The sequence below is a fragment of the Lynx rufus genome, unplaced genomic scaffold (genome assembly GCF_022079265.1).
Source record: "Lynx rufus isolate CCGP_SWC_20201006 ecotype Redwood Valley unplaced genomic scaffold, mLynRuf1.p SCAF_2, whole genome shotgun sequence".
NCBI lineage: Eukaryota > Metazoa > Chordata > Mammalia > Carnivora > Felidae > Lynx > Lynx rufus.
The window spans coordinates 112,303,014-112,591,371 of record NW_025814834.1 but is presented as its reverse complement, the minus strand read 5'-3'; the positions used below and the strand labels follow the sequence as shown (position 1 = coordinate 112,591,371).

At 37.8% G+C, this 288,358-nt stretch overlaps 1 pseudogene; it reads right to left on the bottom strand.

Moving 5' to 3' along the window:
• Positions 1 to 70,054: 70,054 nt before the first annotated feature.
• LOC124514239 (heat shock cognate 71 kDa protein-like) lies at positions 70,055 to 257,934 on the bottom strand (annotated as a pseudogene).
• Between the last annotated feature and the right edge of the window lie 30,424 nt (positions 257,935 to 288,358).

Here is a 288,358-nt window from a genome sequence, read left to right as displayed (position 1 = left end):
ATAGAACACATTCAGTGCTCAATGACTCAATGTTCATGAGGTTAATCAATGAATAAATATGCAAAATTCAAATTGTATACCCCTTACTCTTTTCCCAAGCATCAGATAATTCAAGTTAAAAATCATACAGTCATCTCCTATAAGAAGATCCTTGTGTGGGGTATGTATTTACAGAAATGCACAGGAAAGAATGCGCATGTTCTCAGGGTCTTACAATCTTGATTGCATCCTTATATGCTCTGCAGGAGAAGCAGAAGGTCTGGGAAGCACAGAGGAAGGGCATTTAGGCCTGGGCAGGGAATGCTGAGGTAGTGTGTGTGTGTGTGTGTGTGTGTGTGTGTGTATTTTGGGTTCCTAGACTCAATTCCAATGTGTTGGAGGGGGAATTTCCCCACACATTCCAGCAATTGTCAGGATACTAGCTTTGTTTCCTAAAATTCAACTCAGTTTTGACACTATTTACCCAGAGATAGCATCAGATTCCACAGATTGAGAGCTTAGTCCCACGAGACTGCCCTCCCCCCAATTCAGATGATAGACATAAACCCCCATTGTTACCTGTGTTTCTGACACACAGACTACAGAGCAAAAGTTCCCATCACACCTCTCCTTGGTTTAAGTATTGCTAGAAAGGCTCACAGAACTCAGAATGTTTTACTAGATCACCAGATGATCATACAAGGACATAACTCAGGAATAGCCATATGGTAGATGCATAGAGTGAGGTTTGGGGGAAGGGCACCAAGCTTCCATGGTGTTCAGGTGCTGCTTCCCTGAGCACCAACACATGTTCACCAATGCCGAAGCTCTCTGAACCCAGCCCATTTGGGGTTTTACAGAGTTTTCATTACACAGGTACCATTGATTAAATTATTGGTTCTGGGTCACTGAACTGAACCTCAGCCCCACTCTCCTCTCCTGAGGTCAGGGGTGGGACTGACAGTTTCAACCTTTTAATCACAGGGTTGGCTCCCTGGCAACCAGCCCTGTTTGGGTTCCAAGAGTCCCTATTAACATAACAAAGGACACCTTAGTTGCTCTCAAACCTTAGGAAATTTCAAGGGTATTAGGAAAACCAGAAAGAGGATGAAAACTAAATATATATTTCTTATTAAAAAACACAATATCACTGTGTGTGTGTGTGTGTGTGTGTAGAAAATGGCACAAATCAAAAGGCAGGAGACTGAAGCAGTGGTTTCTCCTGGTCAGGACAGGTTAACAGTCCTTAGAGCTCACAGGTAGGTGACAGTTCCTCTTCTGACCATGAGTCCAGCTCCTCCTGCTCTTCCTGTGTGCCAGGACTTGTATTTGCCTTGTACTTGCATTCTCCCTTTTAACATTGAACAAAGTGCTTCACCTCCCCGGTTTCTTCATCTGAAGAACAGAGATTAGGTAATAATGGCTCCATCTCAGAGGCTCTGGTGAGGTGTGAAAGTTCATCTACAAAGAGCTCTGAAAGCAAGTTCAGCCAGAGAGAGCACCTGGCAAATGTTAACGGGTAAGGTGATGGGGGTGAGCATGAACATCCTTGCGAAACTGACAAGGGAAAGTGTACATAACATACCTGAGAAACACTGACAATGGTACTGGGGAACCAGGCCTGAGAGTCTCCAAAGGACTAAGTGTGCAGCTGTGTGTGTGTCTTAAATCCACTGCTTTCCAGAAAGCCAGACTGTTGATGAGAGAGCTCTGACCTCTCCTGGGTATTATCAGTAATAATTACTGTTAACTGCCGTTCACATTTGTTTAGTACTCTACAGTTTATGAAGCACTTCCACATACACTCTTGTCATGCTCATCCACTGGGAGTTGTTGAGGATTTCTGAATGGATGCCAAGGGGGTATTCAATAAAATGCCCAAGGCTGCTGTCCTCACCTCCAGGCTCCAGGCTGTAAATCTGGTCACATTCACTGGCATTAAAATCACCTGATACATCCAGATAAATTAACAGGAATGGCTGGGTGGCCATTCTCTGAACTGCCCTCCACTGGCTGCAGGTGGTGGTATCCATTATGCTACCAGAAGTGCAGTGAGATACACTAGTGAGTGTGGGGGTCAGACTACCTCATGTCTGTTCTAGTCCCAATACCTCCCTAGCCTCTGGAATCAGAAAAGATAACTATTTTTATTCCCATTGCCTTTTTAAAGAATATGATAAAGATTCTTGAGGAAACTGGTAGACAAATACATTAATAAATAAAATAAACAATTCTAATTTTAAAATAGTGGGGAAATCTACTGAGTAAGGGCTTTATTGAATTATTCTCTGTTAAGAAACTATTCCTATTCCTGTGCCAAACTGTCAGCTTGCTTGGGAGGGTGGACGAATGCTCAGAGCCCAAGGCTTTAGGGAAAGGAATGGATAAGACATCTCATGCTTTTGCCTGAGATTCAAAGCAACCGACACCTGTTGGGGAGAGCCTGATGGCCTGGGATCACAAATTCCAGGTGGATGGAGATGAACAAGTCCCCTGAAATAAAATTCTCAAGGTTTAAACGAGATGAAAAGGCAAGCTGATTGCCAAGCTGGCCCAGAATCAAAAAGAACCAACAGTCAGTCTGACTCTGGGGTCTAGGGGCTCATGATCATCTGTGTCCCAGGGATAGGCTGCTCCTAGAAGCAGTGGCTCCAAGTGATTTAAAGAGTGGTGACACTATGAGCAATAGTACTTGAACATCAAAACTAGGTGTGATTGGATATTGTCCTTCCTGGGGCCCTTGGGACTGGGAGAGGCTACGTGATGGTGTGGCCACAAAAGGTGAAAGTCAGGTCCAGCTGTGTTGAAGGCCTCTTCACACTACCTGAGCTGGAGCTCCTACTCCAGCCTGCACAGTCTCCAGCATTGTGGTGATTGTGGGACACGAGGGTCAATGGAGTGCCCCACTCTCCCAGTGGCAGTGGTCTCCATTGACCAGCAGAGGTTTCCTGGTACTGTCTGTGCCTTGTAGCATGGTGAGTGCTGAGGGATTCTCCCCCATGTGTGCAGAGCACAGGTCACTGCTGGACAGTAAGTCTCCCTGAATGGAGTGGTATGACAGCCCTGGCCCTTGGAACATTTGGAAGCATGTAACAGCCCAGGGACTTACTGGGAGGGAGAGGTTGGAAGCAGAAGGAGGTTAAGACAGAAAGCTACTGAGGGCTCACAGATTTTAAGATGCTACAGGGAGTGCTTTAATTACATGCCAGAGCTGAAGATGCATGCCTTACTCATATGTGAGTTACATTATTCATATATTCATCTGTTACAAAAAAAAAAACTATATAAAGGACCTTTGACAGCATGTATACTGTGTTTTTTAAGTTTATTTATTTATTTTAATAATAAGAGAGAGACAGAGACAGTATGAGTGGGGGAGGGGTAGAGAAAGAGGGAGACAGAGAATCCCAAGCAGGTTCTGCACTGTCAGCGCAGAGCCCAATGCAGGGCTCAAACGCACAAAACTGTGAGATCATGACCCGAGCTGAAACCAAGAGTCAGATGCTCAACCGACTGAGCCACCCAGGCACCCCTATATTGTGGTTTTAAAGATCAATTAGACATGGTTGGATTCTAAAGGATCATACCATATATTAGGATTAAAAATACATATACATAATTCTATTTATGTAATGTGTATATACTCATTTTACTGTAAAATGTATTCATTTGTTAGTTTATAGAACAGCTGTCCATCCCCTCCCAATATCACTAGGACACACAGGATAGGAATAATCACCTTTCCCTTCTTAATACTGAAAGGAGTTCTGAAATGAAGCCAGTCAAATTCAGCCCCACACCGTCTCTATTCTCTTAGAAGAATGTTAAGTAAATTGCTTTTGTTAGCAACTGTTTAATCTCCAAGGCTGAAAAGTCTACTGTGAACCTTGTCACATTGTTTCAGAGTGAATCTGACCTAACATTTCATGTTTGTTTACTTGTTTTTAAAAATACTTTATTTTTAAGTAATCTTTCCATCCAACGTGGTGCTCGAACTCAAACCCCAAGATCAAGAGTCACATGCTCCACCGACTGAGCCAGCTGGACGCCCCCTAACATTTCATGTTTGTACACTCAATTCCTCATGTCTTGCTAATGTGACTTGCCCTAGCCTGGGGAGTTGGTGAAGACAGGATCTGGGTCTCACTTGGTTACTGCCGTGTCTCCAGGTTTAGAACATGCCTGGCATGGCATAGGCAGGTGGCACTGTTGAGTGAAGACAGAATAATGAACAGCAGGTGTCCTAGGAAAACATCTAGGAAAAGTTGTTTGGGCAGGAGAAGCTTCCTGGCTGCAAGAATCTCTATGCAAGAATCTGAGGACTTGATTTCCCACCCAGTAGGTATCAGGATAATAATTCCTCCAAAGAGCCATCTGCTTCATTGCTGGCAGTCAGGGCTCTTTGCTCTCAGCCTGAAGCTGTCTACTCATCCTGGGCACCCACATTGGGTCCTCCAGGACCCAGCAGAGCCCCCAGTGGACTCTCCCAGTTCCCAGCCATTCTTCCCTCAGGGCTACTTCTGTCCCACACAATCACTGCCCTTCCTGACTTGTGTGTTGGGCCAAGAGGCATCACCGCTGTCCCCTACAAGCCCCAGGACCACACTGCAGCTTCACTCCAGCCATGCTCCTCAAGGCATTTATTTGTCTACAAAGTCTGTCACATAAAAAACAACATGAGTGTCACAGATACATGATGGGCAAAACCTGATATATTCTTGTCTTTTTACAAACCCTGATATTTCAGAGTTCCTTTCTTAGTATAAACCATTTTACTTGCCAAGAACACTAAATGTTAGTCATGATCTAGTAAAGACAAATGGCTAGAATTCTCCAGATCTCCACAACTTTTTTTCCCATGGCTGCCACTACCCCTGCCTGATTCCTGAGGATGAGAGATCACAAATCTACACATAACAACCTAGATACAAGCACATTTTAGACAATACACACTTGGAATTTTCCCCCCAAAAAAGCCAGGCCCATGAGCCTGTTTCCTGCCTTCTCCTTCTATGCCTCCATCTTGATATTGACCCTATGAATTGTCTTTTCTGTTGTAAAGAAATGGAGAAACAAAGTAACAGAGAAACCACAGATTCTTCTTTCCCAGTCCCAACTCCCTATATCTTGTCTCATTTTGATTTCTTTCCAGGTTGACCTTGCTCCTTGCCACACTCTAGGGAGAGCACTTCACAAGAGAGGACCTCCCTTGACTCATTAGTGCCTGTGATGTGAAGGATCCTGCACTTCCAGGGCCAAGTTGAAGGGTCAACCTTTGTAGACACCCTGATGGCTAGGAAGAGTGGAAGCGTCTTAATACTAGATTGTGTTTCTATCAGTTTTAATTCCCAGCCTACAATATTTAAATAATGATCCCTACCCTGGAACATCCTAGGAAACATAACTTCACCTCTCTATAAAAGCATTTTTTGTATAGCAAGATTAGCAAGTATATCATTCTCCAAATAAAACAGCAATCCACCTACAAATCTAAATAGTGCATGATAAAACAGTTTTCCAGAAGCTCATATTAAATATGTAAACAAACACTATAAATGCTTCAGGGCCACTTTATGGGTTTCTTGGATGGCAAATGTAAAATCATTAAAGATCTCCAACACAAATCAAGCTACATAACTTAGATGATTTATTTCAGGGACTCATCAATGCTGTGAAATAATGCAGTGTGTGTGTGTGTGTGTGTGTGTGTGTGTGTGTGTGTCTCCAAATGCCACAAGCCTTACACAGACATTTGCATCACTGACTCATCAGTAGCAATCCCCATGACAGCACCACCTAGCAAGCAGAGGGGCCGAGTTTCAGAAGCAAGCTTATCAAGGCACACTGTCCCACATCAGTCTACATGCTGGTGGAGATAAAGCCATAACAAAATAGGACCAGACCAAGGTACAGAAGCAGAAAAGCTGCTGTGATGTATATCCCTCTCCCCTCAAAGGTGCCTCCAGCCCAGATACAACTTCCCCTGAGCCCAGGCCATGCTGTCCTTTCCTGGCATTTTTTTTTCTCAATCTTGCAGCTGGGATATCTTTGCCCACAGACTTATCTTCACTTGGGTCTCAAGGTTACTCTCTCTTCTCTTCCTCCTAGGACATTCTCTCCATTTTGCCCCACACATTCCCACAGGTAGTTCTCATGCATTCTCCCTCCAAAGCAGCTGGCACAGAAGTTACAGTCCTTCAAGTGGGCTTCAGAAGAAGGGCTGAGAGCTATCTGCCTGCCTTCTCATAAAACCAGAAATGTCACAGCAATACTCCTAGGTGAGTCCACTGCACAGAGGACATATGAAACACCCATAAATGATAGAAGTTCATTCTCATTGACTATGGGAGATGGCCACCCCATAAGTGTCTCCCAGAGCAGTGCTATAGCAGAGCACTCTGTAGGCACAGAGGGAATCACACAGGAATGCCCATGAGCTCCTGGATGAGAAGGAAGAATGTCACCACCACTACACTGCCATAGCAGGATTCTGGAGCTTGAGTTTTCCACAGTTTAACCTCCCCTCCCCTCAGGGAAGAGAGTGAAGGGTATAGGAGCTGAGTTAAAGCACACACAGACCAGGGAGAACTGTTTAGTTTATTGTCCTTTATAGTGTCTAGTTCAAACAGCTATTTCTGTTTCTGTATGTTCATACTTGGGACCCTCAAGTGTAGTAAGAAGATATTTATGTAGCCATATCCCAAGCTAAATCCTAAAAGGATGACATAGATAAGCCAATAAGAATCTATTTTCACAATGACTGAGGGATTGCTAGGAGAAGGAAGAAAAGGTCAAGGCACAGGGAGGCTGCTCTAGTGCCACAGGGAGAGACAGGTCATGGGACTGAAATACAGTAACGTAGACATCACCTGCCCATGTTCCCTGTGGAACTGTATTTGGGTCTTATGCAATTCAGGGTGTCTGGACTAAATTCAGAAGACATTAGTCCCCAGGCAGTGAGACTCAGACCCTGCTGACGGAGGGAGAAACCTTTACCCCAGCACACTGAGAGCAGCTCTGGGCAGGAGGCTGTGGTGCTTCGGGGGTGAATGACACATGAGCACACATGAAGACTCCTCCAGGAGACTCCTGGGGCTTCACGAAGCATGAGTGAAGGGAAAAGTGAGGAAGAGTGAGCCTGGCCAAGGCAGGGAAATAGTTCTTGTGGGCAGTCTTCTTTGTGATGGTTGACAAATGACTGATCCTGTCCATGAGAGGATTTTGGAGAATAGAACATAAGCTTTGGGTTACATGAACATGGGGCCTGGCACCCCATGCCATTTATTTAACTCTTCCCAGCTTCAGTTTCTTCATCTTTGAAAACAGAGATAACATCTGCCACTCAAACAATTATAAGGAATGCAGTGTTCATGCATGTGCAGCATTTAATCTCTCCCTTGGCACTCATCACATATTCAGTGAATGTTGATAAAAAAATATGAATGCATCATAACCACATACTGACAAAACCCATATTCTTTAAAGGACCTTATTTGTTTTACTAGGATTGATCTTGTTCATTTTGCACTGATATTACTATAATAAGACTCATGGGTCTGACTTGGTCTCTGGGTATCAGGAAACAAAATGACCTTACAGTCACTGTGAAGGGCCCCTTGATAATGGTTAGGTTGGAGTGGTAGGACTCTGGACTTTGCCTGAGAGCCTGTCTGAACATTGAAGCAGATCCAGAGAGGTTTTAGAGAATGACCTAGTCTCTCCCTGGAAGATCTTCCCAATGCACCTCCATGCACACATGGAGGGCAGATACTTCCCAGAGAGGTCAACAAAACTGGGTACCTCTTGTTAATTAAGATAATTTATGAAGGTTATCTCAACCATGATTTGTCTGCCTGTCAGACTATGTCAAAATTCCAGCTTAGATAGCAAGCTATTCTGGATTCATTCTTGCATCTGGTAGATCTCACTGGTGCTAACTCTGTACTGGGGATTGTAATGGTAACTGGAGATACTGTGTCAAGTAAGCACCATCTCTGTCCTTTCTTCAAATGGTGGGGACAGACAATTATGCCACAGTGAGATGGAGGCCCTGGTGGAGGGAATCACTGTGTGCCATGTCCAAACTAGAGTCACAGTAGACTTCAAGAAGTGGGGTGACACCTGAAGTCAGAATGACAAGTAGGAATTAGCCAGATGGAAAGGGGTAGAGTGGAAGTTCTTAATTTGGCAATTGCTTATTTGGTACCTCTTCTGCTGTCCTATGCTCTGATTATAGAATGATGAATTAAATAGTTTTGTCTAAGGAGGCAATAAACATGGAGTAGCAATTGCAGGGTGGTGGAAGTTGCCGAGAGGTGACCTTAATCTCTCCAACTTGGTGGACAGAAGCAGGGTGGCTGTGGAAAGGCTTAAGCTGGGACTTGAATGCTTGGCAAGAGTTAGGTGGTGGTGGATGGAAGAACATTTCAGACAGAGGGGAAAGGGTATATTAAGGATCAGGAATTAGAAAAATGTTGCCACTTCCAAGGAAGGTAAAGAATGCCAATCTGTAGCGGCACCTGTAACTGGCTCAGTCAGTTAAGTGTCTGACTTCAGTTCAAGTCATGATCTCACAGTCCGTGAGTTTGAGCCCTGCATCAGGCTCTGTGCTGACAGCTCAGAGCCTGGAGCCTGCTTCGGATTCTGTGTCTCCCTCTCTCTCTCTGCCCCTTCCCCACTCACGCTGTGTTTCTATCAAAAACTGAATAAACGTTAAAAAAATTAAAAAAAAAAGAATGCCAATCTATATACAGCATGGGGAGAGGAGGGAAGGGTGAAAGTGGAGAGGTGAGAAGGACCTGGTCATGCAAGCCATGGAACTCAGGTTATACTGCATGAGCAGCTGGAAGCGTTTTAAAGATGACCATGACATTTAGATTTTTTATTTAGGCAAACCATGCTTTTGGCTCCAGTATGGAGAACGAATTGAAGGTGAGGCTGGAAGTGACTCTACTGCCTAGGACAGGTCTAGTGGACCAGGGGAGCTGAAAATCCAATTAAGAGTCCACTTTAGTAATTCAGAGGATGGTGATTTGAACATCAGTGGAGGAGGCAGTCCTAAATTATGGGTGGGTTATGGAGAAAGTTTGGCAGATGCCAGCTGAAAGCAACATATCAAAACTTCTTTCTGACATAAATGGATAACCTTTCTTGGTTTAACAGATTGCTTAATCCCAAGCTCTTGCAGAAAGAAGAGTGGCTGGTTTATCAGACTTCTGGACAAAGCAGGTAACAGTGGCACCACCTGCCCACTGAACTTTCCTGTTAGTCCTGCTCCCATTGTAAGACTTTCGTGAGGCCTGAGATTTGCTCTTCAGCATGGTTGCAATCATTAGTGGACGATCTTAGACATGATTGTACTAAGCACCAGCTTTTAGTGGTGAGTACCACAGGAGAACCCAGAAGAGGTTAAATTATCTTCCGATACCATGTTAGCTGTCAAAACTCCCAGCCAATCAGACTTCTGTATGCTTCTCCTTCCAGCTCCTGATGATCAGAAGACTAGCACCCTCGGATACTATATTCCAGAGATTGCTGTAGCAGAAGTAAGGTTCATCAGTCTCTGTCTCATTTCTTTCTAAACCTTTGTCAAAGAAACAGGACTGCATTTTTATCTTACTAAAGATGATCAAATTTAATTAATGCTGAAAACTTTTTTTGCTTAAGATTTGTTCAACTTAGGCTTCTTTCTAATTAACATGGCATTTTAAACAAAACATATTCCTTACTGTGATCGACACTGTTGTGCAACCAAATGTTAATTTCCCAGCCTCTGTTGTAATTGATTGTGATCACAGGACTGTTGTGGGCAGTGGGTTGTAGCTTTACATGATGTAAACCACTTCCAAGTCTGGACCTTAACCATATCCCATATGATACTCTAGGCCTCTCTTCCTTTTCTGTGATTCCCAGGAACCCAGGAACCCTGGGTTCCCTGTTTCAGGTGGCAGAGGTACAAAATATAAGACTACCACCCAACTCCCTTGGATTTTGCTTGAGTGAGACACAAATCATCCATCATTGGATCTGTTAAACCAATTGAATTTTGGCTTTTATTTATTAATGTAGCATAGCATAGCATATATAGACTAATGCACCTTGTAACTCTAAACAGTATGACTCCTATTGGTTTTCCAGGTCAAAATATTCATCAGCACATTTGAAGAAGCCCATATTCAGGCTGCTCCCTTTGCCTCTTCTCAAAAGGACATGAGTATGAAGAAAACTGTTCAAAAGCCTATAGAACATTAAGAAGTATAATAATAATAGTTGCATTTATTTGGATGTGGGGATAGGCAGGGGCAGAGATGATGGGAAACTGCTAGATAGTAGGGTCTTTCAGAGAGAGAGAGAGAGAGAGAGAGATCTGGAGGAGGAGTGCATCGTATTCTGATGTGTTTTGTTCTGTGGGCAGTGAGAAGAGATGATCAATGCTATGTTGAGTCTGCTGATTATTTTTTAAAATCTGGATATAAGTACTTTATTTACAAATATTTAGATTAATAGCATTCTGTTACATCAAATGAAGAATACAGCAATCCGAATATATTCTGTAATAAAAACAAGACCCACTGTAACTAACTTTGGGAATTGGGTATTCGACCTAAAAAAGACAAAGTTTTTGGTTTGATATTTCTACCTTGTATCTAATGAATTGGTTGTCCGTATGTAAATATACATACACATCAGCAGGTCATGGTCCCTGGTCACATCCTTTGTGATGCAACAGTGCAAGCAAAATGGGTCACTGTAAGTTTTTAACAGAATATGTCAATCTATTCCAGAAAAGTTGTTTTTACAAATGTTAAACAGAGAAATAAAATGAGTCCACAAACTAACCAATGTTTTATTTAACATTGACTACACAATATTCCAGTACTATCCCATGTTTACAATCCATATTTAAAGTACCTGTGGATATCCAGGTTGAGAATCCAGTGAACAGTTGGTTATACATGACTGAACTGTACAAGAATAATCTGTACTGAAATTGTAGATTTTTGAGTTATCACTATATAAATTGAAGCCATCATTACTCTTCAAATGAGCTCTCCCAGAGAAAAGGTGATAATAAGAAAAACAAAATCCTAAGGCCCCACAGGAATACTCACATTAAGCAACAAGGTTCTATGCAGAGGCTGTGAAGCAGGTAGAATGTGTGTGTAGAGAAATGAGCTGGTGTAGTATCAAGAAGGGCATGGATAGTGGTGCCGGTTGATGCTGAAAACCTCCTAGCATAGAGCCCAGAGAAGTCCATCTGACCTGGAAGGGAAGAAGTCAGTGTGACCCTGATGATAAGCAGCCTGAGCTGGATGGTCTGTGTTCAGAGGTGATTGGAAGGAAGTTAAGGGCACACAGTGAGTGTGGACAATCCCAAGAGTTTGGGAAAGGACCAAAAGGATGTGTGACTGAGGTAGATTTTTTCTTTTAACATAAGGTGAGTTAGGTTAACATGCTGATGGGAAAAAGTCAGAAGGAGGGGAAAGGAAGGATAAAAAATCTGTCCCTAAAGGTAGACAGAAAGGATGGGGGTGCAGTGGAAGCCTCTTCTCCTAAGGTGGGGCAGGTTGAGACTCATCTACACACATCTGTGTTGGGTGTTGGAAGTTTGGAAAACTCCCTGTGAGTGGAGTCTGTCTCTATAGTGAAGGATATCTGCTAGGAGAGGAGGTGAGATGAAGAGGGGGCTATAGAAATTTGAAGTCTCTGTAGAACATTGGGGAAGAGGGCTTTTTTATGGAAATATAGGAGGTCTATTCTCATGATTTTAGGTTGGGCACCATGTATGGAGTTTTTTGTTTTTCTCAAATGATGCTTAGTAACATATTTGTAAAAGTGACAACAGCAGACACTGAAGTGACTAGGGTTGGAGTTTTGTGGGGTGGGTGTGATTGATGCAGAGAAAGATAAGAGAGTGAAGTTTCAGTAAAAAATGTTTATGATGTTTATGTATTTATTTTATTTATGTATTGTTTACAATGATGATCTCCGAATACAGGAAAGATAGAGAATGGAATAAATATATGATTTTGCAGATAGACAGAAGTGAGACAGGTAAGTGGTCTTAGTCTGTCACCAGAAATGGGGCTCATAGAAGGCAGTTCCTGGCACTTTGAGAGTGGGTGGGCATAGCAGACCAAGACGAAACTGGGATGGATATTCCAATTCTAAGGTAACACCGTCTTCTTCTCGTAAGGTCTCACTTTTACATTAGTTACTGGGTCCTTTTTTTCTTTTATGATAAGAATTAAACAGAATAATTTGTTTTTTTTCCCTTTCTTTACCATTTAAGAGACAAATTTGATGTTCTAAATTAAAAAAAAAAACAAAATCCTTCACAATCTCTGCTTTAATGGATATTAGACTCTAACCCATCGTCTGTCCATGCATTCATCTATCCATTCTTAAAACATCCTTAACATGCCTCATTATCCTCCCTGCTCTAGCCCCCTAAGAGACTAGACATAGAGACCATGGGTTATGTGCTCTGCTCTTGAAGTTGTTCCTGACCATGACACCTGGTCTCTGCTCTCAGGCCACACTAGTGTAGTGTCACACTTATTGTCAAATGTCTGGTCAGCCTCCAGCACCTCCCACAGTCACATGGCCTCACCTCATCTGTCTCTTTGCATATGCATGTTTGTTTTTCATCATTTTATTACAAAGTCTGACTTTATAATGCCAGATGACTCCAAACAATCATTAGCAGATATCCTATCTCAAATAATAGATAACATACTTTGTGATCAGTTGCTTTCTCTGTAATAAGAATAACATCTCAATTAAAACAATGGAACCTAGGGGTGCCTGGGTGGCTCAGTCAGTTGAGCCTCTGACTTCAGCTTAGGTAATGATCTCATGGTTCATGGGTTCAAGTACTGCATCATGCTCTGTGCTGACTGCTTGCTCAGAGCCTGGAGGTTGCTTCAGATTCTGTGTCTCCTTCTCTCTCTGCCCCTCCCCTGATCATGCTCTGTCTCACTCTATCTCTCAAAAATAAATAAATGTAAAAAAATAAAAAAAAACAATGGAGCCTAAAATTAGGTTTCTGCAAGAGTGCAAAAACATGCCTATTTTGTTGTATTTTGTATTCTAAACCTGCATTGTGTTGATTACATGGTAGGGAGCCCCTCAATAAATATTTATAGGATAAATAGCTCATGGTTTACAGCTATGGCTTATTCAAAGGAGTTTAACAGTGTCCAGAGTGCTACAAATAGAAACATAAAATAGCTAGTTCCATGGTTTGTAGTAATAAAACATAACTAAATGAATAAATGATTGATTGGATCACAAAGACTTTAATATTCCTTGCAATCCTGAGTAGGGTAAAATGGGAATCAGGTTGGGAATATTTTGATATTTCAGAGATTACTTGGGAAGCTCAAATAGGCAGCATTGTTGAACAACCTCTGTTAGGGGTTCTGTGGGATATATTCCTCATAGCAGGCATAGAGGTCTGTACTTCATACTCACTACTGTTGCCAGAAAGGCTGATGCGAAGTGAAAGGTCTGTGATCATAGTCTAATCTCCTGACCTAGACACACAGCCACAGACTTGACTGAGAGACTGTGGAAAACACATGTTCCAGAGCCACTGAGGTAGCATCTTTGGGAATCTACACCTACAATAAGTATTCCAGACAACCCAATACACACTAGTGTTTGAACACCAATGGTAGATGCAACACCACTGAGACCCTTCAGTGAGATTATGAAGACCTGAGATTTGGAGTCTGGTTGGATCCGGTTGGATCTGGTTGGAGTCCGGTTGGTGGTTTAGGATCCATCACCTAACTCCCCTGAGACTTCTTTTCTCCTGATGAACATCAGTAATGCTCTAACTTCTTCCTCAGGAGTCTTTGGAAGACCTAATGTGGTAGAGCACATGAAAGAATGTTGAAAATCGGCAATTGTTGCTGAAATAACAAGCCCCAGATTAGGAGTAAGCCTGTGCCTGAGGTTAGCAGGTGACTCTTTGTCCAGAATTTGAAGTACATATTCAGTTGCTATTGGAGATAGCTAATCGCCAACTAACCTTTGTGGCAAAAAGGCCAGTAGTAAGAAATTTCAAGTGAGCTCCATCATTGTAAGTTAGTGTCAGGGCTTTGGGGAAGCAGCACTGCTATGCAAGCAATAGAGTGGGCTGCCCCAGATTGGAACTAGTTTCCCAGAGGCTGAGACTCTGCCCTCACTGGTTTAGTTAATACAGAGAGTGAATAATCTTCCTCAGCAAAGCTTGGAGGATTCCCGCTTTGCTTTGAGTCAGGCCAATGACCTCCAAGTTCCCCTCCAATTTTATACTTTATCATTTTATGACCCTATAACTAAGCTAACCAGCCACAGAGTGAGGCTGTTACTTTATATTATAATTTGCCATAAATACTTCAATGATAACCTCAGTGCATTAAAGAACTCTTAAGCCATTCTTTAATCTAAATACAAATTCCACTGAGAGTAGTAGGTTATAAGGGACCTTGTGTTTTTATAGAGTCAAAAGGAAAAAAGATGTTAACCTGAAAAATGTGTAGTTTTCCTTTTAAATCTTTTTGAAGAAGCTGATGTGACACTTCAAATCAGATCCTTTTGTTTCCCCATGACATTTCCTGCCACTCTACCCTGGATGATGGGAAGCCAGGAGTTCCAGCCTTAGAGCACACACCTACTGAAGAAGCACAAAGTGGGGACAGGACTGGTGTAACAAATCTAAATGAAGATGCAGACATGTCCATCAAGTTCTAGAGCTTGATGATGTTGGAAGTTGTCTGGTCCTATTACAGAAGAAGCCACTGCGAACCAGAGATGAGCAGGGATCAGTTTCAGTGACGTGGTTGTTCAGTGTCTCTGCATGGCTGCTTCTCATGAAGACCATAGACTGGACCCAGTGTGTTTTAAACGTTATCATAAAGTGATTCTACCAAATTCAATATTCACTATTCACCTACATCACAGCTGAAAAGACCTTCACTTTGTCTCAGAAATAAATAAGCCAATAAATTCAGAAAAAAATGTTGGCTGTGCAGGATGTATTGATCTTTCATATGTGCCTGAAGCATCATATCTCGTAGAGAAAGAAAAAAAAATGTGTGCCTCATTTATTTCATGACCTGAACAGAGCCACTAGAAGCATTCCTCAAGGTATATTTTGTGGTTCACTAAATATGTGGATTATGAGTAAGTGAAAAGCGAAGTTTCACAATCAAGTATATTTGGTAGAATTATTCAGGATTCTTTCTTGTAAGGTTTCTCAGAACCTTTAGTATTAGTATACAGTAGGTATTTCCAAGAAGAATAGGGGTACTTATTCAGTACTCTTTGGTTACACATCTCAAAGTATTAGTGTTCTTTAGAACACACTTTCTAACTTAGAGACTTCAGATGAAGAAAAATACAAACAAAAAAAAAATAACTGGAATTCATTTAGATGTGGCAGTGAGTAAAAAAAAAAAAGAACACATCTACCATATTTAATAAAACAGCTTTTTTCAGTACTTTAATCTAGGACAATAAAAGAAAATGAAAACTAGAAAATAAACTGATAACTTAAATAATTCACTAGAATATTAATAAGCCATAAATTCTGTGTAATAATGGAATTTGGGAGGCATTTTGATATATACACAAAGAATCACAAAGAGTACAGTTCTTAGAATAGCTTTCTTGCTGGGGCGCCTGGGTGGCTCAGTTGGTTAAGTGCTGACTTCCACTCAGGTCATGATCTCATGGTTTGTGAGTTCAAGCCCCTCGTCCAGCTCTGTACTGACAGAGCCTAGAGCCTCTTTTGGATTCTGTGTCTCCCTTTCTCTCTGCCCCTCCCCTGCTTGTGCTCTGTCTCTCAAAAATAAAATAAACATTAAAAAAATTAAAAAAGAAAGTAGCTTCCTTGCTGACAAAGAAAACCAAGTTAATTTACTGGAAAACTAGGAATATAAGGGTGCCTGGATGGCTCAGTCAGTTAAGCGTCTGACTTCAGCTCAGGTCATGATTTTGCAGTTCATGGTTTCAAGCCCCACATCAGGCCTGTGCAGACAGTTGAGAGCCTGGAGGCTGCTTCAGATTCTGTGTCTCCCTCTCTGTCCGTCTTTCCCCCTATCACACTCTGTCTCTATCTCTCCAAAATAAATAAACTTAAAAAACAGAAAACTAGGAGTATAGGAAAACTTGTTTCACTTGATTTTATATATTATATATAATCATATATATATAATATAGAATAAAAATTATATATATGTATATATATATATATATATATATATATAGCTAGCATTATACTTAATGATGAGAAACTGGATGCTTTTCACTTAAAATTAGGAACAAAGCAAAGATGTTCCTTCTTACCACTCCTGTTCAGCATTGTACTGGAAGTCATAGCTAATACATTAACAAAAGGAAATAAAAGAGAACAAATATTTTTCTCTTCTCAATACAGATTGAAAGGAGAAAAATAAAACTGCTTGTTCCCAGATGACATTATTGTCTATGTAGAAAATCAAAAAACTCAACAAAAATTGTCTGGAATTAATAAATGTTTATACAGGATTATAGAATACCACATTAATATGCAAAAGTCAACTGCTTTCTTACATGTCAGCAGTAAATAATTGGAGTTTGAAATTAAAAATTAAAAAATGCAATTCCATATGTTAGCACCAAAAAAAGAGACATACTTAGGTATAACTATACAACATGTGTAGAAGTTTTATATGAGGAAAACTACAAAGCTCTGATGAAAGAAATAAAAACATGAGTAAATGCAGAGATCGTCCATGTCCATGGTTAGGAAGATTCCACATTGTCGAGATGTATATTCTTCCCATCTTGATCTATAGATTCAATGATATCTCAATCAAAATTTCAGCAAGTTTTTTGTGGGTATGGGCAAATTTATGGAGAGGCAAAACACCCCAAATAGCCAACCTAATACTGAAGGATAATAGCCAGAGGACTGACAATACCCAAAAACAATCAAGACTGTGTGGTATTGACCAAAGAGTAGACCATAGATAAATAGAACAGAAAAGAGAGTCCAGAAATAGACCCACAGAAAAATAGTCAACTGATCTTTGACAAAGGAATAAAGGCAATTCAATGGAGAAAAAAATGTTTTCAAGGAAAGGTGCATTCCTATGAAGGAAAAAAAAAAGAAAAAGAAAGAAAAAAGAATATAGACATAGAGTTTTTAATTTTCACAAAAAGAAATGCAGAATGGATCATGGATCATAGATCTAAATATCTAAATACCTAAACACACAAATATAAAACTCCTAACATAGGAGATAAAATCTAGGTGACCTTCAGGTTGGTGATGACTCTTTAGATATAAAACCAAATCCATGAAAGAAAAAAAATGATAAATTACTCTCAGTTAAAATTAAAAACTAGTTGGCTGTTTGCATTTTTTTTTCCTGAGATATAAGTGCATACAGGAATTGATCCTGGCTTAGGTTTCAATTTGCTTATGTAGGCTACCAAGACATTAAAGCTATTTTCCGAGTAAGTCAACCACTTAAGCTAGTGTGAACAAATAATTTCCTTGCTTTGTTGATTCTCTATGAAGTTCTTTCTCCTAGCTTTCTCCTAGAGATGTATTCTACCATTTTCAGTTTGGTGCTGCCATATTTGAATCAATGTTTCCTCAAATAAACTCTTGAAAATTAAAAATAAATAAATAAATAAATAAATAAATAAATAAATAAATAAAACTAAAAATCTCCTGATCTGTGAAAGAGATTGTTAAGAGGATGAAAAGACAAATCAGTAACTGGGAGAAAATATTTACGAAATATATATCTGGTAAAGGATTGGTACCCCAAATTTGCAAACAACTCCTAAAACTCAATAATAAAACAGACAGCCCAGTTACAAAATGGGTGAATTATCTGGACAGACACTTCACCAAAGAAGATGACCGCATGGCAAATAAGCACATAGAGAGATGCTCAACATCATATGTCATCAGAAAATTACATATTAAAATGATAATTTCATATTACTACACACTTGTTAGAATCGCTAAAATCCAAAATACCGTACGTCCAAATCGCAACAAGGCAGTGGGGCAACAGTAACTTTCATTCATTACTGATGGGAATGCAAAATGGCATAGACACTTTGGAAGACTCTTTGTCAGGTTCCTAGAAACCTAAAGATACTCTTACCATATGATCCAGACATTGAACTTCTTGGAATTTGCCCACTTACATGGAAAAACAAAAACAAAAAAACCTAACACGAAAAGAAAACACAAATGTTTATAGGGTCTCTATTCATTGCCAAAGCTTGGAATCAATCAAGATACCCTTCAATAGGTAAAGTGATAAACAAGCTGTAGGGATATTACTCAATGATACAAAGAAACAAGCTATCAGGCCAGAAAGGCATGGAGAACCTTAAACGCAAGGAGTGAAAGAAGCTAATTTAAAAGATAGCTTACTGATTCATGGTTCCAAATATATGAGATTTTTGAAAAGGCAAAACTAGGGTTTGGGAGAGGGAGGGAGGGATGAATAGGTGGAGATTAGGTGACAGTGCAGTGAAACTATTCTGTGTGATACTGTAATGGTGGATACATATAATAATTCATTTGTTAAATCCTATAGAATGAGCAAGACAAAGAGTGAACCCTAATGTAAACTATGGACTTTACTTAATGATGATGTATCTATAGTGGCTTGTTGATTGTACAAATGTACCACACTAATGAAACATGTTAATAATAATGGAAATTGTGTTTTGTGATGACAGGATATATGGAAACTCTGTAATTTCTACTTATTTTTTGTTCAACCTAAAACTGCTCTGAAAAAGTCTTTTAATTAAACACATACAACGAAAAATTATTGGTATTCACTGAGATGTGGCAGTGAGTAAATAACATTTTTTAACCACATTTAATAGGTTTTAATACTTCAATCAAAAGGGAAAAAGAGAAAATAACTGATAACTTAAGTACTTTGCTAGAATTTATCAAGCTCTAACTTTTGTGTAATGGATTTTGGGGGACATTTTAATATATACAGAATAATAGAAATAATGAAATTTCATAGAATGGTTTGCCTAGTGACAATGAAAACAAAAATTAATTCAAATGGTTAAATATGCTGGATGGTGCTTGGCACATAATATACTCAGCAGAGCTAACAAAGTGCCAGGCAATTTGTGGTCCATGCTAAATAAAAGGAATACAAAATGGATGTAATTAGAATACAGAGAATTAAGAATGCATTGCAGTCTGAAGTATTCAGGAAGGAATTGAAGTTTGAGCTAATACTAAAACAAACAACAAAGAAAATCTGATAAGCAAATAAAAGGATTACAAGGAGACACAATAATAGGTAAGAAGAAATATGACATGAAAAGAAATGTATACCTCTTGGTTCTAGATCAGAAATATATCATGGAGTGTTCTTGCCAAAAAAGGCAATAGTTCCAAGCAGTCCTCAGCATAGGACTCTTTGTTAAGCATCAGGCAAGACCCCCACATGGAGGAGAAGCAAGAGTGGCCAGGAGACAAGCAGAGGAGGATGGTTTAACAGCTCATGTCTCCAAGCTGTCAAAAGTGGGAGTGCACAGAGGTCACAGAACAGTGAGTCAAGAGACATCAGGGACTTTAAGAAGAATTTAAACTTTTCAATATAGCTGTTCCCTGAAGTTTTATCCACAGAAATAATAGCCAAAGGGTACTTTGTAAATTTTATGATATAGCCTGAAGGACTTTTCTGAGTCAAGAACAAAATGAGCAATAGTACATAAATGTTAGGACATTACAGCTATTTCTTTTATTTGGCAGTGTAAATGACTTGGATAGCACTGCTGTTTTCATGGAAAATAATGACGGTGACCAGGTGTTTTGTGTTTTTTTTAACAGCTTTGATAAAATATAATCCATATACCATAAAATTCACGTTAATGATTTTTTTACACTATATTCACAGAGTTGTGAAATCACCAAAATAAAATTTTGGAACATTTTTATCCCCTCCAAAAGAAACCCTGTGCGTCACCAGTCACTGCTCTCCATCCAATGTCCAGCCTAGGCAAACTCTAATCTACTTTCCAACTCCATAGATTTGCCTACTGGGCATTTCAGATAAATGGAGTCCTGTACTATGCTATATTTTGTGTCTTGATTCTTTCACTCAGTATAATGTTTTCAAAATTCATCCATGTTATAGCATGTCTGAACATTTTATTTTTTTCACTGTCAAATAATTTCTAACTGTGTGGATATACCACACTGTTTACCATTTCTTCATTTGATGTACATTTGAGTTATTTCCAATTTTTGTCTATTGTGAATACTGCTGTGATGAATATTCACATACAAGCTTTAGTGTGAACATATGTTTTAATTTCTTTAGTATATACCCAGGAGAGAAATTTCTGGGTAATGTAGTTAATCTATATTTAACTTTTGGAAGACTGCCGAACTGCTTTCCAAGGGGCTGCACCATTATACAATTTTCCCCAGAATGTATCAGACTTCTGATTTCTCTACATCCTTGACAACAATTGTGATCAGCTTTCTATTTTAATAAGTCATCTAGTAGATGTGAAATAATATTTCATTGCGATTTTGATGTGAATTTCACTAAGAATTAATAATGTTGAGCATATTTTCATGTGTTTAAGGACAATTTGCATATATTTTTTAGAAAAATGAGTGTTTAGATACTTTGCTCATATTTTAGTCAGGTTGTCTTTTTATTATTGACATTAAAGAATTACTTAAATATATATTCTGGATCTAAGATCCTTATCAAATATATAATTTACCAACAGATTTTTTTTGTATTCACTGGATTGTTTCATTTTCTTGATGGTGAAACATAAAGTCTAAATTTTGATGAAGTAAAATTTACTTAAAATTTCTTGTCATTTATATATTTTGGTGTCATCACCAGTGATGTCAAACTATTGTCTAATCCAGGGAAGGAAGATTTACTGTATATTTTCTCTTAAGATTTTTATAGTATTCCATCTCTCCATCATGTCTGGTTTTGAGTTAAATTTTGTGTATTATGTGAGATAGAGTTTTACTTTGAATGCATATAAATACCCAGTTGTCCCAGAATCATTTGTTGAAAAGACTGTTTTTTTTTTTTTCTCCCAGTGAATTTTCATGTCAAGGGAAAATAAGATAAAAACAGAGAGGGATGCAACCATAAGAGACTCTTTTTTTTTAAATTTTAAACTCTATTTATTTATTTTGAGACAGAGGGAGAGAGCAGGGGTGAGGGAGAGAGAGAGAGAGAGAGAGAGACAGAGAGAGAGAATGAATCCCAAGCAGGTTCCACACTGTCAGCGCAGAGCCCAAAGTGGAGCTTGAACTCATGTACCATGAGATCATGACCTGAACTGAAACCAAGAGTCGGACGCTTAACTGACTGAGCCACCCAGGCACCCTGAACCATATGAGGCTCTCAGATACAGAAAACAAACTGAAGTTAGTGGAGGGGTGTACAGTGGAGGGATGTGCTAAATGGGTGATGGGCATTTAGAAGGAAACTTGTTGGGATGAGTACTGTGTGTTACATGTAAGTGATGAATCACTGTAAGTAGATGAATTCTACTCCTGCAAGCAATATTACACTGTATGTTAACTAACTTGAATTTAAATAAATAAATTTAATAAATCATTTGAGCATAAATATGAAAGTTTACTTCTGAACTTTCAAATCTATTTCACTGATGTATGTCTATCCCTCTGCTAGTACTGCATTGTCTTGAGTTCTGTAGCTTTGCAGTAAGCTTTGAAATATGAATTTTAGTCCTGTAATTTTTTTCTTCCCATTCAAGATTATTTTGGCTATTCTGGGTCCTTTGCATTTACTTATGAATTTTAGGATCAGTTTGTTAACATGTGCAAAACAAAACAAAACAAAAGGCAGATGAGATTTCAGTAGGTGTGCGCTGAATCTGTAGATCAATTTTGAGATTACTACTATGGTAACAATATTAAACCTCAGATCCATGGGAATGGAACATCTTTCCATTTATTTAGATCTTTAATATCTTTCAACAGTGTTTTGTAGTTTAACCCTGTGAAAAAATCTGGCACTCTTTTGTGAAGTTTATTCTTACATGTTTTTATTCTTTTTTATGCTATCTCAAAGCGAAATATCTTAATTTTTAGTTTTCATTGTTTTTATGTATTGATTTTGTACTGTGATCCTCCTGAAATCATTTATTAGTTCTAACATGTTTTTCATTGAATTACTATATATGTTGTATCTATAATATCAAGCTATATTGTTACTTTCTCCTTTTCAATCTGAATGTTTTTATTTTTGTTTTTTCTCTTGGCTAAAGTCCACAGTACAAAGTTAAATAAAGGAGTCAAAAGCAAAACTCTTTATATTCTCCCTTATCCTAGATACAACTTATTCAGAATTTTACTATTAAATATAGTGCTGAGTGTCAGGTTTTTGCAGATGCCCCTTATCAATTTGAGAAAGTTTTCTTATTTTCTAGATTTTTATAATGAAAATGAAAATATTTGGATGTTGTCATAATTTTTCTGTGTCTACTGAGATGGTTCTTTTTAAAAATTTGTTTTTATCTACATTGTGTATAACATTAATTTGATTTTGGATGATAAATCAGCCATGCATTCCTAGAAAAAATTCCACTTGGTCATGTCACATAAAAGTGTTTACATGCTGCTGGGCACGTGGGTGGCTCAGTTGGTTAAGTATCCAACTTCAGCTCAGGCCATGATCTCACTTCTGTGACTTTGAGCCCCATGTCGGGCTCTATGCTGACAGCTTGGAGCTTGGCCTCCTTCAGATTCTGTGTCTCCCTTGCTCTCTGCCCCTCCTCTGCTCATGCTTTATGTCTCTCAAAAATAAATAAACATTAAAAGAAGTTTTTAAAAAAGTGTTTATATGCTGCTGGTTTTCTAAATTTTTTAAAGAAATATTGTGTCTGTATCTATAAAGAATACTGCTTTATCGGGGCTCTTTTGTTAAAATTTTGAAATTTGATTTGAACTGAATTGCCGTACAAAACTAGAAGGCAGAATACGTCAAACACTACCAGAACCACTGTGACAAAAAACAACTGATTAACGCGAAGGAAAACTATTACTATGCCTTTTTAAAATAGGATAATTGCATATTCACTTGCAGTTTTAAGAAACAATGCAGAGAGATTCCTTATAAATTATGCCTAGATTGCCCCAAAGGCAAAATTTTGCAGAAGTATAGTATGATATCACAACCAAGATATTTACCTTGATATAATTCACTGATATATTCAGATTTCCCAGTTTTGCTGTACATGTGTATGTGTGTACGTATTTTTGTGTATGTGTGTATTAAGTCCTTTAATTTTACCACCTATGTATGTTTGTGTATCCATTATCACAGTCAAGATAGAAGGTTTTCTACGCTGCAATGGTCCCTCCTCTTGCATTTTTATATACACACCTACCTTTGTCCCCATCCGTAAGCCATGGCAATCACTAATTTATCCTGTTTTCTAAGAGCTTGTCATTTCAAAAGTATATAATCTAAATCACACATTGTGTATCCTTTGGGGTATTTTTTTCACTCAGCACAGTTCATTGGATATTAATCCATGTTTTTCCATGCTGTTTACAGTATCTTTTAATTGATGAGTAGTATTCCATTTAATGTGTGTACCACAGTTTGTGTGAATATTGACATGTTTAAACACATCTATGCTACTTCCAGTGTTTGGCTACTAAAAATAAAGCCACTATGAACATTTATGCATCACTTTTTTATGGAAATATAACATTTCATTTCTCTGGGATATGTGCCCAACAATATAATTGCTTGGTTATATGGTAGTTTTGCGGTTTTTTTTTTTAAGAAGCCATCAAACTACATTTTTTAGTGGTTGCATGATCCCACCAATAATACACAAGTGATCCAATTTCTCTGTTCTCTCCAGTATTCGATGCTGTCATTTTTTAAATTAAATTAAATTAAATTAAATTAAATTAAATTAAATTAACTTTTATTTTGTTTTGTTTTATTTTATTTTACTTTGTTTTGTTTTTAGTTTTTATTTAAATCCATTTAGTTACAATATTATATTAGTTTCAGGTATACAATATAGTGATTTGAACTTCCAAACAACACCCAGTTCTTATCACAAGTGCTTCCCTTAATCCCCATACCTATTTAACCCATCCCCCTCCACCCACCTCCCCTCTGAAAACCAGTTAATGATCTGTTTCTTCGTTTCTCTCTCTTTTTTTCTTTCCCCACTCATTTGTTTTGTTTCTTAAATTCCATATGTGAATGAAATTATATGGTATATGTCTTTCCCTGACTGACTTGTTTTGCTTCGTAGTATGCTCTCTAGCTCCATCCATGTCATTGCAAATGACAATATTTCATTTTTTACGGATAAATAATATTCCACATATATTATATATATGGTGGTATATATTTATACCACTTCTTCCTTATCCATTCATCCATCTTTCGACACTTTGGCTGATTCCATAATTTGGCTATTGTAAATAATGCTGCTATAAACAGAGGAGTGCATATAATCCCTTAAATCCCTTGTATTTTTTTGGGTAGATATCCCAACAGTAGTGTAATTACTGGATCATAGGATTGTTCTATTTTTACTTTTTGAGGAACATCCATAGTGTTTTTCCGGAGTGGCTATACCAGTTTGGATTCCAACCAATGGTTTAAGAGGGTTCATGTTTCTCTGCATCCTTGCCAAAATATATTGTTTCCTGGAATTTTTTTTTTGGGGGGGGGAAGTTGAATTTTGTAAGTTATATTTTAGATGTTAACCCTTTATTGGATATGTCATTTACAAATATCCTTTCACATTCCATAGGTTGCCTTTTAGTTTTGTTGATTGTTTCATTCACTGTGAAGAAGCCTTTATTTTGATGAAATATTAATAGTTTAGTTTTGCTTTTGTAGCCCTTGCCTCAGGAGACATATCTAGAAGAAATGTCGTTACCTGATGATGCCAGAGATCTTACTCTCTGTGCTCTCTTCTAGGATTTTTATGGCTTCGGATCTCACATTTAGGTCTTTAATCCATTTTGAATTTATTTTTGTGTATGGTGTAAGAAAGTGGTCCAGTTTCATTCTTTTGCATGTAACGGACCTGTTGTCCCAACACCATTTGTTGAAGAGACAGACTCTCTGTTTCCCATTGGATATTCTTTCCTGCCTGCCAAATATTAATTGACCATAGAGTTGTGGGTTTATTTCTGGGTTTCCTACTCTGTTCCATTAATCTATGTGGCAATTTTTGTGCCAGTACCATACCGTTTTGATTACTACCATTTTGTAATATAACTTGACATCTGGAATTGTGATGCCTCCAACTTCGCTTTTCTTTTTCAAAATTGCTTTCACTATCGGGTTCTCTTGTGGGTTCATACAAATTTTACAATTGTTCTGGCTCTGTGAAAAAAGCCGTTGGATCTTGATAGGGACTGCATTAAATGTGTAGATTGCTTTGGGTAGCATAGATATTTTATTTATTTATTTATTATTTATTTCTTCTTTTTTAATGTTTATTTCTTTTTTTTCAATATATGAAGTTTATTGTCAAATTGGTTTCCATACAACACCCAGTGCTCATCCCAAAAGGTGCCCTCCTCAATACCCATCAACCACCCTCCCCTCCCTCCCACCTCCATCAATCCTCAGTTTGTTCTCAGTTTTTAAGAGTCTCTTATGCTTTGGCTCTCTCCCACTCTAACCTCTTTTTTTTTTCCTTCCTCTCCCCCATGAGTTTCTGTTAAGTTTCTCAGGATCCACATAAGAGTGAACACATATGGTATCTGTCTTTCTCTGTATGGCTTATTTCACTTAGTATCACACTCTCCAGTTCCATCCACGTTGCTACAAAGGGCCATATTTCATTCTTTCTCATTGCCCTGTAGTACTCCACTGTGTATATAAACCACAATTTCTTTATCCATTCATCAGTTGATGGACATTTAGGCTCTTTTCATAATTTGGCTATTGTTGAGAATGCTGCTATAAACATTGGGGTACAAGTGCCCCTATGCATCAGTACTCCTGTATCCCTTGGATAAATTCCTAGTAGTGCTATTGCTGGGTCATAGGGTAGGTCTATTTTTAATTTTTTGAGGAACCTCCACACTGTTTTCCAGAGCGGCTGCACCAATTTGCATTCCCACCAACAGTGCAAGAGGGTTCCCGTTTCTCCACATCCTCTCCAGCATCTATAGTCTCCTGATTTGTTCATTTTGGCCACTCTGACTGGCGTGAGGTGATATCTGAGTGTGGTTTTAATTTGTATTTCCCTGATAAGTAGCAATGTTGAGCATCTTTTCATGTGCCAGTTGGCCATCCGGATGTCTTCTTTAGAGAAGTGTCTATTCATGTTTTCTGCCCATTTCTTCACTGGGTTGTTTTTCGGGTGTGGAGTTTGGTGAGCTCTTTATAGATTTTGGATACTAGCCCTTTGTCCGATATGTCATTTGCAAATATCTTTTCCCATTCTGTTGTTTGCCTCTTAGTTTTGTTGGTTGTTTCCTTTGCTGTGCAGAAGCTTTTTATCTTCATAAGGTCCCAGTAATACATTTTTACTTTTAATTCCCTTGCCTTTGGGGATGTGTCGAATAAGAGATTGCTATGGCTGAGGTCAGAGAGGTCTCTTCCTGCTTTCTCCTCTAGGGTTTGGATGGTTTCCTGTCTCACATTCAGGTCCTTTATCCATTTTGAGTTTTTGTGAATGGTGTGAGAAAGTGGTCTAGTTTCAATCTTCTGTGTGTTGCTGTCCAGTTCTCCCAGCACCGTTTGTTAAAGAGACTGTCTTTTTCCCATTGGATGTTCTTTCCTGCTTTGTCAAAGATTAGTTGGCCATACGTTTGTGGGTCTAGTTCTGGGGTTTCTATTCTATTCCATTGGTCTATGTGTCTGTTTTTGTGCCAATACCATGCTGTCTTGATGATGACAGCTTTGTAGTAGAGTCTAAAGTCTGGGATTGTGATGCCTCCTGCTTTGGTCTTCTTCTTCAAAATTACTTTGGCTATTTGGGGCCTTTTGTGGTTCCATATGAATTTTAGGATTGCTTGTTCTAGCTTCGAGAAGAATGCTGGTGCAATTTTGATTGGGATTGCATTGAATGTGTAGATAGCTTTGGGTAGTATTGACATTTTGACAATATTTATTATTCCAATCCATGAGCAAGGAATGTTTTTCCATTTCTTTATATCTTCTTCAATTACCTTCATAAGCTTTCTATAGTTTTCAGCATTCAGATCTGTTACATCTTTGGTTAGATTTATTCCTAGGTATTTTATGCTCCTTGGTGCAATTGTGAATGGGATCAGTTTCTTTCTTTGTCTTTCTCTTGCTTCATTGTTAGTGTATAAGAATGCAACTGATTCTGTACATTGATTTTGTATCCTGCAACTTTGCTGAATTCATGTAGCAGTTCTAGCAGACTTTTGGTGGAGTCTATTGGATTTTCCATGTACAGTGTCATGTCATCTGCAAAAAGTGAAAGCTTGCCTTCATCTTGGCCAATTTTGATGCCTTTGATTTCCTTTTGTTGTCTGATTGCTGATGCTAGAACTTCCAACACTATGTTAAACAACAGTGGTGAGAGTGGGCATCCCTGTCGTGTTCCTGATCTCAGGGAAAAAGCTCTCAGTTTTTCCCCGTTGAGGATGATGTTAGCTGTGGGCTTTTCATAAATGGCTTTTATGATGTTTAAGTATGTTCCTTCTATCCCGACTTTCTCAAGGGTTTTTATTAAGAAAGGATGCTGAATTTTGTCAAAGGTCTTTTCTGCATCGATTGACAGGATCATATGGTTCTTATCTTTTCTTTTATTAATGTGATGTATCACGTTGATTGATTTGCGAATGTTGAACGAGCCCTGCAGCGCAGGAATGAGTCCCACTTGATCATGGTGAATAATTCTTTTTATATGCTGTTGAATTCGATTTGCTAGTATCTCATTGAGAATTTTTGCATCCATATTCATCAGGGATATTGGCCTGTAGTTCTCTTTTTTTAATGGGTCTCTGGTTTAGGAATCAAAGTAATACTGGCTTCATAGAAGGAGTCTGGAAGTTTTCCTTCCCTTTCTATTTCTTGGAATAGCTTGAGAAGGATAGGTATTATCTCTGCTTTAAACGTCTGGAAGAACTCCCCTGGGAAACCATCTGGTCCTGGTCTCTTATTTGCTGGGAGATTTTTGATGACTGATTCAATTTCTTTGCTGGTTATGGGTCTGTTCAAGCTTTCTATTTCCTCCTGATTGAGTTTTGGAAGGGTGTGGGTGTTTAGGAATTTGTCCATTTCTTCCAGGTTGTCCAGTTTGTTGGCATATAATTTTTCATAGTATTCCCTGATAATTGTTTGTATCTCCAAGGGATTAGTTGTAATAATTCCATTTTCATTCATGATTTTATCTATTTGGGTCATATCCCTTTTCTTTTTGAGAAGCCTGGCTAGAGGTTTATGACTTTTGTTTATTTTTTCAAAAAACCAACTCTTGGTTTTGTTGATCTGCTCTACCGTTTTTTTAGATTCTATATTGTTTATTTCTGCTCTGATCTTTATTATTTCCTTCTTCTGCTGGGTGTAGGCTGTCTTTGCTGTTCTGCTTCTATATCCTTGAGGTGTGCTGTTAGATTTTGTATTTGGGATTTTTCTTGTTTCTTGAGATAGGCCTGGATTGCAATGTATTTTCCTCTCAGGACTGCTTTCGCTGCATCCCAAAGCGTTTGGATTGTTGTATTTTCATTTTCGTTTGTTTCCATATATTTTAAAATTTCTTCTCTAATTGCATGGTTGACCCATTCATTCTTTAGTAGGGTGTTCTTTAACCTCCATGCTTTGGGAGGTTTTCCAGACTTTTTCCTGTGGTTGATTTCAAGCTTCATAGCATTGTGGTCTGAAAGTATGCATGGTATGATCTCAATTCTTGTGTACTTATGAAGGGCTGTTTTGTGACCCAGTATGTGATCTATCTTGGAGAATGTTCCATGTGTACATGAGAAGAAAGTATATTCTGTTGCTTTGGGATGCAGAGTTCTAAATATATCTGTCAAGTCCATCTGATCCAATGTGTCATTCAGGGCCCTTGTTTCTTTATTGACCGTGTGTCTAGATGATCTATCCATTTCTGTGTGTGGAGTGTTAAAGTCCCCAGCAATTACCACATTCTTATCAATAAGGTTGCTTATCTTTATGCGTAAATGTTTTATATATTTGGGGGCTCCAGTATTTGGCGCATAGACATTTATAATTGTTAGCTCTTCCTGATGGATAGACCCTGTAATTATTATATAATGCCCTTCTTCATCTCTTGTTACTGCCTTTAATTTAAAGTCTAATTTGTCTGATATAAGTATGGCTACTCCAGCTTTCTTTTGGCTTCCAGTAGCATGACAAATAGTTCTCCATCCCCTCACTCTGAATCTAAAGGTGTCCTCAGGTCTAAAATGAGTCTCTTGTAGACAGCAAATCGATGGGTCTTTTTTTTTAATCCGTTCTGATACCCTGTGTCTTTTGGTTGGCGCATTTAATCCATTTGCATTCAGTGTTATTATAGAAAGTTACGGGTTTAGAGTCATTATGATGTCTGTGTGTTTTATGCTTGTAGCGATGTCTCTGGTACTTTGTCTCACAGGATCCCCCTTAGGATGTCTCGTAGGGCTGGTTTAGTGGTGACAAATTCCTTCAGTTTTTGTTTGTTTGGGAAGACCTTTATCTCTCCTTCTATTCTAAATGACAGACTTGCTGGATAAAGGATTCTCGGCTGCATATTTTTGCTGTTCAACACATTGAAGATCTCGTGCCAATCCTTTCTGGCCTGCCAAGTTTCAAAAGAGGGATCAGTCACGAATCTTATAGGTCTCCCTTTATATGTTAGGGCACACTTATCCCTTGCTGCTTTCAGAATTTTCTCTTTATCCTTGTATTTTGCCAGTTTCACTACGATATGTCGTGCAGAAGATCAGTTCAAGTTATGTCTGAAGGGAGTTCTCTGTGCCTCTTGGATTTCAATGCCTTGTTCCTTCCCCAGTTCAGGGAAGTTCTCAGTTATTGTTTCTTCAAGTACACCTTCAGGACCTTTCCCTCTCTCTTCCTCCTCTGGGATACCAATTATGCGTATATTATTTCTTTTTAGTGTATCACTTAGTTCTCTAATTTTCCCCTCATACTCCTGGATTTTTTTATCTCTCTTTTTCTCAGCTTCCTCTTTTTCCATTTTATCTTCTAGTTCACCTATTCTCTCCTCTGCCTCTTCAATGTGAGCCGTCGTGGTTTCCATTTTGTTTTGCATCTCATTTAAAGCATTTTTCAGCCCTCCTGACTGTTCCTTAGTCCCTTGATCTCTGTAGCAATAGATTCTCTGCTGTCCTCTATACTGTTTTCAAGCCCAGCGATTAATTTTATGACTATTATTCTAAATTCACTTTCTGTTATATTATTTAAATCCTTTTTGATCAGTTCATTAGCTGTTGTTATTTCCTGGAGATTCTTCTGAGGGGAATTCTTCCGTTTGGTCATTTTGGATAGTCCCTGGAGTGGTGCCGACCTGCAGGGCACTTCCCCTGTGTTGTGGTGTATAACTGGAGTTGGGGGGTGGGGCCACAGTCAGACTGGTGTGTGCCTTCTCTTCCCCTCTCCTAGGGCGGGATTCACTGTGGGTGGCATGGCCCGTCTGGGCTACTTGCACACTGCCAGGCTTGTGGTGCTGGGGATCTGGCGTATTAGCTGGGGTGGGTAGGCAAGGTGCACGGGGGCAGGAGGGGCAGTCTTAGCTTGTTTCTCCTTAGGTGATCCACTTCAGGAGGGGCCCTGTGGCAGCGGGAGGGATTCAGACCCGCTGCCAGAGGGGTGGCTCCGCAGAAGCACAGCGTTGGGTGTTTGCGCAGAGCAAGCAAGTTCCCTGGCAGGAACTGGTTCCCTTTGGGATTTTGGCTGGGGCATGGGCAAGGGAGATGGCGCTGGCGAGCACCTTGTTCCCCGCCAAACTGAGCTCTGTCCTCCCGGGGCTCATCAACTCTCCCTCCCTTTGTCCTCCAGCCTTCCCGCTTTCTGAGCAGAGCTGTTAACTTATGATCTCCCAGATGCTAAGTCCCGCTTGCTGTGGGAACACACTCTGTCTGGCCCCTCTTCTTTTGCAAGCCAGACTGGGGCTCTGCTTGGCCGGCAGGCCACCCTTCCCCCCCCCCCCGCCAGTCTGTGGAGGGCGCACCGCCTCTCTGCCCTTTCTACCCTCTTCCGTGGGCCTCTCGTCTTCGCTTGGCTCCAGAGACTCCGTTCTGCTAGTCTTCTGGTGGTTTTCTGTGTTATTTAGGCAGGTGTAGGTGGAATCTAAGTGATCAGCAGGACGTGGGTGAGCCCAGAGTCCTCCTACCCTGCCATCTTCTGCTGGTCCCGTGAATGATTTTTTAAAATATATTTCTGGATTCATTTTGTCAGTATTTTGTTGAAGATTTTTGCATGTAAGTTCACCGGAGGTATTGGCCTGTGTTTCTCTTTTTCTGTGGTGTCCTTATCTGGTTTTGGTATCTGAGTAATTCAAGCCTCATAGAATGAATTTGGAAGTTTTCCTTCTTCAGTAGTTTGAAATAGTTTGAGCAGAATAGGTATTTTTTCTTCTTTTAATGTTTGGTAGAATTTTCCTGTGAAGACATGTGTTCCTAGACTTTTGTTTGTTGAGTTTTTTTGAATACTTACTCTACATTCTTGCTGATGTGAGGTGATATTTCCTAGCAGTTTGATTTGCATTTCTCTGATGATTAGTGATGTTGAGGATCTCTTTATGTGCCTATTGGCCACTTTTATGTCTTTTTTTTTTTTTTAAGTCTGTTCAGGTCCTCTGCCTAATTTTAAATTGTATCATTATTATTATTAATTGTTTGGTATTGAATTGTATATGAAGTCCTTATCAGATAGATGGTTTGCTCACATCTGTCATTTCATGAGTTGCCTTTTTTTTTATTGTGTCTTTTGATGTTAAGTAGCTTTTTAATTTGATTTAATTTATTTGTTAATTTTTATTTTTGGTGTCATAGCCAAAAGATTGTTTCTGAGACCAATGTCAAGGAGATTTTTCTCAATTTTTTCTTCTAGAATTTTTATAGTTTCAGGTCTCACATTCAAGTCTTTAACCCAGTTCTAGTTACCTTTTGTGAATGGTGTAAAATAGGGGGTCAGCATCACTCCTTTGCTTGTGAATACCCAGTTTTCCCAACACTACTGTTTAGAAACACTGTATTTTCCCTAAAGCATATTCTTGGCTCTCTTCTAAAATATTATTTGGCCATATACTTATGGGTTTAATTTGGATCTCTCAATTCTATTTCCATTGGTCTGTGTGTCTGTTTTTAATTCCATATTACTACAACTTTGAATTATAGTTTGAGATCAGGAAATATGATGCCTCTGACATTGATCTTTCTCAGGATTGCTTTGGCTATTTTGGGAATTTTGTGCTTTCATACAAATTTTAGAATTTTTTTTTCTATTTTTGAGAAAAATGTCATTGGGGTTTTGACAGAGATTGCATTGAATCTATAGATGGCTTTGAGTAGTATATACATTTTAACAATATTAATTCTTCTAATCCACACATATGGGGTATCTTTTTATTTATTTGTGTCTTCTTACATTTCTTTCATCAGTGTCTTATAGTTTTCACTGTACAGATCTTTTTCTTTTTTGCTTAAGTTTTTCCTTAGTATTTTATTGTTTTTGATACTATTGTAAATGAGATTGTTTTATTTATTTCTTCTTTAGATATTTTGTTGTGAATGTTTAGAAATGTAAATATTTTTGTTTGTTTATTTTGTATCTGGTAACTTTACTGAACTCATTCACTAGGTCATTTTTTTTGGTGGGGTCTGTAGGATTTTCTATAATCAAGATCATGTCATCATCAAACAGAGACATTTTTACTTCCTCCTTTCTGATTTGGATGCCTTTTAGTTCTTTTTATTGCCTAATTACTCTGTCTAGTCCTTCCAGTACTATGTTAAATAGGAATGTGAGAGTAGGCTCCCTTGTCTTATTCATAATTTTAGAGAAAAAACTTTGAGCTTTTTATTGTTGAATATAAAGTTAGCTATAGATTTATCATATGTGGTCTCTATTTTGTTGAGGTATATTTTTTTAAATTTTTTTTTCAACGTTTATTTATTTTTGGGACAGAGAGAGACAGAGCATGAACGGGGGAGGGGCAGAGAGAGAGGGAGACACAGAATCGGAAACAGGCTCCAGGCTCTGAGCCATCAGCCCAGAGCCCGACGCGGGGCTCGAACTCACGGACCGCGAGATCGTGACCTGGCTGAAGTCGGATGCTTAACCGACTGCGCCACCCAGGCGCCCCTAGGTATATTATTTTTATACCAAATTTGTTGAGAGTTTTTATCATGAAAGGGGATGGATTTTATCAAATGCTTTTTCTTCATCTATTGAGAGCATTATGTAATTTTTTTCTTCCATTCTGTTAGTGCTGTGTATCACATTTAATGTTTTGTACATGTTGAAACATTCTTGCATCCCAGGGATAAATCCCACTTGATCACAGTGTATGCTCATTTTAATGTGTTGCCTAATTTGGTTTACTAATGTTTTTTTGAGAATTTTAGCATTTTATATTTTTCAGGGATATTGGCCTGTAGTCCTATATCCCTTTATAGTGTTCTTATCTGGCTTTGATATCAAGATAAGAGTATTTCTTCCTCTTCAATTATTTGGACAGTTTAAGCAGTATTGGCATTAATTCTTTAGATGTTTGGTAGAATTCACCAGTGAAACAATCTGATCCTGGACTTTTCTTTGTCATGAGGCTTTTGATTACTACATAATCTCTTTAGTTGTTATGGTCTGTTCAGACTTTTTTGGTTCTTCATGATTTAGTCTTGGTAGGTTGTATTGCATTATTCTAAAAATTTGTCCAATTCTTCTAGGTTGTCTAATTTGTTGGTGTATAATTGTTCATAGTCTTTTATAATTATTTGTATTTTTTTGGTAAATTACAGGTACATTACAGTTATAATGTGTCCTCTTTCATTTATAATTTCATTTACTTGAATCTTCAGTCTTTTAGTACATCTAGCTAAAGTTTTGTCAATTTTGTTTATCTTTTAAAAACACCAATTTCATTTCATTGATTTTTTTTTCCTATTGTCGTTCTAGTCTTTAATACATTTATTGTTTTCTTTCTTCTGCTAACGTTGGACTTAGCTTGTTATTCTCCTTCTAATTCCTTGCAGTGTAACTTTAGATTGTTAACTGAGATGTTTTTCTTTTCTTTTCTTTTCTCTTTTCTTTTCTTTTCTTTTCTTTTCTTTTCTTTTCTTTTCTTCTTTTTAGAACGTTTCTGCTGTATCCTGTAAGTTTTGCTATGTTGTGGTCTCATTTTTTTTTCTCAAGAAAGTTTCTCATTTCCTTTTTATTTCTTCTTTGACCCAATGTTCAGGAATATGTTGTTTCATTTCCATATATTTGTGAATTTTTAAATTTTCTTCCTATTATTGATTTCTATTTTCATATTGTTGTGGTCAGAAAAAAAGATATATTATTTCAGTCTTCCTAAATATCTTAAACTTTGCCTTGTGGTCCAACATATGACCTATTCTGGAAAATGTTCCCTGTGCACCTGAAGAGAATGTATATTCTAGTCCTGTTGGATGGACTGTTCTGCTTATATCCTGTTAGGTCCATTTGGTATATAGTGTTATTCTGTTACAAGTATAGTCACTCCTTCTCTGCTTTGGTTACTATTTCATGGAATATCTCTTTATATGTCTTCACTTTCAATCTATGTATGTATTTAAAGTGAAAGTGGATCTCTTATGGATAGCATATTCCTGGATTTTATCCATTTAGCCACTCTGTGTCTTTTAATTAATTTAGCCCATTTACATGGCTAAATTGATGGACATAATTGATGGATAAGGACTTACTATTATCATTTTGTTCATTGTTTTCTGACTTAAATTTTTTTCCTTCTTCTTCTTTTGCTGTCTTCCTTTGGGTTTATTATTATTATTATTATTATTATTATTATTATTTTGTACTTATATGCTCTAATTCCTTTCCCTTTATCTTTTGTATACCTATAACAGGTATTTTTTTCCTGTGCGTTTGCCATGAGGCTTACATAAAACATCTTACAGATATAAATCTATGTTAAGCTTATTACAATTTATTTCTATTACATGCAAAAACTCTACAGTTTTATTTATCCTACAGTCTACATTTTCTGCCATCAATGTCACACCTTACATTTTTTTTGCATTGTGACCATCAACAAATTATTGTAACTATCATTATTTTAAACATATACTTCTAATTTTATACTAGAGATAAAAATGATTTACATGCTACCATTACAGTATTACGGTATTGGGAGTTTTATTTAAATGTACTTTTATCAGTGAGTTTTCTATTCAATGTTTTCATGTTATTACTCATTACCCTTTCGTTTGAACTTGAAGAATTCCTTTAAGTATTGTAAGGCAAGCCTAATGGTTATAAACTACCTTAACTCTTGTATGTCTGGGAACATCTTTATCTTTCCTTCAGTTCTGAAGTAAACTCTTGGTCAGCAATTTGAGTCCTTTCTCTTTTTTCTGGTCAATATAAATAAAGGTTTGTCAATGTTGTTGATTTTTATAATGAATTAACTTTTCATTTTATTGATATTCACTCTTGTTTTTCAATTTTCTATTCCAATTATTTCCATTTCACTTTATTATTACCTTTCATGTGTTTTGTTCAGGTTTAGTTTGCTCTTCTTTTCTAGTTTCTTAAAATGAAAAGTTACCTAAATGATTTAAAATCTTTCGTCCTTTTTAATGTAGGCATTTATAGTTAAAAGTTTTCCTTAAAGCACTGATTTATCTATATCTCATATGTTTTGGCAAGTTGAATTTTAATTATTTTCATCTGAAAGAATTTTCCAATTTCCCTGTAATTTCTTAATTTATCCATTGGTTATTTTATTTTATTATTATTTTTTAATGTGGATTTATTTTTTGAGAGAGAGAGAGAGGGTGAGAGAGAGAGAGAGAGAGAGATCACAAGCAGGAGAGGGACAGAAAAAGAGAGACAGAGGCTCCAAAATGGTCTCTGTGCTGACAGCAGAGAGTCCATTGCAAGGCTCAAACTCAATAAACCTTGAGATCATGACTTGAACCAAGGTCAGATTCTTGACTGACTCAGCCACCCAGGCATCCAATCCATTGGTTATTTTAAAATGTGTTGTTTAATTTCCACTAATTTGTGAATTTTTCAAATTCTCTTGTTATTTATTTCTAATTTAACTCCTTCATAGTTAGAAAACACATTTTGTATGATTTCAACTTTTACATTAGTTAAGGATTATTTTATGGCAAATGATATGGTTTATAGTGGAAGATGCTCCATGTGTGCTTAGAAGGATATTGCATTCCACTGTTATTGGATGGAGTGTTCCATAGATGTCTATTAAGTCTTGTTGGTTTATAGTATTGTACAACTCTTTTGAACCCTTGCTGATCTTCTGCCTAATTGTTCTATTCACTAATGAAAGTTTAATGATGAAGTCCCCAAGTATTAATGTTGTCTATTCTTCCCTTTAATCTGGTCAGTTTTGTGGGCTCTGTTGTTGAATGCGTGTATATTTTTCTCAGTTTTATTGAGAAAAAAACTGACATACATGACTGTATAAGTTTAGGGCTTACAGCATGATGGTTTGATTTATCTATATTGTGAAATGATTATTGCAATATCATCCACCATCTCATATAGGTACTATAAAAAGAAAAAAAATAATAAAATGAACAAAATTCTCCTTGTGATGAGAATCTTTGGATTTACTCTCTTAGTAACTTTCCTATGTATCATACAGCAATGTTAGCTCTGGTCATTATGTTCTACATTACATCTCTAGTACTCATTTATCTTACAACTGGAAATTTGTAACTTTTGACTGACTTCCTCCAATTTTTCTTCTCCCCACTGTCTACCTATCAAAACCACATGTCAGATCTCTTTTTCTCTGAGGTTCTCTCTCTCTCTTTTTTCATTCCATATATAAGTGAGATCATATTGTATTTGTCTTTCTCTGTCTGTCTGGCTTATTTAACTTTGCATAATACTTTCAAGGTCCATTGATGTTGTCATAAGTGGTAGGATTTTCTCTTTTATTATGCTGAATAATACTCCATTATATATCTATCATCTATCTCTTATATATAGATGGATAGATGATAGATAGATGATAGAAGATTGATAGATAGATGAAGATGTAGTATATGTGTATATATACACACATATATATAGTCACAACTTTATCCATTCATTCAGTGATAAACACTTAAGTTGTTTCTATGTCTTGGCTATCATAAATAATGCTGCTATAAATGTGAGGGCACAGACATTTTTGAGTTAGTGTTTTCATTTCCTTTAAATGTATTCCCAGAAGTGGTATTGCTGTATCATATGGTAGTGTTATTTTTAATTTTTTGAAGATCCTCCATATGATTTTCCATAGAGTTTGTACTTAGTTACAATCCCATCAACAATGTACAGGCTTCCTCTTTCTCCACATTCATAGCAGCACTTGTTATCTCTTGTCTTCTTGATAATAACCATTTTAACAGGTCTAAAGTGATATTTCATTGTGGTTTTACTTTGCATTTCCCTAATGATTAGTGATGTTCAGCTTTTTTTTTTTTTTGTATGTACCTGTTGGTATTTCATATATCTCCTTTGGAGAAATGTCTATCCAGATAATTTTCCCATTTGTTTCTTTTAAATTGGTTATATGGGGGTTTTGCTATTAAGTTGTATGTGTTATTTATATATTTGGATATTAAACCCTTTCAGTATAATGGCTTGCAAATGTTTTTTTCTTTTTTTCATGCCATAGGTTGCCTTTTCACTTTGTTGATGATTTCTTCTGCTGTACAGAAGCTTTTTGTTGTAGTCCCACTTGTTTATCTGCGATTTTTGTTTCTTGTGGTTTAGGTGTCATATCAAAAAAGTAATTACCAAGGTCCAGGCCTCTTCTTTCTTTTAGTAGTTTCATGGTTTCAGGTGTTACATTTAAGTCTTATCAATTTCAAGTTAATTTTTGTGAGGAATAAGGGGTTTTCATTCTTTTACATGTGACTATCCAATTATCTCCACACCATTTATTGAGGAGTCTGTCTTTTCTCCATTGAGTATGCTTGGCTTTCTTGTCAAATATTAGTTGAAAGTATGTGTGAGAGTTTATTTTGGGCTCTCAGTTCTGTTCCATTGTCCTATTTGTTTTTATGTTAGTACAACACTGTTTTGATGACTATAGCTTTATAGTATAGCTTGAAACCAAAGAATGTGATGTCTCCTGCTTTTTTCTTCTTTCTCAGGATTTCTTTGGGTATTCAGAGTCTTTTCAGTTTTTATATGAATTTTACAGGTATTTTTCTACCTCTGCAAAAATGCCATTAGAATCTTGATGGCAATGAATCTATAAATGGTTTTGGAAGTATTGACATTTTAATATTATCAATGCATGTATCTTTTTAATTTTTATCTTCCTGATACATTTGTTATCATTAGTTATCCTTCTTTATGTGTAGTAACATTTTTGTTGTTGTTGTTTTAAAGACTATTTTCCCCTGTATTTGTACAGCTACTCCATCTCTCTCATGGTCTTCTTTGGAAGTCATTTGTTTTTCCAACCTTTTACTTTTATCCTATTTGTATATATTAATCTAAAGTAAGTCTCCTGTGGACAGCATATGCTTCTATCTTGTTGTTAACTCAGCTTGAAACTCTCTGGCTTTTCATTGGATTTTTAAATACATTTAAGTTCAATGTTATCACCCATATGATTGAATTTTCATATGCGTTTTTGCTGTTTGTTTTCTATATGACTCATGTCTTTTTAGAAAAATTCCTCCGTTCCTTCTTTATTGCCTTCTTTTTCATTAAATGAATATTTTCTTTTGTAACACTTGAACTTTTTAATATATTCACTTAACAATTTTTAGTAATTTTTTAGTGGTTGTACTAAGACTTAAAAATATATCTTGTTATCAGAATCTATCTCCAATTTCCAATAATTTAATTTGTTATTTAAAAAACTCCCTTTATTCCTGTATAGCTGTATTTACTTTTTCTTTTTTTGCCATTTTGCTCAATTACCTTGTCTAATATATGTTATAAATTATTTAATATATAGTTATAATTATAAATGAATTTAATTTTATTTCTCTTAAAGGAAGGTAAGGAAATAAGGTGGATAGATAAATACATAGATACATACATAATAGGTAGAGAATAGAGAATTTATAATATTCTGTTCGTTTCTTAAACAGAATCTGTGCTACCTTCTCCTGTCTTTTCCTTCCTCCAATACATGTTTCATTCCATCCACCCCCTTTTGTATTGTTATTGTCTACTATATTGTATTTCTATATGATATATGCACACAACGCAATAATATATATATACTGATTTATAAAGTTGTTTCTTAAGATGTTAAGAAACAAAGGAGAAATGTTAAGTTATACTGACTTTTATAATTTTCTTCATAATAACCTTAAATGGCACTCTGTTTTTTGTTTGTTTTCTTTAATGGATTCAAACACTCCCTGTATTTCTATGCTTTCAACCTGAAGAATTTTCTTTGTGTTTCTTGTAGGGCAGGAATACTAGCAACAAATTCCCTTGCTTATTGTGTTTATTTGAGGTACTAGTCATTTTGGGATACCATAATGAAATACCACAGACTGGGTGGCTAAAAGAATAGAAATTTATTTTCTCACCTTTCTAGAATTGAGACCCCCAGATCAAAATTTTAGGGGTGCCTGGGTGGCTCAGTTGGTTGAACATCCAACTTTGGCTCAGGTCATGATCTCATGGTTTGTGAGTTTGAACCCTCCATGTTGGGCTCTGTGCTGACAGCTCAGAGACTGGAGCCTGCTTCAGATTCTGTGTTTCCCTCTGTCTCTGCTCCTCCCCCACTTGCACTCTGTCTCTGTCTCTCTCTCTTTCTAAATAAATAAATAAATAAACATGAAAAAAAAATTAAAAGTCCAGCAGTGTTGGTTTCTGGTGAGAACTTTCTGGCTTGCAGATGGTCACATTCTGGCTTGCCGTGCCATCATACGGCAGAGGGAGAGAGAAAGAGCTCTTTGGTATCTCTTCTCATAAGGACAATAATCCAATAGAATGAAGAACCAACACTTATGACCTCATTTAACCTGAATTATCTTCATAAATGCTCTATTTCCAAATGCAGTCACATTGTGGTTGGGGCTTCAACATATGAATTTTGAAAGTTTATTTTGACATCATTTTAAAATGTAGTTTGATGGATATAAGAGATTTGGTTGAGAGTTCTATTTTCTGTGCTTTGTTTTGTTTTACTTTTTTCACTTTGAATATGTCATCATACTTATTTCTGACCTTCATTGTATTTGATTTGAAGTTAGGTGTTAATCTTACTGGGATTTCCTTTTTCATGATTAGTAATTTTCTCTTGCTACTTTCAGGATGTCTTTGACTATCACGTGTCTTATGTAGATTACTTTGTGTTGAGCTTCTTGAATGCATTAATTGAATTTGTCATGTTCTCAGAAATTATTTCTTTGAACATTTTTAATTCTCTTTGCTTTTGTCTTCTGGTAGTCCATTATTTGCATGTTATTATGCTTAATAATGTCCAATATTTCTCTGAATATCTGTTCATTTTCCTTCATTCTTTTTTCTTTGTTCCATAATCATAATAGCTCAGTTTTCAAATGTTTTAATTCTTCCTTCAGCCATATCAAATCTAATGTTGATCCTCTCCAGTGAAATTCTTATTTCTTATTATATATTTCAACTGCAGAATTTCTATTTTTTCTTTTACGTTTTATATCTCTTTATTGATATCCTTTACTTGACAAGACACTGTCATCATAATTTCATTGAATTTATTATACATAATTTTCTTTAATTCTCTCAATATAATTATGATAACTACTTTTTAAGTTTTTTTCAACGTTTATTTTTCAGAAACAGAACATGAGCAGGGGAGGGGCAGAGAGAGAGGGAGACACAGAATATGAAGCAGGCTCCAGGCTCTGAGCTGTCAGCACAGAGCTCGACATGGGGCTTGAACTCATGAACTGCGAGATCATGACCGGAGCGGAAGTCGAAGTCAATGCTTAACTGACTGAGCCACCCAAGCTCCCCTATGGTAATTTCTTTTAACTCCTTGTCCATTCCTACAGGAGCAAAGGCAAATGCCTTCAGCCTGTCTTTTTTTTTTCCCTGTGTAGGGGCCATATTTTCTTTTTCTTTTGTGTATTTTATACATTTTTGTTGAAAACTGGGACTTTTAAGAAATATAGTACAGCAAGTCTAGATACTGATCTCTTCTTGCCAGCTTATTAATATGTTGTGCTTTCTTATATGGTAATGATTTGGCTGTAGTAGTTCAGTGAAGTCTGTTTTTTCTTAACCATGCTGACTCTGAGGTTCTGCTCAAAGTTTTGCTCCTTTAAAAAAAAAAATAAGCGTAGGGTCCTAGGGTTTGCCACTTAGTTAACACTGTTTAGTTGCCAGCCACTGATTTGTCAGAGGCTGTGCTTAACCCCTTTGAATTAGCAAGGTTTTTTTTTTTCCTTTTAATATTAGATCTGTACGTGGCTTCAAGCCTTATTTTATTGTTGGAAGAGTTTATGAATTTTCTGCACATTCACCTAGAGAGTTTTTTCTCAAAAGTTCCCTTTCAGTCACCTCACCTTTTAGAGGAAAGATCCTTAAATATGCATAGTCTTCCTGACCAGCAGGGATGAGTAATTTGGCAGTTCTCTTTGAGTCTTTTTCTGATCATCTCAGTAAGCTTCTGACTGGTTTGCTTCTATTGATAACACATGTAGCTGTTAGGCTCCACTAACTGCTAGTTGACTTTGGCAATACCTTGGGATACAGTATGCTCCATAATGGGAACCAATTAAGTCAGGGCCCCTGATAGAGGTAGGCTGCTAGCAGTCTTGAGTATTGTTTTGACAGTTTTCTGGGTAAAACCTGTAAAGGGCAAGTGCTGGTGGAGGGGGTTGCTCTCTACTGGCTGCCCTACCTGTATTCTCCTTATGAATCAGGAGTTATGGTGTACATGTGTCAGGGAAAGATGGAAACAGGTTTCAGCACTGAGCACCACCCATTATGGATCTTCTGCAATTCAAAACAACAGAGGATAGGATTTGGTAATTTTTTTTAGTTTTCTAATATATCCAGGATAGCTTTTGTGTCCCAGGAAGCTGGGGACAAGGATATTTGCCATTTTTCTGTCAACTCCACTAAAGAAGTTTTCCCACAATATACAGTTGTATGGAAAAGGAGACTGAACTCTTCACAAGTTACCCTGCCCAGATCCTCCCTACTTGGAGTTCAGGATGAAAAAATGGTTATTGACACCTGAATGCTATCACACACTCAATATAAGCCTTTTGCAGCATGGAGCTCATTGGCTTTCTAGAAGGCTAGGGGGTGGGGGCAGGAACTGCTACTTGAATGCCAAGTCAAAAAAAAAAAAGTCAAAAAAAAAAAAAGAGAATTGAATGCCAAGTCAATTGCCATAACTCATTGCCATGACAGAGCTGAGGAAGGAGGTGAGTATAGTCTCTAGCATGAATGCCATAGCCTCCCACTGTTATGACTGAGTTTCCATGGGTTTTGTTGAAAAAATTTGCTGTAAGCTCTTTGATCAACCTCCATAATCTTCAAATGATTGTCTTTCCTAATTTTAACAAGCTTAGTAGATGCCTTTCTGGGGGAGAATTTTCCCTAAGTTCTTTGTACCACCATTTTGGATACCTGCATGAGTTTTTGAGCACTGGTCCATCTTACAAAATTAGAGAAATAATATTTTCTCTAAATATGTTATTGTGACTATTGCATTAAATTATTTTTCGCAATCAGAAGTTCCCCTAACTGAATCATTATGTCAATATACTGGCATACAATTTTTAGCACCAAATTTGCATTAGCAAAAATCATTATCAGTAGGTAGAAACAGCAATTTCAGGTGACTTTGATCTTAGGCAATGCTGTAATTGGTCTACACGATACAATAAACTCATTGGATCATTATTTTATGACAAACTTTATTCATTTTTCCCTTCAATTTAATTATCATAAAGCTTTTATAGAAAGCACATTAATATTCTGGAAATAATAATATAAAAATGCCCTACTTACTGGAGAAGGTGTTAAAAAAGGGATACAGAATGGAAACATGGTAGTCATTGTCAGGATGACAGCTTGGTGAAATGACAAAGGTTAATTGAGAATCAAGAACTTGCCTTGGCCATCTTGCTCTGAAACCTGGAAGGATTATTAAATCCCTGTGCCTAACGGTACCCTTAGAGTATCCAACTAAAACCTTGTATAATGATGAGATTTAGTGAGACCACCAAAGATCTGTTTAAATATATTCTTCTGAATCAAGAAAGCTGGAATCAGAAGGAAAGGGTCATAAGGATAACAGAGAATATATTATCATAATAATGGGGTCTGAAAAATAGAAGAAATGATGGCCATCTAGCACATTAAATTTCTAAAATTTTAATCAGAAGTAACACTTTTTTAAAGAAGAATTTAAGAAGATTGAGCTTCAATATGCAAAAATTAGTGCTCTGGTAGAAGTGAGGTTGGAGCAAGTCCTGCAACTCTAACTTGCTCATACCTCCCTCGGCAGACTTGAGCCCAATATTGCCAATATCTGGCTATTTGGAACCCAATTTAAAACTTGATCTGATCCCATCTTTCCTCTGTGAGAATAAAATCACATATGGTGGAGAGCACTAAAAGTCACGGGGGTGGCCCTAATAACATGTGGTAGAAGAAACTCCATTCATTCTTAAGTCTTTATTGAGTCTTCTTGACTAAGGAGTCAGCTCCTGAACAAAACCCTATTTGTGATCTTTCATGTTCTACCAGAGGCAATCACAAGGACTTTACATAGGTCATTTTATGTTAATATGTGATAATTAGAAAGTGATCTTTTTGCTAGTATTCATATAGGTTGTAGTCAGCTGTGTACCTCCTCTCCTGATCTTGAAAATCTCATTAGTTCCTAGAAAGGATGAGGTGTGTTTGAATGTGAGAAGAGTCTCTTGAAGGCATCTGTAAGTTCTGAGACCCTTTTAGCTGCCTTTGCAAAGCTGGGGTACAGCCAGAGGAGGGAAGTGCACCGTGATCTTACCATGTGTCCCCTGCATTTGCTGTAGCCCTTTCTTTGAGAGCCCATGTCCTGCTGTGGGATACACTGAAGCAGAGGAATAGACCCTCCAGCAGAGAGTAGAGACTGTTTCACTGAGACAGCAAGCTGGATGGAAGAACTGGTGAGAAGTTGAAGTATATAGCTGGTGAACTCTAGATGGAGCCAAAACAGCGATGAAGACCCTTTTGGCATATCTTGGCATAGAAATGGTCCATAAGCTCACCCAACTATAGCTGGCATCATCAGAGTTTATCAGGTCATACCAGGAACAGAAGAACAAAGCAATTCACGTAGAGACCATTTATCCCCTCTACGTCCTCATATTACCATGAAAATGCAGAATTTCCCCTGGCTTGGAGTACCTGGGTGGCTCAGTCAGTTAAGCATCTGACTGTGTTCTGCTTGGGATTCTCTCCTTTTCTTTCTCTGGCCATCCCCTGCTCATGTGCTTTCTTGCCCTCTCTCAAAATAGATAAATAAACGTTTAAAAAGTTGCCCTGCCTCATAAACCTGGATACTTTCTTCAGGAAAGATTCAGGATGAGGGGAGAGGAACTGGGAGACTGAACATTTATATTGAGAATAATTAAACATTCAGAGGGATTGCATAAATTAGCATGTTGCACTCAACTTTAAGTTGTGAGAAAATAAAGTAATTGACATTTTATTAACTGGAAGGCAGAGGCTTGCACTTTGTTCAGCAGAGAAGATGTCCATCTTTAAAGCAGCCACACCTGGTGTGGCAGAACAATCAGGCCAGAGCCTGAAGCTCAGTGAGCATTGGGCAGGTACAGGCCAGGTAGAAAGAGTATTTACAAAGGAGTGCTGTGGCCATCTCCATAAAGAAGTCAACCAGGTGGAGGACACAATCACATCAATATCCTTCCTTGTTATTTTCACCCCCATCCCACATTGGTCCAGAACTTTTTCTTGGTGGAAAAGCTGTGGAACAAATTTGAAGGGGCTTAATGTATGACATTTAAATAAATAGTCAATATCGCTGCCCTCTTCCATCTTGTTCAGTTCGTCTCTAGTTTATAGAATGGTCTCAGGAGCTGAAAATGGGGCCAAAATTTTTAAGTTTGAGAATGATCCATTGAGAAGACAAAGCTGAAAGGGTCTAAAAAGACTGAGAAACCTCACACTTTCTTTAAGACATACAGATAAAGTCAGGTATCTGGGTATAGATTACATATTCAGTGACAGATGGATCTATGAATCCTTATTAGATTATCTTTACCAAATGTACTCTGAGACTGAGAACATTCACTGAATACCTAAAACATGTCACTATCCTATTCTTATAGATGAGAAAACTGAGGTTCAGAGAAAAGAGCTCAGTATCCCAGAATGACTAAAAAGCAAGTAGTAGAGTTAAAATAATAAGTTCTAGAAATGTTAACAGTGTATCTTTTATATGATACAGTGTTAAATAAAACAGATGTGATCTTGCAGTTCATAAAAATAAGTTTGGTGAAAATTAATATTATATTCAACTATGTCAATGAAGCTTAATATCATAAATTATTTTAAGTGGATTAAGGAAGATGAATAAAGGCAGGAAATTATTCCCCAAAAAATAAAAAAAGACAAAGAGAATTAGCCTAGGTAAGGGATATAACACAGCTTCTAAAACAGCAATCTAATAAGTAATGCTTGTTCTTTCCTGTCTGTTCTAACATTCACAGAGGTTCTTATTCAATTATTTGCTGTCTTATATCATATGTTTTAATCCCTTTTAGTTGTGCTTGTCTATCCAGTCTTCACCAATGGACAAGATAGTATACCTGTTTCTCATCTCCATAGAATGTGGCACTAAATATCCCTGTGCAAATACGTAGCCCAGTCAAGAATTTGGTTACACAGATTCATTAGCAGGAGGTACATAACAGTAGCAATTAATATATCTTATCAGCTGCATGTCATTATTTCTCATTACTATAAGGAACATCAACCAGGATTTCATAATGGACCCAAACAGTCTTTAAGTGTTGGCAATAAATAGATACAAATACACAGTCCTTACCATCAGGAAAACTCAGCTGAGAGGGAGATGCAGATTTGTTCAGAGATCCCTGTAGACAAAATGTGGAAGCTTGTATACATAGGCTATAATTGTGCCTCAGCTGAGATTGGTCCTCCTCCCTGAGGATAGAAGGTCATAGAAAGTGTTTGGTCAAGATTTCCCTTTTCAGGAAACTGGAGTCTAATATAAGTAGAAATGTTTACTAAAAAAATTTGGATGACTCTTAGAACTGTTGGATGGACCAGGGAAGTTGAGAGTTCAAGAAGAAGCTTTGGGAACACTACCTAAAACCAGACCATAACTAGTCTGAGAAATGAAACAGCACAGTTGCCACCAACCATTAGAAGCTCCATGTGCTCATTCATTCATGAATTCAATAAAACATAATTAGGCACTTACTTTGGGCAGGCATTGTTGCAAGATCTGAAGGTAAAGCAGAGGGTGCAACCAGTCTGACCACTAACACTGCTTTGTCAATGGCCCTACTTATCACAGCTGCCACTGCCAGCATTAGCTCCCTGTCCAATCCCTCTTGACTCAGTTTCTCTGGAGTCACAGTCCTATGAGAGCATGCATGCAGCTGGCAAAGCCTACAAGGGAGGCTGAGACCAAAGTATCTAGCCTTTTTCTTTCATAAAAGGAGCCATGTTCACCATACCCAGCAAGACTGCAGGATACCCCAAACACAGGACAGGATTTAACTACTATTTCTACAAAATGCCTACAAAATGAAAGACAAATGACCACCAGGAAATATATCATAGCATGATAGATAAGGAGGCTAAATTTTGCAAGATGAGTGGTGGTGTGTCAAGCCACAAAGGGGACCCTCTTGAAAGGTATTCTATGCTGAGGAAACTACCTGGGCCAGATAAGCAACAGGGAGAGACAACACTGGCTTATAGATGGCCCAGATTATCTGGAGCATTATAACTATCATTTTAAAACAATTTAGAGTTTTTTTTTAAATATTTTATCTTTGCTACTTTTCTGTCACTATATCTGCATGTATGTTCAAATTTCTGAATTTCATAATTATTTTTCTTCTTGAAGAACTTCTGTGGATATTTCCTGTGATGAATTTCCTTGGTATTTGGCTTTCTGATAAAGTGTTTCTACTTCACATTTAAAAGATAATTTTCGAGGATTCTGGGAAGATGGCGGCGTAGGAGGACGCTGGGCTCACCGCGCGTCCTGCTGATCACTTAGATTCCACCTACACCTGCCTAAATAACCCAGAAAACCGCCAGAGGATTAGCAGAACAGAGTCACCGGACCCAAGTGCAGACGAGAGGCCCACGGAAGAGGGTAGGAAGGGCGGCGAGGCGGTGCGCGCTCCACGGACTGGCGGGAGGGAGCCGGGGCGGAGGGGCGGCTCGCCGGCCAAGCAGAGCCCCCGAGTCCGGCTTGCAAAAGCGGAGGGGCCTGACGGACTGTGTTCCGACAGCAAGCGCGACTTAGCGTCTGGGAGGTCATAAGTTAACAGCTCTGCTCGGAAAGCGGGAAGGCTGGAAGACAAAGGGAGGGTGAGCTGCGGAGCCCCCGGACCACAGAGCTCAGTTTGGCGGGGAACAAAGGCGCTAGCCAGCGCCATCTCCCCCGCCCATCCCCCAGCCAAAATCCCAAAGGGAACCGGCTCCGGCCAGGGAAATTGCTCATTGCGCGCGAACACCCAACTCTGTGCTTCTGCGGAGCCAAACCTCCGGCAGCGATCTGACTCCCTCCGGCTGCACAGGGCCCCTCCTGAAGTGGATCACCTAAGGAGAAGCGAGCTAAGCCTGTCCCCCCTGCCGCCGTGCACCTTGCCTTCCCACCCCAATTAATACGCCAGATCCCCAGCATCACAAGCCTGGCAGTGTGCAAGTAGCCCAGACGGGCCACGCCACCCCACAGTGAATCCCGCCCCTAGGAGAGGGGAAGAGAAGGCACACACCAGTCTGACTGTGGCCCCAGCGGTGGGCTGGGGGCAGACATCAGGTCGGACTGCGGCCCCGCCCACCAACTCCAGTTATACACCACAGCACAGGGGAAGTGCCCTGCAGGCCCTCACCACACCAGGGACTATCCAAAATGACCAAGCGGAAGAATTCCCCTCAGAAGAATCTCCAGGAAATAACAACAGCTAATGAGCTGATCAAAAAGGATTTAAATAATATAACAGAAAGTGAATTTAGAATAATAGTCATAAAATTAATCGCTGGGCTGGAAAACAGCATACAGGACAGCAGAGAATCTCTTGCTACAGACATCAGGGGACTAAGGAACAGTCACGAGGAGCTGAAAAACGCTTTAAAGGAAATGCAAAACAAAATGCAAACCACCACGGCTCGGATGGAAGAGGCAGAGGAGAGAATAGGTGAACTAGAAGATAAAGTTATGGAAAAAGAGGAAGCTGAGAAAAAGAGAGATAAAAAAATCCAGGAGTATGAGGGGAAAATTAGAGAACTAAGTGATACACTAAAAAGAAATAATATACGCATAATTGGTATCCCAGAGGAGGAAGAGAGAGGGAAAGGTGCTGAAGGGGTACTTGAAGAAATTATAGCTGAGAACTTCCCTGAACTGGGAAGGAAAAAGGCATTGAAATCCAAGAGGCACAGAGAACTCCCTTCAGACGTAACTTGAATCGATCTTCTGCACGCCATATCATAGTGAAACTGGCAAAATACAAGGATAAAGAGAAAATTCTGAAAGCAGCAAGGGGTAAACGTGCCCTCACATATAAAGGGAGACCTATAAGACTCGTGACTGATCTCTCTTTTGAAACTTGGCAGGCCAGAAAGAATTGGCACGAGATTTTCAGGGTGCTAGACAGCAAAAATATGCAGCCGAGAATCCTTTATCCAGCAAGTCTGTCATTTAGAATAGAAGGAGAGATAAAGGTCTTCCCAAACAAAAACTGAAGGAATTTGTCACCACTAAACCAGCCCTACAAGAGATCCTAAGGGGGACCCTGTGAGACAAAGTACCAGAGACATCACTACAAGCATAAAACATACAGACATCACAATGACTCTAAACCCGTATCTTTCTATAATAACACTGAATGTAAATGGATTAAATGCGCCAACCAAAAGACATAGGGTATCAGAATGGATAAAAAAACAAGACCCATCTATTTGCTGTCTACAAGAGACTCATTTTAGACCTGAGGACACCTTTAGATTCAGAGTGAGGGGATGGAGAACTATTTATCATGCTACTGGAAGCCAGAAGAAAGCTGGAGTAGCCATACTTATATCAGACAAACTAGACTTTAAATTAAAGGCTGTAACAAGAGATGAAGAAGGACATTATATAATAGTTACAGGGTCTATCCATCAGGAAGAGCTAACAATTATAAATGTCTATGCGCCGAATACCGGAGCCCCCAAATATATAAAACAATTACTCATAAACAGAAGCAACCTTATTGATAAGAATGTGGTAATTGCTGGGGACTTTAACACCCCACTTACAGAAATGGATAGATCATCTAGACACACGGTCAATAAAGAAACAAGGGCCCTGAATGAGACACTGGATCAGATGGACTTGACAGATATATTTAGAACTCTGCATCCCAAAGCAACAGAATATACTTTCTTCTCGAGTGCACATGGAACATTCTCCAAGATAGATCATATACTGGGTCACAAAACAGCCCTTCATAAGTTTACAAGAATTGAAATTATACCATGCATACTTTCAGACCACAATGCTATGAAGCTTGAAATCAACCACAGGAAAAAGTCTGGAAAACCTCCAAAAGCATGGAGGTTAAAGAACACCCTACTAACGAATGAGTGGGTCAACCAGGCAATTAGAGAAGAAATCAAAAAATATATGGAAACAAACGAAAATGAAAAGACAACAATCCAAACGCTTTGGGACGCAGCGAAGGCAGTCCTGAGAGGAAAATACATTGCAATCCAGGCCTATCTCAAGAAACAAGAAAAATCCCAAATACAAAATCTAACAGCACACCTAAAGGAAATAGAAGCAGAACAGCAAAGGCAGCCTAAACCCAGCAGAAGAAGAGAAATCATAAAGATCAGAGCAGAAATAAACAATATAGAATCTAAAAAAACTGTAGAGCAGATCAACGAAACCAAGAGTTGGTTTTTTGAAAAAATAAACAAAATTGACAAACCTCTAGCCAGGCTTCTCAAAAAGAAAAGGGAGATGACCCAAATAGATAAAATCATGAATGAAAATGGAATTATTACAACTAATCCCTTGGAGATACAAACAATTATCAGGGAATACTATGAAAAATTATATGCCAACAAACTGGACAACCTGGAAGAAATGGACAAATTCCTAAACACCCACACTCTTCCAAAACTCAATCAGGAGGAAATAGAAAGCTTGAACAGACCCATAACCAGCGAAGAAATTGAATCGGTTATCAAAAATCTCCCAACAAATAAGAGTCCAGGACCAGATGGCTTCCCAGGGGAGTTCTACCAGACGTTTAAAGCAGAGATAATACCTATCCTTCTCAAGCTATTCCAAGAAATAGAAAGGGAAGGAAAACTTCCAGACTCATTCTATGAAGCCAGTATTACTTTGATTCCTAAACCAGACAGAGACCCAGTAAAAAAAGAGAACTACAGGCCAATATCCCTGATGAATATGGATGCCAAAATTCTCAATAAGATACTAGCAAATCGAATTCAACAGCATATAAAAAGAATTATTCACCATGATCAAGTGGGATTCATTCCTGGGATGCAGGGCTGGTTCAACATTCGCAAATCAATCAACGTGATACATCACATTAACAAAAAAAAAGAGAAGAACCATATGATCCTGTCAATCGATGCAGAAAAGGCCTTTGACAAAATCCAGCACCCTTTCTTAATAAAAACCCTTGAGAAAGTCGGGATAGAAGGAACATACTTAAAGATCATAAAAGCCATTTATGAAAAGCCCACAGCTAACATCATCCTCAACGGGGAAACACTGAGAGCTTTTTCCCTGAGATCAGGAACACGACAGGGATGCCCACTCTCACCGTTGTTGTTTAACATAGTGCTGGAAGTTCTAGCATCAGCAATCCGACAACAAAAGGAAATCAAAGGCATCAAAATTGGCAAAGATGAAGTCAAGCTTTCGCTTTTTGCAGATGACATGATACTATATATGGAAAATCCGATAGACTCCACCAAAAGTCTGCTAGAACTGATACATGAATTCAGCAAAGTTGCAGGATACAAAATCAATGTACAGAAATCAGTTGCATTCTTATACACTAACAACGAAGCAACAGAAAGACAAATAAAGAAACTGATCCCATTCACAATTGCACCAAGAAGCATAAAATACCTAGGAATAAATCTAACCAAAGATGTAAAGGATCTGTATGCTGAAAACTATAGAAAGCTTATGAAGGTAATTGAAGAAGATTTAAAGAAATGGAAAGACATTCCCTGCTCATGGATTGGAAAAATAAATATTGTCAAAATGTCAATACTACCCAAAGCTATCTACACATTCAATGCAATCCCAATCAAAATTGCACCAGCATTCTTCTCGAAACTAGAACAAGCAATCCTAAAATTCATATGGAACCACAAAAGGCCCCGAATAGCCAAAGGAATTTTGAAGAAGAAGACCAAAGCAGGAGGCATCACAATCCCAGACTTCAGCCTCTACTACAAAGCTGTCATCATCAAGACAGCATGGTATTGGCACAAAAACAGACACACAGACCAATGGAATAGAATAGAAACCCCAGAACTAGACCCACAAACATATGGCCAACTCATCTTTGACAAAGCAGGAAAGAACATCCAATGGAAAAAAGACAGCCTCTTTAACAAATGGTGCTGGGAGAACTGGACAGCAACATGCAGAAGGTTGAAACTAGACCACTTTCTCACACCATTTACAAAAATAAACTCAAAATGGATAAAGGACCTAAATGTGAGACAGGAAACCATCAGAACCTTAGAGGAGAAAGCAGGAAGAGACCTCTCTGACCTCAGCCGTAGCAATCTCTTACTCGACACATCCCCAAAGGCAAGGGAATTAAAAGCAAAAGTGAATTACTGGGACCTTATGAAGATACAAAGCTTCTGCACAGCAAAGGAAACAACCAACAAAACTAAAAGGCAACCAACGGAATGGGAAAAGATATTTGCAAATGACATATCGGACAAAGGGCTAGTATCTAAAATCTATAAAGAGCTCACCAAACTCCACACACGAAAAACAAATAACCCAGTGAAGAAATGGGCAGAAAACATGAATAGACACTTCTCTAAAGAAGACATCCAGATGGCCAACAGGCACATGAAAAGATGTTCAGCGTCGCTCCTTATCAGGGAAATACAAATCAAAACCACACTCAGGTATCACCTCACGCCAGTCAGAGTGGCCAAAATGAACAAATCAGGAGACTATAGATGCTGGAGAGGATGTGGAGAAACGGGAACCCTCTTGCACTGTTGGTGGGAATGCAAATTGGTGCAGCCGCTCTGGAAAGCAGTGTGGAGGTTCCTCAGAAAATTAAAAATAGACCTACCCTATGACCCAGCAATAGCACTGCTAGGAATCTACCCAAGGGATACAGGAGTACTGATGCATAGGGGCACTTGTACCCCAATGTTCATAGCAGCACTCTCAACAATAGCCAAATTATGGAAAGAGCCTAAATGTCCATCAACTGATGAATGGATAAAGAAATTGTGGTTTATATACACAATGGAATACTACGTGGCAATGAGAAAAAATGAAATATGGCCTTTTGTAGCAACGTGGATGGAACTGGAGAGTGTGATGCTAAGTGAAATAAGCCATACAGAGAAAGACAGATACCATATGGTTTCACTCTTATGTGGATCCTGAGAAACTTAACAGGAACCCATGGGGGAGGGGAAGGAAAAAAAAAAAAAAAAAAAAGGACGTTAGAGTGGGAGAGAGCCAAAGCATAAGAGACTGTTAAAAACTGAGAACAAACTGAGGGTTGATGGGGGGTGGGAGGGAGGGGCGGGTGGGTGATGGGTATTGAGGAGGGCACCTTTTGGGATGAGCACTGGGTGTTGTATGGAAACCAATTTGTCAATAAACTTCATAAAAAAAAATTAAAAAAAAAGATAATTTTCTTGGATATAGAATTAGAGGTTTTGTCCTTGTTTTTTCTTTCAAAGCTAAATATTTCACACCACACTGTTGGCCTGAATGTTTATTTGAATAAGAAGTCCCCTGTAATGTGTATCTTTATTTCTCTATAGGTAAAACTTTCCTCTGTTTTTTTTCAAGATTTTCTCTTTGTCTTTGTTTTTCAGCAGTTTGAATATGGTATATGCCCAGGTGTGCTCTTTATTATGTTTATAACTCATCCTTCTTGGTGTTCTCTGAGCTTAACCATCTGAAGTCTCAGTCTTTTGACATCTGTCATTAATTTTTGAAAGTTCTTGGACATTAACACTTCAAAAATATTATTTCTGCTCTACTCTTTCTTGTTCTTTTTCTTGTTCTTGTCCTTCTTCTCCTTCTTCTTCTTCCTCTTCTTTCTTCTTCTTTCTGTTATACATATGTTACAACTTTTTGAAATTGTCATACAATTCTTAGGTGTTCTGTTCTATTTTTCATGTTTTTTTTCTTTTTGTGTTTTAGTTTGGGAAATTTTTACTGAACTGTCTTCAAGTTCATTGTTTTTTTTACTGTTTAAGTCCATCCAAAAGATTTTTCATTTACATTAAAATTATATTTTATTTATAGCATTTCCTTTTGATTTCTTTTCCTAGAGGTTCTACCTCTCTGATAAAATTACCCAGCTATTGCTGCATTTGTCTACTTTTTCATTAGAGTCCTTAATACATTGATCATATTTATTTTAAATTCTCTGATAAGTCAACACCATATATGAGCCTGGCCACAATGACAACTTTAGGTCTTCAACTGTGTTGTATATTGCCCTTTAACATGCATTTTAAATTTTGGTTGAAAAAAAATGATGTATTTTTTTGATGTAGGAGCTTAGTTTGAGGATGTATGTTATTCAGTCTAAGAGATGGATTAGATTTAATGTTGGCTAGAGCTATAGGTACCAGAGGCTAAGGATTCCTCTAGTGTCTTTGTTGATGTCACTGTCCTTGGCTTAGGGGCTTCCTCTTGTTCTACTCTTCAGAGAGAGTCATTTTTTGTGGTCCTCTCTTTTGTTATGCAGATATGATTATGGACTTTTATTGTACTGGAAGCTTATTAGTGTAGCAGTAAAGTGTGAGGTGGGGGATCATTCTATCATCTTCAGATTATGTCTTTTACCAGGGCACTATCTCATGGGTGTGGTCTTCAAAAATGTTTTTGTTCCCCCATCTCTGATTTATAGCCTTGAATTTTTTGTCTCCTATTGTTTGTATTTCTTATTATTTTTCCTTAGGTGAGTCAGAAATGTTGGGTGGGGGTCTGAGTGAGGCAGATTTTCCCCTCCCATCTCCACTAGAATAAGGTTTCAGTACTACCTTCTGGTGAAGACCCTCACCTGGAGAGTGGGCTTTTGCTGGGGAAAAAGCTGGGAAGGTATATAATGCTACAATGGCCATTCATCCCTGACTCCTGCCAGGGCCATGAGGAGATCTTTCTGAAATCTTTCTGGGATTCTCACTGCAAGAACCAAGTGGAGTTCCTGGAGAGAAAGCCTGTGACAATGTCCCCCCCCCCCCCATGCCTGTAGGAGGAACACTTATTTTTCTCAGTATTATGCTAATCTGTGTTCAGCCTCCAGTAATTAGTGAAAATTACTAGTTAGTTAAGTGTTTTTGTCATTTTATGGTTCCAATGACTTTTCATCCAGATGAGAAAATCTTGGGTACTCTATCTCTGGGTGCAGCTGACCTTACAGATTTCAGGTCATTTGCTCCCTGACCTCAGATCTCTAATAGGCCCAGGGAAAGCTGATCTTCAGTTTGGCCAGATTTTTCCTGTTGTAAAACTGAGGTAATGAATTTCAAGCTCTTTACTTGTTGGAGCTGTTTTGAGGAATCTAATCACTGTCATTTTAACCAAAGGTATTTCATATGGTGGCTGAGTGAGATCTTTCCTAAACAGGTTAGCTAGAATGAAGCTAAACTATTTTTTTTTCTTTTCTCCTCAAAAATAGGGAAAATCCAACCAGGACCAACATAACTGACTTAACAGAAGAATCACTAATAGTACTAATTGCACCTCTCAATTATTTCAACATTAATTAGGAAGGAAGCAGAACAATAATAGGAACTTGCCCTTGCTAACTGATTATTCTCTCAAGGTTTCCAAGGTGGTGATGGAAAGTGGTAAATTCCAAGTTTTTAAATCAGTCAGGTTTGGATTATTAATAGTAGCTCTTCCTTTTAGTCTCTTGGCTTCTCCCATAGTCATAATGTCTTCATATTAAAACAGAGGGTAACAACATGTACCATATGGGTTACTGCAAGGATTTATGTAATGCCCCTGGAACAGTGCCTGCTTCCTGGTCAGGAGTTGGTGACCTAGAATCCTCAACATCTATCCGCATCTTCCCTCTGCTCCTGCAGCATCACCAGCACCAGTGTCTTACCTCCACAGAATAGGAGCACAGTATTTGACCCTCACTTGCCTAGTGACTTCTTCCATGTACCTGTGCCATCTGAGTCTGTGCCACAAAACTGGCATGCTGTGCCACAAAACTGAACCAGGTTCAGGTGGATGCTTTACTTCCTAATTAGCAAAGGCAGGGTTCTTACTAAATTACTGGCAGAATGTCTCATTGCCTTTTATTCATTACTCCCTTCTAATTATTCTAAATTGTTTCTTAATTAGATTCTGTCTACAGGAAAATGGATGTGAAATGAGCAGGACACAGGACAGACCTGCAGGGTGAAGCAGATAGTGCATGGTTCCTCAGAGATGGTATTTGCCACCAGCAGAAGATACTTCACCTGGAAGTTCCATTTCTTTTCCAGATGCCCTGAGATCACTTTTCCAGCCCTAGCAAAGGACACATTCTTTCCAGGGCTCTCAGTAAGTACAGACTATAGTCTGTCAGGATCAAATGTTCACAGCAAACTTTCAGTATTGAGAAGATACCTCCCTTGGGGAAAGGTGAATAAAAGCAGGAAGAATCCACCCTGGAAGTTTTGTATCCTTGGCTATTCTCCGTCCCTGTGGCTTTGCTCCAAAACCCTGTGCAACCCAGAGCCATCATTTTTCTCCCTCTCCTACTGGGATATGGCCCACACCAAGGCATTGCCTTGTCTCTTATCCTTCCTTTATGTTACTGATTTTATTCTTGTCAGAGGACTAAAGTTCCTTCTTATAAAGTTTCATCTCCAACTGTAAATGAAAATTGTTTCTCTTACAGAAGGCAAGCTGTCACTTTGATAGTATGCAGAACGATATCAAAATTTGTAATCATGATCTCTACTCTTAAGAAATCAATCTAAGAAAATAATCACAAATGAAGACAAAGCTTAAACTCAAGAATGGTGTTATGGATTGAACTGTATCCCTTCAAAGTTCACATGTTGAAGTCCTAGCTCCCAGTACCCAAAGTATAAGACCTTAATTGGAGATAAAGTCTTTATAGAGGTAATTAAGTTAAAGTGAGGCCATTAGAATGGGTCCTAATCCAAAATGACTGAAGTCATTATAAAAATGAAAAATTTGGACAGAAATGTGTATGGAGAGAAGATAACGTGAAGACACAGGGAGAAGATGGTCATCCACATGTCAAGAAGACAAGCCTGGGACAGTCTCCCTTACAGACCCAGAAAGAACTAATCCTGCTTGCCCCTTGATCTCAGACTTCTAACCTCCAGAAGTGTGACAAGCATTTCTGTTAAGTCACCCAGTTTATGGCACTTTTTAAAGCATTCCTATAAAACTAATGCAGATGGACAAAGAGATATTGATAACATGGGAAAAGATAATCTGAAAAAATAAGCTTAAAGTTTATAGGCAGGATGCTCACATATTATTTAGCCAGATAAAAAACTCACATAGAAAGGTCATTGAGGAAAATATTCAATCACACTAGTAACCAACTTCAATGAAACTTCAAACAACAAAGAAATATATCTTTTCCCAACCAAATTGGATTTTTTTAATCAAACTACTTAATTCTGAGAAGGTCCAGGGAGATGAGTTTTCTCATATGCTGCTAATGGGTATGTGTATTGGTATAACTTTCCTGGAAACCAAGTTGGCTAAAAATTAAAGAATTTTAACATGTTTTTGTACTTTATGCGCTAATATTTCAATTTCTAGGAATGTATACTCAGAAAATAATCATGGTTTTGAAGAAAGGTTAAGGTACAAGGAGTTTTTCTAAAGCATGATTCATAATAGGAAAACAAGTAGAAGCAACAAAAATGCTCAGAGTAAGAAACAATATATAAATTCTGATATACTTGTGAAATTATATATTATGAAACAAAAATGTTGTAAGAATATGTTTCATACTGTGAGAATGCATTGCACTTTTTATATAAAATTAAAACCACTTAATGTATTTTGAAGAAGTGACTAAGATTTTATACACATCATCTTTAGTTATAAAAGTGGTTATTGTTTCAAAATTATTATTTTATTATTCCATATCTAATTTAAAATTAAAATAAATATTTACACATATACTGTGAATAATTTAATACTCTTTTTGAACAAGAATTGAAAAGCACCATCAAGAAGACGTAATAATATATAGGGAATGGGTGTGGACATGAGGCTTTCTAGTATTCATAAAATCAATCACATAGTTGACTGCATTTTATTGACCTTTGTGGACCCCAGGCAGAAATAAATAAACAGTAAAACCACAGAGGCTTCACTGGGGAAAAAGATTCAGAGGCAGGAGAGGCAGGAATAGGTGATAGAGTGTAAATCAGAGAAGAGAAATGTCCTAGTTTACTATGCTAGTGAGGTAGTAGATGGGCTGTGTCAATCTAGGACATGCAGACAACAGGACAGGTGGGTAGGACACAACACTTGGACCAATTAGATGGTAACTTCTCCTCATTTGGGAACACTTTGCCAGCTCACTTTCAAGGAAGAATTAAAGCTATTCTCCAGAGAAGCAGTTCTAAAACCTTGGGTTGCATGTCCCTTAGCTTTTTCAAAATTACTGAGCACATCTAAAATCTTTTCTCTGCTTTTTCTGTATTCTGTATTAGAAATTAAATCTGACATGGATTAATATATGAATTATTTATTTAAAAATAATAAACCAATTTGGTAGTACAATAAATTCTAAGTTTTATAAGAGTTAACTAAAATGTTCTTCAAAAGAAAAAAAGTAGTGAGAAAATTGGCCTTGCTTCACCATTTTGCAAATATTTCTAAAATCTGGCTTACTAGAAGATAGCTGAATTTTACTTGTTCTGCATGCAATTTATGGTGATATCACATGTCATTTAGTCTCTAGAAGACTCTATTGTACAGTTGTAAGAGAATGACAGTAAAAAAATATTTTAAGAGCACCTCTTTGGCACTATCATAAAAATGGTTTTGAACTCATGGACCCATTGAAAGGATTTGGGGGACACTTAAGGTTTCCTGGACTAAACTTTGATAACCAATAGATATTGCCAGAGATAGGAAAATAAATAGATGTGAAATTGCCCAAAGACCAGACTTAACCTCCACAAATACTAGTCAGCCATCCTTAAGAAAGCCTTCCTTCCTTTTTCGCCAGCACTTGGAATCAGTGAATCAGTGATAGCTCTGGGGGAAAAAAAAAGCATCCCCCTGGTGAACAAGATGTGAAAACTAGGAAACAAATTGGATCCTGTATATGGCAAAACATTCATAGGAATCTACCTTCCAACATGTAAACAGTGAGCTACAGAAGTGACAGAAATTGTGGCTTAGAGCCAATGGCAGTGATAACTGATAAAGATGAGGGGTAGAACAGATAACCCTGACAGTAAATGTCATCTTCTGTAGAAAATCTGGGGGCCACCGCAGTTGCTTCATAGAGCACTAGGGTTTTTTTGTGTGGGTTTGGGGAGTCAGAATTGTGGCTCAGGTAGCTGGTATCACTCCTGAGGTCAGGGAAATCCCCACACCCAGCAGATAGTTTCTGGCTGCCCTCTGTACTTCCCTAGCAATGTCCAAAGGCAGCCTGCGGCAAGGAGAAATGGCAAGTGAACACCGTTGCGTTAATGCAAAGACGAGCAGATATTCAAGAATCATCCGTCATTTGCAGAAAACCACATTATGAAGCCAAATGTCCAAAGACAACCAGAAGTAATCATTTGTTCTACAAATACCTATAGATCACCAATCGTGCTAACATGGATACAGTGTGATTTTTTAACTCTTTTCGTATCAGTAACACATTTTATTTTTGTTGATTCCTATAATCCTCACTAAAATTAACATCGTTATAAAAATAAAAATAGTTATTTACCGGGTATATTTATATAATATCAGGCACTGTTTCAAATTTATATATATATTTTCTTTTATGTAAGTCTCATGGCTTTCTTTGGTGTTGGTTTTATTATCATTTGTGCATATTCATGTAAATATATCTGTAAGGATCCTTGGTGTAGGTAGAAATGCTGAGTGTATAAGACATGCAAATTTTAAGTTATGATTGATTTGGCAAACTGTCTTCAAGATATTTGTATATATTTACTTTTGTAGAGAGTACATTTTTAATTTAAACAGATCTACACTTCTGCTAAAAATAGGTAATAGCTGAAATTTTCCTGCTAGTACTACATTGATATCAATATTCTTTTTAGTTTTTGTCTTTTCTGTCAAGAAAAAATTCCCATTGTAGTTTAAATTTTTTTAGCATTTATTCATTTTTGAGAGACAGAGAGAGACAGAGCACAAGTGGGAGAGGAGCAGAAAGAGAGGGAGTCACAGAATCTGAAGCAGGCTCCAGGCTCTGAGCTGTCAGCACGGAGCCCAATGTGGGGCTCAAACTAATAAACTGTGAGATCATGACCTGAGCTGATGTTGGATGCTTAACCCACTAAACCACCCAGGCACCTCTGTAGTTTAAATTTTTATTTAAATATTTATTTTACTTAAATTTTATTTGGTTATTTATAAATTTATATCTTTAAATATTTATTGAACATTTATATTTTTAATATGTAAATTGCTTGTTAATAGCCACTACCAAGTCTATTGATTTTTCTTTTTTCATTGATATATAGGTACTCCCTACATATTATGAATATTAATTAATTGTTCCGTCACATAAATTATCACTGTGTTTTACCACATTGTCACTAAATGGTTGTATGATGCCTTTGGCAGTACCCAAATTTTTAAGATTTATGAAATCAAATCTCAAACCCTTTTTCCTTAATGGCTTCTGATTAGAGTCTGTTTCATGCTTAGACTTTTGAGATTAATTTTAATTTTAAATTTATCTTTTCCTTTTCTAAAAAAAATAAGTCAGTATATTTTATAGTTGGAAAAATCCAGGATTTAAGCATTCACATGCCCAAATGTGATGGACCAAACTCACAGATCTCCTACATCCGTGTGACAGACATCCATTGGACTAATGACTTTGTGAGTCCATTGACAACCCATAAGAACCATTTTGATGAAGATTTCCAGGCAGGAAATGTTGGCTATACACCAATCCTTCCTCCACAAGGCTCCTAAGAGAAAGCAGGGGTTCTGTAACTTCAGGTAAACTTTGTTATGTTCAAGGAGACCTAGTAAAGTGTGGAACAAAAATGTCTATGCTCTTCTCCTGCTCATAAGGGACTGTGTGCTGTGGAGTGAACACGTTATTCAAATTTCCTCTATCAAGAACTTGAGGAAAAGTATTGAATTTAAGTTTCCATAAGCTCCAGGTATGATCCAGCCCAGAGCATTAGAGAAGACCAGTCAAGGCACCCCTGTGGGCACAATTTTTTGGGAACTAAGTGGAGGGTTTGGAATCATGGCTAGTATTTTTTCTGTCAAAATGAATATAGCTTTATTATGGACTCGTTGCCTTTACTGAAACTATGGTGCACTTCCCCAGCCCTCACCTGGCCTTAATGATACTTCCTGTATTTTCCATTGTGGGAGAGACAGCTTTTCAGTTAGAAAAGCTTATTGCTTCTCATAATTCAGGAGATCTCATTGTGCAGCCTGTCCACAAATTGTATCACTGAGGAGAAAATTCAAAGCAACATAAGCCTTTCCACTAAATGAGACCCCATTGTCAGAAGGCCTGCAGCATTAGCTAGGCATTTGAAAAGACAGTGAAATTTGGGATAAATGGAAGTAATTTGCTTCCAAGAGATTGTATTTGAGTTAGAGGAAACTTTTCTAAAGCCATTTGTCTCTGCCCGAGGCTTGGAAATTTTATCATCTGTTTACCTAGTGAGTGAAGCTGTCATGGAACTGGAATAAAATATAGAACTCAGAAGTCACTAAAAGTATAAGCTAAACTATGAATTTGGATTGGCAAAGGGTACTGGAAATATAGGGCCAGGGAAATATATTGAGGTAAGGAGCATATTGAGAGAGAGAAAGATTGAACAGTGTTCTCTACCACTCATTTGCAATTAGTGCTCATTAGCTTACTTTTTTTAATTATTTAACTTTATTTTATAATAATTTTAGGTTTACAGAAGGATTATGAATGTAATATAGACAGTACCTGCATACCCTTCCTTTCCTTATATTAGCATCTTATCTAACTGTGGTACATTTATCAAAACTAATAAACCTACATCAGTATAATACTATTAGCTGAACTACAGACTTACTCAGATTTCACCAATTTTTGCACTAATATATATTATTCTGTTACATGACCCAATCCAGGACATCATGTTGTATTTAACCATTGTGTCTCTTTAGTTTTTGCAATCCGTAATTTTTCCTGGTTTTTCATGACTTTGTCATTTTTGAAGAGTACTTGTTAGATATATTTGCATAGTGTATCTCAATTTGGGTTTATCTGATACTTTCCGATATTAGACTGTTTACTTTTCTCATCTCATTATATCATGGAGTACATGATGTGAACACAATTTGTCCCTGGTGATACTGTTGATTGATGGGTTTGGGTGTTTTTTTCCAGGTTTTTCCCTTTCTATACTGTACCTCAGTAATTCTCAACTAGGAGTGGTTTTGTGTCCCAGGAAATACTCAGTAACGTCAGGAGACATATTTGGTTGTCATAGATGGGAGAGGGCTGTTCTATTGGCATCTAGTGGGTAGAAGCAGGAGATGGTTCTGAAAATTTCACATTGCACAGAGTAGCCCCTGCAACAGACAAGAGTGAGGGTTGAGAGACCCTGTTCTGTCCATTAGCAGCAACAAACTACCTTCAACCCACACTTCAACAAGAAGTGAAATGAGCTTTACCTTGTAGAAGTAGTAGTATCAAAGAATTTCTAAATGTACATGAAAGCCAGAAAGGTAGTTAAATATTTTGCAGGAGATACTTTGAGGCTATACAAACTCCTGTTTCTCTTAATGTACCTCTCACTAATTTTAGCATTCGTCAATTGCCTGAGCAATTATTACTGTGTTGTTCTAATGGTGATTTTCTATTTCCCTCATTGCTTTTGCATTTATGATTTCTGCCTTGCTTTTTTAAATTAGCTTTTCATGTAACTATAATTTGAGTATAAAGAAGTGGATTTATTTCCTGTGTCACAGGTAGAATTGGCCCAAACATATATGTTCCTCCTTTATTCACTTATATCCTCATTTAGTTATCCATTCTTCAATATTTGCCAAATATTTGAGTGTTTACTATATCCTATGCATTGTTGTCCCAGGCCTTGGACATAGAGTAGAAAATGAAATAAGCATAATCTTTGTCATGTGGAACCTACCCTTGAATGAAGGGAGACACTGACCAAGTGCAGAGGTCAGGAAAATGCTTCTATGGAGGCCAATAATAATAATAATGTAAGTCTCTGTATCAGCTTCCAGAGATACAGATCAGGCACGGAGGGGTGGAGAATGGGTCTGGGGTGAGGAGAGGCAAATAGAAAAATCAGAACAATCATGATAAAGGGACAGTAGCTTCAGGAGACTTAACTAAGACCTATGGGTAGGTGGTTTTAGTTCTGAGAGACAGAGAATAATCCAACATCACAACTACTGAACCTCAGTCTGAGTGACTAAGGGATGGCTTGGCTAATGGGTCTCCACAATCTCACATTTGAAATCCCATTTATGGGATTGAAATGCTTCTGTGTGTGGCACAGTAGTAATCTTTAAAAATATATATAGCCATACTCTAGTTTTCTCAAACAGGAAACACAGAGGACTGGAAATTCAAGCATCATCAATATTAAGGTCAATTACTTCACTGTTGTGTAAATACTGCAGATGGTTTTATTTTGGGGTGAAAGCCCCCAGATTTTTGCTTTCTTGAAAAACCAACTGATGTGACATGGTTTTCTGGGCTATCTTTTGTGTCTATTGTATCAATGTGTCTCCTGGGATATTTAGGAAAAAATAATTATATCTGTGTCTTTCTTTTTAATTTCCTCTTCCCTCCTCCCTCTCCCTTACTCTCTTCCACACCATGCTTCCTATCTTTGCTTATACTGCTCAGAAGCATGAAGTAAAAGTAGGCACTTAGGAGAGGATGCAGTTAGTTATACAATCACCAGATTCTGTTTGTTCAGAGGCTGCAGCATTAGCACAGAAGACAATGTGTCCCCAGGTTTATGCCAGCTAGACTTGGAGGCTTTGGATTAACCAGCCCCTGCTAGGTAGATCTTATTAAGCGTTCTCCAAATAAATTAAATTTTTTTTTTGTTTTAGTAAGCCTTTTAGCAAGATTGTATCAATACAGCAGACTCTGTGTTAAAGCATGCCAGTCCCTCTGTGTAGTTTTATTTATTTTTTCTTAAAGCCTTTCCTAGATATGATATACAGAGTAAAATACATATATTTCAATCACATCTTGATTAATTTTGCATGTTCTCTGGAGAGAGTGACTGGTCCCTAGATGAAAACAGAATGTTTCCTTTACCCACAAAATTCCCCCATGCATCTACCCTGTTAATTTTCACTGTCACACCACCTCCACAATATGGGTCCCCACTTCACAGCTTCCATCACCCTGTGATAATTGATATAAAAGTTTATATAGTTCAGGAGCACCTGGGTGGCTCAGTTGCGTGAGCATCTAACTTCAGCTCAGGTCATGATTTCATGGTTTGTGAGTTTGAGCCCCACATGGGGCTTGCTGGTGTCAGCACAGAGCCTGTTTGGAACATTTGTCCCCCTCTTGCTCTCTGCCCCTCCCCTGCTCAGGTGATCTCTCTCAAAAATAAATAAATCACTAAAAAATGTCTATAGTTTATACATACTTTATATAGAAGAATCAGGGTGTATGACCTCTTATGTCTAACTTGTTTGGATCTATACAATAGTCCTCCCTTAGCCATGGTTTTGCTTTCCATGGTTTCAGTTACCTGAGGTCAACCATGGTCCATAAGGAAAGGATCCTCCCTCTGAGTGTTGTCAGAAGGTCAATAGTGGCTTCACCACATGTCACAATGCCTACATCATTCACCCCATTTCATTCCATCACACAGACATTTTATTATCTTACATAATCATAAGAAGGAGGGTGAGTACAAGACAATAAGATATTTTGAGAGAGAACAAGAAAGAGAGAGAGACCACATTCATATAACTTTTACTACAGTGCATAATTTATAAATTAAACTTTATGATAGGTAGGTATGTATAGGAAAAAACATAGTATATGCAGAGTTTGGCACTATCTGCGGTTTCAGGAATCCACTGAGGGTCTTCATTTCAGAAGGAATCCCCCATAGACAAGGGAGGCTACGCATACTCTTCCTGAAAGTTACCCCTATTGTTAAGTGTAGTAATCATTTTGTTTTTTTGTCTTAATCATTTGATACTCCATTGTATAAATCTATGACATTTTGTTGGTCCATTCTTTGTTGGGCTTTGGTTTATTTTCAGTTTTGACTATTATGGATTAAACTGCTATGAGCAGTCTTATATATGACTTTTGGTGAACATACACATTTACTTCTGTTGGGTATTGTTATGGCTTGGACTGTGTTTTCCAAAATTCGTATCATTGGAGTCCTAACCCCCAGTATCTCAGAATGTGACCTTACTTGGAAATAGCATAGCTGCATTTATAATTCATTGAGATAAGGTCATAACTGGAGCAGAGTGGTGTCTAATCCCATATGTCTGGTGTCCTTATAAAAGGGGGGCTGAACATAAGTACACACACAGGGAGAATGCCATGAGAAGACTGGAGAATATCCACAAGCCAAGGAACCACCAAAAAACCAGGATAGAGACATGAAGAGCTCTTTCCATTGTGCCATTAGAAGGAACGTGGTTCTGTTGATATCTTGATCTGAGACTCTGGTATTCAGAACTCTGAAACAATGCATTTCTGTTTTATGCCACCCAATTTTTCATACTTTGTATGGCAGCCCTAGAAAACTAATATATGTATTCATCTAGAAGTGGAATTGTGAGGACATAGGGTAAGAATTGGTTAAACTCAATTCAAAATTTCTAGTTTCCCAGAGTTGTTTTACATTTTACAATCTGAAAAGCAGCGCATGAGAGGTTCATTTGCCCCATCCCCAACATTTGGATTACCTGTAGTCTCAATTTTGGCCATTCCAGTGCATGTGTAGTGATACACCACAGCACATTTTTTTGGGGGTTTTGTATTGTTTTGTTTTTGCATTTCTCTGATAAGTAATTAATGTATGTGAACATCTATCTAATCATATGTTTACTAGCCTTACAGATATTTTCTTCTGAAAAGTGTCTGTTCAAGTTCTTTAATTTTTGTATTCAGTCATAGGTTTTCATTTATTTTTGCACATTTTTACATATTCTGAATAAAAGTTTTGTTAGGTATATTTATTGCATACATTTTTTTCTCAGTCTATGCCTGTCTTTTTGCTTTTTAAATGGTGTACTTGACAAGTAAAATTTTAAATTTTGATGAAGTAAATTTTATTTTTTCTTCTTTGGTGAATGTGTTCCATACTTTTTCTAAGAAATTTTAGCTTGTTCCCAAGACCATGAAGACATTTCACTATGTCTTATTTTAGAACTTTATGGTTTTAGCTCCTCTCACATATAGCTTAATGGCTAAAATTAACAACTCAGGAAACAACAGATGTTGGCAAAGATGCAGAGAAAGGGTAACCCTTTTGCACTGTTGGTGGGAATGCAAACTGGTGCAGCCGCTCTGGAAATAGTATGGAGGTTCCTCAAAAAATTAAAAATAGAAGTACCCAACAATGCAACAATTCCACTACTAGGTATTTATCCAAAAGATACAAAAATGATGATTTGATGGGGCACATGCACCCCACTGTTTATAGCAGTGCTATCAACAATAGCCAAATTATGGAAAGAACCCAAACATCATCTACTGATGAGTGGATAAAGAAGATGTGGTATATATATGCAATGAAATATTACTTGACAATGAAAAAGAATGAAATTTGCAACAATGTGGATGGAACTAGAATGTATTAAGTGATATGTCAGTCAAAGAAGGACAGATATCATATAATTTCACTGATATGTGAAATTTAAGAAACACAACAGATCAACATAGGGGAAGAGAAGGAGAAAATAGATAAAATCAGAGAGGGAAGCAAACTATGAGACTCAAATACAGAGAACAAACTGTGCATTGCTGAAGGGTAGTCTGGTGGGGGGATAAACTAAATGGGGGATGGGCATTTGTTGGGATGAGCACTGGGTGTTTTGTGTAAGTGATGAATCACTGGGTTCTACTGCTGAAACCAATATTACAGTGTATGTTAACTAACTTGAATTTAAATTAATTAAAAAATTAACTTCTGAGGATTGTTGAAGTGTCAAAGTTAATGTGTTTTGACATGGATATCCAGAGACATAAACATCCACCTATTTGGCCAGGTTGGGTGACCTTGGACTTGGTGGGAATACAGAAAGGCTTAGAGGGAGGGTGGAAGTGAATTAGGGATGCTAGATCTTGGGTTCAATCAGATGATCCACTTAAATTTAACCAAATGGTGGATGTGGAAATCAAGTGTAGTTTTTAAATCAGGGGCAGAGCATCGGTGCCACATTAGGAGCCACTTGTAGCATGTGGCTGAGCATACCTATGTGTCCTCACTCTTGCTCACTCATAGTGCCTCCACCCCCAAATCAGGGTGCACATGCAGCAGTGCACACACTCTGTCCCTTCCATCCTTGCAGGATGGATTTGAGATCATGGAGCAGTGGGAATCTGGCATCTAAAGTAGGGACAGATGAAAATAGCCAGGTTAGCTATTTCAGTGCATCAACCTCTCATGCAATGCAGCTGCATGTGTGCATGGGAGCCAACATGTATGTGTGTGTGCGTGCATGCATGCATGCATCTGGGTATGAGGACACATGTGCATTGTGTATGCACACAAGAGCATGTGCATGTGTGTATGTGTGCATGTGTGTTCATGTGCACATGTACTCTCTGAACATGCATCTGGCCATATTATAGGGTACACTCTTCTACAATTCCAGAACTCCACTAGAAGGAATGAACTATGTGACCACGGTACATCCTCAAAATTGACCTGTTATGTATTTTATCTCCTTCTCATTTATTCAGTATTCTATTTGCCTTCATTTTATCTTTCAACTTTTGAGGGGGGGCAGTGTAGAGGAAACTAAATTTAAAAAAATCTTAGAGGGGTGCCTGGGTGGCTCAGTCGGTTAAGTATCACACTCTTGTTTTTGGCTCAGGTCATGATCTCACAGATTTCCAGCCCCACGCTGGGTCCACGCTGATAGTGTGGAGCCTTCGTGGGATTCTCTATCTCTCTCCCATTGTCTGCCCCCTTCCTCAAATTAAATAAATAAATAAACTTTTTTATAATAAATAAATAAACTTTAATTTTTTTAAACTTAAAAATATCTTAGAGTTTCTTCCTTTCTTCCCTCCCTTTCTCCTTCTGCCTTTCTTTCTGTCTGCCTTTCTCTCTCTCTTCCTTTCTCTCTAGCTCCCTCTCTTCCTCCCTCCCTTTCAGTTTATCCTTCCCCTTTCTTTCCTCCCTCCCTCCCCCTTCCTTCCTTCTTGTCTACCTTACTTCTATAACTGTTACTGTTTTATGGGAGGAATATCACCCCCAACTTCACCAAGGATACTAGATTTCTTGTTTTGTATGTTCATATATTTTCTATTTCCTGAATTACATTTTCTCCACTGTCAGTTTTTGTTAGTTTTCTTTTGGCCAGTCACTTTTTCAGCAAATATTCATTAAACATCTTCTATGTGCAACCGTAGTTGTTCCCCTTGGGGCACATCAGTGGTCTTTCCTTAAATGTTTTCCTTGGTTATCATGTTAAATTTCATATCAAAGAGTGAAGCAATAAGCTTGGTTGGGAGCACATGCACATGGGTAAGGATTGTCCACTGGAGGTCTTTACTTTGAAATGAATAGATTGGAGCCTAGCTAACATTATTGGGTGACAGAAGAGGCAGGACCTGAATATTTCATGCTTTTCTCAGGCCTTCTAATGGCCTCATCAGTCACTCTAGTTCTCCTCCAGATTGTTCAAATTCTTTATAACTTCCCACAATTCTGTCTGGAAAGAACAGGTCAAGCTACTGATACTCTTATGTGTCTGTATTATTTATGGGTAATGGTGTGTTGATGAGAGTCACTGCTCCACATACAGAACTTAATTCTCTATTTTCCTTCCACTGTACGTATAGCCATCAAATACAAGACCCAGAGTAGATCAGGACAGACTATTACCTTCTCACAGTTCCAGGTCTCTCCCAAGCTGTGAGCACGCGTCTATCTTCCCTCTGTCTTAAGCTTAGTTAAATTCTCTTTTCCAAGTGTCTTCTTACATCTTGCTTTGCTATCATTTAAATGAAATCTCGAGAGGGAGAAGATATAAATGCCTGTGCTCAGTCCACTATTTGCAACAAAAAGTCAGATTGGGACTTTCTAAAAGTGTAGGTGAAGTGGAGAAGAACCAATATTTTTATAATACAGAACTTTCTCAGTAAAAAATATAGTGTGGGTTCCTGTTTGTTCAGATTTTTTAATCTGTTAGTTTTTTTTTATTATCTTGATGTATTCATGAGGTTTGTTTTTCACATGGCTTATCTTTCTTTTTGCTAGTGTGAATGGGGAATACTGGTTTTTTTTTCGAGAAAATTTTATTATTGGTTCCTGCTGCTACAATAGGAAATTATATTATAGGTTTGTGTTAATTTTAATTTAATCTCTTCGATTGAATTCATGTTAGTCCATTAATTGTTCAACTGGATACCTTATATGTTTAAAATAAACTACCCGATCTATAAAAAATAATAAATAAATAAATAAATAAATAACAGTTTTGCTTTTTCCTTTCTAATATTAAATTTTGTTTGTTTGGTTGGTTTTATTTAATATATTAGCAACAGCTTTCAGCACAATAAAAATTCGTAGCAATGAATGAATGAGTAGAACAAATTTTTTTCTTAAAACTGTCTCATGGGAACGTGCTGGTATTTTACCACTAATTACGATGTTTCTTTAGATTTTTTTGGAGAAAATGTTTATCAGATTAAGGATAATTCCTCTTTTCCTGGTTTACCTGTAGTTTTGGGTTCGCTGTTGTTTTCAGGAATGTAAGTTAAATTTTGATAGTTCGTGTTTTCCTTTTTTATTTTTTTTTCAATTTTAAGTACAGTTTTATTTAAGGCATCGCATTTGCCACCTAGAATACAGTGCTTATAAAGTGCAATGTTTATTTCTTTCCCCTGTGCACTTATTCCATATTCAAGTATCAAGATGCCCAGTTTATTTACAATAGCAGCTCGACTTTAAAACTGCCATGGAATTTGCTACAAATTTGGGTCCTTCAAATGTTTTATGTGGAACAATGCTAGGTCTATTCTCAGGTTGGCTTACTCAACCTCTTTGATGGTGGATCCAGAGGAGGCACCACCAGATGCAGGAGCTCCACCACCAGAGAAGCTCCCAGGCATTTCTCCTGGCATGCCTCCTGCACTCTGGTAACAGTTGGGTAATGATGGAGTTGCAGACTTTCTTCGGCTCTTTCTTATGATGTCCAAATTCTTCCTTCTCTGCAGTCTGGTTCTTATCAAGCTGGTTGATGATTTTGTTACACTTGCCAAGAATCTACTGTTTGTCCTCATCATTGATTTTGTCATGAAGTTTTTCATCTTCAACAGTTGCTTTCATGTTGAATGCATAAGATTCAAGTGAACTCTCAGAAGATACATTGTCCTGCTGCTTCTCATTTTCGACTTTGTACTTCTCAGCTTCCTGACCATATGCTCAATATCTTCCTTGCTCAAATGACCCTTGTAATTACTAGTGGTAAACTTGTTCTCTTTTTCCATACTCTTATCCACAGCAGAGACACCGAGGATGCCATTATCATCAATATCAAAAGTGACTTCAATCTGAGGTACAGCACAGGGGGCAGAAGATATGCTATGATTTCAAACTTGCCAAGTAGGCTGTTATCCTCAGTCATGACATGCTCACCTTCATAAAGATGAATGAACACCTGAACTGAACAGGTGGTGAGTGAGCACACCTGGTTGTCAGAGTAGGTAGTGAAGGTTCGCATCTGTTTGGTAGTATTGCACTTGATGAGGACAGTCATGACTCCTCCAGAAGTTTCAAAGCTAAGAGAAGGAGTGACATCCAACAGCAGCAAATCTTTAACATTTTCAAATTTGTCTCCAGAAAGGACAGCTGCCTGGACAGCTACACCATAAGCAACAGCCTCATCAGGGTTGATGCTCTTATTCATTTCTTTCCCATTGAAGATGGTTTTTCAGAAGTTTCTGAACACTGGGGATATGGGTATAACCACCCACCAGGACAATAAATCATGGATATGAGACTTGCCTAGCTTGGCATCATGAAGGGCTTTCTCTATAGGGTTCAGAGTGCCAAAGAACAGGTCAGCATTTAATTCTTCACATTGGGCATGATTATTAGAGATATAGAAGTCAAGTCTTTCATACAGAGAATCAAACTCTATACTGGCATGGTTACTGGAGACAAGTACACGTAGCATGTTCACAAGCAGTATGTACTGGCTGATGTCCTTCTTACGTTTGTGGATTGAACACAGCAATAACATGGTTGACCATTCTCTTGTCAAAGTCTTCTCTACCTAACTTTGTGTCTCCAGCTATAGATTTTATTACAAAGATCCCATCTTCAATAGTGAAGATGGACACATCAAAAGTGTCACCTCCTAAGTCAAAGATAAGCACATTTCTTTCAGCTTTAACCTTTTTGTCTAAGATGTAAGCAATAGTAACGGCAGTTAGCTCATTGATGATTCTAAGTTCAGTGAGACCAGCAACAGTTCTTGCATCTCTGGTAGCCTGATTCTGAGTTATTAAAGTAAGCAGGTACTGTGACAACTGCATTGATAACAGCTTTCCCAAGGTATGGCTCTGCAATTTCCTTTATCTTTGTCAAAACCATTAGGGGACACCCCCTCTGGATAGAAACTTCTGTTTCTCCCTTGTATTCTACTTGGACCTTGGGCTTCCAGCATCATTCACCACCATGAAAGACCACTGTCTCACATCAGATTGGACAACAGCATCATCAAACCTACATCCAATCAGGCATTTGGTATCAAAAACTGTGTTGGTGGGGTTTATTGCAACTTGATTCTTTGTAGCACCACCGACATGACCAGTGTCAGTAAAGTAGATATAACTGGGTGGTTCAGTTTCCCTTATCATTGGCAATTATTTCCACTTTCTGGTGCTAGAAGACACCCACACAAGAGTAAGTGGTGTCAAGATCAGTGCCCACTGAGGGTCTGCTAGACAGTTGCTTCTGTGTGGGCCTAGCATGGCTTGTGAAGAAAACAGAAATCTGGAAAGCTAGCACCACATGTAGTGAATGTTTTTTCTTCTTAATTTGCTAAATTGTACAACTGGCTCTAGCTATCTTTACAATATCTTCAAAGTTTAATTAGTCTCTTCAAGTTTTCTTTTCTCTTTGAGCTATTTAAAATCATCTGTCACCCCAGGAAGAACATCCATTTTCTGTAGGTTGTCAAATATATATACAAAGTCATACATAATATTTTGTATTTTTCTATGTTTTATTGCCTCTATTCATAATCTTTGTCTCCTTTCTCAATCCCAATTTTCATTGAATTACAAGTGCCAATTTCATTTTCTTGGTATTCACAGAACCAGATTTTTCTATTATTGATTTTTACCTTATTAAATTATGCTTGTTTACTTTTTATTTTTTATTAGTTTCTGGTGTAGCTTAGTTGTTTGACTTTTGATCTTGTTTCCCCCTGGGTACTGTTTTTCTCATCTCTCAGGTTCTGACCTTCCCAGCAGGACCTAAGGAGGGAGCCCCAGGCTTTCTCACTAGTTCTTATCTGATGTGGGGCAGAAGGCAAAGGGGGGAAGCAACACCACGTGGAAGCTGTCATCAGAGAGTCAGGCTCGTTAGTATACATGTGCAGATATTTGTGTCTCTGGGATAAATGCCAAGTAGGGCAGTTATTTATTATGTTTAGTTTTTTAAGACACCAACTATAAACTCTTCCAGGGTAGTTATAACATTTCACATTCCAACCAGCAGTATTTGAGATATACAGTTTCTTCACAGACTCACCAGTATTTGTTATTGCTACTATGTTTTATTTTAACTGTTCTAATAGATGTTTATTGATACGTCATTGTGATCTTAATTTGCATTTCCCTAATGGCTAGTGATGTTGGACATCTTTTCATGTGCTTGGCTTATTTGTCAGCTGAATATTCCCTTTGGCGAAATGCCTCTATGTATCTTTTGCTCATTTTCTAATTGTATTGGTTGTTTCTTTAATGTCAGGTTTTTTTCATATTTTTTATCTGAGTCCTTTGCCAGGTATGTGCTTTGCAAATATTTTCACCTAGTTGGTAGCTGTTTTTTTCATCCTCTTAGTAGGGTTGTTTGCAGTGGAAAACTTTTCATTTTGATGAAGTTCAATTATTTGATATGAACAAAGACATCTCTATTTATTTTGATTTTGTTTTTTATCAGAATTTTATGCTTTTCAGTATATAAGTCCTGCATATATTTTGATGGATTTATACCTAAATATTTCTTTTTTTGATCAACTGTAAATTGTATTTTTAATTTTAGTTTCAATATGTCAATTGTGTTTATATAAAATATAATGAAATTTTTTAACTTATTATTTACATTCCAGTTAATTAGAATACAGTGTAATATTAGTTTCAGGTGTGAGATTTAGTGATTCAACACTTCCGTATACTACCCGGTGCTCATCACAATTGCACACCTTAGTCCCCATCACCTATTTCACCCAGCTCCCACCAAATCCCCTCCCAGTTTGTTCTCTAAGTTAATACTCTGTTTCTTTGTTTGTCTCTCTCTCTTTTCTTTCTCCCTTTCTTGCTTGTTTTCTTTCTTAAATTCCATATATGAGTGAAATCATGTTTGTATTTCTCTGACTTATTTCAGTCTGTATGGAATCTCAAAAGACCCTGAAAGCCAAAGCAACCTTGAAAAAGAAAATCAAAGCTGGAAGTATCACAATTCCAGACTTCAAGTAATATTAAAAAGCTATAGTGATCAAAACAGTATGGCAGTGGCACAAAAATAGACACGTAGTTCAGAATAGAACCAATAACAGAACAAAATAGAATCCAGGAAGGAAGCCACAACTATATAGTTAATTAATCTTTGACAAAGCAGAAAAGAATATCCAATGGGAAAAAGATAGTCTCTTCCACAAATGCTTTTGGGAAAACTGGACAGAAACATGCAAAAGGATGAAACTGGACTACTTTCCTACACCATACATAAAAAGAAATTCAAAATGGATCAAAGACCTAAATATGAGCCAGGAAATCATCAGAATCCTAGATTCTTATATTTATAGATATTTTCTTATTTATAGATATTTTCCTGAGGCAAGAGAAACAAAAGCAAAAAGAAACTATTGGAACTTCGTCAAGATGTAGTTAATTTTTATATGTTAACCTTGTTGTGTTCTACAAATTTGGTGAGCTCATTTATTAGTTTCAAAATTTCTTGTTTGTAGAATCATTGGGGTTTTCTTTTCTTTTTTTTTAATGTTTATTTATTTATGAGAGACAGAGACAGAGCACAAGCAGGGGAGGGGCAGAGAGAGTGAGAAGGAAACACAGTATAGGAAGCAGGCTCTAGGCCGTGAGCTGTCAGCACAGAGCCCAATATGGGGCTTGAACTCACTAACTGTAAGATCATGACCTGAGCTGAAGTCGAAGGCTTAACTGACTGAGTCACCCAGGCGTCCTGGGATTTTCTGTGTAGACCATCAGGTCAATTGAAAATGGAAACAGTTTAATTTTTTTTTTTTCCAAACTATATGTCTTTCCTTTCCTTTTACTGTCTTATTGTGCTGGTTGGAACTTCCAGTACTGTGTTGAATTACAGTGGTGAGAGAAGGGATCCTTGCCTTGTTCTCAATTTAAGGGGGAAGCACATTCAGTCCTTCACCATTAAATATGATATAAATTATAGTTTTTCACCATTAAATATTATATAAATTATAGTTTTTCTACATATAAATTTATATGATATAAATTAAAACTATTGTTTTAATGAAGATGATCTTCATTAAATTGAGGATTTCCCCTCTCTACTTATAGCTTACTGTGAATTTAAAAATCATAAGTTGTTAGATTTCATAAAATATGCTCTTAGGCACCAATTGATATTGTTAAATACTTTCTCTTCTGTAACCTGTTGACATGGCTGATTGAACTGTTTGATTTTTGAGTGCTTAAACCAGCTTGATACCCTTGGAATTTTTTTTTTTTGATATATTGAGTTAGATTTTGAGGAATTGGCCCATTTCACCTGAAATGTAAAATTTATGTGTATTTAATTCTTCATAGTATGCCATTATTATCATTTTGAAGTCTTTAGGATCTACAGAAATATCACTAGTTTCATTTCTGATATTGGAGATTTGTGTCTTTTTTAAATTGCTATGCTTACTAGTAGTTTGTCAATTTTATTGATTCTTTTAAAGAACTTAACTTTAATTCATTGATTATTGTTTGCCTGCTTTAATTTTAATTGATTTGCTCTTTATTATTTCTTTTTTCCTTTTTTTTTAGATTTGTCTTACTCTGGTATGTATCTATGTATGTATATATGTATGTATGTATGTATTTAGTTATTTTTCCCTCATATCTAAGGAGACCAGCTCCTTGTTACTAACCTATGTGCAATTTTCCAGGCCCAACCACAGGCAATTTAAGAGGCTTTACCTGCTCTCCTCACAGCAGACTTTGTGCACAGCCAGTGCAGTACAGTCCCTGAAAGGAGTTGTGTTCAGGACTCAAGGCCCCTGGCTGGCTGTGCCCTTACTCACAGCTGTATTCCTAGCCCACAGGCACCTCCACTCAGAGGTCTCTTAATCTGGGGCCTTCAGCCAATGACTTCCTCAAGTGCTTCTTCTGAGACCTCCTTATCATGGAAAGGAGAGAAAGAATTTTGAAGACAATTTTTCTTCCCTCTGGCTCAGTACTTTTCCATTACTAGGTCTTCCTTCAATCCTCCCTAGGCCCTCTGGTTTGTAAACTGTAGAAGCTTTTTGTTCAGGGCTCCCTTAGCAGTGAGACAATCCCTACATTTGATCTCACTGACCCCCTCATTGATGCTTGCTATTCCATGGTAGAAAATAAAGCAAGGAGTAGCCAGTGCCTTCTTTGGCTTAGCCTCATGTTTGTATTATTACACTGTTTAAAAACTTGACTATTATTTAATTTTGGTTTGTTATCTTAACTGATTTCTTCGACACCTACGAGTTTGGTTCTCTTCAGCTCTACTGAATTCCTGGCAAATTGGCACATCAAGCAGGTAGTCAATTAAGCACAATGCTACTCTGGAAAAGCAAAACACCTGAAGATTCCATGAGTCACCTTTGGGAGGTGCTAGTAGAGAACATAGAACAGTCCAGATAGGTGCTCAGCAGATAATTTGCAAGAGTATGAAGGTCCTGGAGGGTATTTTTCCCATAGGTCTTGGAAGGTGCTGGAGGATCCCATGGAGTTTGTTTGCCAAGCCAATAGGTCTTGAGAAATGCCAGCAGAAGCTACAGGGCATTCTTGGAAGATGTTAAGGGATTGTTCATGTGATATTGGGTTTTGGAATAATTCTGTTACTTCTCTTTAGTCTCCAGTTCCCTGGCTAAGCTCTGTGGTTTAGATACCGCGAGGAGTTCAGAAAAAAACTGAGGGAGGAGTTCCCTAGCTAATGCTTGCAGTGCTCTAACAATGGGATGAGAGGACTGTTGGTGGGTTGAGTAACTCTAGGTCTCTTGCACTAATAAACTCCCTGAAATGCAGCACATTGTTGAAATTTCAGAAGGAAGAATGTAGAGCCCTTTGAGATCACTTTGCCCAGTGACCCTGAGGAGACCTTAGAGACTTAATTAAATGCCCTTCAGAGATAATCTTGTTAAAGTTATAAAGGGAGAGTGGCATGGTGTAGGGGATGTATTACTAAAAATCACTCTTTCAAATTGCCCTGACAGCAGCCACTGCCAGGAAAATAGAATCCAGATAGCTGCTACAATAGCTTTTTAAGAGGAGAAGCCTAGGTTCTGCTTGAATGAGCCCAACCAGTGCCATCCCTGGGTGCCTTGGCTGGGAAAGAGCTGTTTATCCAGACTACTGCTCTTCCTGGCTCTCCACTCCTGCCTCCTACCCCAGAAAACTCATGGCCAAGTACTGACAGGGTGACCCTACTCAAGTTTATACTTTGCCAGCCCCAATGATGGATAAAGGAACTGTGTCCTCTGCTTCTCCATGTGGATCTGAGGGTATGTTGGAAGAACTCTCTTCTGCTCAGACCTCTCGGTGTTCAGAAGTAAACAAGACTAGTGGTTGGTAAGTGTCCCCAGGAGAGACCAGAGATCCTATGCCAAGGTTAGAAGTCCATGGGAAGATGAGAAATTTGTACTTCTTGGGCTTTTAGATGTTGGTGCACAGGTGCACACAACCCCTGGCACCAAGGTGAGAGGAAATGGCTCTCTGGTTTTAGGTCTGAGGATACCAGATCCAGAATCCTTGACCTAGCCTGATTATGAATTGGGTCTCTATAAACTTCTGTTAAGGCCTCTGCTACCAAATTTATTGGTGTTGATATATTGTCTATGTATACCTTTCTTAGACTTTAGTCCCAAGCATTAACATTACTCCCAAGCATTAACATACTCCCAAGCATTAACAGGAATTGCTGCAGTTATAAACCTTATTCATGGGTTACAGATAATGGCCTGGCCATTTGACCAAGTTACTGGCAAGCCTTGGACCAGCATATAAAAAAAGTAAACATTTAATGCTAAAAGTTTCCCTCTTAACACTGCTTTATCTGTGATCTTCAAACTTTTATATGTTGTCTTTTTGTTTTCATTCAACTCATGTACTTTAAAAAAAATTTCTCTTGATACTTTCTCTATGAGCGATGAATTATCTAAACATGCAGTTTTTAGTTTCTGATTATTTGGAGGTTTTTCTGTTAGTGTTCTAACACTGATTTCAAGATTAATGGTCAGAAAACTCTATGATTTCATTTTTTTTTTTGATTTGTTGAGGTTTGTCTCATGGCCAAAGATATAGTCTATATTTATTAAATGTTTGGTGTATTATTGACAAGAGTTTATTCTGCTCTTTTTGGGTATCAGATTCAATAAGTGTTTATTGGTTCCTCTTGGTTGAGTGTTACAGAGTTCTTTTATTTACTTGCAGATTTTCTCTCAATTGTTGAGAGGGAGGTGTTGAAGTCCTTAATTGTAATTGCAGATTTGACTATTTCTCCTTTTACCTCTTAGGCTTTTTTTTTTTTTTCATAATTTACATCATCATTGTTTGATGCATGCACTTTTAGAATGGCTATGTATTCTTGATGTATTGATCTTCAACATCAGATGATGTTGCTTTATATGCATTTTTTTGCTCAGAAATAAAATTTACATATTAATATTTCTCTCCTACTTTGATTGATTGTACCTTTTCCATCCTTTTGTTTTCAATCTATGTATATCACTATATTTGAAGTGAGTTTCTTTTAGACAGCATGCAAATAAGTCATATTTTTTTCTCCTTGACAATCTCTGTCTTTTAATTACTGTATTTAATTCATTTACATTTAATGTAATTATTCCTATTTTAAGGCATACATCTACAATTTTATTTTTTCTCTTGTTCTTAATATTTTTGTTCTGTTTTATTTTATTGCCATATTGTAGTTTAGTTCAACATTTTTTAAAAATACAATTTTTGGAGCACCTGAGTGGCTCAGTTGTTTGAGCATCCAACTCTTTTTTTTTAAGTAATTTTTTTTAATGTTTATTTATTTTTGAGAGAGAGAATCAGAGCATGAGCAGGAGAAGCGCAGAGAAAGAGAGAGACACAGAATCTGAAGCAGGCTCCAGGCTCCAAGCTGTCAGCACAGAGCCTGATGCAGGGCCCAAACTCACAAGTTGTGAGATCATGACCTGAGCCAAAGTTGGATGCCCAACCGAATGAGCCAATCAGGCGCCCGGAACATCCAACACTTGATTTCAGCTTAGGTCATCGTCCTAGGGTTGTGAGATCGAGCCCCACATGCTCTGTGCTGAGCATGGAGCTTGTTTGGGATTCTCTTTCTTTCCCTCTGTCCTCTCCCTCTCTCTTTCTCTCTAAAATAAAAAAAAAATGTTAATTAAAAATACAACTTATAATATATACATATATATATATATATATATATATATAGTGGTTTTAAGTGGTTAAAGTATGTCTCTTTATACATTTCTTATTTTATAAATGTGTATGTAGGTGCATATATATATATATATATATTCAAATTAATTAGAATAAATTTATGTTCCTTTAAACCTCCCCCCTTATAATACAAGATCATATAAATTGTACACATATTGAGAACCCTATCAGATAGTATTAAAATTTTTCTCCAACCATCTAACACAATTTATAAAACTCAAGAGGAAAATTCAAAAAGGAAAAAGAAAGTCTATTGTATTTATTCCTACCTTTAACTCTTACTATCTTCCTTTCTGATATTCTCAAATTCCTGCTTTTATCACTTACTTTCTGTTTAGAGATCTTTCTTCAGCCATTCTTTTAGGGTAGGTCTTCTCATGAAAAATTCTCTTAGTTTCCCTTCATCTGCTAATGTCTTCATTTCCTTTTCATTCCTGAGGCATATTTTTACTAAATATAGAAATCTGGATTGACAGTTTTCTTTTAGTACTTGAAAAATGTGCCACTTCTGTAGTTTCTAATGAGAGATGTACTGTCATTGAATTCATTTTCCTCTCTGGATAATGTTTATGTTTTCTTTTGCTGCTTTCAAGACTTTTTCGTGTCTTCAGTTTTCAGAAGCTTTACTAGGATGTGCCTTAGTGTAGTTTATACAGTTTGAAGTAGTTCAGGTACTTGAAGTTGTAGGCTTATATTTTGGTCAAATTTAGGACATTTTTAGCCATTATTTAGTCAAATACCTCAAATAACATTTCAGCCTTTTTTTCCTCTTTCTCTCTGGGACTCTAATGATAAAAAATAAGATCTTTTGTTATAGCTTCACAGGTCCCAGAAGTTCTATTCATATTGTACAGGCAATTTTTTAGTGGTTGTTTAGATTGGGTAATTTATATTGTTCTATCCCTAACTTTCTCTTGTATTTTCTTCTTCTGAGCCCTCCTCCTTTGAGGTTTTATTTTAGTGATAGCATATTTCAATTGTACAGACTGAATTTGATTCTCCTTCATATCTGGAGATTTTCTATTTTATTTCCAAAGATTGCTATCTTTTTAAATTTATTCCAAATGTGTTCTCAATTGCTTGTTAAAGTATTTTTTAATATAATGGCTACTTTAATTTTTGCCAGATAATTCTAACAGCTGTGCTCTCTTAATGTTGGCATCTGTTGGTTCAGTTTCAGATCTTGTTCCTTGGTATGATGAGTGATTTTCAGCTATAACCTCTGCATTTTGAATGTCTAAGACTGGATTCTATTTAAATATTATGTTTTAGCAGGTATCCTGGAGCACAACATATTAGTATATGTAGTATATAATAATGTATATAAATGGACTCATACCGAAAATAGTGTTGAAGCAAACTTAAGTGGGAGACATTGTTGATCATTGCTTCCACCATGGGATATATGAGATTCCAAAACATTCTTCTTAAGTTAAAGAGAGGAAAAGCTAATGAGAAAAAAAAGTGATTATTTATTTCTACTATGTGATTTGAAAAAGATTTCATTTTTACACCATTCTGTGGTTGCCTGGTAATTAGTGATGAAGACAATAGCTCATCCACACTTGCTCTTTTCCCCTGAACCACTTTTCTTTTTCCCACTTCTGATGGGTGTCTGGAGGTCTCAGCCTGCCTTTTCCTTTCCACCATACCAGTGGAAGGATAGGAGTGGGATCCTTCCCGCCTCATCTTTATGCCTTTCCCCAGTGTATGAGGAAGAGCAGTGTGGGGGGCTCTGCCCTGGTAAGATGCATCTACTGTGATTTTTCCAGTGGAGCAATACTTTGGTTTAATGCCCATTCCACCATCAACTGGGCAAGTTTTTTTCAGGGATAAAACCCTTAGGATATCCATTCCACTTTTCAGGCATTTTCAGAAGTAACAGTACTTGCAAAAGGAATTTGAAAAGAGCAGAGTTTGATGCACATATTTAAGATGATCACTCTTTTCAATATTTCTCTATTCTTCTTTCTATTTTTAAATAATTGGCAACTTTTAAATAATGGGAAGTTCTGGTTTTCTCTTCTTCCCAGGATCCTTATAATCACACTACTCTGATCTGTCTGCTTTCTTTATCTCCCACTTTTAATCATTAAATAATAAGGAACTTTCAAACTTTACCCTTTTTTCTTCTTCCCTTGTCCTACAGTCCCTCAGTACCACCTCTCTGCAGCAGCTTTGAGACCTTCAGCACACAGATCCTGTCACCCATACTTTTCCAAGATAGAAGTCCTTTTGTATTTCATCCTGATAATGATAGTGTGTGCCTTTTTGGCACATTTGAGCACAAGAGTTCTCAAATGGTAGTCACTTTTTCTAGGAGAATCATTAGTGAGGCTGATGCTTCAATTAGGTGAAGGAGAACATGTAGTCAATGAACTTAAATCATTTGCTCAGGGTCATATCCTGACTAAAGGGCAGAAATGGAAATAGATATAAGCAAGTTTTTAAAGTTTCATAAATCTTCAAGAATGCAACCACTCTGACCGAGAATATCATTGAAAGTGTATTACATTGTTGATCTTTGCTATTTTCCCTCAACTTCTACCCTTTTTAAGGACACGTCTTACAGACTTACCCTTTAGTTTCCTGCTTATCCAAACTTCCATTCTGAAACCATATTAAAAAAATATTAACCTGGTTCTAAGTTATTTCTCAGGTTTTTCGCATCTTTACTCTTACCACAGATTGTTATATGTAAACATAAGTCTTCATTTTTCTGGGATAAGTGCCCAACAGCAGATTTGCTGGGTTACATGATAGTTGCAACATTGACTTGCTTATGGGAAACTCCCAAACGTTTGTCAAGCTACTGCACCATTTTGTAATCTTACCAACAGTATATGAGCTCTCTTCATTTTTGCCAATATTTGGTGTTGTCACTATATTTTAGACATTTTGATAGCTGTGTAATGATAGCCCATTGTGGTTTTAATTTTTATTTTCCTGATGGCCGAATAATGGTGGATATCTTTTCATGTGTTTATTTTCCATCTGCGTATCCTCTGTGGTAAAATATATCTTCATGATTTTTACCCATCTGTGGAAAGATTACTAAATTGGATTGGATTATTCATTTAAACTTGAGTTTGGTGGGGAGAAATACATGCATTTAGATAGCGATATAAATACAGATAGATATATCTCTACATAATATATTGTTATATATATTAATAAGTTAAAATTTTATATTTAAGTCTGTGATACATTTAATTAAATTTCATATAAGGTGTGAACTTTAGGTTGACGTTCATTTTTCTTTGCTTATGATGCCCTGCTTTAACTACATTTGTCAAATGGCTATTTTTTCTCTATTGAATTTCTTTTTCACCTATGTAAATCAAAGAAAAAAATGAACCTGAAGAGCATGACTAATTAGCGTTATATAACTGACATTTATAAATTATTCCATATGGCAACAGAATACATATTCTTCTAAAGTCGACATGAAACATCCAATAAGATCCACCCCATTCACTGTTATATGAAGTGATGAATCACTAAATTTTACTCCTGAAATCATTATTATACTATATGTTAACTAACTTGGATTTAAATAAAATTAAAAATTAAAAAAAGAGATACATCCCATTCAAACCATATAACACATTTTATAAAATAGAAAACAAAGTATGTATTCAGATCATAATGGAATTAAGCTAGAAATCAATAACTGAAACGTGCAAATATTTGGAAATTGAGTAATATGCTTCTAAATCACACATGGATCAAACAATAATCTCTGTGCCTATCCCTCTGTCAATACCACACAGTCTTTTTTTTTTAAGCTTATTTATTTATTTTGAGAAAGAGAGAGAGACAGAGTGAACAGGAGAGGGGCAGAGAGAGAGAGAGAGAGAGGGAGAGAGTGGTTCCTAATCAGGCTCCACACTCAGTGCAGAGCCAGGTGCAGGGCTCAGTCTCACAACCATAAGATCATGACCTGAGCTGAAATCAAGAGTCAGTTGCTTAACCAACTGAATTATCCAGTTGCCCTGATATCATACAGTTTTGACAGTGTGTGTTACACTTCATAAGAAGGCTTGACATCAGGTGAAATTATTCTTTCCACTTTTTTTTTTTTTAGTTTTCAAAATTCTTTCAGCTATTTTCATTCTTTGGTCTTTCAATATAAATTCTATCTTGTCTGTATCTACAAAAAAAATCTTAATGGGTTTTGCTAAGACATTGTCTTTAACTTGCGTGTCTATCTGGGGAGAATTGACATCTTTGATATGTTAAGTCTTCCAATTCATGATCATGGTATGTTTCTCCATTTACTTAGATTCCTGTTGGTTCCTTTCATCAACATTTTATAGTTTTCAGGTGACAAATCCTGTACATGTTTTGTTAAATTTAGACCTAAACATTTCACATTTTTAAGTAAGTATAAGTGATATTTTATTTTTAATATTAATCTCTATGTGTTCATTGCTAATATGTATATATATATATGTATATATATATATATATATATATATATGATTATTTTTTCTGTTGATCTACTAAGGTGCAATTTCATTGAAATTATTTATTAATTCTAAATTTTTTGTCAGATTCCTTGTAATTTTTTATGTAGACAATCCTTTCACAAGTAAGGATAATTTTATTTATGCCTTTGCAATCTGGTGGCCTTTTATTTTCATTTATTATTTTAACAATAAATTAAAACAGCATGAACATGAATCACTATGTTAAATAAGAGTGGTAAGCATGGACATCCTTGCCTTTTTTCTGATCCAAAGGGACAAAACTTTTCAGTCTGTCACCATTAAATATGGTGTTAGCTAGATTGTTTGTACGTGCTGTTAATCAGTTGAGGAAATTTCTTTCTATTCCTACTTTCTGAGAATTTTTATCATAATGATTGTTGAATTTTGTCAAATGCTTTTTCAGCATCAATTAATATAATATGATTTTTCTCTGTAGGATGTTAATATGTGGATTATGTTGATTAATTTTCAAATACTGTATGCCTCACATCCATGGAATAAACCACACTTCTCACAGTGTGTAATTTTTAAATTTATTACTGATTTGTACATTTTATGAAGAATTTTTGTGCCTGTGTTCATCAGTGATATTGTTTTATTCCTGTAAGTTTGTTGTCTCTTTTATCAATTTAAAGATTTTCTTTCTTACTTTTCATTGAAATTTTACCATGACTTATGTTGATATAGATTTCCTTAGTTTAATTCTGTTTGGAGTCAGTTAGCTTCATGAATCTATATAGATTTATATCTCTCTGTCCAGATTTGGAGGGTTTTCATCCAATATTTTAGGTACATTTTTAGCCTCACTCTCTTTCTCCTATTCTTCTTCAACTCCCGTGAAATGATTAGATTTTTGTTATACTCCTACATATTCCTTAGGATATTAATTTTTTCAGTCTGTTTTCTCTTTTTATTTTTGCTGTTCTATTTTCTAATTGACTGACTCTTTTTTCTGTCCCCTTAATTTGGTTTTTCTTTTTCTTTTTCTAAAGTTTATTTTTACTTGGAGAGATAACAAGCAAGGGAAGGGCAGAGAAAGAGGGAAACAGAATCCAAGGCAGGCTCTACACTGTCAACACAGAGCCCCATGTGGGGCTCGATTTCACAAACCATGAGATCATGACCTGAGCCAAAATTAAGAGTAGCTCATTACCCAAATGAGCCACCCAGGCACCCCTCTTTTTATTTTTAATATCTTTACTGAAAATCTTTATTTTTTTGGCCTTTTTTCTTCGTTTTACTTTTTCATTTGTTTCTCAATGTTTGTGATTTCTCTGAAGCGTTTTATCATGGTTTCTTTAAAATCTTTGTCAGATATTTCTAACATCTCTGTTATCTCAGTGTTGATATTTTTGGATGGTCTTTTTTCACTTTGAGATCTTCCCGGATCTTGGTATGATGAGTTATTCTTGATTGAAATCTGAGCATTTTGGCTATAATTTATGAAACCCTGGATTTTACATAAGCCCCTCCCCCCCTTTTTTTAGCTGGCCTCCTCTCTCACAACTCTGCTGGGAAAAGAGGGGAATGTCATCTCATTACCGCCAGGTTGGAGTAGAAGTCTAGCTTTCCCACTTCACTTCCACTGATACCTTAAGTTGGAAGGTTCATGATTATGGGTGAAGGAGAATGGGAGTTCTGGCCTTCCTGTAGACCTCCACTGATGTCTCCTTGGCAGAGAGAGGTAGGACTTTCAGTCTACTTCTCCCCATGTTGTGCCCACTGGCACTGGGAAAATGTGTGGCCTTGTTACCACTGAGTGGTTGTGAAAGTCTTCTCTCCCAGGCCTCCTCAGACACTACTCTAGTGGAGGTAAGGGTGGGAGTAGCGGTGGGGAAGCAGAACCTCCTGGCTCCTGGATGGTGATGAAGGTCCAATCTCTCCCTTGGTCTCCTGCCATCATGGCAGGAGGAGAAGGCACATCACTGCTCAGTGGGGACAAAATCCTGACCCCCTACTTGACCTTGCTTGACACTAGCATGGTACTAGGAGAGGCTGTTGGGTGCCTTAGTAGAGCTGGCAATGGTAGATGTTTAGAGGCCCCTTTGACCTTCAGTGGCCTGAGTTAGGTAGGGCTGTGCTTTTTATTTCTTTTGTGTTTGGCTTGAGTAGAGCAGTTATTATCTAAAACGTTTCTCTCTTGCTAGGCTGACCCCTTTTTTGCTTTTTTGGTGCTTTTGTGGTCCAGGGTGTGTGTGTGTGTGTGTGTGTGTGTGTGTGTAGCTTTTTTCCCTCACCTCCTTGTGTGTCTGGGTTGTTGGCTTCTTCAGCTCCAAATGTGGGATATATAATGCAAAAAGAAGCCCAGGGAAGTCATTCCAGTGTTGTTCCTTGGGGCCTGAAAAGTCCTTAATTGGTCTGCTTTATTCTCTTCACCTTTCAGAATTCTCTTATGTTTGTTTTCTATATAAAATGCCCAGGAATTTTACTTGTACTTACTGGGAGGAATAGGGAAATGTGCATATATTCTATCTTCTCAGAAGCTGATAACCTTTTGATATGAGAGAAGACCAACAGTAAAAAAGACTATCGGTTTTTCCAGATCCCTAGATAATTGCAGAAATTAAACTGGAAAAATTCCCCCCTTTCTTGGACATCCTTTGTTATTCCCAACATACTATGCTAGTATGTTTCCTCTCTATTTGAGTTCTGAATAAACTTACACATTATTGTCTAATAATTTCATGCATTTAATTTTGTCACCTTAAAAAATAGCCAAAAATCCTATCATCTATTTGCCCACCAACAGGGCAAATACCAAATTCTGATATATCCATACTTTTCCACAATGAAAATGAGTGAATTTTTGAGACATGTAGCAACATATATGAATGTCAAAAACATTACATTCAGTAAAGAGTATATACTGTAAAACTCTGGGATTGGCAAAACTAAGATATGATTAAAGAACTCAGATTAACTAGTGGAGGGGTTTCTTGTAAAAGACCATGAACGTATTTTCTGGGGTTATAAAAAAGTCCTATATCTTGATAAGCTTGTGGATTAGGAATATATATTTGTCAATTCATTAAATTACACACTTAAAGCCTGTTAATTTTATTCTATGTAAATTCAACTTTGATAAATTTAATGTATGGCAAAAATAATGGTTGCCTACACTGTATATTTTGCTTCTGCAGTTTCCAAGGCTTAAGTGTAATGTAATGAAGTGGAGGCGGATTTTCATCCCTGATGAAGAGATCAGGAGGGAGAGGAGCCTGAATGTTGAAGAGCATACCATCTATCTCATTGGTGCTCAGTGAATAAATTAATAGGTGGAGGGGAATTCTCTCATGTACTAGAAGACTCCACTCTCCCTGTGAATGATTCTGGATGCTTGGAGCAGACTGTGCCAAAAAGAAAGATGAGGACAAAAGTTATACATACATCATCTCCATATAGTCGAGTGTCTTGTATCTGCCTCCCACTGACAGTTTCATAGGACACAAATGAGTCAGATGCAAGATAACCTACTGTGAAAGGGACAATATTCTATTTCTTCACAGAAGTGAAAGTGAGCTGGCACAATATCATGAATCAAGCTCTAAATAGGTTAGTGTCCTGTCTCAGGTTGCATATTGTTTGGTAGTAGTGACTCTTCATTGAAATGTCTGATTCATAGCCTTAGACCCTTCTGCTGAGAGAAATTTGGGAAGGCCTCTTGGTACCAAGGATGCCAGAACCATGTACACTTACAGGACAGAAACTGAACAGAAATTTGGGATAGTAATGGCCTCATTGCCACTGGCTGTGAGTGTTTCTGAAGGCCTGTGGGCTAAAAAATCATGCTCTTGTGTCCACATTAGATTACCTACAAACTTCAAATCAGCATTGTAGGTGTGCATTAATTGTTTTATTCATTAATGCATATGAGATTCTCCACTAACTTGGGAGGGGTGTGGCAAGGAGGGAAGAATAGCCTGTGAAAACTGAGTCAAAAAGGTATAGAAAAATGGAACCCAGACTTGTCATTAACTGGGTGGAATTCCTAGTCCATGTTGTTTATGCCAAGGAATTTTTGTCCCATTGGACCATAGCTCAGTGATCTACCTAGCAGTCTTTTGGATTAAAGAATAAACCTTTAACATAGTTGACTTCTTTAGAAAATAATTCTATTCCTGGAGCTACTGTTGATAGAGGTACTGCTGCATAATAATGCCATATGGCCATGCTCCAATTTCAAATCACACCCTGAGGTTAAGAAATGTCCTAATTATTCATGAAGCAATATCATATCAGAAAAACTAATTTGCAATTTCATGCTTGTCCAACAAGGTCATGCCTTTGCTTTTTGGCTCTCCAGGTGCATGCATGCACACACAGACACACATGCACACTCACTAACTCAGCTGTAATGACATCACTCCTGGTTGTGGTGTCTGTCCCATAAATGTACACAAGCCTGGCACCTTCAGTTCCAATCATCTCAACCACACTGAGCTCCTCTGGCAAGAGGCTGTGATGCTGAGCAAACCTTCCAGTGATCTGATGTGTGAGGCTATGAGCCTTTTGTCTCTCTCCCACTCTCTGCCCCTCTGCCTGATAGAATCTACTACTCACAAAATCTCTGAGCAAGAGCAAGAAAGCTAGTTCTGCTTCCTACCCCTCATGGGATCTCACTGCAGTTACAACATTTGAAAGCCAAAGTTTCCAATGTTTTGATAATATTTTCCTTCAGTTAACTCCCAGTCATAATGCCTTGGCCTTCCTGTATGGCAGGGCACAAGATGGTGTTCTTTTATGCAGCTATTAAGGGAAAGGGATGGCCATTCCAACTGAGGGCAAGGAGACCCCACTTGCCTGGCTCTTCAGGAAACCCCCCTGAAGAAGGTTGCTCTGGACTAGTTTCTGAAGTATGAATTGGAAATAGCAGGGATGGAGCATGAAGGCTCTATGGATAGGGACTCAGGTGCTCCCCACATCTACAGGGTGGCTCTCCCCACCTGAAGGTGTGTCCAAGACCCAAACAGTCAGGTAGACAGATGATGAACCCCTGGGCACTGACTTATATTCTTAAGGAGAAAACATTTCTTCTGAGGTCATGAGAAAGCTGTTTCCTCCAGAGTGGAGTGTGTGAGTCAAGAGAACCCACCAGGTAAAGATAAATGGAGTGGGTTAATTGCTCTCCAAACCAGTTAGATTTATTACTAAAGCAAAATTACAGAGAGTCTCAATAAATATGAGCACCTCTTCAGGATAAAGAATAGGTGCTTTTGGGGGCAACTGGGTGGCTCAGTCGGTTAAGCGTCCAAGTTCAGCTCAGGTCATGATCTGACAGTCTGTGGGTTCAAGCCCCACATTGGGCTCTGTGCTGACAGCTCAGAACCTGGAGCCTGCTTAAGATTCTGTGTCTCCCTTTCTCTCTGCCCCTCCCCCACTCATGTTCTGTCTCTCTGTCTCTCAAAAATGAATAAAAAACATTAAAGATAAAAAAAAAAGAATAAGTGCTTTGGATTACTCAAATGCCTGGTCTTACCTATACCATTTACCCATTTTTTTCTGCAGAAATAAATGAGGTCTCATTGCACTGTGGGTGTTTTGTTTGTTTTATTTTTTTTTTTTGAGAGAGTTTGTGACCATTCCCATTTATCCCTATAGTCTGTAGTAGGAGATTAGCTCATATCTCAGCTGTGAGATGGAATTTGGTGTTTAGTATCCTATATTTAATAAAAGTTCAACATGGATGAACTGAATTTAAAAATATCACAAATCACAAGTGAGAACACTCATAGTTATACAGAATATGTTATTTATTGTTGAATTATTTATCTACAAACAATAGAATAAATATGTAATTACATAATTTATAATCAGATATAATTAAATTGATTACATAATTTTGAATTCACAAGGATACCTTTTAAAAAACAAATGAGGGGAGCCTGGGTGGCTCAGTCGGTTGGGTGTCTGACTCTTGATTTTGATTCAGGCCATGATCTCATGGTTTGTGAGTTTGAGCCTCTCCTTGGGCTCTGCACTGGCAGTGTAGAATCTGCTTGGGATTCTCTCTCTCTCCCTCTCTCTCTCTCTCAAAATAAATAAACTTTAAATAAATAAATAAATAAATAAATAAATAAATAACAAATGATTTTGAGTTAAAAAACTTACAAATAACAAAACTGATGAATTAAATTTCTTCTGTCAGGATTTGAGATAATTATGTGTCAGTTCTGTTCCATTTTATGTTCATGATACAAGACCCCTCAGTCATTCTCACGGCTCTAATAATTGGCTTCAATTTAAGCAGTTAGTAGTAATTAATTGTATGAGTAACTAATTGTAATAAGCTGGAAATGTGTTCTGTCTGATCTAGGTATTGTAGTGAGCTCTAGTGGTGTGCAATCTGTGTTCAAGAAACCGTGGCTTTAAGGACCAGACCTGAAACCTGCTTTGTTTACTATCCATGTTGTATCTTGTGATAAATGTCACTAGCAATTGCTTCCAGGATAGGATGGGTTCAGTCAACTCTAAGTTTTGGTGCAACTCTAAGAAAGGAACAAGCAGAAGTCTTGTTGAGCAAAAGCAGACTCAGAAAGAATTAACAGGAGCAATCAGAGCACATCAAGGATGGGCCAAGTCTTCTTGGCCAATTCCCCAAATCCTTGAAAAAGGACAAAGAACTAACGTTTTACAGAACCTCTAGGAATATCTGTGAAGTGAATGCATGCATTTTATAAACTTGTCACATTTTATTCATTAATTTCCCTATCATTTAGGTTTTAAAGATATGTTTTGCTGTTATAAACCATGTTGAAATGAATATCCACATACTTGGTTATTTTCCTTGCACATGTGCCAGAGTTTCTCTAGAATCTATTCCTAGATGAAGAGTTCTAGGCTGAAAATTACGCACATTGTTAACATTAATAGATACAAATTATTCTCCAAAGTTGTGTTCCAATGTTCCTTCATAATGCTATGTATGATGATTTCTTTGTCCTGGAATGTTTGCCATTTGAGTCTTGAATTTACAATAGTTGGGGACCAGGTCTATTCAATTCCAGTGTTTCAGTCCTAATAGCTACCTTTCAAATAGCCATTCTTCACTACCTACTTACAAAGGAACTTGAATGTGGCACATGGTCTTTAGCAACATCCTTAGCTTTGAATTCCCAACTTCCCCTATGGTGGGTGAGTTTCAGCAAATGAACTGTTTGTAGAAATCCCCTAGGAGGACAGATATTCATGAAGGAAAATGTCCAACTTTGTTGGAAAAATGTTTCCCTGCTCCTTTGCACCTTTAGAATGTGCCTGAAGAGGATGTGAAAGTAATAGATGCAACAGACACCTTGTGACCATTAGACGACATGTATGAGGATGAAACTTTGGTAACTGTAGTGGATTCTGGAGGGTTCTGCCAAGAACCCCTCGTGAGGGTCCCACACATCTGTCCTCCAGGTTCTGAGAATAATAGCTGAAGTCATAACTGCATCTATTGTAGGACATTTCCCTTGACCTAAGGGAAACACCCTATTTCCCTTGACCTAAGAGATCCTCCCAGGGGCAAGGTGATGGCAATGGTGGGCTGATGTAAAGTTATAGAGGTCTCATTGCTCTATCTCCATTTGGGATGATTCTGAAGGACATGTCAGTTGCAGGGCTCTAGTAGGATTGACTGAGTCATCAAATGAAACTGTTTGATGTTTAGTTTCTCCCTTGGCGAGACTTGTCTTCCTCATGTTCTTACTGCTGTGTCTCCTGAAAGCTCCCCCAGTGAACCCTCTGCACACAACGCTTGATATCAGGGTCTGTTTCTAAGACACTCAGAAAGCATAGCAGAGCATAAATGTTGGAAAAACCTGATGTCACTCCTCAGATATCACACCTGCTCTGACCTTCTCCCATATGTTTTATAATGTATGATAAATAAAACTCTAAATATTTAAGCTTTACTATCATTTGAATTTCTTTTCCTTATAAGTGGTTACAATCTTAACTGATAACTTCAAACTTACATGCATGGAAAAGGGTCAAGGTCTTCAAACATGAAAATGTTAGGAGTTATGATGTTTTCTCTTATATGATGGGGTTTTTCAAATAAAAAGGTGAAAATGATTTTATGATCTTCAGCTATTTTCCTGTCATTCCTCCAACCCTACTCTTATTTTATGCTTTAGCAATATGGAAGTACTTGTCAAAGTGTGTTTCCTTCCTCTTGGCAATGCTGCTCTTTCAATCTGAGAAGTTTCTTATGCATTCAGAAAACATGTTATCTTCTACAACCCAGTGTTAGCTCATCACTGTCCTTTCCTGAATGTCCTATGCATCTACTGTCCTGTAGTAGACAAGGCTTCTTGTCCGCCCAATGCCCAGTATCTCCTCTATCTTGATGGGATGGTTTTGAACCATGTCAACTTAGCTAAACTGAAACTAACTTTCCCAAATTCTTTTCTGTATGCTTTTGGAGAAGGTTTTACCAGAAAATAAAATAATTGTGTAAGATTTGCAATGCAGAGATGAACCAGCAAGAATTGTTTATGCTCTGAAGTTCCTGTAGGGCACCAGATGCTGTTGTCCTCATGTGTGCTGTCTCTGCCCTGTTGGCTCACCTTGTTGGCTCATGGCTCCTGCAGTTCTACCATATTGCTTCCTTCAGCTTCTCTGAGTCCTGGGCAGAATGAATGCATCACCCATTGGCAAAGAGCATCAAATTTTCCCTCAGGTCACCCATGTCATTAAGATTGGAGGCAGTGAGAGACAGATGTAGGTTTCACTTTATCTGTATAGGTTGCAGTTTATCCTCAAGCCATGCTTGTAGGTTCCAGTTTATCCTTGTAATCCCTCATAATTATCCTGCTTCTATTCCTGAAGCTTGATTGATACACTTAGTAAAAAATTTCATCTTTATGCAGACTGTCAATGTACTCAGCTAAAAAATTATCCCACACTCCACTGGAGTAAGAAGGACCAATGAAATATAAGTAGATACCATTGAATGGGGCTTCTGGGAAACTGGGAGAAGTGTTTTTTGCTCCTTGACCTTCCCTTTCTTCCTCTCTGGAACTCAGGTGTAAGGGGAGAGCTCCAGCAGTCATATTGTGAACTTGAGGAAGGAACATACCAAGATGGTGAAGCAAAAGGAATCAAGGAGCCTGCATCTTTGGTGACTTTCTAGAGCCTATATCACAACCTTAGACAAGTAATTCTGGGCTTATTTATGTGAAGAATGAAGCCCACAATTTAAAACAAACAAACAAACAAACAACAACAAACTTCTGGAATTGGGAGTTTGTGCTTACCAAACACAATTTTTAATCCAGTTAGCTTTTGTTCTTTTCTTTCTTCTCTTTTAAATTTTTGTTTACTTACTTATTTATTTTGATTAATTTACATTCAAGTTAGTTAGCATATACTGCAATAATGATTTCAAGAGTAGAATCCAGTGACTGTCCCCTACATATAACACCCAGTGCTCATCCCAAAAAGTGTCCTGCTTAATGCCCCTTGCCCATTTAGCCCATCCCCACACACCAAACTCCTCCAGTAACCCTCAGTTTTCTCTATGCATTTAAGAGTCTTTTATGGTTTCACCTCCTCCCTATTTTTTATATTATTTTTGCTTCCCTTATTTTCATTTTTTTGAATATTAAATTCCACATGAGTGAAGTCATATGATATTTGCCTTTCTCTGACTAATTTCACTTAGCATAATACACTCTAGTTCCATCCACGTTGTTGCAAATGGCAAGATTTCATTCTTTTTGATTGCCAAGTTACTATACACACACACACACACACACACACACACACACACACTACATCTTTATCCATTCATCAGTTGGAAGACATTTGGTCTCTTTCCATACTTTGGCTATTGTTGATAGCACTGCTATAAACATTGGGGTGCATGTGACCCTTCAAAACAGCACACCTGTATCCTTTGAATAAATACCTAGTAGTGAAATTCCTGGGTTATAGGGTAGTTCCACTTTTAATTTTTTTTTTAATTTTTTTTCAACGTTTATTTATTTTTGGGACAGAGAGAGACAGAGCATGAACGGGGGAGGGGCAGAGAGAGAGGGAGACACAGAATCGGAAACAGGCTCCAGGCTCTGAGCCATCAGCCCAGAGCCTGACGCGGGGCTCGAACTCCCGGACCGCGAGATCGTGACCTGGCTGAAGTCGGTCGCCCAACCGACTGCGCCACCCAGGCGCCCCAACTTTTAATTTTTTGAGGAACATCCATACTGTGTTCCACAGTGGCTGCACCAGTTTGCATTCCCACTAGCAGTGCAAAAGGGTTCCTCTTTTTCTGTATCCTCACCAACATCTGTTGTTGCCTGAGTTGTTAATGTTAGCCATTCTGACAGGTGTGAGGTAGTGCGGTTTTGATTTGTATTTCCTTGATTATGAGTGATGTTAAGCATTTTTTCATGTGTCTGTTAGCCATCTGGATGTCTTCTTTGGAGAAGTGTCTATTCATGTCTTTTGATCATTTCTTTTCTGGATTATTTGTTTTTGGGTGTTGAGTTTGGTAAGTTCTTTATGGATTTTGGATATTAACTCTTTATCTGATATGTCATTTGCAAATATCGTCTCCCATTCCATTGGTTGTTCTTTAGTTTTTCTGATGACAAAAAGGAGGGTTTTTTTTTTTTTTTCTTGATGAGGTCTCAATAGTTCATTTTTGCTTTTGTTTCCCTTGCGTCCAGAGACATGTTGAGTAAGAAGTTGCTGTGGCTCAGGTCAAAGAGGTTTTGCCTGCTTTCTCCTTGAGGATTTTGATGGCTTTCTGTCTTACATTTAGGTCTTTCATCCATTTTGAGTTTATTTTTTTTTTATGAATGGTGTAAGAAAGTGGTCCAGGTTTCATTTTTCTCCATGTCACTGTTCAGTTTTCCTAGGACCATTTGCTGAAGAGACTGTCTTCATTACATTGGATATTCTTTCCTGCTTTGTCAAAGGATACTTGGCCATAGAGTTTGGGGTCCATTTCTGGATTCTTTATTCTGTTCCATTGATCTATGTGTCTATTTTTGTGCCAGTACCATGCTGTCTTGATAATTACTGTTTTATAATACATCTTGAAGTCTAGGATTGTGATGCCTCCAACCTTGGTTTCTTTTTCAGGATTGCTTTGGCTATTTGGGGACTTTTTTTGGTTTTATACAAATTTTAGGATTATTTGTTCTAGCTCTGTGAGGAATGCTGGTGTTATTTTGATAGGAACTGCATTGAATATGTAGATTGCTTTGGGTAGTATTGACATTTTAGTAATATTTTTTTCTTCCAATCCATGAGCATGGGAGCATGGAATATTTTTCCATTTTTTTGTGTCTTCAATTTCTTTCACAAACTTTCTATAGTTTTCAGTGTATAGATTTTTCACCTCTTTGATTAAGTTTATTCCTAGGTATTATATGCTTTTTGGCACAACTGTAAATGGGATCAATTCCTTGATTTTCTTTCTGCTACTTCCTTTATGTTTATAGGAATGCAACCAATTTCTGTGCATTTATTTTACATCCTGAAACTTTGCTGAATTCATGGATTAGTTCTAGCCGTTTTTTGATGGTATATTTTGGGTGTTCATATAGAGTATCATGTCATCTGTGAAGAGTGAAAGTTTGGCTTCCTCATTGCTATTTGGATGTCTTTATTTCTTTGTGTTGTCTGATTGCTGAGGCTAGGACTTCCAACACTATGTTGAATAACAGTGGTAAGAGTGGACATCCTTGTGTTCTTGAACTTAGAGAGAAAGCTCTCAATTTTTCCCTATTAAGAATGATATTAGCAGCAGGTCTTTTGTATATGGCTTTTATGATCTTGAGATATCCGTTTTTTTAATTTGAAATTTATTGTCAAATTGGTTTCCATACAACACCCAGTGCTCATCCCAAAAGGTGCCCTCCTCAATACCCATCATCCACCCTCCCTTCCCTCCCATCCCCCATCAGCCCACAGTTTGTTCTCAGTTTTTAAGAATCTCTTATGTTTTGGCTCCCTATCCCTACTCTCTTGAGGGTTTTTATCAAGAAAAGATGCTGTATTTTGTCAAATGCTTTCTCTGCATCTATTGAGGGGATCATGTGGTTCTTATTCATTCTTTTATTAATATGATGTATCACATTGGTTGATTTGCGGATATTGAACTGGCCTTGATCCCAAGTATAAATTCCACTTTATCGTGGTGAATATTTTTTTGTAATGAATTGTTGGATTAAGTTGGCTAGTACCTTGTTGAGAATTTTTGGATCCATGCTTTACAGGGAAATTGGTTTATAGTTCTTTTTAGTTGGGTCTTTAGTTTTGGAATCAAGATAATGCTCGTCTTGTATAATGAGATTGGAAGCTTTCCTCCCACTTCTGTTTTTGGGAACAGCTTCAAAAGAATAGGTGTTAACTCTTCTTTAAATGTTTGGTAGAATTCCCCTGGAAAGCCATCTGGCCTCGGACTCTTGCTTTTTGGGAGATTTTTGATTACTAATTCGATTTCTTTACAGGTTATGGGTCTGTTCAAATTTTCTATTTCTTCCTGTTTCAGTTTTGGTAGTTTATATGTTTCTAGGAATTTTTCCATTTGTTCCAGATTGCCCAATTTATTGGCATATAATTGATCACAATATTCTTTTATTATTGTTTGTATTTCTGTGGTGTTAGTTGTAATCTCTTCTCTTTCATTCTTGATTTTATTTATTTGGGTCCTTTTTCTTTTTGATCAGTCTGGCTAGGGGCTTATTGATTTTGTTTATTCTTTCAAAGAACTAGTTCTTGGTTTCATTGATCTGTTCTCCCATTTTTTAAAAATTTTTATATCATTTATTTATGCTCTAATCTTTATTATTTCATTTCTTCTGCTGGTTTTGGTCTTTATTTGCTGTTCTTTTTCCAGCTTTTTAAAGTATAAGGTTAGGTTGAGTGCCTGAGACCTTTCTTCCTTCTTTAGGAAGTCCTGGATTGCTATATACCTCCCTCTTAGGACTGCCTTTGCTGCATCCCAATTTGGAGCTGTCGTGTTACCATTTTCATTGGCTTCCATGTACTTTTAATTTCCTCTTTAATTTCTTGGTTAACCTATTCATTCTTTAGTAGGATGTCCTTTAATATCCAAATATTTGTTGTCTTTCCAATTTTTTTTTCTTGTGGTTGATTTCAAGTTTGGTAGTGTTGTGGTCTGAAAATATACACGGTATGATCTTGATCATTTTGTACTGTTGAGGGCTGATTTCTGTCCCAGTATGTGATCTATTCTGGAGAATGTTCCATGTACACTTGAGAAGAATATGTATTCTTCAGCTTTAGGATGAAATGTTCTGAATATATCTGTTAAATCCATCAGGTCCAGTGTGCCATTCAAAGGCATTGTTCCTTGTTGATTTTCTGCTTAGATAATCTGTCCATTGCTATAAGTGGAGTGTTGAAGTTCCCTATTATTATGGTATTATTATCAAGGAGTTTGTTTATGTTTGTGATTGATTTATATATTTGGGTGCTCTCATGTTGGTGGCATAAACATTTATAATTGTTAGATCTTCTTGGTGGATAGACTCCTTAATTATGATACAATGTGTTTCTTCATCTCTTGTTACACTCTTTATTTTAAAATCTAGTTAGTCTGATATAAGTATGGCTAATCTAGCTGTCTCTTGATGACCATTGGCATGATAGATAGTTCTCCATCCCCTTACTTTCTTTTTTTAAATTAATGTTTATTTTTGAGAGAGACAGACAGACAGAGCACAAGCAGGGTGGGCAGTGAGAGAGGGAGACATAGAATGCGAAGCAAGCTCCAAGCTCTGAGCTGTCAGCACAGAGCTGGATGAAGGGTCAAACTCACAAACTGGGAGATCATGAGCTGAAGTTGGATGCTTAACTGACTGAGCCACCCAGGCACCCCTCTATCCCCTTACTTTCAATCTGCACGTGTGTTTAGGTCTAAAATGGGTCTCTTGTAAGCAGCATATAGATGGGTCTTGTATTCTTATCCATTTTGATACCCTATGTCTTTTGATTGGAGTGTTTAGTCCATTGACATTTAGAGTCAGTTATACTGAAAGATAAGAGTTTAGTGCCATTGTGTTGTCTGTATAGTTGGAGTTTCTGGTGATGTTCTCTGTTCCTTTCTAGTCTTTGTTGCTTTTGGTCTTTTTTGTTTTGTTTCATCTTTTCTCCACTCAAAGAGTTCCCCTTAAAATTTCTGCAGGTCTGGTTTAGTGATCATGAACTCCTTTCATTTTTGTTTGGGAAACTTTTTATCTCTTCTTCTACTTTGAATGACAGCCTTGATGGATAAAGAACTATTAGCTGCATATTTTTACAATTCAGCATGTTGAATATGCCCTACCACTCCTGTCTGGCCTGCCACGTTTCTGTGGATAGCTCTGCTGCAAACCTGATCTGTCTTCCCTTATAGGTCAAGAACTTTTTTCTTCTTTTTTATTCTTTTCTTTTCTTTCTTATTTTTGCAAAATCACCTGTTCTTTAATATATATATATATATATATATATATATATATATATATCCTTCTGGCTGAGGAGTTGAACACAGTGAAAATTTCATCCCTCATTGGTAACCTGAGTACCTGGTATTGCAGCTAGCACATAACATGCATGCAGTCTATTAACTATAATTGAACTGAAGATTGACGTGGTTATTAATTCCCTTTGAAATTGAAGTCCACTGAAAGAGGAAGCATTTTACAAATCTCATACTGATGCAGCACTGATGCAGTCCTTTTCTTCGCCATCCATTTTCCCTGTACCTATCTCTCCTAGAAGTCTAAAGTAATTATATTGTGGGTTTATTGCAATATTTCATTATTTTGGGCCTATCTACACCCATTCCCTAGTGACTTTTGTGGGTTTTCTCAAAATGTTAGAACCTGCATGCTAAAGTTAAACTAGGTGACTGCCTGCTAAAATAGAAGATTTATACAGGATTCAGAACTCATAATGTGTAGAATATTAAGAATACAATAAAAAATCACTAATAGTACAAAGAACCACAATAATCATGACTTAAATAAAAAGAAAATAAAAAGACACTACATTGAAATGAACCTGAAAAGTTGGATTTGTTTAACAAAGATATTAGAACAAAGATATTAGACATCATAGAGTCACTTAAACAAGTATTTATGAATTTTCTCTCAAGAAATTTAAAAAAGAGAGGAGCTCAGAAAAGACACAGAAGTTATGAAAAAGGAGCCAAATAGAAAATAGAACTGAAAAATATAATAACCAAAATAAAGAACTTGCTGGATGTATTCAGTGGTAGAGTGCATGTGGCAGAATACAGAATTTGTGAACTTGAAACAGATAATACAATGTACTCAATCTGAACAACAGAGAGCAAATAGACTACAAGGAACAATAGCAACACCACCACCACCAAAATAGCCTCCAGAATCTGTGAAACTATAACAAAAGACCAAATCTTTGTATCTTAGGGTCCCAAAAAGAGTGGAGAAAGAATGAGGTCTTGAAAATATATTTGAAGAACTAATGGTTTAAACATCCCAGATTTGGTATGAGACACAAACTCACAGGGTCAGAAACTTGAGCACACCCCAAGTAGGATAAACCCAGAAAAATTCATGCCTTGACACATCATAGTTAAATTGAAAACTAAAGAAATTATCCTAAAAGCTATTAGAGAGAAACAACATATTCCCTACAAGGGAATCAATTCAAATAATTGCAGAATTCACATCTGAAAGTATGTAGAACAGAAGAAAGTGGTATCACATTTTCATGTGCTGAAGGACATGGCTCTTACTTGATAATCTTTTTTTCCAGATTTTTTGGATGAAAAGTTAGTTATATTCATTTTATCTTATTTAATAGTAAGGGTATTCCTGGACTTGAATTATTTTCTACATATAGCTTTGATTTTTTGTCTTATGTTTTATATATAATGGTTTCTTTTTCTTTTCCTATTATCTAAGTAGTCTACAGCTTATGTTTTTATTTATTCTTCCTCTAAAAGCCTTTAAAAATATATTTGAAGATTATTTAGCTATTATAGTATAATTTTTATTTTTTGTAGTTTACATTATTTTCAAATCTAAGATCAATTTTGTTAATAATTGATATATTATTGAAAATTCTTTATATACTCTATGGATAAGTAAAGTGATCTATTTCTACAGAAGAATGCTTATTAGAGAATCTGTATTTTTTCAACTTATTCAGCCACCTCTGGAAGGATGACTCTCTCTAGAGAAACAGAGTATGTTTCCACATATAGTTATAAAGTAATGGCTCTCTGGTCGAAAGTACCTGTATTATTTGGAGTTGGTCAAACTCAATTATTAAGGAATTATTAAATGCATTAAGTCTCAATAGATTTCAGTTTTAAGATATAAATATATGCTAAAAAGCATATCACTCTTACTCTTACTACAAGAAACAAGCTGGAAAACTGCAAATTAGCCCTTTTTTGAGTCAGAGAACTGAGGTCATGTGGCAAATAGTTAACCTGTAATCTACAGAGAGAGATAGTACCTTTCAAGAAAACAAAGTAAGATCATTTTCCTGGCTCAGAGACCATGCCAGTAAGAACATTAGACTAGAAAAGTTTAACCATTTTCTAAAGGCCAGTTGTGGGCTAGCATGAGTGTGAAAGAGTCTAGGGTCTGAGGCCATGGGGATTGTCATATCCTCTTGTGGACTCTTTCTCCAGGAACTCTGCAGGTCCTCAGACTCCATCCTGCTGGGGTGATTGTGGAGAACCCAGAGAAGTTTTCCCCTGTAGTTTGGTTGATGGAAGGAAATAGAAACCACAGTCAAATTTGTCCAAACCAACCACCACCATGGACAGATAAGCTTAAACTTTAGAGGAAAAATAACCAAACTCTATCCTAAGGATACTCCTGTCAACTCACATCAGCTGCAGAAGCTAATAGGGATTGGGGAAGAAAACAAAATTCTTCCCCTGGGGTAAGAACATGGATGAATGCTAGGCCCAGAATTCATCTAGTAGAGGAAAGATCACTTGTGAAGTCCACATCCTAAGACCTGCCTGCCTAAGACTGAGGCTTAAGGAAAGCATTAAAAACATACCCAACCCCTTGTCTACTCTTCACCACCATGTTAACAAGTGTTAAGTTAAAATAATAGCTAGGAAAGCTGAGAGAGAAAGACAGTCCCTGGAGAACAGTATAACAAGAGGATCCTAAACCAAGAGAGACAATTACAGGGAGTCAAGTGATTTTAACCTTTAGTTGCACTAAGTCTAACAAAAAACTTTAAACCAAGCCCAACTGGCTTTAAACTTGATTAACACACACACGTTTACCAAAGGCCTAGCTGAAGAGAAGTTTCACTCATCAGTAAGTATAAAAAATATTTACATCATTATATACTCTCCTGTACAACAGGTCTAAATTTCAACAAAAATGAGGAGGGATGTGAAGGAGCAATGAGCAGAACAAGACTCAGATATGACACAGATGTTAGAGCTCTAAGACAGATAATTTAAAGTAACTATGACTAATTGGAAAAGATATAAAACATGTAAGATCAGGTAAGCAATTTCAGCAAGAGATGGTAACTAAGAATCACTTGGAAACGTGAGCAGTCAGAAGCACAGATGATTTCTATGAAGGATACTTTCAATGGACTCTGCAGGGAACTTGACATAGTTAAAAAATAATCAGGGAACTTGAAGACAGGCCAACAGAAATTACCCAAACTGAAACACAAAGAGGAATGAAGTGAAAAAAAAAAGTGGGACAGAGTACATCCAAAAGCTGGGGGACAATATCAAATGGTTTTACACAATTAGAATCCCAGAAAGAGAAAAGAATGGGTCTGAAGACATATTTGGGGAAACAACATTGCAAATGTTCCAAAATGAGTAACATACAATAAACTAAGAGATCCTTGAAGACCAGAAGTCAGAAACAATAAATAATTGAAAAGTAAAGAAACAGCTGGCCATGGGCACAACATATTTCACACCTCTGAAAACTAAAGATAAAGAGGAAATTTTGAAGCAATGATTCAACAGGTAGATGTCAGAAGCCCTGTTTCCTATTCTCACCAATACTTAGAACAACATATGCAGAGGCTTTTATGTTGTGATAGTTGACAACCCTCTAGAAGACATTTTGCAGGATGAGGAATCTAGATAAGGACTATTAAAAAAAAACTTTTAGAGAGGCTCCAGAACTCCATGGAGGAAAGTTGCCTGTGACTTTGAGTCCACTGGGTAAGCATCTCTCAGTCCATCCTAGGACACCTTTCTGAGATGTCTGAGATCACACCCAAACACTATCTTTTTTTTTAAATAATAAAACATTCCATACCCTTCTCATTTTCTGTTTTTCATTTCATTTTTTCCTTTTAATAAACATTTTAACTTGGAATTTAATACCTAGAAAGTTGCATAAGTTATAAGTGCTTACAGTGTTATCATAAAGTAACACATCCATGTAACCAATATAGAAAACAATATCACCAGCATACCAGAAGCCCTGTTCTTGTCCCTTTACTAAACACTTTGTCCTACCAACAGTAAACACTGTCCTGATCAAACACCATACATCAGTTATCCTAATTTTTAATTTTGTGTAAATACAATAATTCAGTATTTACTCTTTTGTTTTTGTCTGCTTTCAAGGAATGTTGTCTGTGAAGCTCACTTGTGTTATAGAAATTAGTTTTATTTTGTTCATTTTCCTTGATAAATAGTATTCCATTGTACAAAAATATCACAATTTATTTATTCATCTTTTTAGGGTTGTTTCCACTTTGGGAAATATTTGAATATGTCTTTTAGTGATATAATTATCCACTTTTGTTGAATACATATTAGGGGTGAAATTTCTGTGTCATATGGCATGCAGACACTTAGCTTTAGTGGAAAATTTCTGTCTCATATGGTATACAGACACTTAGCTTTCATGGAGAGTGCCAGTTTTCCAAAATGACTATATCAATTTTAGTTCTCATCAGCAATGAATAAATTTTCCCCTTTTTCTGAAAATATGCTCCCATATTTAAAATTTTAATTTCAGCCATTCTAGTAGTTGTGCAGTGGTAACTCATTGTGACTTGTCATTTTTCCTGGTAACTCTAAACGGATGGAAAATTGTCCAGCATATGTGAATAGTTTAAAGAATGTTTATCAGATGAATGGCTAAAGAACATAATTGAATGAATTATAAGAAAATGCATGGATTCTGTTAAAATCATGCATTCACTGAATTGTGGCAGAAGAGTGTCTTCAATCATTTAGTGTCATGCTCCCACTGGCATGGAGGTGGATTATTAATGGGGCTCAGTTCTGTCTGAACTCTCCATTCATCATTTAGTGTCCCAACAAGCTGTCCCTCTCCTTTCTGTAGGCTTGAGGACACCAGGCCCCAGACCTTTCTCACACATTGTGAGTTCTTCAGCTCTGTCCTATGGCAAGCACTTACTTGTTGGGTTGATTGATGATGAAATATGACATATGAACTAACTCTTTTTTCCCATATGTACCATGCTGGCATGTGGGTTCCAAATGAACATTCACCTGTAGGTGTACAATGAACCTTCAATAAGGTCCTACTAGAGGCAACCAAGAATGTTGAAGAATGACAGGGACCAGCTAAATAAACCAGTGTTTTGGGGGAACACCCAGTGTCATAACAGCAGAACTCAGTGTGACTATCTGTTTCTAAGGGCAGTGGTATGGAGAAGACCCTCTTGTGCTGGTATCCTCAGCAGAGTCTTGTGTTGGTGAAGCTCATTGGTTCCCACTTATGGTCCTACTCACTATATTTCATCTTTGTGTTCATGGCATCATGTTGAGAGTGTCTTATGCTTTCTTTATGCTTGGTGAAGCTGATTATGAATTCTAGGATTTCCTTTGAAAAAAGAAAAATTGTTTCCTCAGAATATAATTACTATTACCAGAATAGCATAGGCAGTGACTAATCACAATTGATTATAGATATAGATGATAGATATAGATATAGATAGATATATCTTACACTTAAACGTTGCATTTCTTTATTCTTGCTCTAAATTGGCATACCGTATATATTCAGGTAACAATAAATTAGTCAATCTAAGTTATACCTAAGTGGAAGAAGAAAAAGACATATATTTTCTGGTTTATAATTACAATGATGACTACATGAAAATCAGGATTCTCTTTGATTCCTTTTTTCCTGTTTTTGTCCACAAGAAATAGCTCAGTGATGGAAAATATATAAACTCCACAGTTAATTACATCTGGCCTAGAATATTTGCTCTGCCAACTACTAGCTTTATAATCTTATTTAATTTAAGCAAAATCTTAATTTCTTTATCTGTTGATGGATATTATAATGTCCATGTTCTAATATTTAGGAATTAAATGAGATGTTAAAGCAACCAACATAAAATGAAAAAGAGTCCTTCTTTCTTCCCCTTTACGCCTTGGGGTCTTACATTTCCTGTTTTAAATTTTTTCAATGTTTTATTTATTTCTGAGACAGAGAGAGACAGAGCATGAACAGGGGGAGGGGAGAGAGAGAGGAAGACACAGAATCTGAAGCAGGCTCCAGGCTCTGAGCTGTCAGCACAGAGCCCAATGCAGGCCTTGAACTCACAAACTGAGATCATGACCTGAGCTGAAGTTGGATGCTTAACCAACTGAGCCACCCAGATGCCCCTCTCATTTCTTGTTTTAGATTGAGCCATTCTCAGTGAAACTTCTATCAATATGATACATCACATTAATAAAAGAAAAGATAAGAACCATGTGATCCTGTCAATCAATGCAGAAAAAGCATTTGACAAAATTCAGCATCCTGTCTTAATAAAAACCCTCGAGAAAGTCGGGATAGAAGGAACATACTTAAACATCATAAAAGCCATTTATGTAAAGTCCACAGCTAATATCATCCTCAATGGGGAAAAACTGCGAGCTTTCCCCCTGAGATCAGGAACACGACAGGGATGTTCACTCTCACCGCTGTTGTTTAACATAGTGTTGGAAGTTCTAGCATCAGCAATCGGACAACAAAAGGAAATCAAAGGCATCAAAATTGGCAAAGATGAAGTCAAGCTTTCACTTTTTGCAGATGACATGATATTATACATGGAAAGCCCTATAGACTCCACCAAAAGTCTGCTAGAACTGATACATGAGTTCAGCAAAGTCGCAGGATACAAAATTAATGTACAGAAATCAGTTGCATTCTTATACACTAGTAATGAAGCATCAGTGAAACTTCTAAGTTAAAGAACTCACCCAGGGTGAGGGCACTAAGAGGAAGTCATCCGATTCAATCAGAAATGTTCATAGTTTCAGTGTGGTTTTCTACCTCCCAGGGAAATCAGGGCTGTTGGCAGAGGAGTACAATTGGCAGGTGGAAGCCTTTACCCCTGGAATGACTGATGATCCAATAGTAGAATTGTAGACACAGAGAACTTCTGGAATCCAATCTGTTCATATCACATGAGCCCCAGCCTGCAGGTTTTTATTCTGTCACAAAACTTTTAGTCAGTAGTGAAATTTAAAAATACAAAGTAAATCCAATATCAGAGGAAAAGCAACTCCTTAATCTTGTCACCTCACTCTTGGATGATTGTTAGGGCTTCTAATGAGTGACCTTGCCTTCATGATTTCCCTCCATCTCACCGTCCATCCTGTCCTTACATTTCTATCAGATTATCTTCTTCTAATATACTGTGTTAGTACCACTTTTTGCTCCCAATCTTTCAACAGCTTGCTGTGCCTAAGGATCAATGTTTCAATCCTTTCTTTCACTTGCCATGTGATACTCTTCTAATTTGGTCAACTCAACTTTCTAACCTGACATTTCATAATCTGTTTTATTCACATATACTCTTTCATGAATTAAAACTCTGATCTGTGACCATATATGTAACATTCCTGTTTCATTGTCTTTGCTGAGGTGGCACTTGAATATGGCTGACCTTGAAATTTCAATACTCTATAGACAGTGCTCCTCATATAGTTTTGATTCTGCAGGACCAGAGATACTTAACTGCTTATTCATAACAGTAGCTGATAAATGGATTCTTGGATTAAGAATACTTGCTGAGAATTACTTAACCTTTAAAAAAAGGAAACACTTGTACTGTTAATGCAAAGAGTGATATACAGCAAACCAAGTATCAGATATGTGGGTAATTAACAGAAACTTTGAGTTATCTCCACTTGCACTGAGTGGTAATCCCTGATCACATTATCACTGTGACTATTACCTCTTTACTACTACTTGGACCTTTTTTCCATGTATTTATCTCATTCTGCTGAACCTCTTCTATGAGTCCTTGGTGACCACAAATCTTCACTACCATTGTCTTGGCATTTTATCTGGTTAGAATTTATATTTTAACAGATTTTATACTTTAACAGCTCTTATTATTAATAGTTGCATTAAAATAACTCAGATTGGAAAAAAAATAACTCAGGTTGGGTTTGGTAAACCTGAACTTTATAATTCCTGTTTCTGCCATGATTTCGTTGCATGAATGAAATGCATCTATGAAATGTAGGTATGCAAAGTATATGCAGTAAACACAGTTTTCCAATTGAATACATGATTAGAACTAAAACCACCAGCAACAACCTGTGCCCCTTTTTGTTCATCTTTTCGAGGCCATAACAAATACGTCCTTTATTGAGGTCAGTATGCAGAAAGCATGCTGACAAAATAGGTTGCATTGGCAAGAGACCGTTAATTTTTTGCAGTCTCTATGGTGGTTGGAGACATACATAAAGTTGCTGCTCCAGCCAGTCTCTTGAATGTGTCACAGTGTTTAGCACCCTGGGAGCTGTACAAACCTCTAGTTTTGCCAGTCAGTAGGCTCTGTGGAAACAGATATAACAGTAAATTGAATATAGGTCTAATATGATAAAAAATAACAATGATGAGACTGGCCATTGAGGATGTAGACAATGTTCTGAGGGCTCTTACTATTTTTTTTTTTTGCCTCTAAAACTACTTCTTCTTTAAAAAAAATGTTTTATTTATTTTTGAGAGAGAAACAGAGTGTGAGTGGGGGAGGGGTAGAGAGAGGAAGACACAGAATCTGAAGCAGGCTCCAGGCTCTGGGCTGTCAGCACAGAGCCCGACGCGGGGCTCGAACCCACCAACAGCAAAATCAAGACCTGAGACGAAGTTGAACGCTTAACGAACTTAACCACCCAGGTGCCCCTAGAACTACTTCTTAATTGCATTACTTGGTAATGCTTTCAGAAAATGTTTTAGGAGTAAAAACCCTTTCAGAAGCAATGAGCTCAAAACAGAATAAATAAATAAGGACAAAGTAAGTACCAGTTGTTTTCTCAAGAATGTTAATAAACATGCACAAAATGCTGACAAAACAATCATTAGGGCCATAGTATTATTAATAGTCACATAAAAACCAGAAGACAAGAGTTGTCAGAAGATAGACCAATACCTATTTCAAAAGTTAGTGATGTTTGGGGCGCCTGGGTGGCTCAGTCGGTTAAGCTGCCGACTTCGGCTCAGGTCATGATCTCACGGTCCGGGAGTTCGAGCCCCGCGTCGGGCTCTGTGCTGACAGTTCAGAGCCTGGAGCCTGTTTCAGATTCTGTGTCTCCCTCTCTCTGATCCTCCCCTGTTCATGCTCTGTCTCTCTCTGTCTCAAAAATAAATAAACGTTAAAAAAAATAAAAAAAAAGTGATGTTTTAAGAAGACTGCACTGGAAGATGACGTATTAACAAATGTATCTGAAGAAGGAATGTTTACATGTTACTCAGCAAAGCATGACTTGTCATTTAGGCCAATTGACTCATTTTATAAAATAATCTATGTTTAATGATTTTTAAATTTATTTTTGAGAGAGAGAGAGTGCGAGAGAGAGAGAGACAGAGTATGAGCAGGGGAGGGACAGAGAGAGAAGACAGAATCTGCAAAGCAGGCTCCAGGCTCTGAGCTGTCAGCAGAGAGCCCGACACAGGGCTGGAACCATGAGATCATGACCTGAGCCAAAGTTGTACGCTTAACCAACTAAGCCACCCAGGTGCCCCTAAAATAATCTAAGTTTTAATTCCAATATTTCTTGCATCCATGCTAAAAGTAAAGTGATAGCTAAAAATGAATTGGCTCCATTATGAGAAAAACTATTCTATCAGTTAAGTTATATTAAACACTGAGAGAATTTCTTGCTAACAGAACTGTACCAAAAAATAAACAAATCCAAACAAAGATTTTTTTTAATTTTTTAAAAATTCAATTTTTGTGAGAGAGAGAGAGAGAGGGCAAGTGGGGGAGGGGCAGAGATAGAGGGAGACACAGAATCCAAAGCAGGCTCCAGGCTCTGAGCCATCAGCACAGAGCCTGACACGGGGCTTGAACCCACAAACCATGAGATCATGACCTAAGCCAAAGTGGGATGCTTAACCAACTGAACCTCCCTGGCACTCCAAATGAAAAAAAAAAATAATTTTTTTAAGCACAAGGATGATGACCCCATAGGAATTACAGGAAAAAATAATATATTAAGAGAAATAGAGGAAGAATATATATATATATATATGTATATATATATATATATTTGTGTGTGTGTGTATATATGTATGTGTGTATATATATATATATATATGGAAATATTGATATATATTGTTATTGATGGTGGATTGGCTGCATGAACAGTGGTGACATGGCATGAGTTTATAATATATTAGAATTAAAATGTTTGAGAGCAGTAGCTGAAAAAATAGAGGTTGGTAAATGAAGTAAGGTGTTTTGAGGTTTCGGAATTATTAGAGAAGAGATAAAATGACTAATTGTAGTTAGCAATAAGTCAAGAATGCATTTAAAATATATAGGATGAAGTCTGAAAGAATGTTCGAGTAGTAGTTCATAGAAAAAAAATAAATGCCTCATTAGTCTAAGAAAAGGTAAAGAGACAAAAGGGGAAATAAAAGAATTGAGTAACACAGAAAATAATAGTAACACGAAAGAAGACCAAACCTGTCAATATTTATATTAAATATAAATTGGGGTGTCAATATTTATATTAAGTATAAATTGTGGCTCAGTTGAGCGTCTGATTCCGGCTCAGGTCATGATCTCGTTGTTTGTGAGTTTGAGCCCTGTGGCGGGCTCTGTGCTGACGGCTCCGAGCCTGGAGCCTGCTTCGGATTCTGTGTCTTCTCTCTCTGCCCCTCCCCTGCTCGTGCTCTGTCTCTCTCTGTCTCTCAATAAAGAAACGTTAAAAAATTTAAAAATATAAATATAAACTGATTAAATAATGCATATAAAATAGCACAATAATCAGAAATAATTAAAGAAAGAAAATTTTATAAATTGGACAATATAAAAACAAAAACAATCAAAAACTTGTACTCTGCAAAAGCCCATGTAAAAATGACGAAAGACCAGGGGCTCCTGGGTGGCTCAGTCGGTTGAGCGGCCGACTTCGGCTCAGGTCATGATCTCGCAGTCCGGGAGTTCGAGCCCCGCGTCCAGCTCTGTGCTGACAGCTCAGAGCCTGGAGCCTGCTTCAGATTCTGTGTCTCCCTCTCTCTCTGACCCTCCCCCGTTCATGCTCTGTCTCTCTCTGTCTCAAAAATAAATTAAAAAAAACGTTAAAAAAATTTAAAAAAAATGATGAAAGACCAAATATAGACTGGATGAAACTATTTGCAAACTACTACCTAGACTATCTAATGAACTCTAAAAATTTAATAGGTAAAGAAAAAACAATTAGAAAATGGGCAAAAGTCATGCACAGAAATTTCACCAGAGAGAATATACAGATGGCAAATAAGCTCATGAAATGATGTTCAGAGTAATTAGCCACAAAGGAAATGCAAATTAAAACCACCATGAGATATCAGTACAAACATATCAGAGAGGCTAAAAATTAAAAACAAAATTGTGGCAATGATCCAAAAATGGTGAGAATGGGAAGCACCTGGATCCCTCCTACATTACTGTTGGTATATTATATGATGCAGTCACTCTAGAAAATTGTTGCTCAGTTTCTTACAGAATTAAATATGTAATCATCATGTAACCCCACAGTTGTACCCTTAGAGATTATTGATAACCGATTCAATTTCTTCGCTGGTTATGGGTCTGTTCAAGCTTTCTATTCCCTCCTGATTGAGTTTTGGAAGGGTGTGGGTATTTAGAAATTTGTCCATTTCTTCCAGGTTGTCCAATTTGTTGGCATATAATTTTTCATAGTATTCCCTAATAATTGTTTGTATCTCTGGGGGATTGGTTGTAATAATTCCATTTTCATTCATGATTTTATCTATTTGGGTCATCTCCCTTTTCTTTTTGAGAAGCCTGGCTAGAGGTTTTTCAATTTTGTTTATTTTTTCGAAAAAACAACTCTTGGTTTCGTTGACCTGCTCTACAGTTTTTTTAGATTCTATATTGTTTATTTCTGCTCTGATCTTTATTATTTCTCTTCTTCTGCTGGGTTTAGGCTGCCTTTGCTGTTCTGCTTCTATTTCCTTTAGGTGTGCTGTTAGATTTTGTATTTGGGATTTTTCTTGTTTGTTGAGATAGGCCTGGATTGCGATGTATTTTCCTCTCAGGACTGCCTTTGCTGCGTCCCAAAGCATTTGGATTGTTGTATTTTCATTTTTGTTTGTTTCCATATATTTTTTAATTTCTTCTCTAATTGCCTGGTTGGCCCACTCATTCTTTAGTAGGGTGTTCTTTAACCTCCATGCTTTTGGAGGTTTTCCAGAGTTTTTCCTGTGGTTGATTTCAAGCTTCATAGCATTGTGGTCTGAAAGTATGCATGGTATAATTTCAATTCTTGTATACTTATGAAGGGCTGTATTGTGACCCAGTATATGATCTATCTTGGAGAATGTTCCATGTGCACTTGAGAAGAAAGTATATTCTGTTGCTTTGGGATGCAGAGTTCTAAATATATCTGTCAAGTCCATCTGATCCAATGTCTCATTCAGGGCCCTTGTTTCTTTATTGACCGTGTGTCTAGATGATCTATCCATTTCTGTAAGGGGAGTGTTAAAGTCCCCTGCAATTCTTATCAATAAGGTTGCTTATGTTTATGAGTAATTGTTTTATATATTTGGGGGCTCCAGTATTTGGCACATAGACATTTATAATTGTTAGCTCTTCCTGATGGATAGACCCTGTAATTATGATATAATGCCCTTCTTCATCTCTTGTTACAGCCTTTAATTTAAAGTCTAGTTTGTCTGATATAAGTATGGCTACTCCAGCTTTCTTTAGGCTTCCAGTAGCATGATAAATAGTTCTCCATCCCCTCACTCTCAATCTAAAGGTGTCCTCAGGTCTCAAATGAGTCTCTTGTAGACAGCAAATAGATGGGTCTTGTTTTTTTATCCATTCTGATACCCTATGTCTTTTGGTTGGCGCATTTAATCCATTTACATTCAGTGTTATTATAGAAAGATACGGGTTTAGAGTCATTGTGATGTCTGTGTGTTTTATGCTTGTAGCGATGTCTCTGGTACTTTGTCTCACAGGATCCCCCTTAGGATGTCTCGTAGGGCTGGTTTAGTGGTGACAAATTCCTTCAGTTTTTGTTTGTTTGGGAAGACCTTTATCTCTCCTTCTATTCTAAATGACAGACTTGCTGGATAAAGGATTCTCGGCTGCATATTTTTGCTGTTCAACACATTGAAGATCTCGTGCCAATCCTTTCTGGCCTGCCAAGTTTCAAAAGAGAGATCAGTCACGAGTCTTATAGGTCTCCCTTTATATGTGAGGGCACGTTTATCCCTTGCTGCTTTCAGAATTTTCTCTTTATCCTTGTATCTTGCCAGTTTGACTATGATATGTCATGCAGAAGATCGATTCAAATTATGTCTGAAGGCAGTTCTCTGTGCCTCTTGGATTTCAATGCCTTGTTCCTTCCCCAGTTCAGGGAAGTTCTCAGCTATTATTTCCTCAAGTACACCTTCAGCACCTTTCCCTCTCTCTTCCTCCTCTGGGATACCAATTATGCGTATATTATTTCTTTTTAGTGTATCACTTAGTTCTCTAATTTTCCCCTCATACTCCTGGATTTTTTTTTTTATCTCTCTTTTTCTCAGCTTCCTCTTTTTCCATAACTTTATCTTCTAGTTCACCTATCCTCTCCTCTGCCTCTTCAATCCGAGCCATCATAGTTTCCATTTTATTTTGCCTCTCATTTAAAGCGTTTTTCAGCTCCTCCTGACTGTTCCTTAGTCCCTTGATCTCTGTAGCAATAGATTCTCTGCTGTCCTTTATACTGTTTTCAAACCCAGCGATTAATTTTATGACCATTATTCTAAATTCACTTTCTGTTATATTATTTAAATCCTTTTTGATCAGTTCATTAGCTGTTGTTATTTCCTGGAGGTTCTTTTGAGGGGAATTCTTCCGTTTGGTCATTTTGGATAGTCCCTGGAGTGGTGTGGACCTGCAGGGCACTTCCCCTGTGCTGTGGTGTATAGCTGGAGTTGGTGGGTGGGGCCGTAGTCAGACCTGATGTCTGCCCCCAGTCCACCGCTGGGGCCACAGTCAGACTGGTGTGTGCCTTCTCTTCCCCTCTCCTAGGGGTGGGATTCACTCTGGGGTGGCATGGCCCATCTGGGCTACTTGCACACTGCCAAGCTTGTGGTGCTGGGGATCTGGCATATTAGCTGGGGTGGGTAGGCAAGGTGCATGGGGGCAGGAGGGGCAGGCTTAGCTTGCTTCTTCTTCAGTGATCCACTTCAGGAGGGGCCCTGTGGCAGCGGGAGGGATTCAGACCCGCTGCCAGAGGGGTGGCTCCGCAGAAGCACAGCGTTGGGTGTTTGCGCAGAGCAAGCAAGTTCCCTGGCAGGAACTGGTTCCCTTTGGGATTTTGGCTGGGGGATGGGCGAGGGAGATGGCGCCAGTGAGCGCCTTTGTTCCCCAACAAACTGAGCTCTGTTCTCCCGGGGCTCATCAACTCTCCCTCCCTTTGTCCTCCAGCCTTCCCGCTTTCTGAGCAGAGCTGTTAACTTATGACCTCCCAGATGCTAACTCGCGCTTGCTGTCAGAACACACTCTGTCTGGCCCCTCTGCTTTTGCAAGCCAGACTGGGGGCTCGACTTGGCCGGCAGGCTGCCCCTCCACCCCGGCTCCCTCTCGCCAGTCCGTGGAGCGCGCACCGCCTCGCCGCCCTTCCGTGGGCTTCTTGTCTGTGCTTGGCTCTGGAGACTCCTTTCTGCTAGTCTTCTGACAGTTTTCTGGGTTATTTAGGCAGGTGTAGATGGAATCTAAGTGATCAGCAGGACGCGTGGTGAGTCCAGCGTCTTCCTACACTGCCATCTTCCCTCCCTCCCTGTACCCTTAGAAATGAAATGAAATGAAATGAAATGAAAACTTAGGGTTCTATTAAAAAATTGTACATAAATGTAAATAAATGTTCAGAGCATTTTTAGTCATAATAACCAACAACTGCAAACAATCAAGATGTTTTTAAACAGGTGAATGGTTGGACAAACTGTGTTATATGCATACCACTAGATACCTAGATACTGCTCAGCAATTAAAACGAGTGAACTATTGATAGATGCACCAATTGGATGAATTTCCATAGAATCTTCCTTGGTAAAAAAAAAAAAAAAAAAGCTAATTTGAAAATGTGTGACTCCACTTACATAACTTTTTGAAATGACATTTTTAAAAGTTTTTATTTAAATTCCAGTTAGTTAACACAAAATGTAATATTAGTTTCAAGTGTACAATTTGATGGTTCAGCACATCCATACATGATTATGCTCATCACAGCAAGTGCCCTCCTTAATTCCCAACCCCTTTTTCACCCATCCCCTACTTCCTTTCTGGTAACCACCAGTCTGTTCTCTATACTGGAGTCTGTTTCTTGGTTTGCTTCTCTCTTTCTCTCTTTTTTCCCGATGATCATCTGTTTTGTTTCTTAAATTCCACATATTAGTGAAATCAGATGATATTTATCTTTCTCTGACTAACTTATTTCACTTAGCATTATACTCTCTAGCTCCATCCACATTGTTGTAAATGGCAAGATTTTGAAATGGCAATACTTTAGAAATGAAGAGCAGATTAGTTATTGCCAGGGATTAGGGACAGGGAGGTGAATGGCATGAAGAAGGCAGATTTGGTTATATATAGGCAACATAAGGGATCTTTGTGGTGATAGAAACTGATATATCTTGACAGCGGTAGTGGATACACAAATCTATAATTATGATAAAATTGTATAGAACTCAATGCACACATCAGCACAAACAGTCCAGTAAAACTGGGGAAATACTTACAAGATCAGTAGATTGTATCTTGGTTGTGATACTGTATTATAATTTTGTAAAATGTTACATTTGAGGGGACCTTTGTTAGTTATAGACATAATCATTTTATTATAATTTCTTGCAAATGCATGTAATTCTACAGTAATCTCATAAAATTTCAATTAAAAATGAAATAATTAGGAGTGTTATTAAAGATGTTCAATATCTCTACACTGAGGACTCTATAATACTATTAACTATAAATTATTATTTTTTTAATATAAAATTTATTGCCAAATTGCTTTCCATACAACATCCAGTGCTCATCCCAACAGGTACACTCCTCAATGCCCATCACCCACACTCCCCTCCCTCCAACCCCCCATCAACCCTCAATTTATTCTCAGTTTATTTTTTAATTTTTTAAAATGTTTATTTATTTTTGAGACAGAGAGAGACAGAGCATGAATGGGGGAGGGTCAGAGAGAGGGAGACACAGAATCTGAAACAGGCTCCAGGCTCCGAGCTGTCAGCACAGAGCCCGACGCGGGGCTCGAACTCACAGACCGCGAGATCATGACCTGAGCCGAAGTCGGCCACTTAACCGACTGAGCCACCCAGGCGCCCCTATTCTTAGTTTTTAAGAGTCTCTTATGGTTTGGCTCTCTCCCTCTCTAACTTTTTTTTTCCTTCCCCTCCCCCATGGTCTTCTATTAAGTTTCTCAGGATGCACAAAAGAGTGAAAACATATGGTATCTGTCTTTCTGACTTATTTCACTTAGCATAAGTGTGGAGGTTCCTCAAAAAATTAAAAATAGATCTACCCTATGACACAGCAATAGCACTGTTAGGAATTTACCCAAGGGATACAGGAGTGCTGATGCATAGGGGCACTTGTACCCCAATATTTATAGCAGCACTTTCAACAATAGCCAAATTATGGAAAGAACCTAAATGTCCATCAACTGCTGAATGGATAAAGAAATTGTGGTTTATATTAACTATAAATTAAAGATGAATGATATATGTGGAGGGATATATCATGTTTGTGGGCTGGAAGACTTGATATTGCAAGCATTCCATTTCTTCACAAATTGTTCTAGGTAATATAATCTCAGTCAAAATCCAAGCTGGTTGTTTTCAGGAAATGACACAGTAATTCTAAAATGTTTAGGGACATGGAAAGAACTAAGAATAACTGAAACGATCTTCAAGGGCAGAGGACTATTCTGGAGGACTTGCAATATCAGATAACGAGCTTTATAAAAGTACGATAAAAGTTGTCATAGTGGTGCAAGAATAGACAAATACCTAAATTGGAAAAATAGAGGGTCCACAAACCTCTATACACATATACAGTCATCTACTGTATGGCAAAGGTGACACTCTGAAGTAGTGTATAAATACATTGTATTGAATTAATTGGATATAATATGGAAAATATAGTGAATATAATGAATCTTGGCCCTCTACTTCCCAGTTTACACAAAATTCAATTTCAGGTGGATTATTCATGTAAATATAAAACTTTAAGAATAAAATATAAAAATATATCTTCAGATATTCTGGTACACAAATATTTCTCAAACAGGAGAAAAATTATTTTTTTAAAATAATTTTTAAAGAAAAAAATTCTAACAAGAAGTACATTAAAATTAATAATTTACATGTATTACAGGACAGACACTGAAGGCCAGTGTATAGAACAGAGAATATATACAACAGATATATCTAAAAAAAGACATTTGTCCAAAATATATATTATATATTTTAAGAACAGAAGACTTAAATAGGCAGTTAACAAAAGAAGGTAAGGGTCTTGAACTTGTGAGAAAGTGCTAAAATCCATTAATCACTAGGGGAATATAAATTAATAAACAATAACTGCTGTTAGATTGCTTGCAAACATGACTTCACTGACCTTTATCTCTGCAGGCATGATTCTTTGAGATGAGAATTTGTGTTTTTCTCCCATAAAAAGATAATGTTTATTTCCATGAGTACAATATATTTATACAAGATCTCAGAGGACTTGGATCTGGGATGGCCTTATAGCTTGCTTCAGGGAGGAGAATGTGGAAGAAGTGATGTTGTGTGCCTCCTTGGAATGCTGCCGCCACCAGGTGAAGCAACACAGGTTAACCGCCTTGAAGATGAGGAAACATGGACAGCTTGGCTGTCCATCAGCCATGTGAGTGTGGCCACGTTGGACTATCCAAGTTAGCCACTGGAGAACTACAGGGGCATGTGTGTCCTCTGGAAAGATTATGCAAAAGCACTGCCCTACTGACCCTGGCCAAACTACTGACCCTTGTAATTGTCCCGTGCAGTAAAATAGTGCTTATTTTAAGCTTCTAAGTTTTGGTGTTTTGTTATACAGCAATATCTAACTGAGACAGTGATACAGCTCTTTATACCTTCAAGAATAGCAAAAATGAAAACTAGAGACAATACCAAATGTTAACCTCAAAGCAAAGCATCTAGAACCCTCACACCCAGGTGGTATAAACAGGTACAGTCATTCTGCAACACCATTTGGCAATATCCATCAAAACTTGTAAGGATCTGTACTCCGTAGGTAAGTACTCAAAATAAATGCACCCAGAACACACATAAGACTGTTAATTGTGGAATTATTCATGAAATAAAAACTGGAAACAATCCAAATATCCCTCTAATGTAAAACAAATAAAAACGTAAATTGTGACATATCCCTGCATTATATAGTCACGAGAACAAACAACCCCACACAACCACATGCACCAGTATCACAAACACGGTGTTACAAGAAAGATGCAGGATTGCATTTATGCAATGTTCAAAACTGAGCAAAAATAGTCTCGAGTTAGCAGCAAAGAGAGCTGTTGCATGAAATACTGGGGAGAAGGCAATGCAAGAAGGCTTTGGGATGTTGGTAATATTCTTTTTCTTGATGTGAATGCTGGTTATATGGATGTATTTATTTTGTGAGAATTCACCAAACTATATACTTATGATCTGTGCATATTTTTTTGCATTTCTAATAGAAGAAAGTTTATTTGCAAGGAATATTTTACAGAATACAGAATATTTTACAGAAAGCACCCATTGTCCTGGTTTTTAATATTCTGAAGGTTTAAGTTAATATATTTCATCTTAAATGGTTTCAAGTATTTTAAATTTTGGTTTGTATTCTAAAAATCATGTTTTATCTTTTAAAACCATAAAAGACTATTTTTAAAAATATATATATATATATATTTATTTATTTATTTAAGAGAGAGCATGAGCAGGTGAGGGGCAGGGAGAGAGGGAGGCAGAAGATCTGAAGTGGGCTCTGTACTGACAGCAGAGAGCCCAAGTGGGGCTCAAACTAATGAATGGTGAGATCATGACCTGAGCTGAAGTCATATGCTTAACCAACTGAGCCATCCAGATGCCCCAATCATCACAGACTCTTAAATACAGAGAACAAACTGAGGGTTGCTCGAGGGGTGAGTGGGGGTGGTGACATGGATTAAATGGGTGATGGGCATTAAGGAGGGCACTTTTCTGGATGAGAACGGGGTGTAATATGTAAGAGATGAATCATTGGGCTTTATTCCTATAGACTACACTGTATATTAACTAACTTGAAGTAAAAAAAAAAACAAAAAACAAAACAGAGCTAATTAATGATATTTTCTTACTACATTCTTATAAATATATGGTTGGCTCAGTCAGTTAAGCATCCGACTCTTGATTTCGGCTCAGGTCATGATCTCATTGTGGGATTGAGCCCCAAGTTGGGATCTGTACTGATAGCCCAGAGCCTGCTTGGGATTCACTGTCTCTCTCTCTTTCTCTGCCCCTACCTGTGGTCTCTCTCTCTCTAAATAAATAAATAAACATTTTAAAAAGTAAAAGTAAATAAAAATGAAAATTTGGTAATGGCCTGGTTTTATTATTATTATTAAAGTTTTTATTTAAATTCTAGTTAACATACAGTGATTATAATATTAGTTTCAGGTGTACAGTTTTTGTGTATTTATGTTATATTCAATAAAATTTACAAAGCAATATAAAACCCATAATGAAAGAAAATACATTCTTTAAAAAAATGCTAGTGACTTGGAGATATGACTAAAAAGTTGGTTAGGCTACACAAATACAAATGAGGAATAAATATTTGAGATGTACTATTTTTAAATGTCCAGATAATCAACATAAAACTGTTTTCAAATTTTTCTTTAGTGTTTATTTATATTGATTATATTTTTGGAAAAACTTTTATTTTTAATATAGTTTTTAAATAGGACAATCTTATGGCTCCAACCATATAATACAACTAATTTGTAACCAATACAAAAGGTGTCAGATTTTACTTTTTTTTTTTAATGCTTACTCTCTGTCTCTCAAAATTGTCCTAGTTTGGACCAAAGATTATATGCTCACCCACCTGTCATGTTCCACCCATTTTTTCATATACTAATATGTGATGTTTTATTTCTTTTTGTGATGGTTGCTCAAGGTTTTCTCTAAGTTCAGTTTGTGATAATTTTTTATGAATATTTCTCAGCCTAATAAGTTTTCTGGCTACTTTCTCCACTTGAAAAACCCAGATGCTGTTGGGGTTCCTGGTCTTAGGGCTCTCCCTCTAACTCTCTGGCTGTTAGCTTCCGGAAGGCCTCTGGAAATCTCCTGGAGGCTTTTGCCTCTCCCCAGAGAGGAGCAGATTTTCCCCTCTGCCATGCACACACACAAGTTCTCTTGCAGTATTCAGGGCCATCAGGATCCCCTAGTCTGAGTGAATCCTGGAGTGGTTCTCAGACCCAAGTGTTCTCAGTGCAGCCAGTTCCCTTGGCTGGGAAGCTCTGCATCCTGAGCACAGATAGGGGAAATAGGAGGGCGGGCTGCTTCCTGTGTGGGCAGGTGACCTTCTAGGTTGGTTTTATGGCGGCATCTCTCTCCCCCTCCACCCACACCCAGTGGCATCATTATCATTTCTACCTGCAAGGCTCACTCTACACCTCATCACTTTTATCTATCTTGTGTCCACACTCTCTGGAGCATCTGGAGAAGCCCCACAAGCACCCTGAACTCTTCCTTGGCCAACACAGAATGCTCTTTCCCTCATCAGAATGTCTGAGGAGATGTTCTCTGCAGCTTGGTGTATTTATTGCTTTGGTTTTCACTTAGTTTATCTGCAAGTTTCCTATATTACCAAGTATGCTGTATATTTTTGAGGTTAATTATGTAGTTTGAGATAAACTAATTTCAACAGGATAATCACAGTATCAAAAAAGAATAACTGTTAGTATTTAATGCTTAATGGATACCAAAAAGTGTACTCAATTTAAAAAAATAATCATTATACTAACTCCTACAATGTTGATATTGTGGTATTGGTTACAGACCAGGAAAATTACGAAATACAGAGATTAGATTGCGTGCCTATGTTCTCCTGGCAGCCTGTGGCAGAGCTGAAATATGTACTCTGGTCAGACTCCAGCAAACTGCCTTTTATCCCACCCTGTCTTTTCTTGGGCCATGGCTGTGCCTAGCATTTCAGACAATGAACCTATGTGATTACATTGAATTTACTTTTTATTCTTATATTGGTTCTGTATTATTGCTCAGTCCACCACCATGAGCAACTGTTTGGCACCATGAATTCAAACCTTCTTAATCCCTAGATTAACATGGTACCATTTTCAAACCCAGATGAAATACAATGAACCAATGATCTCTTATAAAATTAATTAAGAAAAATATTTTGAAAAACAAAATGCACATGTGTAGATAATGCTCCACATGGTGGGGAACCTTTAAAAACTGCCACATAGATTCTGTCTCAAACCATTCAAATGCAGTCTCTGGATGCAGGCTTGTAGTGTGCACTGTGCAAAGAGGGGTGGGAACCACAGAAAGGGCAAAAGTCTCATGGCAAACAGAAACTTCAGCATGTCTGGCATCATTTTGTGGGATTAAATAATTCAGACATAGAAAGGACTTAATCCTGGTCCCACAGAGGGACTATAGGTGCCTCCTCTTTTCTAGCTGTTTTTAATGTTTTCTTTCCGTGTGTGTGTGTGTGTGTGTGTGTGTGTGTGTATCCCATATTGGGAGAACACTCTTCAGAGAAAGAGCAGCTGCTAGGCAGAAATTTAGAAAAAGCTGGGCCTCAGATATCCCTCCTTCATCAAACATATATTATGATGTAATGTTCCAACCCCAGGGAGAGAGTGTGCGGCATAACTGAAACTAATTTTCTTTCTTTCTCAATGAACTCTGCAGAAAATTCTGTGGGATTAGACAGATATGCAAAGGAATGTAGAATACAGGTTTATATGTTCAATAAAACACAGAGGTGAGTTATATAGGTCCTGCAAATGTATCTGTACAGAAGGATATGGAGAATCCAGGAAAGTTCTGGGTTTGTTTTGGAAGAGAAATACCAGGTGCAGGGAGACAGCTGAGTCACTGTGTCAGCAGACACTCCATCTGTGAGAGCACCAGCTGCAGGTTCCATGAATGAGGAATGGGGGGACACACAGAAATCCAGCGGCCCAGGCGAGGGGTTGCCAGCCACATGTGGCTCAGAGGCAACAGACCAAGGTCTGTAGGACACAAGGCATTCTGCTGTCATGGTCTGTTTTCCCAGTTAAGATGTGCAGAACCTTTCCTCTAAGGACCAGACAAAGCAGCAGATGCGAGTGCACACTTCGGCAGTGGAATGGCTTGCTGGCTATCCACACAGCTGGTTATGCTACCTCTCAGCCTCTGTTCCTTTCTCTATAACATCTGGATGCTAATGGCATGTATCTTGTGAGGTTATGGAAGAATTAGACACGAAGATAAGCAGTCTACTATAGCAGAGAGCCTAGTGCACAGTTAGTACTCAGTAAAATAGTAATCATCAGAGTGTCACTATATGCAGGCATCTCTGAACACAGCTTTCCATGCTGGATCAAAGGTGCCCCCTGCTCTTCCATTCCAGAAGCTTCTACAGTTCCTCCAGAGGGGCTTCTTTGTCCAAAGCCCAAAGTTTGGACATAAGCATAGAGCACAGAAATTGACAGCCCTTGCCCCCATTTGACATTTTGGAGCTATTGAATGTTTGGAGCTATTGAAAACTCCCCTCTGCCTCAGGCACATTTGCATCAGAATTGTTAAATTGCACACCACTTTCTGATGATCATCATGATTTAAATTTTAATAATCTTGTTGAAAAACAAATCAAGAAATTAAAAAAAATGAGCTGCAGACATTGCATTTCTCTGGAAGGCCAACACTAATTAAGATGTTGAAAGCAATTTTAACACCATTTCTCACCACTGTGACAAATCTGACAGATTTACAAATGAGCATTCTGGGACTCTCACACTGGATGTCCATGTTTTGTCAGATTCTGTGACAGATCACAACCGTGCATGGTAATTGCTACTAGTGATATAATACCTTGCAAAAAATAAGGCACACTCTCAGGTGATTCCAGAAAACTGGCCTTTTCATTCGCATTAAAAACTATTGTTTTTGGCAGTTATGAGAAAAAGCTAATGGTATTTTGTAAGGCTAAGTTACCAGTTTTCCCATTAGATAAATTTTAGATTCAGGAATGATTAGATCACCAATCTCTGTGTTAGATATCCACGTGGTCTGCTTGTTAGATTCTTTCCAAGATATTTGAAATCCAAGATGTCGTGAAAAATATCTCACATAACACGGGGTGGCTCCAAATCGGTACTTTTCCAGCAAATAAGCTAGTTAGGATAATTTTTCATTTTATTATGTACTGCAGCTGCTACTGGCCTCACTGAATCCCCGTTTCCCACAGGAGAGAAATAATTCCAGAGGCTGTTCTTAAAGGTCATTCTTGCCAGGAAATTTTTGATAAATCAGCAGACACAGACTCTGGGTTAGATAACAATGTTTGTCGTTCTTCTCTTTCTCTTTCATTTTCTTTTCTTCTCTTCTCCACTCTCCCCATCCCTTTTCTTTCCTTCTTCATATAAGCTATCTGTGTTGGTAAATTTAGCATGTGGGTAACAACTGAATAGGGAGAGAAAGATTCAGGTTGAATTTCCATAACATTTAGGGCATTGTTAGAGGTGTAATATTCAAAATATTTTGGAAAGAGAAAGCACAAATGGATAGAAACACACCTTTTCTAGCTATTGCCCTTTTCCCACATTCTTCCTCTTGTGCCCTAAGGTAAATACATATGATTTTAGCACTCACAATAACACATCTAGCATACATTGGATCCCAACTATGAGCTGGGGAAATTATACTCATTATCTTGTCTAATTCCATTAAACATTTTAGTCCTATATTTAAGAGGAATATAAAGAAGCTCAAAGAAGTTAAGTGACTTGTTCAAGATAACATCATTAGCAATAAAACAATATTCATCCTAAGTCTGTGTGTAATCTGCTCCTTTGCCCTTAGTTCCATCCTGTCTCTTCATAACATGCAGTTATCTATATCTGATGGTGTCTGTTGAAGGCACGAATCATTTCTTTGCTCCACATCATAAATAACTGTGCAATGCACCTGCAACAGATACTCAACATGGGTTTATTGAAAGTAGGAAAAAACAAATGAATAAGCAAATGAGCAAGTGAAGCTGCTATTGCCTCAATCATAATTTACTCAACATTCTTTTGAATATCTATCATGAACTAGGCCTGTGTCCCTAAAAGGAGAGCCTGAGACAGAGACTTACATGCAATTGATTTATTGAGAGAATGATCTCAGGAGGAAGAGGATGAGGAAAGAAGGATAGAGCAGAGCAAGGAGCTAAAAAAAGATGTAGTCTCAGGTGGAGTCTAACTTTAGCCAGATGCCACAGGGAGCTCTGGAGTGGGCATTGTACCACAGAGTGCAATTAGGCCAGGAGCCAGACTTTTATCAGTCATTAGCTGTGAGCCACCCACAAGGCAAGGGCCTTAAACTCTCAACCAGGCAGCTTCTATCAGCCAGAAGGGATTCTCTAGAGAAAGAACAGCTGTGAGCCATTAACAGCCAACATGTAAGACAGCTGGGGATAGATGCACTAGTGGGGTAAAGACAATCAGCAGGAACCAATAGCAACTCCTAAGGCATAAACCATTATAGTTCTATAGACATATTTCCAATTAGTGCTCATGTTTGATGCCTACAGCCCACTCCAACATTGCCCTTCAGAGCTCATCCATCTTAATACCAACGTCACTCATGGAGCCTCTCTACACCACTCCAACTCACATGTATCTTTCCCTTTCAGAAATCTTATAGTATTTCTCTGAACCAAATACTTATGTAGTTAATAATTGCCTGTAAATGCCTTCACATTATTATAGATGTATATCATTGTATCCTTATTAAACCTAAAGCTCCTCCATGGATTGTAGCATCAAATGGTGATCTTTATCTAGTAGCCTTGATGTACTTGGCCAGTGCTAGATGGTGTCAGGCATGCAGCAGAAGACATTAATACTGCATAGTAATAAATAATAATAATGCACATTTTGAATTAGTTTCTTATTGGCCGGGCAGTGCACCACCACACCATGCAACAAGTATTATTTCAATATAATCTCCATACCATTCCCATTACATAGTCTATTATCAGAAATGCTGTCAACATCAGGGAAGAGAAGACATTAATACAGAGTGGCCTAGCAAATCCAAGATGTTTTCATCCTATTCCCAGGAAACCTGAAGATAGAGTATTGCTGGCCTTAGTTTCATGGGTCTGTGTGCTTCTTTTGGTATTTTCCATGTGCTTGTTACCCTATGGTCACACAGTGGTTTCTGTTGTTTCCTCAGGCATCACATCTGATTCATGACAGGAAGATTAACTGTTACTAGCTACATCTGTCTCTTTTATTGGACAAAGTAGAACCCTTTTCAGAAGACACCAGGAAACTCCTACTTCCACGTTGGTTAGGTTATAGCCAAAACTGTGTTATAGGGTTATCTCTTTTGGCAAGGAGGGTTGGCAACATATGAATTTTTTTCTCAGACGCTAGAGTACAGTGAGGTGAGTTGCAATAAGAAAGGACAGGAGTTTAGAATGTCCAGTTAGCTCACAGACATTATCTGCTACATGCAACTACTAAATTCATCTCCATTTCATAGATGAAAAAACTAAGGCAATTAAATGTGCTAAAACTGATAAAAAATGAGTTTAGTATTCGTACTCAACTCTGTATAGTCTGCACTTATTATGACTATGGTATATTACTTCTTTAGTTACTGCATGTTAGTACTCATTTCTATCTCAAAAATAATAGAAATAGGTTAGAGCACTACCTTAGAGCATTCACCATCAATCATGGGGAAAAAACATAAATCTTGGGTTACTATCTGTTTTCTGAGAAGACAGATGTGAGTAATTGGGGTTAGGCTAATAAAGGAGAAGTCATCATGCTGTGAGGACAAAAAGGATGACTGACCATTATCAAACAGACACACCTCCTTTGACTACCATTATTTCACTTGAGATAAGAATGTCTAGTTAAGTTTCGTAAATCACCATTTTTATAGTTCAAAGCTTCCTGGCTTAGGATATTCATTTAATTTTGATGTTGCTTTCTAAACTCTGATACAAATAAGACATAATTAGATTTCTTGGTAGAAGGTGTGGTGTAAATGTGAAGTTCGTGAAACATGGAAATCCAAATTACCCACTCTCTAATTTGGAGGTAAGAGCAACTCCCAGGATATAAGTAGAGACAATACAGACAAATTGAATCCTGCTGGGTGCTAGGTTGTACACTGTGGTGCACTGGAGTTGGCTAATGCTGACTCACCAGGGATGATTGCTAGCATTTCTTCCCAACTCTGGGTTCATTGGTGTCACACTGACAGCTTGAAATCATCTGTAGTGAAAGCACTGACATCACAGACTTTAGCAAACACTAAAAAAGCTCTTTTCTCTGAGAGCCTGTTGTTAAACATTTACAAGCACACCACTTCTTGAGCAGTCCATCTGATTAAAATCATGTCTTCAAACATGAAAAAAGGAAGATAATATCACGCTGGTCTAGGATTTGGGGAACTCCTCATATGTGAACTCCTAACTGCTGAGGTCACCTCCCTACTATAACATGCAAAACAATATCTTATCAGCATCCCAGGACTCTGGGGAATACTTTGTAGGCAACTGGCCTTGGTTCCTTTAATCAATTTCTTGCCATATATATCTATTACTGGTCTTGAGAAATCTAATGGCATGTGGTTCATATATATATATGTTTAATAGTTGGGGCAATTTTATATCATCAAGTTCTTGGAGGGAAAATTATGAACCCACATTGCCTTGTGTATTGGGGCTCAGTTCTCCCATTTATTATCCCTCTGATGCAATGACCTTTCACAGGTAATCAATACCTAAACTGATAAATGGGAAGTCTCCTTAAAAATCCATTGCTCGATTGCTGAGACTGGATGTTTTATTCATTGACAGGTGTGATTTATCATTCCATGGCAAGGAGGAGAACATTTGCTCCAGCTGTTCTCACCAACATTGCCTAGCAGTGGGGGCTTCAATCTGTTTCCAAGGAGCAGATCAAGCCTTCAGTTAGAGAGCTGCAGCTATATTTAGCATGTCAGGTCATTAGCTATCTGTAAACAATCCAGATGCATTATTCTTCCCATTGTTCATAATTAAACTCCTTATCATGGGAATTTTGCAGAGAATCTTTGATCTTGCTTTCAGATTCCAAAAACTATGAAATATTTCTGCTCATGTGGAAACCCCTAGTAGGATTCAATCCAGCTTCCTAATGACAAAACTGTAGCTGCAGTTATTGAGAACTTACTATACGCTAGGCATCAAGTTAGGACTTCACATGCATTACATACATTTTTTTTAATTTTTGGTAACTATAAACAGTTCTTTTCTTGTTAATGCCCTTTTGATTCTTTGTAAAGGTGTATGGTGACAAACGAAACCAGTAAAAGCTCAACTTGGGAAGCAGAACCACTAGGAGTGATGTGAAATAAGGCATTTATTACAGATGGGGACTTTATCTTATGCCATTGTGGAAGCTGATTGGCAGCTTGTGTATGGCTATTTATCTCACATCTTATGTTGCACCTACAGCCAGCAGTAGGGAAGGAAAGATGGACATAAAGTTGGATAGCAAGGACAGACAGAAACCTGTGGGGATGAACTGGAACCCATGAGGATGGGTTCAACTTCAACTATGGAGAACAAAGAGCTGTTGCCCTTATTATGGAGCTATGTCTGAATCTGACCCAGGGGTCCAAGAAGCTTAATGGAGAGACTTGGTAGGAGCTGGCAGAGCTCCAGGCCCAGCTGTGGCCACAAGATTGGGAGCAGCTCAGCGATGAGATCTGGGGACTGGGGAGCTTGCTGCTATTAGTGGGCCAGCAGACCAGCAACAGCATATTTGAGCTGCAACACAGACTATGCCTTGGAAGTTTGCTTCTGGACTGGCTTTTACCTGCTGCTAGTTGTTTGTCTGTATGTTGATATTCTCACTCTTGTGATGACAGATAATGAGCCTCCCTATCTCCTGCTGCCCAGACCTTCCTGAGAGGCTCTTCCTTCATTGGTCCACAGAAGCCATCTAGCCTGCAGGCACAAGGGACTTCAGGAGTGCTGATCAAAGGGCATAGACTTTGGAGCCCAAACAGGTTTGAATATCACTTAAAGTCCTTGTAATAATCTCAGGTGCTTGTTAAACTCTCTGAGCTCAGTTACTTCAAGTGAAAAATATACTGTATAACAGTACATTCTGGTTTGTGTGAGGATTTAATGAGAAAATATTTGCAAGGCAGTTTCTCTGTTACTTGAAGCACACTACATAATATCCATGAGCACATGTTGGCTCATTTCTCTTTCCCCAGTATCCAGCACTGGCCTTGAGTCCCTGTTCTGCCACCCCTAACCTTTTCTCACTGCCTGTGTTTGAAGGATTTCCCCTCTTACCAATGTCTGCTTGTTTTGGAGCACAGTCCTCCCTATGAACAGGTGAAACATGCATCCAGGTTGCTGGGACCCTTCTTTGGGGCTGCCTTCTTAGAATATTAAGTTCTTCCACTGCTCCCATCAGTGACACACCCTGCCCAGTAACCCCATAACACTGCCATAGACCCTCAATGCTATCCCTGCTTTGGTGTTACCATGGGTCTCTGCAGAGGGCCAGACACACTTTTGGCACCTGTATCCAACTAAGTGCTGACCCTACCACAAACTCCACCCCAGGGTGAAGTCCTGTTTCAGGGTCTAGACCCTCTGAGTCCACTCTTAGCATTCATCAGTCAAAGCCTGTTTATTTCCTACATTTCTCAAAGATAATCAATTAATACTTAGGGATTTGCTGGTTATGAAATATTTTCTCCTATTTTATTTACTCATGGATTGTACAAAGTTCCAGAGAGTGAGTCCAAATTGGATATGGTTGTGCTTTCTCTTCCCCTTTCTCAGTTGTTGCTTCCTGAGTGCAGTCATTCCCATCCCAGTTAATTTTTCCATAGCATGATAACTGAGATCTCCTCAATCCTGGATCTTCTCAGCAACATGCACCCACCTCTCATGAGCAGGCAATGTGCTAAAAGTTAAATGAAAGGCTTTCCTGGAAGCCTCACCCCTTCTTAGTGGCTTTGTTTCCAGTAGATATGAAGAAAAGATACTCTGAGTATCATGAGATATCCCTTCCTAGATGTCTATTATTCCCCTTATCATCTTCAATGCTGTTAGGGAATAGGGGAAGCATTGGGAAGTTTGAAGCACTGGGATGTTGTTCCAATAAGATAATTCAGGTTTTATTGTCCCTTTTCCTGAAATCCCCAAGAGAAGTACGCTCAAGAGACAAAGACACAAAGGTAGCAGTGGTGGGCTAATCACAGTTTGGTTCCAAATACCCACAGTGAGCTCTCAGGTAGGGCTGGCTGGATCACATCACTTAGACTCTAATTGAGTTTATCCTCCTGCTGAAGTCTTACCTGTAGTGGATCCTAATCCAGAATAGATGTCAGTGTTGCAGGCAAGAGGAAGTGCACACGATTTCCAGTCTTGTTCCAATGGGATGGGCATGGGGTGGGGAGAGAGAAGAAGAAGAAGAAGAAGAAGAAGAAGAAGAAGAAGAAGAAAGAGAAAGAGAAGAAGAAGAGGAGGAGGAGGAGGAAGGGTGGGCAAGGGGGAGGAGGAATGGTGGAGAAGGGAAAAGAGGACTTGACCTCTTCATTCATTCTCTAAGTTCAAGAAGATGTTTCTTTAATAGTGTTTCCTTAAAAATGCGCCTGAGAGTAGAAAATTTGAGCATAACTGGTTGCCTACCAAAATGTGAAGCACAAAGGAAAAAACAAAGGCAGAAAAAAGAGATCAACATGGAGAATAAGAGGAGAGAGAAGAAACAGAAAGATAAGGGAAAAAAGGACTAAGTGGTACAAGGGCAAGGGAAAGGAAGGGAGGAATGAGGGAGAGGAAAGGGGAAGAACTGCTACCAGAGCCTGGCCAGGCAGCTCGGTACTGGCAATGTGGGTGTATAGGAGGCATATGCCCTATAACTGGAGCTTACTTTCTAGTGGAAAGTAGTTATTGACATGAGCTGCTGACGTTTGTCATTTTCCTCCTTGGTCTACTGTTTATGTACATCTCTGTTAGCAGTCTTCTATTCTAGAACAGAGAGTATCTCTGTGATTCTATGTCCAGCAGAGTACCTGAAGAGAGAAGAGGTTCAGACAAGTAAAGGAAATAATAAATGCATTTTTCTCAGTATCTAAAGTGAAAGACTTACAACCACAGATCCATATTTTCTCTGCTAAAGACTGTTTGTTTTCTCTGGTTGGCATTAAACTATAGCATGTAAAGTTAGGTGCCAATGTCAATAAAAGGTCATTTCACCCTGTCAAGACCATATCCTTACTGACATTGGTGAGAGCAGCTGAGACCCACACCTGGAAAGCCACCTTCAAAAACTCCTTGTCCCATTTAGATTCTTTAGCCAATCCAGGTCAGATTAAAGCACCATCACACTCCTGGGACTGAGCTGGATTTTTCATGTTCAAAACGGAAAAAGAATTAATTGGTCTTAATGCAAACTTCTCCTTGTCTCCGGTGCATTATGGTAGGATTAGACTTCAGGCCTCTAAACTTTCCTTGCTCCCTAGTCCTTCACCTTTCATAACCTCAAGGCACTATGACTCCAACCTCCCTCCTTGTCTTACACCTTAGAATCTCTGAGTCATGTGTTTGCAAGGGCATTTGCAAGGTCTGCAGAGATTCCTTACACCTCTTGGTAACCATTCATTCCCAATCCAACTTACTGTGCATGATCCAAACTCATTTTCTGTTAATATCCTCACAATGACATTCCCTTCAAGGATCAACACAGAGTTGATTTAAAATGTGAATACTTATAATGTACAGAAGGTCAATAAATTGCAAAAATAAAAAGCCATTTCTTCTTTATTCTTGTGGGCAACCTTTTTAGGCCAATCACATCCTGCTGTCAATTCGTGTGAGTTTCTTCAGAGACAGTTGCCCTGGCCAATACAGCATGTATATGTGTCAGATGTGTGCATACTTACACACATCAACTTGTTTAACCCTCATAACAATCTTAGGAGGCATGTATCATTCACCCCTTTTAGAGTTGAAAAAAAAACCGAGACAAAGAGAAATCAAGCAGCTCAGAGCATCTAGCAAGTGACTGACAGAGCTGGCAAAAATCAAAGCTCTGGTCAGCTCCACAACCTGTGCTCTTGTGGGCTGTGCCCTCTGTCTCTTGTATTACTGGCTGGTGTCTTTTATACTTGCAGTCAGTGTGAGTCTGTACTCTTGTCATCTGGAATGCCAATCTCTGGATGAGCATAGTGATGCTCTTACTTAAATTAATATTTTTATTCATATGGCATAGATTTGGAAAATAAATCTTTCAAAGTTTATTTATTTTGTGGCAGGATTCACACACAGAGAGTCGTGAGACTTTTCTCTCCAGGAAGCAACTTTATTCCTGCTGGCACCACTCAGTTGGGTTCGTACCCAAAGAACTGAGCCCCGGACACCACACGACATAGCTTTTAATATATTTTTTACTTTTTTGTCTCCCTTATATGGTAGCACACAAACATTCAGTCCGATTAAGTGGTCTCATGTTACAAGGTTGTGAAGGATGTTGTCATGTAGCATATAACCAGGTTGCCTTGAGCTTGTTTGTTTTTTGTCTTTCATTAGGGAGGAGACCCTACCACAACATATTTTGAGAAATAGGGGGAGGGGCAGAGAGAAAGAGAGGGAGGGAGAGAGAATCCCAAGCAAGGTCTCTGCCTACAGTGTAAAGCCTGATGCAGGGCTTGACCCCAAGAACCATGAGATCATGACTCGAGCTGAAATCAAGAGTCAGACCCTTAATGGACTGAGCGACCCAGGAACCCCTGGAAAATAAAGCTTTCAAATAAAACCCTCAAAATGTCCTTTGGGCGATTTTCAGGTAAATTCTACATCTTATTCCTTAGTTTCAAATCCTAAAAATGTCTGTTAACATCGCCTTTTGTTACCCTACCAATTCTTTTTGTAACCACTCCCTTACTATAAAACTGCATCTAGATTTGAAGAAAATTGGAGTTAGCACTCACATTGAATGAAAAGGACACTCAGACCTGCAGTTTAAAGATAAAAGCATGATTCATAGATTCTTTAACATTCTCTTCAGCCTGCAGTGGTTACACACAGAATAAATAATTAGTTGAACGAAACCCATCCAGAGAATGTGGGTCATGTGGGAAAAGAAGTGTGTTATTGATGCAGTGGCTGTAAAATCACTAAGCTACAGTGGTTTCCTCTGTTAGTTTCTCATTAATTGAGTAGTTCTAGTTTAATTAGTTCCTATTTTATACCCTTTCTGTGCACAAGATAAATTACTGCAGTCTTGAAAAGTGGAGAACCTGAGAGTGTATCGAGTGTAAAGAGAGAGCTGACAAAATACAGCCAGAGTGTGCCTGGTAGGCCATGGATAGTGGCAATCAGCTTCTTTTCATGAGAAGTCTGCCCCCCTTGACTTGGCATGTGCATTGCTTTCCAGGTTCCTGTTAGGGCTGTGCTGTACAGTCTGTGTGCAAATAATTTAAATAAATAAATAGCTATGAAGCCAAGTTTCTAACTAGAAGTTTGCTGTTGGACTTCATTGGGTACCTGCTGGCTACAAGTTAAGGTGTCACTACAGAACAACCCATCCAAACCCATAATATTTTGGCTAAAAGGTATTTTCAGTAAGAACACTAAAGCTAAACCAGTGTCCAGTTTGGAATGTTTGTCCAAATTCCCACAGGTGATATAGGTCTCTTGGTCTACTTGTCCTCTTATTCCTTCATTATGTGACCTTCACATGTCAGATAACCTTGCTGGCCTAGGCCTGTAGTATTGATGTGTGCAGTGAGCTCTGAGATCTGATTTTGGAGAATAGTCCAGAGACTACTTAGTGCCTTGTAAGAGTCAGTGCCTAGAGATAAGGCGAGCTTTCCTCAGGGGCCTTAGGTGGGCTCAGATCTCCCCAACCCCGTTCCACAAGCCTGATTACCTAAAACAGACCCAATAGAACCTGAGACACCTAGATAAAATTAGGCCCTTTTCCCACTAATTTCTAGCAATTGTTAACCATTGCTAACATATTTTTAGTATCAGATTATGTTAGAACAGATTTAAAACACTTTAAATGCACCCATGAAGGGAATCTGGATCAAGTTCCAGATCTTTGGGAGAGGTAGCTGTGGAAACCCTACTTTGCAGCATTCTGTTACCTTTGTTCCCTCTTGGGGGGTTCAATACTACTGCATATTTATAATTTCTCAGGTGTGGGCCACCTGTTCATTTACAATTCTGCCTGTTTTATCCTCATTTAAGAGCAAAGAGAAGAGTGGGAAACAAGAGAAGTTTTGAGCATAAGCCTGGGAAAGCCTAGATCATGCAGTAGTGAGCAATAACCACCAGACCTCAGACTTGTACAACAGAAGTTAATGTTTCACACATGCAAAATCCATTCAGGAAAGGAGGTGGCTCTCCACCCAGAAGTGACACCTGTAATTAATGCTCACCGGCCAAAGTGAGCTCACTTTGGCTCACATGCTACTGGCCAAAATAGCCCCTGGCTCCCCCTCAGCAAACAAGGCTCAGGTATGAACAACACTGAACAAGTAGGCACACATATGCACACAAATAAACAAACAAACAAGCACAACACAGCAAAAACTTGTCAATTTGAGGCTTTTCTCTTTTATATTAGACTTAATATCTTGGCAACGGTGTTAACACAGAGGTATTTTCTCTATGCCCCTTTGCCCATTGAATCATATGTTTCTTATATGCAATTTTTAATAGTTGTACAGCACTCAATTTTATAGCTGTACCAAAGTTAAATTTATCATTAATTATTCCGTGTAAAATTGTTTTTATTTTTTCCTCCTATTACTCTATGTATTTGATAAGAATCTTTCTTGATACATCTTTGTCCTGCTTATTCCTGAAAAAGTCAGGAATAGTTAATGAAGATTTCCAGGTGTCCCTTTTAGAACATTCTGCAGTCACCTCTGCCCTTTGTTGCCTCCATGGTACTTTATAACAATGTAAATTGTAGAAAATAGTTAATAATGAAAAAAACATTTTTTTTCTGTAGAAATAAAAATGAATTTGTGGAATGCAACTGAGTATTGTTCTGTGGAAACTGACCAGTTTTACACCTCTTTGTAAATTAATTTAGGCTTTTTTGATGCCCTGCATATGTGTGTTCTCTGCAATCCTCTTTTAAACCAGTAATAACATCTTATTTATGTCTTCATTAATAATGGGATGAATAAAACCTTGTTATACATTCATTTTATATTCATAAGCAAGTTGTGATTTTATCTTTCTTAAAAAAAATCTTTTAATGTTCCCCTGTGGTAAATTTCTAGATGTAAAAATACTCAGCCAAATATTGTCTATATTTTTGCTATGATTTTTGATGTGTACTAATAAAGTTTTCTCCAGAAATATCTTATTAATTTATACTCTCCTCAACAGTGTATGAGATTACCTTTTTTTAAAAACACTGTTGACTTGGGTTTATTGTTATCTTCATTGTCATCCTCATTATAATCACCATAATCTTATGATACAAATATGGAAAAAAGGGAGTTTTATGGTTATATATATATATATATATATTTAATTTTTTTAATGTTTATTAATTTTTGAGAGACAGAAAAAGCAGAGCATGAGTGGGGAGGGGCAGAGAGAGAAGGAGCCACAGAATATGAAGCAGGCTCCAGGCTGCGAGCCATCAGCACAGAGCCCGATGCGGGGCTTGAACCCATGGACCATGAGATCATGACCTGAGCTGAAGTCGGACGCTCAACCAACTGAACCACCCAGGTGCCCCGAGTTTTATGGTTATATTAAGTTATATATTTTTGTTTCAGTAAAGTTGGATATATTTGGAAGACTTCTCCATTATCCCATCCTTCTGGTTTCTGTTAAAGATGACTTTTCTCTAAGTATGCTTGTTCTTACCTACCATTTATTGCTCTCATAGAAGTACAAGGAGTTAAATGTTTGGTAGGTGACAACTTTGGGCTCAAATTTCTCAGTTAGGTAGAGCTAGTGGAATAAAGACTTCTTTGTTTTCTGTTTTACCTTCTCCTCTTGGGCCAGTGCAAGGCAATGACCTGAATAAATGTGATGCTTATGTGACCTCAGGTAAACCTTCCCTTGTTTTAGACTAGGCAGTGGGAGACAGCAAGCTCTTTCTAGCTCTCAGCCTGGTTGTGTCCTTCAACCTCACATAACACATAAACCTGCTGATTTTATTGTCTTTTGTCTCAAGTGATTCAGATGATCCTGATTTTTGTTTATTCATGTGTTAGTCATTTGCCTGTCTCCATGCATTACCTATCTATGCATATCCTTTGCCTGTTTTTTTCTTGAGATGTATATATTTTTCTTTGTGATTTGCAAGAATTCAATATAATAATGATGATAATTCATGTCTATCATGTGTTTTGAATATCTTCCTACATTTGTGTGCTATGCACACAGACACACACACACACACACACTCACATGTATATTTACTGTTTTCTTTTTCAGTGAAGTATAAGGTTGTGTTCATCCTAAACTACGAGTTGAAATGGGTTCTGTCAGAGATTGGGTTGGTCCCTGTTTGAGTTTCTTAGGGAAGAGTGTCAAGTTATTTTAACATTAATTCCTCAGATAAAAGGCTCAGTACCCTGTGTGCATTAGCAAGATGTTGTAAGTTTTCATCACAGGAAAAAAAACTATGTGGATGTTAAGTAGACCGTGGTGATCATCATGTGGTAGATACAAATATCGAAGTAGAATGTTATACAACTGAAGTTAACATAACGTTATATGTCCATTATATATTAATTTAAAACAAAAGATGTTACAGCTGAGAGCTTTTGGTTCTTGAGAAATAGCCATTGAGAGCCCTCTACTGGGCACTCCTTTCCTTTGCCTACAGGGCCCTCAGGGCAAGCAGTAATCTAGTGGGGAGAATTCTTGTTCTGGGATCCCCTGTGGCTTTGACTTCTGGAGCACAAGGTTTCTGCACTGAAAGTGGTAAGGGTCACTGACTCACTACTGGATTATCCTTAGCTCCAGACCTGTTATGCTAGGCACTAGTGGACATTATTGGAATTGTTCAGGATTTCCCCCCATTTAGATTCATAATGGTTTACTCATGTTGCACTTTATTAACTGACCAACACTCCCTTGGTGAGTGCTGTCCCATTCTAGAGTTCTGAAAGAGTTGGTCTGTTCCTCAACTCTTACTCTCCCTATCTGCTGGGAAACTGGTCCTGTGGATTCCACCCCTAATGAGCTTTGGTATACATCTTTTGTCTTTAATTGGTAATGAATCTTCATCATCTGTTGGCTAGATGGTACCTATTCTGTTCATGTTCTTTCTAGTCTATCCTCTGTAAATCTTTTTCAAACTGAAATATAATAACATACAATGTTCTATTAGTTTCAAGTGTACAATATAGTGGTTTGATAATTCTATACATAATTGAGTGCTTATAAGTGTACTCTTTTTTTTAAGTTTATTTACTTGGGGCATCTGGGTGGTGGGTTAAATGACAGAGTTCAGCTCAGATCATGATCTCACAGTTTGTGGGTTCGAGCCCTGCGTCAGGCTCTGTGCTGACACCTCAGAGCCTGGAGCCTGCTTCAGATTCTGTGTCTCCCTCTCTCTGCCCTTCACCTGCTCACACTATGTCTTTTTCTCTCAAAATAAATAAACATTAAAAAAATAAAGTTTATTTATTTATTTTGAAAGAAAGCAAGAGCACATGCATGAGAGCAAGCAGAGAGAGGGGCAGAGAGAGAGGGGGAGAGAGAATCTCAAGCAGGTTCCTCACAGTGGAGCTGTGCTAGGACCTATGTAGGGCTCAATCTCAAGAAACATAAGATCATGACCTGCACCAAAATCAAGAGTCAGACACTTACCAACTGAACCACCGAGGCACCCCAGGACAAATTACTCTTAATCCCCTTCACCTATTTCATTCACCCCTCTACCCACCTCGCCTCTGGCAGGCCCCAGTTTATTCTCTGTATTTAAGAGTCTGGATTTTTGTTTATCTTTCGTTTGCTTGTTCGTTTTATTTCTTAAATTTCACATATGAGTTCCTTAAAACTCACATATGAGTGAAATCATATGGTATTTGTATTTCTCCATCTGACTTATTTCACTTGACATATATTTTACTTTAATTTTGTTTAAATCCAAGTTAACATATAGTGTAATAATGGTTTCATGTGTATTAGTGATTCATCACTTACATATAACACCCAGTGCTCATCCCAACAAATGCCCTCCTTAATGCCCATCACCCATTTAGTCCATCCCTTGACCCAACACCCCTCCAGCAACCCTCAGTTCTCTGTATTTAAGAGTCTCTTTGCAAATCTGATCTTGTCTTTCAACTTCTCAAAATTCTTTAGGGAAACCACATAGCGGTTTTTTTTTTTTTGACAGAAAGAAATAGAGAAAGAGAGAGAGAGCACACAAGTGGGCAAGAGGGAGCAGAGGGAGAGAAAGAGAGAATCTTAAGCAGACTCCACACTCAGCACAGAACCCAAGGCAGGACTCAGTTCCATGACCCTAGGATCATGACCCAAGCCAAAATCGAGTCTGATGCTCAACTGACTAAGCCACTAGGCACTACAAGAAACCCATAGCCTTTAAACTCCTTTCCAAACTCCTTAAAGCAGCTCACTAGTCCATCACATCCCTCTCATGACCCCATCTCATTTCCCCCTACTCCCCATCTCACCCTTTAGACCTGTGCATGCAGGGTGAATTGCAGTTGTGAAAACACCTAGAATATCTCTACACAAACTTTCTCTACTTTCTACAGAGCTCCTTATCCATTCTTTGCCTCACCTTTCAAAATCCAGCTCACATACCAACCGTTTCCCAAGACTTAATGTGGCCCCAAACTAAAGCAGGTGTTCCACCTCTGTGATCTTTTTTGTGAATCACTGTTATAGATTTATCAACCTATATTTTAATTAATATTTCGATGCCCTGTTTATTCAGTCAACTGAAGGAGATACCTTGAAGGCAGGGCTGTGGTGTGCAGTTGTGTGTCTCCCAGGACCAGGCATAAGGCTTGCCATATGGTGGCAGTTCAATAAATGGCTATAGAGTGAAATACTCTGGCATACCTTCCATGAAAGAAAATGAGATTTTTGAGCATTGACAGCCTTCTTCGTGTGTGTGTGTGTGTGTGTGTGTGTGTGTGTGAATTGTTTATAGGTAAGTACCTATGTATAACTAATATTCTTCTAAACTTTCATTTTATTTTTTTAAACTGCCTAAATTATTATGAGATGCTTGTTTAGAAGGCATCTCCAGTACAATGATTATGGAATGAGGAGAGAGAATACCATAAATCCTTGTGCCTAGGCAGGAAGAGGTTAGAGAAATATCCTCCAAGAGTCGCTGGGCCTACTGCTGATGCTGGGAAAGTGGGACGGGTTGGGCTCTTCATGTAAATCTTTTATCAACAATGTGAATTGTTCCATTCCTTGCCTCAGTTTTAGGTCTGTCTTCAGAACTAGGAAAGTTCCTGCAATGAAGGAGTTGGACAAACTTGATCTAGTCTGAGATTTCCTGTGGTCTGTCCTAGACTAAGGTGTGGCAAGGACAGGTGACAAGACAGCAATGTTCCACTTAGTAGAGGGGTGAGAATAATTAATGAATTGTCATCCTTTCCTGCCAGAAGTCTCCTTCACAGAGGAACTGGGCTTACTAAGCAGAAGCAGCCACAGCTCTGGTCATTGTGTCTGTGTCTGTGTATCAAGCTCTCTGGCATCACCTCACTGGGTAACAACAGTAGCAGTGAAGATTGCTTTGCAACCATCTAACTGGCCACATCATAGCCTTTGTTCCAGACCACAGCAGAGATCACACTTGCACAGACCACAGAAGCCACATGCTCAAGTTCTGCCTTGGAGCAGGGAGCTGAGACTCTCTCTTCTGGTGTGTGAGATCTCCAGGAGTCATTTGACTTCCAGAATGACAGTATAGTCTTCTGCAAAATGAGAAAAACCCATAAACCCTTCTACTGCCCCATTCTCCCACCAAACTTGGAGATTTCTAAAGTTGGTCTATTGGAAGCATATCAGAGACTGCATTCTAGACCTTTAATTTTGTAGGTAATGAAATGGAGGCCCTGATAAGGGTCATCAAACCTGCAATGGGTTATTCCTACTTAGAAGGCACTGATTATCCACTGCTGCCTCCACGTGGAGTCCTAGCTCTTTCTCCTGATTCCAGACATCTGAGGCAGGCCCGACCTGTTCTGGCCAGTCTCTTCAGACAATTTTTCACCTCCCATCCCTCTGCAACTCATTTAAAATATGGCATTTTCTAGGTAAGGTGAACTCCCTTTGCCTCCATCTGTGGTCTCAGGACTTTATTAGCTTTGGTGTCCCTCACTGGGCACTGAGCTCTCACTTTAGGCTCCCTTCCTGCCTTCCCTCTGCTCCTGCCTTGCCCTACTTGCCTATGTCCCTGCACATGCTGTGCTGTTGCCACCTGCCCTGCCTGCCTCTCACCTGCAGGAAGCACCTCTCGGTGGGCCACCAAATCTGATTCATCTCTACCTTTCCCAAAGTCCTTGGCAAGCATATTTTCCCAAGAGGACCAAGGGTTATTGTCAGCTCAGTAGTGATGGAGTAAGTGAGTGCATACATGGGTGGTTGGGATGGAGGGGGAGGAGTGACAGCCAGAGCTAAGGTGTATGTGGGGAGGTGAAAATGCATAGGTGAGTGTGAGAGAGTGGGTGGTGAAAGGATGAGTGAGCTGGGGTGGTTGGTAAGTGCATGAGCAAGGTGATGGAGGCCTGGATGCATTACATAGCAGCTAAGTGAGTGGGCTGGTGGACAGTGGGTTGTTAATGGAGGGTGAGGAGACAGTGAAATGGGGGAGAGAGCAATGTGATAGGTTCCAGGCCAGAACCAGAGCCTTCCACTCCCTGCCAGGTGTTCTTTCCAGCACCCCATGCTGCATCAGCCTTCCCTCTGAGTGCTGGTTTTTGTCAGTCTGCACCTCCTTGTCCCTCAGTTTACTCAAAACTGTGCCTCAGGGTCATGTGGAGGTAGAAAATCCCAACATACAAACCTAATGGATCTCCTTCATCCTTGTACAGACCAAAGGCTGGTGAGAAGGTAGCTTCTGCTAGATCGTAGCACACAGCCTGGGCAGGGGAGAGGGGCTGGGGCTAAGGGCAGGCATCCCATGTCTGTCAGATGCCCTTCACACTCAGTTGTGGCACCAAAGCAGAGCCACAGATGGCAGGGGTACACACATACCTCTTTCTCTCTCTCTCCCCTCTCCCTCTCTCTTGCTCTCTCCCCCTCCCCCATAAACTCATAGGCTCAAACTCCTAAAGTGTAAAATCATAACCACGCCCCCCCACTCAGAGAGAGAGAGAGAGAGAGAGAGAGATACATAGGTCCAATGATGACAGTAGACATGAGTTTTCTGAGACCAGAGGTGGCATCTAAGCCACCTGTGAGTCTGTGGACACAGCTCAGAACTGGCAAAGGAAGGAATTAGAGACTGTGAAATGGAGGTTAAAGAAAGCAGCTTGCCAAAGTCTGAAAATCCACTGGAGAAAGTAACCACCTCTCCTGATGTAATGTTCTCACCCACATGCTGAAAACCCCGCAGGGACCTAGCACTGTAATTACCTTCAGTTTTAGAAAATAAATTGTAACTGAAAAACTGAGGGCATTAAAAAGAATTATAACAAGTTGGGTGGTGTTTGGAATCTCAGCTCATAATAACACTGAATTCACAAGCAGCATCAGTGGGCGAGAATGGCTATTTCCCCAAAGGTGAAGCCTTAAGAAAACACATTTTGAAAGTTAATGAGTGGGAGAAGAGGCAAAAAGAAACACAATTAAAAAAAAAAAAACATATGGAGGAAAGAATTCTCAACAGATTCCCATGCAGCATTAGTAAAGCTGATTGCCTGATACTTGTGTGACAAGGACAGACCACTGACTGCTTAGGCTTGTCCCAAATTTATGAAATCATATTTATGGTCAGCTACAAATTTCCTTGCTTTTATTAACTGCTTGAAATGTTATTTACTTGATTGAATTACAGTCCTGGCCATTAACACTTTGGAATAACTGCCCAGTTAATTAACATGGAATTATAGTGACAATGCCATGCTTATCCTTAGGAGGGCCATGCAGCATGGATGAGTTCATGGTGATGGATGCACTCACAGTAAATGAGAACAAGCAGTGTCAGAGCATCAATTAAATGGTTTACACACTTTTTTTGTGGACTTCTCACCAATCCCTCTTCTATGTAAAGGAAGATGCAACGTCGTTGAGGACTTCCCAACACCCCTTCAGTGGACTCCAGATCTAAAGGGGGAGGGACTCAATGTTTCCTAGATGGCAACAGGTGGGTTAGGTAAGATATCTCATTTAACCTGGTTACTGGAAGATGAAAGTTTCTAGTCTATATGTGCCACTTAGAAAACAGAAGAATAATTGGAGCTAGCTCAAATCTTACAGCCTGTAGTGGCAGAGTGCAGATGGACTCATATCACTCTAGTCAATCAACCACCATGTCCATCATTAGCTACCCTTTCCAGAGCTTTCTGAAGCATCAAAATGAGAAGCTAAGGAATATGATATAGGGTGATGTGTTTTTAATTTCCACAATGTGGCGGTGTCTCTTTCCATCCCTATGGCCTCTACCCTCAGCCAAATTGCCATAGGGACCTGTGAGCATGTTTTGGACCACTTATCAAACTATAAAACTCCTCACAAGGAAACTGCCCTCTGGTGCAGAGCCAAGCCATGGGTTGCCTTCATGAGCTCTGCTTCTCTTCCAATGAACAGCTTCTGTTACAGTTACCTCTAGGTTTTTTTTCTTTTTATAAGAAACACACACAGTATAATAACCATCTGGCCCCTTTATTTCTCAGTGGTGCTGTGTGTGTTCAGCACTGACCTCACTGGCCTTGCTTTTGGCTGGAAGCAATCCTCTTATTAAATCAGAAACCAAAGAGGACCCCTGCCCCTTACCCCTGACCCCAAGACAAGACTGAGGCTGACCTCATCCTGACATCACCAGGATGTCTGGCATTTAAATGCCAACATCTCTACAGAGAGCTGTGATGAAGGCAGTAGGCTGTGCACAACTTTTTATACTTCATTTCCCATTTACAGAAAGAAAAGAAATGGGAAAACGTCAAAGAAAATGCAGTTCTGACACACAGGGCAGAATCTGTGCAGAGAGGGCAACTGTCAATGGGATGGGACTTCAAAAGTCTCTGAAGAGGATGGAATGACTCCCAAGTCACTTCCATGTCCTCAGACTGCTGCCTGCAATCTCCTCATCAGAGTGGCTGGCCTTTGCAGAGTATCTGCTATGTGCCAAGGACTGTGCTTGACCTTCTGCATGCCTTATCTCAATTACTCAACTCTCATACCTATCCTGAGAACCAGCTGGTGTATCAAACAAAGAAAGGCAGGCTTGGCCAAGTGGAGAGAAGGCCAGATGACTACCAGACCTGTGGTCTTGGCTTGGTGGATTCCCTACTGCACAGAGCCTGGTGAGCAGCCTGCAGCTTCAGGACTTGAGTCCAGTGAGTGGAACATTCATTCATTCAACAAATATTTGTTGAATATTTCTATGGCAAGTTACTAAGTTCTGAGGATTCACTGGTGAATATTGGAGTGTTGTCTTCATTGTGGGGTTTCAGCAGTAAGTACAGAGACAAATATAAAAACATCATTTCAGACAACATTTGCCATGAAGACAATAGTATAGATGAGAAAGAGTGGGTGGGATGAGGAGGGCACACTTCATCAATCAGCTCATAAAGTGACATCTAGAATGTCAGTTGATAAATCCACCATAAGAACCAAGTGTAAATGGGCTTGAGACCTTGCCCTGTAACCAGTGCTTTTTCTGTCTTAGACCATGGAATGCAGAACAGTGATGAGAAAGTGCTTGGCCAGCTGGAATTCATACCAGAAAGTTCAAGACAGGAATACTATATCCACAGTGGCCTGAGCTGGGCCAGCCTATAGTCTGGTACCAACTTTGAAATATTTAGATTTCCATAGTACCACACTGGCATGTGGACTCCCTGCATTGGTCTCCACTACTTTGGTTTTGTGGTTCCTTGACAGTCATGTCTCCTGATGGCTAACCCAGCCTTTCTATAAGTACAGCAGACATTTTAACAACACAGGTTTAAACAGCACTAGTCTATTTCTATGTGGGTGTTTTTCAATAATTACAGTACAGCATTATAAATGTATTTTCCTTCTCATTTTCTTAATAATAATTTCTTCTCTCTAGCTTACTTTATTGTAATAATACATACGGTATGTGATACATAAAACATACAAATTATGTGTTGGTGATCCATTTATGTTATCAGTAAGGCTTCTGGTCAACTATCAGCTATTAGTAGTTAAGTTTGGGGGAATCAAAAGTTATAGGGGGTTTTCAACTGTGTAGACATCAGCACTCTTGGTCCTCACTTTGTTCAAGTGTCAGCTTACTTTTTCCTTCCATTTCCCTGGCTTCTTTCCTCAACAAGTCAAGGGCTATAAACACAGACTTGCATGCATACAGGTTATTTAGAACATGATCCTGAGGTCAGGAATGTGAAAAGAGGAGGGAGGGGAATGTCTCAGAGAAAAAAAGAAAGGCAAGACAAAGATGGATGTGGGATTGATGATCACTAGTGCAGGATCCCAGTAAATATTTCTTTTCAAGCTCTTGACCTCTCTTGGTGAAATGTGGCCCAACATGTTAACTGTGTGGTATTTTTGGTTTGTGCAAGCATTTGAGGCTGAGATGCATAGATACCTTCAGCTGTGAAGTTGTGACAACAGAAAATCCCAAGGCAAGGATAGACAGGTCTAAAACAGAGGTTAGAGTAAGGTGCTGTCAAGTAGCATCTATGTGAAACTACCCCAAGCAGCACAGTCCTAGTCACTGCAGTAGTGGCTGGAGTGGGATAGGGCTAAGGTGACCTGGGTGGTGCACAAGGAGTTCTACACATGTCATTAAATCCTTCATTTTTAAATCAAGGTGTTAACTTGGGATTTGGCCAATACACTACTCTAAGCAGTTAACTCGAGTTTATTTGCCTGGTGGTTGTTCCATATTTTGAGGCTGATTTGTCCTATTTCTACTCTTATGCATACAGACCTAGAAGTTTATTCCTACTAGGGAAACCAGAGTCCCTGGTTTAGATATGCCGCATTGCAACAGATAAATACAATGAAGTTAAGAAACATTAAGGAGTTGGCCTCAACTCACTGAACCCATAGGTGCTGAGCTCACATCCAGACTTATTTTTTTCTATTCACTCTGCTTCTTGGCCTGTTAAACCCACAAATTTCAAGTTTCTAATTCAGATTGCCTCAAAAATTTTTCTGTTTTCTTTTTTCTTGATCTATTCAAAATTGTCTTCTTATTAGTGTTAGTAAGGCTTCTGATGCCTCCTCATTGCCTGTAGAAGAGGCTAACAGCACCTTACCATGGCTTTCATGCTTCTCCAAGATCTTCCTGCCCAACCATTTGCTTCTTAGTAAACACTCCATGGAGTGTCATGAAGCAGTGGGTTGCCCTTGGAAACTTTTAAGACCTTCATAGTCCCCTGCCTTTGCCATTCTGGTACTTGACATTCCTGCTACTTCTATATCTCTCAAAACAGTGGAAGTGGTTTTGGAATCAGGCAGTGGGTGGAGGCTGAATGAATTTTGAAAAGCATGATAGAAAAATCCTAGGTTATTTTTAATAGAGCATTTAAATATGGACACTGCTGAAGTAAATGAGAATTTTTTTTAAAGTCCTGTAGATCCTAAATTGTGGTAAAAATACTGTTAGTAGAAATCTGTACTTGGAAGATACAAGATGAGGGTCCAGAAGAAGGCAAGGGATATGTTATTGGAAACTGGAGTAAGGGGAATCCTTGTTATGTGATGTTAGAAATCTTAGCAATACTGTACCTTGAAAAATCTAAGATTCATAGAGTGAGGAGGACAAGCTGAGTTGTGGCTTATTTGAAGATGGAAGGAATGATATGATGTGGAATGCAGTTGGTCTTAAAGAGTTGAAAGACAATGCCAGCTGATAGCCACAGGAACTGGGTACCTCAGCTCTACACCTGCAAGGGACTGAATTCTGCCAGCAGATTAATGAACTTAGATAAGAGCTTAAACTGGCCAATACCTTGATTTTAGCTTTTTGAGTCTAAGCGGAGGAATTAGGTGAACCCACCTAGACTTCCAGCCTATGGAAGTATAGACGATAAATGTGAGTTGCATTAAGCCACTAGTTTTGTGGTAACTTGTTACAGCAGCTATAGAAAAATATTACAATGAAATTTATAACACTTCTTAAATCTGTTGTACTTTACATCTGTTTTGGAAAATTCTCATCCATTTCCTCATCCATTTCTTCTGATCCATTCTTTCTTTAAGATTTTTTTAAAATTTATTTTGAGAGGGGAGGGGCAGAGAGAAAGAGGGAGAAAGAGAATCCCAAGTAGGCTCCATGCTATCAGTGCAGAGCCTGATGTGGAGCTTGATCTTATGACCCTGGAATCATGACCTGAGCCAAATCAAGAGTAGAACTCTTAACTGACTGAGCCAGCCAGATACCCCACTGAGTCATTATTTCTGTCCTCTCTGTCTAGCCCTCTAATTAAAGGATATTGGATATTTTCATTGTGATCCTTAGGTTTCTTATGTTTTCCTTTTAAGTGTGTATTTATCATTTTTTCCTTAATAACAGTCAGACATCTAGGTGGTAGAACTTATTCTACTTGCTTGTCTTCTAGTTCATCAATCCTACCTTCAGCTTTGCTCAACTTACTGAGTTTTTTAATTTCATTTTTTTATCCTTCAGTTTTAGAAAATCCATTTGATTCTTTTTGATATATTTCAGTTCTCTACTTAATTTCCTATCTTATCATCTATTTTCTTGGCTATATTATTAGGGTTATGGCTAAGGTTATATTATAATTTTTGTATATTTTCCATTACTATGCTTCCATTGTCGGCTTTTTATCTTCATCTGTTTATTTGTTCATTTGTTTGTTTGGTTGCTTGCTTGGTTGATTGTTTGGTTTTGATCTCACAGTATAAAAGTAAAAGCCAGTAATTATGCATACAAAATCAAAAAGACTGTAGATGATGTCATCTTTCCTCAGGCTTAGTTCAGTCTATCCTCTGACAAGTAGTTAGAGTAGAGGCAGACTATTTCAACCCAGCAGGTGCCTGAGCACTCACGAGCCTAGCTTTCAATGTGTGTAAGGCCTGGTCTATTTGCAGTTTACTGTCATTGATAGAGTAAATTCCACCAAGGGTCCCAACTGAGATTCTTCAATTTTTGACTCTTCTGCTTTTCACTATTTTCTGCTAACCTTCTTAGGTTCTTAAAGAATCAGCAAATTCCTTAAGTGCAGGCTCTGCACTTCCCTGCTCTCTGAGGTCTTGGTTTCTTTGTCAAATTTTGGCTCTAATTTTTTCTGCCATTTTCAAAAGGCTCCAAAGGATCTTCTGAGTTGCTGCTCGTTGCTTGACTTTGTCCTCAGCTGTTCCTCCTTTCACCCAGTGACATGTAAAGAACACAATCTCTAGGCTGTTAGACTTACCTTAAAGAGCTTGCCTTCTCTTCAGGACGTTGGACCCTAAAGTCCAGCCTCTTCTTACTCTATTGCCATGTTAGTTCTGTATCCTTGGGAACATTTAATAGGCCAAACCTGGAAGTACCCCATATCACATTTGTTCATAAAGTTTGTTCATTGGCTACACTTCAGTCAAACGATCTCCTCAATCACAGGGAAGGTGTGCAATGTCATGGTCTAAATATAATAAGCATTGATGACTTTAATAACAATGGAAATGTGGAAGATGAACCAAATGACCCCTAAAGGTACTTTCAGGCCTAGTGATCTCTGTTCAATTCCTGAATGTGTGTGTGTGTGTGTGTGTGTGTGTGTGTGTGTTTAAGAATTTCCTATTGTATGCTGACACACAGAAAACATAAGACAAAGGCATTCTTTTCATTCTTTTAGGAATTAAATGCTGCATTCACAATATCATTGAATTTGCTTGTCTGAAGTGTGAAGATAATCCTTATGACTTAGAATTTACAATGGGCTCTCTTAAAAATATCATACCTGCACAAATTAATTCAGTGAGTCCTCTATTCAGATTCAATGAGCTGGAATAAATGTTCACTGGATATTGGATAACTCAAAAGTTTCATCCAGCATGAGGCTAAAATGCCTTTGTATCCAAGGAGAATATGAGCTTATTTGAAATTTTCATTATTGTTAAATTATAGCTTAAGTCTTAACTCCATGTACTCAGCACCTCAGGACTTTTAATAGGTACTGGGGCGTGGTGTAAGAAAAACAAAATCAACATATCTTTCCTTAAAAGTAACTTACTCTAGCTAATGAAACTTGGGCAAAGGAAATAATGATAGAATAATATGGTCAGAAAACATCAATATTTGAATCTGAATAAAAGAATCATGAAATGAGGACTATTATTAATTTTTTAAAAAGCAATTATAGACTTTATTTTTAAGAACAATTTAAGGTTTACAGCAAGAACTGAGCAGAAGTGGAGAGAGCTCCCGTGTATCCAACTTCCTCACTTCTAGCATTATTAACACCTTGCATTAGTAGCATACATTTGTTACATTTGATGAACATTAATATATTATTATTAACTAAAGTCTATATTTTACATCAGTCTTCACTCTTTGGTTTTACTTTTTTGTTAAGTTTTTATTTAAATTCCAGTTAGTTAACATACAGTGTTATATTAGTTTCAGGTGTACAATGTATTTATTCAATACTTCCTTACAATACCTGGTGCTCATCATACCAAGTGCACTCCTTAATCCCTATCATATATTTATGTTTTATAGTTACACAGTTACAGGTTTTCGACAAATGTACAGTGTCATGCATCCACCATTTACAATAATCAAAACTCCTGAAAACCCTACTCCCTAATCCATAAAATGCCCTAAACATCCTCTATGTTCCACCTATTTATCTTTCCCTCCCTCTTTCTTAAACCCTGGTGATCACTATTTATTTTTATTCTTCTACTTTTGCCTTTTCATTAATGTCATATAGCTGAAATCATACAGTGTTTAGGCTTTTCAGACTTTCTTTTTTCACTTACCAATAAGTATTTAAGTTTCCTTCATGTCTTTTCATGGCTACTTCATTTATTTCTACTGTTGAATAATCTGTTGTCCAGATGCACCATGATTTGTTTACTCATGTATGTATTGAAGGATATTTTGGCCATTACCAAGTTTTGGCATTTATGAAAAAAGCTGCATAAAAGTTTGTTTGCAGGTTTTTGTGTGGACACAAATTTTCAACTCTTTGGGTAAATAACAAGGAGTACAACTACTGGATGGCATGATAAACTATGTTTAGTTTCACAACAAACTTTCAAACTATCTTCCAAACTGCTGTATCATTTTGCATCACCACTGATGTAGAACAAGAGTTCTTGTTCCACATTTTCCCCAGCATTTAGTATTTTCAGTGTTTTGGATTTTGGCCACTCTAATAGGTGGATGGTAGAATTGCATTGTTTTCATTTTTATTTTCCTAATAATTTCAAATGCTAGTTCCCATCCATTTAGCTTCTTTGGGGAGGCATCTATTAAGGTATTTGGCTCACTTTTTAATTATGTTCTTTGTTTTCTTATTGAGTTTTAAGACTTCTTTGTATATTTTGAATAATAGTCCTTTACCAGATAGGTGTTTTGCAAGTGTTTTTTTCCCCAGTTTCTGGTTTGTCTTTGCACTCCGTTAACCATGTCTTTTGCAGATATGAAGTTTTTATTTTACTGAAACTTAGATTATTACTTTTTTATTTCATGAATTGTGCTTTTGGTGTTGTATCTAAAAAGTCATCACCAGGGGCGCCTGGGTGGCTCAGTCGGTTGAGCGACCGACTTCAGCTCAGGTCACGATCTCACGGTCCGTGAGTTTAAGCCCCGCCATCAGCCCAGAGCCTGGAGCCTGGTTCCGATTCTGTGTCTCCCTCTCTCTCTGCTCCTCCCCCGTTCATGCACTGTCTCTCTCTGTCTCAAAAATAAATAAACGTTAAAAAAAAAAGTCATCACCAAACCTAAGGTCACCTAGATTTTCTTCTCCATTATAGTTAGGAGTTTTATAACTGCACAATTTACATTTAGGTCTATGATCCATGTGGAGTTAATTTTGTGAAAAGTGAAAAGTCTTTGTCTAGTTTTAATTTTTTATTTATTTATTTTTGCCTGTGGATGTCCAGTTGTTCCATCACCATTTGTTGAAAAGACTACTTGGTCTCCATTGAATTGCTCTTGCTCCTTTGTCAAAGATCAGTTGACTGTATTCATGTGGGTCTATTTCTGGGCCCTTTATTCTGTTCTATTGTCCTGTCTACTCTTTCACTAAGCAATTGAAATGAGCCACACTGTCTTGAATACTGTATCTGTATAGTAAGTTTTGAAATCAGCCAACAGTTCTGCAGGTTTTGTTCTTTGACTACTGATTTTCTTTTTTTTTTCTTTCTTTCCTTTTTTTCCCAGAGAGTTTGGTGATTAGAGGTTAATTTTCACTTTAATTTTCAGAGCACAAGTAAAATACTTTAGTAATATTCCATACATATAGTATGAAGGTCCAGATGCCTAACTGGATACTCAAAGCCATCTATAGTCTAGCTCCAGCTTATTGTTCTTCTAAAATTATCTGTCACTCCATCCATACCCACTCACTCCCTGTTTCTCAAATTCTCACAGCTCTCCTCCTTGTACACATTGTTCTGTCTTATAAGAATGTCCTTCTGTTTGTGCCCACCTGGATAAATTGTCTGGTTCTATTGAATTTATCTGGGCCATCCCTTGTGAAGTGTTTTTTGACCCTTCCCAGTCTGTCTCAGTACTTTCATTTATTTTTTAATTCAGAGAAACTCTGTTCTGGATACTGTAGCTGGCCTTGGTATACAATGACCTAGTCCTCTTGGACTTTATATACTTTTATTTAGTTAGTTATTTTTATTTTTTGAGACAGAGAGTGAAAGCAGGGTAGGAACAGAGGGAGAGAGGGGGAGAGAATCCTAAGCAGGTGCCACACTCAGCTTAGAACCCCATGTGGAGCTCCATCTCATGGCTGTGAGATCATGACCTGAGTGGAGATCAAGAGTCAGAGGCTTAACCAATGGAGCCACCCAAATGCCCCTGGATTTTATATCTTGATGAAAGAGCAACTAAAGAAAATTAAATAACACAAACACAGATGATGATAAGCACTCTAGAGACATATATAAATGGCTGATATAAAGAACAAAAGGTGAATGGAATCTTATTTTAACAAAGAAGGTCAAGAAAGACTTCTATGAGAAGGTGGCATTTGTACTGAGACCCGAAGGGTGAAAAACCAGCCATGTTAGAAAGGCAACCTGCCAAAGGGCCTATACAAAGGGCCCGAAGGGAGAAAACAGCTCAGTGATTGCAGGAACTGAGGACAAGGGTGACTGATGGCAGTGAGCAAAGAAGGCATGAGATGAGATTGGATATGTAGTCAGGACTCAAATCAGGAAGTACTTTAGACTCCCCAAGATAAAGAATCAATTTTATTGCAGGCACTATAGACTCACTGAAGGGTTTAATGTAGGGTAGTGAAATGATCTGATTTACACTTAAAGAAGCTCTCATTGTCTGCTATAAAAATGATTATAGGGAAACAGCTATCAGGGTGACATTATTTACTACCCACTGAGACACTTTTCAGTGTGAAAGTGGAATTATTAATTATTCTGGGTCATTAGGCATATACCAGGACATATGTTGACCTAAGAAATAGTAAACACATAACAATGCCAGTAGTACATGTCTCTGAGATATTTGGTGGCAAGATAGGAATGGGGAAGGATTTGGGTATGTCTACTCAGGAGCTTAGAGATGAAGACTGGGTGACAGATATATCTCGGCATCAAAAAGAACATGGATTTGAAGTTGTATTAGTGGCAGTGATCACATAGAGTGTGAAGAAAATAATACAAAAGAGCATGATATTAGGCCCAAAGCACTAGAAGTTTAGAGGATAGATAGAAAAGCTCTCAGCGAGTCTGAGAAAGAGAAGCCTTTGCAATGGACTGTGGAAACATGGTCTCCAAGAGAAAAGGATGTTTCCTGAAAGATTTCATTGGTACATACTCCTGAGTAAAGAGCGGGACTATGCAGTCAGGTCATCTGTAGCCTGAGAACAGCAGCTCTTTTTAGGTGTAGGCAGAATGAAGCTGTTTGGAAGAGAATAAAGAGTGAATTGAAGACTCGGAGGTAAAGACGGTTTGTTTAAATATATATACATAAGAAATCTGCCATAAAGAGAAAATAAAGAAGAGAGAAACAGTAGCTAGATGAGGATGTGAGGCTTAGGAGATTTTTGTTTTTTTAAAGAGGAAAGTTAAAAGAATGTTAGTTTTCTGATAGGTACTTTCCTTTCAAACACCCATGGAAATTGATTTATTTGGCTGTCTTCCCCACTTTCATTTGAAGGTGATTTATCGCTGGGCACCTGACTGGCTCAGTCAGTTAAGCATCTGACTTCAGCTCAGGTCATGATCTCATGGTTCGTGGGTTTGAGCCCCACGTTGGGCTCTGTGCTGACAGCTCAGAGCCTGGAGCCTGCTTCGGATTCTGTGTCTCCCTCTCTCTTTCAACAATAAACAAACAAAAAAAAATTAAAGGTGATTTATCACAAAGTTTCAAAAGTCTACCAGAGCATCTAGTACAAAACAGACTGTGAATGCCATTGGATGAGGAAGAGCACCCAAGGGTCAGACCTCAGTGACTGAAGTTGGAAGACTACCAACTGCTGCCAGGGGGCCATTTTCAGGGAAAGGGGTGCAGGGTCCCATGATCATGCAGAGAAGTCAGGACCCCGAGTTGCTATTGGATGGACTCAGCATATGCCCAAGATGTGGCTCTGAGAAGTGACTCAGACTGGTAAATTTTCCGAGGAAACTTCGTGGCTGTAGCACATCTTTCGGTTTCTTTCTAAAGCCAACCCTTACTTTCTTGTTTATAGAACTCCAGGTTTTTTAAAGCACCATTATGTCTGGACTCAGGAATTTTGGTAGATATGTTCACTTCTACCTCTTGCAGCTAGGGCTGGGCCATGTGACTGAGCTCTACTCTGGCCAGTGGTGTATAAAAGGAAATCTACCCTGAAGCTTTGAGAATGACTTATTTTCTGAAAAAAGAAGAGGCTTGTCTTTATTTACATCCTTGGTGCCTAAGATTCTGGTATGAAAATGTAATTCCTGGGTCTTGAGATTCTGAAGTGACAAAAACATGAGGACAAAAAGCCAACATACCTGAAGGAAATTGAGTACTTGATGAAATCATTGAATAAACCCTGAAATTGCCCATCAGATAACTTACTATTAAGCAAACGGTGCTCATCACGACAAATGCCCTCCTTAATACACATCACCCATCTAGCCCATCTCCCACCCACTGGATGTTGTATGTAAGTGATGAATCACTGAATTCTACTCCTGAAACCAATATTGTACTGTATGTTAACTAAAATTTAAATTAAAAAAGAAAGAAAAAATATAATGTGTTGACATTTATAAGGATCAATGTATTATTTTTAAGAGAGTTTTTTTAAACAAAAAAGGAAATTTAATTTTATCACATGATTTTCAACATTTTTGAAATAATTAAATGATAAAAGAAGATGTGGTATATGTATACAATGAAATGCTACACAGCCATAAAAAAGAATGAAATCTTTCCATTTGCCATGACATGGATGAAGCTAGAGAGTATAATGCTAAGTGAAATGAATCAGTCATAGAAAGACAGATACCATATAATTTCACTCATATGTGGAAATTAAGAAACAAAACAAGCAAAGTGGGAGAGAGAATGAGAAGAGAGAAGAGAGAAACCAAAAAACAGACCTTTAACTGTAGAGAACAAGCTGATGGTTACCAGAGGGTAATGGACAGGAGGATGGGTGAAATAGGTGATAGGGACTAAAGAATGTACTTGTGATGAGCACTGGGTGATGTATGGAAGGTTGGATCAGTATATTGTACAACTGAAACTAATATAACACTGTACATTAACCTTACTGGAATTTTAAAAGAAGAGGAAGAAAGAAAGAAGAAAGAAAGAAAGAAAGAAAGAAAGAAAGAAAGAAAGAAAGAAGAAAGAAAAGAAAAGGGGGGTGGGGAAGCAAATGGTTGATACTCCTAAAGCTCAAGATGCTTGGTTTTCTGTTTCTTTGCAGCTGAACACTTTATAATTGATATAATTAAATGTCTTACCCTTGGTTTTATCTCAGTATTTCCTGTTTTTGTTTTCCCAGAAGGTTTATTATTAACTAGAAGAGAGATATTGGAAGTGAGAGTAAAAACTGGGCTCAAACATTGCTAGCTGGGAAGCTTTGTCAATTTGATTAACTCCCTTAAAATTTTTATACAAAATATAAATGGAAAAAATAAAATTCAGATGACCTAGTAATTTGGGAAAGGATTTTTTACTAACAATTTCTAAAAATTAGATTTTTAGATTACTTTTGTGTGTGCCTATATATTTATTTGTATGTATGTATTTATTTGTATTTACTTATTTGTAAATATTTACATTTAAATAAGTATATACAAATAAATATAGAAATATTTGCTATCATTATTTACTGGAGCTGAGACATGCAGGCCGATAAGGTTAAGATTGTAAAATACACTCCATGTTTTTTTTGTTTTTTTTTTTTTCCTGAACAGATAGTGCAGGTCAGTAAGGGAAATTGGGTACTTCAGATTAAGTACAACCTAAGAATCCAAACTGAGACAGGATCAGAAACAGGGAAAGTGCTGCCAGCCAGGGGCAGGGAGCACTTCTGCTCTGAAATAAGAAGAGTCACAGGTGTATCGTGGTCAAGCTTGATTATAAGTTTATGTCAACTTCTTTCAAGAAAGCAAGAATTCAATTAAGGCAGTCCCTGATTGAGCAGCATAGTTTCTCTCTTCAGCTCTTTCTGAACAAGTTACAGTGGAGTGTGTCCTAAGAGGTACTAATGAGCAGGTCTTAATTTTAGATCTTAGCACATCTCAGGCTGACCAAGCAGCCCACCACCAGCCCTTTCTCCCCAGACCCATAGATGGCACAGATCCAATCTCAGCTCTTAAATAGATTTGTGGGCTCTCCAAATAGCTCAGGTCAATTGCAGGTCACTTTCCTATTTGTGGATAAAAAGAAAATAATGACTGCAATCTTTATTTATTTAAATTCAAGGTAGTTCACATACACTGTAGTATTAGTTTTAGTAGACCCAGGGATTCATCACTTACATATAACACCCAGTGCTCATCCCAACAAGTGCCCTCCTGGAGAATGCTAATCACCCATCTAGCCCATCCCCCCATTTACCTTCCCTCTAGCAACCCACAGTTTGTTCTTTGTATTTAAGAATCTCTTATGGTTTTCCTCCCTCTCTTTTTTTATCTTATTTTTCCCTTCATTTCCCCTACGTTCATTTGTTTTGTTTCTTAAATTCTACACATGAGTGAAATCATATATTTGTTTCTTTGCCTTACTTATTTTGCTTGGCATAATTTAATCTTGATTTTCAGAAGAAAAGAGGTTGATGAAGTAGAACAGAAATAAATACAATGTAGTGAGTTCATGGGGTGTGAAGCAGAGGCCACGACCTGCTTTTCAATCACAGCAGCAGTTCACCCAGCAGTTCACTCCTAAATATGTCCTCTGTGGGAATTCCTCTGTGGGAATTACACGAGGTCCCAAGCAGGATAAGAGAGAAGAAACCCAGACCAAGAAATACTGTAATGAAGTCACAACACACAATGAGGGGAGAAAAAAGAATAGCTACAATGAAATAACAGCTTAACTAACAGAGACTTCCCTTTACAACATCAGGAACCATAACATAGTATCCACAAAGTGATCATGAGTAATTGAAGGCTACTAAAATAAAGACTTTTTTTCTAAAACAAAAAAACAACAACAACAAAAAAAACCAAACAGACAAAAAAAAAGTTAACCACCAATAGACTGAAAGAACTAACAAAATATATGAAAAAAAAAACCCCTAAATCTTGAAAAGAAAGGACAAAAATGAGGAAATAGAGAAAAAAAGGAAGTAATTCAGATAGGATATATCTAGTAAGATGAAACCATTGAAACATTAAGTAAGAAGAATATGCAAAATTGAAGAGATGAATCAGTTTGAAGCAGGGTTTGAAGTCTGTCCATTTTTTCTGATCGAAGGTAGAAACTATAGATCAACTTTACACATTTTCAAATGAAATATACGTTTTCAAAGGTTAAGTGTGGCCACCAAAAAACCAAAAATGAGATTTATAACTATAAAGTAACTATAGAACCTTCATTAATCTAGTAGGCTGAAAAGGAGGAAGGAGGAAAAATCACAAAAATTTCAGGGAAAATAGCTCAGAGAAAGAATAAGTTGCAAAGTCATAAGAATATTTACAAAATAAAGTGATTAAATGTTATAGTTAAAAACAATGTCTCAAATTATATATTAAAACAAAATCTAGGGTCCCCTCGGTGGCTTAGTCAGTTAAGTGTCCGATTCCTGATTTCAGCTCAGGTCATGATATCAAGGTCATGAGATCAGGCCCCACGTCATACTTCATGATGAGCATGGAGCCTGCTTAAGATTCTTTATCTCCCTCTATCTCTGCCCCTCCTCTGCTTGCCTGTGTGCTCTCTGTCTCTCTGTCTCTCTCTCTCTCTCTCAAAAATAAAAATGAAACAAATTTAAGAACAAAAAAATCTAATTATGTGTCAGTTATAAGGGACACACTTAAAACATAAAAACAAAGAAAGTTTAGAAAAAATATGCACAAAGATAGTCAGGGAAAATACCAACAAAAATTGCATAGTGATACTAATAAAAGCAACATATACTTTAAGGAAAAAACGCCATTAAAGATAAAGAAGTTTGCTAGATGATAAAAGGAAAATATACTCAGGAAGACATAACAATTCTGAACTTGTATTCATTAATTTACATTACAAGTCGAAAAGCAGAGTGAGAAGTTCTAACATAAATCTCTCAGTAACTGACTTACCTCATGGAAAAAAAAATAAAGTAGTAAAATTATAGAATTTTTAAAAAATGCAATTTAAAAGCCTGATTTAAAGCCATTCCACCTCAATAATGTTAAAATGCAGCTTATTCTTTTAGCAAACTTTGATTGTATTAAACCATACACTCTATCACAAAAGCTCCACAAATGTAAAATAATTGGTTTTTAAACTATGTTATAGACCATTTCCACTGACCGATATAAAATTATGTAGTAAACCAATGGGAAAAAAAAAACTTTAAAAGATTCATGTGTTCAGACAAATAACAACACAATTTCTCAATAAATCATGGGTCAAAGATAGTAGAAATTAGAAAATATTAGAACAGAATTCTTTCAGAGCCACTTCCACACTGTTTAATCCAGTAGTCAATTCCCAAACCTCCTTTTACTTGCTTTTCATAGCATCTGATGGACCACTTATCTCAATGAAAAACTTTCTCTGCTTGTCCTTTAAACACTTTGTTCACTCTCACCAGCCTCTCCTTACATTCCTGTGCTTCTTCCTCTTTTCTTTCTAACCTCTTACCATGTGGAACCTCAGAAGTTGGCCATTGAACTCCTTCCATTTCCTGTCTCCACTTGATCATCTCATGCTTTGCATGTCTTTAAGTACCACCTCCAAGATGATTACTCCTACATTGTATCTCCAGTTGGACCAGTCCCCAGATCCCAGACACTTCTCTGTTTCATGTGGATGACTAGAAGCATCTCAAGGCCAACCCACCACAGCCTAAGCCTCCTATATTTCCCCCACTCTGATCCACCTATAGACTTCCCATTTCAGTTCATGGCAACTAGGCTCTGAACCATTAATCTTTATGCATTATCTTTCTCACATATTCTACATCCAATCTTCAGAAAGTGTGTTAGCTACTCTTTCTTTTTTTCTTAATTTCTCTCCTTTTTAAAATATAATTTATTGTCAAATTGGCTTACATACAACACCCAGTGCTCATCCCAACAAGTGCCATCCTCAATGCCCATCATCCACTTTCCCTTATCCCCCATCCTCAGTGGGGGATACTCTAAGTTTGTTCTCTGTATTTAAGAGTCTCTTATGGATTGCCTCCCTCCCTCTCTATTTGTAACTTTTTCCCCCCTACTGTTCCCCAATGGGCTTCTGTTACATTTCTCAAAACCCACATAGGAGTGAAAACATGTGTTATGTGTCTTTCTCTGACTGACTTATTTCACTTAGCATAATATCCTCCAGCTCCATGCATGCTGCTGCAAATGGCATGATTTTATTCTTTCTCATTGCCAAGTAGTATTCCATTGTATAATTTAAACCACACCTTCTTTATCCATTTCTCAGTTGATGGACATTTAGGCTCTTTCCATAATTTGGCTACTGTTCAAAGCATTGCTATAAACATTAGGGTATATGTGTCCCTATGCATCAACACTCCAGTATCCCTTGGGTAAATTGCTAACAGTGCTATTGCTGTGTCATAGGGTAGTTCTATTTTTAATTTTTTGAGGAAGCTCCACACTGTTTTTCTGAGTGGTTGCACCAGTTTGCATTCCCACCAACAGTGCAAGAGTGTTCCTATTTCTCCACATCCTTGCTAGCACCTGTAATTTCCTGATTTGTTCATTTTAGCCACTCTGGCCTGTGTGAGGTGGTATCTCAATGTGGCTTTGATTTGTATTTGCCTGATGATGAGTGACATGGAGCATCTTTTCATGTGTCTGTTGGCCATCTGGATGTCTTATTTAGAAAAGTGTCTATTCATGTCTTCTGCCCATTTCTTCATTGGATTTTTTGTTTCTCAGGTGTTGAGCTTGATAAGTTCTTTATAGATTTTGGATACTAGCCCTTTATCTGATATGTCATTTGCAAATCTTTTCCCATTCTGTCAGTTACCTTTTAGTTTTGTTGATGGTTTCCTTTGCAGTACAAAAGGGTTTTATCTTGATGAGGTCCCAATAGTTCAATTTTGATTTTAATTCCCTTGCCTTTGGAGATGTGTCAAGTAAGAAATTGATGCAGGTGAGGTCAAAGAAGTTGCTGCCTGCTTTCTTCTCTAGGATTTTGATGGTTTCCTGTCTCACATTCAGGTCTTTCATCCATTTTGAGTTTATTTTTGTGTATAGTGTAAGAAAGTGGTCTAATTTAATTCTTCTACATGTTTCTGTCGAGTTCTCCCAGCACCATTTGCTAAAGAGACTGTCTTTTTTTCCATTGGATACTCTTGGCACAAAAGCAGATCCATAGACCAATGGAATAGAATATAAAACAGAATTGGACCCACAAATATATGGCCAATTAATCTTGGAAAGATTAATATATTAACATATATTAATATATGGCCAATTAATCTTGGAAAGCAGGAAAGAATATCTGATGGAAAAAAAGATACTCTTTCAAAACATATCCAAAATTTTATCATCATGTTGACTGCTATTATCCTGGTCTAAGCCACCAGCCTATCTTTCTTTTTTTTTTTTTTTTATTTTTTTTTATTTTTTATTTTTATTTTTTTTTATTTTTTTATTTATTTTTTTTATATATATGAAATTTATTGACAAATTGGTTTCCATACAACACCCAGCCTATCTTTCTTGACTTAACCATCTGTTCCTGTTGTTGCTACTTTTACTTTCCCACCTTTACAGTTTAGTTTTCATTGAAAATTGAATCTCATCACTCCTTTGCTCAAAATATCCAATGGTTCTTTATTTTGCTTAAAGTCAAACCTGGAAGCCTTACAATGGGCCACAAAACCCTGAAGATCTCCCTTTCCCCATTCTCTCTTTGGTCTCCCTGCAGGTCCTCAAATGCAGCAGATGCAGACCCATCTTTGCAGGCCTCAGCATCTGCTCTTCCCTCTGGTTGGAATGCTATTTCTATATATTTGTATCACCTTCATACTTCCTTCAAATCTGTCCCCAAATGTCACATTCTCATACACTGATCTTTTGAACCCAGAGCTCCCATTTCCTTTGTTTTGCTGCATTGTTTCTCCATGTTATTTGTCATCTAATGGGGGACATGGAGGTCCTTAGGTCAGTGTCTGCTTATCCCCCTAGAAACAGACTCTGGGGTGGCAGGAGTTTGGCTGTCTTTCCCTGATGAATCCTCAGCACCCAGAGCAAGACACCCATCTCATAGTAGGCACCTAATTACTATTTATTAAATGAGTAAAATAATGAATAATAATGAAGATGCTATATAAAAATGTGTGGAATACCACTGAATAGTACCTAGAAGGAAATTGTCTTAAATGCTATTTTAGCAATGAAGGATATTCATATCTAAACATCCAAACTCAGGAAGTGATAAAAATGACAGATTAAACTAACAGAAAAAGTGAAAGGAATAAATAAAAGTTAAAAGGTAAACGGATGAAATTAGGGCATTAAGAAAACAAAAAAGCTGGTTATTTGAAAAAGCTCTATCCAATAGTACCTTCTGTGATATGAAAATGGTCTGTGCTCTTATGATAGCCACTAGCCACAAGAGGATATAGGGCACTTTACACGTAGCTGTTAGTCTGACCAAGGATATGGATTTTTTTAAATTTTATTTTAATTAATTTAACTAGCCATATGCAGTTATGTGATGCTGCATTGGGCAGCACAGTTCTGGAATAATCTTGTATGATATCCTCCCGTTGACATACATAAAAGTTGTTATGAAATCAGAATGTGAGATAATTAGATATACCCTCAATGCATCATGATTAAAATGTATAAATGAGATATGATATACCAATATAATATAACATTATTCAAAATTAATTAACTAGAGCTATTAGTTTGAGCAATATGCAAATGCCAATATTCTGTTTTAAGGGTACAAAAACAGGAATTTCAAAGAATTCAACCTAATATATCTATGAATATATTTAAATTTATTATGTATTCAAAATATTTTAGTAACTGTAAAATGTAAATAAGAAAGTATCATACTATATATTTAAAAAAAATTTAAACTACAAATTAGTGCTTTATGTTTTCAGGAAAGTAATATATTCAGGAAAGTTGCTTTTGTTATTTGACACAAACACTACATTCACAGATGTTACTATACCTCAGGCAGGGGTACACATGGCCCTGAGATCATTTCTTAAAAATCCTGAAGATAATGGGAAACATAATGAAACTTGCCAAAGCTGGTGGTGAGTAAATGGTGTTCATTATATTATTCTCTACAATTTCTTGTGTGATTATAATGTTTTATAATAAAAAAAGAGAAAACAATGAAGAGAAAGAATATGAATACAAGTACTAAAGTGTCTAATGCTCTGTCTTCAAAACCTCTTCTGGAACACCTGACTCCAGGGTTGAAGCTCCTAGTGAGCATGTCAGTGATGACCATGTCTTGTAGTTGCATCAGATGCAGCAGGTTGGAGAGCATAGCTTAGTCTTTTATTGAGTGAAATCCTTTTGATGGTCTGGGGATGCTAGAGGAAGCAGCAGGGGAAGTATGGACAGGCTGGACACCTCTTGGTGTCTGCCCCTGGTGTTTGCTGGGAGACCACTATGAGAGTTTCACCTCATCTGTCTGAAATTCACATGGCAGTTAACAGCCTGGCCAAGCCTGCTGACAACATGGAGGAAATTGCCTCCATCATGATTGGCTTCAAATCATCAACTTATATAATATACTTACCATTCAGCAAAGCTCAACCCAATTCCTGTTTGTTTTATGAAATTGTTTTCTACCCCACAAGCCTCTCCCTTGTCCAATGTCTCCGAAGTGTCTACTTCATTCACACTTGTCAAAAGCAACTTAGCTGTCCACCCTCTCCTGTAGGGACCATGGCAAAGTCATCTCAATGCTACACTTTTGCTATGACAGAGCTCACATCACCATTCTGCATGCCCCTTTGGTAGAGAGTTCCTCAGTCTTGTGTTCTCTTGCTAAGGGGGATGACTCAGATAAGTAAGGGAAGCCATGCACAGGGATAAAGCTGCTGGTGAGGATGATCCTCCCACCGCACCCCGGCTGTACCTACCCATTCAGTAGCAGGCAAGGAGGACTTCCTTCTTGCCCCAGAACCTGTGCCTGGGAGCCCATAACATGAAGGGACAGAGCCAAATGAGGACTCTTATGGGTAGGCAGATACCAGGAAATAAGGAAACAGTAACTGAGCCACATGCACCCAGTTCTTGCTCCCAAACCTAATCACTTCTTTCCTTGTAGAGCAAAGGTGTGGGGGTAGAGAGGAGCTAACCTGTAACTCAGAGCAGGCTGTTCTGCAAGGCAGCCACAGTGGAAACTTGCCACAACAAAGGAATGATAATTGGCACCAAGTAAGGATTCAATAGCGACAGGACTTGTTTTTATTATTGTTATCTTCTATGTCCAGGAAATGTGCTAGGAACCTTGCGTTCATTCCTTCTTTGACCCCTTCAACAGCATGAGGTAGGGTTTTCTTCCCCCAGTAGAGATGACAGTAACAGTGTATCACAGAGCTGTGACTGGAATCCAATCCAACTCAGAGCCAGAGCTCCTGCCAGTGAGCAGGCTGCCCCTGGGACTGCAGGTGTGTCGTGTAAGTGATTGGGGTGGTCCACTCCCAACAGGGGTGATGCAGCTGTGAGTTGGCCTGCAATGAGGCCCTGGATGCAGCAGTGGGGAGAGGGAAAAGGGAAGGGAGTCATACTGGCCAGGAGAACCCAGTGTGGGACCTTTGCCTCCGCTCCTGTCTCTGGAGACAGGTCAACATTGGGCAGGATTCAGGACTGAACTAATGCGTTCCTGTTTCCATAGTCAATGACACCAAGGGTCAGTTGTTCTGGTGGAGTGACTGGGTGCCCAGAGCCGAAGATAAATTATCACACAACAAGTCTGTTTAATGAGCACAGCCATTTGGTTTAGAGCATAATGAAAATAAATCTCTGCAAAGCATTTTCAGTTGATTTCCCCATTTAGGTTCTGTCATATTAGTATGGCTTACTGGTTTACAAAATAAGCCTACACAAAGGCACAATTAGAACCTCCTGTAAAATCTTTTCTTCTTCCCTTGTTGATTGCAAAATATGGCTTTTCCTTATTCTTATCAGCACCCTGGCATAGAATGGACATGTGTTCTATGGATTTCAGTATCTTTTACCCAAGCATCAAGGATGCTTGGAAATGAGAGTCTGGGCTCTGCCATCTCCTGAGCAGGGTGCAGGACATGGCATTGGTGTCATTCTGAGTGTGCACCTGCCACCTTTGAACATCTGTGTGTGGTTAAAGATACCACTTGTCTAATTATGAAGCTAGATACACAAAGAGAAAACACACATCCCATCCCATAGTTTAACACATACTTACAACTTACAAGGGACTCAGAATTCTGACAGTTATGCACAAAGTGCCTTCCCTTTTTAGAAATGTTTTTTAAAGTGTTTATTTCCACAAATTATGCCAGAGATGGGGGAAATAGAAACATGCCAGGGAGGCCTGGCTGGCTCAGTTGGTAGAGCATGCGATTCTTGATGTCAGGGTTGTAAGTCTGAGCCCCATGTTGGGGGTAGAGATTATTTAAAAAAATGTTGATGGGTGCCTGGGTGGCTTAGTTAGTTAAGCATCCAACTTTGGCTCAGGTCATGATCTTGCAGTTCATGAGTTTGAACCCCACATTGGGCTGTCAGCACAGACCCCGCTTTGGATACTCTGTTCCCCTTCTCTCTATGCTCCTCCTCTGCTTGTGCATGCTCTCTCTCTCTCTCTCTCTAAAATAAATAAATAAATAAATAAATAAATAAACAAAATAGTAAAAAGAAAGAAACATGCCAAGCCTGTTTTCCAGCATTACAAAAATTTTCATATGGAAAAGTTGAAAGAACTTTATAGTGAACATCTGTGTAACCATCACCTAAATTCCACAATTAACATTTTGTTTTATTGATTTTAACCAATTTATTTCCATCTATCCATTTATTAAACCATCTTTTTTTTTTTATTCTTTTCAAAGTTCAGATATCTTGATAGGTCATCCCAAATGGTTCAGTGTGTTTATCACTCACAAGAGCTCTATATTTGTTTGTGGCTCTTTTTTCATAGCTAAAATTTACATAGAGTGGAATTCAGGGACTTTAAGGATACTGTTCCATGAGTCTTTGCAAATGCATACAGCCCTGTAATGCAAGTCTTCATTAAGATATAGAACATTACCCCACCCTTGTGCCCTTCACAGCCCCTCTCCACCCCAGTCACACAGAGGCAAACACTGTTCTGATTTTTGTCAGAAAAAAATATTTTTACTGTTCTAGAGTATTTCCATAAAAGGATTACACTGTATGTAGCATTCTATATAAGGCTTCTTTTATTCAGCACCCTGTTTTTGAGAATACTTCATATTGTTGCATCTTTCAGTTTGTTCCTTTTTATTTCTGAGTATTATTTCACTATATGAATATACCAGTTTGTTTATCCACATGTACGTTCATAGATATCTATACTATTTCCATTTTTGTGCTATTTTGAATAAAGCTAACATGAAAGTTTTTGTATGAGGCCTTTTGTGGGAGGGGGGCATGTTTTTATTTTCTCTGGATAAAATTAGGGTTTCCAGACATAGGAAATAAAAATACAAAACTGGTATATTTGAATTTCAGATAAACAATAATACATTTTAATATAAGAATACCCCCATGTGCCTGTTGGCCATCTGGATGTCTTCTTTAGAGAAGTGTCTATTCATGTTTTCTGCCCATTTCTTCACTGGGTTATTTGTTTTTCGGGTGTGGAGTTTGGTGAGCTCTTTATAGATTTTAGATACTAGACCTTTGTCCGATATGTCATTTGCAAATATCTTTTCCCATTCCGTTGGTTGCCTTTTAGTTTTGTTGGTTGTTTCCTTTGCTGTGCAGAAGATTTTTATCTTCATAAGGTCCCAGTAATTCACTTTTGCTTTTAATTCCCTTGCCTTTGGGGATGTGTCGAGTAAGAGATTGCTACGGCTGAGGTCAGAGAGGTCTTTTCCTGCTTTCTCCTCTAAGGTTTTGATGGTTTCCTGTCTCACATTTAGGTCCTTTATCCATTTTGAGTTTATTTTTGTAAATGGTGTGAGAAAGTGGTCTAGTTTCAACCTTCTGCATGTTGCTGTCCAGTTCTCCCAGCACCATTTGTTAAAGAGGCTGTCTTTTTTCCATCGGATGTTCTTTCCTGCTTTGTCAAAGATGAGTTGGCCATACGTTTGTGGGTCTAGTTCTGGGGTTTCTATTCTATTCCATTGGTCTGTGTGTCTGTTTTTGTGCCAATACCATGCTGTCTTGATGATGACAGCTTTGTAGTAGAGGCTAAAGTCTGGGATTGTGATGCCTCCTGCTTTGGTCTTCTTCTTCAAAATTCCTTTGGCTATTCGGGGCCTTTTGTGGTTCCATATGAATTTTAGGATTGCTTGTTCTAGTTTCGAGAAGAATGCTGGTGCAATTTTGATTGGGATTGCATTGAATGTGTAGATACATGAAAAGATGTTCAGCGTCGCTCCTTATCAGGGAAATACAAATCAAAACCACACTCAGGTATCACCTCACGCCAGTCAGAGTGGCCAAAATGAACAAATCAGGAGAGTATAGATGCTGGAGAGGATGTGGAGAAACGGGAACCCTCTTGCACTGTTGGTGGGAATGCAAATTGGTGCAGCCGCTCTGGAAAGCAGTGTGGAGGTTCCTCAGAAAATTAAAAATAGACCTACCCTATGACCCAGCAATAGCACTGCTAGGAATTTACCCAAGGGATACAGGAGTACTGATGCATAGGGGCACTTGTACCCCAATGTTCATAGCAGCACTGTCAACAATAGCCAAATTATGGAAAGAGCCTAAATGTCCATCAACTGATGAATGGATAAAGAAATTGTGGTTTATATACACAATGGAATACTACGTGGCAATGAGAAAAAATGAAATATGGCCTTTTGTAGCAACGTGGATGGAACTGGAGAGTGTGATGCTAAGTGAAATAAGCCATACAGAGAAAGACAGATACCATATGGTTTCACTCTTATGTGGATCCTGAGAAACTTAACAGGAACCCATGGGGGAGGGGAAGGAAAAAAAAAAAAAAAAAAAAGGACGTTAGAGTGGGAGAGAGCCAAAGCATAAGAGACTGTTAAAAACTGAGAACAAACTGAGGGTTGATGGGGGGTGGGAGGGCGGGGAGGGTGGGTGATGGGTATTGAGGAGGGCACCTTTTGGGATGAGCACTGGGTGTTGTATGGAAACCAATTTGTCAATAAATTTCATAAAAAAAAAAGAATACCCCCATGCAACATTTTACCAGGATATACTTATACTTATACTTTTTCCCCCTGAAATTCAAAATTAACTCAGCATTCTGTACTGTAGCTGGCAACCCTACCAGGAACAGATCTGCTGTGTTGAGTAGGTAATATTTAACTCTGTCAGAAATTACAGTATCTTCTTCTTTAAAAAAAAATACAAGGTGGCTATTCCATTTTACACTTCCACTGAAAATATAGGAGTGATGTGGTTTCCCCACAACTTTACCATCTTATTTTTTTCCGTCTGTGGGGGTGTGCTAGTAGTATGCCATCATATTCTCAGGGTGCCCCCATTCTAGTGAAGGGAATGGTGCATATAAGAGAGTCCTGAGGCATTCTGGAAGTTAGCAATATAATTGAAAAATCTGTTGTCATTACTCCATCAAAGGTATAAATGGAAAAACGAGACACTGAAAAGTCATAAGGGTAACAAGGAATTGAGGATGTCACTCACTGCAGGCAAGAAGTGAGTGAAGATAAAATAAAATAAAACCTGTGGTCTTCCATGAGGCAGCAGAGGGAGAAAGAAGAATGAAGAGGGAGAATGAAGCAAAGCATGTGGTGTGGGGGAGGCAGAGGGACTCCATCTCAAGCACAACACTGGGGTAAGAGGCTTGAGGTTGATGTGGTGCAGATGCCAGAAAGCAGAGGTGCTTTAAGCCAGTGGTTCTGAATGTGGTTCCCAGATCATCATGGGCAGCAGCACTTTGGAATGTTAGAAATGCGCATTCTCAGACCCCTCCCTAGACCCAGAGGAAGGGTAGGGTGCGGTGTTTGTTTCCACATGGCCTCTAGGTGACTCTGATGCAGACTCAAAGTTTAGATCTCCTGCTTCAAGCCTAAACCTTTCCCATCTTAGTTAATTTGATCCTTTGTTAGCCTATGCCACCAAATCTAAGATGTTATTAATTATAAAATCATTTTGTGTATCACTCTGAAAGAAAAGGTGATTTGAGAAAGTGTTAATTGCAAAGTCCTCTCTATTTCAGAGACGTTAAATGTGGGGGAAATGTGCATATTAGAATCAATGAAATATGGCATTCCTGATTTACTAGGACAGAAGTGTCAGGATCAAAGGGAGAAGAGGAAAGTTGTCCAATAAGATGCAGGTAAGGGTTAACCTTAAAGAAGTGGACCCTTACTCACATGGCAAGTTCACATCCTGTAGCAAGGTTTTGACCATGAGGTCATGAGCTCAGTATTATTGGGAAACATGGAGTGGAGGTAGGAGAGCCCACCTGGTCTAGAACACTGAAGCATAAAAGTCTAGCATGAGACCAAAGGTCAAGTTCAAGTAGTAGGGCATTTTGGCACATAAACCACCTACTGACACAGCCGTTCTAGACTTACACCTGAGTCAGAGGGAAAGGAGGTTGGCAGCAAAACTCATTCTCAGACTGACATCTCCAAAAGGCACAGAGTGCGGAAAACAGCATATTTCTGTGGCCTCTCTGAAGATCCCACAACTGAATGTGAAACGTGATGTTATTTTCTGATCCTAGGCCTATGGGGAGCTAGACTCCCCTCCACTCTGATCTGTGAAGACCTGACAGAGCACATGTCATTCTGGCACTCTGGGCATCAGGAAGTACATCCACCAGATGTCTAGGGGTGAGAGGATAGTGAAGAAAGACATGACAGGCACCACCACAAAGTAATCAGATGGGAGATTCCTTCTCTGACCACTACCTGAGAACATTCAGACCTTGCTGGAAAGAATTAGAAGCAGCTGGCATGAGAATTATGTGCTTTCAGACTGAAGAAAACTCAGTGGCAGTGTGCCATTCTAGATACACAGCCAACATCAGGCTCTGGGGCCTCACCCACACCACCTAGTGTGACCTGGAAGAGATTTCTTACCCTAAGGAAATAATGCCACCATAAGTCAGTCCAGAGGGTAAGGTGTTAAGTCCCAGGCAAGATTTATGATCCATTCTCCCCCAATTGACCATGTGGGTTCAAACAATCTTAATCAACTGCATTTGATCATAGCTAAATTATTTCATTTATTCAAAGAATATTCTTGTAGCACAAGTAGTTCATACATTATGCACCTTCAGCCACCTGAACCCCAAACATTTCATTCTCTAATATGGTACTCCAAACTTAGTGGCTTGGAAAGCTAAGTATCTGGGAATTGGATAGGCACAGTGGGTGATTCTCAGGGTCCCATAAGCAGATGAAGTAAGAGGGTTTCCAGACTGGAGTTGTCTTAAAGGTTTCCTCACTCACTCACTTACATGTATGGAGATGATTCTGGGATTTAGGGGCATGTTGTTGCCTATAAACATCTTCATGTGACCTCTCTGTGTGGCAAGGGCTTTCTCACAGCTTGGCAGCTGGATTCCATGAGAAGTTTTGAAAAAGATAGAGCCAAATTATACTTCCTCTTGTGACCCCAGCGTCATCAAATTCTGTTCAAAGTGGATCATTGAAGCAGTTCACATTCAAAGAGAGGGAATTTAACTTTTTTATGTTTATTTATTTATTTTAATAGAGAGAGAGAGCACAAGCTGGGGAGGGGCAGAGAGAAGGAGAGACAGAATCCAAAGCAGGCTCTGCACCATCAGCACAGAGCCCCTCAGCTGGGCTCAAACTCATGAATGGCGAGATCATGGCCTGAGCTGAGATCAAGAGTCCTAGGCTTAAAGCATAAGAGACTCTTAAAAAATGAGAACAAACTGAGGGCTGATGGGGGTGGGAGGGAGGGGAGGGTGGGTGATGGGTATTGAAGAAAGCATCTTTTGGGATGAGCACTAGGTGTTGTATGGAAACCAATTTGACAATAAATTTCATAAAAAAAAAAAAAAAAGATTCCTAGGCTTAACTGCACCAACCAGGCAGCCCTCAAGGAGAGGGAATTTAGATTCCATCTCATGTAGGGAGATGTGTTAAATGATTGTAGGACATGGTTTAAAGTCACCACAGGTTTTTTAAAAATATTTTTAAAAAAATTTTAATGTTTATTTTTAAGAGAGAAAGAGAGAGACAGTGGGAGCAGGGGAAAGATAGAGAGACAGGGAGACACAGAATCTGATGCAGGCTCCAGGCTTTGAGCTGTCAGCACAGAGTCCGACAAGGTGCTCGAATGTGGGGCTTAAGCCCATGAACCATAAGATCATGACCTGAGCTGAAGTCCGGCACTTTAACCCACTGACCCACCCAAGCACCTCAGTCACCACAGGTTTTAAAAAACCTTGTGCATCATACCTCCATAAGGATAACAAAACGGGGTCATGGGCTAAGGCTGTGCTGCCCAGAATGTACATATTTAGAGAATCTGACTTGCAGATATCATCAGATCTGTGTTTTCTGCAAGATCCTACAGAATACAAAGGCTGCCATTAAACATGACAGGGGTCATGACAGTAGTCCCTCACTCTGGTCTGTTTGGGCACATGTTGTGGTCACTTTCCCAATCATTAATAAGGCAAAAGAAATGTGTGTCATCCACTATTTGCCATATTTTGCACAGCAGCAGGAAGTGGGCAAAGGGCTCCTGTCCTTGGTAAGGTTTATAGTGGGGCTGAAAATGTTCTAAGTGGCTAAATGGGCTTCTGTATAACCCCTATAGAACCGAAGGTCATCACAGGAGGCATCTGTGTGCAGGACAGGTATTAAATCTAAAGAGACATATCCTTACTTGTTGCCACTTTTGACATTTCCTAACTCTCTGACCCTAAATTTGACTCATGAGGCAGGCCTTTCCCTGGCAAGAGGGGCCACTCTCTAGGACAGTGAGAGTAAATGCCTGTGGCCTGTGTTGTCACCCCCTCCCTCTGAATTCTTGGCAAACAGTACTTAGCGGGTAATTTTTTTTTCTTTTTGTGTGCCCCAAGGTGTGTGTGTGTGTGTGTGTGTGTGTGTGTGTGCGTGTGTTTGTGTGTGTGTGTGACAGAGAAAGAAAGAGTGAGAGAAGGAGGAAGAGTAAGAGGAGAAGGGGGGTTGGAGGATGGGGAGGGGATTGGGAAAGAAAAGGGGAAAGGGGAGAGCTCAAGGAAAAAGAAGAGGAGCAGGCCATGAACAGAAAATTCATTGGGAAAAGAATGAACATGCTTTGAGCAGGTAACTTAACTTTTTGGAATCTAAATTTACTTAGTTGTTAAAAAAAAAAAAAAGATCTGAGCCTACCTGTGGATTTCCTGTGTGAATTAAGTGAGTGGCTAAGGGATTTGTTTTGGAAGTAGAAGCTATTGATGTCATTTGCAACCAGCACCACCCCTGAGAGGGGGCAGTAGAAGCCCCAAAATGCACAGCCTTTCCATGAAGAAAGCTTCTGGCTAAGGGATCCCAGTGTAGAAATAGCTGGCATTTCCCATCCTCTGGGGGGATTCAGATCCAGTGAAAACATCCAAGGCTGAGCTGCCAGCCCCTCTGTCTATCTCTCAACTGAATAAGTGTCTTTCTTTCCTTAATTACCTCCCTGGGGGCTGAGCATGCTAGTTCTCAAGGTAAAAGGCCTGAGAACTGAAAAATGGGAATTTTAATGAAAAAGCAACCCAGTCTTCAAGTGGTTCTTTTTCATAATAAGGACTTGGTGCATGCCCTTTACCTATTTATAACTCCTGTTCCAGTCCTATTCTTCTAACAGCATCTTTTTGGGGTTCTGTTGAAAAAACATTTTCTGCAGAAGCAGAACTGAGACAGCAACAAGGAATTGATGAATCAGTTGTTTTTGTTGATTTGTTGTCTTGTTTTCTTAGGTGGGTTGGGGGTTGCAGGTAGAAGATAGAGATGGGCAGAAGCAAGTCTGCCAAACTCTAGGCTTTTAACAGACATGGCCAAGAAAATGTCAGGCCTAGCTTGGCAGCCAGAGGACACAGGGCCAGGCAGCCCTCTTGCTGCCAGGTAGGCACCCAGCTGTGACCCCCTTACTATCAAAACCTTCCTAGTCTGGACCCCAGTGAGCAATGATGAAGATTTTCTCCTTGACTACACTCTGTCCAGGCCCCTCTGAACTTTTCAAGTAATTATCAGCTTTTTGACTTCCATGTTTACCTCTGCATTGTTAAACTTTAGTAAGAATCCTGCTAAGTTGTTTTTAACTAGGATCCTCCACCTCGACCAGACCACCCTGCAAAGCTGATTACCTTTGATGTCTAATGAGTTTCCTTATCTCCTACTATCCTCCAGGTGAGATCTGATCACAATAGCCTGTCTCTAGCAAAAATCCTGTTAGGTCACTTTAGCCAGAATCCCGCCTGCCCCTGATGTTTTCTTATAGAAATTTTTTATAAGATCCCTACCCTGATCCTAGGTTATAAATCCTCTCTTTCCCAGGCTGTATCCAAGGTTGAACCCAGTCTCTCTCCCCCACTGTTAGACCCCATTGCAGTGGTCACTGCACCTACCATAATGGCCTCCTTTTAATAAAGTTGGCCTTATTGTGCTTTAAAGGCATCATGAATATTTTTTGTCCTTTAACAGATTTTTTTTTCTTTAATGGCAGAGAAAGACTCTTAGAAATGCTCTAAATCATCTATTCCAATGGCATCTGTTAACAGACATAGAACCTGGGGTTTAGAGTAGGGAGAGGTAAACCCAAGATTCCTTGGCTGCTTAGATGAGGCTCTTGGTTTGGAAACCATATCCAAACTCCAAGTGTAGGAAAGATACTTGAAAACAATAAAAAATAACTAACATCTAAAAAATATTCACTTTATAGAAGCCTTGTGCTAAGTATATTAGACCACATAGGTCCTTTTAAGAACTCTTTGTGGTAACCATATGCATTAACCCCATTTCATACAGGAGGAAACGAAAACAGAAATTTTAAAGCGATTGTCCATGTTTAGATGCTGCTCAGTAAGAAGGCCAGGATTATTCCAGTGGTTTGTGCCAGAACTTGCATTTGTATCCCCTGTACTGTAATGATAGTCATAACAGCTACTATTGCTGATATCCTGGTATGGCAGGCTGTATACCAGGGCCCTATATACCCTATCTCATTCAGTCTTTACATCAGCCCTGTAACATGCACCTTTTACAAATGAGAAAAATGGGGCTTAAAATGTAAAATCTAAGACCTTCTTCCAGTTACTTATTTTTCTTTAAGTTTATTTATTTATTTTGAGAGGGAGAGAGAGTGAGCATGAGCAGTGAAGGGGCAGAGAATGAGGGAGAGAGAATCCCACACAGGTCCCTCGCTGTAAGTGATGAGGGCCTTCAACCCATGAACCATGAGATCATGACCTGAGCTGAAGCCAAGAGTCAGATGCTTAACCAACTGAGCCACCCAGGTGCCCCTCTTCCATTTAGTTCTGATGCTCCAGAATGAGCAATGTCCCGGGACGGCAATGGCACATATCTACATCACTTTTTTCATTTCTGCATGCGTTTCTTGTTTCTTTGTTCTCAGTCGTACATGAAAATCTCTACTCCAGAAACAGTCCTTTGAGCTGTTTTCAGTCTTGTGGAATCAAGGAAAATAAAGCTTTTAAAAAATGTATCACTACACATCTAATGTTTATCTAGTTTAAGTTCTTTTTTAGATTTGGCTTGAAACACCAAGCAGAATAATCATAGCCTATTTGGAACATCAAGAAATGAGATAAAGTTACTGAACAGGGTAAGAAAAGAAATGTCCTGTTGTACAATAAATTTGTCTGGCCTGTCTTCAGTTCCTGAGAGGTAACCTCTAAGTCCTTAGAATTACATGAGTGATGGGAGTTTTTGTTATTCATGGTGGTCCCCTCAAACCCTAGACACTTGAGTTTATGCTAATGGGGTGACTTATGGTGAGGCCTTAGACAGTTTCAGGATGGGAAGTGGCCATACCACAAAGACCAGCCATGTGATTGGAGGGTTGGGGCTTTGAGCCACTAACATCAGCCCCATGGGGAGAAGCTGGGTGCTGGGGATTGAGTTCAATACTATGGGCAGTGATACAGTCAATCATGTCTATGTAAATATTCTGGATACCAGGACACAGGTGAGCTTCTCTGATTCATGAAATGTATTGGTGTTAGGAGGGTGACACACCCAGAGGGCACAGAAGCTTTGTTTTTGTGATCCTCTCAAACCTCACATTGTGCACCTCTCATTTTTGCTGGTACAAGTTTATAACTCTTTATTGTAATAAAACTGTAACTTTAAGTAGACTATTTTCCTGAGCTATGTGAATTGTTCTAGCATATTATCAAACATGAGGAGAGGTAGCAACCTCACATTTCTAGCTATTTGGTCAGAAATGTGAGTTTGAGGATAGTGTCTGCAGTGAGAGGAGTCTTAAGGAGAACTGAGCCTTTAACCTATGAAGTCTGGTCTCACCACGGGTAGTTAGTGTCAGAAATGCATAGCATCTCCATTTCCTCCCAAATTAGAGGTGGGAAGAGCCTCTCAGAACAAAGGACAAAGGCTGAAAGTTCACCTTCCTCATATCCTAGAGATATTGTCTCCACTACAATAACAAGGTTGTGAAGAACTAATAGAATTAATGTAGATAATGAACACAGGGTGCCTGGGTGGCTTAGATCGACTTTTGATTTCGGTTCAGGTCATGATTTCGTGGTTTGTTGGTTCAAGCCCCACGTCAGGCTCTGTGCTGACAGTCCAGAGCCTGGAGCCTGCTTCAGATTCTGAGTCTCCCTCTCTCTGCCCCTCCCCCATTCACACACTGTATCTCTCTCACTTTCTCTCTCTGTCAAAAATAAACATTTTTTTAATGTAATGAATGCTATATGCTTAATAGATTTCCTAGCATATAGGAGACACTTAAATATTGGAGTAAGAAAACGTTGATCAACTCCATAGCATAGTGAAGATAGTTTCTCCTAAAATTCTGTCAAAGACCTCTGTGTAAACTTGTTTCACTCTGGAGCCCCAAAACTTCAGTCCATCAGAGAGAGGGATCCAGTGTCTATTAGGGAGAATGGGATGTGGGAATCAGGAGATCCCTCATGACACAATGGGGTGCTGCTTCACAGGTATAGCAAAGGTGAGAACTAGATTGCAAAAGCATGCAGCAAGAGTGTTGAGGTTGTAGATAAGAGTATGAGAAACTCCCTTCAACCCTTGACTAAAGAGAGAGCACAAAGGTAGGGCGGTGGCTTGAGATAGGAAAGAAATCACATCTTAGTTCAAATATTTCCAAGAAAAAGACTGACTGGATCTCATTATACTGTATTCAAGTGATTTCCACAAGTAACAGACTTTAACAACTCCAAAATTGTTTTCCTATGGGATGACAAATTCCTAAATTATTTTGCAATGAAGAGATGCAAATCTAGCCTCCTACAAATCTGGAGCAACCATGACTAGAATTTTTTGTTCAAGTCCCAAGGAAGAAATGAAATCCCAGTAAGTGGCAATTGCTGGTCACATGTCAGATGTCTCCCAGGCAAGAATTACTAGTCTGATTTTATAGGTGGTAACCCTGAGGTTTGAACAGTCTCCTTTCTATGTTCCCAATGGCAAAGGCAGTTAGTGGAAGGGTCTGTTAAATTTCTTTCCAACTTTCCACTACTTCACCGTATTTCCCTAGAGTTGGTAGGAGGAGATTTGGATATCTGAGCAATTAATTCAGATTCTTCAGTCCATGAGGAAGGAAGAAGAAGGTTTATAGAATTGTGCAGAACATAAAGAAGAAAACATGGTTTTGTCCCAAATCTTAGAGTTCCTACTGGTAATTCTGAACTTGCCAAAATAATCATTTCCAAGAATTTTCAGATGCCTGAAAACACTAAGAGATTTAAGCTATTTTTCTAAACATATTGATAACTGAATTATCTATAATTGTTAAGGAAAATGTTTGTGTCTGAGCTAGACTCCTAAACTGTTGCAAGAGTCATGAGCATCCACATGAGGTCTTATGTAAACTATTTCTCTGTCCCACCCACAGATGGGATTTTTAACTGACAGGATAAATGTAGGCGTGGGTAGTCCAAACTCAATCTGTTTATATGCAGCTTAAATGCTCTGGCTTTTGCATTTAAGACCTACAAAGAATTAAGTATGAGAGAATATTTAGTACTTTTCATATCTAATGCTAACTTTCCAGTAAACTCTTTACTTTTTCACCCATGTCTCAGGGGACCTGGCTAGTACGTTTCGTTTTAATCATGCCCAAGGTGTTGTCCAGCCATGGGGTTTGGTTCTGAGGCAGTTTGAAGGAAAAGATACTACATACAAAAGCTGGAGGAGGTGTCAAAGGCCATGTGCAAAGGCAAGAGTAGGACTGTGAGCCAGAAAGGTGTCAAGCCTCGGAGAGGACACAGGCAGACCTGACTGGTCAGGGAAGGTGGGGCCAAGCAGCAGCTCAGATGGCTGCTGCAAGTGCAAGGGTGTTTTAGAGTCAAGCACACCCAGCTTCAAAATCCACACCTCTCTCACACCTGCTGAGTGCTGTAGTCACATTACCCAAGCAGCAGTATTTCATTCATTTGGCACATTCTATCCTCCTCTTTTTAACATTTTTAAATTTGGGATCTATCTTACTACTATAACAACCCTGACTTTTTTGCTTCTTACTCATGCATAAAAGTATGCCTTAAAATTGTTGGTATCACTAAACCAGCCCTACAAGAGATCCTAAGGGGGACCCTGTGAGACAAAGTACCAGAGACATCACTACAAGCATAAAACATACAGACATCACAATGACTCTAAACCCGTACCTTTCTATAATAACACTGAATGTAAATGGATTAAATGCGCCAACCAAAAGACATAGGGTATCAGAATGGATAAAAAAACAAGACCCATCTATTTGCTGTCTACAAGAGACTCATTTTAGACCTGAGGACACCTTTAGATTCAGAGTGAGGGGATGGAGAACTATTTATCATGCTACTGGAAGCCAAAAGAAAGCTGGAGTAGCCATACTTATATCAGACAAACTAGACTTTAAATTAAAGGCTGTAACAAGAGATGAAGAAGGACATTATATAATAGTTACAGGGTCTATCCATCAGGAAGAGCTAACAATTATAAATGTCTATGCGCCGAATACCGGAGCCCCCAAATATATAAAACAATTACTCATAAACATAAGCAACCGTATTGATAAGAATGTGGTAATTGCTGGGGACTTTAACACCCCACTTACAGAAATGGATAGATCATCTAGACACACGGTCAATAAAGAAACAAGGGCCCTGAATGAGACATTGGATCAGATGGACTTGACAGATATATTTAGAACTCTGCATCCCAAAGCAACAGAATATACTTTCTTCTCGAGTGCACATGGAACATTCTCCAAGATAGATCATATACTGGGTCACAAAACAGCCCTTCATAAGTTTACAAGAATTGAAATTATACCATGCATACTTACAGACCACAATGCTATGAAGCTTGAAATCAACCACAGGAAAAAGTCTGGAAAACCTCCAAAAGCATGGAGGTTAAAGAACACCCTACTAACGAATGAGTGGGCCAACCAGCCAATTAGAGAAGAAATTAAAAAATATATGGAAACAAACGAAAATGAAAATACAACAATCCAAACGCTTTGGGACGCAGCGAAGGCAGTCCTGAGAGGAAAATACATTGCAATCCAGGCCTATCTCAAGAAACAAGAAAAATCCCAAATACAAAATCTAACAGCACACCTAAAGGAAATAGAAGCAGAACAGCAAAGGCAGCCTAAACCCAGCAGAAGAAGAGAAATAATAAAGATCAGAGCAGAAATAAACAATATAGAATCCAAAAAAACTGTAGAGCAGATCAACGAAACCAAGAGCTGGTTTTTTGAAAAAATAAACAAAATTGACAAATCTCTAGCCAGGCTTCTCAAAAAGAAAAGGGAGATGACCCAAATAGATAAAATCATGAATGAAAATGGAATTATTACAACCAGTCCCTCAGAGATACAAACAATTATCATGGAATACTATGCAAAATTATATGCCAACAAATTGGACAACCTGGAAGAAATGTACAAATTCCTGAACACCCACACTCTTCCAAAACTCAATCAGGAGGAAATAGAAAGCTTGAACAGACCCATAACCAGCGAAGAAATTGAATCGGTTATCAAAAATCTCCCAACAAATAAGAGTCCAGGACCAGATGGCTTCCCAGGGGAGTTCTACCAGACATTTAAAGCAGAGATAATACCTATCCTTCTCAAGCTATTCCAAGAAATAGAAAGGGAAGGAAAACTTCCAGACTCATTCTATGAAGCCAGTATTACTTTGATTCCTAAACCAGACAGAGACCCAGTAAAAAAAGAGAACTACAGGCCAATATCCCTGATGAATATGGATGCAAAAATTCTCAATAAGATACTAGCAAATCGAATTCAACAACATATAAAAAGAATTATTCACCATGATCAAGTGGGATTCATTCCTGGGATGCAGGGCTGGTTCAACATTCGCAAATCAATCAACGTGATGCATCACGTTAACAAAAAAAAAGAGAAGAACCATATGATCCTGTCAATCGATGCAGAAAAGGCCTTTGACAAAATCCAGCACCCTTTCTTAATAAAAACTCTTGAGAAAGTCGGGATAGAAGGAACATACTTAAAGATCATAAAAGCCATTTATGAAAAGCCCACAGCTAACATCATCCTCAACGGGGAAAATCTGAGAGTTTTTTCCCTGAGATCAGGAACACGACAGGGATGCCCACTCTCACCGCTGTTGTTTAACATAGTGCTGGAAGTTCTAGCATCAGCAATCAGACAACAAAAGGAAATCAAAGGCATCAAAATTGGCAAGGATGCAGTCAAGCTTTCGCTTTTTGCAGATGACATGATATTATACATGGAAAATCCGATAGACTCCACCAAAAGTCTGCTAGAACTGATACATGAATTCAGCAAAGTTGCAGGATACAAAATCAATGTACAGAAATCAGTTGCATTCTTATACACTAACAATGAAGCAACAGAAAGACAAATAAAGAAACTGATCCCATTCACAATTGCACCAAGAAGCATAAAATACCTAGGAATAAATCTAACCAAAGATGTAAAGGATCTGTACGCTGAAAACTATAGACAGCTTATGAAGGTAATTGAAGAAGATTTAAAGAAATGGAAAGACATTCCCTGCTCATGGATTGGAAAAATAAATATTGTCAAAATGTCAATACTAGGGGCGCCTGGGTGGCGCAGTCGGTTGAGCGTCCGACTTCAGCCAGGTCACGATCTCGCGGTCCGTGAGTTCGAGCCCCGCGTCGGGCTCTGGGCTGATGGCTCAGAGCCTGGAGCCTGTTTCCGATTCTGTGTCTCCCTCTCTCTGCCCCTCCCCCGTTCATGCTCTGTCTCTCTCTGTCCCAAAAATAAATAAACGTTGAAAAAAAAAATTAAAATAAAAAAAAAAATGTCAATACTACCCAAAGCTATCTACACATTCAATGCAATCCCAATCAAAATTGCACCAGCATTCTTCTCGAAATTAGAACAAGCAATCCTAAAATTCATATGGAACCACAAAAGGCCCCGAATAGCCAAAGGAATTTTGAAGAAGAAGACCAAAGCAGGAGGCATCACAATCCCAGACTTTAGCCTCTACTACAAAGCTGTCATCATCAAGACAGCATGGTATTGGCATAAAAACAGACACACAGACCAATGGAATAGAATAGAAACCCCAGAACTAGACCCACAAACGTATGGCCAACTCATCTTTGACAAAGCAGGAAAGAACATCCAATGGAAAAAAGCCTCTTTAACAAATGGTGCTGGGAGAACTGGACAGCAACATGCAGAAGGTTGAAACTAGACCACTTTCTCACACCATTTACAAAAATAAACTCAAAATGGATAAAGGACCTAAATGTGAGACAGGAAACCATCAGAACCTTAGAGGAGAAAGCAGGAAAAGACCTCTCTGACCTCAGCCGTAGCAATCTCTTACTCGACACATCCCCAAAGGCAAGGGAATTAAAAGCAAAAGTGAACTACTGGGACCTTATGAAGATAAAAAGCTTCTGCACAGCAAAGGAAACAACCAACAAAACTAAAAGGCAACCAACGGAATGGGAAAAGATATTTGCAAATGACATATCGGACAAAGGTCTAGTATCTAAAATCTATAAAGAGCTCACCAAACTCCACACCCGAAAAACAAATAACCCAGTGAAGAAATGGGCAGAAAACATGAATAGACACTTCTCTAAAGAAGACATCCAGATGGCCAACAGGCACATGAAAAGATGTTCAGCGTCGCTCCTTATCAGGGAAATACAAATCAAAACCACACTCAGGTATCACCTCACGCCAGTCAGAGTGGCCAAAATGAACAAATCAGGAGACTACAGATGCTGGAGAGGATGTGGAGAAACGGGAACCCTCTTGCACTGTTGGTGGGAATGCAAATTGGTGCAGCCGCTCTGGAAAGCAGTGTGGAGGTTCCTCAGAAAATTAAAAATAGACCTACCCTATGACCCAGCAATAGCACTGCTAGGAATTTACCCAAGGGATACAGGAGTACTGATGCATAGGGGCACTTGTACCCCAATGTTCATAGCAGCACTCTCAACAATAGCCAAATTATGGAAAGAGCCTAAATGTCCATCAACTGATGAATGGATAAAGAAATTGTGGTATATATACACAATGGAATACTATGTGGCAATGAGAAAAAATGAAATATGGCCTTTTGTAGCAACGTGGATGGAACTGGAGAGTGTAATGCTAAGTGAAATAAGCCATACAGAGAAAGACAGATACCATATGGTTTCACTCTTATGTGGATCCTGAGAAACTTAACAGGAAGTTAAGGGGGGAGGGGAAGGGAAAAAAAAAAAAGAGGTTAGAGTGGGAGAGAACCAAAGCATAAGAGACTGTTAAAAACTGAGAACAAACTGAGGGTTGATGGGGGGTGGGAGGGAGGGGAGGGTGGGTGATGGGTATTGAGGAGGGCACCTTTTGGGATGAGCACTGGGTGTTGTATGGAAACCAATTTGTCAATAAATTTCATATATATAAAAAACAAAAAAAAAACAAAAAAAAAACAAAAAAAAATTGTTGGTATCAATTTAAATGAATAGGGGATCTTAACCCCAGTTTCCTTATATATAAAATGTGAGAGATGATACTTAGCTCACAGAATCCATAAGAGAAAAAAATAAGAAGATAATATATGAGGTGACATATGTGCCATAAACAAAAATCATACATATTATCATTATGTTATCAGTGTCATAATTATTGAAGTGGCTGTGATTGACATGGAAGATTAGGTTAAAGGCCCCATTGTTGAGAGGGACACTTCTAACAACTTTACTCTTAATCTAAATTTTTTCTTTGTCACCTCTGAATATAGTCAGTTGTCCATCAGGTTTCAGATGAGGTCTCCATTTTTCCTCCATCCATCCACTCTCTAGATCCATCCATCCATCCAGCCATCTATCCATCAAGTCATTGTATTACTGTTTATTGGGTTCTCCTTTTCATTTTCTTTTAATATTTAATCTCAAAGCATACATCTTCACTCAAAACCAGTCTTCACAAGTCCATTTCAATTTCCTAATGAGAACAAGCAGCCTTTCCTTGTCTAACCTCTCTTGGCCCTTATAGTCGGTTATTTTATCACACATCTTCTTTTGTCCCCCTCCAGATTGAATGAGGCCCTTTCCATCACCTTCTCAGAGAGATCTTCTCTCAATGCCTATTTCTCATTTTAAGAAATAAGCCCTTAGACTAAAGGTGAGGGGAAGTAATATCAGTGGCAGCTCTTTAGCGGAGAGAGGCACTGTTTGCCTGGTGCCTGGTCCATCCAAAATTCCTTCCCTGAGATGAAAGAGGAACTCTGCAGGAGTGTTCATAGGTTAATAATCTGGAAGAAGAGGCAGTCGAGTAACTCATTCGGGAGTGCTATTACCTGAGAAAATGAAAAGAAATTAGAGAGATCCCCTTTCACCCTGACTTATAGATTTTGAAACTGTCCAAAACAACCTCCATGGTGGGAAAATATCTGTAGGATGCATTTGACATTTGCAAGGAAGGACTTCCCCCCCCTTTCAAAAATCTCCAATTAAGCATTGCCTCCAGGGCCCCTTTTTGCATTTTAATTCTGAAAGTATTAAGTATGCTCTGTTCCTCACTTGTAAAGGCATTATGCAGGGGTAAAAGAGGAAGGAGAGAAGCTCTTACATTAAATACTTTCTCTATCACTGTAGCACTAGCAGCCTGTTTGCAACCATATTGGGTTGCAATTATAGATAGAGGCTTACTTGGGTTGGGGAGCCCATGAGAAATCCTAATCCAGAGTTTCCTAGTTTGTGGCTCCTTGTTGTATGGCTCTGTGGGATGATTGTATGCTCCATACTCAAGTAAGTCAAGAGATGTTAAGATGACTACAATTCCACAGGCATTTTTATTGCATAAATTTCTAGGGTTTTTAGCATTCCATTGTCCTTTTTAAACCTCTAGGAAGAAAATATCAAATATTTTGTAAACTTATTTGAACAATGGCCACTTTTCTGGCAGCCCCATTAGCATCCCCTAAGAGCAACATGGAAATGCTAGATAAGCCAACCCTGTACTTTTATAGATGAAAAAGCCAAGCCTGACCTTTAAGAAGGTACATTAGCTCACCAAGGTTGTACAAGTAAAGCAATAATGAAAACTCAACCATTACCATGCTCTACTCACTGGATATTCTGCTTTGTCAAACATATAAATACGCCTTATTTGAAGATACAAAGAATGGAGAAGAATATGCATAATTCCCTAGAGATATGGTCAATAAAATAGAAAAATGGGGAAAATAAAAGAAAATGAAGGAATGATGTCCTGAGCCCCTTTATGCTGAAAACTCTGAAGTCTTCCTTCTGTTCTTTGTCTTTTCCACTATCCCAAATCAAAGTACAGATCTCTTCTAATGGAACTTAGAAATAATGTCTTAGTTGGTTTCTTTGCTTTAAAATTTTCCTCAAAAATAGATCTACCCTATGACCCAGCAATAGCACTGCTAGGAATTTACCCCAGAGATACAGGAGTGCTGATACATAGGGGCACTTGTACCCCAATGTTTATAGCAGCACTTTCAACAATAGCCAAATGATGGAAAGAACCTAAATGTCCATCAACTGATGAATGGATAAAGAAATTGTGGTTTATATGCACAATGGAATACTACGTGGCAATGAGAAAGAATGAAATATGGCCTTTTGTAGCAACATGGATGGAACTAGAGAGTGTTATGCTCAGTGAAATAAGTCATACAGAGAAAGACAAATACAATATGTTTTCACTCTTATGTAGATCCTGAGAAACCATAGGGGAGGGGAAGGAAAAAAAAGTTAAAGAGGGAAGGAACCAAAGCATAAGAGACTCTTAAAAACTGAGGACAAACTGAGGATTGATGGGATGTGGGAAGGAGAGGAGGGTGGGTGATGGGTATTAAGGAGGGCACCTTTTGGGATGAGCACTGGGTGTTGTATGGAAACCAATTTGGCAATAAATTTCATATTAAAAAAATCCTCTTTCTAGTTTTCCCTATATACAATAACAACAACAGCTAACATTTATTGAACACTTACCATTTACAGGACTAAGAGCTTTACATGAATGATCTCAATTAGCCTCCACAACAGCCTTTTCAGACAGGTGTTTTTATTAGTTTCATTTTACATATCAATATAGAGAGGTACATAGAGTTTAAGTAATTTGCCCAAGTTTACAAGGGTAGTAGGAGGTAGAGTGGGGATCAAATATAAACAGTCTAGTGCTTTGGATCATGAAGCATTTAATATTGATCTTCTTCTAGCTTGGTTTCCTAAGGTCTCTCTTCTGCTGAAGAATTCTCCATCATTCTGTACTGCCTAAAGAATGTCTCATTGTCACCCTCAAGGTTCTTCACAGCTTGAGCCAATCATTCTTTTACCCATTTTCCTCCATTTATGGGTACCCAAGACTCACCACCACTATGTTCCTACCCTTTTGTGGTACAGCATGACCCATTCCCAACCCCAGACTATTGAGCATTACTAGCTTTCTCACAACCTAATTTGCTTCCTCTATGTCTTGCCAGGCACAGTTTGGGTTCGGCCTCCTCCTTGAAGGCATATCTGATAGCCTCCATCCACATCAATATCATCCTTCTCTGAAATTCTGGTGCCTGAAGAAAATGATAATTCCTTTTATTTTACCCTCATGATATTACATTTGCTCATTACAACAGTCTAGTCATTTATTTTTTCATATCTATTTTCCCCAAGCTAGACTCTACCCATCATGTGTGTGGTAGAGAATAAGCAGTCAGAAAATGTTTCCTTAATAAATCTATTAACTCCTACGGGATGTGTCATCATAGAGTCATATGATATACTGTAAGATTCAAATGAATTGACATAATGACACTACCACCATTTTTATTATGAGTGTCTCCATGTGCCAAATCTAGGATACACACACAGATAATATCAGTATTTTACAAAGGATACTGCTGAGTCTGTGAGATTGTGCTTGACTTGTGTCAGCAGAGTCAAAGTTTAGACACTAAGTCATTTAAATTTCAGTATGGTGCTTATTTATCTGTGTTCTGTCACTTCTCACACATAAACATTGTTCAACAATATCCTGCTGTATCATATTTTGGGGGGCATAAGGACTGAAATGCACATAATAAAAAATTCACCATTCTAAAAACATCCAACTGTGATAAAATACACATAAGATAACATTTTCCATTATAACTATTTTTAAGTGTACAATTTTGTGGTATCAAGTACATTCACCTTATTGAATAGCCAACACCATGGGTAAACCTTGACAATATTATGCTAAATAAAATAAGCCAGTCATAAAGAATAAATACTGTGCCATTCCACTTATATTAAATACCTAGAGTAGTCAAACTCTGTACCATGAAACATTTACTCTCCATTTCTCCCTTGCCCTAACTCTTGGCAACCACCATTTTACTTTATGTCTCCATGAATTTCTCCATGAATTATATGTATGTATATCAGACTTTTTTTTTTACCCATTCCTCCATCAATGCACACTTGTGTTGCCTCCTCTTTTTGCTATTATAAATAATACTTCTATGAAAATGGGTGTACAAATACTGGTTTGAGTTCTTTCTTTTTTTGGGGGGGCGATATATATGCAGAATTTAAATTGCTCTATGATATGATAATTCTAGGTTTAATATTTTGAGGAATTACCATACTGTTTTGCACAATGGCTACACTATTTAATTTCCACTAGCAATGCACAGAGATTCCACATCCTTACCAACATACCTTATTTTCTGTTTTTGTTTGTTTGTTTGTTACTTTATAACAGTCATCCTAATGGTTGTGAAGTGGTATCTCATTTTGAGATATTTTAAACTTTTGAGAAGTTTAAACTGTAAAATAATTCAGTGGTATTTAGTACATTCACAATATTGTGCAATTGTTACTGCTATCTATTTCTAGAATATTTTATTGCCTTAAAGGGAAATTCTGTGCCCATTGACATCAACTCCCTATTCTACTGATAAACGCTAATCTGCTCTCTATCTTTTGAATTTGCCTACTCTTGGCATTGATAAAAATGGACTCACACAATATGTGACTTTTGTATCTGGTTTCTTTTATTTATCATAATATTTTTAAGATTCATCTATGTTATAGCATATATCAGTACTTGTGATGATAAATTTTGGGTCAACTTGGGTCAACCCAGATATCTGTTGCTGAGATGTTATTTAAATGAGATAAACATTTAAATCAGTAGATTTTGCCTAAGCAGATTGCTCTCATAATATGGGTGGGCCTCATTCAACCTGTTGAAGGTCTTAAGGAAGTGACTGACCTATCCTAAGAAAGAGGAGAATCTGACAGCAGACTGTCTTCAGACACAAGTAGCAAAATTAACTGTGTGGCATTAAAGACATTCACATTGTTGGCAATCATCACCACCATCCTTTTCCATAACTGTTTCATCTTCACCCTGGGTCTCCAAATTTGCCAACCTACCTGCAGATTTTGGGTTTTCCATCTTGTGTAATTGTGTGAGCAAATTCCCTTAAAAATTCTCTGTCTCTATCTATCTAATCTAATCCTCTGGAAAATTATGAATACTATAGTACTATCTTCCTTTTAATGGATAAATAATCCATCATTGTATGAATATACTACATTTTCTTTATAGGTTCATCACTTGATAATCATTTCGGTTGTTTCCAACTCTGACTACCATGAATAGTGCTGCTATGGACCTCTCTGTACCGGTTTTTCTTTCACATTTGGTTTCAATCTTTTACAAAATATATACCCAGGAGTGAAATCACTGGGTTATATTTTAATTCTGTATATTTAACTTATTGAATACATCTAATTTGAGGCATCTAACTACCAACAATTTTTCTAGAGTCTGCACCATTTCATATTCCCAATAGGAATATGTGGTAGCTCCAATTTATCTACCAATAAGTCAAAAAAAGAAATAAAAAGGGAGATTATAAAATACTTAGAAATGAACAAAAATAAATGCACATTATACCAAAACTATCAAATGTGGTGAAAACTGGGCTAGAGGAAAATTTATAGCAACAAATATCTGGTTTTTTTTTTTCAATGAAATCTCAAATCAATAATCCATCCTTATACTTTAAAGAACTAGGAAAAGAAGAGAAAACTAAACACAAAAGTAGCACAATGAAGGAAGTTGTAGAATGGAAATAAATGAAAGAGAGTAGAAAAACAATGACAGAATCAACAAAACCAAAAACTAGTTTCTTGGAAGATCAACAAACTTCACATACTTATTTTGATTGTTTGATTGACAAAAAAAAAAAAAGAGAGAGTGAGAGAGCAGACACAAATAAATAAAACCAGTAATGAAAGTGAGAAAATTACTGCCAATGCTATAGAAATAAAAAATATATTAAAAATACTATGAACAATTGTACAGCAACAAATTACATGGCCTGGTGAAAATTAGCATATTTCCACTAGTAATCAAATTACCAAAACTGATTCAAGAAGAAGTAAAATTTCTTGACAAGTTTGTCATTTGTAATAAAAACACTCCAACAACAATAACAACAACAAAAAGTCCAGGACTAGATGTCTACATATCGACTACATGTCTACATGAATTCTGCCAAATGCTTAAAGGAAAATTAAAACCAATCTTTTCCAAACATTTCCAAAAACTAAATGAGGAACACTTCTTATTCATTCTATGACTTCAGCATTATCCTGATAGCAAAGACAGACAGACTTTGTAAGAAACAAACAAAACCAAAACCAAAAACAAAACAACAAAAGCTAATAAATATAGTTGCAAAATCCCCAACAAAATACAAGCAAATTGAATCCAATAGCATATTAAGAGAATTTTATACTATGAACAAGTGGGATTTATCCCAGAAAAATAACGGTCATTTAGCATAAGAAAATCAACCAATGTAATGTATCATGTTAATAGAGTGAAGGAAAAGGAAATGATCGTCTCAATTGACACAGAAAAAGTATTTTACAAATGCTTTAACAGCAACATTTAATGATTAAAAACATTTCAGAAAACAAGGAAGAAGAAAGAACATCTTCAACATGATTAACGGTATTTATGAAGAGTCCATGGCTAATATCCTGCTTAATGGTGTAAGGACTTAAGACTTTCCTCCTAAGATCAGAAATAAGATATGGATATCCACTTTCACCACAGATATTCAACATTGTACTAGGAGTTTCAGCCACAGTAATTAGAAAGGAAAAATAAAAGACATTCAAATTGGAAAGAAAAAGGTTAAATTTTCTCTATTCAGAGATAACATGCTCATATATATATTATATATATATAATATATATAATATGTTTGTATATATATTATATATATATATATATATATAAATCCTAAAGAATTCACAAAATATTAGAGCTATAAAGAATTTGGTAAAGTTGCAAGGTACAAGATGAACATATTCAAAACAATTGTGTTTCAACACAACAGCAATGAAAAACTGAAAATGAGATGAAGGAAATAATTCCATTTGCAATGGCATTCAAAAGAATAAACTATCTAGGAATAAATTTAATCAAGGAGATACAAGACTTGTACACTAAAATTTACAAAATCGTGGTCAAAGAAATTAAAGAAGACTTAAATGAACAAAAAGCATGTTCATGGATTTAAAAACACTATTGTTAAATGGCAATTATGCCCAAAGAATTTACAAATTCTATTCAACTCCTATCAAAATCCCAATGACCTTTTTTTTTGAAAAATGGAAAAGCTGATCCTCAAAAAATATGAAATTGCAAGGAAACCTGAATAGCTAAAACAATCTTTAAAAAAGGAGAAAACTGGAGACTCTCACTTTCCAATTTCAAAACTTACTACAAATATACAGTAATCAAAGCAGTGTAGGACTGGCAAAAGGATATTCATATACATATAATAGAGCAGAATTGAGAATCCAGAAACAAATCCGTACATCTATAACCAAGACCATTCAATGCAGGAAAGAACAGTCTTTTCAACAAATTGCACCAGGACAATTGGATATCCATTTGCAGAAAAAATGAAGTTGAACTCCTATTGTATACCATACACAAATTTTAAGTCAAAATGGATCAGCAACCAACTATAAGAGCTATTACCATAAAACTCTTAGAAGAAAACATAGGAACAAGTCCTCATAATCTAGGATATGGCTATGAATTCTCAAATATGACAAAAAAGTATGAAGCACCAAAAGAAAAAGTAGTTGAATTTGACTTCATAAAAATTAAAATTTTGTGCATATAGGACATTATTAAGAAAGTGGAAAAGACAACCCACAGAATGGTGTAAAAATATTTGCAAATAATGTATCTGGTAAGAGTCTAACATCCATACTATATAATGGAATCTTACAACTCAACAACAGAAAGACAAATAATGCAGTTGAAAATGGGCAAAGACCTTGAGTAGACAGTTTTCTGAAGAAAATACACAAATAGCCATCAAGCACATAGAGAGATGTCTAACATCATAGATCATTAGGGAAATGCAAATTATAACCACAGTGAAGTACCACTTCACACCCACTAGGAGGACTATAAAAAATGAAAATGACAAGCATTGTGGAAGATAAAGAAAAATTGAAACCCTCATACATTGCTGGTAGAAATGTAAATTAAGTCAGCCACTGTGGAAATTGTTTTGCAGTTCCTCAAAAAGTTAAATATAGAATTACCATATGGTGCAGCATAGATATGTACCCAAATGAATTAATAAAAAGTATTCAAACAAATGTGCGTACACACATGTTCATAGTAGCACCACTTATGATAGCCAAAAGGTAGAAAAAAAGCAAATGTTCATTAACATGTGAATGGATAAAACAAATTGATGTATATACATATGACAGAATATGAATCACCATGAAGAGGATTGAAATACTGATGCATGTTACAATGAACCTTGAAAACATTATGCTAAGTGAAAAAAGTCAGATGCAAAAGTCGCCTATTGAATGATTCTATTAATGTGCAATACCTAGAATAGGCAGGTCCACACAGATAGGACATGTGATGGTTACCAGAGGTTGATGGGAGGGAGAGAGGAGCAACTGTTTAATGGGAGGAGGGTATGTGATGATAAAAATATTTTGGAACTAGGTGGCTGCATAAGATTATGAGTATGTTAAATGTCACTGAATTATTCAATTAAATGCTAAATTTAATGGTATTTGAATTTCACCTCATAAAAAATAAAATAAAAAGTTTAAAGAAATTATCTGTGTTCCTATTTTAAAGGGTAGTAGGAGCAAAATTCAGATGCAAGCCTGTTTCATGTTAAGTCTGTCTTTTTCCTATGCTAAGCTGTCTTTTTTTTTAAGTTTATTTATTTTTTTTTATTTTGAGAGAGAAAGAGAGCACAAGCAGAGGAGGGGCAGAGAGAGGGGGAGAGAGAGAGAATCCCAAGCAGGTTCCATAAGGTCAGTGCAGAGCCTTACATGGAGCTCCATCTCACGAACTGTGAGATCATGACCTGAGCTGAAATTAAAAGTCAGACGCTCAAATGACTGAGCCACCCAGGCACCCCTGCTAGGCTGTATCCATTGCTTATTATGAAAGACTGCTCAAATGATGAAATTAAAAGAAAAAGAAATACCAGAACTTCCAGGTACTCTAATGTGAGGTAAATAAAAGCAGTGAGACTTACACAAGAAAGAACAAGGTCAAAGTCCCTCTGGGGACAAACTTTAAGAATTTGTTCTTGGCAAAAGTTTCAGGTTCATCTATAATAATTGGTCATATTTGGTTGTAATTTTGTATTAGAATATGCAATTTGCAAATATTTTTCCCAATCTCTATGTTGCCTTTTTATTTTGCTAATGGTGTCCTTTGCTATTGAGAAGATTTTTAGTTTGATGAAGTCCCACATGTTTATTTTTACTTTTATTGTCTAAACGTTTCATGTCATCCACAGAAATCATTGCCAAGGCCAATATAAAGTTTTTCCTTATGTTTTCTTCTAGGAGTTTTATGATTTCAGGTTTTATGTTTAAACTTTTAATATAGTTTGGATTTACTTATGGTGTAAGATAAGGGTCAGTTTCATTATCTTGCATGTGGATATCCAGTTTTCCCAGTACCATTTATTGAAGAAACTCTCCTTCCTCACCATGTATTCTTGGTGCCCTTGTCAAAATAAGTTGGCCAGAGGCACATGGGTGGCTCAGTTGGTTGTGTGTCTGACTCTTGATTTTGGCTCGGTAATGATCTCATGATTTATGAGTTTGAGCCCTGCATTGGGCTCTGTGCTGACTGCACGGAGCCTGCTTGGGATTTTGTTTCCCTCTCTCTCTGCCTCTCCCCAGCTTGCTCTCCATCTCTCTCTCAAAAATAAAATAAAAATATTTCATTCTTCCTCATTGCCACGTAGTATTCCATTGTGTATATAAACCACAATTTCTTTATCCATTCATCAGTTGATGGACATTTAGGCTCTTTCCATAATTTGGCTATTGTTGACAGTGCTGCTATGAACATTGGGGTACAAGTGCCCCTATGCATCAGTACTCCTGTATCCTTTGGGTAAATTCCTAGCAGTGCTATTGCTGGGTCATAGGGTAGGTCTGTTTTTAATTTTCTGAGGAACCTCCATACTGTTTTCGAGAGTGGCTGCACCAATTTGCATTCCCACCAACAGTGCAAGAGGGTTCCTGTTTCTCCCCATCCTCTCCAGCATCTATACTCTCCTGATTTGTTCATTTTGGCCACTCTGACTGGTGTGAGGTGATATCTGAGTGTGGTTTTGATTTGTATTTCCCTGATGAGGAGCGACGTTGAGCATCTTTTCATGTGCCTGTTGGCCATCCGGATGTCTTCTTTAGAGAAGTGTCTATTCATGTTTTCTGCCCCTTTGTAGCAACATAGGTGGAACTGGAGAGTGTGATGCTAAGTGAAATAAGCCATACAGAGAAAGACAGATACCATATGTTTTCACTCTTATGTGGATCCTGAGAAACTTAACAGAAACCCATGGGGGAGGGGAAGGGGGGAAAAAAAAAAGAGGTTAGAGTGGGAGAGAGCCAAAGCATAAGAGAATCTTAAAAACTGAAAACAAACTTAAGGTTGATGGGGGGTGGGAGGGAGGGGAGGGTGGGTGATGGGTATTGAGGAGGGCACCTTTTGGGATGAGCACTGGGTGTTGTATGGAAACCAATTTGTCAATAAACTTCAAAAAAAAAAAAATAAAAAATAAAAATAAACTAAAAATTAAAAAAAAATTAGTTGGCCATATATATATTTGGGATTATTTCTTGACTATTTTGTTTCATTGGTATGTGCATCTGTTTTTATGTCAGCACCATATTCTTTTGATTACTATAGCTTTGTAATGTAATTTGAAATTAGGAAATGTGTTCTTCTTGCTCAAGATTTTTTTTTATCTATTTTGGGCCTTTTGTGGTTCCATATGAATTTTAGGATTATTTTTTTTTCTATATGTATGAAAAATGCCATTGAAATTTTGATAGGGATTGCATTGCATCTGTATATCATTTTGGGTAGTATGGACATTTTAACAATATTAATTATTCCAATCCATGGACATGGTAATTTTTATATTTATTTGTGTCTTCTTCAATTTATTTCACCATTTTTTTTATTTTTCAGTGTACAGACATTTTATCTCCTTTGTTAAATTTGTTTCTAAGGCAAACCATGGGTTGGGAGAAAATATTTACAAACTACATATTTATAAATGATAAGAGGTTAATATCCAAAATACACAAAGAGCTCATACAACTCAATAACATAAAAACAAACATTTTTGTTTAAAAATTAGCAAAGGGACTTTCCAAACAAAAACATAAAAGTGGTTGACAGGTTTATAAAAGGTGCCCAACATCACTAATCATGAAGGAAATGCAAATAAAAATTACAAGGGGATATCACTGTATTTCTATTACGATAGCTAGTGTCAACTACTACCAGGGAATATAAACTGGTGCAGCCACTATGAAAAACAGCATAGGGGGGCGCCTGGGTGGTGCAGTCGGTTAAGCCTCAGACTTCAGCCAGGTCACGATCTCACGGTCTGTGAGTTCGAGCCCCGCGTCAGGCTCTGGGCTGATGGCTCAGAGCCTGGAGCCTGTTTCCGATTCTGTGTCTCCCTCTCTCTCTGCCCCTCGCCCGTTCATGCTCTGTCTCTCTCTGTCCCAAAAATAAATAAACGTTGAAAAAAAAATTAAAAAAAAAAAAGAAAAGAAAAACAGCATAGGAATTCTTTAAAAAGCCAATAATAGATCTACCATATGATCCAGCAGTTTCTGTTCTGGGTATGCACCCAAAGGAAATAAAATCAGTGTTTCAAAGAGATAACTGAGCTTCGATAATCAGCATTATTCACAATAACAAGATAAGAAAACAACCTCAATGTTTGTTGTAAATGAATGAAAAACAAATTGTGAGATGTATCTATGAGATAGATCATCTGTATCTATCTATCACCTAATCTCACAATTTATCAATATACCACATATATAATTAAATATTTTTAGACTTTAAAAAAAGGCCTGACATTTGCAACAACATTGATAAAATTGGAGAACATTTTGCTAAATGAAATAAGTCAGATACAGAAAGAAAAAAACCTGATTTCACACACACTTGAATTATAAAAAAGTCAAATACATAGAAACAAAATATAGAAGTGGTTACCAGGAGCAGGGGGTGGGCGAAATGGGGAGATGATGATTAAAGTGTACTAAATTGAAATTATGTAGGAAAAATAAGTCTAATGATGTAATGATGTCTATAGTTAATACTACTGTATTGAATATTGGAAGTTTGCTAAAAGATTTCAGATGCTCTCAACCACACACATACAAAAAGTAATTATGTGAGATGGTGTGTTAATCAGCTTGACTGCAGTAATTATTTTTCTATGTATAGCAAATCTTTATGTTGTATACCTTAAACACACACAGCTTTTATTAAAACCATGTCAATGATTTTAATTATAGCTTTTTATTGTCAAAATTCTATCTCTGTACTCAGTATTTTCATTCTATGTGTGAATAGAATAATGTATTTATTTTCATATTATATCTTTTTATTTGGGATATCACCATATCAGGAAACAATGACCAGCCAGAAGGCTTGGACTGTAAGGGTCCTTAGATAAATGCCTTTCATTATTCTGCCCAGCACATGTTTTCATATGAAACCATGGAGGTACAGAAGGATTTGCCTTGGCATAATTTTGACAACCCAAAGACAGGCTTCCCTCAAACAGTCAGTTTTACTAGGATGCATTTTTTAAAAGACTCTAAGTATACATTTTATTATCTTTAAATTTAATTTAAGTGTCACAGATATAAGGATCTACTATTGGGGCACATTTTAAACCGCATTTAAAAAATATTTTGGCTCTACATTTCCAATTTTTGAAATTTATAATAAGGAAATAAACTAATGAGGGGCGCCTGGGTGGCTCAGTTGGTTAAGCCTCCGACTTCGGCTCAGGTCGTGATCTCGCGGTTTGTGAGTTCGAGCCCCGTGTTGGGCTCTGTGCTGACAGCTCAGCCTGGAGTCTGCTTTGGATTCTGTGTCTCCCTCTCTCTCTGCCCCTCCCCTTCTCATGCTCTGTGTCTCTCTGTCTCAAAAATAAATAAAACATTTTTAAAAAAGGAAATAAACTAATGAGAACAAAAATAGCCCATAATGTTATTGATTGATTCATTTAAGATTATCTATTTGATGAAATAGAACGCATCCATTACAACTCATGTTTTGAAAATATATTTAATTCGATGGGAAAACTATTAATGATATAAACACTAAATAATAATGCAAGACTCCAATTTTGTTACACACATATGATAACGGGAGAAATTGAAAGACAGAGAGGAAGGGAAGGGTAGGGATGCATTCCTGTGCTTGCAGGAATTCCAGATTAGCTACAAACAGACACAGCAGGTAGGCAGGTATTAGATATCTTTGAACAGGCTGAATAGAAAATCTGGGCCTCAGAACAATCCAGAAGAAAAAGAAAATAATAATAAGCTACCCGACAGCTCCCTACTATGCTCGGTTTCTAACTGGTCAGTTTTCCCATGGGAAGGTACATTAACTGGACTTAAGCCTGCTAAGGTCAGAAGTGGTGACATGAGCAGAGTTCTCTGGCCTCAGAGGTGGGATCCTGTGGTTCACAACTACTCTGACGTCACAATGGAACTGACAGGAAGCAATAAGCCTAGACTCCAGGGGGACTCGTGGGATAGAATCTAAGAAGTCTGTGATGCATCACTGACACATCACCTCAGACTTTGAAGTACTCTCTTCCCATTTTTTGAGCACACCCTGGCAACTAGCTATGCTACCACATACTGTATTGTCACATGGAATGCTATTGGTTGGAAAGAGTTACCAGCAAGTTGGCACATTGCCTCTCAGAGCCCCCCAAAGCTGGTCACAGATTCTGCTTCTTTTATTTCTCCAAACCAATATGGTATTCCATGTTCCCTAAACTTTTGACTTGTCCTAAGGCAAAATTTTTTAGACCCAAGCTGACATTTTTCTTCTCTTACCTTGCAGTCAAGAGGAAAACTTTCTCTCTTTCCTTTTTAGAAGTTATATATGGGCATTCATCTCACAGGTAATTTTTAAAAATAGCTTTATTAAGACATAATTCATATAACATGCAACTCATCATTTAAGTGTATGATATTTTAAGTTTTTTTATTTAAATTACAGTTAACATACAGTGTAATGTTAGTTTCATGTGTATACTTACATTCAACACCTGATTATTATCACAACAACTGCATCTGTTTATCCCATCTCCCAACCACCTCCTCTCTGGTAACCATCAGTTTGTTTGCTATACTTTAGAGTCAATTTATTGGTTTGTCTCTCTCTCTCTCTCTCTCTTTGTATATGCACAATTTGTTTTGTTTTCGAATTCCAGATATAAGTGAAATCATATGGTATTTGTCTTTCTTTGATTGACCTATTTAATTCACTTAACATAATACCCTCTAGCTCCATCTGTGTCATTACAAAATGGTGAGATTTCATTCTTTTTTTATGGTTGAGTAATATTTCATTACATGTATATGTCACTTCTTTTTTTAATGTTTATTTAGAGAGAGACAGAGACAGAGAGAGAAAGAGAGAATGAGTGGGGGAGCAAGAGAGAGAGAGGGAAAGAGAATCACAACCAGGTTCCATGACACTGGGCTTCATCCCAGGACCATGAGATTATGACCCAAGACAAAATCAAGAGTCAGTTGCTTAACTGATAGAGCCACCCAGAAGCCTCATATACCACTTCTTCTTTATCCATTCATTGGTTGATGGACATTTCGGCTATTTCCATAATTTGGCTATTATAGAATACTGTTATAAACATCAGGATGCATGTATCCCTTTGAATTAGTATTTTTATATTTTGGGAGTAAATACCCAGTAGTGCAATTGCTAGATCACACAGTAGTTCTGTTTTGAACTTTTTGAGGAAGTTTTATGCTGTTTTTCAGACTGGCTTCACCCATTTGCATTCCTACCAACAGTGCAAGAGAGTTCCCCCTTCTCCACATCTTGCCAACACCTGTTGTTCGCAGGTTGCTGATTTTAGCCATTCTGACAGGTATGAGGTGATATCTCATTGCAGTTTTGATTTATATTTCCCTGATGATGGCTTATTTTGAGCATCTTTTCATGTCTCCATTGGGCATCTGTGTGTCTCCTTTGGAAAAATATCTATTCATGTCTTCTCCCCATCTGTTAATTGTATTACTCTGTGCTCTATACGGAAAACCTAAAAAACTCAACCCAAAAGTTGCTAGAACCTATACATGAATTCAGTAAATTCATAGGATATAAAATCAACATACAGAAGTCTGTTAAATTTCTTTGTTTAATTATTTTTTGTTTTGTTTTGTTTTGGAGAGGGTGCACAAGTGGGGGAAAGTGGAAAAGGGAGAGAGAGAGAGAGAGAGAGAGAGGAGAGAATCTTAAGCAGGCTCCATGCTGAGTACATAGTCTGACATGGGGCTTGATCCATGACCCTGTATCATGACCTGAGCCAAAATCAAGAGTCCAATGGTCAACCAAATGAGCTACCCAGACACCCCAGAAATTGGTTGCATTTCTGTACACCAATAATGAAACAGGAGAAAGAGAAATTAAGGAATCAGCCCTATTTACAATTGCACCAAAAAGCATAAGCTACCTAGGAAATAACCTAACCAAAGAGGTGAAAGACCAAACAAAAGCAAAAATAAACATTGGGACCTCAACAAAATAAAAAGCTTCTTCACAGCAAAGGAAATGACAAAACTAAAAGACAACCTACAGAATGAGACAAGATATTTGCAAATGACATATCGTATAAATGGTTAGTATCCAAAATATATACAGAACTTATAAAATTCAACACCCAAAAAATGAATAATTGAATTAAAGGCATTATTTAATGATTTTTTATTATATTCACAGCTGGGAAACCATCATGACAATTGATTTTAGAATATTTTCATTACTCACAAAACAGTATAATACCCATTGGTATTTATTCTTCATTTGTCCCAAGACTCCTCATCTCTACACAACTACTAACCTACTTGTGCTATAGTTTTAGCTATTGTGGAAATTCCATACAAATGGAAGCATATAAGATGTGGTCTTCTCTGACTACTGTCTTTCCATTTAGAAAAGGTTTTCCAAATCACCCATTTTGTAGCATGTACCAATACATTATTATTTTTATTGATAAATAATATACACTTATGTGGATATAACTCCATTTTATTCACTCATTCATGAGTTGGTGGACATTTGAGTTTATTTCCATTTTTTTGCTGTTACAAAGACTGAAGAATGTTCTATAGAGGTTTGGTGTGGACATGTGCTTTCATTTCTTTTTAGTGTGTACCTAGGAGTGAAACTGCTGGGACGTATAGTCAATATATACTTAGCATTTGACAATGGCCACACCATTTACAATTGCACCAGCAATACATCAGTGTTCAGATTTCTCCAACCTTTGTCAACACTTGATCTCGTATGTTGTTTTCATTTTAGCCATTCTAATTCATGTGAAGTAATATTCCATTGTGTTTTTGATTTGCTAGTTAATTAATAAGCATCTTTTCATATGCTTATTGGCCACTTATATATCTTCTTTAGAAAATTATTGATCAAAATTCTTTGCTTTTTATAATTTGGTTATTTGTATTATGATTGAGTTATAAGTATTCTTTCAGATTCTGTGTTTCCCTCTCCCTGCCCTCCTCCACTTTCACTCTGTTTCTTTTCTTCAAAAATAAACAAACTTTAAAAAATTAAAATAAATAAATAAACATTAAAAATGTTTTAAAAAGTTTATTATTGAGAGAGAGAAAGAGAGAGAGAGAGAGAGAGAGAGAGAGGGAGGGAGAGAGAGAGGGAGAGAAGGAGAGTGGAGGAAGGGCAGAGAGAAAGGGAGAGAGAGAATCCCAAGTAGGCTCTGCACTGACAGCAGAGAGCCCTATGCAGGGCTTGAACTCACAAACTGTGAGATCATGACCTGAGCCGAAGTCTGATGCTTAACCAACAGAGCCAGGCAGGTGCCGCCAAATACTACTCTCATTCTGTTCATTAATTTTTAATGTTAATGTTATAATTTGCACTATATATATATGTATATACATATACATATATATATAATTTGCATTATGTATATGCAAAGACAAATATATAATATATATATTATATATAATATATATAATACATTTGTCTTTGCATATATATATATATATATATATATATATATAAATCTTGATAGAATACAAAATTTCAGGTAGCCCCTGACAAGTTAGGACAGACATTTGTAAAAATTTGCAAATGAGGTCTGTGCTTTTTCATCTGGTTTGAGGGTGGGAAATGGGAACTGGACTGAGTGCTCAAGATCCTGGTTGCACTAGGAAGGAATAGTGGGAAGGGTGAGTAAAACATCACAAAACTTTCCTGTCATTTTGGACACAAGTTCCTCTTGATCATGTGTTTGCTTTGTTGCTTTAAACCTTTGTTTTACAAAGATCTTATCAAGTTGGTTCAGATATCTTCTTTAGGCAGGAGAACTGGGAGCTTCCTACTCTCCCATTTTACTGGAGCACTTTTCTGTTGTTGTTTACTTTATTTAATTTTTTATTGAAAATAACAGTATTATGTTAGTTTCAGGTGTACAACATATTGATTTAGCCATTCTATCCATTACTCAGTGCTCACCATGGTTAAGTGTAGTCACCATCTGCCATTATACAATATTATTATATTATTGACTGTATTCCTGTACTTTTCATTTTTGTGACTTATTTATTTTATAGGCGGAATTCTGTTTCTCTTAATCTCCTTTATTTCACCCATCTCCTCACCCACCTTCCCTCTGACAACCACCAGTTTGTTTTCTGTATTTAAGAGTCTGGGTTTTGTTTGGTTTGGTTTGGTTGTGTATTTGTTCATTTGTTCTTTATGTTCCAATGTGAGAGATATATGGTATTTGTCTTTCTCTGACTTATTTCACTTTCAGGCTCTGTTCATTTTTCTTTTTTCCCCTCCCTATTATTCCAATTGCATAATCTTTCTATTGATATATGTTCAAGTTTATTGATTCTTTTTAAAAAATAATTTGAGTATTATTGATAGAGTATTACATTAGTTTTAGGGGTAGAACATAGTGATTTGGCAAATTTATACATTATGTTATGCTCACCACAAGTGTAGCTACTTTCTGTCACCATACAACAAACACTATTACACTATCACTGATTATATTCTCTATGTTGTGCCTTTTATCCCCATGATTGATTCATTCCATAACTGGAAATCTGTATCCCCCACTCCCCTTCACCCATTTTTCCATATCCCACCCCCTTCCTCTCTGGCAACCATGAGTTTTTTCTCTGTATTTATAGTTCTGATTTCACTTTTTGTTTGTTTATTCATTTTTTTAGATCCCACAATAAGTGAAATCATTTTGTATTTGTTATTCTTTGTCTGACTTATTTCACTTAGCATAATAATCTCTAGGTCCACCCATTATGTCCCAAATGACAAAAGCTCAACCCATTTTATGGCTATATAATTTTCATGTGTGTGTGTGTGTGTGTGTGTGTGTGTGTGTGTGTACACCACATCTTTCTTATCCATTTGTCTGTTGATGGACACTCAGGTTGCTTTCATATTTTGACTATTGTAAATAATGCTGTGGTAAGCATAGGGATGCATATATCTTTTCGAATGAGTGTTTTGTTTTTTTTGGTTTGTAAACACCCAGTAGTGGAATTATTGGATCATATGGGATTTTTATTTTTAATTTTTTGAAGACTCTCCACACTATTTTCCACAGTGGCTATACCAATTAACATTCTCACCAGCAGTATACAATTGTGATTATTTTTTCTGCACATCCTTGCCAACACTTGTTATTTCTTGCCTTTTTTATTTCAATCATTCTGACAGGTGTAATGTGATATCTCATTGTGGCTTCAATTTTTTTTTCTATGATAATTAATGATATTAAGCATCTTTTCCTGTGTCTGCTGGCCATGTGCATGTCTTTTTGGGAAAAAAAATGTCTATTCAGATCCTCTGCCCATTTTTAATCAGATTATTTGGGGTTTTTTGGTGTTGAGTTGCATACTTTATATATTTTGGATATTAACCCCTTACCAAATATATCATTTGCAAGTATCTTGTTCCATTCATTAGGTTGCCTTGTCATTTTGTTAACGGTTTCCTTCACAGTGAAAAAGCCTTTTAATTTGATGTAGTCCCAATAGTTTATTTTTGCTTTTGTTTCCCTTGCCTCAGGAGACATATCTAGAAAAATGTTGCTACAGTGAATTTCAGAGAAATTACTGCCTGTGTTTTCTTCCAGGATTTTTAAAATTTTATTGATTTATTTTGAGCCACAGGGGCAGAGAGAGGGGCAGAGACAGAGAGAATCCCAACTAGGCTCTGCACTGTTAGCATATAACCCGAGGTGGGGCTCCATGAGATCATGGCCTAAGCCAAAATCAAGGGTCAAACACTTAACTGAGTCACCCAGGCACCCCACTTCCAGGATTTTCATAGTTTGAAATCTCACAATTAGGTCTTTAATGCCTTTTAGTTTATTTTTGCATAAGGTGTTAGAAAGTGGTCCAATTCTATTCTTTTACATGTCACTCTCCAGTTTTCTTTCTCTTTCTTTCTTTCTTTCTTTCTTTCTTTCTTTCTTTCTTTCTGCATATCTATCTATTATCTATCTATCTACCTATCTCTCTATCATCTATATCTATCTATCTATCTATCTATCAATCTATCTCTTTTTCTTTCCTTTTTTCTTTTCTTTCTTTTCTTTCTTTCTATCATCAATCAAGTTTTTATTCAAATTCCAGTTAGTTAGCATACTGTGTAATATCAGTTTCAGGTGTGCAATATAGTGATTTAACACTTCGATACATCACCTGTTGCTCATCACAAGTGCACTCCTTAATTCCCTTCACTTATTTCACCTATCCCCCCACCCACCTCCTCTCTGGTAATGATAATTTTGTTTTCTATAGTTAAGAGTCTGTTTCTTGGTTTGCTTCTTTCTCTCTCCTATTCTCCCTCTCTCTCTCCCTTTTTCCCTTTGCTTATTTGTTTTGTTTCTTAATGCCAGATCATGCCTACTCTTGAGCTCCTCTAGTGCGTTTTTGTTTAAATTATAATTTTCAACTCTCAAATTTTTATTTTTGAATACTTTCTATTCATTATTTATATTATGTATGCGATGAGACATTATCATATCTTATTCATATTTGATTATTCTTTTATTTGGTTCTTTGAATATATTTTTAACAGTTTATTTGAGTCTTTCTCTCCTAAGTCCAACATCTGGGCCCTCTTACAGGCAGTTTCTGTTGTCTTCTTTCAGTTGCCTGTGTTGGGTCACACTTTGCTTTTTCTTCTATGTCTCACAGCTTTTAGCAGAAAACTTGGTATTTCAGATAATATATTGTAGCCAGTGAAGATATTGATCTCTTCTCCCCATTATCCATGTTACTTGATTTTTATTTGCTTAGTGTTTTCACTGGCCTATTTCAATAAAATCTATTTCCCACACAGTCTGTTGTCTCTAATGTCTATCTTTAGAGGCTTTTAGCCTTGGACATGTACACTCACCCTATAATAAGAGTGGTTTTCATAGGCCTTTCTTTTACTGTCTTTTTCTCTGATCTTGTTGTTAAACTACCTCTGTATCACACATGACTTTTGTCTAATTATTGGCTGATTGCTTTGGTATTTATGACAATGACCTGGGACATACATTGCTCTACAGTATAACTCAATTAAATTTGAACCCCTTTGCTGGAGTCATGTCTGAGTTTAGTTTTGGGGGCTTATTTTTAATGAACTTATTCTTTGAGGCTTAATCCTAGAAGGGATTTTCCTGGTTCTTGCTATAAAACTTTTATCCTGAGTATGATTTAGCTTGTTGCAGACTCTTCCACCAAAATATTTTTTTTCTGACATTGCCTTTAGACTTGAACTTCCCCATGCTCCGTTTCAGTAAAATCACTTTCTTTGGGAAGAGCTACTGAGGTCTTTGCTCTTATTGCCTCCCTGTCCTCCTGCACAAATTCTCTGTGCTACTGTTTCTGATTATAGGGTGTGGACAATGGCCCACTTCTATAAAAGTGACACCCTTTCTTTACCAGCAGAGAACTGAAGAGGAATAGTAACCTCTGATCTACCCGCTTGGCATTTCTGCTAAAGAAACTCTGCCCTATGAAGGAACTGGGACAAGATATATTGATGTCCAGTATTCTCAGGTATCCTTGTTGAAGGTAGAGTTTTTACCCTCCAGTTGGGAGCTAGGTAGATTAAGAGATTCTTACATATTCTGGCACCTCTTGTTTGGAATAGACTTTCTGTAACATGGAACTAGAGTGGATGAGAAATTCTAGTGTTTTGCATCTCCAAGGAATATGTTATCATACTAAACTTGGAGCTGGGGACAGGGAGCCTTATGTTATTAGCTGCACTCTCTTGAGAGAAAACTTCTGTCACATTGAACTGATGGAGTGGGAGTGGGTCATGACTCAAATGCCACAGACTCTTATTCTTCTTAATGGGCTCTAGTATTTTTTCCTGAATAAATGTTTCTCAATTTCCTATATGTCCTTAGATCAACTTCCATACTTTAAATATGTTTAAAAAATAAATTTTTCTATTTATGGTTATTTCACTGAGGAGTGTGTCCATAGAAATCTTCATCATGTCATTCAGGAAGCCCACCTACTCCCTTACAAATTTTTTTCCCCCAGATGGCCATGTTTTTGTTTTTGTCTTTTTCTTTTTTGTTTTATTTATTTATTTATTTATTTATTTATTTATTTATTATTTTTAATTTTATTTTTTTTTAAATTTACATCCAAATTAGTTAGCATATAGTGCAACAATGATTTCAGGAGTAGATTCCTTAGTGCCCCTTACCCATTTAGCCTATCCTCCCCTCTCACACCCCCTCCAGTAACCCTCTGTTTGTTCTCCATATTTATGAGTCTCTTTTGTTTTCTCCTCCTCCCTGATTTTATATTATTTTTCTTTCCTTTCTCTTATGTTCATCTGTTTTGTCTCTTAAAATCCTCATATGAGTGAAGTCATATGATATTTGTCTTTCTCTGACTGAATAATTTCACTTAGCATAATAGCTTCCAGTTCCATCCACATAGTTGCAAATGGCAAGATTTCATTCTTTTTGATTGCCAAGTGATACTGCATTATATATATACACCACATCTTCTTTATCCATTCATCCACAGATAGACATTTGGGCTCTTCCATACTTTGGCTATTTTTGATAGTGCTGCTATTAACAACCTTACAAATAATATTTAATCCTACTTATACATTAAAAAATAATCTCCAACTTTTCTAAAAAAGCAGAATTTATTTTTGAAACAAAACTGTAATAAATGATCATCAGAAAAATAAAAATCTGACATTTTCTGTGGAGGAAGTCCACAAGATAAGCATGACTTTATACCCAAGTCATCAAAAGTATATCTGTACACTTAACATGAGATGGAGGAAAGAAATAGACTCCTCTGATGAGAACATTTCCATCAATCACAACACAAGAAAGTGAAGGGTCTAGTCAGTGTACAATTATGGCTGCCACAACGATGGTTAAGAGAAAGTTTCAGGCCCTGAAATTCTGAGACCATATGAATCTAAAGCTTAGTGGGATATTACTTAAACAATAATCTATACCACTTTACTTATTTCACAGGTGAAAATGCTGTGGAACACACAGGTGGGTTGTCAGAGCTGAGACAAGGCCCTCAGATTCCCAGTTCTGGGTATATGCAATGGGAAACATCATTCGACCTACTGTTACTCTCACCCGTAAAATACATAGAATTATATGAAGAAGCAAGTTAATTCTTTATTTTTCATATAATTTATTGTCATATTGGTTTCCATAAAACACCAAGTGCTCATCCCAACAAGTGCCCTCCTCAATGTCCATCACCTACTTTCTCCTTTCCCCCACCCCCATCAATCCTCAGTTTGTTCTTAGCATTCAAGAGTCTCCCTCCCTCTCTGTAACTTCCTCCCCCCTTCCCCTCCCCAATCGTCTTCTGTTAAGTTTCTCAAGATCCACATATGAGTGAAAACATATGGTATCTGTCTTTCTCTGCCTGGCTTATTTCACTTAGCATAATACCTTTCAGTTCCATTCACGTTCCTGCAAATGGCAAGATTTTATTCTTTCTCATTGTCAAGTAGTATTCCATTGTATATAGAAACCACATCTTCTTTATCCATTCATCAGTTGATGGACATTTAGGCTCTTTCCATAATTTCACTATTGTTGAAAGTGCTGCTATAAACATTGGGGTACAAGGGCCCCTATGCATCAACACTCCTGTATCCCTTGGATAAATTGCTAGCAGTTCTATTGATGGGTCATAGGGTAGATCTATTTTTAATTTTTTGAGGAACCTCCACACTGTTTTCCAGAGCGGCTGCACCAGTTTGCATTCCCATCAACAATGCAAGAGGGTTCCCATTTCTCTACATCCTCTCCAGCATCTATAGTCTCCTGATTTGTTCATTTTAGCCACTCTGACTGGTGTGAGGTGGTATCTTAGTGTGGTTTTGATTTGTATTTCCCTCATGATGAGTGACGTTGAGCATCTTTTCATGTATCTCTTGGCCATCTGGATGTCTTGTTTGCAAAAGTGTCTATTCATGTCTTCTGCCCATTTCTTCACTGGATTATTTGGTTTTCAGGTGTGGAGTTTGGTGAGTTCTTTACAGGTTTTGGATACTAGCCCTTTATCTGATATGTCATTTGCAAATATCTTTTCCCATTCTGTCATTTGCCTTTTAGTTTTGTTGATTGTTTCCTTTGCAGTGCAGAAGCTTTTTATCTTCATAAGGTCCCAGTAATTCACTTTTGCTTTTAATTCCCTTGCCTTTGGATATGTGTTGAGTAAGAAATCACTGCGGCTGAGGTCAAAGAGGTTTTTTCCTGCTTTCTTCTCTAGGGTTTTGATGGTTTCTTGTCTCACATTCAGGTCCTTCATCTATTTTGAGTTTATTTTTGTGTTGGTGTAAGAAAGTGGTCTAGTTTCATTCTTCTGCATGTTGCTGCCCAGTTCTCCCAGCACCATTTGTTAAAGAGACTGTTTTTTCTTCCATTGGATACTCATTCCTGCTTTGTCAAAGATTAGTTGGCCATACATTTGTGGGTCCAATTCTGGGGTCTCCATTCTATTCCATTGGTTTATGTGTCTGTTTTTGTGCCAATACCATACTGTCTTGATGATTACAGCTTTGTAGTAGAGGCTAAAGTCTGGGATTATGATGCTTCCCGCTTCGGTCTTCTTCTTCAATATTGCTTTGGCTATTTGGGGTGTTTTGTGGTTCCATACAAATCTTAGGATTGTTTGTTCTAGCTTTGAGAAGAATGCTGGAGCAATTTTGATTGGGATTGCATTGAATGTGTAGATTGCTTTGGGTAGTATTGACATTTTAACAATATTTATTCTTCCGTTCCATTAGCATGGAAATTTTTTCCATTTTTTTGTATCTTCTTCAATTTTCTTCCTAAGCTTTCTATAGTTTTCAGCATACAGATTGTTTACATCTTTTGTTAGGTTTATTCCTAGGTATTTTATGGTTCTTGGAGCAATTGTGGATGGGATCAGTTTCCTTATTTCTCTTTCTGTCGCTTCATTATTGGTGTACAAAAATGTTACTTCTTGCAAAGACTTAATTTTGCATCTATATTCTGGCACATTTGGCAGGTAAACTTGATGAGTCACTCATCTGAATTGGAGAAATACGCAATATTCAGCAACCTAAAGCTCGAAAATAAGGGCCTGGGTGGCTCACTCGATTAAGTGTCTGACCTCAGCTCAGGTCATGATCGTGTGATTTGTGACTTCAAGGTCTGTGCAGACAGCTCAGACCTGAAGCCTGTCAGATTCTGTGTCTCCCTCTCTCTCTGCCCCTACCCCACTCACACTCTGTCTCTCTCTGTCTCAAAAATAAATAAACATTAAAAAAATTAAAGTTCAAAAATAGAATATTAGAATAGGAAATAACTTCATAAATGCCAAACTACTTGTCTATACCAGGATTTCTAGCCATAGACAACAGAACACAGGCTGCCTAACTTAGAAATGTAGTTGATCAGTATAAGATTGCATAGTTTAAAAGATGAGTAGGAAGGCTGGGGAAGTAGGCCTAGCCAACAAGCAGGCACAGGTGGAGACAGGTCCAACCAAGAATCCAGGTGATATCACAGTATGGAGACTAGTTAGTTGACAATGACACTACCTATGGCACCACCCCCAACCAGACTGTCACTGCCATACTCTGCTCTCCTCATGACCCTGCTGATCATTATCTCTGCCTGCCCTGAACTCTGGTCTCTCCCTCAAGATTACAACCATTCAGGCCTAGGTCTTCCAAGGCAAAGGGGGTTGGAATCACCTAGCTACTCCATCTTTCATGGTGGGGGAAGGGTATCTAGATGCTAAGCAACTCCAAATGACAAATTGCCCCTACAACAGTTATTGCTATTATGATCCAATTGATCCCTCCTCACCCCTGAAAAGCTGTCCAGAAAGTTTCACCTTGCTCTGAAATACACGAACACTGAGACCATCCAGACTAAGTATTTTTCTCAGACCACAAAATCAGAGGCTCAGGGAGCAAAGCCAGGAGCAGAGTGACCCTGGTGTTCCTTCCCTTACATAACAGACCACAGTCCCACCTGCCAACTCTACCTTCTCTTCCATTCTGGAATCCATGTCAATCCATGTAACCTCTGAGGTAGCAAAATGCATGCTGTGCATCGTACAGACAGACACCCCACACATAAAATCATGCATTATCACAGTCCTGTACATGTCATAATTTCACCCTGTTTTCTAGTATCCTCATTGTTGTAGGACAGAAGGCAGGTGACAGATATACCAAGACAAATCACATTCTAAGGAAGCCAAAAGGGAGTCCTAGGTATGAGGGAAACTGGACTGCAGCTATGGACACAGATGTCCATCATTCTGATAAGGTTTTACTTAGTGTTTCCTGGGAACTCAGCCCTGGGATTCACCAGCTGAGGGAAAAGAGAGACAGAAAATATGACCCTTCGACTATAGGGGCTCACTCTTTAGGAAAATACAATCTAGATTTTAAAAAATACATAGGGGAGCATTCTGGGAAGATGGCGGTGTAGGAGGACGCTGGGCTCACCGCGCGTCCTGCTGATCACTTAGATTCCACCTACACCTGCCTAAATAACCCAGAAAACCGCCAGAGGATTAGCAGAACAGAGTCACCAGACCCAAGTGCAGACGAGAGGGCCACGGAAGAGGGTAGGAAGGGCGGCGAGGCGGTGCGCGCTCCACGGACTGGCGGGAGGGAGCCGGGGCGGAGGGGCGGCTCGCCAGCCAAGCAGAGCCCCCGAGTCCGGCTTGCAAAAGCGGAGGGGCCTGACGGACTGTGTTCCGACAGCAAGCGCGACTTAGCGTCTGGGAGGTCATAAGTTAACAGCTCTGCTCGGAAAGCGGGAAGGCTGGAGGACAAAGGGAGGGTGAGCTGCGGAGCCCCCGGAGGACAGAGCTCAGTTTGGCGGGGAACAAAGGCGCTCGCCAGCGCCATCTCCCCCGCCCATCCCCCAGCCAAAATCCCAAAGGGAACCGGTTCCGGCCAGGGAAATTGCTCGCTCCGTGCGAACACCCAACTCTGTGCTTCTGCGGAGCCAAACCTCCGGCAGCGGATCTGACTCCCTCCGGCTGCCACAGGGCCCCTCCTGAAGTGGATCACCTAAGGAGAAGCGAGCTAAGCCTGCCCCCCTGCCGCCGTGCACCTTGCCTTCCCACCCCAGCTAATACGCCAGATCCCCAGCATCACAAGCCTGGCAGTGTGCAAGTAGCCCAGACGGGCCACGCCACCCCACAGTGAATCCCGCCCCTAGGAGAGGGGAAGAGAAGGCACACACCAGTCTGACTGTGGCCCCAGCGGTGGGCTGGGGGCAGACATCAGGTCGGACTGCGGCCCCGCCCACCAACTCCAGTTATACACCACAGCACAGGGGAAGTGCCCTGCAGGCCCTCACCACACCAGGGACTATCCAAAATGACCAAGCGGAAGAATTCCCCTCAGAAGAATCTCCAGGAAATAACAACAGCTAATGAGCTGATCAAAAAGGATTTAAATAATATAACAGAAAGTGAATTTAGAATAATAGTCATAAAATTAATCGCTGGGCTGGAAAACAGCATACAGGACAGCAGAGAATCTCTTGCTACAGACATCAGGGGACTAAGGAACAGTCACGAGGAGCTGAAAAACGCTTTAAAGGAAATGCAAAACAAAATGCAAACCACCACGGCTCGGATGGAAGAGGCAGAGGAGAGAATAGGTGAACTAGAAGATAAAGTTATGGAAAAAGAGGAAGCTGAGAAAAAGAGAGATAAAAAAATCCAGGAGTATGAGGGGAAAATTAGAGAACTAAGTGATACACTAAAAAGAAATAATATACGCATAATTGGTATCCCAGAGGAGGAAGAGAGAGGGAAAGGTGCTGAAGGGGTACTTGAAGAAATTATAGCTGAGAACTTCCCTGAACTGGGGAAGGAAAAAGGCATTGAAATCCAAGAGGCACAGAGAACTCCCTTCAGACGTAACTTGAATCGATCTTCTGCACGCCATATCATAGTGAAACTGGCAAAATACAAGGATAAAGAGAAAATTCTGAAAGCAGCAAGGGGTAAACGTGCCCTCACATATAAAGGGAGACCTATAAGACTCGTGACTGATCTCTCTTTTGAAACTTGGCAGGCCAGAAAGAATTGGCACGAGATTTTCAGGGTGCTAGACAGCAAAAATATGCAGCCGAGAATCCTTTATCCAGCAAGTCTGTCATTTAGAATAGAAGGAGAGATAAAGGTCTTCCCAAACAAACAAAAACTGAAGGAATTTGTCACCACTAAACCAGCCCTACAAGAGATCCTAAGGGGGACCCTGTGAGACAAAGTACCAGAGACATCACTACAAGCATAAAACATACAGACATCACAATGACTCTAAACCCGTATCTTTCTATAATAACACTGAATGTAAATGGATTAAATGCGCCAACCAAAAGACATAGGGTATCAGAATGGATAAAAAAACAAGACCCATCTATTTGCTGTCTACAAGAGACTCATTTTAGACCTGAGGACACCTTTAGATTCAGAGTGAGGGGATGGAGAACTATTTATCATGCTACTGGAAGCCAGAAGAAAGCTGGAGTAGCCATACTTATATCAGACAAACTAGACTTTAAATTAAAGGCTGTAACAAGAGATGAAGAAGGACATTATATAATAGTTACAGGGTCTATCCATCAGGAAGAGCTAACAATTATAAATGTCTATGCGCCGAATACCGGAGCCCCCAAATATATAAAACAATTACTCATAAACAGAAGCAACCTTATTGATAAGAATGTGGTAATTGCTGGGGACTTTAACACCCCACTTACAGAAATGGATAGATCATCTAGACACACGATCAATAAAGAAACAAGGGCCCTGAATGAGACACTGGATCAGATGGACTTGACAGATATATTTAGAACTCTGCATCCCAAAGCAACAGAATATACTTTCTTCTCGAGTGCACATGGAACATTCTCCAAGATAGATCATATACTGGGTCACAAAACAGCCCTTCATAAGTTTACAAGAATTGAAATTATACCATGCATACTTTCAGACCACAATGCTATGAAGCTTGAAATCAACCACAGGAAAAAGTCTGGAAAACCTCCAAAAGCATGGAGGTTAAAGAACACCCTACTAACGAATGAGTGGGTCAACCAGGCAATTAGAGAAGAAATCAAAAAATATATGGAAACAAACGAAAATGAAAATACAACAATCCAAACGCTTTGGGACGCAGCGAAGGCAGTCCTGAGAGGAAAATACATTGCAATCCAGGCCTATCTCAAGAAACAAGAAAAATCCCAAATACAGAATCTAACAGCACACCTAAAGGAACTAGAAGCAGAACAGCAAAGGCAGCCTAAACCCAGCAGAAGAAGAGAAATAATAAAGATCAGAGCAGAAATAAACAATATAGAATCTAAAAAAACTGTAGAGCAGATCAACGAAACCAAGAGTTGGTTTTTTGAAAAAATAAACAAAATTGACAAACCTCTAGCCAGGCTTCTCAAAAAGAAAAGGGAGATGACCCAAATAGATAAAATCATGAATGAAAATGGAATTATTACAACCAATCCCTCAGAGATACAAACAATTATCAGGGAATACTATGAAAAATTATATGCCAACAAATTGGACAACCTGGAAGAAATGGACAAATTCCTGAACACCCACACTCTTCCAAAACTCAATCAGGAGGAAATAGAAAGCTTGAACAGACCCATAACCAGCGAAGAAATTGAATCAGTTATCAAAAATCTCCCAACAAATAAGAGTCCAGGACCAGATGGCTTCCCAGGGGAGTTCTACCAGACGTTTAAAGCAGAGATAATACCTATCCTTCTCAAGCTATTCCAAGAAATAGAAAGGGAAGGAAAACTTCCAGACTCATTCTATGAAGCCAGTATTACTTTGATTCCTAAACCAGACAGAGACCCAGTAAAAAAAGAGAACTACAGGCCAATATCCCTGATGAATATGGATGCCAAAATTCTCAATAAGATACTAGCAAATCGAATTCAACAGCATATAAAAAGAATTATTCACCATGATCAAGTGGGATTCATTCCTGGGATGCAGGGCTGGTTCAACATTCGCAAATCAATCAACGTGATACATCACATTAAAAAAAAAAAGAGAAGAACCATATGATCCTGTCAATCGATGCAGAAAAGGCCTTTGACAAAATCCAGCACCCTTTCTTAATAAAAACCCTTGAGAAAGTCGGGATAGAAGGAACATACTTAAAGATCATAAAAGCCATTTATGAAAAGCCCACAGCTAACATCATCCTCAACGGGGAAAAACTGAGAGCTTTTTCCCTGAGATCAGGAACACGACAGGGATGCCCACTCTCACCGTTGTTGTTTCACATAGTGCTGGAAGTTCTAGCATCAGCAATCAGACAACAAAAGGAAATCAAAGGCATCAAAATTGGCAAAGATGAAGTCAAGCTTTCGCTTTTTGCAGATTATACATGGAAAATCCGATAGACTCCACCAAAAGTCTGCTAGAACTGATACATGAATTCAGCAAAGTTGCAGGATACAAAATCAATGTACAGAAATCAGTTGCATTCTTATACACTAACAATGAAGCAACAGAAAGACAAATAAAGAAACTTATCCCATTCACAATTGCACCAAGAAGCATAAAATACCTAGGAATAAATCTAACCAAAGATGTAAAGGATCTGTATGCTGAAAACTATAGAAAGCTTATGAAGGTAATTGAAGAAGATTTAAAGAAATGGAAAGACATTCCCTGCTCATGGATTGGAAAAATAAATATTGTCAAAATGTCAATACTACCCAAAGCTATCTACACATTCAATGCAATCCCAATCAAAATTGCACCAGCATTCTTCTCGAAACTAGAACAAGCAATCCTAAAATTCATATGGAACCACAAAAGGCCCCGAATAGCCAAAGGAATTTTGAAGAAGAAGACCGAAGCAGGAGGCATCACAATCCCAGACTTCAGCCTCTACTACAAAGCTGTCATCATCAAGACAGCATGGTATTGGCACAAAAACAGACACACAGACCAATGGAATAGAATAGAAACCCCAGAACTAGACCCACAAACATATGGCCAACTCATCTTTGACAAAGCAGGAAAGAACATCCAATGGAAAAAAGACAGCCTCTTTAACAAATGGTGCTGGGAGAACTGGACAGCAACATGCAGAAGGTTGAAACTAGACCACTTTCTCACACCATTTACAAAAATAAACTCAAAATGGATAAAGGACCTAAATGTGAGACAGGAAACCATCAGAACCTTAGAGGAGAAAGCAGGAAAAGACCTCTCTGACCTCAGCCGTAGCAATCTCTTACTCGACACATCCCCAAAGGCAAGGGAATTAAAAGCAAAAGTGAATTACTGGGACCTTATGAAGATAAAAAGCTTCTGCACAGCAAAGGAAACAACCAACAAAACTAAAAGGCAACCAACGCAATGGGAAAAGATATTTGCAAATGACATATCGGACAAAGGGCTAGTATCTAAAATCTATAAAGAGCTCACCAAACTCCACACCCGAAAAACAAATAACCCAGTGAAGAAATGGGCAGAAAACATGAATAGACACTTCTCTAAAGAAGACATCCAGATGGCCAACAGGCACATGAAAAGATGTTCAGCGTCGCTCCTTATCAGGGAAATACAAATCAAAACCACACTCAGGTATCACCTCACGCCAGTCAGAGTGGCCAAAATGAACAAATCAGGAGACTATAGATGCTGGAGAGGATGTGGAGAAACGGGAACCCTCTTGCACTGTTGGTGGGAATGCAAATTGGTGCAGCCGCTCTGGAAAGCAGTGTGGAGGTTCCTCAGAAAATTAAAAACAGACCTACCCTATGACCCAGCAATAGCACTGCTAGGAATCTACCCAAGGGATACAGGAGTACTGATGCATAGGGGCACTTGTACCCCAATGTTTATAGCAGCACTCTCAACAATAGCCAAATTATGGAAAGAGCCTAAATGTCCATCAACTGATGAATGGATAAAGAAATTGTGGTTTATATACACAATGGAATACTACGTGGCAATGAGAAAAAATGAAATATGGCCTTTTGTAGCAACGTGGATGGAACTGGAGAGTGTGATGCTAAGTGAAATAAGCCATACAGAGAAAGACAGATACCATATGGTTTCACTCTTATGTGGATCCTGAGAAACTTAACAGGAACCCATGGGGGAGGGGAAGGAAAAAAAAAAAAAACAAAAGGACGTTAGAGTGGGAGAGAGCCAAAGCATAAGAGACTGTTAAAAACTGAGAACAAACTGAGGGTTGATGGGGGGTGGGAGGGAGGGGCGGGTGGGTGATGGGTATTGAGGAGGGCACCTTTTGGGATGAGCACTGGGTGTTGTATGGAAACCAATTTGTCAATAAACTTCATATAAAAAAAAAATTAAAAAAAAAAGTGAAAAAAAAAAAAAAAAGAAAACCAGACATATATGTTCTACTAATTTAGTACAAAGGAACAAGAAATATACAATGGGAAAAGGATATTCTCCTTAATAAATATTGTTGGGAAAACAGGACAGTCACATGCAAAAGGATGAAACTGAGCCACTATCTTACACATATCTTTAATGGATTAAAGACTTGAATGTAATACCTGAAACCATTAAACTCCTAGAAGAAAACATGGGCAGTAAGTTTGTTGGCATCACTTTTGGCTATGATTTTTTGCATTTGACAACAAAAGCAAAGGCAACTACATCAAAAGTAAACAAGTGGGACTACACCAAACCAAAAAGCTTCTTCACAGCAAAGGAAGCCATCAAAAAAATAAAAAGGCATCCTATAAAATAGAAGAAAATATTTGTAAATCATGTATCTGATAAGGAGTTAATATAGAAAATATATTAAGAACCCATTCAACTTAATAACAAAACAACAAACAATCCAATTAAGACATGGGTAGAGGAACTAAAACTTTTTTTCTAAAGACTACATGTGGCCAACAGACACATGTAAAGATGCTCAACCTTATTTATCATCAGGGAAATAAGAATCCAAACCACAATAAGATATCTCCTCACATTTGCTAGAATGACTATTATCAAGAAGACAAGATATAACAAGTGTTATTGATGAGGATGTGGAGAAAAGAGAACCTGTGCATTATTCCTGGGATGTAAATTGGTGCAGCCATTAGAAAACAATGTGGAGGTTTAACCAAAAATTAAAAATAGAACTACCATATAATTTAGCTATCACACTTCTAGGTATGTGTTCTAAGAAAATGAAAACAGGATCCTGAAGAGATATCCATATTCCAGTGTTTGCTGCAGAATTATTTACCATAGCCAAGACATAGAAACAATTTAATTGTTCATCAGTGGATGAATACATAAAAAGAATGTGGTTTCTGTATGTACATATTACATTAACTTATTAGTATAATATATATGTTTACATATACACACACAATAAAATATTATTTGGCCATCAAAAGGAAATCCTGTCATTTGGGACAACATGGATGGACCTTGAGAGCATTATGCTAAGTGAAATAAATAAGACAAAGACAAATACTGCATGATCTCATCTATATGTGGATTCTATAAAATCCAAACTCGTAGAAATAGAGAACACGACTAGAAACTCAAAAATAGTTGGTTGAACATCTAACTCTTGATTTTAGCTCAGGTCATGATCCCAGGATTGTGGGCTCTGGCCCATGTCAGGTTCTGTGAGCTTGTTGAGATTCTTTCTCTCTCTCTCTCTCTCTCTCTTTCTCACAAAAAAGAAAAGAAATAGAGAATAGAATGGTGGCTACTAGGGGCTGAGACGGGAAAATTGGAAGATGTTTGTCAGAGGTTACAAATTTTTAGTTACATATTCTATGGGGATCTAATGTACAGCATGGTGATTTCAGCTAATAGGACTGACTGTATTATATAATTGAAAGTTGCTAAGAGAGTAGATCTTACATGTTTCTACTACAAACAAGGGATGATAATTATCTGACATGAAGATTTGTTAGCTAAATCTATGGTAATAATCATCTTAACAACATACACCAAGTCAACACATTGTACACTTTTAACTCACAATGTCATATCAATTATATATTAATAAAGTTGGAAAAATACATCTGACTTTCATAACAGAATTCAGACTCCCCCAAATGAAACGTTAACGATGCTCAGGATACAATTCAAAATTTTACAACATGTAAGCAACAAACAACTAGGAGAATTTGGTTAATTATCATGTGAAAAGACACAGATGCAAGCCCTGAAGTGCCCCAGATGTTGAAATAAAGACAAAAAAATAAGGTAGATATAATAATTTTACTTCATGTGATAAAAGAAAAAAACTTGAAATAAACAGAAAAATAAGCATTTTTCAGAAGAAAAATTATAAAAATGAAATAAAAGAAATATCAGGAATTGAAACTACAGCATCTGAAAGAAAAATGCTAGATGAGCTCAAGAGCAGAATGGAGATGACAGAGGAAAGAATCTTGAATAGCAATTACCACATCTAAATAACAAAGAAAAAATATGGATAAAATAAATAGAGACTTGGAAATCTATGGAACAATTTCAAAAAGTCTAATAAGCATAGCATTTAGTCCAGGGAGAAGAGAACAAAATGGGCCATTATAAAGCAAATAAAAGCAGGAAAGTCATTAAGAATTACTTGGCCTACATCCAAAGATTCTGATGAAAACACAATGCCACACCACATTGTTGAATGTGTATCAAAGCAAGTCTTTATATTTAACTTCCAGTTTATAGAAAATTCAGTTAACAAGTGAACATACTCAACAGCATTACAGTGATGCAATCAGCAGAATCCAGAATGTAGGAAGTTCAATAATATTACCTACTTTCTTGAATACAAAAATTGCAAGGAAAAAAGAAATAGGAATTGGAGGGCAGATCCTATATATCAATAAGATGGAAAATGTGATTCCTGATTAAAATCCTATTATAAAAGTATATTTATTTATAAGTAAACAGGAAAAACTTGAACACTGACTATTTTTTTTATTTTAAAGAGTTAATTTTTTTTAAGTTTTTAAAATTTATTTTTGAAAGAGGGAGTGAGTGAGCAGGGGAGGGGCAGAAAGAGAGGGAAAGAGAATCCCAAGCAGGCTCCACACTGTCAGCATGGAGCCCAATGCAGGGCTCTGACTCATGAATGATGAGATCATGACCTGAGCCAAATCAAGAGTTGGTCACTTAAAGGACTGAGCCACCCAGGTGCCCCAAGTTTAATTTTTTTTTATATAAAAAGTATACTAATTGTATTATGGCCATGTTTTAAACAAAAGTCTGGGTGAAATAACATTATATGGCATTTTTTCCAGAATAACGTGGAGGGAAAAGAAGTATTTAGACAGTAGTAGGTCATATAGGGAAAGATAGGAGTTCAAGTTCATTCTCTTGTGTGTGTATATCCAGTTGTCCTAACAAAATTTTTGTTGAAACGCTACTTTTCCACTTAATTGTTCTGGCACCCTTATTAAAAATTAATTGAACATAAATGTAAAGGTTATTTATAGACTCTTGAAATAGTCAATTGATCAATATTTTTATACTTAGCCTAGTATCACTTCTTTGTTACAGTTGTTTGTTAAGTGGCTTTCTCAAACTAACTCTGTAAAGTCCATTTTTGTGTGTGTATAGCCACTGGCATTTGTGCTTGGTTATCTCAGTGGTCAGCTAAAGATTGTATCTCCTTAAATACTTTGATCTGATCAGTATATGAGCATTTGGCAAGGGGCTCTGTGGGCAGATTAGGGCACACATTTAGCACCCAACCAGGCAGTTGACAACTTTACCTTACCCTTTACTTCTTGCACATGCAGAACCCCAAGGTCAGCACAAGGGACAGACTAGGGCTGTGCCAGAATTTTCCTGGGCATGCAGACCTGAAAATGCTTGATAACTTCTAGACCTCTACAAATCTGTTAGACCTTTTCAGAGACACTTTTGGACATCCCATTCCTGTTTTTCCTTTTAAGGTTTTTGGTGGCTTGTTTAGCCCCAACTGTTATTGCCACATCAACTAGCTACATTGTTAAACAATTTTCAATAAGTGTTTTGACAGATGACCTTGGGAAAAGGCTGTTTGTACTGAATGTGCTCTGGGTAGGTCAAATTAAAACAAAACCTATGAGTGGAGTTTTCCAGGGAACTGTCAGACCATTTACATAATTATAATTTTAAGCAAATAGGGCTTTTGTTGGAATTCTACATCTATCTTGTCTAGTGGCTACTAGGCTGATATTTTCCAAGGCCACTATGATATCTGTCAGTTTCCACGTTTACCACAAAAGTGGGGATAGTGGAATGGAAATAAGGTAAATTTAAATCTCACAAAGCTCTCTGTCATTACTAATATTCAACCATTTCCCCCAGATACAGAAAGTCTTGGTTAATTTCCAGACCTCTGAAGAAGTTGCTTTTAAAAATTTTTGCTGGTGTTCTCATGGCTTTTATGGAAGAACAGATTTTCACTGGTCCTGACTGCACCATTATGGAAGTGTTTTCCTCATAAACAAAGTTCGTTTTTTTTAATATGTCATATTTATTATCCATTAATTCATCAAAGTTATGAGTCAGAGGAATAATGACTGACGTGCTGTAAGCGTGGTAATCAACTATTTTAGGATGCAGATTCAACATTTTCTAACAGTCTACAAGCTTTAATATGTCCAGACATTTGATTAAGTTTCTTGCTTGTGCGGTTGTTTCAGAATTATGAAATCAGCTTCCGCTTCCACCTCTATAGTCTTATCAACCCCTGTAAGAAACTTTGACTGAACATCAGAGCCCAAACAGGACTCTCTTTTTCTCTGTGAGCCTACAGAAGTTATAATAAAAAGTGAACCATATGTCACAATGTGTACATCTGTGTAAGGGTGCTGAGTGGGTGTTTTCTCTGCATTTGGTGATCAGGACCCACAGTAGAGGACAGAGAAATACTAAGTTCTCATAATATGAATTGGAAACTGGTATATTTTCAGGTTTTTCTAAGAGTGATGTAGTGCTTCCATGGCAAAGGGGGCTAAGATAACATACAGCAATATCCCCAGAGCAATCCCAGACAATATTTATATAGGGAATGGCCAATTCAACACCAAACCAGATTACTCAAAGAAGACCAAAAGGGCTTTCCACCAATACCAGTAGCAAATCACATAACAAGAGTTGGTTTCCTCTTTCTGTAGTTACTTTTCCAGAGGGGTTAGATCCAAGAAAAGAACTGAAAGACATATAACTGCAGTAATAACATTTCATAAGGTGGAGTAGGGAGAAAGTTCAAAATCAAAATACCATTGAGCGCTTTGCTGTATATACTGTGAAAATAAAAACTGTCTCAGAAGCCATCCCCAAACATACCAGCGTTGATCTGAATTGGCACACAGTCATTGTGAAGAGCTCCAGAGGAACTCTGTGGCAGGCCTTCCATCACATCAGTGTAGAACTCAGTCTCTGAAAAGCTAAAGAAGCTTTTGGTCAACCAACAGTGGGGAAATAGAAAGGAGATTGCTGTACTTTGCATTCCCTGCCAACATGACCTGGTGGTAATGCTGGGTTTGCTCATTGCTATGTCTACATCCTTTTTTAGCAGAGTGAGTCTTATTGAAATCCAAAATTTCTTGTGAGCAAAATATATCTTTACTATATGAACAAAGTCAGGTGTGTTTTCTTTAGAACTTCGAGCCCAAAAAGATGAGTTAAATTTTGAAGGAATAACATTGAACTTGTATCAAATCTAGCTGTTTTGAGTTGGAAAAGATATCAAAAAATATTGATGGCATTTCAGTCTCCAAAAAAGATTAATTCATTAGGCTGATAGATGAGCTCTAGAAGTTGTCCAGCTTCAGAAACAAAAGATACTACCTATAAGTCCTTGTATTTAAAAACTTGAGATTTAAATTTTGAAAAAAAAAACTAATTAAAAAAATAACTTTGAGGTTTTAAGTCAGGTAATGTTAATTTTAAAAATAAAAATGCTAAAAAGAATACAAGAGAAAATAAATTCAAGAGATACTTTATTTTTTTTAATTATGTTTTCCCCTGCTGAGCTGAGTCCTTATTAACCATTGAAATTATTTGTGTATTTTTTAGTATTTATTATTTATTTTGAGAGACAGAGAGAGAGAGAGAGAGAGAGTGTGTGTGTATGTGTGTGGGTGTGTGGGGGGGGGAGGGGCAGAGAGTGAGAGCAAGAGCGAGAAAATCCCAAGCAGTTTCTGTGAAAATCCCAAGCAGGTTCTGTGCTGTCATCACAGTGCTTGAAACAGGGCCTGATCTCATGAACAATGAGATCATGACCTGAGCCAAAATCAAGAGTCAGAATCTTAACTGACTGAGCCCTGCAGGCACCACTATGTATTTTTTATTTATTTATTTTTTATTTTTTTTTATATATGAAGTTTATTGACAAATTGGTTTCCATACAACACCCAGTGCTCATCCCAAAAGGTGCCCTCCTCAATACCCATCACCCACCCGCCCCTCCCTCCCACCCCCCATCAACCCTCAGTTTGTTCTCAGTTTTTAACAGTCTCTTATGCTTTGGCTCTCTCCCACTCTAACGTCCTTTTGTTTTTTTTTTTTTTTTCCTTCCCCTCCCCCATGGGTTCCTGTTAAGTTTCTCAGGATCCACATAAGAGTGAAACCATATGGTATCTGTCTTTCTCTGTATGGCTTATTTCACTTAGCATCACACTCTCCAGTTCCATCCACGTTGCTACAAAAGGCCATATTTCATTTTTTCTCATTGCCACGTAGTATTCCATTGTGTATATAAACCACAATTTCTTTATCCATTCATCAGTTGATGGACATTTAGGCTCTTTCCATAATTTGGCTATTGTTGAGAGTGCTGCTATGAACATTGGGGTACAAGTGCCCCTATGCATCAGTACTCCTGTATCCCTTGGGTAAATTCCTAGCAGTGCTATTGCTGGGTCATAGGGTAGGTCTATTTTTAATTTTCTGAGGAACCTCCACACTGCTTTCCAGAGCGGCTGCACCAATTTGCATTCCCACCAACAGTGCAAGAGGGTTCCCATTTCTCCACATCCTCTCCAGCATCTATAGTCTCCTGATTTGTTCATTTTGGCCACTCTGACTGGCGTGAGGTGATACCTGAGTGTGGTTTTGATTTGTATTTCCCTGATAAGGAGCGACGCTGAACATCTTTTCATGTGCCTGTTGGCCATCTGGATGTCTTCTTTAGAGAAGTGTCTATTCATGTTTTCTGCCCATTTCTTCACTGGGTTGTTTGTTTTTCGGGTGTGGAGTTTGGTGAGCTCTTTATAGATTTTAGATACTAGCCCTTTGTCCGATATGTCATTTGCAAATATCTTTTCCCATCCCGTTGGTTGCCTTTTAGTTTTGTTGGTTGTTTCCTTTGCTGTGCAGAAGCTTTTTATCTTCATAAGGTCCCAGTAATTCACTTTTGCTTTTAATTCCCTTGCCTTTGGGGATGTGTCGAGTAAGAGATTGCTACGGCTGAGGTCAGAGAGGTCTTTTCCTGCTTTCTCCTCTAAGGTTCTGATGGTTTCCTGTCTCACATTTAGGTCCTTTATCCATTTTGAGTTTATTTTTGTAAATGGTGTGAGAAAGTGGTCTAGTTTCAACCTTCTGCATGTTGCTGTCCAGTTCTCCCAGCACCATTTGTTAAAGAGGCTGTCTTTTTTCCATTGGATGTTCTTTCCTGCTTTGTCAAAGATGAGTTGGCCATACGTTTGTGGGTCTAGTTCTGGGGTTTCTATTCTATTCCATTGGTCTGTGTGTCTGTTTTTGTGCCAATACCATGCTGTCTTGATGATGACAGCTTTGTAGTAGAGGCTGAAGTCTGGGATTGTGATGCCTCCTGCTTCGGTCTTCTTCTTCAAAATTCCTTTGGCTATTCAGGGCCTTTTGTGGTTCCATATGAATTTTAGGATTGCTTGTTCTAGTTTCGAGAAGAATGCTGGTGCAATTTTGATTGGGATTGCATTGAATGTGTAGATAGCTTTGGGTAGTATTGACATTTTGACAATATTTATTTTTCCAATCCATGAGCAGGGAATGTCTTTCCATTTCTTTAAATCTTCTTCAATTACCTTCATAAGCTTTCTATAGTTTTCAGCATACAGATCCTTTACATCTTTGGTTAGATTTATTCCTAGGTATTTTATGCTTCTTGGTGCAATTGTGAATGGGATAAGTTTCTTTATTTGTCTTTCTGTTGCTTCATTGTTAGTGTATAAGAATGCAACTGATTTCTGTACATTGATTTTGTATACTGCAACTTTGCTGAATTCATGTATCAGTTCTAGCAGACTTTTGGTGGAGTCTATCGGATTTTCCATGTATAATCTGCAAAAAGCGAAAGCTTGACTTCATCTTTGCCAATTTTGATGCCTTTGATTTCCTTTTGTTGTCTGATTGCTGATGCTAGAACTTCCAGCACTATGTGAAACAACAACGGTGAGAGTGGGCATCCCTGTCGTGTTCCTGATCTCAGGGAAAAAGCTCTCAGTTTTTCCCCGTTGAGGATGATGTTAGCTGTGGGCTTTTCATAAATGGCTTTTATGATCTTTAAGTATGTTCCTTCTATCCCGACTTTCTCAAGGGTTTTTATTAAGAAAGGGTGCTGGATTTTGTCAAAGGCCTTTTCTGCATCGATTGACAGGATCATATGGTTCTTCTCTTTTTTTTTTTAATGTGATGTATCACGTTGATTGATTTGCGAATGTTGAACCAGCCCTGCATCCCAGGAATGAATCCCACTTGATCATGGTGAATAATTCTTTTTATATGCTGTTGAATTCGATTTGCTAGTATCTTATTGAGAATTTTGGCATCCATATTCATCAGGGATATTGGCCTGTAGTTCTCTTTTTTTACTGGGTCTCTGTCTGGTTTAGGAATCAAAGTAATACTGGCTTCATAGAATGAGTCTGGAAGTTTTCCTTCCCTTTCTATTTCTTGGAATAGCTTGAGAAGGATAGGTATTATCTCTGCTTTAAACGTCTGGTAGAACTCCCCTGGGAAGCCATCTGGTCCTGGACTCTTATTTGTTGGGAGATTTTTGATAACTGATTCAATTTCTTCGCTGGTTATGGGTCTGTTCAAGCTTTCTATTTCCTCCTGATTGAGTTTTGGAAGAGTGTGGGTGTTCAGGAATTTGTCCATTTCTTCCAGGTTGTCCAATTTGTTGGCATATAATTTTTCATAGTATTCCCTGATAATTGTTTGTATCTCTGAGGGATTGGTTGTAATAATTCCATTTTCATTCATGATTTTATCTATTTGGGTCATCTCCCTTTTCTTTTTGAGAAGCCTGGCTAGAGGTTTGTCAATTTTGTTTATTTTTTCAAAAAACCAACTCTTGGTTTCGTTGATCTGCTCTACAGTTTTTTTAGATTCTATATTGTTTATTTCTGCTCTGATCTTTATTATTTCTCTTCTTCTGCTGGGTTTAGGCTGCCTTTGCTGTTCTGCTTCTAGTTCCTTTAGGTGTGCTGTTAGATTCTGTATTTGGGATTTTTCTTGTTTCTTGAGATAGGCCTGGATTGCAATGTATTTTCCTCTCAGGACTGCCTTCGCTGCGTCCCAAAGCGTTTGGATTGTTGTATTTTCATTTTCGTTTGTTTCCATATATTTTTTGATTTCTTCTCTAATTGCCTGGTTGACCCACTCATTCGTTAGTAGGGTGTTCTTTAACCTCCATGCTTTTGGAGGTTTTCCAGACTTTTTCCTGTGGTTGATTTCAAGCTTCATAGCATTGTGGTCTGAAAGTATGCATGGTATAATTTCAATTCTTGTAAACTTATGAAGGGCTGTTTTGTGACCCAGTATATGATCTATCTTGGAGAATGTTCCATGTGCACTCGAGAAGAAAGTATATTCTGTTGCTTTGGGATGCAGAGTTCTAAATATATCTGTCAAGTCCATCTGATCCAGTGTCTCATTCAGGGCCCTTGTTTCTTTATTGATCGTGTGTCTAGATGATCTATCCATTTCTGTAAGTGGGGTGTTAAAGTCCCCAGCAATTACCACATTCTTATCAATAAGGTTGCTTCTGTTTATGAGTAATTGTTTTATATATTTGGGGGCTCCGGTATTCGGCGCATAGACATTTATAATTGTTAGCTCTTCCTGATGGATAGACCCTGTAACTATTATATAATGTCCTTCTTCATCTCTTGTTACAGCCTTTAATTTAAAGTCTAGTTTGTCTGATATAAGTATGGCTACTCCAGCTTTCTTCTGGCTTCCAGTAGCATGATAAATAGTTCTCCATCCCCTCACTCTGAATCTAAAGGTGTCCTCAGGTCTAAAATGAGTCTCTTGTAGACAGCAAATAGATGGGTCTTGTTTTTTTATCCATTCTGATACCCTATGTCTTTTGGTTGGCGCATTTAATCCATTTACATTCAGTGTTATTATAGAAAGATACGGGTTTAGAGTCATTGTGATGTCTGTATGTTTTATGCTTGTAGTGATGTCTCTGGTACTTTGTCTCACAGGGTCCCCCTTAGGATCTCTTGTAGGGCTGGTTTAGTGGTGACAAATTCCTTCAGTTTTTGTTTGTTTGGGAAGACCTTTATCTCTCCTTCTATTCTAAATGACAGACTTGCTGGATAAAGGATTCTCGGCTGCATATTTTTGCTGTCTAGCACCCTGAAAATCTCGTGCCAATTCTTTCTGGCCTGCCAAGTTTCAAAAGAGAGATCAGTCACGAGTCTTATAGGTCTCCCTTTATATGTGAGGGCACGTTTACCCCTTGCTGCTTTCAGAATTTTCTCTTTATCCTTGTATTTTGCCAGTTTCACTATGATATGGCGTGCAGAAGATCGATTCAAGTTACGTCTGAAGGGAGTTCTCTGTGCCTCTTGGATTTCAATGCCTTTTTCCTTCCCCAGTTCAGGGAAGTTCTCAGCTATAATTTCTTCAAGTACCCCTTCAGCACCTTTCCCTCTCTCTTCCTCCTCTGGGATACCAATTATGCGTATATTATTTCTTTTTAGTGTATCACTTAGTTCTCTAATTTTCCCCTCATACTCCTGGATTTTTTTATCTCTCTTTTTCTCAGCTTCCTCTTTTTCCATAACTTTATCTTCTAGTTCACCTATTCTCTCCTCTGCCTCTTCCATCCGAGCCGTGGTGGTTTGCATTTTGTTTTGCATTTCCTTTAAAGCGTTTTTCAGCTCCTCGTGACTGTTCCTTAGTCCCCTGATGTCTGTAGCAAGAGATTCTCTGCTGTCCTGTATGCTGTTTTCCAGCCCAGCGATTAATTTTATGACTATTATTCTAAATTCACTTTCTGTTATATTATTTAAATCCTTTTTGATCAGCTCATTAGCTGTTGTTATTTCCTGGAGATTCTTCTGAGGGGAATTCTTCCGCTTGGTCATTTTGGATAGTCCCTGGTGTGGTGAGGGCCTGCAGGGCACTTCCCCTGTGCTGTGGTGTATAACTGGAGTTGGTGGGCGGGGCCGCAGTCCGACCTGATGTCTGCCCCCAGCCCACCGCTGGGGCCACAGTCAGACTGGTGTGTGCCTTCTCTTCCCCTCTCCTAGGGGCGGGATTCACTGTGGGGTGGCGTGGCCCGTCTGGGCTACTTGCACACTGCCAGGCTTGTGATGCTGGGGATCTGGCGTATTAGCTGGGGTGGGAAGGCAAGGTGCACGGCGGCAGGGGGGGCAGGCTTAGCTCGCTTCTCCTTAGGTGATCCACTTCAGGAGGGGCCCTGTGGCAGCCGGAGGGAGTCAGATCGCTGCCGGAGGTTTGGCTCCGCAGAAGCACAGAGTTGGGTGTTCGCGCGCAATGAGCAATTTCCCTGGCCGGAGCCGGTTCCCTTTGGGATTTTGGCTGGGGGATGGGCGGGGGAGATGGCGCTGGCTAGCGTCTTTGTTCCCCGCCAAACTGAGCTCTGTCGTCCGGGGGCTCCGCAGCTCACCCTCCCTTTGTCCTCCAGCCTTCCCGCTTTCCGAGCAGAGCTGTTAACTTATGACCTCCCAGACGCTAAGTCGCGCTTGCTGTCGGAACACAGTCCGTCAGGCCCCTCCGCTTTTGCAAGCCGGACTCGGGGGCTCTGCTTGGCTGGCGAGCCGCCCCTCCGCCCCGGCTCCCTCCCGCCAGTCCGTGGAGCGCGCACCGCCTCGCCGCCCTTCCTACCCTCTTCCGTGGCCCTCTCGTCTGCACTTGGGTCTGGTGACTCTGTTCTGCTAATCCTCTGGCGGTTTTCTGGGTTATTTAGGCAGGTGTAGGTGGAATCTAAGTGATCAGCAGGACGCGCGGTGAGCCCAGCGTCCTCCTACCGCTTATATCACTTTTTTTCTGTCTGGTTTTCTTTCTAGGCTCTCTATTCTTTTTCATTGGTCTGTATGTCTATTTTTATGCCAATACCATACTATTTTGATTACTGTAACTTTGTAATACGATTTAAAATAGAAAGTGTGATGCCTCCAGCTTTTTTATTTCTCAAAACTGTGGTGGCTATTAGGGGTCCTTTGTGGTTCTATACAAATTTTAGAATTATTTTTTCTAGTTCTGAAAGAAAAAAAAAGTTTTGATTGAATCAGCATTTGGTTTTGGGTTTTACAGACATGTTAGCAATATTAATTATTCCAATACATGAGCACAGAATATCTTTCCATTTGTTTGTGTCTTCTTCAGTTTATTTCACCAATATCTTAGAGTTTTCAGTGCATGTCTTTTATGTCCTTGGTTAAATTTATTCCCAGGTATCCTAGGTATTCCTTTTGATACAGTTATAAATGGGATGTTTAAAAATTTCTATTTCTCAAAGTTTATTACTAGTGGATAGAAATGAAACATATTTTTGTGTCCTGATTTTATATCCTGCAACTTTACTTAATTTATTTATTAGTTCTAGCACTTTTGGGGAGGAATCTTTAATATTTTACATATAATATCATTCCATCTGCAAGTAGTGAGTATTTTACTCTTTTGTCTCCAATTTGGATGTCTTGTATTTATTTATTTTTTTCCTCACTTGCTGTGGCTAAGATTTCCAATACTATGTCAAATAGAAGTGGCAGAAATGGACATTCTTGTATTCTTCTTTATCTTAGAAGAAAAGCTTTCAGCTTTTCATCATTGAGTATTATGCTAACTGTGGGCTTGTCATATGTGGTTTTTTATCATGTTGAGGTATGTACCCTCAATAAACCTCTTCGTTCAGATTTTTTATTATAAATGGATGTTGGTTTTTTAATGCCTTTCATGAATGCATTGAGATGATATCATTTTTATACTTCATTTTGTTAATGGGATGTATCACATTGATTGATTTGCAGATGTTGGACCCTCCTTACATCCCTGGATTAATCCTACTTGGTCATGGTGTATGATCTCTTCGATGTATTGTGTTTGCTAATATTTTGTTGAATATTTTTACATCTTTATTTATCAGGGAATTTGGCTGGCAAATTGTGTGTGTGTGTGTGTGTGTGTGTGTGTGTGTGTGTGTGTGATCCTTGTCTTGTTCTCAGATCAGGGTTATACTGGCCTTGAGAAATGAGTTTAGAAGTATTCCCTCTTTTATTTCTTTGGAAGAGTTTGAGAACTATAAAATTAATCCTTTTTCAAATGTTATTTCTTTGAATACTTGGTAGAATCTTCCAATGAAGCCATCTGGTGTTGGATATTTTTCTGGTGGTGGTGTGGGGGGTGGTGATTACTGATTCAATCTATTTACTAGTAATCAGTCTGTTCATATTTTCTCTTTCTTCATGGTTCAGTCTTATTGGGTTTTATGTTTCTAGGAGTTTATCTGTTTCATCTTGGTTGTCAAATTTTTTGTAATAGAATTGTTCATAATAGTCTCCTATGATCCTTTTTATCTCCATGGTGTCTGTTACATCTCTTTAATTTCCGATTTTATTTATTTATTTATTGTTGATGCTTTTATGAATAGGATGATCTCTATTTTTTCACATATTCTATTGTTATTGCATGCAAACAACTGACTTTTGAATATTAACTTTGTATTCTGAAATTTTACAAAATTTGTTGATTAGTTCTAATCATTTGGGGAGACCTATATATATAATCATAGCATCTTCTTCATTCCTGATTTTAATGCCTTTTTGTTTTTCTTTGCTGAGATCTGTGCATCCATATTAATCAAGGATGTTGGTCTCTAGTCTTCTTTTCCTGTAGTGGCCTTACCTGGCTTTGGCATAAGAAAATGTTGGCCTCATAAATTTCATAATGTTTCATTTATTTTCAATTTTTGGAAGAGTTTGAAAAGGGTTGGCATTAATCCTTCTTTAAATTTTTGGTAGAATTCACCAGCATAATTATCTAGTCCTGGGCTTTCCATGTTGGGAGGTTTTTGATTACTGATTCAATATTTTTACTTGTTATTTGTTCAGACTTTCTATTTTTTCATGATTCAATCTTGATAGGTTGTATATTTCTATGAATCTACCTATTTTTTCTAGGCTATTCAATTTACTGGAATATTATTTTTAATAGTAGTTATTTTTGATCCATTTAATTTCCATAGAATCAGTTGAAATGTTTCATCTTTCATTTTTGGTTTTCTTTAAGTTCTATTTTTATTATTTAGCCTAGTAAATATTTCTGCATATTGTTTTTCTTAAAAAAAATGCTTTCATTTTTATTGAGCCTTTCTATTGTTTTTCTCTATTTTATTTAATTTTTTCTGATTTTTGTTATTTTCTTTCTTTACTAATTTGGGCTTAGGTTGTTCTTTTATACTTTCTTAAAGTGTAAAGTTATGTTGCTCACTGGAGGTCTTTCTGTTTCTTTGATGTGTGGTTTTATAACTATAAATTTCTTAGAACTGCTTTTAGTAGTGTCACATGTTGTATTTCAATATTTATTGAAATTGTATATTTATTGAATTGTATAATATGTTGTATTTCAATGTTTATTGACCCTCTAGTTGTTTAGGAGTGTTTTAATTTTTAATTTAGTTAATTTAATTGAAATTTAATTATGTTTAATAATAATTAAATAATTTAATTAAATTTAATTTTTATATTGTGAATTTTCCAGCTTTCTTTCCATTATTTATTTATGGTTTTGTGTCTTTGTGGTTGGAAAAGATAATTAGTACTATAGCAATCTTCTTAAATCTGATGAGGCTTGTTCTGTGATCTATCCTGAAGAATGTTCTGAGTGCCCTTGAGAAGAATGTATGTTCTGCTGTTGTTTGATTAAATACTCTGTTGATGTCTGTTAGGTCCTTTTGTTTTAAAGTATGGTACAAGTCCAGAATTTCCTTGGTGATTTTTCTTTCTGGATGATCTATCAATTGTGTAAAAAGTACTATTAAAGTACCCCACTCTTATTGTATTGTCATCTATTTCTCCTTTTAAATGTGTTGGTATTTGCTTAATATATTTATATGCTTCAATGTTGGGTCCATATGTACTTGTTATATTGTTATATAATGACCTTTTGTGTTTCTTGTTACTGCTTTTTGAATTAAAGCCTATTTTGTCTGACATAAGTACAGTTCCCTGCTCTCTCTTGGTTTTCACTTGATGGGATATAGTTTTTCAACCTTTCACTTTGTACCTATGTGTTTCTCTAAAACTGGAGTAAGTCTTGTAAGTAGAATATAGTAGGATCTTGTGGCGTTTTTTTGTTGTTTTGTTTTGTTTTTTGTTTGTTTTGTTTTTTATCCATAAATCCACTCTATGCTTTTGATTAAAGTTTGATCCATATACATTTAGAATAATTATTGATAGGTAAAGACTTACTAATGCTATGTTATTTTTTTGATCTGCTTTGTAGTTCTTTCTGTTCTTTTTTCTCTCTTAATATCTTTCTGCGTGTTGATAAATCTCTGTAGTGGTGTTTTTTTAATTCTCTTCCCTTTATATTTTATGAATCTATTGCAGCTTTTTGCTTTGTGGTTGTCATGAAGTTTATATAAAACATCTTATGGATATAATTGTTATTTTACACTGATAACTTTAATCTCTAAGAAGCCTAAACTTTTACTCCTCTCTTTTTATGTTTTTAATGTCACAATGTACTTCTTTTTATATTGTTTATTAACAAACTACTGTAACTATAGTTATTTTTAATACTCTTGTCTTTTAATCTTCCTACTAGAGTTAAGTGGTTAACACTTCAACATATTATAATACTATTGTATCTGAATCTGACCCCATACTTACTTTACTAGTGTGTTTCCAAATGTTTTCACATTACTAATTAGTGTCTTTTCCTTTCATCTTGAAGAACTACTTTCAGCATTTCTTATAAGGAATGTCTAGTTGTGATGAAATACCTCAGATTTTCTTTGTCTCAGAGTCATTTCTTTTTCATTTCTGAAGGAAGCTTTGTTGCATAATATATTCTTCATTGGCAGGGTTTTTTTTTTTGTTTAGTTTTTTGTTTTTTGTTTTTGTTTTTGTTTTTTTTTTGCAGTACTTTGAATATATCATTCCACTCTTTCCTGGCCTGTAAGATTTCTCCTAGGGAAATCACTGACAGCCATATGGGAGTCCCCTGTTGGTGGGAATGCAAACTGGTGCAGCCGCTCTGGAAAACAGTGTGGAGGTTCCTCAAAAAATTAAAAATATATATACCCTATGACCCAGCAATAGCACTGCTAGGAATCTATCCAAAGGATACAGGAGTGCTGATGCATAGGGGCACAGGCACTCCAATCTTTATAGCAGCACTTTCAACAACAGCCAAATTATGAAAGAGCGTAAATGTCCATCAACTGACAAATGGGTAAAGAAGATGTGGTTTATATATACAATGGAATACTACTTGGCAATGAGAAAGAATGAAATATGGCCATTTGCAGCAACATGAATGGAACTGGAGGGTATTATGCTAAGTGAAGTAAGTCATACAGAGAAAGACAGATACCATATGTTTTCACTCATATGTGGATCTTGAGAAATGTAACAGAATACCATGGGGGAAGGGAAGGGGGAAAAAGTTACAGAGAGGGAGGCAAACCATAAGAGACTCTTAAGGATTCAGAACAAACTAAGGGTAGATGGGGGGTCGGGGAGAGAAGAAAGTGGTTGATGGGCAGGGAGAAGGGCACTTGTTGGGATGAGCACTGGGTGTTATATGGAAACCAATTTGACAATAACTTATATTAAAAAATAATAAAATAAAATAAAATAAAATAAATATTCTCTTTGTCTTTGGTTTTAAGCAATATTTCTATGAATGCATTCCCTTCTACTTACTCTGTTTAGAATGTAAGTCTTCTTGAATATGTGTTTATGTCATTAACCAGTGTTAGAATATTCTTACACAGAATGTCTTCAATTTTGTTTCCCTGTCATTCGTTTGTCTTGTGAGAAGCCAACAGAAAATGTTTTAGATTTTTTTCCTTATTTCCTCTGCCTTTGACCACTTCTCTATTTTTTATTACTCGTATTCTCCTGGTGCTTCATTCTAGATATTTTTATTCCTTTCTTCAGTTGTGTCTAAACATTTATCAAATCAACCCACTGACTTCTTTATTTCAGTTATTTTATTATTTATTTCTCAAATTTTTATTTGATCCTTTATTATAGTTTCTAATTTCATGCTTAAATTTTCAAGCATTGCTATTTTTACTTATTTCAACAAATAAAGTATATTTTAAAGTTTCCATTTGATTTATTCATATTGCTTCTTTCCTCACATACTTGCTTACTTTACTTATATGATTAATATTTGTTATTTCATTTCTTAAAAAAATTTGAAGCCTCAGATGGTATTATATTATTTCAGAAGATTTGCATATTTTATATTCCAAGTAATATGGGGTTACCTCAATCCAATTTTAAGTTTTGAGATTGCTTCAAAATCTGAGCTTCCGGGGTGCCTGGGTGGATCAGTCAGTTAGGCATCCCACTTTGGCTCAGGTCATGATCTCAAGGTAAATGAGTTCAAGCCCTGCATGGCGTTTTGTGCTGACAACATGGAGCCTGCTTCGAGTTCTGTGTCTCCCTAACTCTCTGTCCCTCCCATGCCCCTGCTCTCTCTCTCTCTCTCTCTCTCTCTCAGAAATAAACATTTTTTAAATCCCAGCTTGGGGGCACCTGAGTGGCCCAGTCAGTTAAGCATGTGACTCTTGATTTTGGTTCAGGTCATGATCTCACAGTTTGTGTGCTGTAGCCCCACATCAGGCTCTGTGCTGACAGTATGGAGCCTGCTTGGGATTCTCTCTCTCTCTCTCTCTCTCTCTCTCTCTCTGCCTTCTTATTGACACATACCCTCTCTCTCTCAATCTTTCTCAAAATAAATTTTAAAATATTAAAAAAAATTCAAGGTTGCATTTAGTTTAGCCTCATTGCTAAAGGGCATTCTTTTGGTGTCCCAACACAAACTGAATGTGGTTTATCATGGCCTTATATCAGATGACCATAAAAATAACTTCTATGAGCCACTTATTTGAAATGAACAAACAGTCCCAGGGGAAAAGACCCAAATTCTGCACTTACTTTCCTGGGCCTCCACCTTCTCCAAGACTATTGCATGGTAGTAATTTACTATTTTAGGCTTTTCAATATATTTGAGCAGTCTTTAAATATAATTTCTTTAGTTTTTGATTGTCCTTAATGAGGGAATTGGTGCATATAGCTTAGTGCACCAGTCCTGCAGTATTCTCCAGGATGAATCTCTAAACTTTCAGGTAAGTGTGACTAGTAAAGGACATTGAAGACACATCCAAAAACCAACTACTTTATACTTTATTCAGTGATCAATAATGATTAACTTTTCTCTTCATTCTTTAGCACTAATGTTCCAAATTTTATGTGGACAGGTAAAATATATATTTCCCCATTGCTTTTCAGCTACAAATTCACTGAAGTGATGTGTGAAACTTCTGGCTTCTTTTTTCTTCTTTTTTAATTGAAAGATAGTTGACATACAATATTATGTTAGCTTCAAGTGCACAAAATAGTAATTCAACAACCTATACATTGCACTATGCTCACCATGATAAGTGTAGTCTCCATCTATCAGCATACAATTATTCCAATACTATTGAGTGTTTTCCCCCATGCCATACTTTTTATTTATTTTATAACTGAAAGTTTGTGCATCTTAACTTCTTGGTTTATTTGAAGGGAATGGCCATGCCTCCACTTCTGTTTCTTCCCCTTTCTTACTAGATGAATGTGAATGTGTTACCATGCTCTCTCTGACCATACGGGCAAGGTCTTGGTCTCGAGATTCTGTGAAACTGTCCTACTGGCCCTATGCCACACACCCAGTTTGCTTCATGAGAAAGGAATGCATTTCTATTTTATTTAAGCTATTGAAGGTAGAAATTTGACTTGTCACCCTGTCCAATCTGTACCCTGATCAGTATAAATTGTATCCCCCAGAGTGGGTTGCTGCTAAGATAAAATCAAGTACATGGAGGGGCGCTTGGGTGGCTCAGTCCACTCTTTATTTTGGTTCAAGTCATGATCTTGTGGTTCACAGGTTTGAGTCCCATGTTAGGCTCCTTGTTCACAGTGTGGAGCCTGCTTAGAATTCCTTCTCTCCCTCTCTCTCTGTCTTCTCACACTCGTTCTCTCTCTCTCTCTCTCAAAATAAATAAATAAACTTAAAAAAAATCAAGTACCTATAGCATGTAGTATTGCCTGAGAGTAGGCAACCTAGAGAAACCTGAGATGACAAGAAAATGGATTCCCTTACAAAGAATCCAGAAAGAAATGCAGTCCTGCTTATAGCTTGCTCTCAGTCCTATGAGGCATATCCCAGGTTTCTGACCTGTGGAAGATTAACATAGTAGATGTGTGCTGTTTTTCAGTCAGTAAGTTTGTGGTAATTTGTTATGATAGCATTGGAAATAAATAAACTGAAGTAAGATTCAGACCCACACAATCTAACTCCATGTTCTAAGTTGTTTCTTTTACCTGGTAATTTTCATTATGCCAAAAGATCATTTGGTGAAACTGTCTTTTGTAAAACCTTGCACAGGAAACCATGTTCTAACAAGCCTGCTGACAGCACACAAAAAATGTTGATATATTTTTGGCTGCTTCTTGCTGTCCTCACCAAAGCCTTCAAGGAAGATAAAGTTGAGCCTTGAAGAAATGTCTCTGAGGAAGCGGCCTTGCCAGTAGATAGAATGTGGCTTCAAGCTATCATGTGGCAGTTCCTGTTAAGAACCGAAGCACTGGGTGTTATACATAAGTGATAAATCACTAAATTCTACACCTGAAACCAATTTTGCCATATGTGTTAACTAAGTAGACTTTAAATAAAAATTCAAATAAAAAAGAAACCCCAAATAAACAATGTGACTATCACTGTGGCATAAACCAGATAGATGTGAATTCCCATCCAAGCCTATGGCTTCAAATGACCTCCAGACAGCCACCATTAACTGAGAAAGAAAGAGACATGGAAGAAAACAGAAGGCATTAAACCAACAGCATGATTTTGGGAGTACAAACTATATAGAAAAGAGATGTCTTTGGCTGTTGATGCAAATAGACTGGATGCATAAATAATGTTTGAAAGAATTTATTTCTGAAGTAATTCCAAGTCTGGCCTTGGGACTTTAGGACTCCAACAAGCTCCAAGATGAAAGGAGCTTGATATCCAGTCCTACTGATCCATCACACTTGCCTTGGATTGTCTCTACTGCTACTTCAGAGAAAAATAAACTTCTGCCTTGTACAAGCAACTCGATTTTGAAGTTAATATTTATAAACCAATATATGTTTCCTGCTTTTGATTTTGTAATAAAGCAAATAGCTAAATTTGAGAACACATAAAATTGCAGTTACTAAATGTATGTTTTTATTTAGCATCCTCTTCCAAGAAATGGGCAAATGAGTATAGAATTCTTTTCCACGTGAAAGTACTCTGGTTGTCTGGCAGAAATGTATTTATATGACTTTTTAGAATGAGGACTGGGATAAAAAGATATCTCTTTCTGATATTGAAAATGCCAGTAAAAGCCATTTATATGATTTCAAGAAGCTTGTTCAAGTGCTATATCACATAAATAGATTGAGTAGCTCAAAAAGCCACAAACTATCATTTTTAGAACTAAGGAACTTTTAAAGCTCAAAATAATCAGTTTTTGTAAAAAGACAAAAATTGGGCCCAAGCTACTCAATCATTGAGTTTGACTCATCGTCACCATATAATGTTTCCTTTGCTTTACTCTTCTGATGAAGAAATTGAGGATATCTTACAGGAAGTATTTAAAAACCACAACCAGTTCCTGTAGCAAGTCATAGGAAATGAAATCTATAGTTTAATGTAATCACATAAGGGAATAGGAATTAATTTGCTACTCTATTTCAACCTCTTTGTCTCCTCTTTAGTGTCTGATGAAGCTCTTAAAGTACTTTTTAAGAAGAGTTTTTACTTAACATTGAGCTTAGAAATTTGTATTGTGAGTGTGTGTGCAGGAAGTCACTAAGTTATTTAACCTAATTACAGAAGCGACATCCTATTTCCCAACCCCTTTAAAGTAAGCCCTGTCCTTTCTTTAAATTTTCCTTATTTAGGTGCCTGGGTGGCTCAGGCAGTGAAGTGTCCGACTTCAGCTCAGGTAATGATCTCATGGTTTGTGGATTCCAGTCCTGAATCGGGCTCTCTGCTATTAGTGCAGAGCCTGTTTGGGATCCTCTGTCTCTCTCTCTCTCTCTCTCTCTCTCTCTGTCTGCCCTCCCTTGCTTGCTCTCTCTCCCTCTCAAAAAAAGTAAACATTAAAAAATAATAAATACATTTTTCTTATGATTTTTTGATAATTTCATTAAAATATGCTTGTGCTCCACATAATATATGCTCCACATATGCTTGTGCTCCACAGAGAGAGAGAGGGAGAGAAAGAATCCCAAGCAGGCTCCATGCTGCTAACACAGAGCCTGACATGAGCCTCAATCTCACAAACCGTGAGATCATGACCTGAACTGAAATCAAGAGTTGGACACTTAAGCAACGAACCCACCCAGGTGCCCTTAATTTTTTTTATAAATCAAAGCATACTTCACAAAGCAAAAACTTCTCTGGCTTGCTTAATATATATATATATATATATATATATATATATATATATATATATACATATATATATGGCCCTGGGTGCTGATATATGCCACTGGATTCATTTCTTTTCACTGCTGATTACTATCCCATATATGACTATATTGTTATTTAATTGTTACATATTGGCCAACATTTGATTTATACCCACTTGTTTACTATTTCAAATGGTGAAATTGTAGTTCTTTATATATACTGGTGCATGTATTCAAGAGTTTCTCAAGGAAGTAAGATTGGTGGTTCATAGTGCACATTTTTAACACTAACAGATTATGACAGGCTGAACAATTAATGCATCTATGAAAGTTCCACATATATATGACAAAATGTGATATTGTCAGACTTTTCAATTTTGTTTCTAAGCTGGTGGATATTAAAAGACATCTCATTGTGGTTTTCATTTACGTTTACTGATGGGGTTTCTGATTATTGGCCAATCGATTTCTACATTGAAGTCTTTGTCATTTGTTTGTTCTTGTCATTTTTATTAGTGTTTTTTAAAAAAAAATAATTTATAAAAGTTTGTATGATCATTTACCAGTCCGTGGCGCACCATCTCACTTTCTGAAATATTCATGTGATAGAATGGATAAAGCTTTATGTTTTGTGGTATTTAATTCTTATTTAAGAAACTCCCATGCTCCTACTCCAAGATGAAAATAACCTTTCTTTATACAATCTTTCAAATGTTTTTGTATTGCCCTTCATATGTAAGTTCTTATCCATCTGGAATTGTGCAGATGGTGTGGCATGGAGGGAGGGTGTGTCATATAATCTATTTTGATCCAATTTATTTTTCTATCTGGATAACCAAATGGATCAGCACTTTTTATTAAGAACTCCATCTTTTCCCCACAATTCTCCCATAAATCAGGTTTTCCTATGTGATGGGGACTGCTCAACTGGTCCATTTGTCTATCCCTGTGCTAATATCACTGTTTAAACTACTCTATTATTAGAGTAAGCCTTGGTATCTTATAAGACATGTTATCCTGATATGTTATTCTTCTGGAATTCTTAGACTATTAGAATTCTGTGTTTTAATGTAAATTTTAGAACTAGACTTTAAAGGAATGTGCATACACACACACACACACACACGAAACAACTTTAGTATGTTGGTTGGAGTCATCTTGAATTTATTTGCTGATTTAGGGATGATTAGCATCATCTGAGGGTTTTTTTTATTTTAAACACCACATAAATTTCCACTTATTCAAATCTTAATATCTTTTATGAAATGTGTATAATTTTTTTTTCCATAACATCTTACACTTATTTTGTTAGATTTTTTTTTCCTGGTAAATGGAAACTCTTTTCACTATGAAGTATTATCTTTAATGCAAGGGATGCTTTTCTTATGAAGTTTCATGTAACTAGAGCTGAAACAACTTTCTTTTGTGCCTATATTTTTTGGATGCTAAATATAAATATTTCTACATGTTTTTGCTTGGGTAAAGATGGAATTGACTTTGTATATTGATTTTGTATTTTGCAACACAGCTAAAATAACTATTCTAATATTTTAGTATAGAATAATCAGGGTTTTTCTATATGGACAGTATTAAGATAAGTACATAATGAGACTTTTGTTACTTTTATAATCTTAAAATATCTTTTCATCTATTTTTACTTAACCCAATAAGCTAGGAAGTTCAGTAAACTTTTAAAAAATAAGACAATGATAGTGAAAACCTACATTCTGATAATAAAGACCTTTCACACTTTTACCATAAGATGTTTGTTTAAGAACCATGTCAGTAGAAATTTGTTTGTAATAGGATTTAAATAATGAAGTTCACAAAGGGACTCAAAAAAAACAAAGTATTTTCAACTTTTTTTTCACAAGTGCTTTTTGTTTCTTAGGGCAGCCCTATTGAAGTATAATTGACTTAAAAACAAGTCATATGTATTTAAAATATACAATAAAATAAGTTTTAACAAAAAAAACCCCAGATGTTTGCTATACATGTTTTAAATATACTTTTAATTTAAAAAAAGTTTTGGACTTACAGAAAAATTGTGAAGATAGCATGAAAACTTACCATACATCTAACACCCAGTTTCTCATATTGTTAACATATTATATTAGCTTCATCTATATAATTCATAGTTTTCAGGCTTTGTTTTTTATTACCTGGACATTTTTGAGGAGGATTGGTCCAGTATTGTGTAGAATGTCCTTCAGTTGGGATTTGTCTGATGATTTTCTCACAGATTCAAATAGAATAAGGGTTTTTATTTTTTTTTCAGTTTTATTTATTTATTTATTTATTTATTTATTTATTATCTTTTAACTAGACTCCATGCCCAACGTGGGGCTTGAACTCATGACCCTGAGATTGCGAGTTGTGTTCTCTACCAACTGAGCCAGGCATGCACCCCACAAGTAAGGGGTTTTGGAAGGAAAACCACAGAGGCAAAGTGCTACTCTCATCACATCATGTAAAGAGTACTATGGATATAATTTATCACCAGAACGTATCACTGTTGATGCTAACCTTGATAATGTGGCTAAGGCAGTGTTTGGCCAGCTTCTCCACTGTAAAGTCACTCTTCTCCAACCTTTTTCCAGGCTGTACTCCTTGCAAGTCTCTATACACACAGGAACCGGGGAGACGTGTTCTACCTCCTTGAAATGGGAATATTTACATAAATTATTTGGATGGAATTTTTCTGCAAAGCAGAATTTTGTATTATCACTTATCTATTTATTCTCATTTATTTATGTCAATATGGAATCATGGATATTTTATACTCCATCCTGCAAACTACTACTACTTTTTAAATTTTGTTGAGGAGGGGTTTGGGTTCCTTTTATTGTATTATGCCATTAGAAACCAAAATGTGGGCCCCTAGGAGTGCTCATTGTTATCTGGAGTTGTGTCATTGTTTCTAGGCCCTCAGCTGACAGAGCAAGTCATGGGTATATACTAACCCATATCCATAAATATATGGATGTTCACTTATAATCTATAAATAAGGTGACATATATCAATCTGTATCTATGTTAAGCTAAGCATTGATTCATACTGATTTCTCAAACTCTTATTCTTTACCATGTGAATTATTCTATTATTGTGATTATTCTACTTTCTTCTTGGTTATTTGTAACTTCTCACCCAAACATTGAGAATCCTGGCTCCCAACACCTGCCATCTATTTTCTTAATTGTTCAATTCCTATAGAGTGGTTTCAGAATTGCTAATCCATGCCTACATGGGAAATAATTTTATCAAGTAGGGATATATAGTTGTACAGTTTTTGTGTTTGGTCTTAGAGACTTCACTCATTTCTAAAGTTATCTGACACCTTTACCTGACACTCTCTTCAGTGAGGTCGTTTCATCCATTTGTAGCACAGTTATTTGTAATACAGTTGCATTGTCTTGTTGCATTCTGCATTCTATCTTGAATTCCTTAAACCTACTGTAACATTTTTAAAAAATTTTTATACATTCACACAAATTCTATGGGTTTTGACAAATGTAGTGTTGTATGTCCACATTACAATATCATAAAAAATGGTTTTGCCTTTCAAAACATCTCTTGTGCTTCATATGTTCTAATCCTGTGTCCCCACACCAAAACAAAACAAAGCAGAACCTGGAAACCACTCATCTGTCATCTCTATAGTTTGCTTTTTCCTGAATATTGTGCAAACAGAATCATACAGTATATAGCCTTTTCATTTGACACTGCATTTAAAATTCATCTCTCCTTGAATATTTTGGTAACCCAATCTTTTTATTAAAATTTTTTTGGGAAGGCACATGGGTGGCTCAGTTCATTGACCTTCCAACTTTGTCTCTAGTCATGATCTTGTGGTTCTGTGGGTTCTGGCCCTATATCAAGCTCTGTGCTGACAAGTCAGAGCCTGGAGCCTGCTTCGGGTCTGTGTCTCCCTCTCTCTGTCCCTCCCCTCTTAAAATAAATAAACATTAAAAATTTTTTGAAATAAATATTTGAAGACTATTCCATTGTATGACTATACCACACATTGATTTTTCATTTGCCTACTGAAAAACATCTTAGTCATTTAAAGGTTTTGGTAATTATAAATTATATTATTATTATATAATATTATATATTATTATTATTTAATAATAATATATAATTATAATATATAATATATAAATATATAAAAATAATATATAAATAATTATATATTATTACAAACCTTTGCCTGCTGGCTTTGTGTGAATATAAGTTTTAAGTAAATTGGATAATGAATAAAATACAATTGCTGAATTCTATAGTAAATCGATGTTTAGCTTTGTAACTATATGTTAATTTGGATGTAAATTTAAAAAAATAAAAAATAAAACAAGTTAATAAAAAAAGGAAAAAAAAGAAAATGCCAAATTATTTTCCTGTCTGCACAATTTTACAATTTCACCATCAATAAATGAGAGTTTCTGTTGCTGTACATCCTTGCCAACAATTAGTGCTGCCAGTCAATTTGCTTTTTGTATTTTAGCTATTTTAATAGATGAGTAGTGTTATTTCATTGTTTTAACATGCAATCCCCTAATTGTAAATGATGTTGAACAATTTTTCATATGTGTAATAATCATCTCAAAAACTTTGGTGAGATACCTGTTGAAATCTTTTGCCCATTTTTCAATTGCATTGTATTGTTGAATCTTATTCTATATATCTTTAATAGATTCCTTTAGTGAGATCAAGGAATTTTTCTTCTTTCTGCTAGGAATTTTAATAAAAAATGGGTTTTAAATGTTATCAAAATGGGGCGCCTGGGTGGCTCAGTAGGCTGATCATCTGACTTCAGCTCAGGTCATGATCTCACAGCTTGTGAGTTCGAGCCCCGCATTGGGCTCTATGCTGACAGGCACAGAGCCTGGAGCCTGCTTTGGATTCTGTATCTCCCTCTCTTTCTGCCTCTTCCCTGATCATGCTCTCTCTCTGTTTCAAAAATAAATGAATGTTTGTCCTCCTTAACATAAGAGACTCTTAAATATGGAGAACAAACAGAGGGTTACTGGAGGGATTGTGGGAGAGGGGATAGGATAAATGGATAATTTAAGGAATCTACTCCTGAAATCATTGTTGCACTATATGCTAGCTAATTTGGATGTAAATTAAAAAAATAAAATTAAAAAAGTAAAAAAATAATAAAAAAATAAAATATTTTTAAAAATACCAAAAAATAAATGAACATTAAAAAAATTTAAAAAATAATAAATAAATATCAAAATTGCTTGTGTTTTTGTAAACTAGAGGTTATGATATAATCAATTTCCAATCTGATAATATAATATATTACATTAGTTGATCTGTTAATGAAAGCTAAAATTGCATTTTTGGGATATTTTGTAACTTGATGCATTCCCTTTTTTATACATTGATGATCAATTATGTTTATTTAAGTTTTTTAATATATTTTCATTGGAAAAATTAGTATATCTACTGGTTATATATATTTTTAGTGAGTTTTTTTGCATCTTGTGTCAATTTTGATAAGTAACATAATTCTGGAAAGTTGTCAATTTCATCTATGTTAAATGTTATATATAATGATATGAAATTTTTTAAAATATCATTTTCTTAACTTGTTTACATATTTACTGTTTATCCTTATTTCCTCTTTTTTATTACTATCATCATTTATGTGTTCTGCTCTCTTTTTCCTCGGTCAAATTCACTATGAGTTTAATGATTTTTCTGATTGTTTTCAAAGAACATACTTTTGACTGTTGATTCTATTGTGTTTTCTTTTTATGAACTTATGCTCTATTAATTATATTTGCTTCCTTCCATGTAATTTGTATCTTTATTTGTTATCTAAGTTTTAAACTAGACATTTATTTTACTGTTACTTTTTTTTCTTTACACTATAAACATTTAAGGTTAAAATAATTGCTTTATATCCCACAAGATTTAAAACATTATGTTTTCTAAAAATTATGTCTAAATATTTATAATTTTGATGATCACTTTTATCTGACTTATGAGTTCTTTAAATGTAGGTCTGAATTCCAAATGTATGGGATTTTAAAGCTACTTTTAATATGTACTTCTGATATATCCATTTTGATCTGAAAGCATGCTTATTATGCATGGGAGTTATCTATGAAGAAATCAAACTTTACAAAATTAAGTGGCTGACTTTTGTTGTATAATCAACCTTTACAAAACTAAGTGGCTTATAATAATAAGCTTTTATTTAGCTCATGTGTCTTGACTGGGATTTCTCATGTTTCTGGAGGATAGCTGGTTATTTTATTTAGAATGACCTTTATTTGGATGACTAGCCTGACTCAACTCCAGACCACATCTTTTGGAAAGTTCTCATGTTGATGGCAGTGGGCAAAAGAGAACATGGAAACATACAAAAGCAAGGCACAATCTCAGTCCAGATTAAAATGTGAGTGAACTGGAGTTCACCTCTTAGAGGAATGGCATAGGATAGGGGAAGAGATAAAGTACTGGGCATTTTATTAATGCAATCAGTCTATACAGCAAGTTACCAATCTTATACATATTTTTGAAGGTTGTTTTTAAGTAAGTGATAAATTTCTATAAATGACCCCAAAATTTTAAAAGACTAAGTAGTCTTTATTTGAGAGATGTATAAGATGCAGAAATGCCTATCATATCAAACTTTTTAAAATTTTAAGAAGGATTTAGATATGAATTTAGTTAATTTTACTTATTTATTTTCCAGTTTGATTGAGATATAATTGACACATAATATTGTATACATTTTAGGTGTACAAAATAATTTGATATATTTACATGTTGTAAAATTATTAGTGCATGAAATTTACATAACATGCATCACCTCACATTTTTTCTTGTGATAACTTTTAAGATCTGTTCTCTTAACAACTTTCAAATATGTAATACAGTATTGTTAACACTTGTCACTGTGCTCCACATTACAGTCACATGATTTATTTATTTTATGACTGAAAATTTTTGTGTTATGACCCCCTTCATTCATTTTTCCCATACCCTATCTTTTGCCTCTGGCAACCATCAATCTGTTGTTCTCTGTATCTATGGCTGTTTTGTTCTCTGTATCTACGGCTGTATCTATGTTTGTTTATTTGTTCTAGATTCCACACACAGTGACATCATGCAGTATTTGTCTTTCTCTGTCTGACTTATTTCACTTAACATAGTGCCCTAAATGTTTATCCACATTATCCTAAATGACAGGATTTCCATCTCTATGGCTATCGAATAACCCAGTGTGTGTGTGTGTGTGTGTGTGTGTGTGTGTGTGTGTAACATCTATTTATTCATTAATAGACACTTAGGTTGTTCCCATGTTTTGGTTATTGCAAATAGTGCTGTAATGAACATGGTGCAGATATCTCTTCAAGATAATGATCACAATTACTTCAAACTCATACCCAGAAATGTAATTTCTCTGTCATATGTTTGTTTTTTTATTTTTAGTTTTTGATGAAGCCCCATAGTGTTTTTCATGGGGGCTATGTCAATTTAAATTTAAGCCAACAGTGTACAGGGGTTCTCTTGTTTATACATCCTTAATAGCAATTGCTATCTCTTCTTGTCTTTTAGATAATAGCCATTCTAACTGGTATAACGTGATATCTCACTATGACTTTGATTTGCATTACCTAATGATTACTGATGTTGAGCATTTTTCCATGTGTCTGTTGGCCATCTGTATGTTTTCTTTGGAAAAACTGTCTATCAGGTCTTCTGACTGTTTTTTAATTGGATTGTTTGTTTCATATTTTTTTTAATGTTTATTTATTTTTGAGAAAGAATGACAGAGTGTGAGCAGGGGAGGGGCAGAGAGACAGGGAGACACAGAATCCGAAGCAGGCTCCAGGATCTGAGCTATCAGCACAGAGCCTGAAGTGGGGCTTGAACCTATGAACCATAAGGCCATGATCTGAGCTGAAATCTGATGTTTAACTGACTGAGCCACTGACGCACCCCTGTTTCTTTGTTTTTGGTGTTGAGTTGTATGAATTCTTTGTGTATTTTGGATATTAACCCCTTATTAGTTACATCATTTGCCAATATCTTCTTCCATTGAGTAGGTTGCTTATTTGTTTTGTTGATAGTTTCTTTCACTGTTCACAAGCTTTATAGTTTGATGTAGTCTCAAATGTTTAATATTGCTTTTGTTTCTTTCACCTGAGGAGATAATTCCATGAAATGTTGCTAAAGCCAATGTCCAATAAATTACTGCCTGTTCCTTTTAGGAGTTTCATGGTTTCAGGTCTTAAATTTAGGTCCTTTAGCAATTTTGAGTTTATTTTTGTATATGGCCTAAGAAAGTGTTTCAGTTTGGGGGCACCTGGATGGCTCGGTCAGTTAAGCATATGACTTTGGCTCAAGTTATGATCTCACAGCTCGTGGGGTTGAGCCCTGTGTTCGGCTCTGTACTGACAGCTCAGAGCCTGGAGCCTGCTTGGAATTCTGTGCCTCCTTCTCTCTCTGCCCCTCCCCAACTCATGCTCTGTCTCTCAATAATAAACAAACAATAAAACAATGAAAAAGAAAGTGGTTCAGTTTTGTTTTTTCACCCATAACTGTCCTGTTTTCCCAACACAATTTATTGAAGAGACTTTTTCCCATTTTATATTCTTTCCATTTTTGTTGTAGATGAATTGACCATATAAGTATGGCTTTATTTTGAACTCTAAATCTTGTTCTATTGATTTGTGTGTCCATTTTTGTGGCAACACCATGTTGTTTTGATTACTATAGATTTGTAAGGTGGCTTAAAATCTGTAATTGTGATACTGTCATCTCTATTCTTCTTTCTCAAGATTGCTTTGGCTACTGGGGTCTTTGTGATTCCATAAAAATTTTAGGATTATTTATTCTAGTTTTGCAACAGTGACACTGATATTTTGATAGAAATTTCATTAAAACTATAGATTGCTTTGGGGAGTAGAACATTTTAAGCATATTAATGTTCACAATACATAACCATGGATTTGTATCCATTTGTTTGTATCATTTTTAATTTCTTTCATTAATATCTTATAGTTTTCAGAGCACAGGTTTTTCATCCCCTTGGTTAAATTTATTACTAGGCATTTTATTCTTTTTGATGCAATTTTAAATGAGATTTTTAAAAATTACTCTTTCTGCTGGTTTGTTATTAGTATTTAAAAATGCAACAGATTTCTGTATACAAAATTTGTTTTATTACAACTTTATTAACTTTATTTGTTATTTCTAATAGTTTTTTTTTTTAGTCTTTAAGGTTTCTGTACCATCATGTCATATAGAAATACTGACGGTTTTCTTCCTTTCTTTTTTTTTAAATCAATTTGGATATCATTGATTTCCTTTTCTTGTCTGATTGTTTTGACTAGCACTTCCAGTACTATGTTAAATAAAAGTTTTGAATGTGAACATCTTTGTCTTCCTTATTTTAGTAAAATCTTTTAGTTTGTCTCCATTGAGTATGATGTTAGCTGTGGGTTACTCACATAAGGTATTTATTATTTTGAGGTATCTTCCTTCTCAATCCACTTCATTGAGAATTATATCATGAACAGATGTATTTGTCAAATAATTATTCTTCCTCTATTCTGATGATTGTATGGTCTGTATCCTTCATTTTCTTAATATGGTGTATCCCACTGATGGATTTGCAGGTATTGAATCCTTGTATCCCTGGAATAAATCCCACTCAATTGTGGTAAATGATCTTTTTATGTATTATTAAATTCTGTTTGCTAATACTTGGTTGAGGATTTTTTAATCAATGTTCATTAAGGATATTGGTCTGTATTTTTTTTTCTTTCTTTTCCTTTTTTTTTTTTTTTTTTGGTACTGTCTTTGGTCTTCGTATCAGGACAATGTTAGCCTTGTAGAATGTATTTGGAAGCATTTCTCCTGTTTATATATTTTTTGAATAGTTTGAAAAGAATAGGTGTTAACTCTTTAAATTTTTCCTAGAATTCACCTGTGAATCTATCTGGTCCTGGATTTTTGTTTGTTGGGAAGTTTTGGGGTATTGATTCAATGTTTCTTTGTAGTAATCAGTCTGTTCAGATTTTATGTTTCTTTTTATTTTTAATAAAGTTGATTTATTTGAGAGAGTGTGAGTAGGGATGGGCAGAGAGAGAGGGAGAGGGGGAGAATCCCAAGAAAGTTCTGCACTGTCAGTCCAGAGCCTCATGCAGAGCTTGAACTCACAAACCATGAGATTATGACCTAAGGAAAACTCAGGAGTCAGATGCCCAATCAACTCAGCCACCCAGGTGCCCCAATCTCTTCTTGATTTAGAGTTGGAAGATTGCATGTTTCTAGGAAGTTATTAATTTAGTTTTAAGTTTTTATTTACTTCCAGTTACTTAATATATAGTTAGTATTATTTTTCAGGTGTATAATATAGTGATTCAATGCTTCCATACATAATCCAGTGCTTATCACAACAAATTCCTTCCTTGATCCCCATTACTTATTTAACCCATCCCATCACCACCACCTCTCTTCTGGTAATCATCCATTTTTTCTCTATAGTTAAGAGTCTATTTCTTGGTTTGCTTCTCTTCCTTTTTTTCCCTTGCTAATTTATTGTTTCTTAAATTCCACATATGAGTGAAATCATATGGTATTTGTCTTTCTCTGACTTATTTATTTCACTTAGCATAATAGTCTCGAGTTCTGTCCCAAAGCAAATCTACACATTTAATGTAATCCTGATCAAAATACCAACAGCATTTTTCACAGAGCAAATAGTTCTAAAATTCATATGGAACAACCAAAGACCCTAAATAGCCAAAACCACCTTGAGAAAGAAAAGCTGGAATCATCACAATTCTGGACTTCAAGTTATATTACAAAGCTGTAGTAATCAAAACAGTATGCTACCAGCACACAAATAGACACATAGATCAATAGAACAGAATAGAAAACCTAGAAATGAAACCACAACTATATGATCAATTAATCTTTGACAAAGTAGGGAAGAATATCTAGTGGGAAAAGTACAGTATCTTCAACAAATGGTTTTGGGAAAAGTGGACAGCCTCATGCAAAAGAATGAAACTGGACCACTGTCTTACACCATGCACAAAAGCAATTTCAAAATGGACTAAAGACCTAAATTTGAGACAGAAAACAATAAAAATCCTAGAAGATAATACAGGCAGTAACTTCTTTGACATGGGCCATAGCAAATTCTTTCTGGATATGTCTCCTATGTCAAGAGAAACAAAAGGAAAAATAAACTTTTGGGACTGCATCAAAATAAAAAGCTTCTGCATAGTGAAGGAAACACAGCAAAACTAAAAGGCAACCTACTGAATGAGAGAAGATATTTGCAAATGACATATCAGATAAAGGGTTAGTATCCAAAATATATGAAGAACTTACCAAACTCAACATCCCCCCAAAAAGAACAATCCAATTAAAAAATGGACAGAAGAGACATGAATAGACATTTTGTCCAAAGAAGGCATACAGATGGCCAAAAGACACATGAAAAGATGCTCAATATCACTCATCATCAGGAAAATTAAAATCAAAATACAATGATATATCACCTCACACTTGTCAGAATGGCTGAAATAAACAACACAGAAAACAACAGGTACTGATGAGAAAGGAGAACCCTCTTACAGTCTTGGTAGGAATGTAAACTGGTGCAGCCACTCTGGAAAACAGTATGGTTTCCTCAAAAAAGTTAAAAATATGATCAACCAATGGCACTACTAGGTATTTACCCAAAGAATGCCAAAATATTAATTCAAAGGGATATAGACACCCCAATGTTTATAGCAGCATTATCTACAATAATAAAATTATGGAAACAGCCCAAGTTTCCATCAACTGATGAATAAAGATGATGCTTTTTAAAAAAGTTTTCAACTAGAGTTGTAAGTAAATTATGAGGCATCATTTTAATGACTTAGTATTTATCATTACCTGTGAATTTTACACATACATTATATGTCTTTATGATATTAACCAGCATCCTTTTATTTTCTTTTTTTAATGTTTACTTATTTTAAGAGAGAGGAGAGAGACAGAGACAGAGAGAATATGAGTGGGGGAAGGGCAGAGAGGGAGGCAGAATCTAAAACAGCCTCTGTGCTGCCCCAACGTGGGGCTCAATACCATGAACCGTAAGATCATGATCTGAGCCAAAATCAAGAGTTGGAAACTTAACCAACTGAGACACCCAGGCATGGCAACATCCTTTTATTGTCATGTGAAGAATGCCCTTAGCACTTCTTATGAGGCAAATCTAGTTGTGACAAACTCACTCGACTTTTTTATTTAGGAAAATCTTGATCTCACCTTTATTTCTAAAGAACAGATTTTCCAGTATGTTATTCTTTATTGATAGTGTTATTCTTTTAATATTTTGAACATGTTATCTCATTTCTTCTGGCCTGCACAATTTCTATTGAAAAATCTGCCTATAGTCTTATGGGTGGATGGGGGAATGGGTTTTCTTGTATGTGACAGCAGCTTTTCTCCTACTGCTTTCATTTTTTTATTTATTATATTTTTATTTTATTTTATTATTTTTAATATGAAATTTATTGTCAAATTGGTTTCCGTACAACACCCAGTGCTCATCCCAACAGGTGCCCTCCTCAATGCCCATCACCCACTTTCCCCTCCCTCCCACCCACCATCAACCCTCAGTTTATCAGTTGATTCTCAGTTTTTTTTTTAATATGAAATTTATTGACAAATTGGTTTCCATACAACACCCAGTGCTCATCCCAAAAGGTGCCCTCCTCAATACCCATCACCCACCCGCCCCTCCCTCCCACCCCCCATCAACCCTCAGTTTGTTCTCAGTTTTTAACAGTCTCTTATGCTTTGGCTCTCTCCCACTCTAACGTCCTTTTGTTTTTTTTTTTTTTTTCCTTCCCCTCCCCCATGGGTTCCTGTTAAGTTTCTCAGGATCCACATAAGAGTGAAACCATATGGTATCTGTCTTTCTCTGTATGGCTTATTTCACTTAGCATCACACTCTCCAGTTCCATCCACGTTGCTACAAAAGGCCATATTTCATTTTTTCTCATTGCCACATAGTATTCCATTGTGTATATAAACCACAATTTCTTTATCCATTCATCAGTTGATGGACATTTAGGCTCTTTCCATAATTTGGCTATTGTTGAGAGTGCTGCTATGAACATTGGGGTACAAGTGCCCCTATGCATCAGTACTCCTGTATCCCTTGGGTAGATTCCTAGCAGTGCTATTGCTGGGTCATAGGGTAGGTCTATTTTTAATTTTCTGAGGAACCTCCACACTGCTTTCCAGAGCGGCTGCACCAATTTGCATTCCCACCAACAGTGCAAGAGGGTTCCCGTTTCTCCACATCCTCTCCAGCATCTGTAGTCTCCTGATTTGTTCATTTTGGCCACTCTGACTGGCGTGAGGTGATACCTGAGTGTGGTTTTGATTTGTATTTCCCTGATAAGGAGCGACGCTGAACATCTTTTCATGTGCCTGTTGGCCATCTGGATGTCTTCTTTAGAGAAGTGTCTATTCATGTTTTCTGCCCATTTCTTCACTGGGTTATTTGTTTTTCGTGTGTGGAGTTTGGTGAGCTCTTTATAGATTTTAGATACTAGCCCTTTGTCCGATATGTCATTTGCAAATATCTTTTCCCATTCCGTTGGTTGCCTTTTAGTTTTGTTGGTTGTTTCCTTTGCTGTGCAGAAGCTTTGTATCTTCATAAGGTCCCAGTAATTCACTTTTGCTTTTAATTCCCTTGCCTTTGGGGATGTGTCGAGTAAGAGATGTGGCTGAGGTCAGAGAGGTCTTTTCCTGCTTTCTCCTCTAAGGTTTTGATGGTTTCCTGTCTCACATTTAGGTCCTTTATCCATTTTGAGTTTATTTTTGTAAATGGTGTGAGAAAGTGGTCTAGTTTCAACCTTCTGCATGTTGCTGTCCAGTTCTCCCAGCACCATTTGTTAAAGAGGCTGTCTTTTTTCCATTGGATGTTCTTTCCTGCTTTGTCAAAGATGCGTTGGCCATACGTTTGTGGGTCTAGTTCTGGGGTTTCTATTCTATTCCATTGGTCTGTGTGTCTGTTTTTGTGCCAATACCATGCTGTCTTGATGATGACAGCTTTGTAGTAGAGGCTAAAGTCTGGGATTGTGATGCCTCCTGCTTTGGTCTTCTTCAAAATTCCTTTGGCTATTCGGGGCCTTTTGTGGTTCCATATGAATTTTAGGATTGCTTGTTCTAGTTTCGAGAAGAATGCTGGTGCAATTTTGATTGGGATTGCATTGAATGTGTAGATAGCTTTGGGTAGTATTGACATTTTGACAATATTTATTTTTCCAATCCATGAGCAGGGAATGTCTTTCCATTTCTTTAAATCTTCTTCAATTACCTTCATAAGCTTTCTATAGTTTTCAGCATACAGATCCTTTACATCTTTGGTTAGATTTATTCCTAGGTATTTTATGCTTCTTGGTGCAATTGTGAATGGGATAAGTTTCTTTATTTGTCTTTCTGTTGCTTCATTGTTAGTGTATAAGAATGCAACTGATTTCTGTACATTGATTTTGTATCCTGCAACTTTGCTGAATTCATGTATCAGTTCTAGCAGACTTTTGGTGGAGTCTATCGGATTTTCCATGTATAATATCATGTCATCTGCAAAAAGCGAAAGCTTGACTTCATCTTTGCCAATTTTGATGCCTTTGATTTCCTTTTGTTGTCTGATTGCTGATGCTAGAACTTCCAGCACTATGTGAAACAACAACGGTGAGAGTGGGCATCCCTGTCGTGTTCCTGATCTCAGGGAAAAAGCTCTCAGTTTTTCCCCGTTGAGGATGATGTTAGCTGTGGGCTTTTCATAAATGGCTTTTATGATCTTTAAGTATGTTCCTTCTATCCCGACTTTCTCAAGGGTTTTTATTAAGAAAGGGTGCTGGATTTTGTCAAAGGCCTTTTCTGCATCGATTGACAGGATCATATGGTTCTTCTCTTTTTTTTTGTTAATGTGATGTATCACGTTGATTGATTTGCGAATGTTGAACCAGCCCTGCATCCCAGGAATGAATCCCACTTGATCATGGTGAATAATTCTTTTTATATGTTGTTGAATTCGATTTGCTAGTATCTTATTGAGAATTTTGGCATCCATATTCATCAGGGATATTGGCCTGTAGTTCTCTTTTTTTACTGGGTCTCTGTCTGGTTTAGGAATCAAAGTAATACTGGCTTCATAGAATGAGTCTGGAAGTTTTCCTTCCCTTTCTATTTCTTGGAATAGCTTGAGAAGGATAGGTATTATCTCTGCTTTAAACGTCTGGTAGAACTCCCCTGGGAAGCCATCTGCCCCTGGACTCTTATTTGTTGGGAGATTTTTGATAACTGATTCAATTTCTTCGCTGGTTATGGGTCTGTTCAAGCTTTCTATTTCCTCCTGATTGAGTTTTGGAAGAGTGTGGGTGTTCAGGAATTTGTCCATTTCTTCCAGGTTGTCCAATTTGTTGGCATATAATTTTTCATAGTATTCCCTGATAATTGTTTGTATCTCTGAGGGATTGGTTGTAATAATTCCATTTTCATTCATGATTTTATCTATTTGGGTCATCTCCCTTTTCTTTTTGAGAAGCCTGGCTAGAGGTTTGTCAATTTTGTTTATTTTTTCAAAAAACCAACTCTTGGTTTCGTTGATCTGCTCTACAGTTTTTTTAGATTCTATATTGTTTATTTCTGCTCTGATCTTTATTATTTCTCTTCTTCTGCTGGGTTTAGGCTGCCTTTGCTGTTCTGCTTCTAGTTCCTTTAGGTGTGCTGTTAGATTCTGTATTTGGGATTTTTCTTGTTTCTTGAGATAGGCCTGGATTGCAATGTATTTTCCTCTCAGGACTGCCTTCGCTGCGTCCCAAAGCGTTTGGATTGTTGTCTTTTCATTTTCGTTTGTTTCCATATATTTTTTGATTTCTTCTCTAATTGCCTGGTTGACCCACTCATTCGTTAGTAGGGTGTTCTTTAACCTCCATGCTTTTGGAAGTTTTCCAGACTTTTTCCTGTGGTTGATTTCAAGCTTCATAGCATTGTGGTCTGAAAGTATGCATGGTATAATTTCAATTCTTGTAAACTTATGAAGGGCTGTTTTGTGACCCAGTATATGATCTATCTTGGTGAATGTTCCATGTGCACTCGAGAAGAAAGTATATTTTGTTGCTTTGGGATGCAGAGTTCTAAATATATCTGTCAAGTCCATCTGATCCAGTGTCTCATTCAGGGCCCTTGTTTCTTTATTGACCGTGTGTCTAGATGATCTATCCATTTCTGTAAGTGCGGTGTTAAAGTCCCCTGCAATTGCCACATTCTTATCAATAAGGTTGCTTCTGTTTATGAGTAATTGTTTTATATATTTGGGGGCTCCGGTATTCGGCGCATAGACATTTATAATTGTTAGCTCTTCCTGATGGATAGACCCTGTAACTATTATATAATGTCCTTCTTCATCTCTTGTTACAGCCTTTAATTTAAAGTCTAGTTTGTCTGATATAAGTATGGCTACTCCAGCTTTCTTCTGGCTTCCAGTAGCATGATAAATAGTTCTCCATCCCCTCACTCTGAATCTAAAGGTGTCCTCAGGTCTAAAATGAGTCTCCTGTAGACAGCAAATAGATGGGTCTTGTTTTTTTATCCATTCTGATACCCTATGTCTTTTGGTTGGCGCATTTAATCCATTTACATTCAGTGTTATTATAGAAAGATACGGGTTTAGAGTCATTGTGGTGTCTGTATGTTTTATGCTTGTAGTGATGTCTCTGGTACTTTGTCTCACAGGGTCCCCCTTAGGATCTCTTGTAGGGCTGGTTCAGTGGTGAGAAATTCCTTCAGTTTTTGTTTGTTTGGGAAGACCTTTATCTCTCCTTCTATTCTAAATGACAGACTTGCTGGATAAAGGATTCTCGGCTGCATATTTTTGCTGTCTAGCACCCTGAAAATCTCGTGCCAATTCTTTCTGGCCTGCCAAGTTTCAAAAGAGAGATCAGTCACGAGTCTTATAGGTCTCCCTTTATATGTGAGGGCACGTTTACCCCTTGCTGCTTTCAGAATTTTCTCTTTATCCTTGTATTTTGCCAGTTTCACTATGATATGGCGTGCAGAAGATCGATTCAAGTTACGTCTGAAGGGAGTTCTCTGTGCCTCTTGGATTTCAATGCCTTTTTCCTTCCCCAGTTCAGGGAAGTTCTCAGCTATAATTTCTTCAAGTACCCCTTCAGCACCTTTCCCTCTCTCTTCCTCCTCTGGGATACCAATTATGCGTATATTATTTCTTTTTAGTGTATCACTTAGTTCTCTAATTTTCCCCTCATACTCCTGGATTTTTTTATCTCTCTTTTTCTCAGCTTCCTCTTTTTCCATAACTTTATCTTCTAGTTCACCTATTCTCTCCTCTGCCTCTTCCATCCGAGCCGTGGTGGTTTGCATTTTGTTTTGCATTTCCTTTAAAGCGTTTTTCAGCTCCTCGTGACTGTTCCTTAGTCCCCTGATGTCTGTAGCAAGAGATTCTCTGCTGTCCTGTATGCTGTTTTCCAGCCCAGCGATTAATTTTATGACTATTATTCTAAATTCACTTTCTGTTATATTATTTAAATCCTTTTTGATCAGCTCATTAGCTGTTGTTATTTCCTGGAGATTCTTCTGAGGGGAATTCTTCCGCTTGGTCATTTTGGATAGTCCCTGGTGTGGTGAGGGCCTGCAGGGCACTTCCCCTGTGCTGTGGTGTATAACTGGAGTTGGTGGGCGGGGCCGCAGTCCGACCTGATGTCTGCCCCCAGCCCACCGCTGGGGCCACAGTCAGACTGGTGTGTGCCTTCTCTTCCCCTCTCCTAGGGGCGGGATTCACTGTGGGGTGGCGTGGCCCGTCTGGGCTACTTGCACACTGCCAGGCTTGTGATGCTGGGGATCTGGCGTATTAGCTGGGGTGGGAAGGCAAGGTGCACGGCGGCAGGGGGGACAGGCTTAGCTCGCTTCTCCTTAGGTGATCCACTTCAGGAGGGGCCCTGTGGCAGCCGGAGGGAGTCAGATCGCTGCCGGAGGTTTGGCTCCGCAGAAGCACAGAGTTGGGTGTTCGCACGGAGGGAGCAATTTCCCTGGCCGGAACCTGTTCCCTTTGGGATTTTGGCTGGAGGATGGGCGGGGGAGATGGCGCTGGCGAGCGCCTTTGTTCCCCGCCAAACTGAGCTCTGTCGTCCGGGGGCTCCGCAGCTCACCCTCCCTTTGTCCTCCGGCCTTCCCGCTTTCCGAGCAGAGCTGTTAACTTATGACCTCCCAGACGCTAAGTCGCGCTTGCTGTCGGAACACAGTCCGTCAGGCCCCTCCGCTTTTGCAAGCCGGACTTGGGGGCTCTGCTTGGCTGGCGAGCCGCCCCTCCGCCCCGGCTCCCTCCCGCCAGTCCGTGGAGCGCGCACCGCCTCGCCGCCCTTCCTACCCTCTTCCGTGGGCCTCTCGTCTGCACTTGGGTCTGGTGACTCTGTTCTGCTAATCCTCTGGCAGTTTTCTGGGTTATTTAGGCAGGTGTAGGTGGAATCTAAGTGATCAGCAGGACGGGCGGTGAGCTCAGCGTCCTCCTACGCCGCCATCTTCCGATTCTCAGTTTTTAAGAGTCTCTTATGGTTTTCCTCCTTCCCTCTCTATAACTTTTTCCCCCCTTCCCCTCCCCCATGGTCTTCTGTTAAGTTTCTCAGGATCAATTGATCTTTGTATATGACTTTTGTCATTTTAATATAATGCATTCAATGTAGCCAATATATATGTCTAATGGGAATTCTAGAAAGAAAGGAGGAGAATGATGGTGAAAATATTTAAACAGACTAAAATTTGTTTTCATCTGAGAAATGTATGAAACACAGCAGATTTGGGAGTCTTATTAAGAAGCAGAATACAAAATAATTCCTACATACATTATGCTAAATCTGTAGGAAAAACACTGAAGATTTTACAGGAGGCAGAGAGGAAAGCAGATTACCTCAAACTGGTGGAAACTAGACACTCAACAACAGTAAGGGAAGTCAGAAGATGGTGGAATCATATATTCAATATGATGACAAATGTATTCTGCTGGATATTTATTTTCTTTTTCATTCATTCTTTCTAGAATATATATTTCTAGACATATATTACATTGCAACCATTTCTCCTAAATTCTATTTCAGTTTCTGTATTTATTGGTCTCTCTGTGGATTATTTTGCATGATTCTTCACATTCCAATTCCAGTTTGCTAAATAACTCTTTATTTCTAATGTTGTTGAACATTTCCATTGATTCTTTTCAAAATGATTAATTTATTTCCTCAATTTCTATCTTGTTTTCTTTTCATATATGCTAGCTTATTTTTATATTTTCTTATTTTTATTGATATTTTTAATCTTCCACTACATTTATTTTTAAAAGTTTATGAAACCTACTTTTAAATATTATCTTTGTTTATTGCAATTTCTGAATTCTCTCATTCCTGATACCTTTGCCCATTGTTTTTGCTTATTTTGCCATGTACCTTTTTTCTTTAAATGTTTTATCAGTTTTTATTGAAATTTTATATTACATAATACTTTTATGTGTATTTTGTTTTAAATATTTTATTTGTTATTTTTTATTATTGAAGTATAGTTGACATATGATGTTATATCAGTTTCAGATGAATAACATTGTGATTCAAAAATTCTATTCATTACACAATGCTCACTACAACAGTATTTACCATCTGTCACCATACAACATTATTACACCATTACACAAACTAGATAATTATTTCATCTTTTTTGTATTTATATTTATTTATTTGGTATGGTGTCTTTTAATAAACTATTCATCCTCAAACAATAATTTTTTAAAAATTTATTTATTTAAATTAAAGTTAGTTAACACACCATGTAGCATTGCTTTCAAGAGTAAAACCCAGTGATCCATCACTTACATATAACACCCAATGCTCAACCCAACAAGTCCCATCCTCAATGCCCATCACCCGCTTAGCCCATTTCCCTACCTACCTTCCTTCCAGCAACCCTCAGTCTGTTAAGAGTCTCTTACACAGGGGCGTCTGGGTAGCTCAGTGTGTTAAGTGTCGTACTTTGGCTCAGGTAATGATCTCGTGGTCTGTGAGTTTGAACCCTGTGTCCAGCTCTTGGCTGACAGCTTGGAGCCTAGAGTCTGCTTCTGATTCTGTTTCTCCCTCTTTCTCTTCCCCTCTCCACTCATGCTCTGTCTCTCCCTCTTTCTCTCTCAAAAATAAACATTAAAAAACAATTTAAGTCGCTTATGGTTTATCTCTCTCTGTCTCTGTTTTTATCTTATTTTTTTCTTTCTTCCCCTATCTGTTTGTTTCTTAAATTCTACATCTGAGTGAAATCATATGATATTTGCCTTACATTTTTTTAATTTATTTTTTTATTGTGGCTATTCTTTAAAGGCTGATTTTTCCCCCATAGATTCTTCTAAATAAGATTTGTATCATTAGCTTCTCCCAGACCCATGGGGCACTACCAACTTTAGATCACTTTAAACCAAATTTAAGAAGAAGAGAAAGAAAAGAAGAAGGAAGGAAAGAAGGAAAGAAGGAGAGAAAGAAAGAAAGAAAGAAAGAAAGAAAGAAATTGTTATTGTGCTATAATATTTTCTAATTCCTTGAAAATAGGGTAAGAGAAGAAACCAGCAGCACTTCAGCTAGGGTTTAAATCCCAAAGGCTTGGCCTGGAAGATGTGTGACATCATTGTCTTTTGGGTTAAAATCTTACCAGCAAAGCAAGCACATGATAAATAGCATCTCTGTGGAAGAAAGAACCAGAACAAGAAATACCCAGTTTTCAGTCTGAGGTCACAAAGGATATGAAAATCCAGGTTAGGTGAGGATGAAAAGGCAGATGGTGGGAAAAGTGTGCAGCCAGCTGTGGGTCAGAAATTCCTGAGCCAATAAGGACAAAGCTAGCAAGGAATACAGGCCTCCTAATACTAACACTACTGCTTCTAAACACCACAATGCCCCATATTATTGAGAATGGTGGAAAATACAAGTTTTCTATATCATACTACATAATTTCTAAAAACCTTCATTCTGCAAAATCACACATGTAGAGGGGAAGATGTATTCAGCCAAACCACTGAAAACCTATGCTATTTTTAAGCAGACCTACAAAAAATAACATCAGTCTGAATTAAAACACTAACCTCATTTTAAAAATATTAACAAACTGAGGGTTGATGGGGGGTGGGAGGGAGGGAGTGTGGGTGATGGGTATTGAGGAGGGCACCTTTTGGGATGAGCACTGGGTGTTGTATGGAAACCAATTTGACAATAAATTTCATATATTGAAAAAAAAAGAATTGGATGTTAAGAAACATTCTATCCCTCCTTTTGGAAAGCATCCAATTAACACACCATCCAGAGTGGGGGAAAATGGGGGGGTGTTAGCAGGAAATATTTTCTTTGATTTATTTTAAAACCTTCATTCAATTTGTAACGTTTAATAAAAGCAGATATTGACTAGAAAAAAAAATAAAGATATATTAACTCTCTAATGAAAAGAAGAACTACAATCAATAAAAACTTAACCTGAAAAGAGCACATTGATGGAAGCAGGTATAAGGAACAGTAAAGGCTGTGGAGTAATGGAAATAAAGGCAAAGTGATATCCTCATTATCAGGAGATTCAGATGGCAAAGCGCTGCTGGTTTTGTACACTGTGAAGCCATCCAGAGGTGGGTGACGCTGGCTCCTGTGTTAGATTCTGAGAGCACTACGTGTAAAACTAAGACAAAGCACAGGGCCAAAGCCAGCTAGAAGGGGTACTTCAGGTGGCTAGTCTGTAAGCATGTGTTCCTCCCCACCCCCAGCTGGCTACACCCACATTTCTGAATGTCCTTAATGCTCAACTGCTATTAGTTGATGGTACAAAACAATTAAGGGCTCAGGAAAATCACATGTGAACTAAAGCAACTCTGCTTATACTGACATCTTTTCTTATTTACTATTCATATGTGAGCTTATTTCCTATGCAGAAAGACATTCTGTAGCAGAACAAATAGTACATAATTAAATACCCAAGCCCTATGCTTTTCTAAGTAGATCTCATTAAAATTCGGCTTTGAAATAAAAGAGAAGGAGTTAATTTACTTACAGCAAATGGATATAAATCTTTTTGTTCACAGAATACTCAGTACATATCGTTATTTCTATCTTATAAACTTAACACATTTATTTATAACATTTCTTATCTTTCTCCTTTCCCAAATCTGAACTTCTTGAATGTCGGGCCATGTCATGTTACATTCTTCCTGGTGTCACCCTACTTCCCACAGGGCCAAGCAAAAGTGCTTAATAAACTGCTTTCAGAATAAGCACATATGTGATTAACTGAATGGGCAACTTGTGTCCCTTCTGAAACGAGCTTCTGTGTGGTGTGGTAGTGTAGAGAGTGCAGGTGTCTCCTTACAGAGTGTAATTCCACAGACACCCTTATTTTTAGAGCACCTACTATGTGACATGTGGTAATGTAGACACCACTATTTATAATTCCCACCATGGATGTTCAAGTTATAAAGGAGGAAATCGAGGCTTAAGGAGAAGCCAAGTGAACCCCTCTGATGTCTGCTGTCCACAAAGCCTCACAGGCTTTATTCTTGACCTGGAATAATTCCTAAAATATCTTTAGTTTCTCTGCCAGTGATCAAAAATGACTTAAAATGGGGACACAAATATTTTAAAGAGTGAGACATGACCATATAGTGAAAAGAAAACAAAATTGCAAAGAAAAAACGGTTTGAATTCCAGGCATTCTTCCAAATATACTCCTCTCAGACTTATTTATGAGATAACCAAGAAGAAACCATGAAAGGAAATAATAATAATATCCCTTCAGAGCAGAAATCTAAACAAATTTACATATACATGTAAATTTATACATGTATACATATGCATTTACATATGTATAATTTATATGCATATTATCTCAGTATGAATACGTGTATGTAAACACATTGTGCAGTATATGCATATATATGCTATATATATATATATACACATATGGTTATATATGTAAATGAATATGTTATATGTATATAATATGTATGTAAATTTTTGTAGTATTTATGAGGAGGATATTATTGTTTCTTTTCCATGGGTTCCTCTTGCTTATTCCCATAAATAAGTTCTTAGGCCAAAATTCACCCCCAAACCTCTCTACCCATGAGGAAATGCTCTTTGAGTTCCACTACAATGTCTCCCTGTGGGCATATGCTGTGCCACCACTCCCATGAGCATCCCAGTGCTGCGTTGCTGCGTCCTGGCACATGTCTGGCTCCCATGTTTTCTCTAGAAAATATAATCAATATCTCTGACAACAATCACACTAGGTAGCAGAGAAGTGGAAACAAATTGGCTCTATAGGGACTCATTTGATCCTTTTTCATGATTTCCCAATTGAATCACAGTAGTAACTCAAGCATTTTTTGACTTGTATGTTTGTTTTTCAATTAAGAATCCTAAATAGTAAGACTCACTGGTGATTATGTGTTTGTTTAAAGCAATGTTCAAAAGTAATACCATGCTAGAATTAGCAAATCATAAACTCTAATACAAATCTAAATTGACAACATGTGAAGAGAAATGAAAAGTGAGAGATGGGTTCATGAACAGCACTATAGATTTCCTTTCTTGAAACAGTTTGACATTGTTCAATTAGAAAAAAGGTAGGCTCTTCCACCTGTTATTAACAGTTCTCAGCTGAATTGATGATGTTGAGTTATTCTCAGTGACATTTTGTAGAGCTTTGGTGACAGCCTGAAAACACTACAATGTTGCCTACTGAACAAGGCACTAATGTTGTAAACAAATACCAAAGTTACAGCATTTTCTTATAGAATATTCTGACTTCCCAAGTCCTTTCTCACCCTGACCTGGGGATGAAATGTGAATCATAGATAAACAGGGATACAAATCTGTCAGAAGATTGACTGCTGATTCTGAGGTCCAGAAGGAAACTAGACATGCAGACATGCCACATCTAGACCACTTACATGGGATATGTGCACTGCCCACATAAGGTTCCAGACTTGCCAACCTTGCTTCACACCTACTTGTTTCACACTTCCAGATATAATTCTCCCTCTTTCCTTTCAATTCCAGTAGTGACCCACCTTCTCTCTCACCTTCAATCATTTCTTTACACACACTCTTTCTTATGCCTGGGATTATCTCCATGTACACTTTTCTTTACAACCTTCACAACAGTAACCTTCTTTATGGAAGTTGTCACTCCCTCTGAAGTTTATTTCTGGCCCCTAATCTGTATGTTCAGCATTTCTCCTATAGTGTCCCAGTGTCCTGTCTTGTTTTTAACTCTATGCCATTAGTATTCATTCCCAAGGGCTCCTGTAACAAAATACCACAAACTTGGTGGCTTGGAAGAACAGAAATCTATTCTAACATTTCTGGAGGCTTAAAGTCCAAAATCAAGGTGTTGATTGGACCATTCTCCTTCTGAAATCTCTAGGGAGGAGAGGATTCTTTCTTGTATCTTCCAAGTTCTGGTAGCTGATGCATTTCTTGCCTTATAGACACATCACTCCAATCTTTGCCTCCATCATCACATGGTGTTCTCCATTGTGTCCTCACATTGTCTTCCCTATGTGTATGTCTTTGTGTCCAAACTTCCTTTTTCTTATAAGGACACCAGTCATTGGGTTAGGACCCACTCTAATCCAGTAAGACTACATCTTAACTTGCTTATATCTGCAAAGACTCTATTTCCAAATAAGGTTCTATTCTCAGGTTCTGAGTAGACATGAATATTGGGGTTACAGTATTCAATCCAGTACACTAGCAATTATATTTCCCAATTCACATGTGCTTCTTTACCAAACAATACTCTCTGCTAGGGTGATATTGGGGTTTATTATGTTTACTATTGTAACCAGTGTATTTACAATTCTTGATACATCCTATGTGCTTAGTTGATAGCGACTGAATGAATAAATAAATGGATCCCAATCCAAAGCAATGTCCCTAAAAGGGAAGGTGCCATACTGGACATTGAGACTAATAATTCAGTGATTGTAGTGAGAAGACCTAAATGCAAACCCTAAGTCCATCAGGGGTGGACCAGCACAGGGAGATGTAGCAACAACCAGAGCTCAGGTGAGAATTGGATCAAAATGGAAATACCTGAGTATGCAGCAACGACGTAGCTCAACAAGGCATGGGCTGTTCAGCCCTGCACATCCTAAAGAAAGGTCTATTCAGAACTATCCCTTGACCACTTTGACAGTTTCCCTGGTTGGGAATACTTCACATATATGGTCACATATCATTGCTGGGATAACTAAGTATGTTCCTGTGCAATTCCACTGAGAAAAGCTTAGAACCTTGGGTTTGGTTTCTTCTGGAATTTGCCCATGTACATTTCCTCTTTGTGGATTTTAACTTGTTTCCTTTCACTCTAAATAATAAAAAATAAAGAAAATAATAAAAATAACCATGAATAACCATAGGGTTTCTCAGTCCTATAAATTTAAGCAAATTATGGGGCCTGGGGATGATCCTAGGGACTTCCAACACAATAATAGCTAAGGCACAATAATATACCTGAGACGGATAATTATAAAGGACAAGACGCTTGATGCATAGTAGCTGCTCAATGAAGTATTAGTTGAATAAGTGAATGTCTGTGGTGCATTCATAGGTCATCTCTCTTGATATTGGGGGTGGCTCAAAGTTTTCTCAGGCTGATATCAAAGTCTGGGCTCAGGGGTACCCTGCCCCTGCCTTCCTCTAGGCTGAAAAGCCATCTCTGTATGTTTCCTTTCCTGTGCCTCCTCTCTTAAAAACTGTATCTCACACCTTCAAGCTTCTTGAGAACAGGAGCCATGGCACCTCTGATGGATCCCACTAGTGTTGCATTTAGCACAGAGTGGAATGCAGAGGCAAGCCAAAGTGCTGACCCAAGATCTGCCTGCCCTCTGATCTGTTGTACTTTTCCCCTGATTTATCTCTATCAGGGTGGGTGGCCCATGGTGAAGAAACAGCCAGGGAAAGGAAGACAAGAGAGTGTGTCTGCTATCTACCTTGACTGGGTGGTGCCTTCGGCAGAAGTAGCTTCAGCTCTTGAGGTGACGCTGACCACTGGGCACTGGCAGCATGCCTCCTTCTTTCTTCCTTCAGGCTAGCAGTGGAGGCAATTCCATGCTTTGCAAATCTCTGGGTTGCCTTGCCTCTGGTTACAGGAGCTTCAGAACTCAGAGTGATTCTCTTTTCCTGTTGGGCATGCACTGATATGCATCTATCTTTAGGCCCAGAGCATCTCTGGGTTTCCCAGTACATAGGCTATAGGTAGCAGGTAATCAGCAGGGTCAGGGTTCCTGAGCAGATTATTCAAGAAAGGGAGTGTGTGATCAGTCTGAGGCAGATTTCAAACCACAGACAATATGAGCGTGGCCAAGGGCATTTTTTTGTTAATTCATATCACTTTAATGACTATTGCTAAACATTCCAGGCATAAGCAGAGACATAGAAATATAAAGGTACAAGGAGAATTTGAGAACCTCGGTTATGTGTGGTGGCGGTGATCTATCACAACTTAACTAAGCTGGAAATTCATCTCCCAGGTTTTATTTCCAGTGTGATTTCCAGTTATAATTGGCCTCAAGGGATATTTTGCTGCCATATTTTTATGCTCTATAGATAGGGGCTGGGTGTGCAGTTCACGTATGCTATCACTCAATTCCTGGCTCACCTGGTTGGCATGGGGCAGCATTGAGACCCATATTACACATCCGGTTCCTAGTGGGCCTCTTCCTTCAGCTTCTCCAAGCTGAAGGGACAACTCCATGGCAAAGGGAGACAGTTTTTCCTGCATGTGACCTATGGCATTAAGATTGGAGGTGGTATAGTCAGACATGTATTCCAGTGTGTTCTTCCTGATTTAGTTGTCTTTAACCCTTGACCTTGTCTATACCCAATTTCTTGTTTTTCCACCACTGCCCTGACTGGCTGACACATAAGTGGGTAGCCTTAGGCTCAATACCTGATGCAAAAGCAGTAACCTCCTCAGACTACCCCACCAGTTCTCCTCCTTATAACAAATTCCTCATTCTACATTGCATGTCATTATTTTTGCTTCTTTGATGGACACCTATCTGGTACAGAATGGATAATTGTTTAATTGGGCAAAAGTAGAGGATGTATGCATAGAAAAAAGAGGAATTAATCAGATCTAGGCCCAGGATAGTCATGTCTACATATTTTCTCAGCTGTCCAGGGTTCTGCATCATGAAGACCATAATAACATCGACTCACATTTTCTTTCATGCTCTGATCCAGAACACAAGTCTGCTTCTCCAGAGAGTCCCCTGGGAGTGTCAGCTTCCAGGGCTGCAGCAGCATCAGGAGGGGCTATTATTTATGACTGACCTACTGCTTAAACAGAGTTCAGAGGATGGAATCACAATTGAAGAAAGGCTATCACAGAATCAGAGCCCTCAGCCCATAAGTTCTACTTAAGCTCAGAAATAACTTGGAGCCCAACAGGGACCTATAATTGATGAGTTCTGTCAGCCAGCATGTTTTCCCACTGAAAATGAGCTCCATGTGGAAAGGTTGATTTATTTGTGTTTTATGGCTTATTTTGTGGTGAAGAAAAATCAATAAAGGCATTCATTTTTACATTTTAAATGTCCCAGGCAAAATCAGAGCATTATCAAATGTATGCTTCATGTTCTTCATTTCTAAAGGTGAATGGGTATAACGAATTAAACTTTGATTTGAAAATTACCCAAAGGCTCTTTCTTTTCTCAAGTTCTGCTCCTTTAAGAGAATCAGATTGGTGGGAGGCCTCATATGCACTCCCTAGTGTATTGCCTGCCTACCTCAATCACTGGAGCTGTGTGTTCTGCAGACTTTGGCACTGTGCCCACCGTTAGCCACTTTTGCCCACATTCAGAGAGCAGGACAGAGGGTCTATTAATGGACTCTGTACCCAAGAGTGGAGCTGGGCCTTTAACACAAAGACCATGGGACCAGCTGCATATTAAAGCCTCAGGAGGATATGGTGTGATGCTCAGAGGCACAATGCAGTGTGTCAGGGTCAGGAGAACTCTTATCTGACTTTTACCTTAGCCCACCTGAGAAATGAGGAAGCCCAACTAGGGCAATTGTAGTGCAGGGTGGAGAAGATAAGGTAAGAATTCAGAGTTCCTTTCAATTCCAAATACTCATGACATGCATTTGGAAGCTACAAGGAAGGGTGAGTCTGAGAAGCCTCAGAGACTGCTACCTGGTGAAACTAGGTGGGTGGTAAAAACAATTATCTGTACACTCAATTAGAGTTACAAAGGAGTTTCTCATGCATTATTTAATGTAATTATAAAAATCTCTTTATAAGTTAGGTATTAGAGGAAAAGTAAACTGTAGGAAGGAAACAGTTTATATAGGACATGTGGGTGCCCATGAGATGTCCAGGTGGATATACCCAGAAGACACAGGACATTAGGGTCCACCCATTAGATGTCCAGGTAGTCTATCAAAAGCCTAATGTCAGGATCTGGATGTTTGGGTCAGAGGCTTGGGCTAGAGATTATGTTTGGTGTTGTCAGTCTATAAGTGATGTAGAAGTTATGGACATACCTGACCTCACCCAGAGAAAGGTTGATGAGGGACAAGAAATTAGTGAAACCAGAACCTTAGATTCAATGTTCCTTTGAGCAGGATGAAAGAGATCAGCACAGATAAAAGCTGAGGGAGAATTAAGACAGAGGGACTGTGAGAAGAGAAATTTCAGAAGGCAACTTGCTGAGCACCTCACCTGGATTTGCTTGAGTCAGAAAGCAGGTACCTTCCAGATCAAGGTACTGAAAGCTTCCTGATATTTCTCTGGTTTGTCTGGAGAGAGATGTGTTCCAGCCTTAACCAGAGGAGAAAGCCAACCCTACTCGGCTGAAGGGCATTAACAATATCACAAGGTGGACATTAATGTTATACTCACATGTTGGAGAAGCACAGGGATCCAGAAAACAACACCTCACAATACTGAAAACTAACCACTTCCCAATCTGTGAGTTATCTCACCTAGGACTGATGGAAACACATGGCTCACCTTCTGCAGGAAGACAAATGACATTCCTGACACTTGGCTAAGATGTGCAGGATTTATTTATATAGCAAAATCGAGTTATTGTCCCTGCTGAACAGGTGCTGCATTTTACATCACACAAAGAATGGCTCCAATCTTTATTACTCCTTCATTAACCAATCCCACACTCTACTGTTACTTACATTGTTATGGGACCAGGCTGGAACACTGGCAGAAAAACCAAGTGGCACTCAGAGATCTTGGTAGATCAGAGATTTATTTAACACTGGCAGGCTCAAAGGAGACCATTTCTCCAAAGATCTGAGCACCAAATGCAAATGGGAAGGGTAATTTATAGTTGTCAGCTTCCATATCTGTGCAGGTTTTCAAGTGCACAGCAAACAAAGGAAGAAGAACCTGGAGGAGGGGTCTCTAAGTAAGAGATCAGCGTTTGTTTTAGCCCCATCGGCCATCTTTGGAGTACTTTATTCACTTCTCCAACATTCCCCCTTTGATGCCTTTTAAAAAACTTTTAGTAGGCATCACCTTTTAGTTTTACAGGTTAGTGCTCGTGGAAGGCTATGTGCTGCAGTTTGGGGAGCAACAGTGTTTTCAATAAAATGGACCATGGCATTCAGTATACAGGGGCTGATGGATATAAGTAAAATTATGGAGAGGAGGGGCCCCACCAAGGCAGGAAGCCAGGAGGCCCAATCTGTGAGATCCTATCCTTTCCATTGATTGATACTTTTCTGTTGTACGTTGAATTCTTAACCTTAGTTGTAACTATTCCTGACTGGTTTATGAAATAGCAACATTCCTCACCCAGAAAGATGCAAGCCCCTCCTTTTTCTGAAGTGAGGAGGTCAAGGGCTTGCCTATTTTGGAGAGTCACTCTTGCCAGAGAGTTTATTTGGCTTTATAAGGTTACCAGAGAATCTGCCACCCGTTCCATGTCTTCATTTAGCTCTTGATATAGTCTATGGTATAGTCCTATGATGAACCTATGCTCCCTATTCTGGTTCTTATTCCTGTCATAATTCCTGGTCCTATCAGAATGGGTAGCAGGATTGCCTATTTAGCCCAGGACTTGGGGCTAAAGGCTGTTAAGAACTGATCTTCAGTGTATATGGATATCTCTAGGGTTAGAAAGACAGAATAACATAGCTGAGTCCAGTTGGCCTCTAAGCATGGGTAGGCCGAATTAGAACACAGATAGAACACCTCAGGGGTTAAACATGGGTTGTATTCCACTTTAAGGTTATATTTCTTCCACATAGAGAGGTACCATTCATACCTTCAGGACCATACAGATTAGATTGTTGGCATTTGTGAGAGAGATCCCAGTGTCCAGGAGTCCAATTAAGACAGAGGTGTTGGTTTTGAGATTTTCAGGAGCTTCCCGGGTCAAAGGGATAGGAGTGGCTAAGTAAGCCCTCTGGCTGAAGGGCAAGCACATCCAGCAGGTTTGGGTGTGATTAGCTATTTTATGGAGGATTTGTAGAGTAGTGTTGGCCAAACGCTGGAGTGGGGAATTGGTAAGCATCTGATTGAGGGCTGAAAGGTTCAAACCCTGGTAGGCTGCCTGGGGAGTGGTCGCCTTTATGGCTTGTATTACCCTATCCAGGGTATCCTTTATAACCTTTTGAAGGGCCCTGTCTTGTACCATTCCCCTGTTCAAGATCCCCCGTTGAGGAAGGTAAGTGTAGCAAGCTTGCTTCCTTCTCTGCAGGCCCTTGTTGTGACATAGGTGCCTGACATTTTGGGTTATCTCTATGGTCCAATACTCAGTCCTTGGGGCACTGGGTGACAGAGAGTGGATGTTTTTCCCTTGTAGCAATCCTTGTGGAGGGAGGTGAAGGCACTGAATGCCCTTGACCCCCTTATTGTCATATAACAATTCTGGGGGCAAAGTGGATAAGCAGCAGTTGTAAGGGTGAGAGAGGTTATCATAATATACAGTCAATACTTAATAATCCTCCCATCCAGAGGAGGTATGTGACACCCAGCATGCATCTTTTTCCCATGTCCAGCTTGTTGGTGCAGTCTCTATCAGCCCAATAGTAAGAAGTAATATCAGGGCTATGACACCAGTAAGGGACAAGGGCTGGCAAAGTTGCATCCAAACCCCTGTGCTCAGTCCACGTGTTGATTCCTCAAGCTTCTGCCATGTGCAGGCCATCCAGCTTCCAGGGTGTGGCTGGAGCAGGGATGGAGATCTCAGGGGCCAGTGTCTTTTTGAGGGTCAGCTTAAGTGGGTGACTGGATCTGGATCACTTCCTCAGGTTGAGGGTTCCTCCAAGTTGGTCTTCTTAACTCTGGAGTGATGGGCCCATGGGGTGATAACCTGAAACTGAATCCTCTATTTGGTTGCGTATCTGTAAAGTCCACCTCCAAGTCTTTGAAAAGGGCGGGTTTCTGGTAACTGTCAGATCAGGTTTAAGGAAGATATGGTATGCATAGAGATCCATCCTGTTTTTCAGTTGTTTAAGTAATCATATGCCCATGGGGTCTTATTATCCCCATAGAATAACAAGCACAGAAGATTGCTTATACATGAAACACTGTGACAATTTTTCTGAAGTTTACCTCAAGTTGTCTAGTTTAAGCAAACAACAAACATTTAAAGATAATCATAACTAGAATTTAACATCCATAACAGTGCATTGTTGAAACATAGTTGTTCTCCCTAAAGCCCCTCATTTCCAGAGATACCCAAATTGAGACCAATGCATTTGTAGAACAAATCAAGTCTTAACAAATATGGCTTAATTAGTTACATAAACTAAGAAAGAATAGTGATTGACCATGAGGATCTTTTAAAGTTTGCTTTGCTGGAACTTTTATAAGGAATCTCCAGGTTGAATTTTATTAGCCTCTCCAGGTCAGAAGCCAAACCAAATACTTGCCATCACACAGGTCTGAAATACCTGTAGAATTCGGTGAATTCCTCTTCATGAGGTCCCCAAGATAACCTGAGGTTCCTGCACCCGCCAGGAAGTGACCTTCTTTACTCACCTGGTGAGGCTGCTGGGAACTCTGTAAGCAAAGCACCAGGCCAACATTTCCAAGGGGCTTTATGGCTCCATGTTTTATAAAGCCAACCCTAGTTCCTTAAAGCTGTCTGGTCATATCTGAGTTTATGAATGTCATTCTTAAAAATGACATTCCAGTCAAAGCCTTGGTAAAATAACCAGTATTCCCAATGGTGACCTGTTACAAGATGAACAAATTCTTATTGAACTTATGCAAACAATTGTAATTGCCATGAAAGAAAGAATACTCATTGAGAGTTTTTGAATTTCAGGGGAATTATGTACAGAGAAAAGATAAATGCTTCAGGTTACGAATGAACACTTTATGACTTTTTTATATCACAGATATCTTAAGAGAAAGTTTCCTTAATCTGGAAGAGGAAAAATTAGAGAACCAACAATATTTTCAACAAGAATCACAAACTATAATCTTCCTCAGTTCATTTAATCCCATGTTCCTAATTCTTGTTCAATTTGAATGCAGCTTTTTAGTTCTGGAAATTCTTACCCATTTTAGTATTAATCCTAAAGATGTTGAATATCTGTATTTGTCCTCAAAGTCCTTTTTGTAAATCTCCTTGAAGGAGAAACATGTTTTTTGAGAGAATAAGAATGATTATAAATGACAAGAATCTCAGAAATAGACATCATTAAAAATCTGATGAGAGTTCATTATGATGCAATTGACAAAGAAATTCTGTTATCTCTGTGACATATAACATTTCATTTAATCAGAATACTAAATGATGACCTTATATCAGAACATTAAAACTTTAGGAATTGCATATATGTGGGCAGTTACAACATTTACCTGTGCAATACAACTTAAGGTTTACCATTGTAAAACAGTGCTTTTCCAAGTAACTTAGCATCCCAAATAAAAGGGCCTAATTGGTCAATAAGACTTCATTTACTATTTAAATCCTGAGAAGTTTGTTAAAACCCCAGGAAGTCATAAGTGCATCCTAAATAGCATTACATATCGTTACACATCTTAAAATTTTATTTATTCAACCAAAGTGTCAATAAAAGATCCCAAAGGTGAATGTATAGCATTATATAGTTGTTATCAACACCTAGCTTCTTTAACATTCAGAAGTTTTAACTGAGTGATCAAAGACCTGATAAAGATGAAATATAAAACTTTGATTTACCCAGAGGATAGACCTTTGTTTGCATTGTCTTATCAAGAGCAGATCAACAGTTCAAGAAAACTTTGTCATTTGACATTTAACCTTATGTCAGTGTATTTTTAAAAATTCCATTCATCTCAACCTCCTACAACTTTCTTTTGCTTTCAAATTTTGTCCCAAAGCCATTTCTTTTCAAATAACCAGTCTCATTTAGGAAAAAAAAATTACTTTCTTCTACCCTCAACAAAACTGTATTTCCATTCCTTATGTCTTTCTTATATACCTCCTACTTTCCTACATACAAGGTTGCTTTCTTTATTTTCATCAGTCTTAAGTACACTTAGCAGAATTTTAACTCTTAGGAAACCTTAGTCTCCAATTGAGTACTTAGTAGCCAACTAAGAGATGTTTACATCAGAACTTTTTAGATGGTAAATTCATGAACCAATTAAGTACAAATCACGTTTTCTAATAGGTCTGAATAACCTTAATTTCTCAGCAATAAGAAGCTAAAAACACAAACCTATGTTCAATAATCAAAGCGTTAGCATTCCATCCCATTTGGAAAGTTTCAGGTTACCAAGACTTTGAAAGTTTTCTTAACAATTACAGACAAAATTAACTATCATTAACAAATTTCAACAGAGATAACGTGAGTTTATTTGACCTTTGCCGATAACTTTAAAGACACGTCCAATAAACTTAAATTAGTTTAAACATCAAATATGTTTCATCTGTGTCCACCTAAAAGTCAATCAATTTCTCTCCATTGTCAATTTTCATTTGGGGTACCAGTGGAGGTATCTGAAATGGGTGGTCCAAGGGGGGGTGCACTTTGCTCCTTGACTTGGAGGGTGAGAGGAGGAACCAATGGTGCCTGAGACACTGAGGATTGTATAGGACCACACCCAAGTTGGTGCAGAAACATGAGGGGGAGGGCAAGGCAGAAGCAGCAACTGCTTGGGAATATTCCTTAAAGTCCCTGTCCCGAGGTAGACTAACCATAATTGGCTCCAATTATAGCCATTAACCTTGGAAATGAGAAGAATCCCTCACATCTATTAGGCACAGGAACAGGGAGAGAGAGTCAGTGTCCCCTTTTAGTCTGATTCTATCTTGGCTAGGCCAATAAGGTACCCTTCTTGAGGTTCCCCCTGATATCGGCTGGGTTTTTGGGACTTTCCCTGGTTGGGACACTTATTCTTTTTAATGTCCTTTCCCCTTGCAGTAGGTTCATTGACCCCTTGCTAAGGAGGTTCTGAGCCTCCCCATTTTGGGCAGCTAGACCTTCCTTGTCCTTTAGTGGTGGCTCTTTAGTGCCTCTGGAGCAAACAGTGTGTAAACCTCGCATAATCCGGGGGTGGGGGGAATCCTCTTGCTCCTGGACACGTTTATGGCCTTCTCAGCCTCTGCTCTGATCCCTCAGAGAGCCTCTTGGTACCAGTGGATGTGGACCAGCATCTGGAGAGCTCCTGTGCTGGCTGAGGGAGCAATCTGGCTGCTGGCTCTTATGAGGGAGGGTTCTCCAGGCCCAGAAGGGGAGGAGAAATGGGTGGTGGCGGTGGAGGTGGAGGCATCGGTGGCAGCATCCAGACAGATGGGGGAGGAGTTTCAAGCTTAGAGGAGGGCGGGGGAAGGAGCCTAATGAGTCATGAGGAGGCAGAACACTAGGGGAGCAATGGATTGCTTCTTTGGTTCCCTGGGCGAGTTTCCAGATACAGTGGCTAAAACCTTTGCCTGGCTCTGCTTACTATGGATGAATTGCACCCAAGGTGGAGGATTTCTGGCAATTCCAAGCCAGGAGTCGATGTATGGGAATTGATCAGGGTGACCTGGGTCTGGAGACAACATACCAGATGCAGCAGACCATCAAGATATCCAAGGTTCCCCCAGATGGCCCCACACACACCAAAAGTGGGCCTTTCCAACTCACAAAAGATCTCCAATGTGCCAGACGCTATCCCAATTGTATAGTATCCCCAAAACCCCCTCCTTGCTCCGACCTGACCTCACAATGCTCCTGTGAGGTGGAATCACAAAGACAGAGGGACGGGGCACCGCTTCCAATGAGGAGACCAGCCAGATGCCTGTCTGGCTGTGTCCCGAAGGAAACCAGGTGATGCTCAGCCACAGTGGTCCCAGCCCTGTGACCCATGATCAGAAACCATGGATGCCACCACAGACCATGTGCCATCCACCATTGAATCGCAGACAGGCCCACTGAGACTCCGTGGGCCCCTGGGGACCCCAAGGGCACCCGCTTGTGGAGCCACAGAATTGAACTTGGCCGGCAAGCTAGAGTGAGTAGCACATTCACACTCACATACACACCAGAGGTTATTACATTCCCTCCCATAGAATTCCTACCTGTGAGACTTCTGAAGTCTCAGGGAGTGATCAGGTCCCCCTTCCACTCTTGAGAGTGGGTCTGACTAGATTGGGCCTTACTGGTTCCTACCTCAGGTCCAGGTCCTTGCCTGCCAAGTCTCCTCAAATCCGGCAGGAATGGTGGAGTGGGGGCCAGCCTGAGGCAACTGAGCAGGAGACTGCTGAAATTCAGGCAGGGCACACCCTCTCCCTTGCAATCCCTCATTCCATTCTCCCAAACCGGTGGGAACAATGGGTCAGCACAGTTGGGTTTCCCGGTCAGGGAACCAAATATGTTATGAAATCAGCCTGGAATGTTGGCAGAAAAACCAAATGGCACTTGGAGATCTTGATGGATTGGAGATTTATTTAACACCAGCAGGCTCAGAGGAGACCATTTCTCCAAAGATCTGAGCACTGAATGCAAGTGGGGAGGGTAATTTATAGTCATCAGCTTCCATATCTGTGGGGGTTTTGACGCACACAGCAAACAAAGGAAGAAGAACCTGGAGGAAGGGTTTCTAAGCTAGAGACCAGAGGTTTTTTTTTGCCCCATCAGCCATGAGTACACTTTGGCATACTTTATTCACTTCTCCAACAATACCTCTCTTTGATTACTTAGTCTGAGGTGTCCACCCCATTTACCAAGTGAAAGAGTAGGGGATGACCAGTCATGGTACATTGCTTCTTGGAAAAAGAGTATCAGATAAAATCTGTAGGCTGAGATAAGGAGGTTCTGAATTGTCTGTATGCTGGGCATGCAGCTTTACATGTCTTCTACTGATTCAGAAAACAAGGCCATGAGTCCAGTAAAAGATCTCTCAATCTCATAGGACTATTTCCAAGACATCCTGGATTTGGGCCAGGAGCAGTGCATACCAACTCTGTCCTTGACTCTAGCAATGGGAAGATATTTGAAAGCATTGAAGTAAACAAGAGAAAAGATAGGGCAAACCACATAACTTGGTTGTCAAACTGGCTAAATCACTTCAAATTTAAGAACTGATAAATGACCAAAACAGTGCAGCTCCTAAAATGTCTCACTCTCTTAAAAATAAATAAGCATTATAAATGTTTTCATAAAAATATTTTTTAGTATAATTTATTGTCAAGTTGGCTAACATACAGTGTATAGAGTGTGCTCCTGGTTTTGGGGGTAGATTTCTGTGATTCATTGCTTACATACAACACCCGATGCTCATCCCAAGGGCCCTCCTCAATACCCATCACCCATTTCCTCCTCTCCCCTACCCGCTCTCCATCAACCATCAGTTGATCTCTGTATTTAAGAATCTCTTATGGTTTGCCTCCCTCTCTGTTTGAAACTACTTTTTCCCCTCCCTTCCCCCATGGTCTTCTGTTAAGTTTTTCAAGTTCCACATATCAGTGAAAACATATTTGTCTTTCTCTTGTTAGAAAATTCTAATCTTTTTGTTATCTTGGCATTAACATCAATCAATTGTAGTTTTTCATTCATTTTGAAATTTTCCTGGTTCTTGGTATGATGAATAATCTTTAATTTTTTTAATGTTATTTATTTTTGAGAAAGAGAGACAGAGTGTGAACCAGGAGGGGAAGAGAGAGAGAGAAGGAGACACAGAAGCCAAAGCAGGCTCCAGGCTCTGAGCTGTCAGCACAGAGCCTGATGCGGGGCTCGAACCCACAGACCATGAGATCATGACCTGAGCCAAAGTCAGACGCTTAACCGATGGAGCCACTCAGGTGCCCCTTGGTATGATGAAAAAATTTTAAAGTAAAACCTATCATTTTGTATTTAATAAATTAATAAATAAATAAGCATTAAGAAAATAAAAGAAAAAAGGAAGAGAAAGAAAGAAAGAAAGAAAGAGGCTGTCAGATATGCAGGAGGTCAAAATTATACTCCCAGGTCTCTTTTTGAAAAAGTTATCTGAAGATAAACTCGAACTGAATAATAAATAAATAAATAAATAAGTTAATTCTGAATCATCAAGGCAGTAATTGTTGCTATGAAATGCAAAGGCAAAACATTATTCTTGGAAAAGCAGAAATTAAATGTAAGAAAAATTAATAGTAAAAGTTTGAGGCTTACATCCTACATTATATCAATAAAGACCACAAACTAGAAAGAGATTTGGGTGCATAAAATTCTGGTAAATATCCTGTCTTACATTGGGAGACAAAAAAGTATTTTATTTTTGTCCTTGATAATTATAGAATCATAATCAAAAATAACTTTGAAACCTTAATGATAGTCATGACTAATACTACGAAAAAGATATATCTATTCTAAATATCAGAAGGAAATGACAAAATTATATTATCAAATATGTTATCGAAAATATAAAACAACTGATAGAAAACCAAACATTTTAGTTTTTACAGTAACCATAAATGAAGTTAATTCTCCCAGTTGAAGACATATTCTAAAATTGTCATGGCCAAACTAAAAATCCAACACTATTCATCTTAAGAAGTATGATTAAGGGATCCTGGGAAGATGGCGGCGTAGGAGGATGCTGGGCTCACCGCGCGTCCTGCTGACCACTTAGATTCCACCTACACCTGCCTAAATAACCCAGAAAACCGCCAGAAGACTAGCAGAATGGAGTCTCCAGCGCCAAGCTCAGACAAGAGGCCCACAGAAGAGGGTAGGAAGGGTGGAGAGGCGGTGCGCGCTACACGGACTGGCAAGAGGGAGTCTGGGTGGAGGGGCGGCCCACTGGCCAAGCAGAGCCCCTGAGTATGGCTTGCAAAAGAGGAGGGGCCGGACAGAGTATGTTCTGACAGCAAGCAGGACTTGACATCTGGAAGATTATAAGCTAACAGCTCTGCTCAGAGAACGGGAGGGCTGGAGGACAACGGGAGGGAGAGTTGTTGAGCCCCAGACGACAGAGCTCAGCTTGGTGGGGAAAAAAGGCGCTCGCCAGTGCCATCTCCCTCGCCCATCCCCCAGGCAAAATCCCAAAGGGAACCAGTTCCTGCCAGGGAACTTGCTTGCACCGTGGAGGAAACACCCAACGCTGTGCTTCTGAGGATCCATCCCTCTGGCAGGTCTGACTCCCTCCCTCCGGAAGTGGATCTCCAAAGGAAAAGCGAGCTGAGCCTGCCACTCCTGCCCCCATGCACCTTACCGATCCACCCCAGCTAATACGCCAGATCCCCAGCACCACAGGCCTGGCAGTGTGCAAGTAGCCTGGACGGAACATGCCACCCCACAGTGAATCTGGCCCCTAGGAGAGGGGAAGAGAAGGCACACACCAGTCTGACTGTGGCCCCAGTGGTGGGCTGGGGGCAGACATCAGGTCTGACTGCGGCCCCATCCACCAACGCAAGTTATTCAAGACAGCACAGGGGATGTGCCTGCAGTCCCGCACCACTCCAGGGACTATCGAAAATGACGAAACGGAAGAATTCCCCTCAGAAAAACATCCAGGAAATAACAACAGCTAACGAACTGATCAAAAATGATTTAAACAATATAGCAGAACATGAACTTAGAATAATAGTCATAAAATTAATCGCTGGGCTTGAAAACAGTATAAAGGACAGCAAAGAATCTCTTGCTACAGAGATCAAGGGACTAAGGAACAGCAGGAGGAGTTAAAAAATGCTATCAATGAACTGCAAAATAAAATGGAGATAACTACGGCTAGGATTGAAGAGGCAGAGGAGAGAATAGGTGAACTAGAAGATAAAATTATGGAAAAAGAAGAAGCTGAGAAAAAGAGAGATAAAAAAAATCCAGGAGGATGAAGGGAAAATTAGAGAACTAAGTGATACACTAAAGAGAAATAATTTACACATAATTGGTATTCCAGAGGAGTAAGAGAGAGGGAAAGGTGCTGAAGGTGTACTTGAAGAATAATAGCTGAGAACTTCCCTGAACTGGGGAAGGAAAAAGGTATTGAAATCCAAGAGGCACAGAGAACTCCCTTCAGACATAATTTGAATCGATCTTCTGCACGCCATATCATAGTGAAACTGGCAAAATACAAGGATAAAGAGAAAATTCTGAAAGCAGCTAGAGATAAACGTGCTGTAACATATAAAGGGAGACCTGTAAGACTCGTGACTGATCTTCTACTGAAACTTGGCAGGCCAGAAAGGAATGGCAGGAGATATCCAATGTGAGGAGCAGAAAAAATATGCAGCTGAGAATCCTTTATCCAGCAAGTCTGTCATTTAGAATAGAAGGAGAGATAAAGGTCTTCCCAAACAAACAAACACTGAAGGAATTCATCACCACTAAACCAGCCCTAGAAGAGATCCTAAGGGGGATCCTGTGAGACAAAGTACCAGAGACAGTGCTACAAGCATGAAACCTTGAAACCTACAGACATCACAATGACTCTAAACCCATATCTTTCTATAATAACACTGAATGTAAATGGACTAAATGTGCCAACCAAAAGACATAGGGTATCAGCATGGATAAAAAAACAAGACCTACCTATTTGCTATCTACAAGAGACTCATTTTAGACCTGAGGACACCTTCAGATTGACAGTGAGGGGATGGAGAACTATTTATCATGCCAATGGAAGTCAAAAGAAAGCTGGAGTAGCCAAACTTATATCAGACAAGCTAGACTTTAAATTAAAGGCTGTAACAAGAGATGAAGAAGGGCATTATATAATAATCACAGGTTCTATCCATCAGGAAGAGCTAACAAGTATAAATGTCTATGCGCTGAATACAGGAGCCCCCAAATATATAAAACAATTACAAACATAAGCAACCTTATTGATAAGAATGTGGCAATTGCAGGGGACTTTAACACTGCACTTACAGAAATGGATAGATCATCTAGACACATGGTCAATAAAGAAACAAGGGCCCTGAATGACACATTGGATCAGATGGACTTGACAGATATATTTAGAACTCTGCATCCCAAAGCAACAGAATATACTTTCTTCTCGAGTCCACATGGAACATTCTCCAAGATAGATCACATACTGGGTCACAAAACAGCTTTTCATAAGTATACAAGAATTGAGATCATACCATGCATACTTTCAGACCACAATGCGATGAAGCTTGAAATCAATCACAAGAAAAAATCTGGAAAACCTCCCAAAGCATGGAGATTAAAGAACACCCTACTAAAGAATGAATGGGTCAACCAGGCAATTAGAGAATATATTAAGAAATATATGGAAACAAATGAAAATGAAAATACAACAATCCAATGCTTTGGGATGCAGCGAAGGCAGTCCTGACAGGAAAATACATTGCAATCCAGGCCGATCTCAAGAAACAAGAAAAATCCCAAATACAAAATCTAACAGCACACCTCAAGGAAATAGAAGCAGAACAGCAAATACATCCCAAATCCAGCAGAAGAAGAGAAATAATAAAGATCAGAGCAGAAATAAACAATATAGAATCTAAAAAAATGGTAGAGCAGATCAATGAAACCAAGAGTTCGTTTTTTTGAAAAAATAAACAAAATTGATAAACCTCTAGCCAGGCTTCTCAAAAAGAAAAGGGAGATGGCCCAAATAGATAACATCATGAATGAAAATGGAATTATTACAACCAATCCCTCAGAGATACAAGCAATTATTTGGGGATACTATGAAAAATTACATGCCAACAAGCTGGACAACCTGGAAGAAATGGACAAATTCCTAAACACCCACACCCTTCCAAAACTCAATCAGGAGGAAATAGAAAGCTTGAACAGACCCATAACCAGTGAAGAAATTGAATCAGTCATCAAAAATCTCCCAACAAATAAGAGTCCAGGACCAAATGGCTTCCCAGAGGAGTTCTACCAGACGTTTAAAGCAGAGATAATACCTATCCTTCTCAAGCTATTCCAAAAAATAGAAAGGGAAGGAAAACTTCCAGACTCATTCTATGAAGCCAGCATTACTTTGATTCCTAAACCAGACAGAGACCCAGTAAAAAAAGAGAACTACAGGCCAATATCCCTGAAATGGATGCAAAAATTCTCAATAAGATACTAGCAAATCGAATTCAACAGCATATAACAAGAATCATTCACTATGATCAAGTGGGATTCATTCCTGGGATGCAGGGCTGGTTCAACATTCGCAAATCAATCAACGTGATACATCACATTAATAAAAGAAAAGATAAGAACCATATGATCCTGTCAATCAATGCAGAAAAGGCCTTTGACAAAATTCAGCAAACTTTCTTAATAAAAACCCTCGAGAAAGTCGGGATAGAAGGAACATACTTAAAGATCATAAAAACCATTTATGAAAAGCCCACAGCTAACATCATCCTCAATGGGGATAAACTGAGAGCTTTTCCCTGAGATCAGGAACACGACAGGGATGTCCACTCTCACCGCTGTTGTTTAACATAATGTTGGAAGTGCTAGCATTGGCAATCAGACAACAAAAGGAAATCAAAGGCATCAAAATTGGCAAAGATGAAGTTAAGCTTTCACTTTGCAGATGATGCAATATTATACATGGAAAATCCGATAGACTCCACCAGAAGTCTGCTAGAACTGATACATGAATTTAGCAAAGTTGCAGGATACAAAATCAATGTACAGAAATCAGTTGCATTCTTATACACTAACAATGAAGCAACAGAAAGACAAATAAAGAAACTGATGCCATTCACAATTGCACCAAGAAGCATAAAATACCTAGGAATAAACCAAACAAAAGATGTAAAAGCTCTGTATGCTGAAAACTATAGAAGCTTATGAAGGAAATTGAAGAAGATATAAAGAAATGGAAAAACATTCCTTGCTCATGGATTGGAAGAATAAATATTGTCAAAATGTCAATACTACCCAAAGGTATCTACGCAGTCAGTGCAATCCCAATCAAAATTGCACCAGTATTCTTCTCAAAACTAGAACAAGCAATCCTAAAATTCACATGGAACCACAAAAGGCCCCGAATAGCCAAAGGAATTTTGAAGAAGAAGACCGAAGCAGGAGGCATCACAATCCCAGACTTTAGCCTCTACTACAAAGCTGTCATCATCAAGACAGCATGGTATTGGCACAAAATCAGACACATAGACCAATGGAATAGAATAGAAACCCCAGAACTAGACCCACAAACGTATGGCCAACTCATCTTTGACAAAGCAGGAAAGAACATCCAATGGAAAAAAGACAGTCTCTTTAACAAATGGTGCTGGGAGAACTGGACAGCAACATGCAGAAGATTGAAACTAGACCACTTTCTCATACCATTTACAAAAATAAATCAAAATGGATAAAGGACCTGAATGTGAGACAGAAAACCATCAAAACCCTAGAGGAGAAAGCAGGAAAAGACCTCTCTGACCTCAGCCGTAGCAATTTCTTACTTGACACATCCCCAAATGTAAGGGAATTAAAAGCAAAAATGAACTACTGGGACCTCATGAAGATAACAAGCTTCTGCACAGCAAAGGAAACAACCAACAAAACTAAAAGGCAACCAACAGAATGGGAAAAGATATTTGCAAATGACATATTGGACAAAGGGCTAGTATCCAAAATCTATAAGGAGCTCACCAAACTCCACACGCAGAAAACAAATAACCCAGTGAAGAAATAGGCAGAAAACATGAATAGACACTTCTCTAAAGAAGACATCCGGATGGCCAACAGGCACATGAAAAGATGCTGAACATCGCTTCTCATCAGGGAAATACAAATCAAAACCACACTCAGATATCACCTCACGCCAGCCAGAGTGGCCAAAATGAACAAATCAGCAGAGTATAGATGCTGGCGAGGATGTGGAGAAACAGGAACCCTCTTCGCACTTCGGAAAACAGTGTGAGGTTCCTCAAAAAATTAAAAATAGACCTACCGTATGACCCAGCAATAGCACTGCTAGGAATTTGCCCAAGGGATACAGTAGTACTGATGCATAAGGGCACTTGTACCCCAATGTTTATAGCAGCACTCTCAACAATAGCCAAATTATGGAAAGAGCCTAAATGTCCATCAACTGATGAATGGATAAAGAAATTGTGGTTTATATACACAATGGAGTACTACATGGCAATGAGAAAGAATGAAATATGGCCCTTTGTAGCAACGTGGATGGAACTGGAGAGTGTTATGCTAAGTGAAATAAGTCATACAGAGAAAGACAGATACCATATGGTTTCACTCTTATGTGGATCCTGAGGAACTTAACAGAAACCCATGGAGGAGGGGAAGGAAAAAAAAAAGGAGGTTACAGTGGGAGAGAGCCAAAGCATAAGAGACTCTTAAAAACTGAGAACAAACTGAGGGTTGATGGGGGTGGGAGGGAGGGGACAGTGGGTGATGGGTATTGAGGAGGGCACCTTTTGGGATGAGCACTGGGTGTTGTATGGAAACCAATTTGACAATAAATTTCATATATTGTAATAAAAAAGAAACATTAAAGAAGGTTTACAGACTGAAGAAACATACCAAAAAGAAATTAGAATCTTAAGAAACAATATAAAGTGTCATAAATTCTAAATATGTACATTGAAAAGACATATGCATGTAAATATAAAATATATAAAGGACAAACGTCTTCTAAGTTTTATTAAAAATATATAATTGTCTGCCTAAAGCAAAAATAATCATAACATTTTGCTAGACATATACCATATATAGAAATAAAAATTTGACAACTCAGAAAGTTCAGAAAATGGGATATATTTTTATACACAAATGGGTATATTATTTGAGAGAAAATGTTGATAAATTTAAGATGATAATATAAATCCTTGGGCAACTACATTAAAACAAATTAATAAACAAAGTACATAAGCTAATAAGTCACCAGTATAGATAGTAAGGAATAGCAAAACTTATTCAATGCAGGAAGGGAAAGAGAGAGAACAGAACAAAAAGCAGATATAGAAAACAAATATCAAGATAGTATTGACCGCATTTAATGTAAATTGTCAAAATATTGGAATTAATGTCAGATTATCAGACTGTGTAATAGGACAAGATCAGCTATTTTAGTATAAAATATTATTTTTAAATATAGATATGAGCTAAATAAAAGAATGAAACCAGATACAGTAGGCAAAGACTAATCCTAAGAACTGTGAAGGGCCTATAATATTAATGTCAGAGAAAGAAGACTTCTAAATAAAGAACATTACCAGGAAAAAGAGGAAGATTTTATGAAAAAAATGGCCACTTCATCAAGAAGACATAACCACTTATAATGTGTAAGCGCCAAATGTTAAAGTTTAGAGACACATGAAGCAAAACCTGATACAACTTTAAGTAGACATAGAACACTATAGCAGGAAATGTTAACACTCCATTTTTAGGAATTAGTAGAATAGGTAGCCAGAAAGTTGAAAAGTAGATAAAAGAATTGAATAACAATGCCTACTAAATTAGTCTACTTGACATTTATAGAATATCCTTAAAATGCAGAAGAACACATCTTTTTTAGAGAATAACTAAATTTGTTTGTAATTGAACCATTCACCAAGACAGATCATGTCCTGAAATTTAAAGCAAGTCCCGATATACATTAAAAAAGAAAATCATGCAAGGAACAGTCTGGCCATACCGAATGTAAATTGAAGCCAATAACAGAAACATATATGTAAAATTGTCAAATGCTTGGAAATTCAGTACCATATTTCTAAAATATTTCTAAAAAATTCAAGGAACAAAGAAAAAGTTACAAGGGAAAATTAAAAGAAATTTTAAAATGACTGAAAATGAAAGCATATCAAAATTAAAATTCAGGTCAGTCAGAACTCAGTGGTAAATGTCTAGCTTTAAGTGCCTATGTGAGAAATGAAAAATGGTATAAAGGCAAGAATCTAAGCTTCTAGCTTAATAATTTAGAGGGTGGCTCAGTCGGTTGAGCGACTGACTTTGGCTCAGGTCATGATATCATGGCTTGTGAGTTCGAGTCCTACATCGGGCTCTGTGCTGACAGCTCAGAGCCTGGAGCCTCCTTCTGATTCTGTGTCTCCTTCTCTCTCTGTCCCTCCCCCACTCATTCTCTGTCTCTTTCTGTCTCAGAAATAAATAAACATTAAAAAAAAATAAATAATAAATAAAAATAGCAAATGAAATGCAAATAAAGGAAAGGAAATAATAAAAACAGAAGTAGAAATTAATAAGGAAACAGACAAACTATAGTGAAAATCAATGACACTAAAAAATATTTCCTTTAACATATAAATAAAATAAATAAACTTATAGCTAGACATCAAGGAAAAGTGAAAAAAGATAAAAATAACTATATCAGGAATCAAAAAATAACATCACTATATTCCTCAGGCATTAAAAGGATAATAAGTAAATGTTATCAATAACTTTATGCTGATAAATTTGACAATATAGATGAAGTGGTCAAATACCTAGAAAAATATTACTTACAAAAATATGAAACAGAAAATCTTAATATATGTGTTTTAGTTTTTAATTTTGTTAAATATTTACTTTTGAGAGAGAGAGCTGGTGTGAGCAATGAAGGGGCAGAGAGTGAGAGGGAAACAGAGGATCCAAAGCAGGCTCTGTTCTGACAGAAGAAAGCCTGATGCGAGACTGGAACTCACAAACCTTGAGATCATGACCTGAGCCAAAGTCTGATGCTTAACTAACTGAGCCACGCAGGCACCCCTGAATAGATGTATTTTAAAAGGAAAATTGTAATTAAAAATATTTTCACTAAGAAAAATTGGCTCAGATGACTTCACCTATGAGTTATACCAAACTTTTAAAGAAGAAATAATATCTTTTTAGAAATACAAGAAAAGAGAAAATCCTTGCTGATTTATTTTATGAGGACATTATTATCCCGATGACCAAAACAAAAACATTTGAAGATAAGATGACCAAACACCAATATCTCTTGTATACATGAAAATACTTTTAAAAATTAGCAAATGAAATTCATGACATATAATGACCAACTTGTGTTTATCCAAGGAATGCAAGGTCGGTTTAACATCTGAAAATAAACCATTGCAATTAACTGTATTAGTAGAATAAAAAGAAAATCCATAACTCAACAGATGCAAAAAATTAAAAATTTTCAATGCCAATTCATGATGGAAACTTTCAGAATACTCAGAATAGAAAACACTTTCACAAGTTGATGAGGAGCATCTTCAGAAAACCTTTAACTAATACTTTATTTAATGATGAAGGACTCAATGGTGTTATCTAAAAACTGGCACTACATGAAAAAATGTCTATAGTCAGCATATGTATTCAACGTTGCAATCCCTATCAAAATTCCAGGAGGCTTTCTGTAGAAATTGACAAGCTGTTCCAGAACTTAAAAGGAAATTCAAATGTCTTAGCATGTCTAAAACTGTCTTTAAAAAAGTTAAATTTAATCTCAAGACTTACTATATGTATATATATATATATATATATATATATATATACACACACTTAATCTCAAGACTTACCATATATATTTATATATTTATATTTGTATATAATATACATTTAATCTCAAGACTTACTATATATATATATATATATTTTTTTTTTAACTCAAGACTTACTATAAAGACAGTGTTACTTTTACAAAAAGATGGACAAAGCTCAGTGGACCATGAATGATTTTTAACAAGAGTTTAAAACTAAAGTAATTAAATGGAAAGAGAATAGCCTTTTCAGAAAAGTGGTGCTTGCGATCTGGGGTACCCCTATTAAAAAAAAAACCTACACTTGTAACATATACAATAATTACTTTTTAAGGCTCTTAAATATAACCTGAAAGCTTAAACTGTTAACTTCCGGGAGAAAATGTCAGAGAAAATCTTTAGGCCCATGGGTCAGGCCAAGTTTTCTTAAGTTGGATCCCCAAAATACAAACCTAAAAAGAAAAAGAATGACAGAATGTAATTTATCAAAATTGAAAACTCCCAGAAAACTAAAATCATGATGGGATACCACTACAAATATATTATTAATCTCAATGGAAGAAAACCAAACAGACAATACCAAATGCTGGTAAGGCTGCAGAAAAACAGGAACACCTGTTAATTTTTGACAGGAATGTGAAATGGGACAATTACTATGGAAAAATTATTGACAGATTCTTATGAGCTTAAACATAAAGTTACCACATAGCTCAGAAATTACTTTCCTTGGTATTTGCCCAGGTGAATTAAAAATGTATATTTATATGTATAAATATACAGTCCACAAATATTTATAACAGTTTAATTTATAATTTCCAGAAACTGGAAATAACCAAGATGTCCTCCAAAAGGTGAACAGAGAACTGTGGTACCTTCATTAAGTAGAATAATACTGAATAACTAAAAGGGACAAGCTAATGATTTATAAAATACTATGCATGAACATTACTGCATTTTCTAAGTGAAAAAAAATCATACCCAAAGGCTACATATTGGGATTACATTTTTATGACATTCTGAAAAAAAGACAAAACAATAAGGGATGGGAAACATCAGTGGTTGCCATGGATTAGAGAAAGGAAAGAGGTTGACTAAAAGGGAACTATGCAAAGAAATCTTTAGGGTGATGGAACTATTCTGAATGGTATCATGAGGCTGGACATATGATGCTATGCATTTTAAAAATACCCCAAAATGAGAAATAAAGCTGTCTCTATTTTCAGATGACACATTGTCTTTTTAGAAAATCATGAGAAGCTACAAAGAAACAAAACAAAAGAAGAAAAACAAAACCTTCCTAAAACTAATAAGTGTTCCAGCACTCACAGGATATAAGATTAATAAAGACTAATATAAAAAAATCAATTGTATTTCTATATGCTATCAAAGTATGCATGGCAATGAAATTAAAAATACAACAGCAATAAAATTATAAATCTGAAAATCTAACACAAATGAAATATTGAGTGTATATCTAACAAGTCATGTGCAGGATTTACATGCTGGAAATCATAACAACTAAGGAAAGAAATTATAGAACATCTAAATAAATGAAGATAAATATGAATTGGAAGCCAGCATAGAAAATGTATTGATTCTTCTAACAATTCTTATCAAAATCACAAATGATTTCTTGATGACAAAGTTAAGGTTTTCTAAAATGTTTTTGGAAAGAAAAAAGATCCAGAATAGCTAAAAATAACTGTGAAAGAAGAATAAAATGGGAGGAATTGGTCTACCAATTTCAGCACCTACATAGCTTCAGAAATCGAGTTGGTGTGTTATTGAGGGAAGCTATACACACAGGTCGGTGAAACAGGATACAGTTCATAAATACATCCAAATTTTTCCACAAATATATGTAGAGAAATATATATAAAGGAATTCAATATATAAATATTGAATATTGAATATATATAAATATATATAAATATATAAATATATAAATATATATAAAGGAATTCAATGAAGGACAGATAGTCATTTCAACACAGGGTGTTGGGGCAATTGGTTATCCATTGGCAAAACAAAACAAAACAAAACCTAGACCTAGGTCTCAAACCTCTACAAAAATGAAATCAGTTAGATATTAGACTTAATATATAAAAACTATGTAACATTAAAGAAAAATAGGATAAAATATTTAAGATCTAAGGCGAGTTTTTTTGAATTGGCAATGAAAGCAAGATACATAAAAGAAAAGAAAATAAATCTCATCAAAATAAAACCTTTTCTCCCCCCAAGTTTTATTTAGAGTCCAGCTGGTTAATTTAGAGTGCAATATTAGTTTCAGGTGTAATCAACAGTTGGTATTCATCACAAATGCCCTCTATAATACCCATCACCTGTCTAACCCATTCCCCTGCCTACCTCCTCTCCAGTAGCCCTCAGTTTGTTCTCTATAGTTAAAAGCCTGTTTTCTGGTTTGCCTCTCTTTTTTCCCCCCTGTGTTCATCTGTTTTGTTTCTTAAATTACACATATGAGTGAAATCATATTCAAATTTTAGGGTTGTTTGTTCCATCTCTGCAAAAAATGCTGGTCGTATTTTGATAAGGATTACATTAAATGTGGAGATTGCTTTATGTAGTATAGACATTTTCACAATATTTGTTCTTCCAATCCATGAGAATGGGATATTTTTCACTTCTTTGTGTCATCTTCAATTTCTGTGTTCAATTTCAATAATCAGTGTTTTATTGTTTTCAGAGTAGAGGTGCTTCACGTCTTTGGTGAGGTATTCCTAGGTATCTCATTATTTTGGGTGCAATAGTAAATGGGATTGTTTTCTTCTCTTTCTATTGCTTAATTTTTGGTATACAGAAATGCAACAGATTTCTGTACATTGATTTTTTTTATCTTGTTGATAAATTCAACTGGTTGAATTTATCATTTCTACTAGGTTTTTTTGGTGGAATCATATATATATATATATATATATATATATATATATATATATATAGTCATCTGCAAATAGTGAAACTTTTAATTCTTCCTTGCTACATTGGATTCCTTTTGTCTGATTGCAGAGGCTGGGACTTCCAGTACTATGATGAATAAAATTGGTGACAGTGAACATCCTTGTCTTGTTCCTGATCTCAAGGGGAAGGCTCTCAGTTTCTCTCTATCTAGGATGATATTATCTGTAGGTTTTTCATATAAGTACTTTATTATGTCGAGGTATGTTCTCGCTAAACCTACTTTGTTCAAGTTTTTTTTTTCAACAACAAAAAAAAACTTTGTTAAATGCTTTTCCTGTGTCTATTAAAGAATCATATAATTTTTCTCATCTCTTGTTGATGTGATGTATCATGTTGATGGATTTGGGAATATTGAACCACCCTTACAACCCAGGAATAAATCTCACTTGATCTTGGTGAATGATTCTTTTAATGTAGTGTTGGATTTAATTTGCTAGTATTTGGTTGAAAATTTTTGCATCCGGGGCGCCTGGGTGGCGCAGTCGGTTAAGTGTCCGACTTCAGCCAGGTCACGATCTCGCGGTCCGTGAGTTCGAGCCCCGCGTCAGGCTCTGGGCGGATGGCTCGGAGCCTGGAGCCTGTTTCCGATTCTGTGTCTCCCTCTCTCTCTGCCCCTCCCCCGTTCATGCTCTGTCTCTCTCTGTCCCAAAAAAAAATAAATAAAAACGTTGAAAAGAAAAAAAAAATTTTAAGAAAATTTTTGCCTCCATGTTTATCAGAGGTATTGGCCTGTAGTTCTCTTTTTTAGTGGAGTCTTTGGTTTTGGCATCAGGGTAATGCTGGCCTCAGAATGAATTTGGATTTCCCTACCTTTTGTATTTTTTGGAATAGTCTGAAAAGAATAGGTATTAACTGTTCTTTTAATGTTTGGTAGAATTCACCTGTCAAGCCATTTGGTCCTAGACCAGATTGTTTGTTGGGAGTTTTTTGTTTATCAGTTCAATTTCTTTGCTTGTTATAAATCTGTTAAAATTTTCTATTCTCCCTGTTTCACTTTTGGTAGTTTATGTTTCTAGGAATTTATCCATTACTTCTAGGTAGTCCAATTTGTTGGTATATAGTTTTTCATAATATTCTTTTATATTTATTTGTATCTGTGGCATTATTGTTTTCTCTCTTTATATCTGATTTTATTTATTTGAGTCTTTTTTTTCTCTTGACATGTCTGGCTAGATGTTTATCAAGTTTATTGAAGTTTTCAAAGAAACAATTCCTCATTTCATTGATCTTTTTTTTTTTTAAGTTTCTGTGTTTTTTTTATATTTATTTTTGAGACAATGCGTGAAACAGAGTGCAAGTGGCAGAGGGGGAGAGGAGACACAGAATTTAAAGCGGGCTCCAGGCTCTGAGTTGTCAGCACAGAGCTTGATGGAGGGCTCAAACTCACGAACCATGAGATCATGCCCTAAGCTGAAGTCGGATCCTTAACCGACTGAGCCACTCAGGCACCCCTCTGTAACATTTTTGTTTTAGCTCTAATATTATTTTCCTTCTTCTTCTGGTTGTAAGTTTTGTTTCTTGTTCTTTTTCTAGCTCCTTTAGGTAAGATTATACTGTTTATTTCACATTTTTTGCTTCTTGAAGCAGTTATGCTTTACCATATACTTTCCTCTTAGAATTGCTTTTGTTGCATCACAAAGGTTTTGGATCAATATGTTTTCATTTTAATTTTTCTCTGTGTACTTTTTTTATTTCCATTTTTGTTTGTTTATTTCCTAGTTGACCCACTCATTATTTATATTTAGCATATAATTTAACCTCCTTGTATTTGTGTCCTCTCCAGATTTTTTCTCATGTTTTACTTCTAGTTTCATAGCAATGTGATCAGAAAAGATGCATGGTATGATTTTGATCTTGAATTTGTTGAGGTTTGTTTTGTGGGATAATATGTGATCTATTCTGGAGAATGTCCCATGTCACCTTAAAAGAAATATGTCTGCTCTTTTAGGATGAAATGTTCTGAATATATGTGTTAAATCTATCTATTCCAGTATGTTATTCAAAGCCATTTTTTTCTTTTGAATATTCTGTTTAGATGTCCATTGATGTAAATGGGGTGTTAATGTTTCCTATTTTCATTGTATTATTATTAACAATTATTTCCTTTAAATTTTTTATTAACATTCTTTGTGTATTTGGGTGCTACAATGTTGGGTGCATAAATATTTAAATTCTTATATCTTCTCATTGGATTGTCTCCTTAATTATTATGCAGTGTCCTTATTTCTCCTCATTACAGTCTTTGTTTAATTTTTATTTTTTCGAACGTTTATTTTTTGAGAGAGAGAGAGCAAGGGAGGTGCAGAGAGAGACAGAGATGAGAGAGAGAAAGAATTCCAAGCTATCAGGGCAGACCCCGATGCAGGGCTCAAATCCACGAACTGTGAGATCATGATCTGAGCCGAAACAAAGAGTTGGATGCTTAACCTTTGTGTATTCTTTTTTAAATTTTTGTGTATCTTTGTGTATTCTTTTTTTAATTTTTAAAACTTTGTTAACATTTATTTATTTTTGAGAGACAGAGCATGAGCAGTGGAGGGGCAGAGACAGAGGGAGAATCAATATCCAAAGTAGGCTCCAGGCTCTGAGTTGTCAGCACAGAGCCTGATATAGGGCTCAAATCCACAAACCATGAGATCATGACCTGAGCTGAAGTCGGACACTTAACCGACTGAGCCACCCAGGCACTTCTGCAATTTTTGTTTTAAAGTGTTTTTTGTCCAATATAAGTATTACTAATTTAGCTTTCTCTTGACATCCATTTGCATGATAGATGTGTCTCCAACCTCTCACTTTCAATCTGCCAGTGTCTTTAGGTCCAAAATAAGTCTTGTTGGTAACATATAGATGGGTTTTTTTTTGTCACCCTTTGTCTTTTTATTGGAGCATTCAGTCTATTTACATTCAAAGTAATTATCGATAGATATATATTTATTGGCATTTATTATTTGTTTTGTGGTCTGATTCTTTCTTGTCATACTCTCATTCATGGTTTCTGATTTTCTTTAGTAATATTTTTTTAATGTTTTTAATGTTTATTTATTCTTTGAGAGAGAGCATGAGAAGGGAAGGGACAGAGACAGGGAGACACAGAATCTGAAGCAGGCTCCAGGCTCTGAGCTGTTAGCACAAAGCCTGATGCGGGGCTCTAACTCACAAACTATGAGATCATAACCTGAGCCAAAGTCAGATGCTTAACTGACTGAGCCACACAGGCACCCCATTAGTGATATATTTGGATTTATTTCTTTTTATTATTTGTATGATTGTTAATGGTTTTAGATATTTGATTACCATTATGTTTGTATATAACCTCTTCTGTATTTTAAGTTGATGGTTGTTTAAGTTTGAACCTATTCTTTTCTCCTCCTCGCATTTTATATTTTATTATATTTTGTATCCTTTTTTTGTGAGTTCCTTGACATATTTTTTACAGAAAAATTAATTTTTACTACTTTTGTGTTTCCTACCTTTATTAGGTCACTTTTTGTCTTTCTTTCCACTCAGAGTACCCTTAATATTTCTTTTAGGGCTGGTTTAGTGGTCACAAACTCCTTTAGGTTTTTTGTTTTGTTTTGTTTTGTTTGTTTTTGTTTGGGGGGGCCTGAAAAACTCTTTATCTCTCCTTCTATTCTGAATGATAGCCTTGTAGTATAGAGTGTTCTTGGCTGCAGATTTTTCCTTTTCCACATTTTGAATATATCATGCCACTGCTTTCTGGTTTGCAAACTTTATGTTGAAAAATCTCCTCGTACCCTAATGTGTTTTCCTTTGTAAGTTACTGATTTCTTTTCTTTTCTTTTCTTTTTCTTCTTTTTTTTTTTGCTGCTTTTAAGATTTTTCCTTTATTACTATATTTTGCAAATTTAATTACAATACGTCTTGGTATGGGGCTGCTTTTGTTCACTTTGATGTGAATTCTCTGTGCCTCCTAGATCTGGATATCTGTTTCCTTCCCCAGATTAGGGAAGTTTTATTTCTTCAAATAAATTTTCTGCCCCCTTTCCATTCTTCTTCTTCCCTTTTCTTCTTCTTCCCCATTCTTCTTCCCCTTTCTTCTTCTTCTTCTTCTTCTTCTTCTTCTTCTGGGACTTTTATAATATAAATATGATTATGTCTGATGGATTTGCTGAGTTCCTAAGTCTATTCTAATTCTGTGTAATTCTCTTTTTGTCAGCTTGACTACTTTTCATTACTCTGTCTTCTAGGTCACTAATTCATTCCTCTACTTCTTCCATCTTGCTCTCCATTCCATCTAGCATGTTTCTTGTTTATTTATTGAGCTCTTTATCTCTGCAATGTTATTCTTTATCTCTGTGTTAAGAGTCTCATTGATGTCTTCCAATCTTTTCTCAAGTCCAGTGAATATCCTTATGATCATGCTTTAAATTCCTCATGCTTTAAATTCTCCATCTCCATATAAGTAACAGGCATGTTACTTATATTTGTTTTGCTTAGCTCTCTGGCTGTGGCCTTATTCTGTTCTTCTATTTGGTATAAATTTCTCTGTCTCCTCATTTTGTATGCCTCCCTGTGTCTGTTTCTGTGTTGTAAGAAAGTCAGATGTGTCTTTTGCCCCTTGAAAGTAGCTTGTCTATGAAGAAGAAGTACTGGTATACCCTGCAGCTTAGTGTCCCATGTTTACCAGAAACTGGCACTTCAGGAGTGTATTCTCTGTGTGTTGCTTGTGCCCTGCTGGTTTGTCTATGTCACTTGTCCTCTCAGTTCAATATTCACTGGCTTTCTGATTGTTGTGGGCTGTTCTAGGTGTTAGGATCCAGGTAGGTCAGCTGTAAGTGGCCATGTTTGCTGGAGAACTTGGGAACAAGGTGGTAGTGTTAGAAAACCTTGCATTGGGCCACTAGTCTTATGCTGGATCCCCCACAGTGGTGGTGACTAGGTGCTGCACATCAGCGTGGCTGGGGAATAAGGCTGGACATGGTGCTTAAGGATGGCTGGGGGAGGTATGGCTGGGTAGAGAATATGGTGACAGCTGTGCAACTGGTGACTGAGCAGAGCATGCACACAGTTTAAAAAAAAATTTGCCCCGAGTCCTGGGCCACATCTACAAGTGTCTGTGCAGCCCACCTCCCATAGGTGGTTCTGTTTATGCCAAAGCAAGGGAGGAAAATGGCACCTGTCAGCTCCCTCATTTTTGAAGTCCCCCAACACTATCTGAAATGAGTATTAACAGATGTGTGTCCCATTTGCCCTGCCCCCTCCCATGATTTGTAAACTGTCATTTTTATGTTGCTTTTCCAAGCAGGCTGCTGTCTCTATAAGGGCAAGTCCCCAGCTATCATTCACCCTCCTGGCTTGCTCAGTGCTGAGACAGCTGGCTTTTAAAGCTCCAGACTATAAGTCTGACTGGTTTTACAAACCAATGGAATTCAGCTTCTGGTTTTTAAAGCCAAATAGCCTCCCCATGTGTGAGCTCCCTGGTGCATGGGCCTGTTTCTCTGCCCTTTTCACATGCACAGTTCCTTCCCTCCTGTGGGCAGCCTCCTTCCACCTTTCTGACCTTCATAACCTATCAGACTCAGCTGCTTCTCTATATGTAGTGATGGAGTTTGTTCTGCCAGTCTTTGGATCATTCTCCAGTTTATTGAGATTGGATGTGGATGATGTCTAGTAAATGTGGAACACAGTGAGCTCAGAGTCTACCTACTCTTCCATCTTCCCAAGCTCCTGAAACATTTTTCTTAATACCAATGCCAATGAAAAATTAAACAGCACAAAAATACGAAATGAGGGAAACATCCTTAACATGATAAAGTACAACTACAAAAACCTTCAGCTAGAATCATATTCAATGGTGAAAGACTGAATGCTTTCCCATAAGACTAGAAAGAAGGTAAGGATCTCTGTATTCACCAATATTATTTATCCAAGTATTAGAAGTTTCAGACAGTAAAATAAAGGAAGTCAAGGAAATAAACTTCACAAGAATCATAATGGAAGACATAAAACTGTCATTCTTTGTAGATAACACAAGAGTCTATGTAGGAAATCTCAAGAAATCTTAAAAACACTAAAAAAAACCTAGATTTCTGTACACTAGCAATTAATATATAGAAAATTAAATTTAAAAATACAATAAAATTTAAAACAAATAATAAAATGAAATAGATATAAATCTAACAAATATTTGTGGGATTTATATATTGAAATCTGTATTATCTAAGAGGAGCTAAATAAATGGAGATATACATCGTTTTCATGAATTGGAGGATTCAACATAGAAAACAAGGCAATATTCTCAAAATTGATATGCAGATTTAATGCAAATTCTATCAAAACCCAAGTAACTTTTTTTTTGTCATTTTGATGGATATAGATAAGATTATCCTAAAATGTATTTTCAAGAGCTAAGGAACTAAACTAAATAAATAATTTTGAAAGAGAAGAATAAAATAGGAGAAATCAACATACTTAATTTCAAGAGATATGATATTTCTATAGTATTAAGACTGCATGGTATTTGTGGAGAGATAGTTGTAGACACCAGTGAAACAGAACAGAAAACTCAGAAATAAACTCACACTACTATAGGCAATTGATTTTTGACAAAGGTGTGAGAGCAATCTGACAAAAGAAGAATAACCTTTTCAACAAATGGTGCTAAAGACTATACCAATAAAAACTATACAAAATAAAATGCAGAGAGAAAGATGTGAAGCCCAGAGGCAAAAGATAAACGGAATCTTAAACAATACAAAAATTAACCCCCAATAGGCCATATTTTCAAGTATAAAATATGAAAATATAAAACTTTTAGAAGAAAATAGAGGGAAAAAATCTGAATCCTAGGACTTGGTTAAGAATTGTTAAACATGATGCCAGGGTGCCTGGGTGGCTCAGTCAGTTAAGTGTACAACTTTAGCTTAGGTGATGATCTCATGGTCCGTGGGTTCAAGCCCTGTGTTGGGCTCTGTGCTGACAGCTCAAGAGCCTGGAGTCTGCTTTGGATCCTGAGTCTCCCTCTGTCTCTGCGCCTCCACTGCTCATGCTCTCTCTCTCTCTCTCTCTGTCTCTCAAAAATAAAAAATAAAAATTAAAAAAAATTAAGCATAATGCCAAATGCATGATTCATAAAAGGAAAAATTAATTAATTGGGTTTAACCAATGTTGAGAATGTGTGCTCTGTGAAAGACCAATAAAGGATAAAAAAGACAAACTACATTCTTGGAGAAAACATTTGAAAATCTTTTATTTGACAAAGAAGTGGAATATATAAGGAGCTCTCAAAAGTAAATAGTAAAAATCCAATTACAAAATGGGCAAACAACATAAAGAGGCATTTCATCAAAAAGGATTTACATATGGCAAGTGAACACATGAAAATATGTTCAACATTGTTAGGTGATTGGGAAAACGTAAATTAAAATCACAATGAGATATCTCTATATACCTTTCAGGATTACT